General features: G+C 48.0%; 1 protein-coding gene across 6 annotated transcripts; it reads right to left on the bottom strand.

The window, feature by feature from the left end:
* Nucleotides 1-48212: 48212 nt before the first annotated feature.
* On the bottom strand, nt 48213-284716 carry GOLGA2 (golgin A2). 6 transcript variants are annotated; one of them, XM_069236974.1, is made up of 28 exons: nt 284562-284716; nt 281756-281881; nt 268082-268162; nt 249443-249580; nt 247683-247726; nt 247486-247549; nt 239052-239111; nt 223128-223211; nt 212428-212466; nt 203259-203321; nt 202938-203031; nt 172166-172272; nt 171994-172052; nt 169944-170085; nt 168059-168148; nt 164522-164629; nt 146268-146355; nt 145295-145638; nt 123422-123535; nt 118725-118949; nt 104427-104526; nt 100831-100922; nt 100563-100719; nt 72025-72092; nt 71533-71635; nt 67447-67553; nt 51990-52158; nt 48213-51040 (listed from the first exon to the last, which is right to left on the bottom strand). In XM_069236974.1, the coding sequence occupies exons 1-28, from the start codon at nt 284607-284609 to the stop codon at nt 50793-50795; spliced, it is 3162 nt and encodes a 1053-aa protein (XP_069093075.1). In that variant the 5' UTR covers nt 284610-284716; the 3' UTR covers nt 48213-50792. The 6 variants fall into 6 exon arrangements, with proteins under 6 accessions (XP_069093075.1, XP_069093076.1, XP_069093077.1 ...); XM_069236975.1 differs by having other exon boundaries at nt 223128-223208; XM_069236976.1 differs by lacking the exon at nt 239052-239111.
* Nucleotides 284717-288358: the final 3642 nt, after the last annotated feature.

Raw genomic sequence — 288358 nt, 5'->3', positions numbered from 1 at the left:
TCCGCTTCTGACCGCGGCTGAACCGCCGCGGTCAGAATGCTCGTGGGAGCACCGCCAGCCTGTTGGCGGTGCTCCCGTGGTCGGTGGCCCTGGCGGCCACCGGCCGCCAGGGTCAGAATGACCCCCTTGGTGCCTGATTTACATATAGCGGCGGGGCTAGTCCTTCACAACAGTGAAGGATATCCCATCCGACGAAATATAATCCCATTATATCCTATGGGATTTAAATTTCGGCAGATGGGTTATCTGTCAAAGTTATGACAGAGTAACCCCTCTGCCAATATCTACACCAGGCCCTTAGTCGTGAAGTATAGTCACAAACTTAAGGTTTTGAAAGGTTTTCTGAGGGAAACCACCAAAAAAGGCTGAGCCCACAATTCCGACTTCAGGAGACAGAAAAAACAAAACTGGTGCAACCGGCAGATAGGTGCAACACAGGATACTGGTGAAGCATCCTCAAATCAGAAGTGTGCTTCCTAGACTCTACCTGTATAATAACATTGCCCTTCTTTATCCTTAATTCTCTTTCCAAAAAGTTTTGTAAATGGTTTCAACTTTTTTAAGCTGTTGATTATTTAAAAATATATTGTCTTCCTTTTTTATGTAACGTAAGTGAAATTCAGCTAAAATAGTCTTTAAATCACTTCAAATGTTTAGCTTTTGTGAAAGAAAGTGTGTACTGTAAAACATTTTGTGAAGTGCTCAGGAATAAATATGGTGCGCGGGTGGGACTAGTCAATGGCTAAGACAAAATGACTGCCTTTTCAATCTGATTATAACAGAGCAAACGTTTCTTTGATATGGGCCATCATACCAGAATGTTCTGCTTGATTTAACCATATACCATGCATTTCATCTGAATAGTGCTGGGTTACAAGCAGGTTGTGGTCTGAAACAACTTGATAAGTATTATGTGGACGTCAGAAGAAAATGCTTCCCATAACCTCTGATTGCATGCAATAACAAGAAGATGAGTTACTCACCTGTAACTGTGGTTCTCCAGTATTGGTATCTTTCATAGATTCACATGCTTGAATCATTCCCTATCATCTAAGTGGGAGCCCCACGGTACATATAAAGCAATAGATTTTTTATTTTTTTTCATTGCAGTCAATGGTAAAAAACACATTCACTTTCATAGCTTATTAGCTTCATTAGAAAAGACCCAAAGTCCAGCCAATCAGGCAAGACCACCCTTTTAGAACCCTCAGCACAGAGGCTCGATCTCTCAGACTTTCTAGCATTAGTGAATTCAAGAGACAGACAAAAGAGGTGAGCCTCCATGGGGAGGAGAGAGGGTCGCATGTGAATCTATGAAAGATACCAATACTGGAGAACCACAGTCACAGGAAAGTAACTTATCTTCTTCTCCAGTATGGGGGTATCTTTCATAGATTCACATGCTTGAATCAGAATAATAAGCAGTACAAGATGTTAACATCCATATTCATAAAGAAACATCATTCTTAATGTATATATATGGAAAATGTCACTTACCCAGTGTACATCTGTTCGTGGCATTAGTCGCTGCAGATTCACATGCTGTGCACATCCCGCCATCTGGTGTTGGGCTCGGAGTGTTACAAGTTGTTTTTCTTCTAAGAAGTCTTTTCGAGTCACGAGATCGAGGGACTCCTCCCATTTCGGCTCCATTGCGCATGGGCGTCGACTCCATCTTGGATTGTTTTCCCCGCAGAGGGTGAGGTAGGAGTTGTGTATGCTAGTAATAGTGCCCATGCAATGGAGTGAAAACGTATGTACATAATGTAGTTTAAAGTAATATATTTACAAATTTACAAATGTTCCAGATCAACTTCTAAACAGCTACAGGCTCCCGGGGAGGCGGGTGGGTGCATGTGAATCTGCAGCGACTAATGCCACAAACAGATGTACACTGGGTAAGTGACATTTTCCGTTCGATGGCATGTGTAGCTGCAGATACACATGCTGTGGATAGACTAGTAAGCAGTTAACTCCCCAAAAGCGGTGGTTCAGCCTGTAGGAGTTGAAGTTGTTTGAAACAATGTTCGTAGTACTGCTTGACCTATTGTGGCTTGTTGTGCCGTTAGCACATCTACACAGTAGTGTTTGGTAAATGTATGAGGCGTAGACCATGTAGCTGCCTTACATATTTCGGTCATTGGAATATTTCCCAGAAAGGCCATGGTAGCACCTTTCTTTCTAGTTGAGTGTGCCTTTGGTGTAATAGGCAGTTCTCTTTTTGCTTTAAGATAACAGGTTTGAATGCACGTAACTATCCATCTAGCAATGCCTTGTTTAGAAATTGGATTTCCTGTATGAAGTTTTTGGAAAGCAATAAATAATTGTTTTGTTTTTCGAATTAGTTTTGTTCTGTCAATGTAGTACATTAACGCTCTTTTGATGTCTAATGTGTGTAGTGCTCTTTCAGGTACAGAATCTGGCTGTGGGAAGAACACTGGTTATTCTACTGTTTGATTTAAGTGGAACGGTGATATGACTTTTGGTAAAAATTTAGGATTTGTTCGTAGAACTACTTTATGCTTGTGTATTTGAATAAATGGTTCTTGTATGGTAAATGCTTGAATCTCACTTACTCTTCTTAAAGATGTGATGGCAATTAAAAATGCAACTTTCCATGTTAAGTATTGCATTTCACAAGAGTGCATGGGCTCAAAAGGTGGACCCATGAGTCGTGTTAAGACAATGTTGAGGTTCCATGAAGGAACTGGTGGTGTTCTTGGTGGTATAATTCTCTTTAGGCCTTCCATAAATGCTTTTATGACTGGTATCCTAAATAGAGAAGTTGAGTGCGTAATTTTCAGGTAAGCTGAAATTGCTGTAAGAGATGTATCTTAATGGAAGAAAAAGCTAGCTTTGACTTTTGCAAATGTAGTAAGTATCTTACGATGTCTTTGGCAGATGCGTGTAAGGGTTGAATTTGATTATAATAGCAGTAATAAACAAATCTTTTCCGCTTATTTGCATAGCAATGTCTAGTGGTAGGTTTCCTAGCTTGTTTAATGACCTCCATACATTCCTGTGTAAGGTCTAAGTGTCCGAACTCTAGGACTTCAGGAGCCAAATTGCTAGATTCAGCGATGCTGGATTTGGGTGTCTGATCTGTTGTTTGTGTTCCGTTAACAGATCTGGTCTGTTTGGTAGTTTGACATGAGGCACTACTGAGAGGTCTAGTAGTGTTGTGTACCAAGGTTGTCTTGCCCATGTTGGTGCTATTAGTATGAGTTTGTTTTGACTCAACTTGTTTACTAGATATGGAAGGAGTGGGAGGGGGGAAAAGCGTAGGCAAATATCCCTGACCAACTCATCCATAACGCATTGCCCTGAGACTGATCTTGTGGGTACCTGGATGCGAAGTTTCGGCATTTTGCGTTTTCCTTTGTTGCAAATAGATCTATTTGTGGTGTTCCCCAACTCTGGAAGTAAGTATTCAGTATTTGGGGGTGAATCTCCCATTCGTGGATCTGTTGGTGATCCCGAGAGAGATTGTCTGCTAACTGATTCTGAATTCCTGGAATAAATTGTGCTATTAGGCGAATGTGGTTGTGAATCGCCCAACGCCATATTCTCTGTGCCAGGAGACACAACTGTGTTGAGTGTGTCCCTCCCTGTTTGTTTAGGTAATACATCGTTGTCATGTTGTCTGTTTTGACAAGAATGTGTTTGTGGCTTATTATGGGTTGAAATGCTTTCAGCGCTAGAAATACTGCCAATAGTTCTAAGTGATTTATGTGAAACTGTTTTTGGTGAGTGTCCCATTGTCCTTGGATGCTGTATTGATTGAGGTGTGCTCCCCACCCTATCATGGAGGCATCTGCCGTTATTACATATTGTGGCACTGGGTCTTCGGAAGGCCGCCCTTGGTTTAAATTTATACTGTTCCACCATTGAAGCGAGGTGTATGTTTGTCGGTCTACCAACACCAGATCTAGAAGTTGACCCTGTGCCTGTGACCATTGTGATGCTAGGCACCGTTGTAAGGGCCGCATGTGCAACCTTGCGTTTGGGACAATGGCTATGCATGAGGACATCATGCCTAGGAGTTTCATCACCATTTTGACTTGTATTTTTTGTTTTGGATACATGGCCTGTATTACATTGTGAAATGCCTGAACCCTTTGTGGACTTGGAGTGGCAATCCCTTTTGCTGTGTTGATTGTCGCTCCTAAGTATTGCTGTGTTTGACACGGCAGAAGGTGTGACTTTGTGTAGTTGATTGAGAAACCTAGTTTGTGGAGGGTTTCTATGACATACATTGTGTGTTGTGAACACCTTTCTAGCGTGTTGGTTTTGATTAACTAATCGTCTAGGTACGGGAACACATGTATTTGCTGCCTTCTGATATGTGCAGCTACGACTGCCAGGCACTTTGTAAAAACTCTTGGCGCAGTTGTTATTCCGAATGGCAACACCTTGAATTGGTAATGTATCCCTTGGAATACAAACCTTAAGTACTTTCTGTGTGAAGGATGTATTGGTATATGGAAATATGCATCCTTTAGGTCTAGTGTTGTCATGTAGTCTTGTTGTTTGAGCAGTGGGATTACGTCTAGTAATGTCACCATGTGAAAGTGATCTGATTTGATGTAGGTATTTAATGTTCTGAGATCTAATATAGGTCTCAGACTCTTGTCTTTTTTGGGTATGAGAAAGTACAGAGAGTAAACTCCTGTTCCTTTCTGTTGTTTTGGTACTAATTCTATTGCTTCTTTCAGTAGCAATGCCTGAACTTCTAGTCCTAGAAGATCGGTATGTTGTTTTGACATATTGTGTGTTTTCGGTGGGACGTTTGGAGGGAATTTGAGAAATTCTATGCAATAACCATGCTGGATAATTGCCAGTACCCAAGTGTCTGTTGTTATCTCCTCCCAGTGTTTGTAAAATTGGCTTAGTCTCCCCCCAACAGGTTTTATGTGTTGGGGATGTGTGACTTGGAAGTCACTGCTTGTTTTGAGGGGTTTTGGAACTTCCCTCTATTCTTTTGGAATTGTCCCCCTCTATATTGCCCCCGAAAACTTCCCCGCTGATATTGGCTTTGATAAGTGGGCCTTGCTTGTGAGGTTGTGGCCTCTGTAGGTTGACCTCGAAACCCTCCCCTAAATTGTGTTTTGCGAAATGTGCCTCTGCTCTGTGGGGAGTAGAGTGCGCCCATGGCTTTTGCCGTATCAGTATCTTTTTTGAGTTTTTCAATAGCAGTGTCGACTTCCGGCCCAAACAACTGCTGTTCATTAAAGGGCATATTCAGCACGGCTTGTTGTATTTCCGGCTTGAATCCTGACGTACGCAACCATGCGTGTCTCCTTATCGTTATTGCAGTATTTACTGTCCTTGCAGCCGTATCTGCTGCATCCATTGCTGACCGTATCTGATTATTGGAGATACTTTGTCCTTCTACCACTTGTTGTGCCCTTTTCTGGAACTCTTTGGGTAAGTGTTCTATGAAATGCTGCATTTCGTCCCAATGAGCTCTATCGTATCTTGCCAAAAGTGCTTGTGAGTTGGCAATACGCCATTGGTTTGCTGCTTGTGCTGCAACCCTTTTACCCGCAGCATCGAATTTGCGACTCTCCTTATCTGGAGGTGGTGCGTCTCCCGAGGTATGAGAGTTTGCTCTTTTGCGAGCTGCCCCGACAACTACAGAGTCTGGTGTTAATTGCTGCGTAATATAAACAGGGCCTGTTGGCGGTGGCTTGTACTTCTTCTCCACCCTTGGAGTTATGGCTCTGCCTTTTACAGGATCCTGAAATATTTGTTTGGAATGTTTTAGCATTCCCGGGAGCATAGGTAAGCTTTGGTATTGGCTATGAGTGGAGGATAGTGTATTAAACAAAAAGTCATCCTCAACTGGTTCTGAATGCAAGGTGACGTTATGAAAAGCAGCTGCCCTTGAGACCACCTGCGTGTAGGATGTACTGTCTTCAGGTGGCGACGGCCTCGCAGGGTAACAGTCTGGGCTGTTATCTGATACAGGAGCATCATAGGTCCCATGCGTCAGGATCATCTTGACTCATTGCAGTATGAGTCGGGATTGCATCAGTGGTGGAGTGGCTACCGGTGATGTGTGCATTGATGGTGGTGGAGATGGTGGTGGAGTTGTTTGTCTTGCCACCTTTGCCTGTGGCTGCTTGTCCTTTTCTTGAAAGGCAAGCCTTCTTTTCATCCTAATTGGGGGAACAGTGCTTATCTTCCCTGTGTCTTTTTGAATGTGGAGCCTTCTTTGAGTGTAGTCTGGCTCAACTGATTCAAGTTCCTCTCCGAACTTATGTCCTTGTATCTGGGAGGACAATCTCTGTTCCTCTGTGTAGGAACCTGTTTTCGGTTCCGAGGCTGGATGTTTCGGAATCGAAATCTTTTCAGTCGCCTTTTTGGGCTCCGAGGAAACCTTCTTTATTTTTGGCGTCGTGGTGTCTCAGTGCCGAACCATTTCGGTGCCACTGTCTCGGTGCCGAATCTGCTCGGAGCCGCTGTCTCAGGCCCGAGATTGCTGTGTGGCGGTATCTCGACCGGAGTCGGATGACTTCGCCACATGCATGCCCTTTTTCGGTGCCGATGATCGGTCACCTATTTTTCGGGTTAAGCCATGGCCTGTTGGTGGTGGCGTCCCCTGGGCTTTTGTTGTCTTCTCGTGAGTTTTCTGTTTCGACGTCTTACTCACGGTTTTTGGCGTTTCTTCGGGATCGAGCTCGTCCGAGTCCGATTCCTGGATGGAGAAGGTTTCTTCTTCCTCCTCGAAACGCCCTTGTCCTGTCGGTGCCGACGCCATCTGCAGTCTTCTCGCTCTTCGGTCTCTTAATGTCTTCCTCGACCGAAACGCTCGACAGGCTTCACAGGTATCCTCCTTGTGCTCTGGAGACAGACACAAGTTACAGACCAGATGCTGATCTGTATATGGATACTTGTTATGACATTTTGGGCAGAAGCGGAATGGGGTCCGTTCCATCAGCCTTGAAGAGACACGTGGCCGGGCCGACCAGGCCCCGACGGGGGATCGAAAAAAACCCCGAAGGGCCACCGGAACTCTTCAAAAGTCGGTGTTGATCTGTTGTAACTAACCCGATACCGAACGCAAACAATACCGACGATTTTTCCGAGATTCTAACTAACTTTCCGACCCGAAACACGGAGCGAAAAGGAACACGTCCGAAACCGATGGCAGAAAAAAAACAATCTAAGATGGAGTCGACGCCCATGCGCAATGGAGCCGAAATGGGAGGAGTCCCTCGATCTCGTGACTCGAAAAGACTTCTTCGAAGAAAAACAACTTGTAACACTCCGAGCCCAACACCAGATGGCGGGATGTGCACAGCATGTGTATCTGCAGCGACACATGCCATTGAACATATATATATATATATATATATATATAAATAAAATGTCACTTACCCAGTGTACATCTGTTCGTGGCATGTTCCGCTGCAGATTCACATGCTGTGCACTGTTCCTGCCATCTAGTGTTGGGCTCGGAGTGTTACAAGTTGTTGTGTTCGAAGAAGTCTTTTCGAGTCATGGGACCGAGTGACTCCTCCCTTTCGGCTCCATTGCGCATGGGCATCGACTCCATCTTAGATTGTTTTCCCGCAGAGGGTGAGGTAGGAGTGGTAGAATGAGAATAGTAAAGATGTCCATGTAATGGAATAGATATGTATGTACATAGTTTGAGGTAATAGAATCTTTATTTACATATATACTATGTTAATTGCAACTTAAACGGCTACAGGCTCCCGTGGAGGTGGGAGGGCGCATGTGAATCTGCAGCGGAACATGCCACGAACAGATGTACACTGGGTAACATTTTCAGTTTGTGGCATGTGTAGCTGCAGATACACATGCTGTGCATAGAATACAAAGCAGTAATCCTCCCGAAAGCGGTGGTCAGCCTGTGGGAGTTGAAGTTTGAAATAATGTTCTTAGGACAGCCTGTCCTACTGTGGCTTGTTGTGTTGCTAACACATCTACACAGTAGTGTTTGGTCAAAGTATGAGGTGTGGACCAAGTGGCTGCCTTACAAATCTCTGTCACTGGAATGTTACGTAGAAAGGCCATTGTTGCTCCGTCTCTTTCTAGTGGAGTGTGCCTTTGGTGTAATGATTAGTTCTCTTTTGGCTTTAAGGTAACAAGTTTGTATACATTTAACTATCCATTTGGCTATGCCTTGTTTGGATATAGGGATCCCAGCATGGGGTTTCTGGAATGCGACGAACAATTGTTTAGTTTTACGAAATGGTTTTGTTCTGTCTATATAGTACATTACAGCTCTTTTTATATCTAATGTATGCTGTGCTCTCTCTGCTACTGAGTCTGGCTGTGGGAAGAAGACTGGGAGTTCCACTGTTTGGTTCAAATGAAACGGTGAAATGACTTTTGGTAGAAATTTTGGATTTGTGCGGAGAACAACTTTATGTTTGTGTACTTGTATAAAGGGTTCCTCAATAGTGAAAGCCTGTATTTCACTAACTCTTCGTAATGAAGTGATAGCTATTAGAAATGCCACTTTCCAAGTCAAGAATTGGATTTGACAAGAATGCATGGGTTCAAAAGGTGGACGCATGAGTTGTGTAAGTACAATATTAAAGTTCCACGCGGGTACTGGTGGAGTTCTTGGAGGTATGATCCGCTTTAGTCCTTCCATGAAGGGTTTAATGACTGGTATTCTAAATAATTATTTTGCGTGTTTAATTTGCAATTAAGCCGAAATTGCAGTCAGGTGTATTTTGATGGATGAAAAGGCAAGATTTGCTTTTTGTAGGTGTAGTAAATATCCTATGATGTCCTGTATGGAAGCATCCAATGGTGTGATGTGTTTTGCTTGGCAGTAGAAAACAAATCTTTTCCATTTATTAGCATAGCAATGCCTGGTGGTAGTAGTACATTGTTGTCACATTGTCTGTTTTGACAAGAATGTGTTTGTGAGCTAGAAGAGGTTGAAAAGCTTTTAGTGCTAGAAAAACTGCTAGTAGTTCTAAGTGGTTTATGTGTAGCTGTTTTTGGTGTTTGTCCCACTGTCCTTGTATACTGTGATTGTTGATGTGTGCTCCCCACCCAATCATTGATGCGTCTGTTGTGAGAATGGTGTGAGGCAAAGGGTCTTGAAAAGGCCGCCCTTTGTTTAAATTTATGGGGTTCCACCACTGAAGCGAATAGTGTGTTTGGCGGTCTATCAACACTAGATCTTGGAGGTGACCCTGTGCCCATTGTTTTGCAAGGCACTGCTGTAAGGGCTGCATGTGTAACCGTGCGTTTGGAACAATTGCGATGCATGATGCCATCATTCCTAGGTGTCTCATCACAAATCTGACTGTGTAATGCTGATTTGGTTGTATTTTTGGTATCATGGTACGGAATGATTGTACCCTTTGTGGGCTTGGACTTGCTATCGCTTTTTGAGTGTTGAGTGTAGCTCCCAAGTATTGCTGAGTTTGGGATGGTTGCAAGTGTGACTTTTGGTAATTTATAGAAAACCCTAGTAGGGTATCTATTACGTAACGTGGGTGATTTTGCAACTGCTGTTGAGTGTTGGCCTTTATTAGCCAATCGTAGAGATATGGGAATATATGCATGTGTTGTCTCCTTATGTATGCTGCTACCACGGCAAGGCATTTTGTAAATACTCCGGGGGCTGTTGTTATCCCGGAAAGGTAATACCTTGAATTGGTAATGTTTTCCTTGTATAACAAACGTTAGGTATTTTCTGTGAGATGGATGGATGGGTATGTGAAAATACGCATCTTTCAAGTCCACTGTTGACATGTATTCTCCCTGCTTTAGTAATGGGACTACGTCTTGTAGTGTCACCATGTGGAAGTGTTCTGATTTGATGCATAGGTTGAGAGTCCTGAGATCTAATATTGGTCTTAGAGTTTTGTACTTTTTGGGAATAAGGAAGTACAGGGAATAGACCCCTTTTTGTGGATGAGGTACTAGTTCTATAGCCTGTTTTGTTAAAAGTGCCTGCACCTCTGTTTGTAACAATGTTAGGTGTTGCGACAATAGTTTGTGCGCTTTTGGGGGAATATCTGGAGCAAAATGTGTGAATTCTATGCAGTAACCATGTTGGATAATTGATAGTACCCATGTGTCCGTGTTATGTCTGACCATTGATTGTGGAACATTTCCAGTCTTCCTCCCACAGGGGATGTGTGTTGGGGGAAGGTGAAGGCCAAGTCACTGCTTGGTGTTAGTGGCCTGCTTTGTGCTCTGGAATTTTCCCTTGGACTTTGGGAATTGTCCCCTGAAGGACCCGCAAAACCCCCCTCTTTGATATTGTGATTGGTAGGAGGGTTTTGTTTGAGAGGTGGATGTTTCTGATGGCTGTGGCCTGAAAACCCCCAATACTGTGTTTTTCTGAATGTCCCTCTGTATTGGGATGAGTAGAGCGCTCCCATCGCTTTGGCTGTATCAGTGTCCTTTTTCATTTTTTCGATGGCTGTGTCCACTTGTGTGCCAAATAGCTGTTGCTGATTGAATGGCATGTTGAGGACAGCCTGTTGAATCTCTGGTTTGAAACCCGAGGGTCTCAGCCAAGCATGGCGTCTAATTGTCACTGCAGTGTTCACTGTTCTTGCAGCAGGGTAGGCGGAATCTAATGCAGATCGTATTTGATTGTTAGATATTGTTTGTCCCTCCTCTACCACTTGATGAGCTCTTTTCTGGTATTCCTTGGGGAGATGTTGGATAATATCGCTCATCTCGTCCCAATGAACTCTGTCATATCGTGCGAGGAGGGCTTGAGAGTTCGCTATGCGCCACTGATTGGCAGCATGTGACGCTACCCTCTTTCCTGCCGCGTCGATCTTCTTACTCTCCTTATCTGGAGGTGGTGCATCTCCCGATGACTACGAGTTGGATCTCTTCCTCGCTGAGCTGACCACTACAGAGTCTGGGGGCAGCTGCTGGGTGATGAATACTGGGTCTGACGGTGGTGGCTTGTATTTCTTTTCCACCCTTGGTGTTATGGGTCTTCCCTTCATGGGCGTCTGAAAAAGTTGTTTGGCATGTTTAAGCAGGCCTGGGAGCATGGGCAGACTTTGATAAGAAGCATGCATTGAGGACAAAGTATTAAAAAGAAATCGTCCTCTAATGGCTCTGTGTGCATGCTCACACTGTGGAATGCAGCCGCCGTTGCCAAGACCTGAGTGTAGGAGGTGCTATTTTCGGGTGGAGAGGGTTTCGAAGGATAGCACTCCAGGCCATTGTCTGGCACAGGGTCATCATTGAGGTCCCATGGGTCTGTATCCTGTTGCGAGTGCAGTGTGTGTGGGTGACTGTGCAGTGGGTGTTGCAAGGGGAGAAATAGTTCTCTGAGGAGAATGCGGAGGAGAATGTGATGGAGAAAACTGACATGGCGGAGATTGTTCTCTAGGCACTTTAGCCTTTGGCTGCTCAGTGTATGAACGTCCTTGGAAAGCCAGTTTCCTTTTGAATTTGAGAGGAGGTGCCGTTTGGATCTTCCCAGTACCCTTATGGATCTGTATCCTTGTCTGTGTTTCATCAAACTCCTCTATTTGGTGAAGTTCCTCCTCAAATCTGTGTCTCTCTTTCATTTGTTTTGAGAGTCCATGTTCCTCGGTGTACGAGGCTTTTTTCAGCTCCGAAGACGTTTTTTTCGGCACTGAAATGCCCATGCTGACAGTAGGCCTCGGCTCCGAAAGACTCTTTTGAGGCTTCGACTCGAAGAGTCGATGTCGAGTTTTCTCAGACACGGTTTCTCGGCTCGAGTCCGAAGACTTCAGCAAGGATTTGGCCTTTTTCGGTGCCAAAGGTGTTGCTTGGTCACCGCTTGATTTCTTGTGGGTCGATTCATGGCCTTCCGGCAGTGGTGTCCCCGAGGCCTTTAGTTTTGTTTTGGACTGACTCTGGACTTGGGTCGGGGCAGGCGTACTCACGTGCTGGCCTGCTGTGGGTGGTCGGTCTGCGTCGGAGTCGTCCGAATCAGAACCTTGGATGGAGATGGCCATCTCCTCTTCCTCGACGTTGAGGTGCTCAGAACTCTTCAACGCCATTTGCAGTCGCCTCGCCCTTCGATCCCTCAAGGTCTTCTTCGAATGGAAGGACCTACAGGCCTCACAAGTATCCTCTCGGTGGTCCGGTGACAAACACAGATTACAGACCAGGTGTTGGTCTGTGTAGGGATACTTGGCGTGGCACTGTGGGCAGAATCAGAACGGGGTCTGGTCCATTAGGCTTCGACGTTTTCTGCGGTCGGGCCGACCAGGCCCTGGCTGGGCGCGGGAGCCCAGAAGGGCAACCAAAGGTGTGTTTCGCCGGTGTCGATGCAAGATGTTTCGCGATCGAAAACAATACCGACGCTTTTCGGTGAATTTAGTCTTTTTCCGACTCGAATACCCGGAGCGAAGAGGAACATGTCCGAACCCGATGGTGGAAAGAAAATCTAAGATGGAGTCGATGCCCATGCGCAATGGAACCGAAAGGAAGGAGTCACTCGGTCCCGTGACTTGAAAAGACTTCTTCGAAGAAAAACAACTTGGAACACTCCGAGCCCAACACTAGATGGCAGGAACAGTGCACAGCATGTGAATCTGCAGCTACACATGCCACCGAACATATATATATATATGGAATATATATATGGAAAATGTCACTTACCCAGTGTACATCTGTTTGTGGCATGAGTCGCTGCAGATTCACATGCTTTGCACATCCCGCCATCTAGTGTTGGGCTCGGAGTGTTACAAGTTGTTTTTCTTCGAAGAAGTCTTTTCGAGTCATGAGATCGAGGGACACCCCCCCTTTTTGGCTCCATTGCGCATGGGCGTCGACTCCATCTTAGATTGTTTTCCCCGCAGAGGGTGAGGTAGGAGTTGTGTATTATAATAATAGTGCCCATGCAATGGAGTGAATATGTATGTACATAATGTAGTTTAAAGTGATATATTTACAAATGTTTAAGATCAACTTCGAAACGGCTACAGGCTCCCGGGGAGGCGGGTGGGTGCATGTGAATCTGCAGCGACTCATGCCACGAACAGATGTACACTGGGTAAGTGACATTTTCCGTTCGATGGCATGTGTAGCTGCAGATACACATGCTTTACATAGGCTAGTAAGCAGTTATCTCCCCAAAAGTGGTGGTTCAGCCTGTAGGAGTTGAAGTTGTCTGAAACAATGTTCGTAGTACTGCTTGTCCTACTGTGGCCTGTTGTGCCGTTAACACATCCACACAGTAGTGTTTGGTAAACGTATGAGGCGTAGACCATGTGGCTGCCTTACATATTTCAGTCATTGGAAAATTTCCTAGAAAGGCCATGGCAGCACCTTTCTTTCTAGTTGAGTGTGCCTTTGGTGTAATAGGCAGTTCTCTTTTTGCTTTGAGATAACAAGTTTGAATGCATTTAACTATCCATCTAGCAATGCCTTGTTTTGAAATTGGATTTCCTGTTTGAGGTTTTTGGAAAGCAATAAATAATTGTTTTGTTTTCCGAATTTGTTTTGTTCTGTCAATGTAGTACATTAATGCTCTTTTGATGTCTAATGTATGTAGTGCTCTTTCAGCTACAGAATCTGGCTCTGGGAAGAACACTGACAATTTAGGATTTGTTCGTAAGACTACTTTATGCTTGTGTATCTGAATAAATGGTTCTAGTATGGTAAATGCTTGTATCTCACTTACTCTTCTTAGAGATGTGATAGCAATTAGAAATGCAACTTTCCATGTTAAGTATTGCATTTCACAAGAGTGCATGGGTTCGAAAGGTGGACCCATGAGTCGTGTTAAGACAATGCTGAGGTTCCACGAAAGAACTGGTGGTGTTCTTGGTGGTATAATTCTCTTTAGGCCTTCCATAAACGCTTTTATGACTGGTGTCCTAAATAATGAAGTTGAGTGCGTAATTTGCAGATAAGCTGAAATTGCAGTAAGATGCATTTTAATGGATGAAAAAGCTAGCATTGACTTTTGCAAATGTAGTAAGTAGCTTACAATGTCTTTAGCAGATGCGTGTAATGGCTGGATTTGATTATTATGGCAGTAATAAACAAATCTTTTCCACTTATTTGCATAGCAATGTCTCATGGTTGGTTTCCTAGCTTGTTTTATGACCTCCATACATTCCTGTGTAAGGTGTAAGTGTCCGAATTCTAAGACTTCAGGAGCCAAATTGCTAGATTCAGCGATGCTGGATTTGGGTGTCTGATCTGTTGTTTGTGTTAACAGATCTGGTCTGTTTGGTAGTTTTACATGAGGCACTACTGAGAGGTCTAGTAGTGTTGTGTACCAAGGTTGTCTTGCCCATGTTGGTGCTATTAGTATGAGTTTGAGTTTGTTTTGACTCAATTTGTTTACCAGATATGGAAGGAGAGGGGGAAAAGCGTATGCAAATATCCCTGACCAACTCATCCATAACGCTTTGCCCTGAGACTGATCTTGTGGGTACCTGGATGCGAAGTTTCGGCATTTTGCGTTTTCTTTTGTTGCAAATAGGTCTATTTGTGGTGTTCCCCAACTTTGGAAGTAAGTGTTTAGTATTTGGGGGTGAATCTCCCATTCGTGGATTTGTTGGTGATCCCGAGAGAGATTGTCTGCTAACTGATTCTGAATCCCTGGAATAAACTGTGCTATTAGGTGAATGTGGTTGTGAATCGCCCAATGCCATATTCTTGGTGCCAGGAGACACAACTGTGTTGAGTGTGTTCCTCCCTGTTTGTTTAGGTAATACATCGTTGTCATGTTGTCTGTTTTGACAAGAATGTGTTTGTGGCTTATTATGGGTTGAAATGCTTTTAACACTGGAAATACTGCCAGTAGTTCTAAGTGATTTATGTGAAACTGTCTTTGCTGAGTGTCCCATTGTCCCTGGATGCTGTGTTGATTGAGGTGTGCTCCCCACCCTATCATGGAGGCATCTGTTGTTATTACGTATTGAGGCACTGGGTCTTGGCAAGGCCGCCATTGGTTTAAATTTATATTGTTCCACCATTGAAGCGAGGTGTATGTTTGGCGGTCTATCAACACTAGATCTAGAAGTTGACCCTGTGCCTGTGACCATTGTGATGCTAAGCACTGTTGTAAGGGCCGCATGTGCAACCTTGCGTTTGGGACAATAGCTATGCATGAGGACATCATGCCTAGGAGTTTCATCACCATTTTGACTTGTATCTTTTGTCTTGGATCCATGGCTTGTATTACATTGTGAAATGCCTGTACCCTTTGTGGACTTGGAGTGGCAATCCCTTTTGCTGTGTTGATTGTCGCCCCTAAGTATTGCTGTGTTTGACACAGCTGAAGGTGTGACTTTGTGTAGTTGATTGAGAAACCTAGTTTGTGGAGGGCTTCTATAACATACCTTGTGTGTTGTGAACACCGTTCTAGTGTGTTGGTTTTGATTAACCAATCGTCTAGGTACGGGAACACATGTATTTGTTGCCTTCTGATATGTGCGGCCACTACTGCCAGGCATTTTGTAAAAACTCTTGGCGCCGTTGTTATTCTGAATGGCAACACCTTGAATTGGTAATGTACTCCTTGGAATACAAACCTTAGGTACTTTCTGTGTGAAGGATTTATCGGTATATGGAAATATGCATCCTTTAGGTCTAGAGTTGTCATGTGGTCTTGTTGTTTGAGCAGTGGGATTACGTCCTGTAATGTCACCATGTGAAAGTGATCTGATTTGATGTAGGTATTTAACGTTCTGAGATCTAATATAGGTCTTAGAGTCTTGTCCTTTTTGAGTATGAGAAAGTACAGAGAGTAAACTCCTGTTCCTTTCTGATGAATTGGTACTAATTCTATTGCTTCTTTTTGTAGCAACCCTTGGACCTCTACTCCTAGAAGGTCCATGTGTTGTTTTGACATATTGTGTGTTTTCGGTGGGATGTTTGGAGGGAATTTGAGAAATTCTATGCAATAACTATGCTGGATAATTGCTAGGACCCAAGTGTCTGTTGTTATTTCCTCCCAATGTTTGTAAAACTTGGTCAGTCTCCCACCCACAGGTGTTATGTGTTGGGGATTTGTGATGTGGAAGTCACTGCTTGTTTTGAGGAGTTTTGGGACTTTGGAACTTCCCTCTACTCTTTTGGTATTGTCCCCCTCTATATTGTCCCCGAAAACTTCCCCGCTGATATTGGCTCTGATAAGTGGGCCTTGTTTGTGAGGTTGTGGGTTCTGTAGTTTGTCCTCGAAACCCCCCTCTAAACTGCGTTTTGCGAAATGTGCCTCTGCTCTGTGGGGAGTAGAGTGCGTCCATGGCTTTGGCCGTATCAGTGTCCTTTTTAAGTTTTTCGATACCAGTGTCCACCTCCGGCCCAAACAACTGCTGTCCGTTAAAAGGCATATTCAGCACGGCTTGTTGTATCTCCGGCTTGAATCCTGACGTACGCAGCCATGCGTGTCTCCTTATGGTTACTGCAGTATTTACTGTCCTAGCAGCTGTATCTGATGCATCCATTGCTGACCGTATCTGATTGTTCGAGATACTCTGTCCTTCCTCCACCACCTGTTGTGCCCTTTTCTGGAACTCTTTGGGTAAGTGTTCAATTAAATGTTGCATTTCGTCCCAATGAGCCCTATCATATCTTGCCAGCAGTGCCTGTGAGTTGGCAATGCGCCATTGATTGGCCGCTTGTGCTGCAACCCTTTTACCTGCAGCGTCGAACTGGCGACTCTCCTTGTCTGGAGGTGGTGCGTCTCCCGAGGTATGAGAGTTTGCTCTCTTGCGAGCTGCCCCTACTACCACAGAATCTGGTGTTAATTGCTGCGTGATATATACCGGGTCTGTTGGCGGTGGCTTGTATTTTTTTTCCACCCTTGGAGTTATGGCCCTGCCCTTCACAGGCTCCTGAAACACCTGTTTGGAGTGTTTTAGCATTCCCGGTAGCATAGGGAGGCTTTGGTATTGGCTATGAGTGGAGGATAGTGTGTTAAATAAAAAGTCATCCTCAATAGGCTCTGCATGCAGGGTGACATTATGAAATGCCGCTGCTGTTGACACCACTTGTGTGTAGGCTGTACTGTCCTCAGGTGGTGATGGCCTCGCTGGGTAACAGTCTGGGCTGTTACCTGACACTGGCGCATCATAAAGATCCCATGCGTCGGGATCATCCCGACTCATTCCAGTATGAGTTGGGGACTGCATCAGTGGTGGAGTGGCTACCGGTGATGTGTGCGTTTAGCGTGGTGGAGATGGTGGCGGTGTTATTTGTCTTGCCACCTTTGCCTGTGGCTGCTTGTCTTTTTCTTGAAAGGCAAATCTTCTTTTCATCCTAATTGGGGGAAGAGTACTTATCTTCCCTGCGTCCTTTTGGATGTGGAGCCTTCTCTGAGTGTAGTCTGGCTCCATTGACTCCAGTTCTTGTCCGAACTTATGTCCTTGCATTTGTGAGGACAGTCCCTGTTTCCTCTGTGTAGGAACCCGATTTCGGTTCCGAGGCCCGATGTTTCGGAATGGAAACTTTTTCGGCTGTTTTTTTGGGGCTCCGACGCCACTTTTTTTTATTTTCAGCGTCCCGGTCTCTCGGTAACGACTCGTTTCGGTGCCGCCCTCTCGGTGCCGAACTTGCTCAGACCCGCTGTCTCAGGGTCGAGCCTGCTGTGTGCCGGTATCTCGACCGGAGTCGGATGTCTTCGACACATGCGTGCCCTTTGTCGGTGCCGATGTTCGGTCACCTATTTTTCGGGTTAAGCCATGGCCTGCTGGCAGTGGCGTCCCCTGGGCTTTTGCAGTCTTCTCGTGAGTTTTGTGTGTCGACGTCTTACTCACGGTTTTAGGCGTCTGTTCGGGATCGACCTCATCCGAGTCCGACTCCTCGATGGAAAAGGTTTCTTCTTCCTCCTCCAAGTGTCTTTGTCCTGTCAGCGCCGACGCCATCTGCAGTCTTCTCGCTCTTCGGTCTCTTAATGTCTTCCTCGACCGAAATGCTCGACAGGCTTCACAAGTATCTTCTTTGTGTTTTGGAGACAAACAAGTTACAGACCAGGTGCTGATCTGTATAAGGATACTTGTTGTGACATTTGGGGCAGAAGCAGAATGGGGTCCGTTCCATTAGCCTTGAAGAGACACGTGGTCGGGCCGACCAGGCCACGTCGGGGGATTGAAAAACCCCGAAGGGCCACCGGAGCTCTTCAAATATCAGTGTTGATCTGTTGTAACTAACCCGATACCGAACGCAAACAATACTGTCGAATTTTCCGAGATTCTAACTATCTTTCCGAACCGAAACGCGGAGCGAAAAGGAACACATCCGAACCCGATGGCGGAAAGAAAACAATCTAAGATGGAGGCGACGCCTATGCGCAATGGAGCCGAAATGGGAGGAGTCCCTCGATCTCGTGACTCGAAAAGACTTCTTCGAAGAAAAACAACTTGTAACACTCCGAGCCCAACACTAGATGTGCAAAGCATGTGTATCTGCAGCTACACATGCCATCGAACATATATACACACACACACACACACAGGTATATTTAGATATACTTATCCATATCTTTTAAATATGCCTTATGTATATACAAGAGAAATATCAATCTGGAAATATTAGCATTCAAGGATGGTGGGTAAAGAAGATTATTGGCTCACCTTATGCAAATAAATTACGCAAAACCGCTTGTCCTACCGCTGCGTCCATCCTGTCAGCAGCATCCAGGCAGTAGTGTTGAGTAAAGGTGTGGCTGTGAGTCCATGTTGCCGCTCTGTAAATCCAGTTTAGAGGCACTCCTGTGAGAAGAGCTGCTGAAGTAGGTACCGGTCTAGTGGATTGCACCTTGATGTTGGTTGTTAGCGGTCTTCCCGCTAGCTGGTGACAGAATTGTATGGCAGAGGAGATCCACTGTGCTATGGTTTGCTTGGTAACAGCATTCCCTTTAGTGAGTTGACCATAGCTAATAAACAACTGATCAGCTTTTAGAAAGCTGCTAGTCTTCTGGATGTAGAATTTCAGGCACCTCTGGAGATCTAGGGAATGTAGTGCTCGCTCTGCTGGAGTTTGAGGGTTCGGAAAGAAAGTCTTTAAAACCACTGGCTTGTTCAAATGAAAGATCGAGAGAACTTTAGGAATTAATTTTGGATTAGTCCTCAGAATGACCATGTCTGATTTAAATTGCAGAAAAGGTGGTGAGACTGTGAATGCTGGAATGTCACTAACCCTCTTCGCGGAAGTAAGTGCCAGAAGAAGTGCCGTCTTCCAAGCGATATTTTTCAGGTCGGCATTGTGAATAGGCTCAAAGGGATGCCTCATCAATTGGGACAGCACAATATTCAGATGTCAGGTAGGAGGACGCTGAATCGGACGAAATATCCTGAACAAGCCTTTTAGGAATTGCTTTATTATCCTGGTTGACCATAAGGATGGTAAAACTGTAGTATGGCGGAAACAAGAGATGGCTGCTAGATTAACTTTGATAGACAAGTGGGAGAGAAAGATACAGAAGAATCTGCTCTGGAGAAGACTTTAGAGGCTGAACACTGAAGGTTTTGCACCATATGCAGAATCTCTTCCACTTGAGCCTCGTACTGGCACAGACGAGCACCTCGACAGTCTGAAGGAATATGTAAACCGCCAAACTCCTAGAATTCAGGAGCCAGACTGATAATCAAAGAGAAGTCAGGTTGGGATGACGGACCTGCCTCTGATTCATCGTTAGCATGTCTGGTGTTGGTCTCAATCGAATGTGAGGTTGCTCCGAGAGCAGTAGCAGCTCCGTAAACCAAAACTGGTGCAGCCATCTGGGAGCAATCAATAGTAGTCGGCAAGGTTTTCTTTTCATCTTTTGAAGAAGTTTCGGGTTGAGTGGGAGCGGCAGAAAAGCATAGGCATAGATCCCTGACCATTTGATCAAAAACGCACTCCCCTTTGACCTTTTTTGCGGTTGCCAGCTTGCAAAGTGTTGGCATTTTTTGTTCTCCCTTATCGCAAACCGATCTAGACTGGGTTTGCCCCAACGAAGAAAGAGGCGGTCGAGAGTTGCCTGGTTGAGCTCCCATTCGTGACAGGTCGTCCAAGTTCTGCTTAGCGCATCTGCCAAAATGTTAGAAACTCCTGGGAGGTGTTCCTCTATGATTGTTATATGATGGTGTAGAACCCAATGCCATCGTTCCTGAAGAGAGAGCGCCTGCGATCTTGTACATCCCTGTTTGTTGAGGTAATGCATGACTGTGGTGTTGTTGATTCTTATCAACACAGAGGAACCTCTGATCTTGGCGAGGAAAGTCTTGAGCACCAGGAAAACTGCCTTTAATTCCAATATATTGATGTGGAGTGCTGATTCCTGTATGGACCATCTCCCTCTCACTGATAGGTCCTGTAAGTGTGCGCCCCATCCCTCTAGAGACGCATCCATTGTTAGAATGTGGACTGGTTTGTCCTTCAGGAAGGATAGACCTTCTGAGATGAGAGGGGTGTTTTTCCACCAATTCAAGGCTTGTCCCGCTGGTAAGGCTATTTGGACAATATTGTCAAAAGAACCGTTTTTTTGTTTCCACTGAATGTCCAATTGTTGTTGAAGTGTTCACATGTGAAGGCGACAGTTTTCTATCAACGGAATGCATGAAGAGAGCATCCCCAGAACAGACAGATTTGTAAGTCCAGACAGAAGTGTACCTTCTTCTGCTGAGACAGCTTTCTAGGTTTTGAAGTTTTTTGTCTGTCCTGTGAAGCAAAAGCTCTTGCTCGCTCTGTGTCCAAAACAGCCCCTAGAAAGGTGATGTTGTTCGACGGATCTAGGTGAGACTTCAGGTAGTTGACTGTTAGTCCCAACACCTTGAAGAGGGATAAGCATCTTTCTGTGTCTCTGGCCACCTTGGACGTGGTTCGTGCTTTTATTAGCCAGTCGTCCAAATACGGGAACACCTGGATTCCCAACTGCCTGCGGAAGGCTGCAACTGGTGCCAGAACCTTGGTGAAAACTCGTGGGGCCGATCTGAGGCCAAAAGTTAACACTCTGAACTGGTAATGGGTGCCTGCAACCTTGAACCCTAAGAATTTCCTGTGACTGGGATGAATAGGGATGTGAAAGTATGCGTCCTGGAGATCCAAGGACGCCATGAAATCTCTTTGGTTGAGTAATCGTAGCACATCTTGAAGGGTGATCATACAAAACGATTGTCTTTTGAAGAATTTGTTCAGAGAGCGAAGGTCTAAAATAGGTCACCAATCTCCTGTCTGTTTCCGTATGAGGAAGAAGCGAGATTAGAAGCCAGATACCCTCTGAGTGTTCGGTACGATCTCTATTGCTCCCTTGTCTATCATGATGGCAATCTGTACTAGGAGTTCTTTTAGATGGGCAGGTGGGGTTCCTCCTGGTGGCACTTGCGGAAGAGAGTGATGAAACTCTAGTGTGTGTCCCTTGTTGACAATATCGAGGACACATCTGTCTGATGTGATCCGGGACCATTGGTGGAAGAAGTTGGAAATTCTGCCCCCTATCAGAGTGCTGGGATAGGGGTTGGGTGCAGGCAACTGATGGAGGTCAGTGCTTTCTCGCCGCGTCCTTGCCCTTATAAGAGGATTTTCCCCTTGTGGTTTACTGGAAGGGTGCAGATGATGGTTGCCAATAAGCGTGCGGCTGCTGTTGGCAAATGTTGGTGCGAAATTGAGTTTGGTAGGGCTGATACTGCCGATACTGATCTGATCCAGCCCTGTAAGAGTAGGCCCTCTTCTTCTTGCTCCTCGAAAGGACTGCCTTTTAAATTGTAGCGTAACCAGGGATCTAGCTGTTTCCATGTCTGCCTTTAACGATTGCAGGGCATCATCGACGTGCTTGCCAAATAATAATTCTCCATCGTAAGAGATATCTAGGATCCTCAGTTGCACTTCTGGGAGAAAAGATGTAGCTTTCAGCCACCCCGGACGTCTCAGTACAGCAGCCCCAGCTAACTGGCGTAAACCTGTAAATGAGACATCGATATCACAATCTAAAATCTCTGGAGAGATCTTCTCACCTTCCTGTAATATTTTACGCGCTTCCGCTCTATTATCCTCAGGCAGGAGGTCGATGAACTGGGATATGTCAGACCAAATCTGACGGTCGTATCTTCCCAAGATTGCTAGGGAGTTCGCTGATCTGACCGTGGTGGCCGCCATAGTTTAAAACTTCTTTCCAATTGAATCTAACCGCTGCCCTTCTCTATCCGGGGGTGCTGCAAGAGGGGAAGACGGATTCCTGGACCTACGCTGGGCTGCCTGAGATATCACCAATTCAGGTTCAGGGTGACCAACTAAGCAGGCTGGTGAGTTGTCTGGCGCTTTGTATTTCTTGTCCAGCCTTGGCAGCACCGCTGGGATGGAAGACGGGGTCTGCATGACCTTAAGGCCCTCCTCCCAAATAAAGTCAACAATCGGTATTGCTCGAACCGATTTCCTAGTGTCCTCCTTAAAATCTTAGCGGAAACAATCCGACTGCTTAGACGTTATGGGTAGTTGGAATCTCTTTGCTGCTCTCTCCATCAAACTATGGAAGCCACCAGTCTTGTGGTGGGAAATCAACCGGTGGTCGTGTAGAAGGGGAAGGCGTCTGAGTTTGATACTCGTCCTATTCCTGGAGAAGTGATTCTGTGTCCTGTATTTCGCCCTCTCCTTGTTCGTCATCCGACGAGGGCGGATCATTATCCTGACCTAATGATGGGACTGGAACAGGTCCAACAGACTCTGATGGCTGATTGGGGGGGCTCAGCGTTATTGGCAGAGGTTGCAGAGGAGTGGTTGAACCCAGTGGAGGAAACCTAGAATAATAATCCTGCATCATATGTTGAAGGTTGGCAATCAATGATACTGGCATTTGGATCGTTTTGTTCCAACTCTTGAGCTCCGGACTGCCTCTGCTCCTGCAAGGAGTGTCCTATATATAACTGTTCACTCTCTGCTTCATCATCTTCGTCTTGGCATTTTATTTGCAGGCCTGAAGGTCTACGTGCAACCGGAAACAGACCATCGTCCGAGTATGTCGTCATCGTCATCAAAAAGATGTTGTGGAGGTTCCGGCGATACCTTACTAGGTGACCTATGAGAGGGTAAAAGAGTCTGTTTACTGGACTTTCGTCTTATTGACGGAATTCTCAAAGGCAAGAAAAAAGATTCTCCAGATTCTATAGGTGTTGATTCAGAAATCTGACCTGTTGACAGTGCGGTCGTCGATGGTGGTGCAGTCGAAGGCGTGGTTGTGGAAGGTGTGGTCATCGACGGTGAAGCAGATCTTCTTGTCGTCGTTGACACTGCGGTCAGTGGAACCGTCGTCGACAATATTCTTTGCAGCTTGCCCATAGACCCTGATGTCAACGGTGTGCACGTCGACGATAGAGATTGAAAATGTCACTTACCCAGTGTACATCTGTTCGTGGCATCAGTCGCTGAAGATTCACATGTTTTGCATAGCTCGCCATCTGGTGTTGGGTCGGAGTGTTACAAGTTGTTTTTCTTCGAAGAAGTCTTTCGAGTCACGGGACCGAGTGACTCCTCCTTTTGTCTCCATTGCGCATGGGCGTCGACTCCATCTTCGATTGTTTTCCCCGCAGAGGGTGAGGTAGGAGTTGTGTTGTAGTAATAGTGCCCATGCAATGGAGTGACTAAGTATGTACCTATTTAAGGTTTAAATTATATATTTACAAATGTACAAAGCTTAAGTTAACTTCCGGACTGCTACAGGCTCCCGGGGAAGCGGGTGGGTACATGTGAATCTTCAGCGACTGATGCCACGAACAGATGTACACTGGGTAAGTGACATTTTCAGTTCGATGGCATCTGTCGCTGGAGATACACATGTTTTGCATAGACTAGTAAGCAGTTAACTCCCCAAAAGCGGTGGTTTAGCCTGTAGGAGTGGAAGTGGTTTGAAATAAGGTTCTTAGCACGGCTTGACCTACTGTGGCTTGTTGTGCAGATAACACATCTACACAGTAGTGCTTGGTGAATGTGTGAGGCGTAGACCATGTGGCTGCCTTACATATTTTGTGCATTGGAATATTTCCTAGGAAGGCCATGGTGGCACCTTTCTTTCTGGTTGAGTGTGCCCTTGGTGTAATGGGCAGCTGTCGTTTTGCTTTAAGGTAGCAGATTTGGATGCACTTAACTATCCATCTGGCTATACCTTGTTTTGATATTGGGTTTCCTGCATGAGGTTTTTGGAATGAAATAAATAGCTGTTTAGTTTTCCTGATGTTCTTTGTTCTGTCAATGTAGTACATTAATGCTCTTTTGACATCTAATGTATGTAGTGCCCTCTCAGCTACGGAATCTGGCTGTGGGAAGAATACTGGTAGTTCCACCGTTTGATTTAGGTGGAATGGTGAAATAACCTTCGGTAAAAATTTAGGATTAGTCCTTAGGACTACCTTATTTTTGTGTAGTTGGATAAAAGGTTCTTGTATTGTAAACGCCTGAATCTCACTTACTCTTCTTAGAGATGTGATGGCGATGAGAAATGCAACTTTCCAGGTTAGGAATTGTATTTCGCAAGAATGCATAGGTTCAAAGGGTGGACCCATGAGCCTTGTTAAGACGATGTTAAGGTTCCATGAAGGAACGGGTGGTGTCCGTGGTGGTATAATTCTTTTGAGGCCTTCCATAAACGCTTTAATGACAGGTATCCTAAATAGTGAAGTTGAATGGGTAATCTGCAGGTATGCAGATATTGCTGAGAGGTGTATCTTAATGGAAGAGAAGTCCAGGTTCGATTTTTGTAAGTGTAGTAAGTAGCCCACTATATCCTTTGGAGATGCGTGTATTGGTTGGATTTGATTCTGATGGCAGTAGCAAACAAACCTTTTCCATTTGCTTGCATAACAGTGTCTAGTGGATGGTCTTCTAGCTTGCTTTATGACTTCCATACATTCTTGTGTGAGGTTTAAGTGTCCGAATTCTAGGATTTCAGGAGCCAGATTGCTAGATTCAGCGATGCTGGGTTTGGATGCCTGATCAGTTGTTTGTGTTGCGTTAACAGATCTGGCCTGTTGGGGAACTTGATGTGGGGTACTACTGATAGGTCTAGCAGTGTTGTGTACCAAGGTTGCCTTGCTTTGACTCAATTTGTTTACTAGATATGGAATGAGAGGGAGAGGGGGAAAAGCGTACGCAAATATCCCTGACCAGTTCATCCATAGGGCATTGCCTTGGGACTGCCTGTGTGGGTATCTGGATGCGAAGTTTTGGCATTTTGCGTTCTCCTTCGTTGCAAATAAGTCTATTTGAGGTGTTCCCCAAAGTTTGAAGTAAGTGTTTAGAATTTGGGGGTGAATCTCCCATTCGTGGACCTGTTGGTGATCTCGAGAGAGATTGTCTGCAAGTTGATTTTGGATCCCTGGAATAAACTGTGCTATTAGGTGAACGTGGTTGTGAATTGCCCAGCGCCATATCTTTTGTGCTAGGAGGCTCAGCTGCGGTGAGTGTGTCCCCCCCTGTTTGTTTAGATAATACATTGTTGTCTGTTTTGACAAGAATGTACTTGTGAGTTATGATTGGTTGGAATACTTTTAGTGCTTGAAAAACTGCTAGCAGTTCTAGGTGATTTATGTGAAGTTTTGTTTGATGTACGTCCCATTGTCCTTGTATGCTGTGTTGATCGAAGTGTGCTCCCCACCCCGTCATGGAAGCATCTGTCGTTATTATGTATTGTGGCACTGGGTCTTGGAAAGGCCGCCCTTTGTTTAAATTTATACTGTTCCACCATAGAAGCGAGAGGTATGTTTGGCGGTCTATCAACACCAGATCTAGAAGGTGACCCTGTGCTTGTGACCATTGCGATGCTAGGCACTGTTGTAAGGGCCTCATGTGCAGTCTTGCGTTCGGGACAATGGCTATGCATGAGCACATCATGCCTAGGAGTTGTAATATCATTTTTGCTTGTATTCTCTGTGTTGGGTACATGCGCTGTATGATTTTGTTGAAATTTTGAATTCTCTGTGGACTTGGAGTGGCTAATCCTTTTGTTGTGTCTATTATGGCTCCTAGAAATTGTTGTACTTTGCACGGCAGAATGTGTGATTTTGCATAGTTGATGGTGAAACCGAGTTTGTAGAGGGTTTGTATGACTTGATCTGTGTGGTGTGAGCACCTTGTCAGTGAGTTGGTCTTGATTAGCCAGTCGTCTAGATACGGGAATACGTGTATTTGCTGCCTTCTGATGTGTGCAGCCACTACTGCTAGGCATTTTGTAAAGACTCTTGGCCCGGTTGTTAAACCAAACGGCAATACTTTGAATTGGTAATGTATTCCTTTGAATACAAACCTGAGGTATTTCCTGTGCGACTGATGTATTGGTATATGGAAATACGCGTCTTTGAGATCTAAGGTTGTCATGTACTCTTGCTGCTTTAGCAATGGTAACACCTCTTGTAGCGTGACCATGTGAAAGTGTTCTGATTTGATGTAGGTGTTTAGTGTTCTGAGGTCTATGATTGGTCTCAGTGTTTTGTCCTTTTTTGGTATTAAGAAGTACAGTGAATAAACTCCTGTATTTATTTGTGTCTTTGGTACTAGTTCTATTGCGTTCTTTTGCAATAATGCTTGAACTTCTGTTTCCAGAAGGTCTGAATGCTGTTTTGATAAATTCTGTGCTTTTGGTGGTATGTTTGGAGGGAATTGTAGAAATTCTATGCAATAACCATGTTGGATAATTGCTAAGACCCAAGTGTCTGTAGTTATTTCCTCCCATGCTTGGTAATAATGACCTATTCTTCCCCCCACTGGTGTTGTGTGGGGGGGGTGAGTGACATCTGAGTCACTGCTTGGTTGTAGGGGTTTTGGGGCTTTGAAATATTCCCCTATTCCTAGGGAATTGTCCTCTGTATTGGCCGCCGAAAGCCTCCCCTCTGATACTGTCCCTGGTAGCTGGACGGTGTTGTCTGTGAGGTGCTGGCTTGTGTGGCCTGACCCCGAAACCCCCCTCTAAAGGTTGTCTTGCGGAAGGTGCAGTAAGTGCCTCTGCTCTGCGGGGAGTAGAGTGCGCCCATGGCTTTAGCAGTGTCAGTGTCCTTTTTCAGTTTCTCAATTGCCGTGTCCACCTCTGGTCCGAACAGTTCTTTTTCATTGAATGGCATATTGAGCACTGCCTGCTGTATCTCTGGTTTAAAACCAGACGTTCGTAGCCATGCGTGCCTTCTTATAGTCACAGATGTGTTAATTGTTCTCGCAGCTGTGTCCGCTGCGTCCATAGAGGAGCGTATCTGATTATTTGATATGTTCTGTCCTTCCTCAACCACCTGCTTCGCCCTCTTTTGCATTTCCTTGGGTAGATGCTCAATGAGGTGTTGCATCTCGTCCCAATGGGCTCTGTCATAGCGCGCAAGTAGTGCTTGGGAGTTAGCGATGTGCCCTTTGCAGCCTGTACTGCGACTCTCTTTCCAGCTGCATCGAACTTGCGGCTCTCTTTATCTGGGGGTGGTGCATCCCCAGATGTGTGGGAGTTGGCTCTCTTGCGAGCAGCTCCTACTACGACGGAATCTGGTGGCAGCTGTGAGGTGATGAAAACAGGGTCTGTAGGAGGTGCTTTATATTTCTTTTCCACCCTTGGTGTTATTGCCCTACTCTTGACCGGCTCCTTGAAGATGTTTTTTGCTTAGCCGTAGCATTTGGTAGGAGCTGTGGGTGGAGGAGAGGGTGTTGAATAAGAAGTCATCCTCGACTGGTTCTGAGTGGAGGTTTACGTTGTGGAACTCTGCCGCTCTAGCCACCACTTGTGAATAAGCCGTGCTGTCTTCTGGTGGTGAGGGCTTTGTGGGATACGCCTCTGGACTGTTGTCCGACACTGGGGCGTCGTATAAGTCCCAAGCGTCCTGGTCTTGGTCACCTTGGCTCGCGGTGGTGTGAGCCGGGGAATGTGATGGAGTTTGTGCTGGTGAAACGTTAGTTACAGGTGGAGGAGAGGGTGGCGGAGTTACCTTTTTCACCAATTTTGTTTGTGGTGCTTGGTCTGTTTGAAACTCCAGTCTCCTTTTCCTTCTAATTGGGGGAAGGGTGCTTATTTTCCCTGTTCCTTCCTGTATGAAAATACGTTTCTGCGTATGGTCCACTTCGGTGGATTGCAACTCCTCCTCAAATCTATGCTTTCGCATCTGAGAGGACAGTGATTGTTCCTCTGAATAGGAACCGGTAACTGGATCGGTTGCGGCTCGTTTTGGCACCGAAACCCTGTCTGTACTCTTTTTCGGCTCCGAGGTGACTTTTTTCTTTTTGGGAGTCGAAACCTCTCGGCGTCGATCTTCCTCGGTGCCACTGTCTCGGCGTCGAGCCGTCTCGGCACCTCTTTCTCGGCGTCGATCCCTTTCAGCAGCACTGTCTCGGTCCCGAGCAGGCTGCGTGCCGGTGTCTCGACCGGAGTCGGACGATCTCGGCACTGTTTCGGCCTTTTTCGGTGCCGACGGTCGGTCACCGAATTTATGGGTCGAGCCATGGCCTGGTGGCAGTGGCGTCCCCTGGGCCTTGTCACTTTTCTTGTGTGTTGCCTTGGACGTCTTACTCACAGTTCTTGGATCGTCGAATTCTTCGGAGTCCGATTCGTGGATCGAGAAGGCCTCTTCCTCCTCATGTTCCTCGAACTCTTGGTGTGCTGTCGGCGTGGACGCCATCTGAAGTCTTCTGGCTCGACGGTCACGGAGTGTTTTTCGGGACTGGAACGCACGACAGGCCTCGCAAGTCTCTTCACTGTGCTCAGGCGACAGGCACAGGTTACAGACCAAATGTTGGTCTGAATACGGGTATTTGTTGTGGCATTTGGGACAGAAACGAAACAGGGTCCGTTCCATCTGCGATGTCAGACACGCGGTCGGGCCGACCAGGCCCCGACGGGGGATCGAAAGCTACCCCGAAGGGCACCGGAGCTCTCCGAACTTCGATGCGGTGTCGATTCTATCTAAGCCGATCCCGAACGCAACAATACCGACGTAATCTTCCGATAGATAGCTAACTTTCCGTTCCGAAACTCGGAGCGACAGGAACACGTCCGAACCCGATGGCGGAAAAAAAAACAATCGAAGATGGAGTCGACGCCCATGCGCAATGGAGACAAAAGGAGGAGTCACTCGGTCCCGTGACTCGAAAGACTTCGAAGAAAAACAACTTGTAACACTCCGACCCAACACCAGATGGCGAGCTATGCAAAACATGTGTATCTCCAGCGACAGATGCCATCGAACCTTACTTTTTTCTCCATCTACGGTCTCTTTAAAATCTTTATAGCTGAAGGACCATACTTCAGACTCACAGACGTTATAGATGTTGAAGACAATGGTGACGTTATGATCATGGGCAACGATGGAGCTATAAACGTCGCTGTCGCCGTAGTAGTCGATGAAGCGAAACCTGCCGTCGACGATGCGCTCATCGACTGTGCCGTCGACGATGTCGAGATCTTAGATGCCGACAGTGGCAGGGAGCTTGATGATTTCTTAATCTTCTTGGAGGTGGTAGCTCGAGTGGGACTTTTAAAGACCACACGTTTCCCGTCCTGTCTACAGCTAAGAAAGGTTTATTTAGACCTTGCAGCACCTGTGGTAAGCTAAGGCTGCATTGTGAGGATCCTCACAAGGACTTCATCTACTGTCTTCACCCAGAGCATAAGGTGAAAGACTGCAAGATCTGTAGATCATTTCCCAGCAAGACTTTCAGAGATAGAGAAGCCAGACTCCTCCTTTGGCTCCAGAGATGTAAGTCCAGAGAGTCTCTCTCTGATGAAGAAGACAGTGATACCTCAGTGGCCTCAAAGAAGAGGAAGAGATCTGTGTAGGAAGTTGGCTCTGTATGTACTATTTCAAAGTAAGAAATAGCATGCACAGAGTCCAAGGGTTCCCCTTAGAGGTAAGATAGTGGCAAAAAGACATAATTCTAATGCTCTATTTTGTGGTAGTGTGGTCGAGCAGTAGGCTTATCAGAGGGTAGTGTTAAGCATTTGTTGTACACACACAGGCAATAAATGGGGAACGCACACTCAAAGACAACTCCAGGCCAATAGGTTTTTATATAGAAAAATATATTTTCTTAGTTTATTTTAAGAACCACAGGTTCAAGATTTACAAACAATACTTTAAATGATAGGTATTTCACTCAGGTATCCTAGGAACTTGGAATCATCACAATAGCATGTACAGTTTTGGCAAAAATGGGAATAAGCTATTTTAAAATTGGACACTTCCTGGTGGAGGTAAGTATTGTTTAGATTCGCAGGTAAGTAAAGCACTTACAGGGTTCAAAGTTGGGTCCAAAGTAGCCCACCGTTGGAGTTTCAGGGCAACCCCAAAGTTACCACACCAGCAGCTCAGGGCCGCTCAGGTGCAGAGGTCAAAGTGGTGCCCAAAACACATAGGCTTCAATGGAGAAGGGGGTGCCCCGGTTCCAGTCTGCCAGCAGATAGGTACCCACGACTTCGGAGGGCAGACCAGGGGGGTTTTGTAGGGCACCGAGGGGGGGGACACAAGTCAGCACAGAAAGTACACCTTCAGCGGCACAGGGGCGGCTGGGTGCAGAGTGCAAACAGGCGTCAGGTTTGTAATGGAGTTCAATGGGAGACCCAGTGGTCTCTTCAGCGAAGCAGGCAGGCAAGGGGGTCTCCTCGGGGTAGCCACCACCTGGGCATGGGAGAGGGCCACCTGGGGGTCGCTTCTGCACTGGAGGTCGGATCCTTCAGGTCCTGGGGGCTGCGGGTGCAGTCTGTTTACCAGGCGTCGGGTTCTTTGAAGCAAGCGGTCAGGGGGAGCCTCTGGATTCCCTCTGCAGGTGTCGCTGTGGGGGCTCAACTCTGGCTACTCACAGGCTCACTGTCGCCAGGGAGTCCTCCCTGTAGTGTTGGTTTTCCGCAGGTCGAGCCAGGGGCGTCGGGTGCAGAGTGGAAAGTCTCACGCTTCCGGCGGGAAACGTGCAGTCCTTTAAAAGTTGTTTCTTTGTTGCAAAGTTGTTTCTTCTTTGGAGCAGAGCCGCTGTCCTCGGGAGTTCTTGGTCCTTTTAGATACAGGGTAGTCCTCTGAGGCTTCAGAGGTCGCTGGACCCTGGGGAACACGTCGCTGTTGCAGTTCTTTTGAAGTGGGGAGAGAGGCCGGTAGAGCTGGGGCCAAAGCAGTTGGTGTCTCAGTCTTCTCTGCAGGGCTTCAGGTCAGCAGTCCTTCTTCGTCTTCAGGTTGCAGGAATCTATCTTGCTTGGTTCTGGGGGGCCCTAAATACTCAATTTATGGGTGTGTTTAGGTCTGGGGGGTTAGTAGCCAATGACTACTAGCTCTGAGGGTGGCTACACCCTCTTTGTGCCTCCTCCCTGAGAGGAGGGGGCACATCCCTAATCCTTTTAGGGGAATCCTCCATCTGCAAGATGGAGGATTTCTAAAAGTCAGAGTCACCTCAGCTCAGGAAACCTTAGGGGTTGTCCTGACTGGCCAGTGACTCCTCCTTGTTTTTCTCATTATCTCCTCCGGCCTTGCCGCCAAAAGTGGGGCCGTGGCCAGAGGGGGCGGGCATCTCCACTAGCTGGAATGCCCTGTGGCACTGTAACAAAGGGGGTGAGCCTTTGAGGCTCACCGCCAGGTGTTACAGTTCCTGCAAAGGGAGGTGAGAAGCACCTCCACCCAGTACAGGTTTTGTTACTAGCCACAGAGTGACAAAGGCACTCTTCCCCATGTGGCCAGCAACATGTCTGGTGTGTGTCAGGCTGGCAAAACTAGTCAGCCCACACTGGAAGTCGGGTATGTTTTCAGGGGACATCTCTAAGATGCCCTCAAAGGTGTATTTCACAATACAATGTACACTGGCATCAGTGTGCATTTATTGTGCTGAGAAGTTTGATACCAAACTTCCCAGTTTTCAGTGTAGCCATTATGGTGCTGTGGAGTTCGTGTTTGACAGACTCCCAGACCAGATACTCTTTTGGCTACCCTGCACTTACAATGTCTAAGGTTTTGCTTAGACACTGTAGGGGCATAGTGCTCATGCGCCTATGCCCTCACCTATGGTATAGTGCACCCTGCCTTAGGGCTGTAAGGCCTGCTAGAGGGGTGACTTATCTATGCCATAGGCAGTGTGAGGTTGGCATGGCACCCTGAGGGGAGTGCCATGTCGACTCAGTCATTTTCTCCCCACCAGCACACACAAGCTGGCAAGCAGTGTGTCTGTGCTGAGTGAGGGGTCCCCAGGGTGGCATAAGACATGCTGCAGCCCTTAGAGACCTTCCCTGGCATCAGGGCCCTTGGTACCAGGGGTACCAGTTACAAGGGACTTACCTGGATGCCAAGGTATGCCAATTGTGGAGACAAAGGTACAGTTTTAGGGAAAGAACACTGGTGCTGGGGCCTGGTTAGCAGGCCTCAGCACACTTTCAAACCATAACTTGGCATCAGCAAAGACAAAAAGTCAGGGGGTAACCATGCCAAGGAGGCATTTCCTTACACAACCCCCCACCCCCCCAAACGAAAGAGGATGAGACTAACCTTTCCCAAGAGAGTCTTCATTTTCTAAGTGGAAGAACCTGGAAAGGACATCTGCATTGGCAATGGGCAGTCCCAGGTCTGTGTTCCAATATAAAGTCCATTCCCTGTAGGGAGATGGACCACCTCAACAGTTTTGGATTTTCACCCTTCATTTGCATTAGCCATCTGAGAGGTCTGCGGTCAGTTTGAACTACAAAGTGAGTACCAAAGAGGTATGGTCTCAGCTTCTTCAGGGACCAAACCACAGCAAAGGCCTCCCTCTCAATGGCACTCCAACGCTGCTCCCTGGGGAGTAACCTCCTTCTAATGAAAGCAACAGGCTGGTCGAGGCCATCATCATTTGTTTGGGACAAAACTGCCCCTATCCCATGTTCAGAGGCATCAGTCTGCACAATGAACTGCTTGGAGTAATCTGGAGCTTTTAGAACTGGTGCTGTGCACATAGCTTGTTTCAGGGTGTCAAAGGCCTGTTGGCATTCTACAGTCCAGTTTACCTTCTTGGGCATTTTCTTGGAGGTAAGTTCTGTGAGGGGTGTCACTATTGATCCATATCCCTTCACAAACCTCCTGTAGTACCCAGCCAAGCCAAGGAATGCCATGACTTGAGTCTGGGTTTTTGGAGCTACTCATTCCAGAATAGTCTGGATCTTGGGTTGGAGTGGCTGAACTTGGCCTCCACCTACAAGGTGTCCCAAGTAAACCACAGTTCCCTGCCCTATCTGGCATTTGGATGCCTGGATAGAGAGGCCTGCTGCTTGCAGGGCCTTCAGAACCTTCTTCAGGTGGACCAGGTGATCCTGCCAGCTGGAGCTAAAGACAGCAATATCATCAAGATAAGCTGTACTAAAGGACTCCAAACCAGCAATGACTTGATTCACCAACCTTTGGAAGGTGGCAGGGGCATTCTTTAAACCAAAGGGCATAACAGTAAACTGATAGTGCCCATCAGGTGTGGAGAATGCTGTATTTTCTTTTGCTCCTGGTGCCATTTTGATTTGCCAGTACTCTGCTGTCAAGTCAAAGGTACTTAAGTATCTGGCAGCACCTAGTTTGTCAATTAATTCATCTGCCCTTGGAATGGGATGGGCATCTGTCTTGGTGACAGAATTAAGACCTCTGTAGTCCACACAAAACCTCATCTCTCTTTTTCCATCCTTGGTGAGAGGTTTGGGGACTAAGACCACTGGGCTAGCCCAGGGGCTATCAGAGTGCTCAATGACTCCCAATTCCAGCATCTTGTGGACTTCCACCTTGATGCTTTCCTTAACTTGATCAGACTGTCTGAAATGTTTGTTTTCGACAGACATGCTGTTTCCTGTGTCCACATCATGGGTACACAGGTGTGTCTGACCAGGGGTTAGGGAAAAGAGCTCAGCAAACGGTTGCAAGACTTTCTTACAGTCAAATTGCTGTTGGCCAGAGAGGGTGTCTGAATAGATCACTCCATCTACTGAGCCATCTTTAGGGTCTGTGGAGAGGTGATCAGGGAGAGGTTCACTCTCAGCTTCCTGGTTCTCATCTGTTACCATCAACAGATTCACATCTGCCCTGTCATGAAAGAGTTTGAGGCGGTTCACATGGATCACCCTTTTGGGGGTCCTGCTAGTGCCTAGGTCTACCAGGTAGGTGACCTGACCCTTTCTAGCACTGGGTAAGGGCCACTCCATCTGTCCTGAAGTGCCCTGGGAGCCACAGGCTCCAGAACCCAGACTTTCTGCCCTGGCTGAAATTCAACCATAGCAACCTTTTGGTCATACCACATCTTCTGGAGTTGTTGGCTGGCCTCAAGGTTTTTGCTTGCCTTTTCCATGTACTCTGCCATCCTGGAACTTAGGCCTAGTACATAGTCCACTATATCTTGTTTAGGCTCATGAAGAGGTCTCTCCCAGCCTTCTTTTACAAGAGCTAGTGGTCCCCTTACAGGATGGCCAAACAGAAGTTCAAAGGGGGAAAACCCTACTCCCTTCTGAGGCACCTCTCTGTAGGCGAAAAGCAGACATGGCAAGAGGACATCCCATCTTCTTTTGAGCTTTTCAGGGAGCCCCATGATCATGCCTTTCAATGTCTTGTTAAATCTTTCTACAAGGCCATTGGTTTGTGGATGGTATGGTGAATTGTTAAGTCACCCCACACTCATTCCACATATGTTTCAGGTATGCTGACATGAAGTTGGTACCCCTGTCAGACACCACCTCCTTAGGAAATCCCACTCTGGTAAAGATACCAACGAGTGCTTTAGCTACTGCAGGGGCAGTGGTGGACCTAAGGGGAATTGCTTCATGGTACCTAGTGGCATGATCCACTACCACTAGGATATACTGGTTCCCTGAGGCTGTGGGAGGTTCAAGTCGACCTACTATGTCCACACCCACTCTTTCAAAGGGGACCCCCACCACTGGAAGTGGAATGAGGGGGGCCTTTGGGTGTCCACCTGTCTTACCACTGGCTTGACAGGTGGCATAGTAGACACAAAACTCCTTTACCTTCTGGGACATGTTGGGCCAATAGAAATGGTTAACTTACCTTTCCCAAGTCTTGGTTTGTCCCAAATGCCCAGCAAGTGGAATATCATGAGCTAAGGTTAGAATGAACTCCCTAAACTCCAGAGGCACTACTACTCTCCTAGTGGCACCAGGTTTGGGATCTCTTGCCTCAGTGTAGAGGAGTCCATCTTCCCAATAGACTATGTTCCAATGATTTTTCCTTTGGTCTCTTCAGCAGCTTGCTGCCTAAGGCCTTCAAGAGAGGGACATGTTTCTTGCCCCTTACACAACTGTTCCCTTGTGGGTCCCCTGGTCCTAAGAGTTCAACCTGATAAGGTTCCAACTCCATGGGCTCAGTTCCCTCAGAGGGCAGAACTTCTTCCTGGGAAGAGAGGTTATTTTTCTTTTTTTGTGTTGAAGCTGGTTCCCCAGTCTTCTTTCCTTTCCTCTTGGAGGGTTGGGCCATTATTCCAGGCTCCAACACCACTTTTTCACCCTGAGCCTTGCACTGTGCCCTTGTCTTGACACACACCAGTTCAGGGATACCCAGCATGGCTACATGGGTTTTGAGTTCTACTTCAGCCCATGCTGAGGACTCCAGGTCATTTCCAAGCAAACAGTCTACAGGGATATTTGAGGAGACCACCACCTGTTTCAGGCCATTGACCCCTCCCCACTCTAAAGTTACCATAGCCATGGGATGTACTTTAGTCTGATTGTCAGCGTTGGTGACTGGATACGTTTGTCCAGCCAGGTATTGACAAGGGGAAACCAGTTTCTCTGTCACCATGGTGACACTGGCACCTGTATCCCTCAGGCCTTCTACACTAATCCCATTAATCAAGAGTTGCTGCCTGTATGTTTGCATATTAGGGGGCCAGGCAGCCAGTGTGGCTAAGTCCACCCCACCCTCGGAGACTAATGTAGCTTCAGTGTGAACCCTGATTTGCTCTGGGCACACTGTTGATCCCACCTGGAGACTGGCTATTCCGGTGTTAGCTGGAGTAGAGTTTGAAGTGGAACCTTTCTTGGGACAGGTCTTGTCTCCAGTTTGATGTCCCTGTTGATTACAGCTACAACACCAGGCCTTTTTGGGATCAAAGTTTTTACCCTTGTATCCAAAATTGGATTGTGAAGAGGCTCTGGACCCTCCCTCCTGAGCAGGTTTTTGGGGCCCTGTAGAAGACTCTTTACTTTTACCCTTGGATGTCTCAACACTCTTCCCCTGGGGAGTCTTTGTGACCCCTTTCTTTTGGTCACCCCCTGTGGAAGTCTTGGTCACCCTAGTCTTGACCCAATGGTCCACCTTCTTTCCCAATTCTTGGGGAGAAATTGGTCCTAGGTCTACCAGATGCTGATGCAGTTTATCATTGAAACAATTACTTAACAGGTGTTCTTTCACAAATTAATTGTACAGCCCATCGTAATCATTTACACCACTGCCATGAATCCAACCATCCAGTGGTTTGACTGAGAAGTAAACAAAATCAACCCAGGTCTGGCTCGAGGATTTTTTTTAGCCCCCCTGAACCTAATTCTGTTCTCCTCAGTTGAGAATACAAAGCCCTCAATCAGGGTAGCCTTCATGAGGTCATAGGATTCTGCATCTTTTCCAGAGAGTGTGAGGAGTCTATCCCTACACTTTCCAGTGAACATTTCCTGAAGGAGAGCTCCCCAGTGAGATCTGTTTACTTTTCTGGTTGCACAAGCCCTCTCAAAAGCTGTGAACCATTTGGTGATGTCATCACCATCTTCATATTTAGTTACAATCCCTTTAGGGATTTTCAACATGTCAGGAGAATCTCTGACCCTATTTATGTTGCTGCCACCACTGATGGGACCTAAGCCCATCTCTTGTCTTTCCCTTTCTATGGCTAGGATCTGTCTTTCCAAAGCCAATCTTTTGGCCAACCTGGCTAGCAGGAGGTCATCTTCATTGAGGCTGCCCTCAATGCTTGCAGAGCTGTTGGACTCTCCTGTGAGAGAAGAAACATCTTTGACTATCACTTCTGGAGTCAGGGTTTGAGGAACCCTGGTCTCCCTATCTAGGATTGGAGGTGGGAAATTTCCCTCATCACTAGCTTCCCCTTCTGTGAAGATATCATCAGAGGGGTTGTTTTTATCAAACTCTGCCAAAAGCTCCTGGAGCTGTACTTTGGTAGGGTTTGAACCAGTCTTTATCTTTTTGATTTTGCAGAGAGACCTGAACTCCGACATCCTAAGATGCAGGTAAGGGGTGAGGTTGAGTTTCATCACCATCTCTTCTGCAGCAGACATTATGTTTCTAAAAGTTGGAATACTTTTTAAGAATCTAAAACTATCTCTAGAACTTAATTCAAACTTTTACAAAACTTTTAAACTCTAAAAGAAATGCTAACAGGGACTAACACAAGGCCCTAGCAGGACTTTTAAAAATTTAGAAAAATAGCTCAAATTTCAAAAATCAGTTTCTAATGACAATTTTTGGAATTTAGTTGTGTGATCGGGTATTGGCTGAGTAGTCCAGCAAATGCAAAGTCTTGTACCCCACCGCTAATCCACCAATGAAGGAAGTTGGCTCTGTATGTACTATTTCAAAGTAAGAAATAGCATGTACAGAGTCCAAGAGTTCCCCTTAGAGGTAAGATAGTGGCAAAAAGAGATAATTCTTATGCTCTATTTTGTGGTAGTGTGGTTGAGCAGTAGGCTTATCAGAGGGTAGTGTTAAGCATTTGTTGTACACACACAGGCAATAAATGAGGAACACACACTCAAAGACAATTCCAGGCCAATAGGTTTTTGTATAGAAAAATATATTTTCTTAGTTTATTTTTAAAACCACAGGTTCAAGATTTACAATCAATACTTCAAATGAAGGGTACTTCACTTAGGTATCATAGGAACTTTGAATCAGCAAAATAGCATGTACAGTTTTGGCAAAAATGGCAATAAGCTATTTTAAAACTAGACAGTGCAAATTTCCACAGTTCCTGGGGGAGGTAAGTGTTTGTTAGATTTGCAGGTAAGTAAAACGCCTACAGGGTTCAAAGTTGGGTCCAAGGTAGCCCACCGTTGGGGGTTCAGGGCAACCCCAAAGTTACCACACCAGCAGCTCAGGGACGGTCAGGTGCAGAGGTCAAAGTGGTGCCCAAAACACATAGGCTTCAATGGAGCAGGGGGTGCCCCAGTTCCAGTCTGCCAGCAGGTAGGTACCTGCGACTTCGGAAGGCAGACCAGGGGGATTTTGTAAGGCACCGGGGGGACTCAAGTCAGCACAAAAAGTACACCCTCAGAGGCACAGGGGCGGCCGGGTGCAGAGTGCAAACAGGCGTCAGGTTTGTAATGGAGTTCAATGGGAGACCCAGTGGTCTCTTCAGCGAAGCAGGCAGGCGGGGGGGGGGGGGGCTCCTCGAGGTAGCCACCACCTGGGCACGGGAGAGGGTCACCTGGGGGGTCGCTTCTGCACTGGAGGTCGGATCCTTCAGGTCCTGGGGGCTGCGGGTGCAGTGTCTTTACCAGGCGTCGGGTTCTCAGAAGCAGGCAGTCGCGGTCAGGGGGAGCCTCTGGATTCCCTCTGCAGTAGTCACTGGGGGGGCACAGTGGGGTCAACTCTGGCTGCTCACAGGGTTGCAGTCGCCGGGGAGTCCTCCCTGTAGTGTTGTTTCTCCGCAGGTCGAGCCGGGGGCGTCGGGTGCAGAGTAGAAAGTCTCACGCTTCCGGCGGGAAACGTGCAGTCCTTTAAAAGTTGTTTCTTTGTTGCAAAGTGGTTTCTTCTTTGGAGCAGAGCCGCTGTCCTCAGGAGTTCTTGGTCCTTTTAGATGCAGGGTAGTCCTCTGAGGCTTCAGAGGTCGCTGGGGAACGCGTCGCTGTTGCAGTTTTTCTTGAAGTGGGGAGACAGGCCGGTAGGGCTGGGGCCAAAGCAGTTGGTGTCTCAGTCTTCTCTGCAGGGCTTCAGGTCAGCAGTCGTCCTTCGTCTGTCTTCAGGTTGCAGGAATCTATCTTGCTTGGTTCTGGGGGGCCCTAAAGAACGAGTTACTTACCTTCGGTAACGACTTTTCTGGTGGATACATTAGCTACCTGTGGATTCCTCACCTGATGAATACTCCCATGGCGCCAGCATTTGACGGAAATCTTCTTACTAGTCTCTGCACGTCGACGAGGACGTCACTCTAGCCCACGCGACGCCGTCTGACGTCATACAGGCAATAAGAAGTCCTCGCCGACGTGCCGATGACAGTACCAACATTTTTTACGTGCATGAGAATAATAATAATAACCCAATGCAATGAAAGAGCAAAGCAACATCTCTTAATATTGTAAATCACACAACATTGCAATAAAATAGCTGTAGATTTAATATAACCTTTTTTTTTTTTTTTTTTTTTTTTAAACAAATAAATATATTTATACATACGAATCATGTATATACCCAATATATATATAGATTTATATATAAATATACACATATATACAAATATCATACATGCAAAATGTATTGCAACTTTGAAGACCAAAAGGAGCACACTCAAGGATTGCTTGGAGAGACCAAAAAGGCAACGGGGAGGCGGGTGGGACCGTGAGGAATCCACAGGTAGCTAATGTATCCACCAGAAAAGTCGTTACCGAAGGTAAGTAACTCGTTCTTCTGATGAATACAACTACCTGTGGATTCCTCACCTGATGAATAGAGTCCCAAAGCAGTACCACGCCCGGCGGTGGGTGCCTAAATGGTCAAACCAAGAAATCCTGCAGCACTGACCGTGCAAAATGACCGTCCCTTCTGACCTCAGAGTCCAAACAGTAATGTTTCACAAAAGTGTGAAGGGACGACCAAGTTGCGGCCTTGCAGATGTCAACCACAGGAACACCCCTGGCCAAGGCCGAAGAGGCCGACTTAGCTCTGGTGGAGTGAGCTCTAATGCCCTCAGGCGGATCCTTCTTTGCCAAAGAGTAACAGATTTTAATGCAAAGAACAACCCACCTGGAGAGTGTTCTCTTGTGGACTGCCTTTCCTCTCCTCTTGCCCACGTATCCGACAAACAGCTGATCCTCCAGCCTGATATCCTTCATTCTGTCGATATAGAAGCTCAACGCCCTTTTTGGGTCCAGGCGATGTAGTCTTTCTTCCTCCTTTGAAGGATGAGGCGGAGGATAAAACGTGGACAAAGTGATTGTCTGAGCCAAATGGAAGGGTGAAACAACCTTCGGAAGGAAAGCAGCCTTGGTCCTCAACACCACCTTATCCCCATAAAACGTTATATAAGGGGGTTTAACCGATAAGGCCTGCAACTCACTCACTCTCCTTGCAGATGTTATAGCTACCAGGAATACTGTTTTAATAACCAAATATCTTAAGGGGCAAGAATGCATAGGCTCAAAAGGGGACCCCATAAGGAAAGTCAGGACCAAGGACAAATCACATTGAGGCATAACGAATGGTTTTGGAGGATATTGATTCAGAAGACCTTTCAAGAATCTGAGAACAATAGGGGATTTAAATAACGATGGTTGGTCTGGAAGACAAATGAAGGCTGACAAGGCCGACAAATAACCCTTAATGGTAGCTACTGCACAACCTTTCTGCGCTAGAGACAGTGCAAAAGACAAAACATGTGACAGATGAGCATGTAAGGGATCAATCTGTCTCTCTCCACACCACATAACAAATTTAGACCACCTATTAGCGTAGATAGATTTAGTGGAGTGTCGCCTGGCCGCTAAGATAACATCCACTACATCAGGCGGGAGAGAGAAGGAACTCAGGTTGCCCCGTTCAATCTCCAAGCATGTAGGTGCAGACTCTGGAGGTTGGGGTGTAAAACCTGCCCCTGCGACTGCGAGAGGAGGTCTGCCCTGAGAGGGAGACGGAGCGGAGGGCACAGTGAGAGTTGGAGAAGGTCGGAGTACCATACCCTCCTTGGCCAATCCGGAGCTATTAAGATGACTTGGGCCCGGTCTTGGCGAATTTTCCTCAACACTCGAGGAATCAAGGGTATGGGGGGAAACGCGTAAAGCAACTGGTCGCACCAGGTTATCTGAAACGCGTCCCCCAACGCTCCCTGCATCGGATACTGGAGGCTGCAGAATAACGGGCAATGCGCGTTCTCCCGAGTGGCAAACAGATCTATCCGAGGAAACCCCCACATCTGGAAGATTAAACAGACTTTATCTGGATGGAGACGCCACTCGTGGTCTGCCGAGAATTGGCGACTGAGACTGTCCGCACGTACATTCAAGACCCCGGCCAGATGATTTGCCACCAAGCAAATCTGATGGTCCTTTGCCCAGGACCATAGCCGAAGAGCTTCTCTGCAGAGAAGGTACGACCCTACTCCTCCCTGTTTGTTTATGTACCACATCGTGGTAGTATTGTCCGTCAGGACCTGTACCGACTGACCACGAAGGGATGGGAGGAAGGCCTTGAGAGCCAAACGTACAGCCCGTAACTCCAACAGATTGATATGAAACACCTGTTCCTCTGGAGACCAAAGCCCTTTGATCTCCAGATCCCCCAGATGAGCTCCCCATCCTAGGGTGGAGGCATCCGTTATTACCGTGGCCACTGGTGGCGACTGCGCGAACGGCTTCCCCTGTGAAAGATTGTTGCCCGCAATCCACCACTTCAATTCCACAGCAGCATCTCTGGAGATCTTGACAGTACCTTCTAAATCTCCCTTGTGTTGAGACCACTGCCTTCGGAGGCACCACTGAAGAGCCCTCATGTGCCAGCGAGCATGCGTGACCAACAGAATGCAGGAGGCGAACAGACCGAGCAGACGAAGGACCTTGAGGACTGGAACTACCGCTCCATTTCGAAACATTGGAACCAATTCCTGAATATCTTGAATCCGCTGAGGCGGAGGAAAGGCTCGACTCAATGTTGTATCCAGTACTGCCCCTATGAACAGGAGGCGCTGAGAGGGCTCCAGGTGAGATTTGGGCACGTTCACCGAAAAGCCCAGGTCGAACAACAACTGGGTTGTTGACTGCAGATGATGCGACACAAGCTCCGGGGACTTGGCTTTGATCAACCAGTCGTCCAAGTAAGGGAATACTGCTATCCCCTTCCTTCTGAGCTCCGCCGCAACCACTGACATCACCTTTGTGAAGACTCGAGGTGCTGAAGTAAGACCAAACGGGAGGACCGCAAACTGATAGTGCTGCGACCCTACCACAAACCGGAGATACTTCCTGTGCGACTTGAGTATCGGGACATGAAAGTAAGCATCCTGCAAGTCGACAGACACCATCCAATCTTCCTTGTTCAACGCCAAAAGCACCTGTGCTAGGGTCAGCATCTTGAACTTTTCCTGTTTGAGGAACCAATTCAAGATCCTCAGATCCAGGATTGGTCTCAACTGACCATCCTTTTTGGGAATCAGGAAGTATCTTGAGTAACAACCTCGACCCTTTTCCTGCTCTGGGACCAACTCTACCGCGCCCTTTGAAAGGAGGACTTGAACCTCCTGTTCTAGCAACAGGAGGTGTTCTTCTGAACAATAAGATGGGCGGGGCGGGATGAGGGGCGGGAACTCCCGAAAGGGAAGGGCGTAGCCTTTTCCCACAATGCCGAGAACCCAAGTGTCCGTTGTGATAGACTTCCACTTGTGGAGAAAACGCTGTAATCTTCCCCCTACAGGAGAGGAGTGAGTGGGAAACGGTGGAAGCCTAAGGCTGCTTCCCCTGCTGCACCCCTCCAGAGGACGAGGAAGAGGCAGAGTGCTGTTGAGAGGCTCCTCTGGTACGGACCCCACCCCTCCCCCTCCCTCTAAATGACCTATAGGGGAGGGAAGAGGCGGGTTGCTGGAACCTCCCCCGAAAGGAAGAGGAATAAGAGCCACGCCCAAATCCCCGAAACCTCCTGAAAATTCTAGAAGAGGCAGAGGAAGAAGGAGCTTGCAGTCCTAACGATTTGGCTGTGGCTCTGCTCTCCTTAAATCGTTCCAAGGCTGAATCTGCCTTGGCTCCAAACAGTCTGTCCCCATCAAACGGGAGGTCCAGCAGGGTCGACTGCACATCCGCAGAGAACCCTGAGTTTCGGAGCCAGGCCTGTCTTCTTGCCACCACAGCCGTGCCCATCGCCCTGGCCACCGAGTCGGTCGTGTCCAGCCCAGACTGGATAATCTGGGTCGCGGCAGCCTGGGCGTCCGAGACCACATCCAAAAGACCCTGGGGAAGCTCCGTGAATGAAGACGAAATATCATCCATCAGCGCATGGATGTACCTCCCCAGAATGCACGTGGCGTTGGTGGCCTTCAACGCCAAACTGCATGACGAAAATATTTTCTTGGACTGCGCATCCAGTTTCTTGGAGTCTCTGTCTCCAGGCACCGTCGGGAAGGAACCAGGCGCTGACTTTGAGGAACAGGAGGCTTGCACCACCAAGCTCTCCGGCGTAGGGTGTCTAGAGAGAAAGCCAGGGTCAGATGGTGCAGCTCGATACCTCCTGGCCACAGCCCTATGAACGGCCGAGGAAGACACCGGCTTCTTCCACACCTCCAACACCGGATCCAGCAAAGCCTCATTAAATGGCAAGAGAGGCTCAGCTGCAGCAGAGGCCGGATGCAATACCTCTGTCAGCAAATTCTGCTTTGCCTCTGCCACCGGCAAAGGCAGGTCCAAAAAGCTCGCTGCCTTCCTCACCACAGCATGAAAGGAAGCAGCCTCCTCCGTATATTCCCCTGGAGATGAAAGGTCCCACTCAGGGGAAGTGTCCAGCCCACTGGCTGTATCCAGACCATGCAGTCCGTCTCCAGAGTCCTCAATCTCTCCCTCCTCTAGGACTCGCTGGTACTCTTGCTCTTCTAAAAGACGGAGAGCACGCCTCCTCGAATGAAGTCTCTCCTCGATACGCGGAGTCGACATGGCCTCCGCCGACGTCGAAGAACGGCGCCGATCTCCAGAAGCATCTGACGCCGCGTCCGGCGCCACAGGCAGCTTCGGCGCCGAGGCAGGAGCCGGAGGACGAGGTCTTGGAGCCGATGGACCAACCGGAGTCACAGGGCAAAATCCTGACTTCGACGGAGGGGCAACCTCCGGGGCCGAAACATCCGAAGCCACCGGAGCGGCCACCGACGCCGGCACCGGCGCCGAGCCCACATTCCCAAAAGGGAGAAAGGGCATAAAGGGTGCCGGCCGAAGAGGCGCAGGATCACCCAACGAAAAGTCCAAGGGCCCCGAAGGACCAGCCGGAGCAGCTCCTGGAGCCATCTGCTGAAAGATGGTATACATCGCATTAAGAAACGCGGTACTATCGGCTCCAGGAGTGGGAAAAGCCGGATACTGGGGTGCCTGGATCGAGGGCGACCCCGACGCCGGCCTCGACGTCTGCGACGCCGGAGAAAACACAAGAGGCTGCACCACCTCAATCACTGACGCCTGACCAGGTGAAGTCGGTGACGCCGGAGAGGGCAACGGCGTCGATGGATGCGGCGTGACCGTGGGGCTGACCTCCCAAGTCCTCCGACGCCGAGCCGAAGGTGACCTCGAACGAGACTCCTTGCTGGAGTGACGTCGTGAGTCTCTACGGCGCCGGGAGTCTCGATGACGCCGGTGAGACCTTGGCGAAGAAGACTTCTTATGATGTTTCTCCTTCTTCTTTGACTTTGCCATGAATAACTTGGCCTCGCGCTCTTTGAGGGCCTTCGGATTCATGTGTTGACATGAATCGCAAGTCGAGACGTCGTGGTCGGAGCTCAAACACCATAGACAGTCGGAGTGAGGATCTGTAACTGACATCTTGCCCCCACACTCTCGACAGGGCTTGAAACCCGACTTCCTCTGAGACATTGTTACCGCAGAGAAGACTACGCAGCAGACAATACACTGTAACCACGAAGGTAACAGTAACTCCCTCGAAGATAACCGTTTCGAATGCACGGAAAAAAGGGAACTGTCATCGGCACGTCGGCGAGGACTTCTTATTGCCTGTATGACGTCAGACGGCGTCGCGTGGGCTAGAGTGACGTCCTCGTCGACGTGCAGAGACTAGTAAGAAGATTTCCGTCAAATGCTGGCGCCATGGGAGTATTCATCAGGTGAGGAATCCACAGGTAGTTGTATCCATCAGAATACTCAATTTAGGGGTGTGTTTAGGTCTGGGGGGTTAGTAGCCAGTGGCTACTAGCCCTGAGGGTGGTTACACCCTCTTTGTGCCTCCACCCTGAGGGGAGGGGGGCACATTCCTAATCCTATTGGGGGAATCCTCCATCTGCAAGATGGAGGATTTCTAAAAGTCAGAGTCACCTCAGCTCAGGAGGCCTTAGGGGTTGTCCTGACTGGCCAGTGACTCCTCCTTGTTTTTCTCAATATCTCCTCCGGCCTTGCCGCCAAAAGTGGGGTCGTGGCCTGAGGGGGCGGGCATTTCCACTAGCTGGAATGCCCTGTGGCGCTGTAACAAAGGGGGTGAGCCTTGCAGGGGGAGGTGAGAAGCACCTCCACCCAGTACAGGCTTTGTTGGGTCAGGAACGTCCAGTACAGGCTTTGTTGGGTCAGGAACGCCAGGTCGTTAAGCGCAGGCATATGACGGTGGACTATTGTCCTGTTCACAGGGGCCCCTGTGCTGGGTTTTTACCAGGTCCCCAGCAGGACATCAGTGAGGGCTTCATTGAAGGGCAAACAGGGTTTGGACATGGAAGCCCCAGGCTGAAGCACTTCAGTCAGGAAGTTAGTCCTGATAGCCTCTGAAGACAGCTCGAGGCTCAAGACCTCGCCGTGCTGCGCACTACAGTGGAATAAGAAGCTCCCTCCTCCGTAGCCACAGTAGGGTGAGAAATCATGCCAGCATCAGGGTCCAGACTGCTGGCTTCACCCAGTTCCGGAGCTCAGTCCATAGGGTCTTCAAGCTAGCATTCTAAAGGGTCCAGCGACCCCTCCATACACTCACCAAACTCGTACCAATAAAAATAAGGGTCAGGATCCGACCTAGGGAGCAAGGTCCCCGCCAAAGTCGGAATCTGCATCCAGCTCCGTGTCGGCAAGAAGTATGGGAGTGACACCGACCATGGGCGCGGCCAGCATCAGGAGTGTCGATGTCAGAACCGTCGTTTGGGATGGTATGACTGATGCCTGTTCAGATCTAGAAGCGGATCCCTGGGCACCCTCAAAATTCTTTTGATTGGGCAGGGGTGGCTTTGGCACCCGGACACTCAGGGAAGCGCAGAGCCGATTCAGTAGCAGGCTTTGAGGACGGAGCCCTTTTCCCGCATCGCTTCAGCTGACCGACGGGGTGAAGTCGATGAACGCTTGCGCTTCTTTGACTTCTCATGCATACCACAGTATCCCAAAGATTTTGAATGGGACAAAGACGAGTGCTGAGGGATACACAAGCAGTGTCGGGACCCTCCTCTCAACCGAGACCAGGATCGACGTGGAGCTGAGCGCCGGGCAGCGAGTAGCTTTAGCAGGGATGTGGGATTCCTAAAGCCCGACTTCCAGGACATATTGCTTGGGGTCAAGGACAACAAGTTTTCATGTTTATTTTTGTTCCTTGGGACATGTAGGCCCAACCACCTGCAGCTCAACCCTTTTGCTGCCAATTTAAAGTACCACATTATGGATCAGGAAAGAGCACTGTCTGCAGGTAATATCTGTGTCCATATGTTAATACTGTACAAACGTATTAATACAAAGCCTTTCTTATTAGGGTGAGCGCTCTAAGGAAATCTAAGCTCTGACTGCACTACTGATGGTGGTTCTAGTGTAAAAATGTGCACATTTGCAAAGTTTAACAATATGAATCCACATACAATGCTCCCAGAATGCTCTACACCTAGATGCAAATATCTGCAGAAGAATGATCATTTGCTTTCAATGCAACTAGGAAAAAAATGTTTTGCTAAACTATTGTGAAATTGTAGGTACCATTTCTTTGTAGCATCATTTAGTAAACTGTGTTGATGCATGCTAGTATTTCCAGAAAATATTTATAATAGAGCACCAGTGCAACCAGTTCCAACAAGATAATCGGAAACATGAAAATAAACAAGCAGTGGCAAAGCCAATAAGTCAGCTATTGGCGGTCAGACTTTTGGTTTTGTCAACGCGTGTCTTGTTTTGATATACTTTTTTCTAAAACTCTGTGGGAGCTGCGAGGCCCTCACCAATATAACAAACATTGGCAAAAAGCAATAATAGTTTTTCGGTCTCATAAAGCACATATGAACACACAGGTTCCCGGGACCGAACTAAACTACTCTGTGTGCCGATATGCTCCTTGTGAAAGGACAGTCAGTCAGTCTATGGATAGAAAGATGGAGAAAGAGATAGAATTTTAATAAAAATAAAAGGTCTTGGTTAACTCCAGACCTAATTAGGGGCCCAATTGTTTAAAAAAAAAAAAAGTCACAAAATTGCACCCATGTCCCTGCATTAGTGCAGATTTCACGAATTCACAATAATTTAGCAAAGTAGCTCAGGAAATTGTACTCCTGGAAAACGTTTGTGAAATGCTTTGTAGTTGTAGATTTGCTCATGTGAAAATCTGTTGAGCATTTACAAGTTCACTTTCCCTCCAACCCCTTTTTTCCTCAACCCTGGGAGATGTTTTACTTCTGCCCCTGTCAGGAGTAATTTTCCAACCTTTCTCAGTAAGGGAAAAGATAAGAAAACAGATGGACAAAACCCTCCAAAACATGCAATTTAGCAGGTGCGCACAGACACAAAAGAGCATTCCAACACTGGAACTACTGCCTAATGCCACCACCAGCCCAAGTATGTAGATCTGCAAAAAATGGGGCAAAGTAAGGAAATTGCTAGAATTCAAACCCTACTATAGTATCAGGCCTGGCATAGTCAGAAAGGATAATATTGGAGCTTTTATATCATGAGATTGCTCTCATAATTTGTTGGAGCACTACGTGGCACCAAAGGGATTTTGTTAAAGGACAAGTAGATTTATGAAGCAACCTGTCCCATGGACAGGTAGATATTTTATTAAATTCCGCACCCCTGAGCTTTAGGGACCGCTCCTCAAAGCCTTCGGGTTCATGGACGGGCACTCTGAGCACAACTTCGTGTTGTGGTTGTCCTACAAACACCACAGACACACGAGGTGCGGATCCGTCAAGTTATCATCCAGTGACAGGAGTATGGGTAGGTCCTGTCAACAAGATGGCAATGAATGGTGTCAACATCAACGCTGAAGGGTGTTTTTCTTTTTCGAGGAGGCCAGCACGAGGAGCAGAATAAATTACAACTTTGGTTTTATTTTTTAGGCACAGAGAAATTGAGTGATATGCACAGAATCTCAGAAGATTGAGCAGAGGCTGCTACCCCAAACTAGGTTCCCAGTTGCAGAGTTGGCAGCTCTTGTCTACAAGTCATCGCACCACTTTGTGAGCAGGCTTTCCAGACAACCACAGAATGTGAACTGTGAGCAGCGCAGAACAGATCAAACATGACAGCATTTGATTGCTGAATAAATTTATTCAGAAAAGAAGTAAAACTTTCCAACAGGATTAATTCACCTCAGCAACAGAATGCAAAAATGAAAATATAGTGTTCCATCTACCGATTTCTGTGCTCTCAAACCCAATAAATATTAATCGTTGTTCTGAGCAAAACCCTAGACCTCGGCTGCAGAAAGGACTCTTTCTATGATACACGATATCGGGAGCCCTGCAACTTAAAACCGGCTGCAGGAAGTCCTCGTTACCAGAAGGAAATTTACAAAATGTTACAGAGTATGTACATAAACGTCTTTTACAAGGGATCTCTTCAATGTCAGTAAAAAGGCCACACTTTCAGCAGAAGCACACGCACACACTGACAGGCCAGGCAACACTGTAGTAATGCCAGCTACCCCTAGGTAGCAATCAGATCTCTGCCCAGCCTTGGAACACTCCATTATAGCAGGATCATCATAATTACCAGTCAGGCTGGACTCCATTATGGTCGTGCACATAGTCCTCAATCTGCTGTGTTCAGCACTGTCCTCCACTGCACATCATCTGGCTCTTATATCGCTTATCTCCCAGAGTAGACCCGAGCCCTCCAGTGCAGCCCTCTTCTTACTAACCCCACCACCTCGTTCCTCCATTTCAGATCTGACTGCACCAGTACTGCCCTCCACGTCACTTCTCGTCTCCAGCAGTGCTCCCTGCCTCTACTGGCTCCTACAATGCTGCACCCGCATACTGGTGGGACTGGACCTGTTAGTGATGCCATTAATATCCAAGTGAACTCTCCAGCTCCAGTCCCCCCTCTTAGATCAGACCACACCAACACTGTCCCACGTCAGCACTGCCAGCTCATCCCTCCAACAATGACCTCCATCTAAGATCTGACCACCCCCCCACTCCATCTCAACACTGCACCGTGCACCACTGCTCTCCGAATCAGATCAGACACCCCCATCACTACCCTCCCCCCGATCCTATCTTTTACCTCAGACACTTTCAGACCCGACCCAAAGTACTGTGCTACTACAGCAGTTAATGTTTTTAATATCTAATATTTGGATTCATTGAATCTCGAATACTCATAACCCAAGGAAAACTTGGCAATAATGTTTCGATACAGGTGCTCTGCTGCTTTGGCCTGGGAATCACTGCTTAATTACATATTAACAAAGATTAGACTTTCAAACAATACATCAGAAGTTTTATAAACTGATTGCAAAAATAAAATGATTAAAGCCTTAATGTAAGGAAGAGCCCTACACAATCCAGTGAGCACCCAGCAAATGTAGCCAAAAATAAGGAAAGAAAAAAACAGCAGAAACTATCCAAGTTTGACTGAATACTACCACTGAGGCTTTAAAGTCTGCACCGTGGGCCCACATAGCTGTAAAGGGAAAAATGGCTATAAAATAAACAATGACACATTAAAAGTGCCATGCAATCGGGAAATCTCCTCAGGAACTGCTCTGAAAACACTAACAGAAGGATATCTCTGGCTCGGAGTCAAGAGATCTCGCAGAAGAAACCAACATTTCAAGCGCCCCTCCATGCTGAAGGCTGCCAAGGACAAAGTGATGTATGAGCGCTTGGGGGGGGATGACACATTGTCACTCAGAAGAAAGCAACCACCCTTGTGTTAAGCTCACAGTGACCTTTGAGGAGCAAAGGCCACACTGCTGACAACAATCCCAGAATCTCAGGTTTAGGCATATTCAAGGTCTCATTTTTGTATAAAGATAATCTTCATAACCAACCTTCCAGGCCCTGGAACGTAAAAGATACACTGTACAATAGCGGCCCGACCCCCCACTTCCAGTAAACGTCAAGGCCAGGAATCCATGAGCATGGACAGTGACAAAACATGGCACTGCTGCACCCTGAAATGCAGCTATTTGAGGGCTCTTGTTTAAAAGAATCTTTGTAACCAATATATATTTAAATAAATACAATTTATGACATACACAAGGTAGAATTCTTCATCCTTAAAGTGCATTGGTACATGACTTCTGAACAGAAGGGACGCTAGAGGCCTCGGTTGCACTGTGTCCAAAAGACTGCTGTTCTTGTCAGTCTACCCCGGGACAGACCAGGCAGATGTATATTGTCCGCTCCACTGATCTTCCTTAGAGAAAGCCTCAGAGAAGGCTTGAAGGAGTGTGTGGAGGGAAGAGGCAACTAAATGGAATGGGTGAGTGTATGTGGGAAAAGGCAAAGTGATGAAGACCAGGTAAGCGGGCACAGAAATGCAAGAAGTGAACTCAGCGTGTAGTACGGACAGTCCCAATCAACAGCACGGCAGAGCAGCCTCAGCCTCAAGAGATGTCTTCTCGGAGTTCATCCTGTTCCTGCTTTAGGTGGGAAGCATTCAGCCTACCTCTGCTAACTGAAAGACACTCTTTACCTGCCACCAGCTGCTGAACACTGAAAAGGGTCTCTACAGAGTTGGTGGTGGCATTCAGAGACACAGTAATGTCCAGATAGCCCAATAGACTGGTCAGGATGGAAGACGGAGGGTACGGTCTCTTCAAGCCAGTCAATGTTCTTGAGAACAATGCAAGTCCGTCCAGGATATCTCTGACTCCCAGTTAAATTATCATGATCCTGACCTCATCGTTGTCATCTGCTCGGTAAAAGAAGGGAATGCAGGGGTTCTCTAAGAGGGAGGAATGCCGCTGTTGGGGGTTCTGGATCTCATGCAGAAGTTTCATGATCTGCTTCGCGGTGGGGTCTTCGGTACTCGGCGAAGGGGCCTGCCTTCTGCCCTGCACAGACTGGGGTTTAGGAACGGTTTCTTCCAGATCCATCTGCTCTGAAAGGCTGATTTCCAGCATGCCTGTGTTGAAAAAAATAAAATCAACCCAGGTCAAATCGGCAGACACAGGCTGGAATGGACCTAGCCATGACTTGTCCTTCACTCCGATCCAGACTCTTACCTAGGGCACTGATGGTGCCTCCTGGTGGCCCACCGCCGTAGGACCCTGCACCCACCCCCGCAACCCACGCACGCAACATCTGCATCATCCTCGACCCCGCCCTCTCCATGACACATCAAATCAATGCTCTAACCTCCTGCTTCCACACACTCCGCACCCTAAAAAAAAATCCTTCAAATGGATCACCCAAGAGGCCAGAAAGACAGTCACCCACGCACTCATCATTAGCAGACTGGACTATGGCAACGCCCTCTACGTCGGCACCACACTCAAACGAAAACTCCAAAGAATCCAGAACACAGCTGCGTGCCTCGTCCTTGGCCTCCCCTGACACGAACAAATCTCGCCACACCTCAAATCCCTACACTGGCTCCCCATAGACAAGAGAATCACATTCAAGATCCTCACACAACACCGGCCCAACCTACCTCAATGAAAGAGTAAACTTCCACACGCAACTTCCGATCAGCCGACCTCGCCCTAGCCACAGTCCCCCGCATCCTGCACACCACCACAGGAGGCAAGTCTTTCTCCTACCTCGCCCCCAAAACCTGGAAATCCCTCCCCACCGACCTTCGCAAAACCAAAGACCTACTAGTCTTCAGAAAGAACCTCAAGACTTGGCTGTTCGACCAGTGACCTTCCCTGCCCCCCCCCCCCAACCCCCCTCCACCCTAGCGCCTTGAGACCCTCATGGGTGAGTAGCGCGCTCTACAAATTTCTTTGATTGATTGATTGAGACTGTTAAGACCTGCTCCATACACCTGGCTTTCCACCCTCTGTTTATAATTTATTCTATCTAACCACATTCTAGCTTGCAAAACCACCAGGAGTATTGGTTCAGCTCACCTTCGCCATCTGTAGCGTTCAGGTCCATGTGTCTCTCGTTTGGGGCACTGCTTGCACCTTCTTGATTTAACCTGTCCGCAGTGGATGTGACTTCCAGGAACTTCTTGTACCATTCATCTCTCTCTCCGACCAACCGAATCACAAGGCCCTGCAGCTCCAGCAGCTTCAGCTGTGGGAATCAGGAAGGAAAATATTAATACGCTACTCAATGAGATACGAGTCAGACAGCAAGAAAGACGCCACAGCAGCGAAACAATCGCATCAGCTACATGTATAATTCATGTGTCTCCCGCAAAGTACTGCGCCAAGACAAGGACCTAAATAACACAACAATCTACTACACCAACCCCAGGAATGAGGAAACATCAAACAATCTGTTGGACCAACTCCAGGAATGAGGAAATACCAAGCAATCTGTTGCACCAATGTCAAAACCGAGGCAATACAGAACAAAACAAAAAACAAGCTCAGGACGGAAGCAACACACAGCAATCTATTGCACCAACCCTAAGACTGAGGCAACACCTAGCAATCTGTTGCACCAACCCAACGACAGTAATTTATTGCACAAACCCCTGGACTAAGGCAACAACCAGAAAGGTATCACACTCAGCCAGGACTAAAATACCTAGAGGCTATTGCACGATCCCTAGAACTGAGAGGAAACCCAGCAAGCTATCATACCACACCCAGGAATGAGGTAATCATAGCACCAATTCCAAGACTGAGGCAGTACTAGCAGTCTGTTATACCAATCCGAGGACTTAGGCATCACTAACAATCTGTCGCACCAATCTGAGGACTGAGGCAGTACTAAATCTATCACACTGATCCGAGGACTGGGGCAGTACTAACAATTGGCCACACCACCCTAGGACTGAGAATCGTAGCAATCTGTTGCACCTATTCCAAGACTGAGACAGTATGAGCAATCTATCACACCAATCTCAAAACTGAGGAAGTACTAGCAATCTGTCGCACCATCGTAGGACTGAGACAATCCTAGCAATCTGTTTCACAAACCCCAAGCCTAAGGCGATTCTACCAAGCCATTACACCAACTTCAGGACTGTCATGTCACAAGACATGGTAAGACACCAGAGACCAAGGACGCAGGAAACATGAAAGATTTAAAACTACATTTCCCCGACTCACATGCACAGCCCCAGCCACGAGAGAACAAACTCACACTTCGGGGTCAATCACGGCCACTGAGTATTTAGGGTTAAGTAACACTGAGCACCCTAGTATAGCAACAGGGGCTGTTGAGTCTGCATCCAACTTGACTTGCCCTTTCACGTTTGCTGTTTTCTTCCTTATTCAGCTCCCCATGGTCTCCCCGATTCCTTACTTGATATTTGTTACCTGCCTAATCACCAGCTTGTCAGTTTGTCTTCCCAGCCCAGTGGTCGCCCTCTTTGGCTCCTGAGCTGCTTCTGAATTACAGGGGCTAGTTACAGTGTGCCATCTGATTTCACTGGGTAAGTCCCAAACTGTAACTTCCATGTCTCAACTCCCTCTTTTTGTGCCCTCTTAATAATTTGTGTTCTCTCACAATTGGGTGGAGGCCCAACTGTGATAGTTTGGACTTGATACCCTATGCCTAAGGAATCCAGGCTGGATCTTTCAAATACCAATCTTCAGAATTTCTTCTCTCGCTCTCCATCCTCATCTTTTTCCCTTAGTTTGGATCCTCATTATAATTCTTGATTTAATCCAAGGAGGTGAGCTGACCACCTGGATAGAGGAGGGACTGGCCTCAATACCTTAAAACTAGCTGTATATAGTCTTTGACTGAGGCAAAACCCAGGCAAGCTACTACACCAACCTAAAAAATGAGGCAATATGTAATCTGTAGCACCAACCACAGGACTGAGGCAAGTCCCAGGCAAGCTATTATACCAATCTGCCAATTTCCCCCTTAATTTGGGTCTTTTACCATCCTTGACTTATTCCAAAGGGGGTGGGCTAACCTCCAGAGGGGAGACTGGTCTGGACATTCTCAAGCCTGTAGTACTGGGTACGTGTCAAGGACTGAAGAAAATCCCAGGCAAGCTATTACATCAACACCAAGGCAATACATAGAAATCTGTTGCAAAAACCATCAGACTTAGGCAATAGCCAGGAAACTAACTGCACCATCAATCTCAGGCCGAGGAAATAACTAGCAATCTGTCACACCACCCCAGGACTGAGGCAACACCTAGCAACTTGTTGCAACAATCTCAGGGTTGAGCTAAAACCCAGAAAGTTATAGCCCACATTTCAGGCCCGAGACAATGCATAGCAGTCTGTAGCAAAAACAAAACAAAAAATAAACGCAGGAGTGTGTCAATTGCTAGAAAACTACTGCACTGACCACAAGTTTGGGCCAATAGGTAGCACTCTACAGCACTAACCTCAGGACTGAGGATATTCCCAGCAAACTGCTGCACTAACTCTAGGGCTCAGCCAATACTTAGTAAACTACAGTACCAACCTCTGCGCTGGCATTTGCGAAATAGGACCAAACGTATAAGTTTCACTATTTGCTTAAAATAGATGACATTCCAACAGGGTTGCTACTGACATAGGCTGTCTCCCAAAACTACACAAAGGAAAGACTCAAGTAGCAGATATTTGCGCCATATAAGAGTTTTTTAAAAGGTGAAGAAAAGGTCATCAAAAGTAGGGAATAATTAATAACTTAAAGGTTTAAATTATTATAACCTAAGCATATGTTATGAACTCCTCACTACTTTCCGATTAGCTGACATTTGCTATTTTCCCATAAAGTAGTATTGTGTGCATAACGACACATTGAACCCATAAATAACATGGATTGTAGAAAGGTAGGTAAAACCATAGGGGACACTTCAGGGAATAGTTTAACCTCCTTAGTGATGTCATGAGGACAAAGAACATTCCTTTATCTAACAATTATTTCAAAGTACACTGGTGCAATGGTCAAATGGCAGCAGCATAGATGAGTGTATACAAGGAGGGAGGTGGAGTTGTGTGTAGTAATATTAGTGCCTTGAGGTCCTGTAAAAAGCGCTGTGTAAGCATCACTATGAATAAGGACAGTACTTGCACCCCTCATGCAGCCACTAGTTTAGTGAAAAGATCCCTGCCAGGGAGCCATGACAACTTCAGGGAAAGAGGCACGCACAAGTATGAAAGATTTAAAGGCGTCTTGGGCTTTCATGAATTCCAAGTCACAGCAGCAACAACGCAGGCTCTCTTGCTTTACAAATTTAGATCTCTGAATTCTAAGACCTCAGAAGCCTTCCTCCAAAGGCAAAGTGTTAGTGGTTACCTGGATGGCCAGCAATATCCAATTCAATATAGTGGACATGTTAATGAACTTAGCAACTGTGTCTGTCTGCCTCACATCAGTGCCTTGAGAATCATCACAGTGGGGCCTGTTCTCTGCACCCTACGGAGCTTCAACGGAGCAGGGGTATTTGTGTGATGAGAACTTTCTATGAACGGGCGTCGGGTACTACCGAAAGGCCACTGAACTTCCAAGTACCTCCTTTTTAGGCTTCATCTTCCAAGGGGTAGCAAAGAGAGTCAAGGAGTATTCTAGGGAGGATGGTGTGGGGCAGAACATTACAGTTAACACATGATAACGCAGAATAAATACACCGTCTAGACAGCGCAATATGTTTATGCACAGAAACAACTCATTCCAGTTATTTCCCCAATTTCACCTGCAAGCGAAGATAGGTGTAAAGCTTCACAATACTCTTAAATGAAGTTATCTAAGTTGGAAAGTCCTCCCAACTGATCCAAGAGCACCAATGTAATCCCCTGGCATCTCCTCTGCAAAAACTCCAAAACTGTTTCAGTTTAAAGGGAAGCACCATGCACTAATAAGGTGTCTTGCTGGCTCTCAAAAGAGGAAGGTCCTGTGCTTTGTAAAGGTCAGTAGATTATAGACATCATCTCCATATCTACAGCACACATACAATCTCCCTGATGGAGAAGGAAATATGGTAAATTGCCAATTGCCTGAATTTTTCTTTTCAAGCCATTCGTTTTCCCTTTTGAGGTCCAGGATATTGTGAGACTTCTATTTAGGACCAGAAAGAAGCGAAGATAAACCGCTTTGGTCCACTGCTGTACTGAGCCTGGCACTACGGCACTCTTTTTAAGCAGCAATCGTGCGTCCTTGAGTATCTGGTTCAATATTGCAGAATGTATTCCCTTTTGTGTTATCTGAGGCGGGGGAACTGAAACGCCTGATTCTGAGCCACTTCCACACATCTGACATCCCTGCTTCCTTTGTAAAGTTCTGAAAAGCTGCGAGATTTGGAAATAATCCCTGCCAGAGTGGTTCCGTGCAGTGTGTGGTATCACAATGATTTTTTCAGTAAAGATTGGGAGAGACCGCTTGCACTTGCTCCAGCTTCTGATGAACACTCTAGGGATTTCCTTTCTCTCCTCAAGACCTACAGAGTTTAAGGTCTCCGCCTTCATCTTCTGCTCACCTTGAGGAACAAAGGTGGAACCTTTTGAATTCAACCGCTGCGCCTATGGTTTGAGAGGTGGAGAAGCTAAGGAGATATCAACAGTGGCAAGGTGCAGGAAGCAGTCCCTTTGGACATGTTCACCCCACTTCTTGCCACTGGTACTGAGGTTTTGTGAATGAAGTGCACTAGGTTCCTGTTAACCAGGTCCCCAGTGCTATTTCCCTGAAAACACGGTAAAAGGTCCACTTGTGTACAAATGGCATACACTTTACCAGCTCTTTAAGCCCCTAGTAAATGGTACCCCTGTTACCTAGGGCCTGGGTACTGAGGGTCTCCGAATGGCTGCTGCATGTTTTATGCCACCTTAAGGGAACCCCCTACAAACTGCTTGCAGACTGCCACTGTAGGCTGCGTGGCATGGTGCAAACCATGAGTGTAAACACAACATGGCACAGTCACGGTGAGCCATGCCAAAGTCACTGCATATAATATGCTAGTCACCTATACATCAGGCCTTAGAGGCCTATGGCGGGGTTCATTATATATTTGACATATAAGGACATATCTGCTTGGGCAGCTGTGCCCCGTGATGTCTAGTTTGATTACGAGATATTGTAAGTGAATGAGGAAGCCATCTTAAGGAATGTCCTGGGCACTGGTCGTTATGAGTTACCCAGCTACATAGTGGCTTCACTGAAACCTATGGTGCTTTGTATCAAACACCTCCTCTTCATAAACCCATAATGACGCCAGAACTGGATTTATGATATGCACCCAGAGAGCACCTTAGAGGGGTGTCCTGAAACCTACCAGATCCTTAGTGTGCTGGATGACTGGCACTGAACAGCCGGTCACTACAGACAGGCTTCTGACCCCCTGAAGGTGGCAGCCCGCGCTCTCAGAGGCCAGAAACAATGCCTGCTCTGGAGGAGGGTGTTATCACCCCCAGCAAGATGGTTAGTGACTCTGCACATCAAGGTCCTGCCGCCTCTGATATGCGAGCCCGGCTTCCCCCAGACCTGGAAGATGCCACCCCCTGTCCTGAGGCCCATTTGGTCCCCAGACAGGTGGGAAACCAGCAATGCAGGAAGGCGTGTTGCACTACCAGGGGGGTCACACCCCTAAGGTGGGCTGTCTGATGTGGTCCACGAAGGAAGGCTTCAACCATCTTGTTTTTGGTTGTACTAGGAACCCTGGAACAGGATTATGCCCACTCCACATAGGAAGTGGTCACGTAGGGGGTGTAGTTACCCCAGGGGTAAGCAGCCCACTGACTACTACCCTACACTCCTCTACAACACCATAAAATTGAGTATTTAAGTGGCCCCCTGACACCAGAAACTCAGATTCGACTGACTGAAGAAGAGGACAAAGAAGAGCCGACCAATGTAAGACGTGGACCACCTAAGGAGTTTTTGCACCAAAACCTACCTATCTGCTGCAGTACCGACAACCACAAGAATCCAACTAGTCCTACAGCTGTGCATCTTCTAAAAGCCCTGGATGGCTGCCAGCACTTTGGCAACCGGACAGCATCCCCCTTGGAGTGGAGGAGCCACTTCCTTGCATCGCAAGGAATGCTACCGACTGCACTTGCCCAGTCCTAAGTGTTGCTAGCCATCAGGCCCACCAAGTGAGCAACTCACTGGGAGACGACTGTTGTGTGACCAGCCCTGACGCTTCTACCAAGCCTCGAGATGCTGCCCCCTTCAGGAACCTCACAGCACCAATACCGGAGGCACCAGAGCATTTGCCACAACTAAGTATTGCTGTGGGTATAGTCCAGGCACCACTGCCACCAAGACCGACAGGCTAACCGAGGAATGGCAGAACCAACAAGGCTGACCCCAAGAGTGGCCCTGCTGCTGTTCTTCTTCCCCCTCTGCAGGTCTAACCAAGCTCCACGAGCGCCTTTGATACACAGGGATAGCAGACCAACACCCTCTGCACTAGAGCTCCCCAGTCCAGGTCAATGAACATAGACTCTGCCTCCTTGCTCCCAGAACCCTCACAAACAGAGACCCCCGTTGGGAGCTCTCGGACTTGTCCACAAGTCCCCCTCTGCACTAGAGCTCCCGCTCCAGGTCCATGAACATCGACTCTGCCTCCTTGCTCCCAGAACCCTCACAAACCGAGACCCCCGTTGGGAGCTCTCGGACTTGTCCACATGTCCCCCTCTGCACTAGAGCTCCCGATCCAGGTCCATGAACATCGACTCTGCCTCCTTGCTCCCAGAACCCTCACAAACCGAGACCCCCGTTGGGAGCTCTCGGACTTGTCCACAAGTCCCCCCTCTGCACTAGAGCTCCCCGGCCCAGGTCCATGAACATAGACTTTCTCCTTGCTCCCAGAACCCTCACAAATCGAGACCCCCGTTGGGAGCTCTCGGACTTGTCAACATTTCCCCCTCTGCACTAGAGCTCCCCGGCCCAGGTCCATGAACATCGACTCTGCCTCCTTGCTCCCAGAACCCTCACAAACAGAGACCCCCATTGGGAGCTCTCGGACTTGTCCACAAGTCCCCCCTCTGCACTAGAGCTCCCCGGCCCAGGTCCATGAAGATAGACTGCCTCCTTGCTCCCAGAACCCTCACAGAGACCCCGTTGGGAGCTCTCGGACTTGTCCACAAGTCCCCCTCTGCAGCCTATTTCTAGGTTGGCCCCTTCTTCGCCAAAGGCGCAGTGCACAAGGCTACCAACCCGTCCAGCCCCTCTGCACCCGGACACTCAAGGGCAGTTAAACGCCAACAGCTGGTGGTTCTCGTGACCCCCTCCCCCCAGCACCTTAATACCTAGCTACTATTGCAAATAACTGTATGCAGTATATGTTCTTTCTCCATTAAAAACCATTACTGTGTAAAAGCTACAGTGTGTGATTTAATTACCTTACTCTGTAAAGCAATTTCTCAAACCATACTCACCTACATTTGAAGATGTTGGTGTCTAAAATACTTAAACATTGAGCCTGTCTCATTTATTGACTCCATGTGTTCAACAAATGCTTAGCATTACTCTCGGATAAGCCTGAACTGCTCACCCACAGTATCACAAGAGAGCATTTAGGGTTATTACTTTAACCTCCATCAAACAATAGGGGGTCGCCTGTAGCATCTGCATAGATTACCCTTATGCTGGGACACTGCATAGATAGCCAGGTTCCTACAACCGTGCTCAAGGAGGGGGATGACATCCTGCAGAGATTGTAGGAAGCTGGCTCTGTATATACTATACCAAAGTGAGATATAAGTGTGCACAGAATCCACGGATTCCCCAGAGGCTGAAGTAGATAACACAAATGCTCTCTTCTGTGGTAGTGTGGTCGAGCAGTTAGGCTTGCCAGAGGGTAGAGCAAAGCATTTGTTGCGCGCACACAGAGTCAAGAAATGAAGCACATACTCAATAACTAACTCCAGGCCAATGTTTATGTATCAAAAATTATACTTTTTTATTTTATTTCTATAACCAAAAGGATCTTTGTTGCAGGTATGTACAGTTCCAAGATGTATCACTTTCAAGAATCAAATGCACTTTGGACAAATACAAGCACGGTTTACAGGTAAGTACTCGACTTATAGTCCCAGTCTTTGGGGTTAAGGTGTCCACAGAGCAAAGTTTAGGAAGTCACAAAGGGTGCACCACCATCAACATGGGCCGGCCGGGTGCAGTGTGTAGGAGGCTGGTTCATATTATGGTGCGGCCCCTGTACTGAGTCCAGGCAACCTTTAGTGATAGTGAATAGGTGTCCAGATAGCAGGAGCTCCCTAGGGGTAGCTGAGGCGAGCAGCTGAAGCTTATCCAGGAGGAGTGTAGAGCACTTGCAATACCACAGTAGTCAGACAGTAACTCACTCACAAGAAAGAACCACACAAGTGCTGCAAAACTAAAGGATACTTTATTACAGGACTACTACTAGACTAGCATTGGTCTATCTCCTTTTCGAGATATTACACACATTATATACACAAAATAAGCATTAGAAATGAAATAGAAATATAGAGGGCCCTATGGGAGGGCCAAACCATATACTAAACAAGTGGAATGTGAAACAGTCACCCCACCCAAGGTAAGTGTGGTAGTCAGCTGGGGGCAGTTAGGAACACCAGAGGTAAATAAAGTAAGTGACCCCAGCTACCAGGAGTAAGTCAGTTACCCACCCAGTTGACCCATGGACTGACATAGGGAGTAGTGGTTGGAGTTTGTGGGATTAAGGACACTTCCCAATCGGCCCGATTACACCAGCAGAAAAGAGGATGGATGAGGGGTGCCCCTACCCCAGGATACCCAGAAGACAGGAGTAACTAAACAAGGGACCCAGGTGCAGAGGGGAGAAGGTACTCTCTCTGAAGTCAGTGGAAGTCTCAGATTGTCCAGCTGCTGTCACAATCCGTTTACCAGGCCTGTGGAACCCTGGGACAGAATCTGGAGGTGGTCGACCTCCAAAAGGAAGGGGACAGAGTCCAGCACCCTTGGAGGTGCCAGGGTGGTGCAGGTCAATGCCCACTCTCCTGAAGGTAAAGGTCCCGCATGTTGGTGGAAGACTAAGTCCAGCTGCGGGGTTCAGGAGCTGCAGAAGATCCCAGGAGTCACCTACAAGCTGTCCCTCGACAGTACCAGATTGCAGGAGGGTTACTGACCAGCCAAGTCAACAACAAGCACTGGCAAATACAAACAGGAGCTGCAGAAGAGTTTGCCAAGTTTTGGGCACCAGCAATTTCCAGGAGACTCTACCCAGGAGGGGGAGTCAGGGCTCGCCCTCAGCACACAGGAAGGCCAACAGAAGTCAATGAAGCCCCCCCCACGAGTGACCCACAGGCACTGGACACAGGGAGTCACACAAAGACCTTACCATCCTGGCAAAACATAATTCCCATGTCGCAGGTATTGCAGGACAGGAGCTGATCTTCGGTTTGCAGAGTACTGGAGGCTGGGGCTTCTTGGAGCCTGAAAATCTCCCCGAGGAAGAGACAACAAGCCTTGGCAAGTGCAACAGTTGAGGTGCACAGGGGTGCCAGTGCAGGAGCAAGGGGCCACAGTCTCCCAACTTGGACAGAAGACAAGCTGGACCCAGAGGCGGCCACAGACACCACCTGTGTTGCAGGATCCACCAGCGAGTCAACGTCGTCTTGACGTGCCTGTGGATGCAGGGGAGTGACTCCTTCACTCCATGGGAGAGTGGTGTGTTTCCTGGTGCAGACAGAGTCCTTGTGGCCCTGGAGGATGCACAGCATTTGATGTTGCAGAATTCGTGCAGGACCTGGAGAAACAATGTTGCTAAGTGAGCCTTCCCACCAGAGGCAGACTAGTTTGGTTCCAACAAAGACCAGCAGTGGTTCCAGAGGCCAGGAGCAGAAGTCATCTTGCAGAGACTTCCTTGTAGAGTCTTGCTTGACGAATCTGAGGACCCACCCGTGAGGAAGCACTTAAGTAACTCTAAAAGGGGGTTGGTAACTCTCTGCGGTGACCTACCTATCAGAGGAGGTCAGGGACATCATCTACTTGGCCTAACCAGTTAGATGCTCCCAGGAGCCTCTGCACATCTTATTTCCAATATGGCAGAATCAAGTGCCCACCTGGCGAGCTCAGTGCACCTCGCTAGGGGAGGAGCTGGACAGTGAGGTGGTCATTCCCCTGTCCTTTGTGTAGTTTCGTGCCAGAGTGGGACCTGGGTGTTCCTCAACTGGCAAAAACTGGATTAGGCAAGGACGGCACCAAATGTGCCCTTCAAACCAGTCTGGTGGTGCTCAGAGGCCACCCCACCCCAGCCTTTAGACACCTAATACACAGGGAGAGGTGGTCACACTGGCTCATCAGAAGGTGGGCAGAACAGTGTCTTGGGTCAGCAGTGTGGGCTGGCAGCTGGCCCTGTAATGCTGCACAGGCCAAACTGGGGGATTCTCTAAGGAACCCCAGAGTACATGGTACCATGCAACTAACACTGGAATTTAGGTAGTTGCATAATTCTAACATGCTTGATACCAAACATGCCTTATGATTCAGGGTAACCATTATGTAGTGGGACCACTCGTGTTAACCAGTGTCCCCTACATACCTTAAGATGGCTTCCTCACACTTAGAGTCCAGGAATTGGCCTGGGGTCTGTAGGGGTACTCTGCTCATGGGTATGCACCCTCCTCCCCTTGAGCTGAAAGGCCTACCAGAGGGGTGACTTATAACATGTAAGTGCAGTGGTCAGTTCTGGCAGAGAAAGGGCACATGCACCATTTCACGCAGGCTGCAATGGCAGGCCTGCAGTCACAGTTTGCATGGGCTCCCCTGGGTGGCATAATGCATGCTGCAGCCTATGGGGAACCTCTGCAGCACCAATACCCTGGTTACCTAGGTACAATATACTAGGGGCTTACATGGGTGCACCAGTTTGCCAATTATGGGTGTAAGAAGTAACCAGCAACTAAATTTAGAGGAGAGAGAACAGTCACTAGGGTCCTGGTTAGCAGGATCCCGGTGAACTACAGTCTAAACACACCGACATCAGGCAAAAAGTGGGGGTACCAATGCAAGAAAGATGTCACTTTTCATCACAGACATCTAAGCTGGTGTTGGGCGCCCAATCCAATAGAGACTGGGGGCACTTGGAAGTGAATGGTTTGCAGGTAAGTATCTGCGGTTTCAGGGCACACGCGATGGGGAGTTTAGATCAGCACTGGGGGGACTACATGTCAGTACACGAAACCAGTCAGCCACGCTCTAGAGACTTAGGTGGGTTTCAGGCGGCATCTCTAACATGCCCTCTGAGTGCATTTTGCAATAAATCCAACACTGGCATCAGTGTGGGTTTATTGAGCTGAGCAGTTGGATACCAAACTTCCCAGCATTCAGTGAAGCCACGATGGAACGGTGGAGTTCTAATGACAGCCTCCCAGCCCATGTACTCATTATGGCTACACTACACTTACAATGTCTAAGAAATGACTTAGACAATGTAGGAACATATTGCTCATGCAGCTATGCCTTCAACTGTGGAATAGTGCACCCTGTCTTATGGCTGTAAGGCCTGCTAGAGGGGTGACTTACCTATGCCATAGACAGTGGTGTGTGAGCATGGTACCCAAGGGGATGGGGCCATGTCGACTTTTCCTTTTTCACCCCACCAGTAAACAAAAGCTGCAGTGACAGAGTGCATGTGTACAGGGCCCTTGGTACCACAGGTACCTTTTACGAGGGACTTAGCTGTGGGCCAATTGTGGAAACAATGGTACAGTTCTGGGAAAGAACACAAGTGCTGTGGCCTGGTTAGCAGGATCCCAGCACACACTAAGTAAAGTCAGCATCAAATATCAGGCAAAAAGTGTGTAGAGGAAGGAGGGTACTGCAACAAGAGGTCAGCTTCCTACAAAGATGGCATTCAAAACTATTCTGATAGAGTGCAGTGGTTGAGAGACCTCAGATCGAGGATGCCCCGAGAGAGACGTCTCTTTTTGAGGATGAGAAAGTAGAGATATTAGACACTGCTCCCTTAATGTTATGGTGGCAGTTTCTCTGTGGCTCCCTTCCGTAGGAGGTGTACACTTCTTTCTGAGGTGTTCCTTGCTGAGACTATGAAGAGGGTGGGATGTAGGGAGTAGCTGTGTGTGGTTCTAGGCAACAGCCATGTTGGACTACTAGTAGAACCCACTTGTCGCAGGCGGATTTGTTGCCCCCTCCTTGATTGCTGGTGGAAGGACTGCTGCATCAATGGACGCTGATCTGCGTATCTTTTAAAACAAATTATTTTACAGCATCTCTTCAACCAATGGCCCGTAAAGGTGCTTCCCAGAGATTGGGAAGTGGAAGAGATGGTACTGACCCTCAGGCTTGAACCTGGAGATACAGAACCCTGGTTGACACCTGACAATAATGCTGGTAATTCCCCTAGCGCAGTGCTTCCCAAATTTCACCACCACAAACACAATTTTTAGACCAACAAATCTTCATGACCCACCTACCTTTAAGGGACATGTGGCGGAAGGGGGTGTATATTTTGAACAACTAAAGCATCAAGTGGTGCCTCACTATAATTTACAGCACATGTTCCACTGAAATTACCACTTATATTGCACGCAAATGATAATGTGTGGAAATCAGGTTTCTCACTATTTATCATTTGTGCAACACCAAGTAAAATATCTTGGTTTGTGTAAATTCTATTAAAATCCGTTTTTAGAAACAAAATGTGCTTCATGTTTGCTGCTGAAAGCATACTGTCCATTTACAAGTTTTTACATTTTGTTGTTTTTTGCACAAAAAAAAAAGACAGCCTAAAGCCTTTCGTTTCACAGTCTCTGTATTTCAGCAACAGTGTCACGTAATTCGCTTTAAAAACTCCTCTCATTCTGCAGTCAGCGAAAGAAAACACCAATCCCCATGTTAAAAAAATAAAAATAAGTAGCAATTCGTTAGGCAATGTAGCCTGACATTTGACCTTGGTCTCTGAAGCACCAGCACATGTGACAAGATAAACATAGAATTTACAGCCATCTTCATTTATTGCCCTGACTTTCCTGACCCATCACAACTGGCTGGCAACCTGCAGCATCTAATGTGCAGAGAATGCTGGATTTGGAGATGACCTTGCACTTGAACACTAGTTGCTCCTCTAGGAGGGAATCTAGGAGTTCCTGCATCTCCTTCCTCTGGGACCCCAGGAGCCAGTGCCACGAAACGGACTATTCTTCTATGTGTTGCTGCTCCGACTCCACTTGTGTCAATCCTTTTGCTCTCCTTGTCCGTGGCGCGAGCACTGCCAGGGTCCTGGGCAGAGGCCCGCTTGCGGGCAGTGTGGACTACCAGAGTCAGATGGAACCAGGCCCAATTTTTTACTTTTCTTCAACCCGTGTGGTCTCTATCTGCACCTATGCCCAGTCCTTGAAGTTCTCAGGATCAGATCCACCTCAACAACGGGTAGTAACTGGACAATGCATCCTGATTTGGAAAGTGTATCCAGAAGGAAGTCACTCTCCTATTAGGCGACATGCACAATAGCCTGGGGGGAGGGGTGCTTACAGGATAGTGGTCGAAATCAGGTTCATCTCCCTCACTGCATTCATTCTGTGGATTGTTAGTGGAAACTGACCCTGAGGACTGGTGATAAGTGTCCAAGGGGCCATAAATATTGCCTTGGTCTGAACATGATGGAGGGAACTCGTCTGGCAACTCTGAAGTGGCCATGGTGTGCAGTGGTGGGGTGGAGGAGGCAGGGTGTTGGTGGGGGGTAGTGGCAGAGTTTGCTGCAGAGGAAGAGAACCGATGGCTGTCCTCCTGCTTCTTAGGTGCCAGGAAAGAAGGCTACCCCTCGAAAGCTGGTCTCCTCTTTCGAAGAATAGGTTTGAGGAGTGTCGGTGGAGGCTGTTTCACAGAGATCTTGCATGTAACCGGGTAGACAAACAGGTGGTTCTGCCTGGCATCGAGCTCCTGGTTCTCTCTCTCTAGAGCTGGAGCCTCAATATCCTCGGATCAGCACTTTGACAGGGGCTTGGAGGCCGTCTTTAACTTCAGCTTCGGTGTCAAAGAAAGCTTCCGCATAGATAACATTTTCAGTGATAATGCAGTCTTATACACAGATGCAGACAGAGCCTTCAGTGCTTGTTTTGAGTGTGACTGATTGTAGTGGGTGCTGCTTTGGCTCAACAGTTGTGGGTGTTGATGCCCTTGGGTGGAGGTTTGTTCAGCTCCAAAAACATTTGCCGGTGCTGACCGGAGCTCGTAGGCGGCAGGGGCCATAAGCTTGGTCTTTCTTTGTGTCTGGACTCCGGGACAATTGCCAGACTCCAACAGGAGATGCATGCAACTTCTTTCAGGCTCAGGCTTGGTGATGTGGGTTTGAGGGGCCAATAGCATACTCACAACCTTAGGTGTTATTTTTGTGCGAGGGTTGCTAGTTTTCGCGTCCACTGGATGTTCATTTTGTGCTCCAATGTGCTCAAGGGCACTGCCTTCGGGCTGCGCGTCTGGGAGACCAGACAGGGAGGCATTTTTTTTGTTTTTCAATGCCAAAGGGATCTTCTTCCGGGGTCTCGGTGGAGCTATTTTGGTATATATATGCCTAGCACCGTTCCATGTGTTAATACAGTGTGACTTTTTGAAAAACAAAGGCAAGGCACTATGCACAAGATATGTGGTCAGGGCACAGGTGCAGGGCCATAAGCCACTGCAGTTTTTATTGCGGCGAGAACAATTCACCCATGTAGCATTCTCAAGCTACGAAAAGCTGGAGACGTCTCTTGGCTCCCAAGGGGTGCAAAGCCCTCAACCCCTGAAGACTCAATGATTGTTTTCAGTATTGTTGAGGGTTTACACATGTTGAGGAGATAATAGAACTGGATGCTTGTGTAATCAGATGCAACAGGATCAAAATGGTACTGAACAGGGCTAATGAAAATGTGTTCAGAATACAAAAAACCTGGCGCCCACATGGTATAAGTCTGAACCAGAGGGCAGCGAAGAACAATCTAACATGGAGTCTGTGCCCAGGTGCAATGTACACCAAGCATAGGATGGCAGGATATGCGAAGCATGTGTATCTACAGCCACACGTTAAGGACAAGTAGTTACCCGAATGTGATCAGGAGAAGGGTACAAGTCATTCAATACAAAGGACGGTAAAGGAATTATGCTTTGGGAGGGGGACAAGCAAAAGAAGAGGAAGAAAAGCAATTGAAAAAATAGCAGGCAAAGGCTACTGACAAGAAAGCCAGCCGCTGATAAGCAGTGCTAACCCAAACCCTGCTCTAACATTGGTACAGTCCGCAATAGGTGTTTAGACAAAACACTGCCAAAAGCTGCCTGTAGGCGAGACCTAACAATGTTAATAGGACATGCTCTGTAAAGTGGTCTGAATACCTTCTGGTAAAGCGGTGCCATAGACACATAACCAAGTGAACGAACAATTAAATTAAGCATTTCAAAATGACATGAACTCTAGTCTCGAAAGTGTCTTTTGCTTTCCAGATACTAAACGACAAGGTTTGCCCTTTTCACCAACTGCATTATCTCCATTTGCCGTACCTTCATCTCCTCCTTGTCCTGCGACAGCCGACTGATGTACTCCTCCTTTTCACGATGGCGCTGCTTCAGGATGGCCCGCTGACTCTGATACAGGGCGATGTACTCACCTAGGCCAAAGACAAGTCAGGGAGGAAACTATTACAGGTGGGAGGGAAGACACTGGAAATGGAAGTGCGAACATCACATGCATGGAGGTAGGGGCGTAACAGGGAACACAACAGCGGAGGATCAAGACTGATGAGGAGAGAAGTAGATACCTGAGTGGTGGTGGAAGGAGGAGACATACACATATTTAGGAGCAGCAGACACAAAACGTGCTTCATGTTTAATATAAGATTCAATTTCAGTTGCTGGGGAAGGGGGAGCATGAGGACAAAACAGGATATTTGGGTGCCAGGATGTCCAATATTCAAATGGTGGTTCAATAAGATAATGGTAGGGGGAGAAAAAAAAAGTTACTTACCTGTAACTGTAGTTCTCCAGTATTGGAATATTTCATAGATTCACATGCTTGAATCCTTTCCTGTTGTCGAGATGGAAGTCTCAGGTCTCTTTGAAAAGCAATGTCCTAATAGACATACACATGTAGGTCTGAGGGCCGTAGTTTAGTATCATATAAACAGTCCAAACTTTAGAGTCCACCAATCAGGTGACACCACCCTTTAGAACCCTCCTAAGAGAGGCTGCATCCCCTCAGATTTTCCGGCACTAGTGCGTAACCATGGTGTAGGAAAGTGCCATCTTTCTAGCATAGTTACCCCCACTTTTCAACTGAAGTCAGTATGTTTATACTGTAGTTCACTGGGATCCTATTAACCAGGACCCCACTGTCTGTGCTCTCTCCTCTAAATGTGTTTGCTTACTAACGTTTTTACCCCACAACTGGCGTACTGGGGCACCTAAGTCCCCAGTATATGGTACACAGGTAACCAGAGCACTGGTTCACCAGGGGTCCCCCATGGGATGCACCATGTATTATGCCACCCATGGGAGCCCATACAAACCTGGTCTGCAGGCCTACTGTTGTAGACTGCGTAAAATAGTGCATGCACCCTTGCCTTATATCTCAGTCACTGTAAGCCACCGTTATGGTAGGCCCTTCAGACCAAGGGCAGGGTCCTGAGTCTGAGGGCATCCGTGCATGAGCAGAGGTGCCCCTATAAAGCCCAGACCCACTTCGTTGGGCTTTGTAACTGTGGGGAAGCAGTGCTGAGATACGTAGTGGACACTGGTTAGTACGAGTAGTCAAGCTGCATAATGACTTCTCCCAACATAGGCATGTTTGGTATCAAACATGTCGGAATCATGAAACAGATTCCAGTGTTAGTTGCAAGATACCATGTACACTGGGGGTTCCTTAGAGGATCCCCCAGGTCTGCCTGTGCAGCCTTCCAAAGTCTGCCCGGCAGTCCGTGCTGCTGCAGACCCCCCAGACACTGTTCCACCTCCTGCTGCTCACCCAGCTCGAGCAGGGGAAGGATGAACAAACGGCTTCCTGTAGGAGGAAGGTGTGAACCCCTCGCCTTTAGGACTAGGTGTCTCTGTGTAGGGGTGGCCTCTCCACACCACCAGACTGCTTTGAAGGGCACATTTGGAGCCCTCTTTGCATAAACCGGTTTGCACCAATGCAGGGACCCTTGGTCCACCTCTCTGTCCAGCTCCTCCCTAGTTAGGTGCACAGATCTCTGCCAGGTGGCCGGTTGATTCTGCCATCTCTGAAACAAGATATGCAGAAGCCCCTGGGAGCATCTGACTGGTTAGGCCAGGTAGATGACGTCCCTGACCGCCTATGATTGGTGGGCCACTTCAGAGAGTGACCAACCCCCTTTTTAGGATTACTTAAGGGCTCCCCGGGGTGGGTCCTCAGATTCACCGAGCTAGAGTCTCCAAGTAACTCTCTGCAAGACATCTTCTGCTCCTGGCCTCTGGAATCACTGCTGGTCTTCGTTGGAACCGACCAAGTCTGCTTCTGATGAGAAGCCTCCCACTGCAACATTGTTTCTCCGGATCCTGCAAGAATTCTGCAACATCCAAGTCTGTGCATCCTCCAGGGTCACAAGGATTCTGTTTGCAACTGGAAGCAGGAAGGAATCTCCCTTGGAGTGAAGGAGTCACTCCCCTGCAACTACAGGCACAGCATGACAATGTCAACTGGCTTGTGGGGTCTGCTGTTCACGAACATCGATAGGTTCTGCTTCACAGGTGGTGAGTCAATAGCTTCCTCTTGTGAGACTGTGGGCCCCTGCTCCTGCCACTGGACTGAAACACCTGTGCACCACGATTGTTGCACTTGCCAAGGCTTGTGACTCTTCTTCCAGATCTTCAAGTGCCAAGAAGCCCGGTCCTCCAGCACTCTGCAACCCAAAGATTAGCCCCTGCCCTGCAACATGGGACTTCTGTTTTGCTGTGGTGGTAAGGCTTCCTTGTGACTCCCTTCTTCCATTGCCTGTGGGTCACTTGTGGTGACTAACAACTTTTGCTGGCCTTTCAGCGCGCTGAGGGCCAGCCCTGACTTCCCCTCAAGGGTAGAGTCTCCTGAACCTTGCTGGTTCCCAAAGCTCTGCAAAGCCCTATTCAGCTCTCTCCAACCTTCCTACTGTCTATTGGTTTCCTCGGGGTCCACTGGGAAGGCTCCTGAATCACACAAACTCCAACCACTACTTTTAGTGCTAGCCTACCGCACCCGGTCACTGGGGACACTTACTGTACTTACCTCTGGTGTTTCTATCTGCCTCTAGCTAACCACCACACTTACCTTGGTTGCGTTCACTAGTTCGCATTCGACTTTTAGTATATGGTTTGTGCTGAGGCCTACCTTCTTTGAAACGTTCCAAGGTTTTTCCCCTGGGGGAGGGTGGTGGTTTTGGGGAGGGTGGGGGGTTAGAAGGCACAGAGTCGGATCTGCTGGCATAAATTTCTCAGGCATGAAGGCCTGCCAGAGGGAGCTGGAAGGCCTGCAGCATGGCTTTCTTAAAGGTACTGGTTTGCTGAAGTGTTGCCGATGGCGCAGAAAATTCAGGGCATACTGGCACCAGCATTGGAATCTGCTCTGTAACCTGAGATCTGGGAGGAGACCAGCTCATACTGTCATGGTCACGTGCCTTCTCTTAAGGCAGAGAGTGGAAGGATGGGGGCCAAGCCTTGCTTTGCTTTCTTCTACCTGAATTTGGACTTCTATTTTTGACTTACCAGAGGACTTCAACCATGAAGCTGGCCTCTTGCAGAAGCATATCCGCAACCTCGACTTGGAGGTGGACTTACGTGAGAGCCTGGACGACCTAATGTGTTTAGCGTGGTATAACTGTTTCTCGGTCTTACATTACCTTCGGGTGAATGAGTAAACACTCTTGCTGCATGACTGAGTGATGTCCTAGGCCCATGTCCTGAGCCCATACACCAGAGAGACACCTTGTGTGGGTCTTTTACTGACATCTGTTTTTAACAATCACAACAAGATTTGAAACCTGTCGTCTTAGGAAGGCACATCGTTCCCTAGCACATTGATTTTCTATTTTAGGAGTCGTCGGAAGGCAGATTAAATTGGAAGTGAAACTCTGGATCTGCATCAGAAGGCACAGAAAGAAAAACTGCTGTCAGCGCGCCAAGATGGCTCTTATTTGCGGCTTGCGCCCTCACTTTCAGGGAGGTGAGGCATCAACGCAAAGTTAATGCAAAGCTGCATGGTGCCACTTAGCGGCACATGGGAGCATTGCTGGCAAAAGCTTTCTGGATCTAGTCTGGCACCTGGCAACCGTAAGTATCCATCAGAATGGCTGCACAGGAGTTGGACTGCATTCATTTACTTTTGCACATCGTATGTCTGGGGGAGAAAGAGAAGGTAGTAATAATGAGGGGAGTGCTTCTCCTGCTCCGTGCGTCTTATGCCTAGGGTGTGTCAGCTTTAGGCAGCCCAAGTCGAGGTGTGCAAACCTAAGTCTTGGCTGTAGGCTCTAGGGAACAAATACGAGATATAAGTGTGCACAATGTGGGTAGCACTCATAATGCTCAGCATATTTTAAGTCCATAAGGGGGTGCAGGGAACGTAGCAGTGGCTGTGTCTGAGTCAGGCAGCAACTCCATGCTCACCAATTGTGTCAGTCTCCCCTGAAAGCTGTATGCAACGGTGCTCTAGCTCTTCCACACGATCCTTCAGATCCGCCTTCTCCTGCATCAGGTCTCTAAAGCGCAGCTGTGAAAACAGAATACACTCATTAGCCCCAGTCACCCAACTTAAGGAACTTTGTCAACAAAAGATCATGTTGGGGCAGGGTCAAAGTTTTCTTTCTCCTGGTGTCCCAAATATTGAGGAGCTTCAAGCACTTTAAAGTTACGGATGTGACATCCAAAGTCTGCTCTCAACTCACCATGTCAACCTGAAATTATTGACATAAGCATTTCTATAACTTCAACGCCACTGCAAGGGCAGCAGAGAACTGAACAAATCATTAAAATCCTATGTTAAAACCAGAGTCTTCGGGAAAAACCATAGCCCACAAGTGCTGTACCTCAATAAAAAAACATGTTTAAATGCAGGTATGAAACATGTTAGTGATCACTAAACATGTAACTTTTGTGTACCTGTAACTTGTCCATTGCAGTCTTCAAGGCTTCATGGACTTCCACTGGCACAGTGCCAACATCCGCCCCTAAGAAAAAGGCCAGAGAGTCACATGCCAAGTGCTCACCCTTGCATAAACCTTGGAAACACACAGATTCACAGAAACTTACAAAAGCACAGGTGACCGAGTCACCTGGGAAAAGACAAGCAAGGGGATAAAAGTGAAGTAAGTGATGACTCCAGGGAAGAGTGCAATCAACGGCAGAGACCAAAAGGGGAGAAACGCGGACACATTATACCACTAACACAAAAGACTAGTACAAGGTAAAGAAAGACCCAGGGTAACATATTTCTCTAACAGAAGGGCACACTGAATCATGAAGTAAGTCAAGACTGTACGGAACAGGCCATCCCCATTAGAGTTTAGCACACAAGACCCATGGCAGAGTACTAGCACGGCTCAAAGACAGACCTACGTAGCATAGGACGTGACTGTACAGAATGAGATTCGGGCAGCATAAAACCTACACAAAGGGGGCAACCAACACGTATAAGAGGCATGACATACAGCCAAGAACATAAGCCTCCCCAAGGTAAATACACAACTCAGATGCCGCACAATAAAGCGACAGGAAAATGCGACAGACAAACAAGTTACTTGCCTTCAGTAACATTCCTTATGGTGGATCCCCTCCCTGACCGTAGAGCCCTCAGCTTCATAATACCTCCAGGTGCCAAACTGGACCCAGAAAGCTTTCACAGCAGTGCTGCCGCGTGGCAGTAGGTGGCGTCATGCAACACCATGCCTTTGTTCTGCCCTGGAAGTGGCAATGGAGACACAAATAAGCACCACACCTGGTCTGTCAACAGCAATTTCTCTCGGCTGTTAGGATCCTCAACCGGGAGCGCAGACAATCAGATGGACTAGTGTGCAGATCTATAATTTGGGAACTTTTTAGATGGAAAAAGAGCCCATTTCACAGAACGGGGAGGAGAAAGGGCGGTGAGGAATCTGAGGGTAGATAAGAGTATCAACCAGAAATAGTGTTAAGCAAAGGTAAATGGCTTGATCTTCTGAAGGATACTTCTAACCACAGATCCTTCACTTTTAGAACGGATAGCAAAGCAGTAGCTACACGAAGGTGTGGGTCTCTGGAATGGCTCAGATCAAATGTTCTCCAGAACTGAATGGGTGACGCGCCCTTGCCTTCACCCCCAGCTGTCAGGGAATCAGTGCCATGTGAATGTGTGCAATGATGCCCATGGCACGGACCGACATAGCAACAGGCACTCCCTGTGCCAGCAGAGTGGCAGCAGCCTTGACCCTGGTGGAATTGGCCCTCAGTCCCTCTGGAGGCCAGTGTGGAGCAAATCTCAGTGCAGAGGACTATCCACCATGAAGTGCTTTTCTGCACTGCCTGGTCTTTCTTTTCCCCAGAGAATCCCACAAAAAACGTATTGCCCACCCGCTGGGTGGGACAACACAAAGAACATTAGGACGTTGATGGACTGCCCAGCATGAAATAAAACGTAGTGTAAAGCGGCAGCACCAAGAGAGCTTGAGGTTCACTCATGCAACAAGTTGAAGTTCTTGCAACCAAGAATATAGTCTTCAGGGCTGGAAGACGCAGTGGGAAGCTGTGCACTGGCTCGAAGAGTGCACATATGAGGAAAGTGAGGACCACAGTCATATTCCACAGAGGCATCACAAAGGGTATAGGAGGAAACATGCATCAAACCTTTTCATTTAAATAAATAAGGATGGCGGGTCTGGCGAATGCAATAATGTTGACAAGGACAACAATCTTTAAGAGAGCCCACTTCAAGTCCTTGATGGGCCAGAGATAAAACACAAAGCAAGGCATCTGATACTTGGGCCTGTAATGTAATGGGTCCATGCCGTGGGTTCTACACTAGGTTAGTAACTTGTTTCAACGCTCAGCATAGACAGAGGGCCACCTGGTAGCCAGGATGAAATCCACAACTTCGAAAGGAGATTCGAACTCAGTCAATTGCTGCCGCTCAATATACATGCAGGTGTAGATTGCACAGGTTACTCGCCATTGCTGGAAGATGCCCTGTGCCATCTAGGAATGTAACTACCATCCGTGACTCACAGGTAAAGAGAGTCCACCATGGCATAAAAAGATACCACCAGGTGGTACCTCGCCAGGGAAATGTGATGATCCGGCCATCTCCAGAGATGCAGTGCATCTTGACAAAGCACCTAAGACCCCCACCCTGCTCTGCCTGTTGAAGCACTTTATGTCAGAGAGGTTGTACGTGAGAACCAGGGTCAGCCTTCCTTCGGTTGGATGGGAGGAAGGCTTTAAGCACCAGGCAAACTCCAACAGGCTGATGTGGACAGCGGGCTCCGCCAGAGATCAGAGTCCTTTGATCTCCACCTCTCCATCCCAGCAATGACGCATCTGTTATCACCGTCTGCTCTGGATATGGCAGGGAGAGGGGTCTGCCACTGGTCCAACTGTGTTTGCTAAGGCTCCTCTACAGGTCTTTTGCAGTCTCCTCTGAAACCAGGATGGAACCTGACAGGTTCCCCTGCTACGGTATCCTGAATGGCTCAAATGAAAGGGAGCTTTTGCGAAGGAGTCAGGTGTGACTTCAGCACACTGATGGTAAACCCTGATGAAACCTTGAGGTTCATCATCTGGAGAAAGTCTACAACTAACTGTAGTGAGCATACCTTTAACAGCCAGTTGAGAAGATAGGGAAAAACTGGCATCCCCAACGGCCGAAGACATGCAGAGACCACCACCATTACTTTCCTGAATACGAGGAGCAAACAGAAAATGCTCCAGGCCCACCTTGAACCGCAAGTAGTGTCTGTGGGACAGCAAGATGGGTACATGAAAGTAGGAGCCTGCAGATCCAAAGCCATCATCCAGTTGCCTGGATTCAGGGCAGACAGAAAATGGACCAATGTGTGGAGATCTAAAACAGGTTGAAGGCATCCATCCTTCTTTGGGACTGAAACAGGGGGAGAAACAGTCAGTACCTAGTTCCAGGGCCGCGGCTCTAGAGTTCCTTTGGCAAAAAGTCTGCACCTCTTGGACCAAGGCGGAGAGGTGCTCCTCTGAAAGCCGCTCTAATGTGGGCAGAAGATATGGCAAGTAAAAAAAGAATGGTAGGGCATTTCCTCATCGTCCGATCTGAACGACCCACCAGTCTGATTCTGCTAGCCATTGGGTGGTCACATGCCACTAAGGGCAAGCTAAGGTGACCTGGAGGCTAATGCCGCATGAGATTGGGATGTCTGTTGCCCCCAATCGCCACAGATGCTTTGTGGGAATGGGGTACAATTATATGTTGCACGTTTGTGCAGTGGCTTGTTTATACACTTCTTTTTGCAGATAGCCATGCCATTTATGTGGTGTGGAGTTCTTGCTGTACAGACTTGCTGATTAGAATGCAGTTATAAACACTTTAATAACGTTTTTTTCTTAAAAAGGAATAAGGCACACACCAGCTGCTTATTACAGTGAAAATCAGGGTTTCACTGAAGTCAAAGCTCAGAGAAAGTCGGCCCAGATTGCAATAATTCTGTTAAATTCCATAGATGGCAGCTGCAACCCTAATCACCACAGCTCTCTCTTCAGTTGAAATTCCAGGGGAGAACACAAGCCAGTGTCTGGGGAAGTATCCAACCTACCAGCCTCCTGCAAATCCATGAAGAGATTGTCATTATCATAGCACAGGGGGAAATAATCCCCATTATCTCCACTGTTGTCTACCAATGCAGGTGGACTCTGATTGGAGTTGGAATCAAAAAGTTGCAGGAGCGCTGGGGTGCAGCTCCAAGGTAAAGGCATAGTTAAGACGGAGTCAGATTGAACTGCAATAAGGTGCGTTGGTACAGCTTTAGGAAGTGACCTCAGTCGGGGTTGAGATTAATTCAGCTCTGAGCCAGATAGGACTACTGGCACAAGGGCTTCCTCCAGTGCTGGTGGTGTTTGGACCGGTATGAATAGCAAAAGGATCAGGACCTGTGTGGATTTTGGTGCCAGATTAGAAGTCAGCTCTGCCATGGAAGCAGAATCAGAGATGTTCAGGAGGCACAGATAATGCAGAGTACGGTCCCGCTGGTTTTAACCTGACTGGAGGCCTCTGCGTATCCTTAGGGGTTAAAAGTGCACCACAGTTAGCCAGGAGAGTGCTGAATGCGTAGAACACGGCATTTCTAAGGCCGCAATCTATTAAGACATTGCAAACAGTCATGGAAACTTGGGGTGCATCATTGTCCGTTCGGAATATGCTTGTCTGTGGAGACCAGGAGTGAGACTGATTGTCAGTGCTGGGATGGTGCAACTTGTTGATGCTCTGTTTCAGTGGTTCTGTTGGTTGACCCCCACCTTCTTTAGGGTGTGTAACAATTTTAAGCTTTCGGGGTACAGCCAGCCACAGGAGAAGACAGAGGCATGCTTGTAGAGCTCCACATCACCCTACCTAAATCAGACAATTACCTGGAGCTCCTGATGTGGGAGGCAAATTTAGGAGTAACAGGGCCTTTCTGAGGTTTGTCTGGGGGCTGCGCTGTGCCTCCTGCCTTCCCCTGGTGCTACATGAAATAGAAAGGACGAAGGCCGTCAGGGAGCTCCTCCATTCCATCTGCTGCTGAGAAACCTGCAGATGAGGATCGTCAGGAGTGGGAAGTGGGCCTAAAACCAACCAGAAACCTACCCACAGACCACACACACATCTGCCTTCTCTGGGAGGCAACACGAAGAAGCCTGTGGGACTTCAGTGGCTGCTGCGGAGGACATCAGGGGTCTGGAACGGGCTGAGGCCAGAGGTGGTGGTAGGGTGTCAAAAGACTTGCCCACAAAAACAGGAGAGGCCTGCTGTCTGGTGGTGGCATGACAAGGGAGGAAGGCCCTTGGACTATAGTCAAACATAACAGCATCCCCTTGATGGGCCTATCCAGGTGAGGGACTAGGGTACCGCACAAAGGAGAACACAACATATGAGACCAGGAAGAATGGACTAATGTTGGGGTGGGGGGGCTTAGATGAAAAGTTGGCCAAGTTTTCTTGGAACAAATCTTGGACCCCCACCAACAACTGGGAACCACCCCATTTACACCCCTTCCTGCCTCTCCTCACTGGGGTTGTGTATCCCTGGCTTTAACTGTTGAAAACCAAGTCATGGATGGCCTAGCTTATGCCCAAAAACCCTATGTACGGATTCTCTGCAATGGATTGGTTTGAGAGGGGGTTGCATGAGTTGCCTTAGAACAGTGTTCAACTCTCATAGCACTGGTGGGGGTGGCACATGTGGGAATGCCCCAAAAGCCCCTTTCATACATTTCTTTATGTTCCTTTATGAGAAGAGATTCAGTAGTGCTTTCAGTTCTTGTAAACCTTGATATTGCTACAAGATGAACTCTCACTGAGAGGTATTTGAAACTGAAATCACACTAGGCCAGTTCAAACACGTAAGGGAGCAACTAGTAGGGTTTCAGGCAGATTGGATTCAAGCACCAATGTGCATAGTAGCGAAAAGCTCCAGTATGGGCCAGCTTCATCTGCAGAAGGTGTGATCTACTTGATGTTGGTGGAGTTCATGTTTATGGCAATCAGACCGCGTGAGTGAGTGCACTTGTTTGGTCAATGTGGCATCCTGGGAGAAGCTTCACTGCAATGCTGACTTGGTTGGAGATGACTACATCCCAGACTTCATTCCTCTATGCGTCACTATTAAATACTTAAAGGTCATGTTATCCGTCTTGATGAGGACTACTTGTCCCGCTGGCCTTAGGAGGAATGACTGTGGGCCTAGCCTTATGACACGCAGCTCCAGGATGGGAATGTAAATTGTCTTCTAAGTCTCTGACCAAAGGCTTCTGTTTGTTTGATCTTGCATATGTGCTCCCAGCCCTAAATTGAAGAACGCATAGATAGTATTATGCTGCTCGATGACATTTGTAATGGGATGTTCACATTTAGGTTTGATGGAAACCACTGCCACAGCAGCACCCGCTTGAATCTTCTTTTCAGCTGGACTTTGTCATTCCACAAGCAGTTTGCCTGCTTCCACTGTCCTCCAGTTCTTGTTGTACGGGCCTCTTTCCAAGCCCACACAAGGGTACTAACCCTATACAGAATGACATCAGGAAAATAGTTTGTACAGACTCACTATAACTACTTAGAAGAAAAGGCTTTTACCATGGGTTGCACATGTAGTGCTCTTTCTGGTGTAGGAAAGGCTTTTCCTAGTTGCGCGTCCATGACTGCTTTCAAGAACTGGAGTCTTGTTGATGGAGCCGGATGCGCCCGTTGTCCATGCCCCGGTACCCGCGCAGTCTCCGGGAGATATCAGCAGGTTCAAGGCCCTCCCTAATAATCAGAGATGTGAGTTCACAGTCACTCTCTCTCTTTCGAAGTAAGGCAGCCTCCTCAATAAAGGATCGGAAGGACTCCCTGGAGGGTTTTTTGGGGAACTTGATTAATTCTCTGAGGTGCAGAATCCGTTTCCATTGTTTTGTTTTTTCTTTATCAATAAGAATCTTGAGTAGAACAGCTGGGTCCTCTGGGGTTTCGGGACAGTCTCTACTGCTCCTTTTAGGAGGAGAATTTTCTGTTCTAGCTCCCTCGGGTGGACATGTGGTTCCTTTCTGGGTGAACAAACTAGAGGTTTCTGTACACATTCAATGCTGTGCCCCGTGGTATGGGCCGCCATTCAGGGGTAAAAAGGGAAATCTGTGTGTGTTTTGAGTTGAGGGGTGGAAAGCCACCTCTGCCGAATCAAGCTCTTTTTGGGTTGCCCTTAGTGTGCGACTAGGAGGATCCGCCATAGCCTTGCCTCTCATTCCTGGTAGGTGTATAATCCTGATCATACCTAGTTTTCTGGGGAGATAGAATCGTCCTTCACCCTTCTATTAGGTGAATCTTACTTTGTATGAATGTGATCCTCTGCAGTCACGAAAAATGGTTGAACCAGTGTGTAAGGAAATGCCTCCTTGGCATGGTTACCCCCTGACTTTTTGCCTTTGCTGATGCTATGTTTTGAATTGAAAGTGTGCTGAGGCCTGATAACCAGGCCCCAGCACCAGTGTTCTTTCCCTAACCTGTACTTTTGATTCCACAATTGGCACACCCTGGCACCCAGATAAGTCCCTTGTAACTGGTACCCCTGGTACCAAGGGCCCTGATGCCAGGGAAGGTCTCTAAGGGCTGCAGCATGTCTTATGCCACCCTAGAGACCCCTCACTCAGCACAGACACACTGCTTACCAGCTTGTGTGTGCTAGTGAGAACAAAACGAGTAAGTCGACATGGCACTCCCCTCAGGGTGCCATGCCAGCCTCTCACTGCCTATGCAGTATAGGTAAGACACCCCACTAGCAGGCCTTACAGCCCTAAGGCAGGGTGCACTATACCATAGGTGAGGGCACCAGTGCATGAGCACTGTGCCCCTACAGTGTCTAAGAAAACCTTAGACATTGTAAGTGCAGGGTAGCCATAAGAGTATATGGTCTGGGAGTCTGTCAAACACGAACTCCACAGCACCATAATGGCTACACTGAAAACTGGGAAGTTTGGTATCAAACTTCTCAGCACAATAAATGCACACTGATGCCAGTGTACATTTTATTGTAAAATACACCCCAGAGGGCACCTTAGAGGTGCCCCCTGAAACTTAACCGACTATCTGTGTAGGCTGACTGGTTCCAGCAGCCTGCCACACTCGAGACATGTTGCTGGCCCCATGGGGAGAGTGCCTTTGTCACTCTGAGGCCAGTAACAAAGCCTGCACTGGGTGGAGATGCTAACACCTCCCCCTGCAGGAACTGTAACACCTGGCGGTGAGCCTCAAAGGCTCACCCCTTTGTCACAGCACCGCAGGACACTCCAGCTAGTGGAGTTGCCCGCCCCCTCCGGCCACGGCCCCCACTTTTGGCGGCAAGGCCGGAGGAAACAAAGAAAACAACAAGGAGGAGTCACTGGCCAGTCAGGACAGCCCCTAAGGTGTCCTGAGCTGAAGTGACTCTAACTTTTCGAAATCCTCCATCTTGCAGATGGAGGATTCCCCCAATAGGATTAGGGATGTGACCCCCTCCCCTTGGGAGGAGGCACAAAGAGGGTGTACTCACCCTCAGGGCTAGTAGCCATTGGCTACTAACCCCCCAGACCTAAACACGCCCTTAAATTTAGTATTTAAGGGCTTCCCTGAACCTAGGAAAACAGATTCCTGCAACTAACAAGAAGGACTGCTGAGCTGAAAACCCCCTGCAGAGGAAGAACAGAAGACACCAACTGCCTTGGCCCCAGACTTACCGGCCTGTCTCCTGCCTTCCAAAGAAACCTGCTCCAGCGACGCTTTCCAAGGGACCAGCGACCTCTGAATCCTCTGAGGACTGCCCTGCTTCAAGAAAGACAAGAAACTCCCGAGGACAGCGGCACTGCTCCAAAAGAACTGCAACTTTGTTTCAAGGAGCAGATTTAAAGACCCCTGCAACTCCCCGCAAGAAGCGTGAGACTTGCAACACTGCACCCGGCGACCCCGACTCGACTGGTGGAGAAACAACGCTTCAGGGAGGACCCTCCGGCGACTCTACGACTGTGAGTAACCAAAGTTGTCCCCCCTGAGCCCCCACAGCGACACCTGCAGAGGGAATCCCCAGGCTCCCCCTGACCGCGACTGTCTGAACTCCATTTCCCGACGGCTGGAAAAGACCCTGCACCCGCAGCCCCCAGCACCTGAAGGATCGGAACTTCTGTGCAGGCGTGACCCCCAGGAGGCCCTCTCCCTTGCCCAGGTGGTGGCTACCCCGAGGAGCCCCCCCATTGCCTGCCTGCAACGCTGAAGAGATCCCTTGATCTCTCATAAGAAACCATTGTAAACCCGACGCGTGTTTGCACACTGCACCCGGCCGCCCCGCGCTGCTGAGGGTGTACTTTATGTGCTGACTTGTGTCCCCCCCGGTGCCCTACAAAACCCCCCTGGTCTGCCCTCCGAAGACGCGGGTACTTACCTGCTGGCAGACTGGAACCGGGGCACCCACTTCTCTCCATTGAAGCCTATGTGTTTTGGGCACCTCTTTGACCTTTGCACCTGACCGGCCCTGAGCTGCTGGTGTGATAACTTTGGGGTTGCTCTGAACCCCCAACGGTGGGCTACCTTGGACCAAAAACTGAAACCTGTAAGTGACTTACTTACCTGTTAAAATTAACAATACTTTACCTCCCCCAGGAACTGTGAAAATTGCACTAAGTGTCCACTTTTAAAACAGCTTATTGTGTTTTATGTAAAAAGTATACATGCTAATGAAATGATTCAAAGTTCCTAGAGTACTTACCTGCAATACCTTTCAATTGAGATATTACATGTAAAATTTGAACCTGTGGTTCTTAAAATAAACTAAGAAAAGATATTTTTCTATAACAAAACCTATTGGCTGGATTTGTCTCTGAGTGTGTGTACCTCATTTATTGTCTATGTGTATGTACAACAAATGCTTAACACTACTCCTTTGATAAGCCTACTGCTCGACCACACTACCACAAAATAGAGCATTAGTATTATCTCTTTTTGCCACTATCTTACTTCTAAGGGGAACCCTTGGACTCTGTGCATGCTATTCCTTACTTTGAAATAGCACATACAGAGCCAACTTCCTACACAGTGCATCTACGCTACAGAGCCCCAAAGGACTGTGTGGTGATTCTATCTGTTTTTGTACTCTCCAGGCAAGTCAAAGATTTTGACTTGGACATTTGGACAGAAGGGTATGAGTGTAGCCATCCTTGCCTTCCAAGTACATGGACTCCCGCCAGCTGATGGAAGCCAGCACTGGAGAACGTTCAATGATGCAACAATGATAGCAGTCAATATATCGACCCCTTCTGTGAGTATTGTCTTGGTTTCCGGTCCTCTATCCTCCCGAATTAGATTAGTGGTGAAATGTCACGTGACATCCAACGGTTGTGGCTGCCCAGAACCGCAAGGGCATCAGTGGCTTTGATTGAGGTGGCCACCATAGAGCTAACTCCATGGCCAAAATTGTCTGCTGCCCAGTTGTCTGTCCCGGATGCTGAAGCAGGCACTACCAGGTTCTCAGATCATCTTCATGCCACTATCACAGAATACAGTTTGGATGGCAGTGTACCTTTTCGCTAAACGAGTCACCACTGCTGGGATTGTAGCCAGTTTCCTCATTAACTTCAGGACCACCAACCATACAAAAGTCTAACATGGGAAACAACTACATGGACTTGCACAGCTGCTCTTTGAAGTTATAGAGGAAACACAGCTGCTCCACTGGCTCCATGGAGATTCAATTTCTGACCCCCTGTGACAGGTCCAGTAACGGAGGCTTTCAAGATTACCGTATGGGTTTTCTTACGGTTCTTTTTATTGCTTTCGTTTCCGTACTTTGCTTTCCTTTTGTTAATAGTGTTAGTCTATGATCTATCATTTGGAAGTCTTCTCTGGTCTGATCTGGTTCTTGCTGATTTCTTCTTTCCTCCTTTTTAGGTGGTCATCTCGGAGGTCGATCACGGAGGTTCCGGGAGAGAAGAAGAAGCCATTTAGACGGTATGTTTTTGCTCTCTTTCTCTTTTCCCTATCTTTTCCTTCCTTTTCTGCCTTCTCTCTCCCTGTTGTCCCTTTCCTCCAGTCTCCCCTTGCTCCTTTCCTTATTCTGCTTTCAGTAATGTCTTTCCTTTCTTGTCTTCCTTTCTCGTCCTACACCTCTGACAGCTGGTCGGATTCCTGCATCTCTGACAGCTGGTCGGATTCCTGCATCTCTGACAGATATAATAGTCAGATTCCTGCATCTCTGACACATATAATGGTCGGATTCCTGCATCTCTGACAGATATAATGGTCGGATTCCTGCATCTCTGACAGATATAATGGTCAGATTCCTGCATCTCTGACAGATATAATGGTCGGATTCCTGCATCTCTGACAGATATAATGGTCGGATTCCTGCATCTCTGACAGATATAATGGTCGGATTCCTGCATCTCTGACAGATATAATGGTCGGATTCCTGCATCTCTGACAGATGGCCGGATTCCTGCATCTCTGACAGATGGCCGGATTCCTGCATCTCTGACAGATATAATAGTCCGATTCCTGCATCTCTGACAGATATAATGGTCAGATTCCTGCATCTCTGACAGATATAATGGTCGGATTCCTGCATCTCTGACAGATATAATGGTCGGATTCCTGCATCTCTGACAGATATAATGGTCGGATTCCTGCATCTCTGACAGATATAATGGTCGGATTCCTGCATCTCTGACAGATATAATGGTCGGATTCCTGCATCTCTGACAGATATAATGGTCGGATTCCTGCATCTCTGACAGATGGCCGGATTCCTGCATCTCTGACAGATGGCCGGATTCCTGCATCTCTGACAGATATAATAGTCCGATTCCTGCATCTCTGACAGATATAATGGTCGGATTCCTGCATCTCTGACAGATATAATGGTCGGATTCCTGCATCTCTGACAGATATAATGGTTGGATTCCTGCATCTCTGACAGATATAATGGTCGGATTCCTGCATCTCTGACAGATATAATAGTCCGATTCCTGCATCTCTGACAGATATAATGGTCAGATTCCTGCATCTCTGACAGATATAATGGTCGGATTCCTGCATCTCTGACAGATATAATGGTCGGATTCCTGCATCTCTGACAGATATAATGGTCGGATTCCTGCATCTCTGACAGATATAATGGTCGGATTCCTGCATCTCTGACAGATATAATGGTCAGATTCCTGCATCTCTGACAGATATAATGGTCCGATTCCTGCATCTCTGACAGATATAATGGTCGGATTCCTGCATCTCTGACAGATATAATGGTCGGATTCCTGCATCTCTGACAGATATAATGGTCGGATTCCTGCATCTCTGACAGATATAATGGTCGGATTCCTGCATCTCTGACAGATATAATGGTCAGATTCCTGCATCTCTGACAGATATAATGGTCGGATTCCTGCATCTCTGACAGATATAATGGTCGGATTCCTGCATCTCTGACAGATATAATGGTCGGATTCCTGCATCTCTGACAGATATAATGGTCGGATTCCTGCATCTCTGACAGATATAATGGTCGGATTCCTGCATCTCTGACAGATATAATGGTCGGATTCCTGCATCTCTGACAGATGGCCGGATTCCTGCATCTCTGACAGATGGCCGGATTCCTGCATCTCTGACAGATATAATAGTCCGATTCCTGCATCTCTGACAGATATAATGGTCGGATTCCTGCATCTCTGACAGATATAATGGTCAGATTCCTGCATCTCTGACAGATATAATGGTCGGATTCCTGCATCTCTGACAGATATAATGGTCGGATTCCTGCATCTCTGACAGATATAATGGTCGGATTCCTGCATCTCTGACAGATGGCCGGATTCCTGCATCTCTGACAGATGGCCGGATTCCTGCATCTCTGACAGATGGCCGGATTCCTGCATCTCTGACAGATGGTCGGATTCCTGCATCTCTGACAGATATAATAGTCCGATTCCTGCATCCCTGACAGATATAATGGTCGGATTCCTGCATCTCTGACAGATATAATGGTCGGATTCCTGCATCTCTGACAGATATAATGGTCGGATTCCTGCATCTCTGACAGATATAATGGTCGGATTCCTGCATCTCTGACAGATATAATGGTCGGATTCCTGCATCTCTGACAGATGGCCGGATTCCTGCATCTCTGACAGATGGCCGGATTCCTGCATCTCTGACAGATGGTCGGATTCCTGCATCTCTGACAGATATAATAGTCGGATTCCTGCATCTCTGACAGATATAATGGTCAGATTCCTGCATCTCTGACAGATATAATGGTCGGATTCCTGCATCTCTGACAGATATAATGGTCGGATTCCTGCATCTCTGACAGATATAATGGTCGGATTCCTGCATCTCTGACAGATATAATGGTCGGATTCCTGCATCTCTGACAGATATAATGGTCGGATTCCTGCATCTCTGACAGATATAATAGTCGGATTCCTGCATCTCTGACAGATATAATGGTCGGATTCCTGCATCTCTGACAGATATAATGGTCGGATTCCTGCATCTCTGACAGATATAATGGTCGGATTCCTGCATCTCTGACAGATATAATGGTCGGATTCCTGCATCTCTGACAGATATAATGGTCCGATTCCTGCATCTCTGACAGATATAATGGTCCGATTCCTGCATCTCTGACAGATATAATGGTCCGATTCCTGCATCTCTGACAGATATAATGGTCCGATTCCTGCATCTCTGACAGATATAATGGTCGGATTCCTGCATCTCTGACAGATATAATGGTCGGATTCCTGCATCTCTGACAGATATAATGGTCGGATTCCTGCATCTCTGACAGATATAATGGTCGGATTCCTGCATCTCTGACAGATATAATGGTCGGATTCCTGCATCTCTGACAGATATAATGGTCGGATTCCTGCATCTCTGACAGATATAATGGTCGGATTCCTGCATCTCTGACAGATATAATGGTCGGATTCCTGCATCTCTGACAGATATAATGGTCGGATTCCTGCATCTCTGACAGATGGCCGGATTCCTGCATCTCTGACAGATGGCCGGATTCCTGCATCTCTGACAGATATAATAGTCCGATTCCTGCATCTCTGACAGATATAATGGTCGGATTCCTGCATCTCTGACAGATATAATGGTCAGATTCCTGCATCTCTGACAGATATAATGGTCGGATTCCTGCATCTCTGACAGATATAATGGTCGGATTCCTGCATCTCTGACAGATATAATGGTCGGATTCCTGCATCTCTGACAGATATAATGGTCGGATTCCTGCATCTCTGACAGATATAATGGTCGGATTCCTGCATCTCTGACAGATATAATGGTCGGATTCCTGCATCTCTGACAGATGGCCGGATTCCTGCATCTCTGACAGATGGCCGGATTCCTGCATCTCTGACAGATGGTCGGATTCCTGCATCTCTGACAGATATAATAGTCCGATTCCTGCATCCCTGACAGATATAATGGTCGGATTCCTGCATCTCTGACAGATATAATGGTCAGATTCCTGCATCTCTGACAGATATAATGGTCGGATTCCTGCATCTCTGACAGATATAATGGTCGGATTCCTGCATCTCTGACAGATATAATGGTCGGATTCCTGCATCTCTGACAGATATAATGGTCGGATTCCTGCATCTCTGACAGATATAATGGTCGGATTCCTGCATCTCTGACAGATATAATGGTCGGATTCCTGCATCTCTGACAGATATAATGGTCGGATTCCTGCATCTCTGACAGATGGCCGGATTCCTGCATCTCTGACAGATGGCCGGATTCCTGCATCTCTGACAGATGGTCGGATTCCTGCATCTCTGACAGATGGTCGGATTCCTGCATCTCTGACAGATGGTCGGATTCCTGCATCTCTGACAGATATAATAGTCGGATTCCTGCATCTCTGACAGATATAATGGTCAGATTCCTGCATCTCTGACAGATATAATGGTCGGATTCCTGCATCTCTGACAGATATAATGGTCGGATTCCTGCATCTCTGACAGATATAATGGTCGGATTCCTGCATCTCTGACAGATATAATGGTCGGATTCCTGCATCTCTGACAGATATAATGGTCGGATTCCTGCATCTCTGACAGATATAATGGTCGGATTCCTGCATCTCTGACAGATATAATGGTCGGATTCCTGCATCTCTGACAGATATAATGGTCGGATTCCTGCATCTCTGACAGATGGCCGGATTCCTGCATCTCTGACAGATGGCCGGATTCCTGCATCTCTGACAGATATAATAGTCCGATTCCTGCATCTCTGACAGATATAATGGTCAGATTCCTGCATCTCTGACAGATATAATGGTCGGATTCCTGCATCTCTGACAGATATAATGGTCGGATTCCTGCATCTCTGACAGATATAATGGTCGGATTCCTGCATCTCTGACAGATATAATGGTCGGATTCCTGCATCTCTGACAGATATAATGGTCGGATTCCTGCATCTCTGACAGATGGCCGGATTCCTGCATCTCTGACAGATGGCCGGATTCCTGCATCTCTGACAGATATAATAGTCCGATTCCTGCATCTCTGACAGATATAATGGTCGGATTCCTGCATCTCTGACAGATATAATGGTCGGATTCCTGCATCTCTGACAGATATAATAGTCCGATTCCTGCATCTCTGACAGATATAATGGTCCGATTCCTGCATCTCTGACAGATATAATGGTCGGATTCCTGCATCTCTGACAGATATAATGGTCGGATTCCTGCATCTCTGACAGATATAATGGTCGGATTCCTGCATCTCTGACAGATATAATGGTCGGATTCCTGCATCTCTGACAGATATAATGGTCGGATTCCTGCATCTCTGACAGATATAATGGTCGGATTCCTGCATCTCTGACAGATATAATGGTCGGATTCCTGCATCTCTGACAGATGGCCGGATTCCTGCATCTCTGACAGATGGCCGGATTCCTGCATCTCTGACAGATATAATAGTCCGATTCCTGCATCTCTGACAGATATAATGGTCGGATTCCTGCATCTCTGACAGATATAATGGTCGGATTCCTGCATCTCTGACAGATATAATGGTCGGATTCCTGCATCTCTGACAGATATAATGGTCGGATTCCTGCATCTCTGACAGATATAATGGTCGGATTCCTGCATCTCTGACAGATATAATGGTCGGATTCCTGCATCTCTGACAGATGGCCGGATTCCTGCATCTCTGACAGATGGTCGGATTCCTGCATCTCTGACAGATGGTCGGATTCCTGCATCTCTGACAGATGGTCGGATTCCTGCATCTCTGACAGATGGTCGGATTCCTGCATCTCTGACAGATGGTCGGATTCCTGCATCTCTGACAACTGGTCGGATTCCTGCATCTCTGACAACTGGTCGGATTCCTGCATCTCTGACAACTGGTCGGATTCCTGCATCTCTGACAACTGGTCGGATTCCTGCATCTCTGACAACTGGTCGGATTCCTGCATCTCTGACAACTGGTCGGATTCCTGCATCTCTGACAACTGGTCGGATTCCTGCATCTCTGACAACTGGTCGGATTCCTGCATCTCTGACAACTGGTCGGATTCCTGCATCTGACAACTGGTCGGATGCCTGCATCTCTGACAACTGGTCGGATGCCTGCATCTCTGACAACTGGTCGGATGCCTGCATCTCTGACAACTGGTCGGATGCCTGCATCTCTGACAACTGGTCAGATGCCTGCATCTCTGACAACTGGTCGGATGCCTGCATCTCTGACAACTGGTCGGATGCCTGCATCTCTGACAACTGGTCGGATGCCTGCATCTCTGACAGATGGCCGGATTCCTGCATCTCTGACAACTGGTCGGATGCCTGCATCTCTGACAACTGGCCGGATTCCTGCATCTCTGACAGATGGCCGGATTCCTGCATCTCTGACAGATGGCCGGATTCCTGCATCTCTGACAGATGGTCGGATTCCTGCATCTCTGACAGATATAATAGTCCGATTCCTGCATCTCTGACAGATATAATGGTCGGATTCCTGCATCTCTGACAGATATAATGGTCGGATTCCTGCATCTCTGACAGATATAATGGTCGGATTCCTGCATCTCTGACAGATATAATGGTCGGATTCCTGCATCTCTGACAGATATAATGGTCGGATTCCTGCATCTCTGACAGATATAATGGTCGGATTCCTGCATCTCTGACAGATATAATGGTCGGATTCCTGCATCTCTGACAGATGGCCGGATTCCTGCATCTCTGACAGATGGCCGGATTCCTGCATCTCTGACAGATGGTCGGATTCCGGCATCTCTGACAGATATAATAGTCGGATTCCTGCATCTCTGACAGATATAATGGTCAGATTCCTGCATCTCTGACAGATATAATGGTCGGATTCCTGCATCTCTGACAGATATAATGGTCGGATTCCTGCATCTCTGACAGATATAATGGTCGGATTCCTGCATCTCTGACAGATATAATGGTCGGATTCCTGCATCTCTGACAGATATAATGGTCGGATTCCTGCATCTCTGACAGATATAATGGTCGGATTCCTGCATCTCTGACAGATATAATGGTCGGATTCCTGCATCTCTGACAGATGGCCGGATTCCTGCATCTCTGACAGATGGCCGGATTCCTGCATCTCTGACAGATGGCCGGATTCCTGCATCTCTGACAGATGGTCGGATTCCTGCATCTCTGACAGATGGTCGGATTCCTGCATCTCTGACAGATGGTCGGATTCCTGCATCTCTGACAGATGGTCGGATTCCTGCATCTCTGACAGATGGTCGGATTCCTGCATCTCTGACAACTGGTCGGATTCCTGCATCTCTGACAACTGGTCGGATTCCTGCATCTCTGACAACTGGTCGGATTCCTGCATCTCTGACAACTGGTCGGATTCCTGCATCTCTGACAACTGGTCGGATTCCTGCATCTCTGACAACTGGTCGGATTCCTGCATCTCTGACAACTGGTCGGATTCCTGCATCTGACAACTGGTCGGATGCCTGCATCTCTGACAACTGGTCGGATGCCTGCATCTCTGACAACTGGTCGGATGCCTGCATCTCTGACAACTGGTCGGATGCCTGCATCTCTGACAACTGGTCGGATGCCTGCATCTCTGACAACTGGTCGGATGCCTGCATCTCTGACAACTGGTCGGATGCCTGCATCTCTGACAACTGGTCGGATGCCTGCATCTCTGACAACTGGTCGGATGCCTGCATCTCTGACAACTGGTCGGATGCCGGCATCTCTGACAACTGGTCGGATGCCGGCATCTCTGACAACTGGTCGGATGCCGGCATCTCTGACAACTGGTCGGATGCCTGCAGATGGCCGGATTCCTGCATCTCTGACAGATATAATAGTCCGATTCCTGCATCTCTGACAGATATAATGGTCGGATTCCTGCATCTCTGACAGATATAATAGTCCGATTCCTGCATCTCTGACAGATATAATGGTCGGATTCCTGCATCTCTGACAGATATAATGGTCGGATTCCTGCATCTCTGACAGATGGCCGGATTCCTGCATCTCTGACAGATGGCCGGATTCCTGCATCTCTGACAGATATAATAGTCCGATTCCTGCATCTCTGACAGATATAATGGTCGGATTCCTGCATCTCTGACAGATATAATGGTCGGATTCCTGCATCTCTGACAGATATAATGGTCGGATTCCTGCATCTCTGACAGATATAATGGTCGGATTCCTGCATGTCTGACAGATATAATGGTCGGATTCCTGCATCTCTGACAGATATAATGGTCGGATTCCTGCATCTCTGACAGATATAATGGTCGGATTCCTGCATCTCTGACAGATATAATAGTCCGATTCCTGCATCTCTGACAGATATAATGGTCGGATTCCTGCATCTCTGACAGATATAATGGTCGGATTCCTGCATCTCTGACAGATGGCCGGATTCCTGCATCTCTGACAGATGGCCGGATTCCTGCATCTCTGACAGATGGTCGGATTCCTGCATCTCTGACAGATGGTCGGATTCCTGCATCTCTGACAGATGGTCGGATTCCTGCATCTCTGACAGATGGTCGGATTCCTGCATCTCTGACAGATATAATGGTCGGATTCCTGCATCTCTGACAGATATAATGGTCGGATTCCTGCATCTCTGACAGATATAATGGTCAGATTCCTGCATCTCTGACAGATATAATGGTCGGATTCCTGCATCTCTGACAGATATAATGGTCGGATTCCTGCATCTCTGACAGATATAATGGTCGGATTCCTGCATCTCTGACAGATATAATGGTCGGATTCCTGCATCTCTGACAGATATAATGGTCGGATTCCTGCATCTCTGACAGATGGCCGGATTCCTGCATCTCTGACAGATGGCCGGATTCCTGCATCTCTGACAGATATAATAGTCCGATTCCTGCATCTCTGACAGATATAATGGTCGGATTCCTGCATCTCTGACAGATATAATGGTCGGATTCCTGCATCTCTGACAGATATAATGGTCGGATTCCTGCATCTCTGACAGATATAATGGTCGGATTCCTGCATCTCTGACAGATATAATGGTCGGATTCCTGCATCTCTGACAGATGGCCTGATTCCTGCATCTCTGACAGATGGCCGGATTCCTGCATCTCTGACAGATGGCCGGATTCCTGCATCTCTGACAGATGGCCGGATTCCTGCATCTCTGACAGATATAATAGTCCGATTCCTGCATCTCTGACAGATATAATGGTCGGATTCCTGCATCTCTGACAGATATAATGGTCGGATTCCTGCATCTCTGACAGATATAATGGTCGGATTCCTGCATCTCTGACAGATATAATGGTCGGATTCCTGCATCTCTGACAGATATAATGGTCGGATTCCTGCATCTCTGACAGATATAATGGTCGGATTCCTGCATCTCTGACAGATATAATGGTCGGATTCCTGCATCTCTGACAGATATAATGGTCGGATTCCTGCATCTCTGACAGATGGCCGGATTCCTGCATCTCTGACAGATGGTCGGATTCCTGCATCTCTGACAGATGGTCGGATTCCTGCATCTCTGACAGATGGTCGGATTCCTGCATCTCTGACAGATGGTCGGATTCCTGCATCTCTGACAGATGGTCGGATTCCTGCATCTCTGACAGATGGCCGGATTCCTGCATCTCTGACAGATGGTCAGATTCCTGCATCTCTGACAGATATAATGGTCGGATTCCTGCATCTCTGACAGATATAATGGTCGGATTCCTGCATCTCTGACAGATATAATGGTCGGATTCCTGCATCTCTGACAGATATAATGGTCGGATTCCTGCATCTCTGACAGATATAATGGTCGGATTCCTGCATCTCTGACAGATGGCCGGATTCCTGCATCTCTGACAGATGGCCGGATTCCTGCATCTCTGACAACTGGTCGGATTCCTGCATCTCTGACAACTGGTCGGATTCCTGCATCTCTGACAACTGGTCGGATGCCTGCATCTCTGACAACTGGTCGGATGCCTGCATCTCTGACAACTGGTCGGATGCCTGCATCTCTGACAACTGGTCGGATGCCTGCATCTCTGACAACTGGTCGGATGCCTGCATCTCTGACAACTGGTCGGATGCCTGCATCTCTGACAACTGGTCGGATGCCTGCATCTCTGACAACTGGTCGGATGCCTGCATCTCTGACAACTGGTCGGATGCCTGCATCTCTGACAACTGGTCGGATGCCTGCATCTCTGACAACTGGTCGGATGCCTGCATCTCTGACAACTGGTCGGATGCCTGCATCTCGGACAACTGGTCGGATGCCTGCATCTCTGACAACTGGTCGGATGCCTGCATCTCTGACAACTGGTCGGATGCCTGCATCTCTGACAACTGGTCGGATGCCTGCATCTCTGACAACTGGTCGGATGCCTGCATCTCTGACAACTGGTCGGATGCCTGCATCTCTGACAACTGGTCGGATGCCGGCATCTCTGACAACTGGTCGGATTCCTGCATCTCTGACAACTGGTCGGATTCCTGCATCTCTGACAGATATAATAGTCGGATTCCTGCATCTCTGACAGATGGCCGGATTCCTGCATCTCTGACAGATGGCCGGATTCCTGCATCTCTGACAGATATAATAGTCCGATTCCTGCATCTCTGACAGATATAATGGTCGGATTCCTGCATCTCTGACAGATATAATGGTCAGATTCCTGCATCTCTGACAGATATAATGGTCGGATTCCTGCATCTCTGACAGATATAATGGTCGGATTCCTGCATCTCTGACAGATATAATGGTCGGATTCCTGCATCTCTGACAGATGGCCGGATTCCTGCATCTCTGACAGATGGCCGGATTCCTGCATCTCTGACAGATGGTCGGATTCCTGCATCTCTGACAGATGGTCGGATTCCTGCATCTCTGACAGATGGTCGGATTCCTGCATCTCTGACAGATGGTCGGATTCCTGCATCTCTGACAGATGGTCGGATTCCTGCATCTCTGACAGATGGCCGGATTCCTGCATCTCTGACAGATATAATAGTCCGATTCCTGCATCTCTGACAGATATAATGGTCAGATTCCTGCATCTCTGACAGATATAATGGTCGGATTCCTGCATCTCTGACAGATATAATGGTCGGATTCCTGCATCTCTGACAGATATAATGGTCGGATTCCTGCATCTCTGACAGATATAATGGTCGGATTCCTGCATCTCTGACAGATATAATGGTCGGATTCCTGCATCTCTGACAGATGGCCGGATTCCTGCATCTCTGACAGATGGCCGGATTCCTGCATCTCTGACAGATATAATAGTCCGATTCCTGCATCTCTGACAGATATAATGGTCGGATTCCTGCATCTCTGACAGATATAATGGTCAGATTCCTGCATCTCTGACAGATATAATGGTCGGATTCCTGCATCTCTGACAGATATAATGGTCAGATTCCTGCATCTCTGACAGATATAATGGTCGGATTCCTGCATCTCTGACAGATATAATGGTCGGATTCCTGCATCTCTGACAGATATAATGGTCGGATTCCTGCATCTCTGACAGATATAATGGTCGGATTCCTGCATCTCTGACAGATATAATGGTCGGATTCCTGCATCTCTGACAGATGGCCGGATTCCTGCATCTCTGACAGATGGCCGGATTCCTGCATCTCTGACAGATGGCCGGATTCCTGCATCTCTGACAGATGGTCGGATTCCTGCATCTCTGACAGATGGTCGGATTCCTGCATCTCTGACAGATGGTCGGATTCCTGCATCTCTGACAACTGGTCGGATGCCTGCATCTCTGACAACTGGTCGGATGCCTGCATCTCTGACAACTGGTCGGATGCCTGCATCTCTGACAACTGGTCGGATGCCTGCATCTCTGACAACTGGTCGGATGCCTGCATCTCTGACAACTGGTCGGATGCCTGCATCTCTGACAACTGGTCGGATGCCTGCATCTCTGACAACTGGTCGGATGCCTGCATCTCTGACAACTGGTCGGATGCCTGCATCTCTGACAACTGGTCGGATGCCTGCATCTCTGACAACTGGTCGGATGCCTGCATCTCTGACAACTGGTCGGATGCCTGCATCTCTGACAACTGGTCGGATGCCTGCATCTCTGACAACTGGTCGGATGCCGGCATCTCTGACAACTGGTCGGATGCCTGCATCTCTGATAACTGGTCGGATTCCTGCATCTCTGACAACTGGTCGGATTCCTGCATCTCTGACAGATATAATAGTGGGATTCCTGCATCTCTGACAGATATAATGGTCGGATTCCTGCATCTCTGACAGATGGTCGGATTCCTGCATCTCTGACAGATGGTCAGATTCCTGCATCTCTGACAGATGGTCAGATTCCTGCATCTCTGACAGATGGTCAGATTCCTGCATCTCTGACAGATGGTCAGATTCCTGCATCTCTGACAGATGGTCAGATTCCTGCATCTCTGACACATATAATGGTCGGATTCCTGCATCTCTGACAGATATAATGGTCGGATTCCTGCATCTCTGACAGATATAATAGTGGGATTCCTGCATCTCTGACAGATATAATAGTGGGATTCCTGCATCTCTGACAGATGGTCGGATTCCTGCATCTCTGACAGATATAATGGTCGGATTCCTGCATCTCTGACAGATATAATGGTCGGATTCCTGCATCTCTGACAGATATAATGGTCGGATTCCTGCATCTCTGACAGATGGTCGGATTCCTGCATCTCTGACAGATGGTCGGATTCCTGCATCTCTGACAGATGGTCGGATTCCTGCATCTCTGACAGATGGTCGGATTCCTGCATCTCTGACAGATGGTCGGATTCCTGCATCTCTGACAGATGGTCGGATTCCTGCATCTCTGACAGATGGTCGGATTCCTGCATCTCTGACAGATGGTCGGATTCCTGCATCTCTGACAGATGGTCAGATTCCTGCATCTCTGACAGATGGTCAGATTCCTGCATCTCTGACAGATGGTCAGATTCCTGCATCTCTGACAGATGGTCAGATTCCTGCATCTCTGACAGATGGTCAGATTCCTGCATCTCTGACAGATGGTCAGATTCCTGCATCTCTGACAACTGGTCAGATTCCTGCATCTCTGACAACTGGTCGGATTCCTGCATCTCTGACAACTGGTCGGATTCCTGCATCTCTGACAACTGGTCGGATTCCTGCATCTCTGACAACTGGTCGGATTCCTGCATCTCTGACAACTGGTCGGATTCCTGCATCTCTGACAACTGGTCGGATTCCTGCATCTCTGACAACTGGTCGGATTCCTGCATCTCTGACAACTGGTCGGATTCCTGCATCTCTGACAACTGGTCGGATTCCTGAATCTCTGACAACTGGTCGGATTCCTGCATCTCTGACAACTGGTCGGATTCCTGCATCTCTGACAACTGGTCGGATTCCACAGCTGGTAGGATTCCTGCATCTCTGACAGCTGGTCAGATTCCAAAGAATGTTGTTCACCATGTCGTTGGGTGTCAGCAGGGCAAATGGCAGGGAACTATTCTGCCTGGTCTCTAGCACTGCAGGTGGAGTACTGCACTTGCATGACCTCAGCCTCCTCATAATATCGCTTGAGTAACATAAGGTGGTGGAGGATTTTCAGGTGCAAAGGTTTTGGTTGAAATGCATTTTCTTAGTATTCCCCCTTGTTACTAAGTGACCCCCTTCTTGGGTGGTGATCCACCAGTTTTTTTTGGGGGGGGGAGGGGGGACACCTGCTGGTGATCTTTAACTCTAATAAGAGGGCACTGCAACCCAGTGCACACTTTCTGACCCCTAAAACATGTCAACATTTGCTCTAACTTGGTCACTCTGTTTTATTAACTAGGTGGGATTTTTTTTTTTTACTTTGGTTGGGACACCCTTATTAGCCTTTTAAACTTTTATTTAATTGGTACTTCGCACTTTTACAGTATAGTATAGATTATACACTTCAATCTGTAACGTCTGACCTCTACCAGCTACGGATTCCACTCAAGGACTTATTTTTAAGTTTAATAAAAATCTAATCTAATGGTAAAGTCTGATTTTTATTAACTAAATGGAAACTTGACTTTTAGAAACTTACCCTTACACTGGCAGAAGGTGCTGCTGGAGGCTCATTTAGAATTAGATGTGAACCACTCTCAGGGCAGAGGCAAAGTCCTAGGCCTGGGAGGGTGTTTTCTTCCCTTGGCAGGAAGACCAGTTGACTGGGCCCAGGAACTTTCCTTCAAGGGGGCCTGGCCTGTCACAATCTAATGCTAGGAAACACTAGGGAAAGCCCCAGCTTGTGTTCCCAGTCAGGCAACAACCAAACCCAGTGGGGGAAAGCTACCCCTAGAACTGGTCTTGAGTGGTCACAGAGTAGGGGGCTTCTTATTACCCTGCTCACACCTCTGTGTGGGCACACAGGCTCCTCACAACCTCAGAAGAGGTTTCCCACTGTGGGATTGTTTGTAGTAGTGCAAATGGGAAATGCTGAAAAAAGTGGGGAGGGCAGCTCCCGGACCTATTACCCGTTGGTTAGAAAGCACTCAGGAGTCACCCCCACCCAATAGCTGATGCCAGGTATAAATGTAGCAGCCCAAAGCATGTCCTGAAAACACTTTCTGGAACTACGCGGGATCAGAAGAGGGCTGGACCTCCTGTTTGTGACTTGAGAAGAGCCCTGAAGTACTGAAACGGTCACCTCTTGTATCCAGGATAAAGAAGTGGACACCAGGGGTTAAGTGTGACTACAGGAGCACACCAAGCTGCAAGATGCCTTTCCTGAGAAGGACCCATGTGACTAGTGGCTACTGGACCTGAATTGGAGTTTGCTGCTGGCCTCTGCCTGACACATGAGTTTTTAAATATCCTCCCTGGGATCCTGGGAGGTCTTTTAAGCGTAATCATGTGGTCGTTTGGGCACCAAAAGAAAGTTTGGAAACTTTGACGAACTCTTCCCCGGAGCTTTAGGGTGACCTGGGGGATAAAGTGTTTGACTGACAATACCACAGCATCAGATTCAATTTCAGGATCCCCGCTCCTCCGAAAAGACAACCAAGTCCCACTCTGCACTGGAACATAACATTTTCAGCAAGAGTTCCAGAACCCCAGTCGGACCAACCTGCTTCATGTATCCAGCCTTCTGTTTCAGAGCAGCCGCTACATTTTCAACAGTGGCCTGCTCACCGAGGAAAGTTCTTCTGAAAAAGTGACAAAGCCTAATTTTCGGTTGGGTCTTAGAGACTTTTATGAACTTTTTAACTTCCAAACATTCACCAGGGTCAATCCACTTGTCGTATGCGACTGGGGCTCCATCATGGTCCGCCTCAAATCACACTCGAGTCCCAATCTACCGTTTCCACAGACTATCATTGTGCTTTGTTGTCTTTGGCACTCTCTTCACTTAAACCAAATTCATATTTCTGACTCCCTCTTATTACTGCTGGTTTTTCTGGTCTATTTTTCTCATAAAATTATTTTCTATTTAAAAATTGGCTGTGTAGTTTTATTGTGTTATTTGTGGGTTTTTTTTGTACTGTGTGTTTCTTAAATACCTCACACATTGCCTGACTCCTCTGTCACGTTAACAGGGACTGAGCACAACTTTATTTTCTTTAATTTGTGCAACACCTAGCAGGCAGTGGCCTTTGTTATGAGTATTTGTATAAAGGACAGTATCACCCGGAAAATTATCCCTGCACTGAAGTGGGTGCAAGGCTAGCCAGCCCCAACACCGGTGAGTGGGTCTAATCGAACAGTAGGCCTTCAGTTTGAGGAACTGAAGAATGAAAGCAGTGCTCTGATGTGTAACAATAGGCCGTTCCAGGCTTTTGGGGCAACGTAGGAGAAATCGCATGTATGGGTTGCGTGCCAACTAGAGTCGGGCTGAGCGGAGATGTCCAGGGGGGTTTGTGAAATGAGATTCAACTTTTGATGTAGGCTGGGCCCTTGTGTAGTGCTTTGGTGGTGTTTTAACTGGGTCTGCTTGTGTATTGTAGGCCAGTGGGGCACCCTATGGTTCAGTGCGATGTGGGTGCAGCACAGTAAGTGGGGTACATTAGCTTATCTTGGCTTGGAGGGTGTCCCCATAGTCCAGCTGGTTGGGAGCCATTTGACATTTTGCTCAACATCCTCACAGTGTGGAAACAGGAGCTGTGACAGTGTTACTTGGGGGGGTCATGTTGAGTTGGTAGTCACTGACGATCCTAAGGTTTTTGGCACAGGTGGTAAGGATGGGTGTGGATCCAGGTTTCGCCGGCCACCAGGAGGAATCCCATGGTGATGGGTTCTTTTCAAACATTATGACTTCTGTTTTGTCGTAACTCAACTTGAGTTGGTCTGATCCAGTCAGCGATTACCGTCCTGCAGGTGGTGAACTTGGTCCAGGTGTTAGGGGTTTTGTTTGATACTTGTGGTAGTCCACAAATGAGGTAGCAAGCATACGAAGAGTAGAGGGAAAGTTGGACTAACTGCATTCTTCCCATCAGTAAGGAGTATATCAAACAGAGAGTGGGACCTTGGATTCCAGTCTCATACAGGCAATTGATAAGGATGAGGTGGGACACCGTAACCAAAGCTGCAGAGAGATTCAGGAGGATGTGAGCAGAAGTTTCTCCTCTGTATAGAATTATTCCGAAGCTGTCTGTAGAGGGATGAGGGCTGTTTCCATGCTGTGGTTGGATCTGAAGCCAGATGGTGTGATGTTGCAGCAACGGTGGGCATTCAGATAGGTGGTCAGGCATGTGTTGATAAATTTCTCTAGGACACCGGCCAGGTGTGGTAGCAGGGAGGTAATCCTGTAGTTGGCAAGCATTGCTGGGTCTGCAGAAGACTTTGACCAGGGTGATTATAGTGACTTTTCTCCAGGTGTCCGGGAAGGTGGCTGATGTGATGGAGGTTATTCAGATGTACTTCATGGTTGAAGTGGGTTTGACTGTGTAGACGGCAGTCCACATGGACAGTGTATTTTGTGGAAGAGATGGGAAGCCGTTTTGCAAGGTCTGGTTGGGGATCAAAGTTGTCATATGCTGAATAACTGCTGCAGAAGAACTGACAGCTTGTTGCAGAGATCCATGTGGGTATGATGCGGTTAGCGGTAGTCACTAAGAAGATGAAGTCTTTCTTGATGGCAAAGGTCTCTTGTCTGCTGTTGGTGCTGGTATCAGTGCAATGTGGATGGAAATCCTGTACAGTGACACTTGAAGAGCATTCCAGGGTGTCAATGAGGCCCCTTGAAGGGCAATTCAGGACACTAGTATCTCATTCACAAGGCTGTCTGCTGACAGCTCATTAACAGTGACAATTTGTTAACTATACCACTCTTCAACTAAGAGATGAATAGTAGACAAGTGGAGGGATAAAAAGAAAATGCAGCTCGGCCATCATTAATGCTTGCCTACAATGCTGGCCAGGGCGGGGGACTTACTGCCCTGGGAAACTATTTACAGCATGTTCTCAACAAACAGGGGGTGGGATGCTGATGCCCATCGAGAATGTGCTGGCGTGGTTGAACCATAATGTGTTATCCCCACTGTTTTCCTCATTGTATTCTGCAGGAAAGGCAATGTCTATCCCAAGGGAGTGGTGAAACCCAGTCAGAGTGAAAACCACAACCGATTTATGTCCTTTTCACTTTTTGTGGTCACTTCCAAGATTCAAATAGCACAGGAAAGGCAAAAGGAAAGAATACATAACACATACATATATTTCTCTATATATAAATACACTCACAAATACAAAGCCTGTATACCTTAGCCTAGCACTGTTGCTCTATTTGACACCTTTTTTTTTTTTTTTTTTTTTAAATTTAAAACATTGCTTTAGAGGACTCTCAGAGGAATATTTTCTCCCAGCCTACAAACTCAGCCTGCCTTGAGGAGAAAATTCCCCAGTTAGGTAGCATCTGATTGGAAGATTATTCCAAGAAGGAAAGAAATTCTAATGATGAGGTGTGCCTTCTAAGACAGGGCAATTCTGAAATAAGCAGAGCTCCATCAACAACTCCTGTTGTGACAAACAACATGCAATACCTCGGGAATGGTGGCCTCTGGGGGTGGTGCTGTTCACTGAGCTTCAGTCTAACTGACTGAAGCTCGGGTCTTTTCCAGCGAGGTGGTTGTGCTACTGAAGTGACTATGTTCAAGCCACTTTTAGGTTCTGTTTACCGTGCTACTGCTGTTTAAAGTAGCTGGGTACCTCCCAACTCATTGATGGGGAAGTATCCCAGTTTCTGAATTTATGAAAGGTCCAGTGCTGTAGAACCCACACAGCTACAGCATAACAGGCTCAAAGAGCATCCGCTGGACAAAAAGAGGCAGGGGCCTTTTCGCAACACTTTAGACTTGCCTGAACAAAAGACAGAGAATCTTGTTCGTACACACTCAAGATCAAGCAGCTAATTCAGATTGCTTCGCCCTGCATCAAGCCCCACACTCTTGCATGCCCTCACACCTGTTCCTTGCTGTGGGTGGTGCTGTCTCGGCTCAAGCCTTAGAGCTGCGACTTGTTGTTGAAGTCCCCGGCACTGCAGCCTTTGCTCTGCCAAGAGTTGCCTCAATTCCTCTCGTTCAGCTTCCACTTTATTCACTGCTACCATCACAAAATTGCTCTAAACAGAAGAGTGAGAGTCAGTAGAGTTGCCGGCGCGAGTGTTCAGAGAGCAGAGAAAGAAGTGATATTTGTAAGATGACATCCCAGTTAAAAGCAACTAAGTCCTCACCATCTCCTCTCTGCTCTCAAAGTCTTCTGGAATTTCAAGCGAGCTTCTCTGCACCTCCTCAGCTACAACCTTTTCGCTTTCAACACCATCACCTACGAAGGAGGAGAAAAGGTCATATGACATCAACAAAGAGGGCAGGAACTCGCAACAAGCAGATTGGGCATTAGGCATGCACTTATACACAGATGGAGCACTGTGCACAACCAACAACAATGCACACAACTGTGCAAAACCAACAACAATGCACACAACTGTGCAAAACCAACAATGCACACAAAAAATGCAAGCGGCAAGTAGAACGAACATTGTAGATATTTGTGGCTGAGCTTCTCCATCATAGGCGTCTGCCAGGGTCCGAGATGTACCACTTACTCATAGTCATAGTTTTTGTTCTGAAGTTCCTCAGTCCCAATTTACATGTTCATGAGATATCTGGTCACATGCCGGGAACCCAATGTACCTCTGCACAATACAAGTCTTTCACTGTAAGAAAAGTGACACCAGAATGTAGTCAACCTTGGCCAATGGCCAGGTACTGTCCGCTTCCCAAGCTTCCGCTTGTAGCAGTCCAACTCTGTCTGCAGATGAACGGACTTGAGAACTGTGGGTTAAGATGGGGTCACAAAGCTCCTTCTATAAGGACAAAGGCGGACTGCTTAATGCTGAGGAAAAGCACAGTATTACAGCATGACATAACCTGATCCTGTGCGGGTCCTCGTGAGCTGTACTCAGCTTTTATTGCACAGTCACCAAGGTGAGGCATATTATCAAGAAGAAGAGCATCTCTCATAAGACGCGATCTGCAGGGCCATGCTAAGGCTCTGCATCTCTCACTGTAGTCATCCATCCATCCACCCAGCCCCGTTCTCCACATATATCACTGGTCTGGTGGTGGGAAGGCACAACGTGGCAATGTGAAGGGATAGTGCTGGAGTCAAGCTGTACAGGTGAGTGGAGAGGGGCAGATGTAAGAGTTGAGGGAGTCTGGACAGAAAGTGTTCCATTTCTATACTCATACAAATATTACACAATGACAAAGATCCTAACGTTGTAAGAGAAAGGCTGCATGTAGACAAGATACAGAGACTAATGAAAAAAAAGCTCTCTGGTACTCACAAATCTAACAGGTGTGTAGTCAACAAAATATTTCCATATCAAACTGTGGGTGCTTGCAATAATGAAGAAACAAGCGTGCAAGCCCTCAAAACATTAAAAGCATTCTGTGGAGAAAAGCATCCAACCACAGAACTCTTAAACAACTATTACTGTTTGACGGGCCCACAGGACTCCACCTGGATGACTGACAGGTGAGAAACAAACAGGACAAAGACGCTCAAGAAACAGGTATGAAGATTTGGCTCAGTGACAGAAACGTAGCTGCTTGGTCAAGTACGGCTCTGGGGAGGCAACCTTCTGGCTGGCCTCAGACAGGCTGCTACAAGTCACATCAAAGCAGCATCAGTGCAAGTCTCAGGCAAACATTACCAACGTCCAGCGATTGAGAAGAAGGTTGGAGCACCAACCACTCGCTGACCTCCCAACCAATGATGTTGTAGCAGGATGAGTCATCCCCACGCACTGAAAGGAGGTGGAAAGGATCTCTTTCAGCACTTAAGAGCAGAGTCAAGGAGCAGCCGCGGCTTCACTTAGTAGGCTCTGCTGACACCAACCTAGAAACCATTCTGTGAAGAAGCGGCAGAGAATCAAAGCATAAAGGAATCTGTGCTTCTTGCTGATCAGCAATTTGCCTGTCAGACAGGAAACCTCTGCTGAGTCGGAGAGAGGGCACTTTGCACCACAAATGAAAAACCCGTGCCCACCCAAAAGTCAGTTGTATTCTCCAGCTACGCAAACATGTCCACCAAAGCAGTGCCCTTAAATGAAGATGAAAGGAGATCTCTCAGTCTTATGGTTTGTCTAAAGGGCTGTTGAAGAAAGCCATCTGAGAGTTGGTCACACTTCCCTGATAAGTGACAAAAGCCCGAGAAAGTAAAGTAAAGGAGCAGATTTGGGTCAGTTTTCCTCAAGGGGGCAGGGAGCTGTGGCAGGAAAGCTTCTCCCTGTCTGTTGATTTATGAAAGGGCAGTCATGCTATGGGCTTAGATGAAAACTCATTACCCTTCATGAAACGAGGGAGAGGGTAGAGTGTTGTGGGCAGTTGGGACCTCAACTGTCACCCTTTTCTCTAGGATACTTAGAGAGAGTCTGATCCTAAATAGAGGACCACATCTTCTAGAGGTCACACTGAAGTATACACAAAACGTGATGGGCATTATACATGAATTAATCTCAGCAACTGGTACTCACTTGGGACCGCACACCAATGCATTCTTCTTTTGCACATCATGCCACTTCAGTTTGGACCCAGCCTTATGCAATTCAGTCTTGACCCTACTCCAACTGGAACAGTCCAGCCTGAACTCCAAGGCCAGGACACCCTAAACAAGAATAAAAGCAACCCACAACTGCTTTTGCTCATAGGGCTTCAGTTACATAGTGTACATGGGTTCCACATCTGGGCATACCCTTCACACTTATACAAAACTGACAGTGCGCTTAAATTGATCTCAGGCACTGATAAATACTTGGGCTGCATAACACTTCAATGTTATTTTGTACATCATGCCATCTCAGTTTGGACTGAGCCGTATGCAAATCAGACTTGACCATGGCCCAATGGGAACAGTCCAGCCTGAACTGCCAGGCCCTCCCCGAACCTGCAGAACTGGATGGCCTAAGTCTCCTGGATAAATGTAGCCACCACAAGGAAGTCTGCTAAAGCATAAGATTGTCCCAAGACTCGATAGATTCCCGCTAGCAGGACAGCACTCAAACAGCTGCTTACAGAACTGAATGTCCTAGGTCTCCTGGTTAAATGTAGCCATCATAATGCAGGCTGCCAACACAGCTGTATATCTAGTGGAAGCAGAGAGCTTCGCTATCAGGACTTAGTGTCCTACAACACCCCACTGAGGACTGCAAACATGGCTGGTGAGCGTACAAAGTCTCCTGGGTAAATGTAGCTGCTAGCAGGAGTGGAGGGCATATGACATCACAGTTATGCTGGCAGGACTAAAGGTCAAATTACACCACACAAAGTTCAGCTAGCAGGACTGGAGGTCATATGACATCGCTTAGAGTTCTGCTGGCATCACAAGATGTCCATGACCCCATACAAAATTCTGATAGCAGGACTGGAGGGCATATGATGCTGCAGAGTCATGACAGCAGGACTGGAGGGCATGTGACCACGCAAAGGTCTGGAAGCAGGACTGGAGGTCATATAACATCACACACAGTTCAGCTAGCAGGACAGGAGGTCATATGACACCGCGGAGTCATGAAAGCAGGACTGGCAGTCATATGACACCACGCAAAGGTCTGTAAGCAGGACTGTAGGTCATATGACACCGCAGAGTCATGACAGCAGGACTGGCAGTCATATGACATCACACACAGTTCAGCTAGCAGGACTGGAGGTCATGTGACACCACACAACGTTCTGCAGAGCAGAGGGGCGAGGTGGGAACAGGTATGTTTTTTAAATAATTATTTATTACCCCAACCCGCCTCCGCCCCGCCTTGCGCACACCCACCTTGCATCCTGTTGAACGCTCCAGTATCCAGCTCTGCACTTAGCTGGCTGATCTGAAACCGCAGGTCCTCGTTTTCCTTGGCCATCATTCCAAGGCTCTCCTGCAAGAGAAAGCAAAGCCCAAGGTCAATCCTTCGGCACCGGAGACTGGCCCAGGGCTGCAGAGTAGGGCATGGTGTTGCCAAGGCTTCAAGAGGATATTACTCTCCCCATAGTCAGTATTATATAACAGCTGTATGTTGTTGCAAGAGGACTACACAGACCCTTCAAGGAGCAATAGTGAACCTTATGAAAAAACAAAACTGTCTATTGCTTGGAATAATAGTAATTATTTTTAAAAAGTGTTAGTATCGCAATGATACGTACTGTAAGGAAAAGTTACTTACCTGTAACAATATTTCTTCAGCCTTGCCATTTTGCTCAGATTCACATGCTTGAATTACTCCCAGGTCAGGTTGAGAACCCTATGTAGTCAACGTAACATTGCAGTATTTCAATGCAGAAACTGACAATGCAACAAATGGAAAGGAATTCACAGACTATAAATAGCCCATCCACCTGTTTGTATGATCTGGACTCTAGCCAATCAAGAGGGAGGGCTCAAGGATACAACTCCTCTGAAGCTCCACCTGCCAGATTTGCATAGTTTGAATCAAAGGTTTCTGTAGCCTCAAGAACAGGCAAGAGGGCAGGCGTACGTGAATCTATGAAAGATACCAACGCTAAATAACTGTAGTTCAGCAGGGGCTCATTCAGAGTTATGTGCTTAATCATTATTACCAAAGCACCTTCAAAAATGACACAAGTGGAATGAGGTTTCCTTAATGAAAGGTTGAACAGCTCAGCGAATCCAAACATTAATGCTTGGTGAAGATGTGTTAAGAAGATCGCTCAAGAGTGGGTCTGCCTCGTGCCCAAAACAGGCGAGTCCTATTGTACAACGTGTCCATGAGGGACAAATGGACATTTTCTGAGAAACCATTGGCTGTAGCCTAGCGTGGAGGCGAATGGCAACACTGGTGCTAATAGCCTGCTCCATGGAAGTGGTGGTGTCTAAGCCACAATGAATCGTGAACATGGCTGCATCTCACCCACCCTAATGGCCTGGGCAAGGACAGGTCGGAGATCTTCAAGGTCAACTGGGAGGACTTGAGCCAACTAATCCTAAAGGTTGTGAGACTAGCACCCCAGGAGACAGTTGGCATTCACTGACCCGAGTGCCAAGCTGGTGGAGGGAAAATACACCTCTGCCAAAAGTTTCAATTAATTTTGACTCTGTCCAGGGGAGTAGTTGGGAATGTGCTGGGATTGGTCTTGCTGCAAGCAGTTGCATCAACAAACTTACAGGGGAGTGGTGCTGAGACAGAAAAGCGGAATTGACTGGTTCAGGGTGATGGTTTTGTGCATTTTAGTGGGTGACTGGAGAATTAGTGCACGTTTTGGCCTATACCTCCAGTAAGGTGCTTGATAAGGCCTGATTGAAGAGCAGGATAGGCTCAGAAGATATTTATCTCAGCGGGAGAACGTCTGTCAATACGTTAGTCTTCAATTCCATGGTGGTGAACTAGAGGTCAAGGACTTCAGCTGCTCTATGTGTTACTGTGGAGTAGGACAGACTCCAACCTGGTGGTCCGGGGGTGAGAGACGGCCAGCTTTAGGGAGCGGTATCGAGACCACTCTTGCTTCCTGCAAGTTATCATCCCATTTGTCATCTAGATATGGAAGAGCTAACTCATTACCCGCTTCACAATCATGGTCCGAATGCGTGCCAAAACGTGAAGGTGTGGGGTGATGCCTTCTCTGTGGAGGTGGCTGAGCAAGTGGTGGAAGTGGCACCTCGACGGTCTGGTGCTGATGAATTCAGTACTGGTGCAAAGCCCAGGGATTGGCATGGACTGCGGAGCCAGATCCGGAGTTTGGGCAGGGGCCAAAGGCAATGTAGCGGCCTCAAAGGGTCCAGCCCCTGCCAAGGATGAACCCGTCAGTGGTATTCAATCAATCAATCAAGAGATTTTTAAAGCCCGCTACTCACCCTTCAGGGACTCAAGGCGCTGGGGGCGAGGGAGGGCAGCTGCTGGTCAAAGAGCCATGTCTTGAGGCGTTTCCTGAATGTCAGGAGGTCCTGGGTCTGGCGCAGGTGGAATGGTAGGGAGTTCCAGGTCTTGGCAGCGAGGTGAGAAAAGGATCTTCCTGCGGCAGATGCAGGGGACGGAGGCGAGTGGATAGGGTGGGTGGGAGTGTGGAAGGTGAGTGTCGTTGAGGTAGGCTGGACCTGTGTTGTGGAGGGCTTTGTGAACGTAGTTGAGGAGTTTGAGGGTGATCCTCTTCGATACGGGTAGCCAGTGTAGGTCTTTGAGGTGGGGTGAGATGTAGTTGTGGCGTGGAACGTCGAGAATGAGGCGGGCGGATGTGTTCTGGATTCTTTGCAGCTCTGTTTGGAGTTTGGCCGTTGTTCCTGCGTATAGTGCATTACCGTAGTCCAGTCGGCTGCTGACCAGGGCGTGGGAGACAGTTTTCCTGGTTTCGAAGGGGATCCACTTTAAGATCTTGCAGGGCATGCGAAGTGTGTTATAGCAGGAGGAAGAGATTACGTTGCCCTGCTGAGTGATGCTGAGAGTAGAGTCCAGGATGAATCCTAGGTTGCGTGCGTGGGTGGTGGGCGAGGGTGTGGTTCCTAGGGAGGTGGGCCACCAGGAGTCGTTCAATGCTGAGGGGTTGTGCCGAAGATGAGGATCTCCGTCTTGTCTGAATTTAACTTGAGGCGGCTTGATTCCATCCATCTGGCGATGGCGTGAAGTCCATTGTGGAGGTTGTTTTTTGCAGTTGTAAGGTCTTTCGTGAGGGAGAGGATCAGCTGGGCGTCATCTGCATAGGATACTATGTTGATGTGATGGGTTTGTGTGATGTTGGCGAGTGGGGCCATGTAAACGTTGAAAAGCATTGGGCTGAGGGAGGATCCTTGAGGAACGCCACTGATGATCTTGGAGGCTTCGGACAGGAACGGCAGGAGGTGGATTCTCTGGGTTCTGCCGGTGAGGAATTATGAGATCCAGTCGAGAGCCTTGTCGCGGATTCTGACGTTGTGGAGGCTTGTGACAGTGCCAAAGGCTGCAGAGAGGTCCAGGAGGATGAGTGCCGCGGTTTCTCCTTCATCGAGCATGGTCCTGATGTCATCCGTGGCAGCGATGAGAGGGGTCTCAGTGCTGTGGTTCTTGCGGAATCCGGTATGGGAGGTGTCAAGCGCCTTGTTGTCTTCCAGGAAGTGGGAGAGTTGGCTGTTCACAATCTTTTCGATGACCTTTGCTGAGAAGAGGGAGGAGTTATAGGGGGGAAGATCGGCCGGTAATTCTTGGGCTCGTCTGGGTCCGTCTTGGATTTTTTCAGCAGGGCGTTGACATCTGCGTGTTTCCAGCTTTCCTGAAGGGTGGCTGACTCGAAGGAGCTGCTGGTGATGTCGCAGAGGTGGGGAGCGATAATGTTGCTGGCTTTATTGAAAATATGGTGTGGGCAAGGGTCTGATGGGGAGCCGGAGTGGATGGAGGCCATGGTGTTGGCGGTGCCTTCTTTGGACGAAGGTCCAGGCGTAAAAGAGGCTGGTGTTGCTTGTGGCGTTGGGTTCATGGGCACTGTGGTCTGCTGGTGGGTCTGGGGGTTGAAGCTGTTGTGGATGTCTTCTATCTTTCGACAGAAATGGGAGGCGAGGGAGTTGCAAAACTCCTGTGATGGCGGAGGTTCGTTGGTGCAGGTCCTGGGGTTGGAGAGCTCTCTGATGATGCTGAAGAGCTCTTTGCTGTTGAGAGCGTTGGTGTCTATGCGGCTTTTGAAGTGGGTTCTCTTGGTGCTGCGGATCAGCTGGTGAGGTTTGCAGGTGGCAGTCTTGAGTGCGATGTGGTTGGATTCGGTAGGGTCAAGGCGCCAGGTTGTGTCCATTCTGCGGCATTACCGTTTGGAATCCTGTAGGTCAGGGTGAACCAGCTGGCCTTGGTGCGGTAGAGGATGTGAGGGTTTTTTGAGCGGCGCGAGGATGTTGGCGCAGTCTATTCATCGATGCAGGTTGGTGGTGTCTGTGTCAGGGTCTGGGGTCCCAGGGGTCGGGGCCTGGGCGAGGGTGGAGAGCAGTTCTGTTGAGATTTTGCTCCAGTAGCGTCGGGGGGGTTGTGTGCGATGATGAGTGACAGGTTTCTGGTAGGAGAAGTGGATGCAGCGGTGGTCTGTCCAGCTGAGTTGGGTTGTGTGGCTGAAGGCGACGTGGCTGCTGGCTGAGAAGATGGGGTTGAGTGTGTGGGCTGCGGTGTGAGTGGGCGACGTGACGAGTTGTTTGAGGCCGAGGCTGTCAAGCAGGTTGGTGGTGTTGATGTCGTCGTTGTTTTCTAGGTGGAAGTTCAGGTCGCCGAGGAGGATGTAGTCTGTTGAGGAGAGGGCCTGGGGGCTGACGATGTCGGCGATGGCGTCGCAGAATTGAGATCGGGCCCTGGGGGTCTGTAGATCAGTGTTCTTTTAAGGGTAGTGTTGGTGTTGACGTGGATTTTGAAGTGGAGGTGCTCGGCGAGGTATTCTAGGTGGAAGTTCTCTTGGGGCCCGAAGAGTGCCAAAGAAAGTCGGCAAGGAGTTCAGAATTCCCCAGTTTGTTGTGTAGTGGCAGATGGCCCTGTAAACTCAGGCTGTGCCGGAACAAGCTGCAGGATCAGCTTCTAAGTCAGCTGACTCCCAGAGCAATATCTAGATCCATGGTGCAGCCCGCGTCTTCTCAAGTGAATGTGAGTGGTGAATCCCACTTTGATTTCTTGTTTTTCTTTTTAGACTTACTAGACGCTTTGGATTGTGATGATTAGGATTGTTAACATACAGTATGTGTTTTTAAGAATTGTTTGCCACTATGTCATATTTACGTATTTGTTGGTTACCCATTTTATAATAGACGTTTTATTAATGATCAAACTCAGTGTTTTCAAAAGGTTTATGCTTCACCCTTACATCCCTTTAACTCTAACCCCAAAACAGACCCTAAAATCACCCTTACCTGCCTTTACCTCTCCCCATCCTTGAACCCTAAAATCACCTTTACAGCTAGCCACCCTGGCCTTTAAAAAAAATCACCTTTACCGCTAGCCATCCGGGCCTTTAAAAATCACCTTTACCGCTAGACACCCCGGCCGTAAAATAAAAATTACCGTTACCGCTAGCCACACTGTCTTTAAAAATTCACCTTTACCGCTAGCCACCCCAGCCTTTAAAAATCACCTTTACCGCTAGCCACCCCAACCTTTAAAAATCACCTTTACCGCTAACCACCCCGGCCTTTAAAAATCACCTTTACAGCTAGCCACCCCAGCCTTTAAATATCACCTTTACCGCTAGCCACTCTGGCCTTTAAAAATCACCTTTACCTCGACCCAGCCCTGAACCTTAAAATCCCCCTTAACTCGTTTTGTCTCTACTCACCCCTGAGCCCCAAAATCACACCTCCGTGACCTCTCCCCACCGTGAGCCCCAAAATCACACCTCCTTGACTTCTTCCCACCGTGAACCCTAAAATCACCCTTCTCTCCATTTATCTTTACCCCTTAAACAATAAAATCACATTACCACCCTTTTCCGCTTCTCATCACTAAACCCTAAAAATCACCTTTTTTAGTTAAACAAAAAAGCATGTCATTTATAAAGAAAAAAACGCTTACATGCGTAGTAAAGGTACAAACAGTTACCTGCATGGTGAATACTGTTTCCCTTACCCAGCACACATCCCTGCCCACCTTATACTTTAGGCCTTGTCTGATCCAGTGCAAGTGCACTCACTTGTAAGATACTTTATTTGCCCGCCCATGCTTACAATGGGTTGGCTTCATCATCAATTTCATTTCCTTCTCTTGGTCAGCGAGTGACAACTTTTCTTCCTCTTCATGTGTTTGTAAATACCCTGAAGCATGGCCCAGGTACTGCTTCCCTCGCCCAGAGTCCTTCCACTGCTTGCCACTTTCATGTTTGCCTTTCCCTTGCACTCCCTTCCATACTCGTCCTCCTGGATTTTGCTTGCCCCCACCCTCTTCCTGCGTTATTATTTCTTGAGTTCTCCCTCGTCCCATCACACCTGCTGCTTGCCAGGTCCGTCCCCATCTCCTCCCCGCTTCCCATTCATTGTTTGCCTCCTCCATCCTTCCAGAAAAAAAGACAGCCAAAGGTCACACCAACAGGTTTCGAAAGCTACAAAGAGGCAGACAGCGCTGTGCTCCCGGCTCAATATGACCTATACAGCACAGTCTTCATACGAGGCCAGCATGGCAAACTACAGCTTGGAGTTAAGATAAACAAGGGATTTTTTTCCTTCAATTGCCTTTAATGTATCTTTGAGTTTCAGACATTGCAGCCATGATCCTTCTCGCTTCTGACAACTTCAGACAGCTTCAAGTGACTGTGGAGCACCTGTTTATGGATGATAAGTTATTTTTTATTATTATAGCTCAATTGGTGTTTTGCCCAGCACCTACAGCCTATAGCTCACATTTCCTGCCCCCGTTTAAAAAAAATATTATAATAATGATGGATAAATATGTATTTTACATTTTGTTGGCTTACATTTGCTGATAAACTGTTATTGTCATTTGATCCTGAAAATGTTTGTGTGTGTGAATCCAGGGAATAACTGCATATTAAGAAAACTGATCAGTGCCATAGAGGTCTGTGTTAAAGCGCTTTTTTCCCTGGCTTTTGGTAATGTTGTACAGAGCAACACTGTTGTACGACAATGCCTAAAATACATTGTCAAAGCCAGTAGCTCCAGCATAGGCAAGCCCTCTTGGCCTTGCCAAAGCTTGTTCACACATCCATATTCCACATCAGGCTACTGTTGCAGAAGGCCCAGGAAGGAGAAGAGGAAACTTGTGGAAAAGGTATAAGTTACCACATTATGTGCAATCCACATATCAGTCAGCTAAATTCAGCTATAAACAATTATCCCTCTGAACCTTTCCTTGTACTGTATAACACTGTCAAGGGTAACTTCATCGGAACTGAGTGTAGCACTTTCACAGACGAACCCACCAACATTAGAGCCCTGCAAAGTGCTAGTATCAGCCATATTTACACACTGACCTATTAACATAAGCTTATGGCGTTTCCGTGACAAAGTATTGCCTACAATTTAAGGAAGTGTATTACAGGCTTGCAATCAGAAAGAAAGCCTGGCACATTGCATTTGCTAATGCTTGTTCCAAGATCTGTCTTGTTTAATTGTCATTTAGTTCACCAAAATAAGTTGCTTGCCTTCGGCAATGGTCTCTCTGAGGATTCCTCTAACAGCAGATTCCACAACTTTAAAATGCTCGACAGGTGCTGTATCTGAAAAATAATGTTCTCTAAAGTAATCCCTTTGGGATGGTGAAGCTTTGCCGGTCCACACTGACTAAATACAGCTTCAGAAGTGACCGAGAAGTCACACATATAAGCGGGACCACTCTGCTCTGAAGTAAAGTTTGTCTTTTCCATTTCCACACTTTCAGGCACAGAGCGTGAACAATTGTTGGTACCACTGCACTGGATGCTAACTTGGAACCTTTTATATATTAAAAAGAGGCCACTCCACAGAAAAGGAAAGCAGGAGGGTGGTGAGGAATATGCAGAAGTTAAGTAACTTGCTGTTCCAACAGATATCTCCAACATCAATTACTCTCCGTAGAACAGATACCAAACCCGTACTTCCCGAGGTGGAACAGACTGGGACGGAAATGTCCTGCAGGACCAAGTGGCTGAAATGAGTTTTTGCCAGACCCGGCTGTCAAGGCAGTAGCGCATTGTAAGCGTGCGCCCTGAAGCATACACACAGTGGTGGTAGCGGCTGCAGACCCTCCAGAGCCTGCCTCTTAGCCAGTACACAGCACATCAATGCAGAGGACATTCACCCCCAACAGCCCTCTTCTGCACAGCCTTCCCTTTCTTTCTTCTGGTGAAGCCCACAAATAGCTCATCGTCAACTACAGGATCCTTGTTCAATGACAAATCCTAAAGATCTTTTGGGATGCAGCAGATGGAGCCGCTCCTCTTCTTTCAAGTGGTGAGGGGGAGTAACGAAGGTTGGCAGAGTGATGGATTACACAACGTGGAAGGGAGTCATGCAGTCTGGTAAGAATACAACTTGAGTCCTTAGTCCCAACTTGTCTAGGAAAAAGCTGGAGCAGGGAGGAGGCACGGAAAGTGCCTGAAGTGCACCCACACTACAACCAAGAAGAGGGCCTTTAAAATCAGGAGACGTAGTGAGCAGCTATTCATCAGCTCAAAGGGGGGGTGTACACATGAGAAACATCAAGACCAAGCTGAGGTCCCACTGTGGCATCACTAACTATTAGGGAGGAAATGTGTCAAATATTTAATAAACGTCGTCACAACAGGGATTTAAACAAAGGTGGTTGGTCTAGTAAACATACAAAACTCCGAAGGAAGAAGCCAACAAAAGACCATGATAGTCCCCACTGCAAGATCCTGTTGGGTCAAGATAAAACAAAGTAAAGGACTTTGACAGCTTTACTTGTAAAGAAACTGTCTTGCAAATGCAACATTAGGCTACAAACTGTCCCAGCGCCTACCATGAATGTATCCATGGAAGTGTCACTTGCAACAAGGATGACAGCTTAGACACCGGCAGTTGTCTCTGCTCGATCTCCACACATGTAGGTGTAGGTGGCGCAGATTAGGGAGGAGGACCACTGCTTTCATAGAGATACAAGAGGTCCTTGTGATGTCTTAGCCTGCTCGGAGGCATACGCTCATGCCCAGAAGGTTCAGGTAACACTCTCCTGGTGCAATTCGTAACCACTAAGATGACCTGCGCCCAGTTGTTCCTGGTCTTTTTTCAGAACTCTGTGCAGGAAAGGCAGGTCGGTGTACAGGAGTCTTGTGCTCCATTCTAGCTGGAAAGTATCTCATAACAAATGTTTTTGAGGAAACTGCCAACACGCTAAACTTGACACTGCACGTTCACTGCACATTGCAAGATCTAGTCAGGGTTATCCCCAGTAGAGGAAGACTATTTGCACCCCCTCAGAATGTAAACCTGGCTTGTGTTCCACCAGACACCTGCTCAGTTAGCCCACTCTGGCACTCAGGAACCTTACCAGGTGGCTTGCGATCAATGTCGCCATCACCAGATGTTCCACCCACCTGCAGAGGTGCAGAGCCATCTGGAACGAGGGCCAAGACACCCCTCTCCCCTGCTTGTTGCAGTACTACATGGTAATGGTGTTGTCCCTGAGAACCTGCATCAGCTTACCCTTCATCAATAGTAAGATGGCCTTCAGAAAAAAACAAATGGTCCACAACTTCAGCAGACTCAGGTGAAGCCAGCCCTCTGCCACAGACCAGAGTCCATCTCCCTCAAACGACCTACCCAGGTCAACAGGGATACGTATGTTACCGCTGCAAGCTCTAGTTGTGGAAGGGAGAAGGGTCTGCTGCCGAACCAATTGTGTTTGAGCAGCCACTACCGCAGACTGTAAGCCATTTCCTCCAAAACCTGGATGACACTGCTCAAATTGCCTTGGTGGTGGGCCCACTGGAGCTTTAAATTCCAATGTGGTGTCCACTTGTACCATCAGGCACAGCTGAGCAGGAGGATACAGGAGACTAAGAAGCCAAGAAGCCTAGGAGCTGCTGTCACTATGATCAAGCCTGTAACACTAGGATCCACTTTGTCCAGGATTGCTTCAGTGAATGGATGGCTCTGCGAAGAAGTCAGGTTGAAAGCTGACTCACTAACAGTAAACCCCAACAATGTCAAGAGGTTCGCTGTGAGGTAATGGGGTGTATTATATGGTGTGGTTGTGCAACCTCACTGTGTAATACACCAACTAACTCCTTTAGGACTAGTAGGTTTCATGAGTCAAAACTTCAGGTCAACTCTGGGCAGCTGTGGCTCTGAACATCAAGACTTACACAAACGAACACGTGCAAAGCAACTAAAACACCACCAAAACAAATCCAGAAGAAACCGACAACACACCAAAGAAATCTGACACCAAGTTACAAAAACAGATTGTATTTGTATGTATTCTTAGACACAGAGATATGGGATTAACAAGGTATAGTAAATCAAAGCATTTTACTAAAACACAAACCAGCACTGGCCAATTCAACCAATTTGACATTTGGAAACTTTTTCGCCAAAAAGGTGGACTAATTATAATTCAATTACTTAGAGTCACTGTAGACAACCAACTCCAGTAGGAAGCCAGTCAGGGGGACTAGCAGGGTCCTCGCAAACAGTTACCTAAAGGGTAGATGCAATTATCAGTCAATTCAAGGCACTTCTCTATGTTGTAGGTGTTTCCTATGGAAGTGGTCCTGATGCAAAGGGTAAAGAATGCCGAAGATGGTCAAGGGGTGCAATGGATTCCTATGGAGTGGTCCTGATGCAAGGGTGAAGGATGCTGAAGATGCTCAAGGTTTGCAGTGGGTTCCTATGTGTGGTCCTGAAGCAAAAGATAAGGAATGCTGAAGATGCTCAAGGTTTGCAATGGATTCCTGTGGAGTGGTCCTGATGCAAGGGTGAAAGAGGCTGAAGATGCTCAAGGTTTGCAATGGCTTCCTGTGGAGTGGTCCTGATGCAAGGGATGAAGGATGCTGAAGATGCTCAAGGTTTGCAATGCATTCCTGTGGACTGGTCCTGATGCAAGGGATGAAGGATGCTGAAGATGCTCAAGGTTTGCAATGCATTCCTGTGGACTGGTCCTGATGCAAGGGTGAAGGATGCTGAAGATGCTCAAGGTTTGCAGTGGGTTCCTGTGGAGTGGTCCTGATGCAAGGGTGAAGGATGCTGAAGATGCTCAAGGTTTGCAATGGGTTCCTGTGGAGTGGTCCTGATGCAAGGGTGAAGGACGCTGAAGATGCTCACGGTTTGCAATGGATTCCTGTGGAGTGGTCCTGATGCAAGGGTGAAGGATGCTGAAGATGCTCAAGGTTTGCAATGGATTCCTATGGAGTGGGCCTGATGCAAAGGATAAAGAATGCTGAAGATGCTCAAGGTTTCCAATGGATTCCTATGGAGTTGTCCTGATGCAAAGGATGAAGACTGCTGAAGATGCTCAAGGTTTGCAATGGATTCCTGTGGAGTGGTCCTGATGCAAGGGTGAAAGATGCTGAAGATGCTCAAGGTTTCCAATGGATTCCTGCAAGGGTGAAAGATGCCGAAGATGCTCAAGGTTTGCAATGGGTTCCTATGAAGTGGTTCTGATGCAAGGGATACAGCATGCTGAAGAGGCTCAAGGTTTGCAGTGGATTCCTATGGAGTGGTCCTGATGCAAGTGATGAAGGATGCCGAAGATGCTCAAGGTTTGCAATGGGTTCCTGTGGAGTGGTCCTGATGCAAGGATGAAGGACGCTGAAAATGCTCAAGGTCTGCAATGGATTCCTGTGGAGTGGTTCTGATGCAAGGGTGAAAGATGCTGAAGATGCTCAAGGTTTGCAATGGATTCCTATGGAGTGGGCCTGATGCAAAGGATGAAGAATGCTGAAGATGGTCAAGGTTTGCTATGGATTCCTGTGGTGTGGTCCTGATGCAAGGGTGAAAGATGCTGAAGATGCTCAAGGTTTGCAATGGATTCCTATGGAGTGGGCCTGATGCAAGGGCGAAGGATGCTGAAGATGCTCAAGGTTTGCAATGGATTCCTGTGGTGTGGTCCTGATGCAAGGGTGAAAGATGCTGAAGATGTTCAAGGTTTCCAATGGATTCCTGTGGAGTGGTCCTGATCCAAGGGTGAAGGATGCTGAAGATGCTCAAGGATGCTGTGAATGTGATGCAGTCGACAGGGGTCTTCCTGGGGCTACTCCTTGGTCCATGAACAGGGTGAGGTGGTCCTGATCACAAGGTTGCGGTCCCTCAAAGTCCTCTTCGTGCGGATAGTCCAGTTGTCACTGGGCTACTAATTGCCTGGTATCGCGGTCACAGTCAAATCCTTTCCTCTGTGATAACTCTGCTTCTGGACGACCAAGCTCCACTCAGACGAGTCTCCCAGACTCAGCGAACTCGGGTGCAACTTTGAGCGTCAGGTCCTGGTCTCAGGTGCTGCATGGTGACGGTTGCCAGTGATCTATAGATTCTGGGCTACTAACTTATCCCATCAGGTGTCATCTGTTGCGGCCCTGTGCTTTGAACATGATTTCAGCTAACTGACCCTTAGAGTCTCTTGGCTTTGGGTGGGACCTGGAGACGACTCCTCCACAAGCAGGACACAGCAGGGATAGTTCCTCTCTCATTTGCTAGTACCAGGTGCAGTCCACCTTTGCCTGTTCCACAATGGAGGGCCTTCAAGCCTTCACCCAGTCTGGAAGAGATCTGGGTGCCCTATTTCTCAGAAAATGCCATCAGAGTAGATGTGGTCAGTAGCCAATGAGCTACTAGGTTCCCTCCCTTCTGATGGCCACTTCCTCTTGGATATCCCAAGGTGCACCATTCTGCCCACTCCCACTTAGCTCGTCTCCCCAGGAGGGTAAAAATCTGTAAAATTCAGCTGGATGTGTAACCATTAAGGGCACAGCAGATTGAAAGCAACAAAGTGTCAACTTTATAAAAGTTGCATCCGTAACCTATTACATTAATTTCAACTTGAGAATCAAGTCCGGAATAATGTAACGCATTCTATACCTTGGAGTATCAATTTTGGTTGTACTGTTCAGGAGTTAACAGCTCAGTTCAGGGTGTAACCCTGCACTTACCAACGGAGCAATCAAGTCTTCAGTTTTGCTTTTCTACTGTCAGAACATGAAAAATACAAGCTGTGTCCAAGAAATATGCTGCACCTAGCCTTAGGGCTTGGTCGGCCTGCCATAGGGTGACTTGCACGTTTCAGAAGGACATTTGACTTTGCCAAGGCTTCAATGGCAAAGTTGGGCTACCAGTTCAAAACTGCTCTTCCAGTATCCAATTGAGGACTGGGTGGCTTGTTTTACCTTTGTCACAGCTAAAGTGGCACAATCAATGCTGCAAACCCTGACTCTCTAATTTAGAGGCCCTGGGAACCATATTCTGGGACCTTACAGGTAAATTAGCCTATGCCAATTGGGTATAACCAATGTATCATAACGTGCTTTGGGGTCAGGGCATTGAAAAACAAAAACCTGTACGGGTGGTCGGTGGTGACCATACAAAAAGAGACATTTGCTTACATTCGGCATCATACAAAGATGACTGACTGTGGTGAGCCAGTCTTCAACAGCTAGTCATCAAAATACAGGAATACTGAAATCTCTGATTTTCGAAGATGGGCTGCGGCCAAAACTATCACTTGTCTGATTACCTGTGGGGCACTGATGAGGCTGAACAGGAGAAGAGAAAAATGAAAATGCTCCTGGCCTATCTTGAACTGCAGACAGTCTGTGGGACTGTAGGCTGGATATAGAAAAACAAGCGTTTGGCAGATCCAAAAACACCATCAAACTACCCAGTTCGAGACCAAACGAGATCTGGACTAGCGTAGCATTCTAAATTTGTCCTTCCACAGGAGGCATTTACAAGCTGGATGTCCTACAGACCTGAGAACCAGCTGAATTAGCAACAGTAACAGCATCTTTGCAGGTTTGGCACCTTCTCAATGGCACCTCCGGAGACCACCAGGCACACCTCCTCTAACAGGATGGACAGGTGATCATTGGAAATTTGCTCTGGTGAGGAATAGTGGCCGGGGCAGAAAGAAAAGGAAAGACATAGCCATTTGGAACTATTTGGAACACCCATCTCTCTGACATGATGGATTGTCAACTTGGGAAGAAATGTCAAATCATGACCCTCACCGGGTGGGCACGCACCACAAAGGTCAATCTACAGTGGTTTGGTGATCATAACAGCATGGTAAGATGTTGGGATTGTACCTCAGTAAACTCAATGAAATATTGTGTAACTATTCAAACTATCCAACATCCCAAGTTATGTATTGCTCTTATGCTTTTCACCACCCTCTAAGCCATCCATTGCTGTATTACCCTATTCTTCACTAATCACCCTTGTAGCAGGTTTGCATACACGTTCCATTACCTCTGCCAATGTTTACCTGATTGGTTCTATGACCAGTGTTTACCTGATTGGTTCTATGACCAGTGTTTGTGGTCCAAATGAGACATTCATGTGCCAATACAGCTCTGAACAAACCAACAGTCGGGAAGAAGGGTGTGCCATGTTGAACATTTGGGTTACACAGCATGCTTTCAACCATAAACAATGAACCACTGCTCTAAAAAGCCCTTCAGAGAAGACGTCACAAGCTCTAGGAAGGGTCCAGTGTTTCTGCCGGGCATGAAATCTGCAAGTCAATCGTATTACCTGAGTTTGCCGAAGCTCCTTTAAGTGAATCTCCGCGCTCACTTTGCCCTGCACCTCGTCGTGCTGCAGGCGGTCCATGAGCTGCACCTGCAGTAGATACTGCCGCTGAAGCTCCTCCTTCTCTGTGGCCAAGGTCTGGTACGCAGTTGTATACTGCTGCAGGTGTCGGTAATACTCATCCCGCTGATCCTGAAGGCTCTGTGCCTCCTGCGTTTTCGTACCTAACTGAATAAGACATAGACAAATAATCATGCTGTTATCAGTGAGTGAGGACTTGCCTTCCACCACATCCTTAACCTACTAAAGCTCCTCTCCCCATCAACCATCTGACACACATCCCTTCAAACCATGCGTCAAATATTGTATCACATGATTCCATCCTCAACATCCACCCACGTCTTCTCCAACCCTTCGGAGCCTGTCCAATACTGTCTTCAACCCCCTTCACAGGCACCCCACCACACCACACAATGTCCACACGTCCCACCCTCCCCAAGACACATCACCTCTCCCCAAACTCGTTTACATACCGATGTCCTTCTCGTCCACCTCACACGCACCCTTCATACCCTATCAACTCACCCCCACATGCACTTCATTGCACATACCACATTCAACTAGTTGAGTACCTCCTGCCAGCTCTCCACCCACCACCCAGACACCAATTCATACTCTATTCAACTCATGGCTGCTTTCCTCCCAAACCAACCCATTGTTCTTCACTATGCACCACTCTCTAACCAACCTCTGAGTATCCTACACCACTCTAAATCGGTCTAATTTCTATTTTGTTCCTTTACTACCTCCTGCCCTTCCCCTCTCATCCACCTCTTAATCCCTACTTCCAAACTGATACAACTACTCCACCACCACCTGGGCATGGGTAGCCTCAAAACCTACAAGCCCTATTTAAATGCTTTACCACTGTCCCACCATTGGCCACCTCTCGCCCTCATAAACATTCTCCTCTCATGCACCACTTCACAGCCTGCCAAAACTAATCACTCTCTACTGCCTTCCACACCTACTACCCTGTACATCAAAAACTCGCAACCAGTTATTACTTATAACACCATCTATTCACCGCCCATACCCCTTAAAACCTTTTCAATCCCTTTACCATCTACCACCATTCATGCTCCCCCACCAAGCAGCATCCATTCTCTATCTACTGCATTCTTTCCGTCCGCCACCAACCAAACACTCCATGAAACTGGTCAAATTCTATAGCAGGACCGGAGGCAAGGATTATGCAGTCCTTTCTTCACTTTTATTAATGACAGCATGTTCAAAGTTCAACAAAATCAACATCAAGACTTCAACTCCCATGATGCCCACAAGTAACCATGACAACACATAACCAATCCACAGTCCATAACAGGGAGTATATATATATATATATATATATATATATATATATATATATATAAAAATATAACTGACGGGCGCAGTCCTTCCTCTTTCTTTACTGCTGCCCGTCAGTTAAGTCCTCTCTCCTCCTCGTTCTTTGGGGGATCGGGGATTGCCTTGTGCTGTGGCGTCTTTCACTTAGATTTGCTTGGTTATCCGAGGAACGTTCCTCGCCTTTAGTGCTTCGCTTTCAGTGCGTGCCAGGTGCGAGGAACGCCTCCGCATTCCTTGCACTCCATTCTTGGTATTCCGTGCGGCAGGCTCTCGCCTGAGCGCGTTGTGCGATAATGGCCTGTCACTGCTAGGGGCACTTATCGAGCTCACGATCTGAAAAGGCAGCGATTCACGCGCTAGTTTTTTTCCGATCGTTTCGAGACAGGCAAGCTCCCGCCCTCGGGGTTTCTTGCTGCTTTAGGCTCCCAACCCTTGCTGACACCGCGTAGCGGTAGGAGCAGGTTCTCCTGCACTGGTATTTTCCCTTTGGGACCGCTATTAAGGTGGTTTTTCTGCACTGGTATATATTTGGTGCTGATAACTCATTCTTGGAGCACGGCAAGGGGGCTGCCCATTGAATCTAGGTTGGGCGTTATCTGTTTGGTTCTCTCACCCCTCTTTATTGACGCCCCTTGGTGGGGTAAGTGACAATTTGCTTCTGGTTATCCCTGGGTCCTTTCCCTGTATTCTTTGGTGCTGATGTCTTCATCTACCCCTTCAGTGGATTCTTTTCTTGACCATGCCTACGCCCCATCTTTGGGGTCGGAGTAAGTTTGTCCTCCTCAGCGCCATCTTCCTGAGGGCATGGACAAACTAGTTTCGCAGGCGGTGGCGAAAGCCTTAGCACCCCTGCAAGATAGGGTGGACAAGCTTATGCAGAAAGTGTCCCACTCAACGAGTGTTTTAGGGGATACGGACCCTCGGGCCAGTACATCTAGGAAGTATGACGCGGGGCACCTGGAAGGGTTCGCCCGGTTAAGGGAGGCCTTCTCCAAGAGTGCGCAAATGCTAGATCCTGTACCTTGCCTGGAGGATGTATCACCCAGAGAGCATGGCAGCTCTGCTGCCCTGGATCCCTTTGTGGGATCACCCCATGTGAGGGGGGGAGGGGTGTCGGGTCCGATCTGCGAACACCTCTAGTGTGGAGGAAGAAGGTTGTGATTCGGATATGTTTGACCCTGAGGACATTTATCCTCCTCGGTCCTCCGAATAGGTTCCCAATCCCAAAGTGGCGGCCTATGCAGCTAAAACTATCCACCACCCCTTGGAGCAAGGGGTTCAGGCCCGCTTGCGGGCGGAATGTCCCCGGCCGGCCCAGGGGGACAAAGTGGCTGCAACACCCGTGTTGGACCCTAAACTATGCACTTTCTTTTCGAAGTACATACGTGTCAAGACAAACTGTTGGATGTGTTGGGTCCTTTAACGAAGATAATTAAGTTGCCAGATTCAGCCAAGGCTGCGGGGGAACCCTTGCAGGCACATCTGGTGGCTGGTTGGGCACAACGGGCAGTTTGTCTCTTGGGCAACGCCAATTGTGCCATTTCTACGGAGAGACACCGTTCTCTCCTAATAAAGATTGACCCTAAGTTGGGGGAACTGGCAACATCTGAGGCTGGCGCGATAGCCCAGGGCAATCTCTTTGGGGATCCCTTTGTGAAGGAGCTTGCGAGATTCGTATCGACTTTCTACGCCTTGGATAAAGTGCAGTCCTCCATGCGCAAGATATTTCCCCTCCCAACCCAGCAATGAAGTGTCTGCCGCAGCTGGGAGATCATGGTGGGGAAGGGATAGTGGCTGCTGTGGTTCAGGTCGGCATCTGACAGCCACTACTGCAGATGTTGCACTGTCTCACTAGAGACCTGAATGGAGTCGGACAGCCCTGATGCTGAGCCCACTGGTATTCGATACCCATTAGTGGGGGATCACATGCCACCTGACATTCCTCAAATAGTCTGCACCCATCGAAGGGTATATCCAGTTGGGATTCTTGCATTGACAATCGGGTCAACTCATCCACAAGTGCCTTCAGAACATGACAGAGGTACCAACAGCCTTGCCAATGCAGTCAGTAGTATGCAAGTCTGCATGGATGACGTACTATGCTGCACCCTATCCATCATGAATTGTCAGTAATTCCCAGCTCCACCGCTGGCAAGATCTTGCTAGCCATGTCCCACAGAGCATTTGAGTACTTGCTCAATAAACAAACTGTATCTATGAACCTAAGAGCAAAGCTTGAGAAAGAAAACATTATCTTACCAAGATCATAAATTGTTTTGGCTTCCCTAGCTGGAGTTGTTAGGAAGGAATAAGGACTGGTCTTACTAGTCGAGGCTTAGACAATTAAGCTCTTGGTTGCAGAAAGATGTTTAATGGTCCTGAAAAGAGACTGGCCTTGGAGGGGAGCAAGAAGTTCCCTCCAGCCCCTGGAAGAAAAGTTTAGCAGAAAAGTTCCCTCGCTCCGACACAACCCATATGCTCCTCACCTACTCCTGACTATCTAGCCGTCCTAGAGGGGTTAGCAATCACACTTGAGAAAGGAGGGTGTAGTGTTGCTCTGTTCTCACAGCGTACCCCCTTTTCTTGGGAGTGAATACTGGCTCCGCTACCAGGACTGTGTGGTGACAATTGTGGTAGAGTGATTCACCGTCAGGAGCACAGGCCTTGTCACCTGTACTCTTGTGTAGCGGAGGGCTGCTTACTGGTTACTGCCCCCAGATTAGAGCCTCCGTTCAGTCTCTCCTAGTCGGAGCGGTTTGCCTTTATTGGTTCTGGGGCCTGCATGAAGGGTGCCTGTGCTGAAAACAAGCATGTGCATTCCCTGTGTGAGCCGTGTATGACTGGACTACTGGATGCTGGAGTCCACTGGACTCCAAATGTGTGGGGTACACACAATGGTGCTTGACTTTGTGCTGGGCCGCTAATGTCCATCTTGGGCACCGCTGACCTGTACAGGTATCTTCTGTCCTCCCACCTCAAGTAGATAAATTCTGATGGATATGGGAAGTAGCAGCCCATTTCCGTTGAGGTAGCCAGGATTCCCATGTTACAGTAAATCCAAGCATCCTGACCTGCTCCTCAAGCTACTCGCATGCCCAAGTCCCTTAGCTGTTGTTCTTCACTTGTCCATCCACGTACCTGCTCCTCGTCCTCCTTTATTTGCCATCAAGTTGCCCACCTGCTCCTTCATAGCACCCAGGAGCTCCTGTAACTGCCCCAGTCTCTGCCAGCACCTCATCTGATTCTTTGGATCCCACATGAACTCCTGCCTTGACCCTTTCCCAACTTCTCACCTGTTCCTTCAGATCTCCCAAGCTCTCTTGCACCTGCCCCAGTTTCTTCGCCAGCTCTTTCTTCACGTGTTGCTCAGACTGCAGGCCATTCATCAATTCCATGTTCTCATTTGTCTGTTTTTAAACAAAGATGTGAAGTAATCAATTTTCTGTTAGGGCCCAGAGAGGTGTGCAAGAATTTCAAACTTTACTATACGACTGGTGATAGAAAAATGGGCAACATTGAAAAAGCAGATTTATTCGGACCCCCACGCCCCCAGGAATGGAGGAGCTATAAAACATGACACACGTGCCACAATGCAGCCAGAGAGTACCACATGATTATCTTTAGCCAGCACATCACATCTTGCTGCTCATAAGATAACTCTTTCCTCATAACCCAACAAAACCAACAGAGGTTTTATGCATTTAATGGAGGTTTTGTTGAGCTTTATTTTACAGAGTTCCTAAATAATCCTGAGCCCGAAGCAATGTAATTATATTTACTTGTTGTGTGGATTGTTTGTGTCAGGGAAGATACCCATGATGCAGGAGGAGGGTTACAAGAAAACAACATTTCCTGCTGTATCGTTGACTCAGTGTTAGATTTAGGAGCTGGTCGGGTTTCCTTAAACCTTCTATCTAAATAAAACATAGATTTAAGGAAGAAAGGGAATTTTCTGAAGGGAGGTGAGATTACTGAGCAAGACAGATTCAATGATGTGGAAATCAGAGACTACTTTTGGTATGAGGGATATGTCCTGATAACCCTGTTTTATGAAAGACAATGGAAGGTTTCATTGCATAGAGTCTGGCTGTAGGAAAGTGCCCTCTTTCTTGGCATGGTTACCTCCATTTTCTGCCTGTTGACTGTGTCTACTGGGATCCTACTAACCAAGAGCCCAGTAGTTTTGCTCTCCTCTGAACTGTACATTTTTATTCCCCACGATTGGCATACTGGTCCCCCCATGTAAGTCTCCAGTATATGGTACCAAGGGCATCGGAGTTCCAGGGGATCCCTAGAGGCTGCAGCAGTTATTCTGCCACCCATAGGGAGCCAATGCAAAGGAGTTCTGCAGGCCTGCCTATGGCACCTTGGCACCCTGGTGCTCTCCTAAACCCCCCAGGTCAAAGGGTCCAGTGGTCAGAAGTCAAAGTAAACGGTGCAGAGGAGTCCTGTTGGAGTATTGCCTGTTGAATCTGAGGACCCACCCAAGAGAGACCCTAAATAGCCCTGGAAGGGGGATTGGTCACCTAACCAGGTAGGCACCTATAATGAGGGATCTCTGCCATCACCTGCCTGACCTGGCCACTTAGATGCTCCCATACGCTTCTGCCCACTTTGGATTCAAGATGGCAGAATCAAGGAGCCCTCTGGAGGAGCTCTAGGCACCACCCTGGGGTAGTGATGGATAGGGGAGTGGTCACTCCCCTTTCCATTGTCCAGTTTCGTGTCAGAGCAGGGACTGGAGGGCCCTGAACCCGTGCAGACTGGTTTATGCAAGAAGGTCACCAAATGTGTCCTTCAAAGCATACCAGTGGCTTGGGGGAGGCTACCCCTCCCAAGCCATGTAACACCTATTTCCAAAGGGAGAGGGTGTTACCTCAGTCTCCCAAAAGACATCCTTTGTTTTGCCTTCCTGGGCTTAATCTCTCTAAGCAGCAGGAGGGCAGAAATCCATTTAAGGGGTGGCAGCAGCTTGGGTTGCCCGGAAAATCCCAGAAAGCTGGTAGAAGCAATACTGGGGATCCTCTAAGGAGCCCATAGAGAGCTTGGAATAATACTTCCAATACTGGCAACAGTATTGGGGCATGATTCCGACATTTTTGATACCAACATGCCCAGGTTCAGAGTTACCATTATGTATCTGGACACATGTAAAATGGAATCCCCGCACTCACTAAGTCCATGAAAATGGAGCTGGAGTTCATGGGGCCACCTCTGCTCATGCAGGGGTGCCCTCACACTCTGGTACCTGCACCCTGCCCTCTGGGCTCGGAGGACCTACCAAAGGGGTAACTTATAGTGACTTGGTGCAGTGACCTATGGTGAAAAAGGGTGTATGCACCCTTTCACGCAGGCTTCACATTTGGTGACCTGTTTTTGGTCTAGAGCTCGCCCCCCACGTCCGCAGCACCACCTTGCTGTCTCGTGCCCCTGACCCCCGCCCACGCTGCTGCTAGCGTGTTCGAGGCCCTCCTCCACCCGCAGGCATCCTCCTGCGCCTCATCCCTGGTGTCTAGTGGGCTCTGGTAAGCTTCGCTAGACCTGTGTGCTTTCTGCCGCTTTTCGCCGTATCTGTAAGTGTTTTTCTACTTTTCAGCGCCTTGCCTCCTTGCGCTCTTGCCCCCATTTGTGCCCCTTCTGATTGCTGTACTCCGATTGTATTTTGTGCCATTTACCGTATTTTGTGACTGTTTTTGACTTATTTTTGTCATATTGTGCCTTGTTTCAACCTGGTTTTCGCCCCTTAGATGCTCCCCCTTGCCGCTTCCCCTGCCGCTGCCTCCCTGCGGCCCCGCCCCCCTCGCGCCACCATTCGCCGCTCCCTCCCACCTCCCAGCTGCTCCTCCCTCCCTTCTTAATGGCTGGCGCTGCGCGTCCGCGCTTGGACCGTGCCAGCGCCACCCCCCCTGGCCCGCACGCCCCCCCCACCACCAGCCTTCGCTACTCGGCCAGCGAACTCCTCGCCCTTAATCCTGGCTCCTCCACAGCCTGCTTCCAGGCCATTCCGAAGCACACCAAAGGACCCTTCTCGTGCCGCACCTGCAACTTCACCTGCAACAGAACAAGGAAGCCTGCAACAACCAACACCAACCACCTCCACTGCATCCTCCTCAACACACGATCCGCACGAAAGCACGCCATCGAGCTCTGGGACCTGCTCGACACCACCGCCCCAGACGTAGCCTTCCTGACCGAAACCTGGTTTAACGACTCCTCGGCCCCAGACATCGCCATCGCCATCCCTGACGGCTACAAAATCACCAGAAGAGATCGCACCAACGGAATCGGTGGAGGAATAGCCATCGTCCACAAAGCCACCCTCAAGATCCACACCCACTCGGACGACACCCTCAAGACAGCTGAACACCTTCACTTCCAGATCCACACGGACCCCAACACTACCCTCAGAGGAACTCTCATATACCGACCTCCAGGACCAAGAACCCCTTCAGTGACACCATTCCCGACCTCGCAAGCACCCACGCCCTCGCCTCTTCAGACTACATCCTCCTGGGAGACCTCAACTTCCACCTGGAGAACAACAACGACGCCAACACCGCAGCACTGACCACCAACCTCTCCAACCTCGGACTCAGTCAACTGGTCAACACACATCGCCGGTCACACCCTAGACCCACTCTTTCACTGCAAGTAACTACATCTCCTTCAGCCACACCACCGAACTCCACTGGACCGACCACCACTGCGTCCACTTCACATTTAAGAAAAACACCGAACACCACTGCACCCCACTACCGCCGCGCCGCCGCTGGAGCAAAGTCACCGAGGACCAACTAACCAGCACCCTCGCCAAGAACCCACTGAATGACCCGGACTCCGCCGCCATCAACCTCCAACAGTGGATCCTCAACTGGGCCAACACCCTCGCACCACTCAAGAGGCCCACCGTCAACCAAGAAAAGAAAAAAGCAGCCTGGTTCACAGACGAACTGATCACCTCCAAACGCACCTGCCAGAAACTTAAGAAAAAATGGCTTCGAGCGCACACCCTACAGCCTGGCAACCCACAAGGAAGCCACCCGCAAGCACCACCAACTTATCCGACTCGCCAAACGCTCCCACTTCACAGAACGCCTAAACAACAACGCACACAACAGCAAGGAACTCTTCTGCATCGTGAAGGAGCTCTCCAACCCCAGCGCCAACATCAACGACGTCCCACCATCCCAGAAACTCTGCGACGCACTCTCCACCTTCTTCTACCAGAAAATCGCCGCCATCCACGACAGCCTCAACACCACACCTCCGCCAGACCCCACCTCCGACAACTCCTCCTACGCCGTCCGTCTCACCACCTGGACCCACGTAGATGGCGCCGAAACCCGAAAGACCATGAACTCCATCCACTCCGGATCCCCCTCAGACCCCTGCCCACACCACGTCAACAACAAAGCCGACTCCACCATCTCCCCCCAACTTCGTAAGATCATCAACCTATCCTTCGATACTGCGACCTTCCCGGACAGCTGGAAGCACGCCGATATCCAAGCCCTCCTCAAGAAACCCAAGGCTGACCCCAACGACCTCAAAAACTTCCACCAGATCTCCCTCCTCCCCTTCCCAGCGAAGGTCATCGAGAAGATCGTCAACGCCCAGCTCACCCACTACCTCGAAGACAACTCCATCCTAGACCCCTCCCAATCCGGATTCAGACGCAATCACAGCACCGAGACTGCGCTCCTCGCCGCCACAGATGACATCAGACAGCAAATGGACAACGGCGAAACTTCAGCCCTCATCCTCCTAGACCTCTCCGCTGCCTTCGATACGGTCTGCCACCTCACCCTACTAACTCGTCTCCACGAAACCGGAATACAAGACAAAGCCCTCAACTGGATCTCCTCTTTCCTTTCCGGCAGAACCCAGAGAGCCCGACTCTCACCCTTCCGCTCCAAAGCCACCAACCTCATCTGCGACGTCCCCCCAAGGCTCCTCGCTAAGCCCAACGCTGTTCAACGTCTACATGGCACCCCTCGCACAACTGGCCCGTCAGCACAACCTCAGCATCCTTTCCTACGCGGACGACACCCAGCTCATCCTCTCCCTCACCAATGACCCACACACCGCCAAAGCCAACCTCCACGAGGGATTGAAATCCATCGCCGAGTGGATGAGAAACAGCCGCCTGAAATTAAACTCCGACAAGACGGAGGTCCTCATCCTCGGACGCACCCCCTCGGCCTGGGACGACTCCTGGTGGCCCACCACGCTGGGGACCCCCCTACTCCAGCCAACCACGAAAGCAACCTCGGCTTCATCCTGGACTCCGCCCTCACCATGTCCAAACAGGTCAACGCAGTCCTGCTTCAACACCCTTCGCATGCTCCGTAGAATCTACAAGTGGATCCCGACGGAAACCAGAAAAACTGTGACACTGGCCCTCGTCAGTAGCAGACTTGACTACGGCAACGCACTCTACACAGGCATCCCAGCAAAAGACATCCAACGACTCCAACGCATCCCCCCCGCCTGATCCTCGACATACCCCACCGATGCCACATCTCCCACCACCTGAAGGACTTCCACTAGCTCCCCGTGGACAAGAGGATCACCTTTAAACTCCTCACCCACGCGCACAAAGCACTGCACAACGCCGGACCCGCCTACCTGAACAGCAGACTCAACTTCTACGTCCCCTCCCGCCATCTCTGCTCTGCCAACCTCTCCCTCGTTCCCCGATTCCAACGCAAGACCTCCGGCGGCAGATCCTTCTCCTACCTCGCCGCCAAGACCTGGAACTCCCTCCCGACCCCCTGTGCCAGACCCAGGACCTCCTCACCTTCAGGAGACTCCTCAAGACCTGGCTCTTCGACCAATAGCCGCTACACCCCCCCCGCCCTCTCCCCCAGCGCCTTGAAACCCTAACGGGTACATAGCGCGCTTTATAAATTTAATGATTGATTGATTGATTGCAATGGCAGTCCCACAGACACACTTTGTATGTGCTCCCCATGGGTGGCTCAATACATGCTGCAGTCCATGGGGAACCCTGGTGCTCCAATGCTCTGGGTACCATAGATTAGAGACTTATAAGAGGGCACCAGTATGCCAAATGTGGGGTGTTTGTGGTCCAAGCAACCACGTTTAAAGGGAGAGAGCACAGTCACTGGGGTCCTGGTTAGCAGGCTCCCAGTGAAAACAGTCAAAGCATACTGACAGCAGGCAAACGTGGGGGTAACCGTGCCAGACAGAGGGTGCTTTTCTACAAGACACGCAGCCTGCAAAGGCAGCCTGTCATGTGCTTGGGGAGGGCCTCAGAGTGGCGCATTTGTGCTGCAGCCCTGTGGAACCGCCCCACCCCTTCAGTCCCTAGGTACCAAGGATACCATTTATTAAGGACTTACAGAGGGTGCTAAAGGGTTTGCCAATCGGGGAAACAACTGTGCAGTTTTGAGGAAGAGATCTGGCACTGGGGACCTGGTTAGCAGGAACCTAGTGCACTTTCAGTCAAAATCACATGTATCAGGCAAAAACTGGGGGATAACCGTGTCAAAAAGAGGCAGTTTCCTAAAGCCTCTAACTGGAAAGAAGGGACCTAAACACTCAAGTTAGGGGAGTTACAAATGCTAAGAGCACTACCATCTGGTGTTTGGTAGGGTGAGGGGGTAGGACTGGAGACCACTGTGAGAGGTGATGAAGCTTTTAGTAGAGGCCTGGTCTTTTGTCTTTACCTGATTATGCCTTATTTTGGTCTGGTGGTAGCAAGGTGCAGAAACCCCATGCGCCTGTGCCTCTGTTGTGGGTGTTCAGGATGGAGAGTTGCTGTTTCAAGCATCATTCAACAGTAAGACTGTCTCTTAAAAGTATCCTGGAAATAACACTTGAAAGAAGAACCACCTCAAACTGATTAAATAGTGGACCCACACCTTCAGTCTGCTAGAATTGTATAAAGGTGTAATACCAACTACACTACACTGTTCCAGGTCCATGTCCTAGATAACCAAAAAAAAGTGCTCCTCAGAGTAATCAGAGCAGGTCTCTGCCTGACGAGCAGTGTCCCAGTGTTGAGGGGACATCACCTGAAATCTAAATTGCTTGCTGCAGAAGCACTGCACTGGTCCTGATACACCAAGAAGCATAACTGCCGGCTATGAGAGCAAAGGAGTCTGCCTACGCTGCAGGATGAGAGACTGTGTAGGAAGTTGGCTCTGTATGTGCTATTTCAAAGTAAGGAATAGCATGCACAGAGTCCAAGGGTTCCCCTTAGAGGTAAAATAGTGGTAAAAATAGATAATACTAATGCTCTATTTTGTGGTAGTGTGGTCGAGCAGTAGGCTTATCCAAGGAGTAGTGTTAAGCATTTGTTGTACATACACATAGACAATAAATGAGGTACACACACTCAGAGACAAATCCAGCCAATAGGTTTTTATATAGAAAAATATCTTTTCTTAGTTTATTTTAAGAACCACAGGTTCAAATTCTACATGTAATAGCGCATTCGAAAGGTATTGCAGGTAAGTACTTTAGGAACTTCAAATCATCAAAATTGCATGTATACTTTTCAAGTTATTCACAAATAGCTGTTTTAAAAGTGGACACTTAGTGCAATTTTCACAGTTCCTAGGGGAGGTAAGTATTTGTTAGTTTTACCAGGTAAGTAAGACACTTACAGGGTTCAGTTCTTGGTCCAAGGTAGCCCACCGTTGGGGGTTCAGAGCAACCCCAAAGTCACCACACCAGCAGCTCAGGGCCGGTCAGGTGCAGAGTTCAAAGTGGTGCCCAAAACGCATAGGCTAGAATGGAGAGAAGGGGGTGCCCCGGTTCCGGTCTGCTTGCAGGTAAGTACCCGCGTCTTCGGAGGGCAGACCAGGGGGGTTTTGTAGGGCACCGGGGGGGACACAAGTCCACACAGAAATTTCACCCTCAGCGGCGCGGGGGCGGCCGGGTGCAGTGTAGAAACAAGCGTCGGGTTCGCAATGTTAGTCTATGAGAGATCTCGGGATCTCTTCAGCGCTGCAGGCAGGCAAGGGGGGGGTTCCTCGGGGAAACCTCCACTTGGGCAAGGGAGAGGGACTCCTGGGGGTCGCTTCTCCAGTGAAAGTCCGGTCCTTCAGGTCCTGGGGGCTGCGGGTGCAGGGTCTCTCCCAGGCGTCGGGACTTTAGATTCAAAGAGTCGCGGTCAGGGGAAGCCTCGGGATTCCCTCTGCAGGCGGCGCTGTGGGGGCTCAGGGGGGACAGGTTTTGGTACTCACAGTATCAGAGTAGTCCTGGGGTCCCTCCTGAGGTGTTGGATCGCCACCAGCCGAGTCGGGGTCGCCGGGTGCAGTGTTGCAAGTCTCACGCTTCTTGCGGGGAGCTTGCAGGGTTCTTTAAAGCTGCTGGAAACAAAGTTGCAGCTTTTCTTGGAGCAGGTCCGCTGTCCTCGGGAGTTTCTTGTCTTTTCGAAGCAGGGGCAGTCCTCAGAGGATGTCGAGGTCGCTGGTCCCTTTGGAAGGCGTCGCTGGAGCAGGATCTTTGGAAGGCAGGAGACAGGCCGGTGAGTTTCTGGAGCCAAGGCAGTTGTCGTCTTCTGGTCTTCCGCTGCAGGGGTTTCAGCTAGGCAGTCCTTCTTCTTGTAGTTGCAGGAATCTAATTTTCTAGGGTTCAGGGTAGCCCTTAAATACTAAATTTAAGGGCGTGTTTAGGTCTGGGGGGTTAGTAGCCAATGGCTACTAGCCCTGAGGGTGGGTACACCCTCTTTGTGCCTCCTCCCAAGGGGAGGGGGTCACAATCCTAACCCTATTGGGGGAATCCTCCATCTGCAAGATGGAGGATTTCTAAAAGTTAGAGTCACCTCAGCTCAGGACACCTTAGGGGCTGTCCTGACTGGCCAGTGACTCCTCCTTGTTATTCTCATTATTTTCTCCGGCCTTGCCGCCAAAAGTGGGGCCTGGCCGGAGGGGGCGGGCAACTCCACTAGCTGGAGTGTCCTGCTGGGTTGGCACAAAGGAGGTGAGCCTTTGAGGCTCACCGCCAGGTGTGACAATTCCTGCCTGGGAGAGGTGTTAGCATCTCCACCCAGTGCAGGCTTTGTTACTGGCCTCAGAGTGACAAAGGCACTCTCCCCATGGGGCCAGCAACATGTCTCGGTTTGTGGCAGGCTGCTAGAACTAGTCAGCCTACACAGATAGTCGGTTAAGTTTCAGGGGGCACCTCTAAGGTGCCCTCTGTGGTGTATTTTACAATAAAATGTACACTGGCATCAGTGTGCATTTATTGTGCTGAGAAGTTTGATACCAAACTTCCCAGTTTTCAGTGTAGCCATTATGGTGCTGTGGAGTTCGTGTTTGACAGACTCCCAGACCATATACTCTTATGGCTACCCTGCACTTACAATGTCTAAGGTTTTGTTTAGACACTGTAGGGGTACCATGCTCATGCACTGGTACCCTCACCTATGGTATAGTGCACCCTGCCTTAGGGCTGTAAGGCCTGCTAGAGGGGTGTCTTACCTATACTGCATAGGCAGTGAGAGGCTGGCATGGCACCCTGAGGGGAGTGCCATGTCGACTTACTCGTTTTGTCCTCACTAGCACACACAAGCTGGCAAGCGGTGTGTCTGTGCTGAGTGAGAGGTCTCCAGGGTGGCATAAGACATGCTGCATCCCTTAGAGACCTTCCTTGGCATCAGGGCCCTTGGTACTAGAAGTACCAGTTACAAGGGACTTATCTGGATGCCAGGGTCTGCCAATTGTGGATACAAAAGTACAGGTTAGGGAAAGAACACTGGTGCTGGGGCCTGGTTAGCAGGCCTCAGCACACTTTCAATTGTAAACATAGCATCAGCAAAGGCAAAAAGTCAGGGGGCAACCATGCCAAGGAGGCATTTCCTTACACAACCCCCCCCCAAACGAAAGAGGATGAGACTAACCTTTCCCAAGAGAGTCTTCATTTTCTAAGTGGAAGAACCTGGAAAGGCCATCTGCATTGGCATGGGCAGTCCCAGGTCTGTGTTCCACTATAAAGTCCATTCCCTGTAGGGAGATGGACCACCTCAACAGTTTAGGATTTTCACCTTTCATTTGCATCAGCCATTTGAGAGGTCTGTGGTCGGTTTGAACTAGGAAGTGAGTCCCAAAGAGGTATGGTCTCAGCTTCTTCAGGGACCAAACCACAGCAAAGGCCTCCCTCTCAATGGCACTCCAACGCTGCTCCCTGGGGAGTAACCTCCTGCTAATGAAAGCAACAGGCTGGTCAAGGCCATCATCATTTGTTTGGGACAAAACTGCCCCTATCCCATGTTCAGAGGCATCAGTCTGCACAATGAACTGCTTAGAATAATCTGGAGCTTTGAGAACTGGTGCTGAGCACATTGCCTGTTTCAGGGTGTCAAAGGCCTGTTGGCAGTCCACAGTCCAGTTCACTTTCTTGGGCATTTTCTTGGAGGTGAGCTCAGTGAGGGCTGTCACAATGGATCCATATCCCTTCACAAACCTCCTGTAGTACCCAGTCAAGCCAAGGAATGCCCTGACTTGAGTCTGGGTTTTTGGAGCTACCCAGTCCAGAATAGTCTGGATCTTGGGTTGGAGTGGCTGAACTTGGCCTCCACCTACAAGGTGTCCCAAATAAACCACAGTTCCCTGCCCTATCTGGCATTTGGATGCCTTGATAGAGAGGCCTGCAGATTGCAGAGCCTTCAAAACCTTCCTCAGGTGGACCAGGTGATCCTGCCAGGTGGAGCTAAAGACAGCAATATCATCAAGATAAGCTGTGCTAAAGGACTCCAAGCCAGCAAGGACTTGATTCACCAACCTTTGGAAGGTGGCAGGGGCATTCTTTAAACCAAAGGGCATAACAGTAAACTGATAATGCCCATCAGGTGTGGAGAATGCTGTCTTTTCTTTTGCTCCAGGTGCCATTTTTATTTGCCAGTACCCTGCTGTCAAGTCAAAGGTACTTAGGAATTTGGCAGCACCTAATTTATCAATGAGCTCATCAGCTCTTGGAATTGGATGAGCATCTGTCTTGGTGACAGAATTGAGCCCTCTGTAGTCCACACAAAACCTCATCTCTTTCTTTCCATCTGTGGTGTGAGGTTTGGGGACTAAGACCACTGGGCTAGCCCAGGGGCTGTCAGAGCGCTCAATGACTCCCAATTCCAGCATCTTGTGGACTTCCACCTTGATGCTTTCCTTAACATGGTCAGACTGTCTAAAGATTTTGTTCTTGACAGGCATGCTGTCTCCTGTGTCCACATCATGGGTACACAGGTGTGTCTGACCAGGGGTTAAGGAGAAGAGTTCAGGAAACTGTTGTAGGACTCTCCTACAATCAGCTTGCTGTTGGCCAGAGAGGGTGTCTGAGTAGATCACTCCATCTACTGTACCATCTTTTGGGTCTGATGACAGAAGATCAGGGAGAGGTTCACTCTCTGCCTCCTGATCCTCATCTGTTACCATCAACAGATTGACATCAGCCCTGTCGTGGAAGAGCTTAAGGCGGTTTACATGGATCACCCTTTTGGGGCTCCTGCTTGTGCCCAGGTCCACCAAGTAGGTGACCTGACTCTTCCTCTCTAGTACTGGGTAAGGGCCACTCCATTTGTCCTGGAGTGCCCTGGGAGCCACAGGCTCCAGAACCCAGACTTTCTGCCCTGGTTGGAACTCAACCAGTGCAGCCTTTTGGTCATACCAAAACTTCTGGAGCTGTTGGCTGGCCTCAAGGTTTTTGGTTGCCTTTTCCATGTACTCTGCCATTCTAGAGCGAAGGCCAAGTACATAGTCCACTATGTCCTGTTTAGGCTCATGGAGAGGTCTCTCCCAGCCTTCTTTAACAAGGGCAAGTGGTCCCCTTACAGGATGACCAAACAGAAGTTCAAAGGGTGAGAACCCTACTCCCTTCTGTGGTACCTCCCTGTAAGCGAAAAGCAGACATGGCAGGAGGACATCCCATCTCCTTTTGAGTTTTTCTGGGAGCCCCATGATCATGCCTTTTAATGTCTTGTTGAATCTCTCAACTAAGCCATTAGTTTGTGGATGGTAAGGTGTAGTGAATTTATAAGTCACTCCACACTCATTCCACATGTGCTTTAGGTATGCTGACATGAAGTTGGTACCTCTGTCAGACACCACCTCCTTAGGGAAACCCACCCTGGTAAAGATACCAATGAGGGCCTTGGCTACTGCAGGGGCAGTAGTCGACCTAAGGGGAATAGCTTCAGGATACCTGGTAGCATGATCCACTACTACCAGGATATACATATTTCCTGAGGCTGTGGGAGGTTCCAGTGGACCAACTATGTCCACACCCACTCTTTCAAAGGGCACCCCCACCACTGGAAGTGGAATGAGGGGGGCCTTTGGATGCCCACCTGTCTTACCACTGGCTTGACAGGTGGGGCAGGAGAGGCAAAACTCCTTAACCATGTTGGACATATTGGGCCAGTAGAAGTGGTTGACTAACCTCTCCCACGTCTTGGTTTGTCCCAAATGTCCAGCAAGGGGAATGTCATGGGCCAATGTTAGGATGAACTCTCTGAACAGCTGAGGCACTACCACTCTCCTAGTGGCACCAGGTTTGGGGTCTCTGGCCTCAGTGTACAGGAGCCCATCTTCCCAATAGACCCTATGTGTTCCATTTTTCTTGCCTTTGGACTCTTCAGCAGCTTGCTGCCTAAGGCCTTCAAGAGAGGGACAGGTTTCTTGTCCCTTACACAGCTCTTCCCTTGAGGGTCCCCCTGGGCCTAAGAGCTCAACCTGATAAGGTTCAAGCTCCAAAGGCTCAGTTCCCTCAGAGGGCAGAACTTCTTCCTGAGAAGAGAGGTTCCCTTTCTTTTGCTGTGTTGCAGTTGGTTTCCCAACTGACTTTCCTGTTCTCTTGGTAGGCTGGGCCATTTTTCCAGACTCCAGCTCTACTTTTTCACCCTGTGCCTTGCATTGTGCTCTTGTTTTCACACACACCAGTTCAGGGATACCCAGCATGGCTGCATGGGTTTTTAGCTCTACCTCAGCCCATGCTGAGGACTCCAGGTCATTTCCAAGCAGACAGTCCACTGGGATATTTGAGGAGACCACCACCTGTTTCAGGCCATTGACCCCTCCCCATTCTAAAGTAACCATTGCCATGGGATGTACTTTTCTCTGATTGTCAGCGTTGGTGACTGTGTAAGTTTTTCCAGTCAGGTATTGGCCAGGGGAAACCAGTTTCTCTGTCACCATGGTGACACTGGCACCTGTATCCCTCAGGCCCTCTATTCTAGTCCCATTAATTAAGAGTTGCTGTCTGTATTTTTGCATGTTAGGCGGCCAGACAGCTAGTGTGGCTAAATCCACCCCACCCTCAGAAACTAGAGTAGCTTCAGTGTGGACCCTGATTTGCTCTGGGCACACTGTTGATCCCACTTGGAGACTAGCCATACCAGTGTTACCTGGATGGGAGTTTGGAGTGGAACCTTTCTTGGGACAGGCCTTGTCTCCAGTTTGGTGTCCATGCTGTTTACAGCTATGACACCAGGCCTTTTTGGGATCAAAGTTTTTACCCTTGTACCCATTGTTTTGTGAAGAGGCTCTGGGCCCACCCTCCTGTGCAGGTTTTTGGGGGCCTGTAGAAGACTCTTTACTATTTTTAGTTTTGGTTGTCTCATCACCCTTCTGCTGGGGAGTCTTTGTGACCCCTTTCTTTTGGTCACCCCCTGTTGAAGTCTTGGACACCCTTGTCTTGACCCAATGGTCCGCCTTCTTTCCCAATTCTTGGGGAGAAATTGGTCCTAGGTCTACCAGATGCTGATGCAGTTTATCATTGAAACAATTACTTAACAGGTGTTCTTTCACAAATAAATTGTACAGCCCATCATAATTACTTACACCACTGCCTTGAATCCAACCATCTAGTGTTTTCACTGAGTAGTCAACAAAGTCAACCCAGGTCTGGCTCGAGGATTTTTGAGCCCCCCTGAACCTAATCCTGTACTCCTCAGTGGAGAATCCAAAGCCCTCAATCAGGGTACCCTTCATGAGGTCATAAGATTCTGCATCTTGTCCAGAGAGTGTGAGGAGTCTATCCCTACACTTTCCTGTGAACATTTCCCAAAGGAGAGCACCCCAGTGAGATCTGTTCACTTTTCTGGTTACACAAGCCCTCTCAAAAGCTGTGAACCATTTGGTGATGTCATCACCATCTTCATATTTAGTTACAATCCCTTTAGGGATTTTCAACATGTCAGGAGAATCTCTGACCCTATTTAAGTTGCTGCCACCATTGATGGGTCCTAGGCCCATCTCTTGTCTTTCCCTCTCTATGGCTAGGATCTGTCTTTCCAAAGCCAATCTTTTGGCCATCCTGGCTAACTGGATGTCCTCTTCACTGGGGTTATCCTCAGTGATTTCAGAGGTGTTGGTCTCTCCTGTGAGGGAACCAGCATCTCTGACTATTATTTTTGGAGTCAGGGTTTGAGGGACCCTGTTCTCCCTAGATAGGACTGGTAGGGGGGAATTGTCCTCCAAGTCACTATCCTCTTCCTCTGAGTTGCCACCCTCAGAGGGGTTGGCCTTTTCAAACTCTGCCAAAAGCTCCTGGAGCTGTATTTTGGTAGGTTTGGGGCCCATTGTTATTTTCTTTAGTTTACAGAGTGACCTTAGCTCTCTCATCTGTAGATGGAGGTAAGGTGTGGTGTCGAGTTCCAACACATTCACATCTGTGCTAGACATTATGCTTCTAAAAGTTGGAATACTTTTTAAGAAACTAAAACTGATTCTAGAATCTAATTCAAACTTTTAACAGACTTTTAAACTCTAAAAGAAATGCTAAACAGGATCTAACACAAGGCCCTAGCAGGTCTTTTAAGAATTTAGAAAACTTTTCAAATTGCAAAAATCAATTTCTAATGACAATTTTGGAATTTGTCGTGTGATCAGGTATTGGCTGAGTGGTCCAGCAAATGCAAAGTCTTGTACCCCACCGCTGATCCACCAATGTAGGAAGTTGGCTCTGTATGTGCTATTTCAAAGTAAGGAATAGCATGCACAGAGTCCAAGGGTTCCCCTTAGAGGTAAAATAGTGGTAAAAATAGATAATACTAATGCTCTATTTTGTGGTAGTGTGGTCGAGCAGTAGGCTTATCCAAGGAGTAGTGTTAAGCATTTGTTGTACATACACATAGACAATAAATGAGGTACACACACTCAGAGACAAATCCAGCCAATAGGTTTTTATATAGAAAAATATCTTTTCTTAGTTTATTTTAAGAACCACAGGTTCAAATTCTACATGTAATAGCGCATTCGAAAGGTATTGCAGGTAAGTACTTTAGGAACTTCAAATCATCAAAATTGCATGTATACTTTTCAAGTTATTCACAAATAGCTGTTTTAAAAGTGGACACTTAGTGCAATTTTCACAGTTCCTAGGGGAGGTAAGTATTTGTTAGTTTTACCAGGTAAGTAAGACACTTACAGGGTTCAGTTCTTGGTCCAAGGTAGCCCACCGTTGGGGGTTCAGAGCAACCCCAAAGTCACCACACCAGCAGCTCAGGGCCGGTCAGGTGCAGAGTTCAAAGTGGTGCCCAAAACGCATAGGCTAGAATGGAGAGAAGGGGGTGCCCCGGTTCCGGTCTGCTTGCAGGTAAGTACCCGCGTCTTCGGAGGGCAGACCAGGGGGGTTTTGTAGGGCACCTGGGGGGACACAAGTCCACACAGAAATTTCACCCTCAGCGGCGCGGGGGCGGCCGGGTGCAGTGTAGAAACAAGCGTCGGGTTCGCAATGTTAGTCTATGAGAGATCTCGGGATCTCTTCAGCGCTGCAGGCAGGCAAGGGGGGGGTTCCTCGGGGAAACCTCCACTTGGGCAAGGGAGAGGGACTCCTGGGGGTCGCTTCTCCAGTGAAAGTCCGGTCCTTCAGGTCCTGGGGGCTGCGGGTGCAGGGTCTCTCCCAGGCGTCGGGACTTTAGATTCAAAGAGTCGCGGTCAGGGGAAGCCTCGGGATTCCCTCTGCAGGCGGCGCTGTGGGGGCTCAGGGGGGACAGGTTTTGGTACTCACAGTATCAGAGTAGTCCTGGGGTCCCTCCTGAGGTGTTGGATCGCCACCAGCCGAGTCGGGGTCGCCGGGTGCAGTGTTGCAAGTCTCACGCTTCTTGCGGGGAGCTTGCAGGGTTCTTTAAAGCTGCTGGAAACAAAGTTGCAGCTTTTCTTGGAGCAGGTCCGCTGTCCTCGGGAGTTTCTTGTCTTTTCGAAGCAGGGGCAGTCCTCAGAGGATGTCGAGGTCGCTGGTCCCTTTGGAAGGCGTCGCTGGAGCAGGATCTTTGGAAGGCAGGAGACAGGCCGGTGAGTTTCTGGAGCCAAGGCAGTTGTCGTCTTCTGGTCTTCCGCTGCAGGGGTTTCAGCTAGGCAGTCCTTCTTCTTGTAGTTGCAGGAATCTAATTTTCTAGGGTTCAGGGTAGCCCTTAAATACTAAATTTAAGGGCGTGTTTAGGTCTGGGGGGTTAGTAGCCAATGGCTACTAGCCCTGAGGGTGGGTACACCCTCTTTGTGCCTCCTCCCAAGGGGAGGGGGTCACAATCCTAACCCTATTGGGGGAATCCTCCATCTGCAAGATGGAGGATTTCTAAAAGTTAGAGTCACCTCAGCTCAGGACACCTTAGGGGCTGTCCTGACTGGCCAGTGACTCCTCCTTGTTATTCTCATTATTTTCTCCGGCCTTGCCGCCAAAAGTGGGGCCTGGCCGGAGGGGGCGGGCAACTCCACTAGCTGGAGTGTCCTGCTGGGTTGGCACAAAGGAGGTGAGCCTTTGAGGCTCACCGCCAGGTGTGACAATTCCTGCCTGGGAGAGGTGTTAGCATCTCCACCCAGTGCAGGCTTTGTTACTGGCCTCAGAGTGACAAAGGCACTCTCCCCATGGGGCCAGCAACATGTCTCGGTTTGTGGCAGGCTGCTAGAACTAGTCAGCCTACACAGATAGTCGGTTAAGTTTCAGGGGGCACCTCTAAGGTGCCCTCTGTGGTGTATTTTACAATAAAATGTACACTGGCATCAGTGTGCATTTATTGTGCTGAGAAGTTTGATACCAAACTTCCCAGTTTTCAGTGTAGCCATTATGGTGCTGTGGAGTTCGTGTTTGACAGACTCCCAGACCATATACTCTTATGGCTACCCTGCACTTACAATGTCTAAGGTTTTGTTTAGACACTGTAGGGGTACCATGCTCATGCACTGGTACCCTCACCTATGGTATAGTGCACCCTGCCTTAGGGCTGTAAGGCCTGCTAGAGGGGTGTCTTACCTATACTGCATAGGCAGTGAGAGGCTGGCATGGCACCCTGAGGGGAGTGCCATGTCGACTTACTCGTTTTGTCCTCACTAGCACACACAAGCTGGCAAGCGGTGTGTCTGTGCTGAGTGAGAGGTCTCCAGGGTGGCATAAGACATGCTGCATCCCTTAGAGACCTTCCTTGGCATCAGGGCCCTTGGTACTAGAAGTACCAGTTACAAGGGACTTATCTGGATGCCAGGGTCTGCCAATTGTGGATACAAAAGTACAGGTTAGGGAAAGAACACTGGTGCTGGGGCCTGGTTAGCAGGCCTCAGCACACTTTCAATTGTAAACATAGCATCAGCAAAGGCAAAAAGTCAGGGGGCAACCATGCCAAGGAGGCATTTCCTTACAGACTGTCTAGGAAGGAACGAGGGATCGGGTTTTGTGTTCCATGTCAAGGATATATTATATATCAGTGGGGCCTATCTCCTCATGCACGAGTGCACTCAAAGGAAGTTCCAGGATTCAATCAGCCTCAGGCTCTGGAGCTGCGCCATAAGATCAAAGGTCTCAGAATCAGTAACCCAAGTCCACCTTTATCTAGTAGGAGATGCCTGTCCAGTGCAAGTCGTCTTCTATTTGCTCCCCATACCAATTTAATCAGGATCATGGACAGTTCCGAAAGAAAGGTCTTTTAAGTAGCAGGGGTATGTTTGTAAAGAAGTTGAGAAATCAGGGCAGTAACACTATCTTGGTGAGGGCTATTCTAACCTATGTCTTGAAGGGGTAAAGGACGTGAGCACACATTCGCAATGGAGGGGAATGAACTGCAATTCTACTATATTCGTATTACTTCTGTTTACCACCAGATAATAATGGGGAACCGTGAAACAGGGAAGAGTTCTCTGTCTGGGGAGGGAGGGATGGGGTGTTGGTAATTGGCTTGGCCAACAACATGACTGGATAGTCGCATTGAGCCCGAGCTACGGTTACACCATTACCAACCTGCCCATAATCCGGCCCTTCGAGGCGCCAGTAAAGGACCACCGGAGGCCTCAGAGGCAGTCAAAGTCCCCTGCGCCGTGGACACCGCCGTTTGGTTCTCATAGGCAGTGATATTGTCTCTACTCTATCTCTGGCCTCTCAGACTCAGAGGAGCACGGGCCCGCAGCGAGGCCTGGAGCCGCGCCGCATCCTGAGAAGACGTGCCAGAACTGGGCTGCGACCACCAGAAGCAACAACAGAACAGCCCGTGCTGGCCCCTATATCTGCAGCTAGAGAACCCCCAGTGGGGTTCTCTGCCAGTGGGCGACTCTGAGACCAGCGTGGCTTAGTCAGATTGCTGCTACTGCATGAGGGCTGCTGTACACCGGCAGCTTCACATACGGAGCTGCTGCCTGCAGCTTCTTCACCAGAGAGGCAGCGGGTCCTGAAGGGCCCACTGTAAGCCTGCGATGTGCTGGGGCCGGAAGGCTCCCCTCCACTCCCCTGCTGTAATCAGGGACTGATGCCCAACAAGGAGCTTCCTACTCCAGGAGAGGGACTGGCCCAAGAGCCTCCCCCTCAAAGGTGAGGACGTGGGACAGCAACGGGAGGCCCACAATGGCTGTAATGATTGAGGCCCACCTAGGAACCCAAAGCCCCCCACCCACCCCCAAGCACCTGCTGCATAAGACCGACTCACCCCTCTCGGGACAGCGGGGGAGAGGCCACAAGAGACCAATAGATTACCGGCCAGAACCATATCGGGCAACAATTGCAGCGAGTCTCATCCTAAGGAGACACCAATGACCTTGCTACACTGAGAGACTTTTTGCAACGTTGGACAGAGATAAACAGCCCAAACGAACACGACAGGGAAAGATGGAGCGCTACACGATGGCAGTCATGCCGCCATCAAAACAAGGCGATCCTACTGTCACTGGCCCAAGCAACGCAGATCTAGTACAAGCCATCCAGGCCTCTAAGGACACACTCAAGAACAAAACTGGGAAAGTGCGCTCTGCGGTGTCCATCTTAAGCTGGACCTCCGCAAAGTATTCGATAGGGTAACAGTGGCTGAGACCAGACTCACTGACAGCGAAGAAATAGTCCAAACCCTGAAAACTAGAACAAAAGAACAGCACAAAATCAACGCAGAGGTCATGTGGCAGAATGAAGATGCAGAAAATCGCACCAGGCACAACAATCTCCGTTTTTGTTAGGTGCACAATTGTAATTGGATTTCTCTCAACTTGGCTCAAGGTGACTTTTCCCAACGAGCAATTCTCCCCGTGCTTTGTGACTGAAAGAGCACATTGGCCCCTACGAGAACGATTATACCCCGCCACCCATCCCCCACCCCAAGCCTTCACCACGACCTATTATTACCAAGTTCCTGAACTTTCTACATAGAGACATGTTCCTCTGCGAAGCACGCAAAATGAGAGATGTACACCATGAGGGTTGCAGACTAATGATATTTCCCCGATTATAGCTTGCAAGTACAACACCAACGCCAAGTGTTTGACTCCGTGAAGACAAAGCTCCCTACTCTGCAACTCCAATACAGGCTGCTTTTTCTGACCAAACAAAGTCCTATACAAGGGGAATTATATTTTTCTACACTCCCCAGATGGAGCCTGGACATAGCTGGAGGAGTGCCCACGGACCCAGGACGGCTCTGCAAAAGACACAAGACACTTGACACTCCACTTCAATGAAGCCAGGCCCAAGACTGGCCCACGGATCAGCAGAGCTACATCCTCCGGACAGGGAAGGCCATTCCCAACCACAGACATACAAAAAGATAAGACATTGGTCATCAGATATAGAGGGAAACGGCCGGCAGAGATATACCCCACCGAGGAGTCAATCCTCCTCCAAGAAGAAGCTTAACTATGGACAGAAACAGACTCCTCATCGGAAACAGAGACCATGCACTCCTTAGTGAAAGACATTGCAGCAATGGAGCGGAACCAGGTGGGGGCTGCCTGGCAGGCTCAAACCCTGCCTGTAGACACGAAGAATCAAACACAAGAAGTGGCAGCTGAATCGCCCAGGAGCATAGCAACAGCCTGGTGTATATTTGGAGACAGGGTCCCCCCGAAGAGTTTGATTTGATACAACATACAACTGATTTTGCTGATACTAAATGTTCTTTTATTGCCACTTCCCTTTCGCTGCCCTTTTTCTTCTCATTTCTCTTCCACTTCCCCTCTCCTTCCCTTCTCTGCCTCTTCTCCTTCCTCTACAGAGCCTGTCCGTTACCCCGCTATCCATTCTTTCTCAATAATATGAAATTTGTTTGATTGTTTGGAATGGGGAGGGCTACAGATCCCCTGAGTTGGACCTATATTGTGCATGTCTCACACGTTCGAGGGACCTGCATGATGGCAGAGTGGGGGATGGGGTGGAGGGGAAGGCTACAGTTCTGTGGTTCCGACGGTTTTGTTGAAATGGTTTTATTGGTGCACCAGCCGGTGAGACTACCACAAAGGTAGATCAGCTCAAACATGTGTCAAGAGTAGACAGCAGATGCCACTGACCAGACATGACATATACCACTGACGGGGGCTTTCAACAGCATTCAGTCCTTACATGGAACAAACGGGATAGGGAGCATGACTACAAAGGGAGTTGTCAGCCTGCCTCAAACTAGATGTAGTCCTCTTACAAGAGATCCATCTTAAGGGAACGCACTGTCCCTTTGTGGGTACGGGGACATACTCTGTATTGTCACATACCGGCTTTACAACTGTGTCCAGGAGAGTAGTTATTTTGATTTGGAAATCTCCTCCCTTCCAGGTGCAGCATTTCTGGCTAGATCCATTAGGAACCTACGCAGACGTCCAGGGAATTTGGGGTAGGATGACGGTGACCTTGATTAACGCCTATGCCCCTACTTTCAATCATAAACCTTAACTAAATTTACCAAAATCCTACTTGAAGATAAACCATCCTTACATATCGTGGGGAGTGACTTTAACAACTTGATATCCCTGGACTCAAGTAGAACGAGAGCAACACCACACCAGCTTAGAACTACACCGCTGGCTCATTTTGTCGACACAATGGACCTCACTGACCTGTGGCGACATCTTCACCCCCATAGTCACAACTACTCTTATTACTACGGAGCTCACAACGTCTATTCCAGACTTGGCTACATCCTAGCACCGGCCGGGGAAGTAGCCACAGAATAAGGGACGGAATACGTAGCAAGAGGACTCTCAGATCACTCTCCCCATGGGTGACAATAGGACCAAAATCCCGCAACATCTCCAGTGTTTGGAGACTGAGCGCTTGGGAACTCTCAGACAAATCGTCGATGCGCGAGGTTCGTACAGAAACTGAGCTTTATTTCAATACGAATGATGGCTCAGTGACATCTCCCCTCACGCTGTGGGAAGTATATAAGGCTGTGATGAGAGATAAGACTCCAAAATATTGTCGCCTTTAAGAGGAAAAGGGCCACAAAAGCTGTAGAAACCATAGGGAAAAAAGATCCTAAAACTAGAAGCCAAACACACCCTTTCCCCATACCCACTAGTAACTCGACAAAACTAACTACAAAACTAGTGTACAAAAGCTTCGCTGAAGAATTCATTCTCCAGATCCAGTCTGTAGCATGGGAATGTTCAAATGGTGAGAAATCTGCATCAGAAATGAGAACTCAAGAAGATCTCAAGAAGGAAATAAAAGCCTCAGAAAGGTAAGAGCAGAAAAGGGAAAGAGAAAAGGGGCTCAGGTAAGCAGTAGACTTTACAAAGGAGATGTGGATCTTGGGAAGATGGCAGGAGGAAAGATAAAAGATGAAGAGGATAAGGGTACCATGGACACTAGCACAGTTTACATTGCAACAAGGACAGCAGGATAGCCAGAAGGCCGTAGTTCAAACCAAGCTCTAGAATTAGGGTGGCTGAGGGGTGCAAGATCAGGTTGTGTGCAGATAGCATGGTCTACAGCAACGTAAACTACTAAAACTCTTCAACACCCACCATCTTGACAAAGCCATTCTGCAATTCGGCCAGCTGCTCCTTCAGCTTGCGGTTCTGACTGAGTGCACGGCTGATGGTAGTCTTATCACTCTGCATGTTCTCCAGGATCTGTTGTCGGTCCATGCTGTCCTCACTGTGGCGCTCTACCTCCTTCTCCAACTGCAGCAGACGCTCTTCCTGCTCTTGGTTCAGTTGGCTCAGCTGCTTATTGTCTTGAACCTGGGCTTCAAAGCGGGCTTGCGTCTCCTCTATAAGCTGCTGCAGCTTCTGTACCTCTGCTTGCAAGGACAGCTCCAGTTCCGTAGGGCCCTGAGGAGCCTGGGGCTCAGGCTCCTTAGGTTGGGCTATGGAGAGAGTGACAGAACAGTCAGAGCAGCCCTGGATTCTTAAGAGTTGTAGAAAAAGTCCCTCCTACCTCAAAGACAGCCTCGCTGCAGATAAGCTCCTAACCATTACAACAGAGAGCAAAACAGCCAGCATGCTCAGATTGCTGGAGGAGCTCAGAATGGCTTGCAGTGGGCTAGCTAGAGTACAAGAGAGAGGGTGCAACTCAAACAGTCTTCTGCTGAGGTTCCGCCAAGCTACAGAATTCTGTGCTTATGCAATGCTTTATTAAATGGCAGGTAGAGATCAGAGCATCCATGATGGCCTCTGCAGTACACTGCCAGCAGAATTTCAAAAGATAAATAAAGCTCAAAGCATTAAAAGCCAAAGGTCACGTGCACACTCAGAGCAACGAGGGAGGTTTGGTAGAGTTCAGAACAGGCGGCCTGGTCCATATGCAGCACCCAGTTGAAGGCTGGCCAGAGAACAGGACTAGGTCTTGATTACAGCTGGCAAGCTACTGAAGGCTGAACAGAGCTCAAGACGCAGTCCCGTCTGCACACCCAGCACCTTGCAAGGGATGGGGAGGGACCTGAACAGTGGCCTCTGAAGTGCCCTACCGCCCTTTCCCAAAATAGTGCTTGCTTACCTGACATGCTCCGTAGCTCTGTTATTGTGCTCTTCAGCTGCATCATGTGGCTCTGGCTTTGCTCCTTTTCACTCGTTAGGGCTTGGACCTTTGAAGAGGCAAAAATGCATTTAGATGAGTGAGGTTTCACAAGACGGGTGGGAAGGAGAGCAGGTGGAACAACGGGGTTAAGCAGGGGTGAGTGAGAGAGAAAGGCACAAAGAGGAGAAAGGGGTTGAGAGGTGATGGGCAATAAAGACATGAGGTGCGTGCCATGAACCAGGATGTGCTCTTCCCCCGATTCATCCCCTCTTCTGCTTTGACCCTATGTAAGTTTTAGGTCACACCATCAATTCCTTCAACTACCCTTGTAGGTGTCTCCACTTCTGCTCATGAACTCTTCCAATTCCTGTCCAACCTCAGTATCCTTCCTCAGTTGTCGTAGGTCGAAGCATGAAAATATCTGCATCAACTCAAACCGTTACCCCCCCCCAGCGTCCTCCACAGCTTCACCCTGTAACAGCAGAACAACAGCTTTCCTCATCCACCGCAACTCAGCCCAGGAACCTGGCAGCCATGGAGGTCAATCAAAGTTATTAATTGGCAAATGTGGTCATTCCTACCCGCATCTACCCTTTCTGAGGTAACCCCTGCATTTTTACACTAGTCTGACCCCTTGGAGGGGGCAATGCAACCCACGATCACAGTCAGTAGATAAGAAAAAGTTACTTTCCTGTAACTGAAGATTGAGTATCGGTATGTTTCATCGATTGATATGGTTAATCATCCCGTCAGAGCTGGCAGTCACATGATGTACATTGTGAGGAGTACAATGTTAAACATGCACAGAAAGATTTGACATAATAACAACAGTAGTCGATTCACATCATTAGAAAAGGTCCAAAACTGCACCCATCAGAACAAAGGACAGTCTTCATCTCTAGCCACCCAGGCCACAGTAGTTCAGATTTCATAGCACGAGAGCTAAAGTTATTGTTTGTATACAGACATGTAAGGAAATTCCTCCTTGGCATGGTTACCTCCTGACTTTTTGCCTTTGCTGATGCTAAGTTATAACTTGAAAGTGTGCTGGGACCCTGCTAACCAGGCCCCAGCACCAGTGTTCCTTCCCTAAACTGTACCTTTGTCTCCACAATTGGCACAGCCCTGGCACTCAGGTAAGTCACTTGTAACTGGTACACCTAGTACCAAGGGCCCTGATGCCAGGGAAGGTCTCTAAGGGCTGCAGCATGACTTATGCCACCATGGGGACCCCTCACTCAGCATGTGCACACTGCCTTACAGCTTGTGTGTGCTGGTGGGGAGAAAAAGACTAACTCGACATGGCTCTCCCCATGCCAACCTCACACTGCCTGTAGCATACGTAAGTCACCCCTCTAGTAGGCCTTACAGCCCTAAGGCAGGGTGCACGATACCACAGGTGAGGGCATATGTGCATGAGCACTATGCCCCTACAGTGTCTAAGCAAAACCTTAGACATTGTAAGTGCAGGGTAGCCATAAGAGTATATGGTCTGGGAGTCTGTCAAACACGAACTCCACAGCTCCATAATGGCTACACTGAAAACTGGGAAGCTTGATATCAAACTTCTCAGCACAAGACCGAGAGGGCATCTTAGAGATGCCCCCTGAAAACATATCCGACTTCCAGTGTAGGCTGACCAGTTTCTGCCCGCCTGCCACACACCAGACATGTTGCTGGCCACATGGGGAGAGTGCCTTTGTCACTCTGTGGCCAGGAACAAAGCCTGTACTGGGTGGAGGTGCTTCTCAACTCCCCCTGCAGGAACTGTAACACCCTGCGGTAAGCCTCAAAGGCTCACCCCTTCTTTACAGCGCCACAGTGTAGGAGGCTGGCCTGGCTTGTAGTGGGTACCAATGGTACTTACACCTTGTGCCAGGTCCAGTTATCCCTTATTAGTGGAACAGAGGTGTTTCTAGCAGCTTAGGCTGAACTAGGAGACATGCAAAGCTCCTACTATACTACTGGTGTCATATGCACAATATAATAAGAAAACACAATACACAGATATACTAAAAATAAAGGTACTTTATTTTTATGACAATATGCCACCAGTCTCTCAGTGAGAACCCTCAGTAAGAAGGTAAGTAATATACACAAGTTATATGTACAAAAACCAAAATCAGGTAAGTAAGAGCACGAAAAGTAATGCAAACAGTGTAGGATTACAATAGGTTGCAATAGGCAAGCATAGGTATAGGGGTAACACAAACCATATACTCCAAATGTGGAATGCAAATCACAAATGGACACCAGACCTATGGGAGCTTGTAGAGGGTCCTGGGACTGTAAGAAAACAGTCAGGGTGTCCAAGATACCCCAGTCCAAGACCCTGAAAAGTAGGAGTTAAGTACACCTACTACCCCAAAAGAGCACAATAGTCGTGATAGGGGGATTCTGCAAGAACAACAAACACCAGCAGTGCACTAACAACGGATTTCCGGACCTGAGGACCTGCAAGGCAAGGGGACCAAGTCCAATAGTCTCGACAGTGTCCAGGGTGGGGCAGGATCCCAGGAAACCACGGATGAAGGTGCAAGGAAGCTGCCTCCGGATGGAAAAAGCTTGGAGTTCTGCAAGAAAGAAGAGGACTAAGAACTTCTCCTTTGGAAGACAGATGTCCCACGCCGCGATGAAACTTGCAGAGGTGTTCCCACACAGAAATACCCCAAACAAGCCTTGCTAGCTGCAAGGGTCGCGGTAGAGGTTTTTGGGTGCTGCTGAGGACCAGGAAGGACCAGGATGTCGCCTGTTGGAGGAGGAGACAGAAGGGGCACTCAGCAACTCAGAGAGCCCTCACAGAAGCAGGCAGCACCCGCAGAAATACCCCAACAGGCACTTAGAAGAAGAGTGAACCGGAGTCCACGTGAAGTTACAAAAGAGGGTCCCACGACGTCGGAGGCCAACTCAGAGGGTTGTGCACTGCAGGACAGAGTGCTGGGGACCCAGGCTAGGCTGTGCATGAAGGACATCCTGGAAGGTTGCACAGGAGCCGGAGCAGCTGCAAATCATGCAGTATACAGCTTTGCAGTCTAGCGTGGGGAGGCAAGGCCTTACCTCCACCAAACTTGGACTGAAGAGTCACTGGACAGAGTTGCTGTGTTCTAGGGACCACGCTCGTCAGGATGAGAGGGACCCAGAGGACCGTTGATGCAGTCTTTTGGTGCCTGCGTTAGCAGGGGGAAGATTCCGTCGACCCAAGGGAGATTTCTTCTGTGCTTCTGGTGCATGGTGAAGGCAGGAGACCCCCAGAGCATGCACCACCAGGAAACCCTGGTAGAAGTCGAAGAGGGAGATGCAGAGGAACTCTGGTGGGCTCTTGCACTCGTTATCTGAAGAATTCCCCAAAGCAGAGACCCTAAATAGCCAGAAAAGGAGGTTTGGCTACCTATGAAGGAGAATTGGCTACCAAGAGAGGTAAGAGCCTATCAGAAGGAGCCTCTGACGTCACCTGCTGGCAATGGCCACTCAGAGCAGTCCAGTGTGTCCCCAACATCTGTTTCCAAGATGGCAGAGGTCTGGGACACACTGGAGGAGCTCTGGGCACCTCCCCTGGGAGGTGCAGGTCAGGGGAGTGGTCACTCCCCTTTCCTTTGTCCAGTTTCGCACCAGAGGGCTGGGGGATCCCTGAACCGGTGCAGACTGGCTTATGCAGAGATGGGCACCATCTGTGCCCATCAAAGCATTTCCAGAGGCTGGGGGAGGCTACTCCTCCCCAGCCCTTCACACCTATTTCCAAAGGGAGAGTGTGTAACATCCTCTCTCAGAGGAAATCCTTTGTTCTGCCTTCCTGGGGCAGGCCTGCCCGGACCCCAGGGGAGCAGAAACCTGTCTGAGGGGTTGGCAGCAGCAGCAGTGGAAACCCCAAAAAGGCAGTTTGGCAGTACCCGGGTTCTGTGCTAGAGACCTGGGGGATCATGAAATTGTCCCCCCAATACCAGAATGGTATTGGGGTGACAATTCCATGATCTTAGACATGTTACATGGCCATGTTCGGAGTTACCATTGTGACGCTATACATAGGTAGTGAGCTATGTATAGTGCATGTGTGTAATGTTGTCCCCGCACTCACAAAGTCCGGGGAATTTGCCCTGAATGATGTGGGGGCACCTTGGCTAGTGCCAGGGTGCCCACACACTAAGTAACTTGGCACCCAACCTTCACTAAGTGAAGGTTAGACATGTATGTGACTTATAAGTTACTGGTGTGCAGTGGTAAATGGCTGGGAAATAACGTGGACATTATTTCACTCAGGCTGCAGTGGCAGGCCTGTGTATGAATTGTCAGAGCTCCCTATGGGTGGCAAAAGAAATGCTGCAGCCCATAGGGATCGCCTGGAACCCCAATACCCTGGGTACCTCAGTACCATATACAAGGGAATTATATGGGTGTACCAGTATGCCAATGAGAATTGGTAAATTTAGTCACTAGCCTGTTAGTGACAAATTTGGAAAGCAGAGAGAGCATAACCACTTGGGTTCTGGTTAGCAGAGCCTCAGTGAGACAGTTAGGCATCACACAGGGAACACATATAGGGCACATACTATGAGCACTGGGGCCCTGCCTGGCAGGGTCCCAGTGACACAAGGACTAAAACAACATATATACAGTGAAATATGGGGGTAACATGCCAGGCAAGATGGTACTTTCCTACACACAGGGCATCCCAGCTAGTGGAGTTGCCCACCCCTCTGGCCACTACCCCCACTTTTGGTGGCAAGGCTGGAGGAGATTATTAGAAAAACAAGGAGGAGTCACCCACCAGTCAGGAGAGCCCCTAAGGTGTCCTGAGCTGAGGTGACTCTTACTTTTAGAAATCCTCCATCTTGTGAGTGGAGGATTCCCCCAATAGGATTAGGGATGTGCCCCCCTCCCCACAGGGAAGAGGCACAAAGAGGGTGTAGCCACCCTCAAGGACAGTGGCCATTGGCTACTGCCCTCCCAGACCTAAACACACCCATACATTCAGTATTTAGGGGCTCCCCAGAACCTAGGAATGAAAATGTCACTTACCCAGTGTACATCTGTTCGTGGCATCAGTCGCTGTAGATTCGCATGTTTTGCATAGCTCGCCATCTGGTGTTGGGTCGGAGTGTTACAAGTTGTTTTTCTTCGAAGAAGTCTTTCGAGTCACGGGACCGAGTGACTCCTCCTTTTGTCTCCATTGCGCATGGGCGTCGACTCCATCTTCGATTGTTTTTCCCCGCAGAGGGTGAGGTAGGAGTTGTATTGTAGTAATAGTGGCCATGCAATGGAGTGACTAAGTATGTACCTATTTAAGGTTAAAATAATATATATACAAATAGTTGAAGGTACCTTCCAAACTGCTACAGGCTCCCGGGGAGGCGGGTGGGCACATGCGAATCTACAGCGACTGATGCCACGAACAGATGTACACTGGGTAAGTGACATTTTCAGTTCGATGGCATCTGTCGCTGTAGATACGCATGTTTTGCATAGACTAGTAAGCAGTTATCTCCCCAAAGCGGTGGCTCAGCCTGTAGGAGTGGAAGTAGTCTGAAACAATGTTCTTAATACGGCTTGACCTACTGTGGCTTGTTGTGCGGATAACACGTCTACACAGTAGTGCTTGGTGAATGTGTGAGGCGTAGACCATGTGGCTGCCTTACATATTTCTTGCATTGGGATGTTTCCTAGAAAGGCCATGGTAGCGCCTTTCTTTCTGGTTGAGTGTGCCCTTGGTGTAATGGGCAGCTGTCTTTTTGCTTTAAGGTAGCAGATTTGGATGCATTTAACTATCCATCTGGCTATACCTTGTTTTGATATTGGGTTTCCTGCATGAGGTTTTTGGAATGCAATAAATAGCCGTTTAGTTTTCCTGATGCTCTTTGTTCTGTCAATGTAATACATTAATGCTCTTTTGACATCTAAAGTATGTAGTGCCCTCTCAGCTACGGAATCTGGCTGTGGGAAGAACACTGGAAGTTCCACTGTTTGATTTAGATTGAACGGTGAAATAACTTTTGGTAGAAATTTAGGATTAGTCCTTAGGACGACCTTATTTTTGTGTAGTTGTATAAAAGGTTCTTGTATTGTAAACGCCTGAATCTCCCTTACTCTTCTTAGGGAAGTAATGGCGATGAGGAATGCAACCTTCCAGGTTAGGAACTGTATTTCGCAGGAGTGCATGGGTTCAAAAGGTGGACCCATAAGTCTAGTTAAGACAACATTTAGGTTCCATGAAGGAACAGGTGGTGTTCTTGGTGGAATAATTCTTTTAAGGCCCTCCATGAATGCTTTAATGACTGGTATCCTATATAGGGAAGTTGAATAGGTAGGCTGCAGGTATGCAGATATTGCTGCAAGGTGTATTTTAATGGAAGAGAAAGCTAGGTTAGATTTTTGTAAGTGAAGCAAGTAACCCACTACATGTTTTGGGGTTGCGTGTAATGGTTGGATTTGATTAATATGGCAGTAGAAAACAAACCTCTTCCATTTACTGGCATAGCAGTGCCTGGTGGATGGCCTTCTGGCTTGCTTTATGACTTCCATACATTCTTGGGAAAGTTGTAAGTGTCCGAATTCTAGGATTTCAGGAGCCAGATTGCTAGATTCAGCGATGCTGGATCTGGGTGTCTGATCGTTTGGTTGTGTTGTGTTAACAGATCCGGCCTGTTGGGCAGTTTGATGTGGGGTACTACTGATAGGTCTAGCAGCGTTGTGTACCAGGGTTGCCTTGCCCAAGTTGGTGCTATTAATATGAGTTTGAGTTTGTTTTGACTGAGTTTGTTTACCAGATAAGGAAGGAGAGGGAGAGGAGGAAAAGCGTAGGCAAATATCCCTGACCAGTTGATCCATAGGGCATTGCCGTGGGACTGCCTGTGTGGATATCTGGATGCGAAGTTTTGGCATTTTGCGTTCTCTTTTGTCGCAAACAAGTCTATTTGAGGTGTTCCCCAGAGCGTGAAGTAAGTGTTCAGAATTTGGGGGTGAATTTCCCATTCGTGGACCTGTTGGTGATCTCGAGAGAGATTGTCTGCGAGTTGATTCTGAATTCCTGGGATAAATTGTGCTATTAGGCGAATTTGGTTGTGAATTGCCCAACGCCATATCTTTTGTGCCAGCAGGCTCAATTGTGTTGAGTGCGTCCCCCCTTGTTTGTTTAGATAATACATTGTTGTCATGTTGTCTGTTTTGACGAGAATGTATTTGTGAACTATTATTGGTTGAAAAGCCTTTAGTGCTTGAAAAACTGCTAGCAGTTCTAGGTGATTTATATGCAGTTTTGTTTGATGTACGTTCCATTGTCCTTGTATGCTGTGTTGATCGAGGTGTGCTCCCCACCCTGTCATGGAAGCATCTGTTGTTATTACGTATTGTGGCACTGGGTCTTGGAAAGGCCGCCCTTTGTTTAAATTTATATTGTTCCACCATAGAAGCGAGAGGTAAGTTTGGCGGTCTATTAACACCAGATCTGTAAGGTGACCCTGTGCTTGTGACCACTGTGATGCTAGGCACTGTTGTAAGGGCCTCATGTGCAGTCTTGCGTTTGGGACAATGGCTATGCATGAAGACATCATGCCTAGGAGTTGTAATATCATCTTTGCTTGTATTTTTTGTGTTGGATACATGCGTTGTATGATGTTGTTGAAATTTTGAATTCTTTGTGGACTTGGAGTGGCTACTCCTATTGTTGTGTTTATTATGGCTCCTAGGTATTGTTGTACCTTGCGCGGCAGAATGTTGGATTTTGCGAAGTTGACTGTGAACCCTAGTTTGTAGAGGGTTTGTATGATTTGATTTGTGTGGTGTGAGCACGTTATTAACGAATGGGTCTTGATTAGCCAGTCGTCTAGATACGGGAATACATGTATTTGCTGCCTTCTGATGTGTGCAGCGACTACTGCTAGACATTTGGTAAAGACTCTTGGTGCGGCTGTTAAACCGAAAGGCAGTACCTTGAATTGGTAGTGTATTCCTTTGAATACAAACCTTAGGTATTTCCTGTGCGATGGATGTATTGGTATATGGAAATACGCGTCTTTGAGGTCTAATGTTGTCATGTAGTCGTGTAGTTTCAGCAATGGTAACACTTCTTGTAGTGTGACCATGTGAAAGTGGTCTGATTTGATGTATGTGTTTAGTATTCTTAGGTCTAGGATTGGTCTTAGCGTTTTGTCCTTCTTTGGTATTAAGAAGTACAGTGAATAAACTCCTGTGTTTATTTGTGTGTTTGGTACTAACTCGATTGCGTTCTTTTGCAATAGTGCTTGAACTTCTATCTCCAGGAGCTCGGAATGATGTTTTGATAAATTTTGTGCTCTTGGTGGTATGTTTGGAGGGAATTGTAGAAATTCTATGCAATAACCATTTTGGATAATTGCTAGAACCCAAGTGGCTGTAGTGATTTCCTCCCATGCTTTGTAATAATGACCTATTCTTCCCCCCACTTGTGTTGTGTGGAGGGGGTGAGTGACATGTGAGTCACTGCTTAGTTGTAGGGGTTTTGGGGCTTTGAAAATTTCCCCTATTCCTAGGGAATTGCCCTCCTCTATATTGGCCCTGAAAGCTTCCCCTGTACTGTCCCTGGTAACTGGATGGTGTTGCCTGTGAGGTGCTGGCTTGTGTGGCCTGACCCCGAAACCCCCCTCTAAAGGGTGTTTTGCGGAAGGTGCTGTCATTTCCTCTGCTCTGCGGGGAGTAGAGTGCGCCCATGGCTTTAGCAGTGTCCGTGTCCTTTTTAAGTTTCTCAATCGCCGTGTCCACTTCTGGACCGAACAGTTCTTTTTCGTTGAATGGCATATTGAGAACTGCCTGCTGAATCTCTGGTTTAAACCCAGACGTTCGTAGCCATGCATGCCTTCTGATGGTCACAGATGTATTTATTGTTCTTGCAGCTGTGTCTGCTGCGTCCATGGAGGAGCGTATCTGGTTGTTTGAAATGTTCTGTCCTTCTTCAACCACTTGCTTTGCCCTCTTTTGTAGGTCTTTGGGTAGATGTTCAATGAGATGTTGCATCTCATCCCAATGGGCTCTGTCATAGCGCGCAAGAAGTGCCTGTGAGTTAGCGATGCGCCACTGGTTTGCAGCTTGTGCTGCGACTCTCTTTCCAGCTGCATCGAACTTGCGGCTTTCCTTATCTGGGGGTGGTGCGTCCCCAGATGTGTGGGAGTTGGCCCTTTTCCTAGCTGCTCCTACAACGACAGAATCTGGTGGCAGCTGCGAAGTTATGAAAATAGGGTCTGTAGGAGGCGCTTTATACTTTTTTTCCACCCTTGGTGTGATTGCCCTACTTTTGACCGGCTCCTTAAAGATGTCTTTTGCGTGCTGAAGCATACCAGGGAGCATAGGCAGGCTTTGGTAGGAGCTGTGGGTGGCAGAGAGGGTGTTGAATAGAAAGTCATCCTCGACTTGTTCTGAGTGGAGGCTTACATTGTGGAATTGTGCTGCTCTAGCCACCACCTGAGAATATGCAGTACTTTCCTCTGGTGGTGATGGCTTTGTAGGGTATGCCTCCGGACTGTTATCTGACATAGGGGCGTCGTATAAGTCCCATGCGTCCTGATCCTGGTCACCTTGGCTCATGGTGGTGTGAGCCGGGGAATGTGATGGAGTTTGTGCTGGCGAGACGTGAATTATAGGTGGAGGAGAGGGTGGCGGAGTAACCCTTTTCACCATTTTTGTTTGTGGTGTTTGGTCAGTTTGAAATTCCAGTCTTCTCTTTCTCCTAATAGGGGGAAGGGTGCTTATCTTTCCTGTCCCCTGCTGTATAAAAATACGTTTCTGCGTATGGTCTACATCGGTGGATTGCAGGTCTTCCTCAAACCTATGCTTTCGCATTTGGGAGGTTATTGATTGCTCTTCGGTATAAGAGCCTGAAACTGGGTCGGTTGCAGGTTGTTTCGGCACCGAAACCCTGTCTGCATCTTTTTTCGGCTCCGAGGTGGCTTTTTTCTTTTTCGGAGTCGAAACATCTCGGCGTCGATCTTCATCGGTGCCGCTGTCTCGGCGTCGAGCCGTGTCTACACCGCTATCTCGGTGTCGATGTATGTCTCCAGCACTTTCTCGGTCCCGAGAAGGCTGCGTGCCGGTGTCTCGACCGGAGTCGGACGGTCTCGGCACTGATTGGGCCTTTTTCGGTGCCGACGGTCGGTCACCGAATTTATGGGTGGAGCCATGGCCTGGTGGCAGTGGCGTCCCCTGGGCCTTGACAATCTTCTTATGAGTGGTTTTCGACGTCTTACTCACGGTTCGTGGATCGTCGAATTCCTCGGAGTCCGATTCGTGTATCGAAAAGGTTTCTTCCTCTTCCTGTACCTCGAACTCTCAGTGCGCTGTCGCCGTGGACGCCATTTGAAGTCTTCTGGCTCGACGGTCTCGGAGTGTTTTTCGGGACCGGAACGCACGACAGGCCTCTTCACTGTGCTCAGGTGACAGGCACAGGTTACAGACCAAGTGTTGGTCTGAATAGGGGTATTTTTTGTGGCATTTGGGACAGAAACGGAACGGGGTCCGTTCCATCGGCGTTCTTCTACACGCGGTCGGGCCGAGTAGGCCCCGACGGGGATCGAAAACTACCCCGAAGGGCTCCGGAGCTCTTCGATCTTCGATGCGGTGTTGATTCTAACTACGCCGATCCCGAACGCAACAATACCGACGAAAATCTTCAGAAATTTAGCTGTTTTTCCGTTCCGAAACTCGGAGCGACAGGAACACGTCCGAACCCGATGGCGGAAAAAAAACAATCGAAGATGGAGTCGACGCCCATGCGCAATGGAGACAAAAGGAGGAGTCACTCGGTCCCGTGACTCGAAAGACTTCTTCGAAGAAAAACAACTTGTAACACTCCGACCCAACACCAGATGGCGAGCTATGCAAAACATGCGTATCTACAGCGACAGATGCCATCGAACACTAGATTCCTGCAACCTTAACAAGAAGAAGGACTGCTGATCTGAAGCCCTGCACAGAAGAAGGAGACACCAACTGCATTGGCCCCAGCCCTACCGGCCTGTCTCCCAACTTCGAAGAAAACTGCAACAGCAACGCATCCAACAGGGACCAGTGACCTCTGAAGCCTCCGAGGCCTGCCCTGCATCCAAGGACCAAGAAACTCCTGTGAACAGCGGCTCTGTTCAACAACCTGCAACTTCTTTGCAACAAAGAAGCAACTTTAAAGACTACACGTTTCCCGCCGGAAGCATGAGACTTTCCACTCTGCACCCGACGCCCCCGGCTCGACCTGTGGAAAACAAACACCTCAGGGAGGACTAACCGGCGACTGCGAGCCCGTGAGTAACTAGAGACGACCCCCCTGAGCCCCCACAGCGACGCCTGCAGAGGAAATCCAGAGGCTCTCCCTGACCACGACTGCCTGTAACAAGGGACCCGACGCCTGTAACCAACACTGCACCCGCAGCCCCCAGGACCTGAAGGAACCGAACTCCAGTGCAGGAGCGACCCCCAGGCGACCCTCTGCCTAGCCCAGGTAGTGGCTACCCCGAGGAGCCCCCGTGCCTGCCTGCATCGTTGAAGAGACCCTCAGGTCTCCCCATTACTTCCTATCTAAAACCCGACGCCTGTTTGCACACTGCACCCGGCCGCCCCTGTGCCGCTGAGGGTGTACTTTCTGTGCCTTCTTGTGTCCCCCCCCCGGTGCCCTACAAAACCCCCCTGGTCTGCCCCCGAAGACATGGGTACTTACCTGCTGGCAGACTGGACCCGGGGCACCCCTGTTCTCCATTGAAGCCTATGTGTTTTGGGCACCTCTTTGACCTCTGCACCTGACCGGCCCTGAGCTGCTGGTGTGGTAACTTTGGGGTTGCCTTGAACCCCCAACGGTGGGCTACCTTGGCCCCAACTTTGAGACTTGTAAGTGTTTTACTTACCTGCAAACCTACCCTTTACTTACCTCTCCCAGGAACTGTTGATTTTTGCCACTTTGAAAATAGCTTATTGCCATTTTTTTACAAAGACTGTATATGATATTGCTTTTATTCAAAGTTCCTAAAGTATCTAAGTGAAATACCTTTCACTTAAAGTATTACTTGTAAATCTTGAACTTGTGGTTCTTAAACTAAACTAAGAAAATATATTTTTCTATACAAAAACCTATTGGCCTGGAATTGTCTGAGTGTGTGTTCCTCATTTATTGCTTGTGTGTGTACAACAAATGCTTAACACTACCCTCTGATAAGCCTACTGCTCGACCACACTACCACAAAATAGAGCATTAGAATGATCTCTTTTTGCCACTATCTTACCTCTAAGGGGAACCCTTGGACTCTGTGCACACTATTTCTTACTTTGAAAAGTATATACAGAGCCATCTTCCTACACTGGTGGATCAGCGGTGGGGTCTAAGACTTTGCATTTGCTGGACTACTCAGCTAGTACCTGACCACACAACTAAATTTCCAAAAATGTTCATTAGAAACTGATTTTTGAAATTTGAGCAATTTTTCAAAATTTTTAAAAGTCCTGCTAGGGCCTTGTGTAAGTCCCCGTTAGCATTTCTTTTAGAGTTTAAAAGGTTGTAAAAGTTTGGATTTAAGTTCTAGAAGTAGTTTTTAGATTCTTAAAAAGTAATCCCAACTTTTAGAGAAATAATGTCTAGCACAGATGAGATGGTGGTGGAACTCAACCTCTGTTGAACCCATGGACTCTGTGCACACTATTTCTTACTTTGTAATAGTACATACAGAGCCAACTTCCTACACTAAAGAATAACATTTTAAATCAGAGTACTATCCATCTAGAGACCGTTCTTTTCTGCAATGCATTAAATTACTCTACCCCTAAGAAACCCACAAACTGATCGTCCACTCAGTGATCTCCGGTACGATCGATATAGAAACTGAAGTCTCTCTTGCGATTCAAGAAATGCAGTCTCTCCTCCTCTTTCGAGCTGTGAGGCGGGGCAAAGAACGACAGAAGGGTGAAAGTCTGTCTGACATGAAAGGGTGTCACCACTTAGATAGGAATGCCACTTGTATCCTCAAAACCAGTTTGTCAGGAAAGAAAGTATGCGTGCGGCAGGCGGACTGAATGCCAGAAGCTCGCTCACATGCCAAGCCGATGTTAGGGCCATTAATAAGAGTTTCTAATGATAAAAGACGCGGTCAACTGTGCATCAGCTCAAAAGGAGTGCACAGGAGGAAGGCAGGGACCAGAGGACCTGATTTCAGTTTCATTGTGGCATCAGAAAGGGCTTTGGTAGAAAAGAAAAATGTTGCAAATCTCAGAGGAATTGCATCACAACAGGTGAGTCAAACAAAGAAGGCTGATCCAGCAGCCGTTAAAAAGCTGAAAGAGCTGAAAATACCCTTTAAAAATGCTGAAAGGAAGAGCTTGCTGGGCCAACGACAAAGCAATGTGGGTCAATGTGGCGGGTGCTGCAACAGACCACAAACTACGCCCAGAGCCCAAAGTACACAGATTTTGTAGATGGGGTCTGTCTGTCTGAGAAATATCAATGACCTTGGAAGGAAGATCAAAGGACACTAGCTGCGGACATTAGCTGCCGCTGCTTAATTTACATGCTAGGAGGTGCAGTTCACGGAGGTCTGGATGCAGGGCCCTGCCCTAGATCCTCCTGAGGATGAGCTTAATCGGAGGTGAGAAGTTCATGCTCGGATGTTCTGGGTATCACACAGCAACGTGGCCCAATCCAGAGCCACCAGGGTGACAGGGAACCAGTCGGTCTTGATCTTCAAGAACACAAGCCAGGAGGGATAGACTCGGAAAGGCATACAGAAATCCCGAGCTCCACTGTACGTGGAATGAGCCTCTGAGAAACTTAGGAACTCTAGCATTCTTTCTTTTTTACCGCAAACTTACGCGGATCGCCGGGCGACAGAAACCACTATTTACTTTAGTTTGGCGCCCCGCTAAGTAGATGGATCTATTTGATCCGAATTTAGTTGACTGCATGCCATATTCTCAGGTCCTTCTTCACTGATTGGGTTGACAACTAGGTTTTAACACTTTCCAAGCACGTTGGTGAGAATACCTCCCGATTGGGCACTGACTTTGGTTTGTTTTTTTAAGAGGTACTTTCCATTCTCACCATGCACTTTGTCACACTGCTACGTATAATAGTTTGTGATAATAAATATTAGTTTATTATGACTGATGTTCCATTACATGGTGACAGAATTGTCATTACAACGGATTGTAGATGTCGGAGATGTACAAGATGATTATAGCTGATATTCGACTATAGATATTCCAATTTTTGTTAACTGTGTAACTAAACTTTAGTTAACATTAATTTTTACGACTACCATAAATATAGAAAGTCAGTTACAGTTCCTGACATGCTATTCCTAGGAGCCTTATCCTGATACCGGGGATGGTAAGCCTATTTACTTTTATCCTTTTGTGAACTACGCACTGAATTACCATATTCACTATATTCTATTTACTTTGGACTGCACTTTCTATATGTGTCCTTTGATTTCATTTTTTAGGGCGACCTTTTTTGACATAGCACACACTTAAAAGTAAGTGACTGTTTTTGTACTCTTTTCCCTAGTAGGGCTCATAGCAATTTATATATTTTTTTGGGAGAAGTTAAAAATTATTTTTGGTTCTGATGAACCGTCATTGGATCCGGCTGGACCACCAGACGCGAAACATGTAGACCTGATGACTAGAGGCACCAGAATTGGTTTAATCCTCTTGTGTAATTGTTGGGAGCACGTGAGCATTACCACTCACTTTTTGACTCCCCCTCTGTTTTTAATCTTGGTCTCCATCTTATTAGTACTGATTAAACCTATGATTAATATTATTTGATGGATAACCAATTTTGATATTTCACTCACCCCTTTATTGCTCAGATACTTGAATTTTGGTACTCCTTCTGTATGATCTGATTCCACCTGCTACTATTAGAGCAATACGGTTAAGAGCCCCCCTCGGGGAGCCCGTTAGGCATTGCAGCACCGGCCTAACGAGGAGCTCTCCCAATGATGAAGCTAGTCATCCAGTGTGATGCTTGAGGGTTCTCGCTCCTGTTGAATTAGGTCTCCCGTCTCTCTTTTTCTTATCGATTGGAACAGTGTACCTTTAATTTCTTTGGAATTTGTATTGGGAGACTGTTCACTGGACCATCAACCTCCCGGTCCCTCTCTTTGTTCCTAGTTTAGGTTAAAGACATCCATAGGATGCCCGGAACTGCTAGTCGGATGTGGCCCACTATTATCCCACAATGCATGGGTGTAGTGACTCAAGAGACAACTAGCGTGGGGACACAGGGCAAGTCTGACAGAAGAACAAGCACTTTCCAAATGCCTCCATGAGTTTGGATTTGCAGTTAAGAGTTGCTATAGGCGTTGGGTTTTACTTTGCTGCTGGATGCCTGTATCACCAAACTATCCAGTGCCAGAGAATCGGTCAGGAAATCAGGTTAGAAGGCTATGGCCTGAGAAAACTAGCAACCCTAACGGCAGAAGAGGTTCAGCTGACAGCGGGCCAGGCAGGAGCCCTTCGCATTACGACGGCGAATGAAGCGTACTCTTCTGAGGCAGGAAGAGGGGGAGAGACAAGTCCTAACCACAGGCATCCTTGTAATACTTCTACCAAATTGTCCTCATCATACTTTGCGACAAATGCCTCACCTTTGTCATAGAGGGCTGAATCAGAACCAAAGAACTGGTGTAATATATGTGCTCTGGCAGGTGATAAAGGAAATGTGTCAGAATCGGAAGGGTTGCCGCGTGGGTCAGAATGAGGACCGGTCGAATTGAGTTGGGCTTGGAGTCAGAAGGCACTACTGGGAGGGGATCCTCTTCCGGGACCTGTGGAATCAGCACCAACATTGACGCCATGGGAACTGGCGAAGGAAGTGAAGCTGGAATGTCAGTAATGAAGCTAGTGTAGAATCAGAAGACGACTTAACAGGCGCCAGCGGTAACCAAGGACAGGCCCGCCAGCAGAACCCTTACTGGAGGCCTCAGCAGATCCCAAGCAACCCAAGGTGTGCCCCACGGAATCACAAGCATGTCAAATATGCACAGCATGGACTCATTAAAAGCCCTGATCTGCTGCAACGTAGCCAACAGACATGGTAATTCAGGGTACATCGCACCCAGATTCAGAATCTGCTCTTCAGCAGTTCAAGAGTGAGACAGAGCGGCACACCGAGTGGCAGAAAGGGGTTGATTCTCACTTGGACAGCTTGTACATTTTCTTCAACCTACCAACAAGGATCTGCTGTGGGAATGCCTTTGCAAGCGGGACGGGACCTTCCTTTAGACTTTAACCCCTTAGTGCACATTGTCTGTCGAAGTGCGGCCACCTGGAGGTTCGCACTGAGGTCCTGTACGGCTTTCAGATTCATCTGGGTGCGGTCAGTGCAGGCATTGGAGTTCTGTTCCTACCACAGACATACCCTCGTGCAGGTCTATCTAAGTCCCTGCAAGGTTTAAACCCTGTTGTGTGGGAGAGGGACATAGTTCCCTTTTACACTGGTAAAAAAATATATATACATGTATGGAAAATCTAAAAAACGAGGCAGTGGAATGCTCTGGATCTGCACCTGAGGAGCAAAAGGAAGGAGCAGAAACAAAGGAACTGACATCAACGTGCTTGCGTGGCGCCTGTATGTAGCTCCCCTCGTCAGTTATGGAGAGGAACGATGTCAGTGTGGAGCCGCACAAGGCCATCTACCGGCGCAGGAGTGCTGTGTTCCAGTTTCCAGATCTAGTCTGATGCCTGAGGGAATATTCACAGGGTGAGGAATCTGCGGTTAGAAGTATCCATGAGAAAGGTTTTTAGTACGATACTTCATGACTGGTCGTAGCTTTATTTTTCATTAGAGGGATTAATTAAACATTCCAGAATAGCCCTCTTTCTCTGACATTCGCTTAATTCTAACTTGGCTGCAAGTACCAAAACAAAAGTATTTTTCTTAGGAATAAATATTTTTCAGATTTGTTACAAAATAATATACAATCTGGGATGCTGTACACGGGGGAGTTATCACAGTAAGTATGAATACTAATAAGGATCCCTTATCAGAGAATGTTTTTCTGGAGTTCAGCTGTCCATCTTTTTTTCAATTTTTTCATAAGCAGGATGCAGCAGGTGATGTGACACATGAAACATGTAGTGATCCTTCACGTTCTGTGGAAGATGCTTTTAACCATTATGCTCTCAATGCCACACACAAGTAATGCTCACTCGCTCAGTACCAGCTCTGACATCTATTGTAACAGGCAGAAAGCTTCTATCAACATTGTCAGACTCCTTGTTTTATTTGACTATTTCTGTTATCCAAACAGTCTAACAGTCCGACCATAGGGCCCTACTTCGGACATCACTCACACTGTGGCACTTTCATCAGTGAACTTCACATTCTTCTAAAGGACTGTGGCGCACAGAAACAGCCTCTAACACAAATACCAGTTACCCTAAACATATGACTCAGGGGTGTCCAAGGTTACTGTACAAGCCAGTCAGGCCACTGCTTGTTCATTTACTTTAAGCACTAGCCACAAAACCTCTGTATATTCCGAGCCATCACTTCTTGTAGAATCCTGCAGCTGTATGGGCACCCTCTGCACCCTGTTCTAGAGTGCCCACTTCACCCCAAGTCATCACAGACCGGTTGCCTTTTAACCCACAAATCACTGCCATCAAATGCATCACAGCAGTGACTACATCACCCAAAACGCTAACGTCATATAAAAGGCCACAGCTAGAATATGTCTGTAATGACATGGAGGTGGTCATCCCACCCACTGTCCACTTCTAGTCAGACTCCCCTAACTTAGTGAAAATGCCACACGACCCTTGTCCGTTCACACAACACAATATCCAGCAGCCTAGTATTCCAAACAGCCTCTGTCCAGTGTTACACCTTGAGTCCTGGCCCTTAATTTCCCCCTACACTGTACAGCCTATGTCAAGTCCGAATGACAGGCTCATGAAGCCCGTCAGCACACGCCCCACTGAGCCCACCCACTCCACAGCTGTCGTAGCCCCTCATGTTACCTGTCTAGTCTTACAGGCACCACACGGGCTCAGTCCTCAGTTAATCGAACTAGTGCAGACTTCCAGCCCCCTGCACTACACAGTCTCTATTTACTCCTACTGATAAAATTCTGCAGCCCATCAAGCCATTACACTCCCAGGCTCCGGCAGCCCCTCATGTCCCCATCTACTCTCACCCACAGAAATTACACAGGCTCCATCTAAAACCATCCACAGACATGTAGTAACAGCTCCAAACCATATATTTGTAACTCGCTAGGACATCCTCTCACCTGCTCAGAAAGCTGTTGCACCCTCGCCTGCCAGATGCCACCCTCCTCTTTCAGTTTTTCCACATACTGATCCCTCTCAGCGCGAAGAAGATGCAGAGATTCCGAGAGCTGTTTGGGAACAAACAGAAACCATTACACATAATCTTGCCATGCAGGGAGATACCAGGGTGACGGCTGGATCACACCACTGTTTTGTCCAACCCAAGCAAAAGCTCTGATTGAGTCAAAGTTCACCGAGCATTTAAAGAAAGGCTAACAGAGTGACATATGAGCACCACTATTAGCCAAACCATATGGTAAAGAAAGAATTCCAGAACTCTGAGGTCAGGTCAGGAGCTTTGAGAGACTAGGCATTCCTCAAAGTCCTGTGTCTGCTCGTAGAAAACATGCAGGTGAGACTTTATGGCTGGGTGTGCTCCTGAGGTGCAGGTTGTGTCCCTTTAGCTTTCAAGTTGGCATAGGTCATCTGCGACACTTTCAGCCAGGGATGCCTTTTTACCCAAGAGCACCTGGCATGCCACAAATAGTAGACCCATACCCATTATGAGAATCCAAATCGACAAGTCCTAGTCCACAATGGCAAGTCTCCTTGAATGTCAGCAGTGGATTAAAAAGCCACAAAGAGAACTACATTTTTATTGGTGTGCGTGTTCTTTCAATGCATGCTGGGAATCCTTTAGTGGATGTGGATGTGCTTGTTACTGACTACTCTCAAAGCAGTGTGCACATACAATCAGCACTGTGTCTGTTCCCGCTGTGCATGCTGGGAAGCATTTACATCTGTGCTCGTTACTGACTCTCTTCCATGATGTGTCTACAGTGTGTGATAGAATTTTTTTCAATCATCATGCTCCCGTCATGCATGCAGTGGGTCACTTTTACAAGAATCCCTGTAATGACACGTGTGTTCCTGTAGTCCATGATAAGATGTTCCTGTCATGCATGCAGAGGGTCACTTTAGAGAGGTGCCTGCGTCTACGCTGCATGCTCAGATCCCTATAGTGGTATACTGCTTCCCAGTGTATGTAGAGAGCCCCTGTGATGATGCATGTGTTCCTGTAGTGCGTGATAAGATGTTCCCCCGTCATGCATGCAGTGGGTCACTTTTACACAGTGCCTGCGTCTACGTTGCATGCTCAGATCCCTTTAGTGGTATACTGCTTCCCAATGTATGAAGAGAGACCCTGTGATGATGTGTGTGTTCCTGTAGTGCGTGATAAGATGCTCCCATCATCCATGCAGTGGGTCACTGTTACACCGTGCTTGCGTCGACGCTGCATGCTCAGATCCCTTTAGTGGTATACTGCTTCCCAATGTATGAAGAGAGTCCCTGTGATGATGCGTGTGTTCCTGAAGTGCATGATAAGACGCTCCCATCATGCATTCAGTGGGCCACTTTTGAGAGGTTCCTGCATCTACACTGCATGCTCAGATCCCTTTTGTGGTATACTGCTTCCCAATGTATTAAGAGAGTCCCTGTGACGATGCGTGTGTTCCTGTAGTGCGTGATAAGATGGTCCTGTCATGCATGCAGTAGGTACATTTTACACGGTGCCTGTGTCTACGCTGCAGACTCAGATTCCTTTTGTGGTATACTGCTTCCCAATGTATGAAGAGAGTCCCTGTGACGATGCGTGTGTTCCTGTAGTGCGTGATAAGATGCTCCCATCATCCATGCAGTGTGTGACTTTTACACAGTGCTTGCGTCGACGCTGCATGCTTTTGCTGAGATGCCTGTGTAGAGTGTGTTGCCGTAGTCCAGACTACTGCTGACGAGGGCCTGGGTAACCATTTTTCTGGTTTCCGTCGGGATCCATTTGTAGATTCTGCGGAGCATACAGAGGGTGTTGTAGCAGCAGGAGGAAACTGCGTTGACCTGCTTGGACATGGTGAGGGCGGAGTCGAGGACGAAGCCCAGGTTGCATGCGTGGTTGGTTGGTGTTGGAGGGGGTCCCAGCGCAGTGGGCCACCAGGAGTCGTCCCAGGCTGAGGGGGTTCGTCCGAGGAGGAGGACCTCCGTTTTGTCGGAGTTCCACTTCAGGCGGCTTTTCCCCATCCATTTGGCGATGGACTTCATTCCCTCGTGGAGGTTAGCTTTGGCGGTGTGTGGGTCTTTGGTGAGGGAGAGGATGAGCTGGGTGTTGTCGGCGTAGGAGAGAATGTTGAGGTTGTGCTGACGGGCCAGCTGTGCGAGGGGGGCCATGTAGACGTTGAACAGCGTCGGGCTGAGGGATGAGCCTTCGGGTACGCCGCAGATGATGTTGGTGGCTTCGGAGTGGAAGGGAGGGAGTTGGACTCTCTGGGTTCTGCCGGAGAGGAAAGAGGAGATCCAGTTGAGGGCTTTCTCTTGTATTCCGGCTTCGTGGAGGCGAGTTAGTAGGGTGTGGTGGCAGACCGTTTCGAAAGCTGCGGAGAGATCCAGGAGGATGAGGGCTGATGTTTCGCCGTTGTCCATTTGCTGTCTGATGTCGCCTGTGGCGGCGAGGAGAGCGGTCTCGGTGCTGTGGTTGCGTCTGAAACCGGATTGGGAGGGGTCCAGGATGTGGTTGTCCTCGAGGTGGTGGGTGAGTTGAGCGTTGATGTGTTGATGTATTAAGAGAGTCCCTGTGACGATGCGTGTGTTCCTGTAGTGCGTGATAAGATGTTCCCGTCATGCATGCAGTAGGTAAATTTTACACGGTGACTGCCTACGCTGTAGACTCAGATTCCTTTTGTGGTATATTGCTTCCCAATGTATGAAGAGAGTCCCTGTGATGATGCGTGTGTTCCTGTAGTGCGTGATAAGATGCTCCCATCATCCATGCAGTGGGTCACTTTTACACAGTGCTTGCGTCGACGCTGCATGCTCAGATCCCTTTTGTGGTATACTGCTTCCCAATGTATGAAGAGAGTCCCTGTGATGATGCGTGTGTTCCTGTAGTGTGTGATAAGATGTTCCGTCATGCATGCGGTGGGTCACTTGTGAGGTGCCTGCATCTACGCTGCATGCTCAGATACGTTTAGTGGTATACTGCTTTTGTACAAAGAGAGTCCCTGTAATGATGCGTGTGATTCTGTAGTGCATGATAAGATGCTCCCATCATACATGCAGTGGGTCACTTTTGACAGGTGCCTGAGTCTACGCTGCATGCTTTGATCCCTTTAGTGGTATACTGCTTCCCAATGTATGAAAGGAGTCCCTGTCATGATGCGTGCGTTCCTGTAGTGCGTGATAAGATTCTTCCGCCATGCATACATTGGGTTACTTTTGAGCGGTGCCTGCATCTATGCCGCATGCTTAGACCCCTTTAGTGATATACTGTTTGCCAGTGTGTGAGGAGAGTCCCTACGATGATGCGTGTGTTCCCTGCAGTGCATACTCTTCACGCACTGCAGGATGCAGACACTTTTGGAGATGTATGTTTTTTCCTACATGCCGGATGCCATTCCTTGGGTGATATAAGTGTCTCTGGTGTACATTACAGCAGCCTGCACTGATGCACCTGATATTACTGAATTCATACCTCTGTTTTTGCAGTACATGCTGCAAACACATACCTGTGTCACTTGCGAAGCCAGGCGTGATTGTTCTTCCAGTGTTTGCTGGAGCTGCTGATTGGCATCCAGGACTCCGGACTGACTAGAAAACTATTTTTAAAATACAGAAGAATTAAAGTAAACAAAGACAGACATACTATGAATTAAGAAATAGTCCATGTCCCAGCACACCTTTGTATTGGGAGGCACATCCAGAAGAGAATTGGGACAAACCGGCAATATAGCATATAAAATTAATTCACAGGCATAATGTAAAATTATTTCTGTCCCTGAACTCTCCCAGAAAAATGAGTAATGAAGGTCCTCTACAATGATCTTTTCTTGATAGAGACTGACTTCTCTCCTTCTCCTTCTCCCTGTGACAGAAAGGGAGCCTCGTAAGCCCCCCCAACACCAAGGGTCTCCAGTGGCTGCCCTGACCTTCACAAACCACAGAGGCCCCCAAACCCACGAGACTGAAGCGTAAACCCACCCCTAACCACCCACAGACTGCAATGAACACCAGACTCAACACCCTACACCCAGACATAATCCTCCAGCCATTCACCACATTCTTTCTATTATCAACCGCACTCTAGGCTGAGAGGAACAGACATTGGGATAGTGTGGAAACAATGACAACCTCCCTAGCCCATCCCCCACCTTCCATGCCCCCTGGCACCACAAAGACGCTGTGCTGTTACTTCATCAAGACAAAGGCAGGGTACCCTTAACAATGAAGGAGACAGACCTGCCTGAGACACAATCTGAACTCTCCTGCTGCCCCTTCCACAGCCAATCACAGACTTGTAATAGGCAACCCGGCATCCTTGAGGCGCCCAAATCTTGATCCAAGTCATCTGAATATCCTGCACGTAAACTGGTCCAGCGCATTCTACAGCAACATGTTCTGCCCCATTTGCAGCCCTGCCTGGCCCGCTTTAAGGAACATTCAGCAAACCACAAGCATACAGTCTCACTCTAAACCTATCAGGACTTTTTCATAGCCCACGATAACCAACTAATTAGCAGGTTGGAATGAGAGCGAGGTCACCTCGCCATCATCACACCATCCTTACCCAACTGTAAAACTGACTCGCCCGCCCTACACATTTGGATCTATATGCTGAAGAGGTGGCTCTTCTTCCGATGAATGGTGACCTCTGCAAACCCTGCAAAGTTGAGGTCTATGGCACTTTAAACGTGACCACCCTAGAGGCTACGCCTATCCCAACCACTGTAGACCTGCTGCTCGGAGTCATGTAAGACTTACCTGTGGGCCATTAGAAGCAGAACTTATAACCATCAGGAAGAAGAGGGAACAGCCAGGAAGCAATACCTATACCACCAGGGACTCATGCAAGACACGTTCATGGGGCTGTAGAGGTAACCCGCAGGAGACAGTCTATCCCACCCACACCTGCTGCTCTGTGAGCCACATGGGCCAAATATCTGTAGCCTGTGAGTGCCAGGAGGGAACGCCCATTCTAGCCACAGTTGACTTACTGCTCTCTGACACATGTAGGACCAAAATCCATCTGTCTTTACAGAGAGGACAGATATCCGTGGGCCATAAGAGGTAAAAGTCAGAAGGCAATGCCTACCCCAACCTTAGCAGGCCTGCTGCTCTGAAAGCCACATAGAACACATATCTGTGGGCCTGGACAGGTGACCGCCAAGAGGAACGCCTACTCCAATCATAGCAGATCTGCAATTCATGTGGGACTCATATCCATGTGTCTGTAAAGGTAGGGCAGTTATCGGTAAGCAGGCAGAGATAACCCGCTTGAGCAATGTCCAGCCCAACTGCTGACCACCTGCTGCTCCTTGTGACCTGTAGGACAGAGATTCGAGCGACTATCCTGGTGACCTTTACAAAGCTGCTTAAACCGCAAGAATCACTGACCTGCTGCACCACAAGTTCGGCCATTTCCAGTTTCTTGTGCAGATCCTGAATGTCCAGTTTCTGTGCCCCATTTTCAGACGCCACTGCACTGAGTTTTTCTGATAGCTCAGAGTTTTGCTGTTTTAGCTCCTCGCTACTTTTCCTAAAAGACAAAATGAAAGTTTTTCATACAAACTGCAGCTGACTCCCTTTATAGCCCACCAGCTGCACCAGTCACACCTGCTGCACCTCGCTGCCTCTACCTCGCCTCTCCTCATACGTCCGTGGCTACTCTCTTCAGTAACATGCTGCTCCGAGCTGCCTCTACCTCGCCTCTCCTCATACATCCGTGGCTACTCTCTTCAGTAACATGCTGCTCCTCGCTGACCCTACCTCGCCTCTCCTCATACGTCCCTGGCTACTCTCTTCAGTAACATGCTGCTCCTCGCTGCCTCTACTTCGCCTCTCCTCAAACGTCCCTGCCTACTCTCTTCAGTAACATGCTGCTCCTCGCTGCCCCTACCTCGCCTCTCCTCATACATCCCTGGCTACTCTCTTCAGTAACATGCTGCTCCTAGCTGCCTATACCTCGCCTCCCCTCATACGTCCCTGGCTACTCTCTTCAGTAACATGCTGCTCCTCGCTGCCTCTACCTCGCCTCTCCTCATACGTCCCTGGCTACTCTCTTCAGTAACATGCTGCTCCTCGCTGACCCTACCTCGCCTCTCCTCATACGTCCCTGGCTACTCTCTTCAGTAACATGCTGCTCCTCGCTGACCCTACCTCGCCGCTCCTCAAACGTCCCTGGCTACTCTCTTCAGTAACATGCTGCTCCTCGCTGCCCCTACCTCGCCTCTCCTCATACGTCTGTGGCTACTCTCTTCAGTAACATGCTGCTCCTCGCTGCCCCTACCTCGCCTCTCCTCATACGTCCGTGGCTACTCTTCAGTAACATGCTGCTCCTCGCTGCCCCTACCTCGCCTCTCCTCATACGTCCGTGGCTACTCTCTTTAGTAACATGCTGCTCCTCGCTGCCTATACCTCGCCTCTCCTCATACGGCCGTGGCTACTCTCTTCAGTAACATGCTGCTCCTCGCTGCCCCTACCTCGCCGCATACGTCCCCGGCTACTCTCTTCAGTAACATGCTGCTCCTCGCTGCCTCTACCTCACCTCTCCTCATACATCCCTGGCTACTCTCTTCAGTAACATGCTGCTCCTCGCTGCCCCTACCTCGCCTCTCCTCATACGTCCGTGGCTACTCTCTTCAGTAACATGCAGCTCCTCGCTGCCACTACCTCACCTCTCCTCATACGTCCGTGGCTACTCTCTTCAGTAACATGCTGCTCCTCGCTGCCCCTACCTCGCCTCTCCTCAAACGTCCCCGGCTACTCTCTTCAGTAACATGCTGCTCCTCGCTGCCCCTACCTCGCCTCTCCTCATACGTCCCTGGCTACTCTCTTGAGTAACATGCTGCTCCTCGCTGCCTCTACCTCGCCTCTCCTCATACGTGCGTGGCTACTCTCTTCAGTAACATGCTGCTCCTCGCTGCCCCTACCTCGCCTCTCCTCATACGTCCGTGGCTACTCTCTTCAGTAACATGCTGCTCCTCGCTGCCCCTACCTCGCCTCTCCGCATACGTCCGTGGCTACTCTCTTCAGTAACATGCTGCTCCTCGCTGCCTCTACCTCACCTCATACGTCCCTGGCTAGTCTCTTCAGTAACATGCTGCTCCTCGCTGCCACTACCTCGCCTCTCCTCATACGTCCCTGCCTACTCTCTTCAGTAACATGCTGCTCCTCGCTGCCCCTACCTCGCCTCTCCTCATACGTCCTTGGCTACTCTCTTCAATGTTTATGTTGAAGCCTAGCTTAATTAATGGAACAACTCTAGTGATTGAATCCATAGAGTATGCAGGCCGAGCTCAGAAATACACCAGCAGATCCAGAGTGCTTGCGTAGGAAGAAACTGAACCGCATGTCGGCGGGCACATAAGAGGAATGGGACATGGACATACGTTAAAAAAAAGGCAGCAATTAAAGAACAAATAAACATTTTAAGAGCCTCACTTACGTTTGCTTATACAGATCAAGTCTGAGGCTGTCACGTTCCTTTTCCAATTCTTTATTATTCTGAAAAAGAAAGGGACACTGAAGTTCATCGCATTTAGAGAGCAAAGGGGAGAGCTGAGCTCTACAGGAAAAAGAAAGAGTTAAGATGGGGCAAAGCTGTAGTAATGCTCTACCTTTTCAACAAGCTTCTGCTGCTGCGAGACTGATGCCAGTGTTCGCTCCAGCTCAGTCATCCTTTGCCGCATTGACTGCAACCGGTTGGTGAGCTCTTCAGCTTCTCCTGTGGAAGAGAGATCAGGCACTTAGCAAGTACCAGAATACCGGATAAATCAAGCAGTGGCAGATTAAATTAGTTACTTATCTGTAACTCCAGTTCCAGGCTATAAGTTTGGTGCATTCTGCTTACTTCAACCCCAGGAGACCACCCCCGACATAGCTTTACTCTCCCATGAGCAGCGCACTTTTGTTCACCCCCAGTCTCCATTGATTAACACTGGGCACCGACTCCAAATTTGACCTCTGCACCCGGCCACCCCTGTGGTTCTGTGGGTGCACTCCTGCCACTGATTTGAAGCTTGCCTTGTGTTGCCCTAGAACCCCGAAGACTGGATTTGTAAGTCACGTACTTAAAAATGAAAATGTCACTTACCCAGTGTACATCTGTTCGTGGCATCGGTCGCAGTAGATTCGCATGTTCTGCAATAGCTCGCCATCTGGTGTTGGGCCGGAGTGTTACAAGTTGTTTTTCTTCGAAGAAGTCTTTCGAGTCACGGGACCGAGTGACTCCTCCTTTTGTCTCCATTGCGCATGGGCGTCGACTCCATCTTCGGTTGTTTTTCCCCGCAGAGGGTGAGGTAGGAGTTGAATTGTAGTAATAGTGCCCATGCAATGGAGTGACTAAGTATGCACCTATTTAAGGTTGAGATGATACATATATAAATAATTGAAGGTAACTTCCAAACTGCTACAGGCTCCCGGGGAGGCGGGTGGGCACATGCGAATCTACTGCGACCGATGCCACGAACAGAAGTACACTGGGTAAGTGACATTTTCAGTTCAATGGCATCTGTCGCTGTAGATACGCATGTTCTGCAATAGACTAGTAAGCAGTTATTTCCCCAAAAGCGGTGGATCAGCCTGTAGGAGTGGAAGTAGTCTGAAATAATGTCCTTAATACAGCTTGACCTACTGTGGCTTGTTGTGCGGATAACACGTCTACACAGTAGTGCTTGGTGAATGTGTGAGGCGTAGACCATGTGGCTGCCTTACATATTTCTTGCATTGGGATGTTTCCTAGAAAGGCCATGGTAGCACCTTTCTTTCTGGTTGAGTGTGCCCTTGGTGTAATGGGAAGCTGTCGTTTAGCTTTAAGGTAGCAGATTTGGATGCATTTAACTATCCATCTGGCTATACCTTGTTTTGAAATTGGGTTTCCTGCATGAGGTTTTTGAAATGCAATAAAGAGTTGTTTAGTCTTTCTGATGTTCTTTGTTCTGTCAATGTAATACATTAATGCTCTTTTGACATCTAATGTATGTAGTGCCCTTTCAGCTACGGTATCTGGCTGTGGAAAGAACACTGGAAGTTCCACTGTTTGATTTAGATGGAACGGTGAAATAACCTTTGGCAAAAATTTAGGATTGGTCCTTAGGACGACTTTATTTTTGTGTAGTTGTATAAAAGGTTCCTGTATAGTAAACGCCTGAATCTCGCTTACTCTTCTCAGGGAAGTAATGGCGATGAGAAATGCCACCTTCCAGGTTAGGAACTGTATGTCGCAGGAGTGCATGGGTTCAAAAGGTGGACCCATAAGTCTAGTTAGGACAACATTTAGGTTCCATGAAGGAACAGGTAGTGTTCTTGGTGGTATAATTCTCCTAAGGCCCTCCATGAATGCTTTAATGACTGGTATTTTATATAGGGAAGTTGAATAGGTAGTCTGCAGGTATGCAGATATTGCTGCAAGGTGAATCTTAATGGAAGAGAAAGCTAGGTTAGATTTTTGTAAGTGAAGCAAGTAACCCACTACATGTTCTGGAGTTGTGTGTAATGGTTGTATTTGATTATTATGGCAGTAGCAAACAAACCTCTTCCATTTACTTGCATAGCAGTGCCTGGTGGATGGCCTTCTTGCTTGTTTTATGACTTCCATACATTCTTGGGTAAGTTGTAAGTGTCCGAATTCTAGGATTTCAGGAGCCAGATTGCTAGATTCAGCGATGCTGGATCTGGGTGTCTGATCTGGGCAATTTGATGCAGGGTACCACTGATAGGTCTAGCAGCGTTGTGTACCAGGGTTGCCTTGCCCAAGTTGGTGCTATCAATATGAGTTTGAGTTTGCTTTGACTGAGTTTGTTTACCAGGTAAGGAAGGAGAGGGAGAGGAGGAAAAGCGTAAGCAAATATCCCTGACCAGTTCATCCATAGGGCATTGCCTTGGGATTGTTTGTGTGGGTATCTGGATGCGAAGTTTTGGCATTTTGCGTTCTCCCTTGTCGCAAACAAGTCTATCTGAGGTGTTCCCCAGAGTTTGAAATAAGTGTTCAGTATTTGGGGGTGAATTTCCCATTCGTGGACCTGTTGGTGATCTCGAGAGAGATTGTCTGCGAGTTGATTTTGTATCCCTGGTATAAACTGTGCAATTAGGCGAATTTGGTTGTGAATTGCCCAATGCCAAATTTTTTGTGCTAGCAGGCTTAACTGCGTGGAGTGCGTCCCTCCCTGCTTGTTTAGATAATACATTGTTGTCATGTTGTCTGTTTTGACGAGAATGTATTTGTGAACTATTATTGGTTGGAAAGCTTTTAGTGCTTGAAAAACTGCTAGAAGTTCTAGGTGATTGATATGCAGTTTTGTTTGATGTACGTTCCATTGTCCTTGTATGCTGTGTTGATTGAGGTGTGCTCCCCACCCTGTCATGGAAGCATCTGTTGTTATTACGTATTGTGGCACTGGGTCTTGGAAAGGCCGCCCCTTGTTTAAATTTATGTTGTTCCACCACAGAAGCGAGAGGTAAGTTTGGCGGTCTATTAACACCAGATCTAGAAGGTGACCCTGTGCTTGAGACCACTGTGATGCTAGGCATTGTTGTAAGGGCCTCATGTGCAGTCTTGCGTTTGGGACAATGGCTATGCATGATGACATCATGCCTAGGAGTTGTAATACCATCTTTGCCTGTATCTTTTGTGTTGGATACATGCGTTGTATGATGGTGTTGAAATTTTGAATTCTTTGTGGACTTGGAGTGGCTACTCCTTTTGATGTGTCTATTATGGCTCCCAGGTATTGTTGTACCTTGCGTGGCAGAATTTTGGATTTTGTGAAATTGACGGTGAACCCTAGTTTGAAGAGGGTTTGTATGATATGATTTGTGTGATTTGAGCACTCTATTAACGAATGGGCCTTGATTAGCCAGTCGTCTAGATATGGGAACACATGTATTTGCTGCCTTCTTATGTGTGCTGCGACCACTGCTAGACATTTGGTAAAGACTCTTGGTGCGGTTGTTAATCCGAAAGGCAGTACCTTGAATTGGTAATGTATTCCTTTGAATACAAACCTTAGGTATTTCCTGTGCGATGGGTGTATTGGTATATGGAAATAAGCATCCTTGAGGTCTAAAGTTGCCATGTAGTCGTGCAGTTTTAGCAATGGCAATACTTCTTGTAGTGTGACCATGTGGAAGTGGTCTGATTTGATGAAAGTGTTCACTACTCTGAGGTCTAGGATTGGTCTCAGCGTTTTGTCCTTCTTTGGTATCAGAAAGTACAGTGAGTAAACTCCTGTGTTTATTTGTGTGTTTGGCACTAATTCGATTGCATTCTTTTGCAATAGTGCCTGCACTTCTATCTCCAGGAGATTGGAATGGTGTGTTGTTAAATTTTGTGCTTTTGGTGGTATGTTTGGAGGGAATTGTAGAAATTCTATGCAATAACCATGTTGGATAATTGCTAGAACCCAAGTGTCTGTAGTGATTTCCTCCCATGCTTTGTAATAATGACCTATTCTTCCCCCCACTGGTGTTGTGTGGAGGGGGTGAGTGACATGTGAGTCATTGTTTAGTAGTAGGGGTTTTGGGGCTTTGAAATCTCCCTCTATTTCTAGGGAATTGCCCTCCTTTATATTGTCCCCGAAAACCTCCTCTATACTGTCCCTGGTAAGTGGACGGTGTTGCTTGTGAGGTGCTGGCTTGTGTGCTTTGACCCCGAAACCCCCCTCGAAAGGGCGTTTTACGGAATGTGCTGTAATTCCCTCTGCTCTGCGGGGAGTAGAGTGCGCCCATGGCTTTGGCAGTGTCTGTATCTTTTTTGAGTTTCTCAATCGCTGTGTCCACTTCTGGACCGAACAGTTCTTTTTCATTAAAAGGCATATTGAGAACTGCTTGTTGAATCTCTGGTTTAAATCCAGACGTTCGGAGCCATGCATGCCTTCTGATAGTTACAGATGTATTAATTGTCCGTGCAGCTGTATCTGCAGCGTCCATGGAGGAACGTATCTGGTTGTTGGAGATGGTCTGTCCCTCCTCAACCACTTGTTTTGCCCTATTTTGGAAGTCTTTGGGCAGATGTTCAATGAGATGTTGCATCTCGTCCCAGTGGGCTCTGTCATAGCGCGCAAGTAGTGCCTGGGAGTTCGCGATGCGCCACTGGTTTGCAGCTTGTGCTGCGACTCTCTTACCAGCTGCATCGAACTTGCGGCTTTCTTTATCTGGGGGTGGTGCATCTCCAGATGTGTGAGTTGGCCCTTTTCCTAGCTGCTCCTACAACAACAGAGTCTGGTGGCAGCTGTGTTGTGATGAAAACCGGGTCCGTAGGAGGCGGCTTATACTTTTTTTCCACCCTTGGTGTGATTGCCCTACTTTTGACCGGGTCCTTAAATATGTCTTTTGCGTGCCGGAGCATACCAGGGAGCATAGGCAGGCTTTGGTAGGAGCTGTGGGTGGAGGAGAGTGTGTTGAACAAGAAATCATCCTCGACCTGTTCTGAGTGGAGGCTTACGTTGTGAAATTGTGCTGCTCTAGCCACCACCTGAGAGTACGCGGTGCTGTCTTCTGGTGGAGATGGTTTTGTAGGGTATGCCTCTGGGCTGTTATCTGACACTGGGGCGTCGTATAGGTCCCATGCGTCCTGATCTTGGTCACCCTGGCTCATGGTGGTGTGAGCTGGGGAGTGTGATGGCGTTTGTGCTGGTGAAACGTTAATCACGGGCGGAGGAGAGGGTGGTGGTGTAACTCTTTTCACCACTTTTGGTTGTGGTGCTTGTTCCGTCTGGAACTCCAACCTTCTCTTTCTCCTAATGGGGGGAAGGGTGCTTATTTTTCCTGTTCCCTGCTGAATGAAGATACGCTTTTGCGTATGGTCCACATCAGTTGCTTGTAGCTCTTCCTCAAACCTATGCTTTTGCATTTGGGAGGTTAGCGAGTGCTCTTCTGTATAAGAGCCTGAAGCTGGGTCGCTTGCAGTTTGTTTCGGCATCGAAACTTTGTCTGCGTGTTTTTTCGGCTCCGAGGTGACTTTTTTCCTTTTCGGGGCCGAAACCTCTCGGCGTCGATCTGTTTCGGTGCCGCTGTCTCGGCGTCGAGACGTGTCCACACCGGCATCTCGGTGTCGAGGCTTGTCTCCAGCACTTTCTCGGTCCCGAGAAGGCTGCGTGCCGGTGTCTCGACCGGGGTCGGACGATCTCGGCACTGTTTGGGCCTTTTTCGGTGCCGACGGTCGGTCACCGAATTTATGGGTCGAGCCATGGCCTGGTGGCAGTGGCGTCCCCTGGGCCTTGTAAATGTTTCTTTGTGTGGTTTTCGACGTCTTACTCACGGTTTGTGTATCGTCGAATCCTTCGGAGTCTGAGTCTTGGATCGAGAAGGTACCTTCCTCTTCTTGTTCCTCGAACTCCCGTTGGGCTGTCGGTGCGGACGCCATTTGAAGTCTTCTGGCTCGACGGTCTCGGAGTGTTTTTCGGGACCGGAACGCACGACAGGCCTCGCAGGTGTCTTCGCTGTGCTCAGGTGACAGGCACAGGTTGCAGACCAAGTGTTGGTCTGTGTAGGGGTATTTATTGTGGCATTTGGGGCAGAAACGGAACGGGGTCCGTTCCATCGGCGTTCTTCAGCACGCGGTCGGGCCGACCAGGCCCCCGACGGAGGATCGAAAAACTACCCCGAAGGGCACCGGAGTTCTTCGATCTTCGATGCGGTGTGGAATCTAAGTACGCCGATCCCGAACGCAACAATACCGACGAAAATCTTCCGAAATTAACTATTTTTTCCGTTCCGAAACTCGGAGCGACAGGAACACGTCCGAACCCGATGGCGGAAAAAAAACAATCGAAGATGGAGTCGACGCCCATGCGCAATGGAGACAAAAGGAGGAGTCACTCGGTCCCGTGACTCGAAAGACTTCTTCGAAGAAAAACAACTTGTAACACTCCGGCCCAACACCAGATGGCGAGCTATTGCAGAACATGCGTATCTACAGCGACAGATGCCATCGAACACTGCATTACTGTTTTGCTCCCAGAGTGCAATTTTTCAGTTCAGAAATGTTAACCTGTTGATTTTTGAAACTACAAAGTATTTATGCTTAAAAGTCTACTTACCTGATTATGAAGTTCTTGGGTTTGAAACATAAAAAGAAATGCTATTTTTCTAAATTGGTCTTGGGTTTATTCTTTGTGTGTGTCTCATGTATTGCCTCTGTGAGTACAACAAATGCTGAGCACTGCCCTCTGATAAGCCTCACTGCTCGCCCACACGACCACAGATGGAGCATTAGCCATGTCTACTTTGGCCTCTCCAGTACCAACTGGGGATCCACTGGACTCTCGGCACAGCGCACTTCAGTTTAGTGCGCCACATAGAGAGCCAGCTCCTTACACCTGACATGCGAAGATGGGCCACCAGCCCAACCTTTGTGTACACTTGAGGGTTCAAGGAGAGCCCAATGGGCAGAACGGCAAACTGAAACAATTCATTGCCCACAACAAATGAGAGGATTAGCCTACAGGATTGCATGAACTGAACATGAAAGTACATGTCTAAGTTTCAATCATACCATCTAGTCACCGTGGTTCAGACGAGATGAAACCTAAGCCAGGGTTAGCATTTCAAATCTGTCTTTTCAAAGTAAACTGCTCAGAACATTGGCCTGTGCAAGATGTCTCTTCTGGGCATCAGAAAATTGTAGGAATAGCACCAACTGCCTCCCCCCTGTGGTATCTTTTCCATTGCCCCCGGGGTTAGTGTTGACTGAGTCTCTGTCAAAAACATAGGCACGTTCTGCAGAAGAGTGGACGCAACAGGAGGAACTAGAGGGAGAGGTTGTCAAAAAGGGAAGGCCGTTGCTTTCACAGACAATCCGCGGTTCCCTGGGCAGGTAAAAATGTATTCTTTCACCCACCAGCTGCAGGTGCACACCTAAGGGGGGGGGGAATCGGAACGGTTTGGTGGGTGTTTAGGCAGGGGCAGAGGAGGACTAGGACTAGCTAGGTTGCTAGTGGCCCTGTTCTCTACACCAACACCACACCCCACGAAGCACAAAACGATCGGAGCTGTTTGCTGTCTCTGGTGGTAAGCCAGGCCTGCGAGTAACTTCCTAACTTCTGAAATTGATGGTGAAACAGGCAGGTCAGAGCCAATGAGTGAAAGGTGTGAGCCATAGCATGAGTAGGCTACCTTTGAAGCACTCTAGAGCAGAATATGTCATGTCCCCACATATTCTAGAGTCAAAGGGAACGCCTATGAGTGATGTCTGTACATCCCTAGTGAAACCCTTGCCGTGAATGCAGGCATGTCAGCCAGGGACTACACTACTGCATGTAGTGTGTCCTACACGGTCTGTGGTGTGCAGACCGACCACCAAAATTTATGTGTCTGCATCCTGTTCATGATGGACCATCTTGGTGAATGTTTTCGGAAACACCTCAGGGAGACTTAGCACGATCTTGTGCACCATATCCTAGAGGGCATGGGTTGTAGCTGCATAGCAGACGGCCATATTCAAAGAGTATTTCACTAAGCTAGTGGAGAAGTGTACATCATTGCCAAGTGCATCAATGTATTTAAATTCTCTATCAGGTGGAGCAGAAGGAAAGGCTTTCAGGTTTACTGTGGTGGCCAAAGCCTGTGCCAGATGACTTTCCGGGGAGGGATACAGAATCAAAAGGATGTGTCACCAGGAGCACGTCTGCCGTGCCTTGCTGTAGAGCGGCTTTACTGGGTGCACCGAGCAGGGCTTTGATCATGCAGAGGACACTGCATTTGTCAGGGCTTCACTGAAAAGCAGCAAAGGCTCCAAAAATGAAGGACTATGTTCTAAAATTCAGGTTTGTATATTAGCCTCCGTTTCTATAGTAGGCAACTGAATCTCTGTATACAGCCACAGCAAACGCAGCACTTTCATCAGAGCAGGGCACTAACTCCATTTCAGGCGAGGTATCATGACCACCTGCATCCTGGTGGCTTCGTAAAGCTCATCATCTGCATAGTCAGAGAAAAGCTGGCGGCCTCTTCCTCTTCATCAGCTTTGTGAAATTCCTGTACCTCTTTGTGGGAATACGCATCAGGGAGCACTCGTTGCATGACTTCAAATTGTGCTTGTACCCGAGAAAACAAAGACAGACATTGTTGGGCTCCGTGATGGACATCTCCTTCCTGAAGGTACAAAGTCTGTAGTTTTTGGGAGAGACATCCCTGGCACACTGTCTTTGAGAGAAAAAATAATAATTGGCAGTCAGTAAGCACAGAAATGTGTTTGAGGAACTCATGATTTGCATCGAAGTACACAGAAAAAAGGAACCGACAGTGGCACGCATGGATGGAGCTTATATATCGGTCCGTACTGCCACTTCCAGATGCAGGACAAAGCCACCGCAGAGTCTGACGGTGCCTACTATTGGCTCATTAGACCATTACTGGAGAAGCTTCCGGATCCAGTCAGGTATATGGGCACATGGGGCGGAGGGAATTAAAAAAGCCATGAATCGTCAATGAAACGTATCAATTAGAAACACATTTTGTTGAGTGAAGAGGGGAGACCAGGCGAGTGTGCATGCAAGCGGAGATGGCCACGAAGGGTACCAGTACATACCTGCACAAAGACCCCACCATGAGTATCCACGTAATGGGAGGAGAACGGTGCAGGTCAGGCTAAAGCCCTGGGGCAATATCCATGGCAAGCATTAGAAGAGGGAGAATGGATAGATCAGCTTCACAGAAAGAGAACTGTTTGCTTCTAACATGAAGTCCTGCAAGCTAACATGACTCATTTGCTCCATCAGGAAATCAGTGAGTAATATCACCAAGTTGATGTAAGCTCCTTATAGGGAGGCGGCGCTCAATCTGGACAAAGTAACGTGAGCACCTGGTGCCAAAAAATAAACATACGTGCTTTTGGAAAATTGCATCACAATACTTTGGTTTGCACAAATTAGAAAGTGAATTTGAAATACCAGATTGTTATTCAAATCCAACAGAAAAAAAAACCCAATACAATATTGACTCAGTAAATGTAACTAGTGCACGGTCTTTCCCTGCCACACTCCAATCTGCGTAACGCAACTCATGGGAGGCCCTGCTCCGGCTCTATCCTGGAATGTTAATAGTCTCCTGGATAAAGTGACGTATATGGCAGTACTTGCCTTCACCCAGCATCACAATCCCAATGTTCTCCTACTTCAGGAGACCAAAATCATGGGGGACTGATGCCCCTCCCAGGAGTTACGATTGGGTCCGTCATGCAAGTTTTACCCGTGGGCCCAAGGGGATGGCCATACTCGTGCGAGGCTCTCTGCACCTTCTTGGGAGATATTTTTAAGTTAATACTGGACCTACCCCATGGGCTGATATTGATTGGAAACTTCAACGACGTCCCTGACCCCATAAAGGATACATCGTGCCCCCCTTCCACTTCCAGACTCACTAACGCACGCCACCTATCGGACTGGCTGACTTTTTTGGGGCTATGCGAGGGCATGGCATACACAACGCCAACAATTCACCAACACTTCAGCGGCACACCACATAAAGCCCAGAATAGATCTTCTCTTTATGCCTGCCCCTGACTGCTGTCGCCTTACCCACATTGAGATTCTCCCACAGGGCATTTCTAATCAAGCCCCTCTCCTTCTCAGTATCAGATTCCGTGGAGCGGCTACGTTTGCAGAGCTCCCACAGAAACAGACTCCCATCACCTCTCCTTCATATGGGAGAAAATATGCAACCAGTCAATGGAGCCCGCCAAATATGGTCGGGGCGATACAAATGAGAAACTACTTTATTGGCTGGTCTCCCTGTAGGAGGCTGGACTGGCTTGTAGTGAGTACCAAGGGGTACTTGCACCTTGCACCAGGTCCAGTTATCCCTTATTAGTGTATAGGGTGTCTAGCAGCTTAGGCTGATAGATAATGGTAGCTTAGCAGAGCAGCTTAGGCTGAACTAGGAGACGAGTGAAGCTCCTACAGTACCACTAGTGTCACTTGCACAATATCATAAGAAAAAACAATACACAGATATACTAAAAATAAAGGTACTTTATTTTTATGACAATATGCCAAAGTATCTCAGAGTGTACCCTCAGTATGAGGATAGCAAATATACACAAGATATATGTACACAATACCAAAAATATGCAGTATAGTCTTAGAAAACAGTGCAAACAATGTATAGTTACAATAGGATGCAAAGGGGACACATAGGGATAGGGGCAACACAAACCATATACACCAAAAGTGGAATGCGAACCACAAGTGGACCCCAAACCTATGTGAGCTTGTAGAGGGTCGCTGGGACTATGAGAAAATAGTGAGGGTTAGAAAAATAGCCCACCCCAAGACCCTGAAAAGTGAGTGCAAAGTGCACTAAAGTTCCCCAAAGGACATAGAAGTCGTGATAGAGGAATTCTGCAGGAAAGACACAAACCAGCAATGCAACAACGATGGATTTCCAGTCGAGGGTACCTGTGGAACAAGGGGACCAAGTCCAAAAGTCACAAGCAAGTCGGAGATGGGCAGATGCCCAGGAAATGCCAGCTGTGGGTGCAAAGAAGCTGCTACTGGACAGCAGAAGCTGAGGATTCTGCAGGACCGACAAGGGCTAGAGACTTCCCCTTTGGAGGATGGATCCCCCACGCCGTGGAGAGTCGTGCAGAAGTGTTTTCCCGCCGAAAGACCGAAAACAAGCCTTGCTAGCTGCAAATCGTCCGGTTAGCGTTTTTGGATGCTGCTGTGGCCCAGGAGGGACCAGGATGTCGCCAATTGCGTCTGGGGACAGAGGGGGCGTCGAGCAAGACAAGGAGCCCTCTCAGAAGCAGGCAGCACCCGCAGAAGTGCCGGAACAGGCACTACGAAGAAGAGTGAAACGGTGCTCACCCGAAGTTGCACAAAGGAGTCCCACGTCGTCGGAGACCAACTTAGAAAGTCGTGCAATGCAGGTTAGAGTGCCGTGGACCCAGGCTTGGCTGTGCACAAAGGATTTCCGCCGGAAGTGCACAGAGGCCGGAGTAGCTGCAAAAGTCGCGGTTCCCAGCAATGCAGTCTGGCGTGGGGAGGCAAGGACTTACCTCCACCAAACTTGGACTGAAGAGTCACTGGACTGTGGGAGTCACTTGGACACAGTTGCTGGATTCAAGGGACCTCGCTCGTCGTGCTGAGAGGAGACCCAGGGGACCGGTGATGCAGTTCTTTGGTGCCTGCGGTTGCAGGGGGAAGATTCCGTCGACCCACGGGAGATTTCTTCTGAGCTTCTAGTGCATAGAGGAGGCAGACTACCCCCACAGCATGCACCACCAGGAAAACAGTCGAGAAGGCGGCAGGATCAGCGTTACAGAGTTGCAGTAGTCGTCTTTGCTACTTTGTTGCAGTTTTGCAGGCTTCCAGCGCGGTCAGCAGTCGATTCCTTGGCAGAAGGTGAAGAGAGAGATGCAGAGGAACTCTGATGAGCTCTTGCATTCGTTATCTGCGGAATTCCCCAAAGCAGAGACCCTAAATAGCCAGAAAAGAGGGTTTGGCTACTTAGGAGAGAGGATAGGCTAGCAACACCTGAAGGAGCCTATCAGAAGGAGTCTCTGACGTCACCTGCTGGCCCTGGCCACTCAGAGCAGTCCAGTGTGCCAGCAGCACCTCTGTTTCCAAGATGGCAGAGGTCTGGAGCACACTGGAGGAGCTCTGGACACCTCCCAGGGGAGGTGCAGGTCAGGGGAGTGGTCACTCCCCTTTCCTTTGTCCAGTTTCGCGCCAGAGCAGGGCTAAGGGGTCCCTGAACCGGTGTAGACTGGCTTATGCAGAAATGGGCACATCTGTGCCCATGAAAGCATTTCCAGAGGCTGGGGGAGGCTACTCCTCCCCTGCCTTCACACCATTTTCCAAAGGGAGAAGGTGTAACACCCTCTCTCAGAGGAAGTCCTTTTTTCTGCCATCCTGGGACAAGCCTGGCTGGACCCCAGGAGGGCAGAAACCTGTCTGAGGGGTTGGCAGCAGCAGCAGCTGCAGTGAAACCCCTGAAAAGGCAGTTTGGCAGTACCAGGGTCTGTGCTACAGACCACTGGGATCATGGGATTGTGCCAACTATGCCTAGAGGGGGCAATTCCATGATCATAGACATGTTACATGGCCATATTCGGAGTTACCATTGTGAAGCTACACATAGGTAGTGACCTATGTGTAGTGCACGCGTGTAATGGTGTCCCCGCACTCACAAAGTCCGGGGAATATGCCCTGAACAATGTGGGGGCACCTTGGCTAGTGCCAGGGTGCCCTCACACTAAGTAACTTTGCACCTAACCTTTACCAGGTAAAGGTTAGACACATAGGTGACTTATAAGTTACTTAAGTGCAGTGGTAAATGGCTGTGAAATAACGTGGACGTTATTTCACTCAGGCTGCAGTGGCAGGCCTGTGTAAGAATTGTCAGAGCTCCCTATGGGTGGCAAAAGAAATGCTGCAGCCCATAGGGATCTCCTGGAACCCCAATACCCTGGGTACCTCAGTACCATATACTAGGGAATTATAAGGGTGTTCCAGTAAACCAATGTAAATTGGTAAAATTGGTCACTAGCCTGTTAGTGACAATTTGAAAGAAATGAGAGAGCATAACCACTGAGGTTCTGGATAGCAGAGCCTCAGTGAGACAGTTAGTCATAACACAGGTAACACAGTCAGGCACACTTATGAGCACTGGGGCCCTGGCTGGCAGGGTCCCAGTGACACATACAACTAAAACAACATATATACAGTGAAAAATGGGGGTAACATGCCAGGCAAGATGGCACTTTCCTACAGACCCCCCCCCAAACGAAGGACAATAAGACTAGTCATTCCCTGATGGGCCTTCATTGTCTAAGTGGAAATATCTGGAGAGTCCATCTGCATTGGAGTGGCTACTCCCAGGTCTATGTTCCACTGTATAGTCCATTCCCTGTAGGGATATGGACCACCTCAATAATTTAGAATTTTCACCTTTCATTTGTTTTAGCCAAAGTAGAGGTTTGTGGTCTGTCTGAACAATGAAGTGAGTGCCAAACAGGTATGGCCTCAACTTCTTCAGTGCCCAGACCACAGCAAAGGCCTCCCCTCTCAATGGCAGACCAACGCTTTTCTCTAGGGGCCAACCTCCTACTAATAAAAGCAACAGGTTGATCCTGGCCCTCAGAATTAAGTTGTGATAGGACTGCCCCTACTCCTAATTCAGATGCATCAGTTTGGACATAGAATTTTTTAGAGTAACAAGGGCTTTTCAGGACAGGTGCAGAGCACATGGCCTGCTTCAGCTCCTCAAAAGCTTTCTGACAGTTTGCTGTCCATAATACCTTTTTAGGCATTTTCTTGGATGTGAGGTCATTAAGAGGGGCTGCAATGGAGCCATAGTTCTTAATGAACCTCCTGTAGTACCCAGTGAGGCCTAAGAAGGCTCTCAACTGAGTCTGAGTTGTAGGGGGAACCCAATCAATAATTGTTTGGATTTTCCCCTGAAGTGGTGCAATCTGTTCCCCACCAACAAGGTGTCCCAGATAAACCACCTTTCCCTGCCCTATCTGGCACTTTGAAGCCTTGATAGTGAGGCCTGCCTTTTGCAGGGCCTCAAAAACTTTCCATAGGTGGACCAGGTGATCATCCCAGCTGGAGCTAAAGACAGCTACATCGTCCAAATATGCTGCACTGAAAGCTTCCAGCCCTTGTAGGACTGTGTTCACCAACCTCTGGAAAGTGGCAGGTGCATTTTTCAATCCAAAAGGCATTACTGTGAATTGGTAATGGCCTCCAATGGTTGAAAATGCAGTTTTAGGTTTAGCATCTTCTGATAATTTGATCTGCCAATACCCTGCAGTCAAATCAAAAGTGCTTAGATACTTGGCAGATGCCAGTGTATCTATGAGCTCATCTGCCCTGGGTATAGGGTGAGCATCAGTTTTGGTTACCTGGTTGAGACCTCTGTAGTCTACACAAAACCGCATTTCCTTCTTTCCATCTTTGGAATGGGGTTTTGGTACAAGTGGAGAAGCCCATGGACTTTCAGAGTGCTCAACCACTCCCAGTTCTAACATTTTCTGCGCCTCTTGCTTTATGCAGTCTCTGACATGGTCAGGCTGCCTATAGATCTTACTTTTGACAGGCAAGCTGTCTCCAGTATCTATAGTGTGCTCACACCAAGAAGTGGTACCTGGCACAGTAGAGAAGAGTTCAGAAAACTGACCCAGGAGATTTATGCAATGGTCTTTCTGCTCAGCAGTAAGACAATCAGCCAAAACTACCCCCTCCACCAGAGCATCTTGTTCTGTGGAGGAGAAGTGATCAGGAAGAGGATCACTGTCTTCTTCCTGTCCCTCATCAGTTGCCATGAGCAGGGCGAGATCAGCCCTGTCATAGTAGGGTTTCAGGCGGTTGACATGGAGCACCCTAAGGAGACTCCTGACAGTGCCTAAGTCAACTAAATAGGTGACTTCACCCTTTTTCTCAACAATTGTGTGGGGTCCACTCCATTTATCTTGGAGTGCTCTTGGGGCCACAGGCTCCAAGACCCACACTTTCTGCCCTGGTTGGTACTGAACCAAAACAGCCTTCTGGTCATGCCATTGCTTCTGGAGCTCTTGGCTGGCCTGAAGGTTTTTACTGGCCTTTTTCATGTACTCAGCCATCCTTGATCTAAGGCCAAGTACATAATCCACAATATCTTGCTTTGGAGCTTTTAAAGGTTGTTCCCAACCCTCCTTAACAAGTGTTAGTGGACCTCTCACATGGTGTCCAAAAAGAAGTTCAAAGGGGCTGAAGCCCACTCCTTTCTGGGGTACCTCCCTGTAAGCAAAAAGGAGGCATGGTAGAAGGATATCCCATCTCCTGCGGAGTTTTTCAGGGAGTCCCATAATCATGCCTTTGAGAGTTTTGTTAAATCTCTCCACCAGTCCATTTGTTTGTGGATGATAGGGTGTGGTGAACTTGTATGTCACACCACAATCCTTCCACATGGCCTTTAAGTATGCAGACATGAAATTGCTTCCTCTGTCTGAAACTACCTCTTTTGGGAAGCCCACCCTGGAAAATAGTCCCAGGAGGGCCTTTGCCACTGCAGGAGCTGTAGTGGTCCTTAGAGGAATTGCTTCAGGATATCTGGTGGCATGGTCCACTACCACCAAGATAAACCTATTGCCTGAAGCAGTAGGAGGGTCAAGGGGGCCAACTATGTCAACCTCTACCCTTTCAAAGGGAACCCCAACCACAGGCAGTGGAATAAGGGGTGCCTTTGGAGTGCCACCTGTCTTGCCACTGGCTTGACAGGATTCACAGGACTTACAAAAATCTTTTGTGTCCTCAGACATTCTAGGCCAATGAAACAAGGGAACAAACCTGTCCCAAGTTTTCATTTGCCCCAAATGCCCAGCAAGGGGAATGTCGTGAGCAAGAGTTAGGAAGAACTTTCTGTACTCCTGAGGAATCACTAATCTCCTGGCAGCTCCAGGTTTAGGATCCCTTGCCTCAGTGTACAAGAGGTTGTCCTCCCAGTAAACTCTGTGAGAGTCAGTGACATCCCCATTTGCTTGTTTGACAGCTTGCTGTCTTAGACCCTCTAGTGTGGGACAGGTCTGCTGTGCCACACTCGGCTCCTCCCTGGCAGGCCCCCCTTCACCCAAAAGCTCAGCAGTGTCTGCTTCCAGCTCCTCTGGTGTAGGTTCTGCACAGGGTGGAAATTCTTCTTCCTCAGAAGTAGAATCCACTGTAGAGGGAGGGATAGTAGGTAGTGCTTTACTTCTACTAGCCCTAGCTTTAGGGAGTACTTGGTCCATTGTTCCAGGATCCAAGTCACCCTGTCCTTTTTGCTTTTTGGCCTGAGCCCTGGTCAAAGCAAAAATATGTCCTGGAATGCCCAGCATTGCTGCATGAACCTCCAACTCCACTTCTGCCCAAGCTGATGTCTCTAAATCATTCCCTAATAGACAGTCTACAGGTAAATCTGAGGCAACCACAACTTTCTTTGGGCCAGTAACCCCCCCCCCCCCCCCCCAGTTGAGATTTACAACAGCCATGGGGTGGCTAAGGGTGTTGTTGTGAGCATCGGTTACTTGGTACTGGTGACCAAGTAGGCGTTGTTCAGGGTGGACCAGTTTCTCCATCACCATAGTGACACTGGCACCTGTGTCCCTGTAGGCCTGAACCTCAACACCATTTAATAGGGGTAGTTGCTTGTACTTATCCATCTTAAGGGGACAAGCAACCAAGGTGGCTAAATCAATAGCCCCCTCAGAGACTAACACAGCCTCTGTGGTCTCCCTAATCAGACCAACCCCAACTAAATTACCAAAGGTGAGCCCAGCTCCTCCCTTAGATTGGCTATTAGTAGGTTTGCTCCCGCCACCACTGCTATTAGTAGGGACACTAGGTGTAGCAGTAGGGGTTGCAGTGGTAGGAGGCTTGGTGCTTTTCTTTGGACAACTGGGATCTGTTGTCCAATGGCCTTTTATTTTACATAAATAACACCATGGTTTCTTTTCTTTGTTTTGATTTGAAGAGGATTTGGACCCACCACCCCACCAGAGTGTTTTTGTGGGCCTGATGAAGACTCATTTTTAGATTTGTCCCCACCCTTGTCAGAAGACTTACCATCCTTCATCTTATTGCCATCTTTGTCACCCCCTGTATGAACTTTTCTGTTCACCCTTGTTCTGACCCATTTGTCTGCCTTCTTTCCCAATTCTTGGGGAGAGGTCAGATCAGAGTCCACCAAGTACTGGTGCAACAAATCAGACACACAATTATTAAGAATATGCTCTCTCAGGATCAAGTTATACAGGCTGTCATAATCAGTAACTTTACTGCCATGTAACCACCCCTCCAAGGCCTTCACTGAATGGTCAATTAAATCAACCCAGTCTTGTGAAGACTCCTTTTTGGTCTCTCTGAACTTTATCCAGTATTGTTCAGTGGTTAAGCCATAACCATCCAGGAGTGCATTCTTAAGAACTTTGTAATCATTGGCTTCATTTTCTTTCACAGTAAGGAGCCTATCCCTACCTTTTCCACTAAATGATAGCCATAGGATAGCAGCCCACTGCCTTTGAGGGACATCCTGTACAGCACAGGCCCTCTCAAGTGCAGCAAACCACTTGTTAATGTCATCCCCCTCCTTATAAGGGGGAACTATCTTGTGCAGATTCCTGGAAACATGCTCTTTTGCAGGATGACTATGGGGAATACTGCTGCTGCCACCATGGGTTTCTAAACCCAATTTCTGTCTCTCCTTCTCTACTTCTAAGGTCTGTCTATCTAAATCCAGCTGTTGCTTCTTGAGCTTCAGTCTGGTTTGTTCCACTCTCAATCTATTGAGCTCCCTTTCTAACATTCTGTCATCAGGGTGGGTGGGTGGGACATGCCTTGAACCAGAAGTATGGTGAGAATGGACAGAAGGAGACCTATCCCTTACAGAAGGCACCCTAACAGCTTGGTTAACAGAAACATCACTTCTACTGTGGTGAGAAGGAATACTCTTGCTATGATGTGAGAACACTATCTGTATGGTGTGACTCTACATCAGTACCAACTATGCTAGGCTGTCTAGTAATGGGCAGGCTAGGAAGTTTCTTTCTTTTCCTAGGGGAGTCCCTGGATCAGATTGGGAACCATTAGCTACTTTTTCAACAGATGGGGCCCTTCTGGCCTTATCTTGTTCTCTAAGCATGTTAAGCAACAATTCCAAAGAAGGATTCTTCCCTACACTCAAACCTCTTTCTACACAGAGACTCCTTGCTCCTTTCCAGCTAAGGTGATCATATGCAAGTTTGGACAGATCAACATTTTGGCCTGTGCCAGACATTTTAGAAAGAGTTTGAGTGATAGAAAAAGTGAAGAAAAAGTTTTTCAGAACTTTTAGAAAGACAGAAAAAAAACTTTTAAAACTTAAGAACTTTTAGAAAGTTTAGAAGTACTTTTCAAGAATTAAGAAAAGAGTGAAAAGAGGAAATGCAAAACTTTTAAGTTATGTGTACACACACTGAACTTGTTTTGTATATTTTTCTCTTATGAAAAGTACAATGACAAGAGTGGTAAGTAGTCTCAAAGCACTTATCCCACCGCTGCCACCAATGTAGGAGGCTGGACTGGCTTGTAGTGAGTACCAAGGGGTACTTACACCTTGCACCAGGCCCAGTTATCCCTTATTAGTGTATAGGGTGTCTAGCAGCTTAGGCTGATAGATAATGGTAGCTTAGCAGAGCAGCTTAGGCTGAACTAGGAGACGAGTGAAGCTCCTACAGTACCACTAGTGTCACTTGCACAATATCATAAGAAAACACAATACACAGATATACTAAAAATAAAGGTACTTTATTTTTATGACAATATGCCAAAGTATCTCAGAGTGTACCCTCAGTATGAGGATAGCAAATATACACAAGATATATGTACCCAATACCAAAAATATGCAGTATAGTCTTAGAAAACAGTGCAAACAATGTATAGTTACAATAGGATGCAATGGGGACACATAGGGATAGGGGCAACACAAACCATATACTCCAAAAGTGGAATGCGAACCACGAATGGACCCCAAACCTATGTGACCTTGTAGAGGGTCGCTGGGACTATTAGAAAATAGTGAGGGTTAGAAAAATAGCCCACCCCAAGACCCTGAAAAGTGAGTGCAAAGTGCACTAAAGTTCCCCAAAGGACATAGAAGTTGTGATAGGGGAATTCTGCAGGAAAGACACAAACCAGCAATGCAACAACGATGGATTTCCAGTCGAGGGTACCTGTGGAACAAGGGGACCAAGTCCAAAAGTCACAAGCAAGTCGGAGATGGGCAGATGCCCAGGAAATGCCAGCTGTGGGTGCAAAGAAGCTGCTACTGGACAGTAGAAGCTGAGGATTCTGCAGGAACAACAAGGGCTAGAGACGTCCCCTTTGGAGGATGGATCCCCCACGTGCAGAAGTGTTTTCCGCCAACAAGCCTTGCTAGCTGCAAATCGTGCGGTTAGCGTTTTTGGATGCTGCTGTGGCCCAGGAGGGACCAGGATGTCGCCAATTGCGTCTGGGGACAGAGGGGGCGTCGAGCAAGACAAGGAGCCCTCTCAGAAGCAGGCAGCACCCGCAGAAGTGCCGGAACAGGCACTACGAAGAAGAGTGAAACGGTGCTCACCCGAAGTTGCACAAAGGAGTCCCACGTCGTCGGAGACCAACTTAGAAAGTCGTGCAATGCAGGTTAGAGTGCCGTGGACCCAGGCTTAGCTGTGCACAAAGGATTTCCGCCGGAAGTGCACAGAGGCCGGAGTAGCTGCAAAAGTCGCGGTTCCCAGCAATGCAGTCTGGCGTGGGGAGGCAAGGACTTACCTCCACCAAACTTGGACTGAAGAGTCACTGGACTGTGGGAGTCACTTGGACACAGTTGCTGGATTCAAGGGACCTCGCTCGTCGTGCTGAGAGGAGACCGGTGATGCAGTTCTTTGGTGCCTGCGGTTGCAGGGGGAAGATTCCGTCGACCCACGGGAGATTTCTTCGGAGCTTCTAGTGCAGAGAGGAGGCAGACTACCCCCACAGCATGCACCACCAGGAAAACAGTCGAGAAGGCGGCAGGATCAGCGTTACAGAGTTGCAGTAGTCGTCTTTGCTACTTTGTTGCAGTTTTGCAGGCTTCCAGCGCGGTCAGCAGTCGATTCCTTGGCAGAAGGTGAAGAGAGAGATGCAGAGGAACTCTGATGAGCTCTTGCATTCGTTATCTGAGGAATTCCCCAAAGCAGAGACCCTAAATAGCCAGAAAAGAGGGTTTGGCTACTTAGGAGAGAGGATAGGCTAGCAACACCTGAAGGAGCCTATCAGAAGGAGTCTCTGACGTCACCTGCTGGCCCTGGCCACTCAGAGCAGTCCAGTGTGCCAGCAGCACCTCTGTTTCCAAGATGGCAGAGGTCTGGAGCACACTGGAGGAGCTCTCGACACCTCCCTGGGGAGGTGCAGGTCAGGGGAGTGGTCACTCACCTTTCCTTTGTCCAGTTTCGCGCCAGAGCAGGGCTAAGGGGTCCCTGAACCGGTGTAGACTGGCTTATGCAGAAATGGGCACATCTGTGCCCATGAAAGCATTTCCAGAGGCTGGGGGAGGCTACTCCTCCCCTGCCTTCACACCATTTTCCAAAGGGAGAGGGTGTAACACCCTCTCTCAGAGGAAGTCCTTTGTTCTGCCATCCTGGGACAAGCCTAGCTGGACCCCAGGAGGGCAGAAACCTGTCTGAGGGGTTGGCAGCAGCAGCAGCTGCAGTGAAACCCCTGAAAAGGCAGTTTGGCAGTACCAGGGTCTGTGCTACAGACCACTGGGATCATGGGATTGTGCCAACTATGCCAGGATGGCATAGAGGGGGAAATTCCATGATCATAGACATGTTACATGGCCATATTCGGAGTTACCATTGTGAAGCTACACATAGGTAGTGACCTATGTGTAGTGCACGCGTGTAATGGTGTCCCCGCACTCACAAAGTCCGGGGAATTTGCCCTGAACAATGTGGGGGCACCTTGGCTAGTGCCAGGGTGCCCTCACACTAAGTAACTTTGCACCTAACCTTTACTAGGTAAAGGTTAGACATATAGGTGACTCATAAGTTACTTAAGTGCAGTGGTAAATGGCTGTGAAATAACGTGGACCTTATTTCACTCAGGCTGCAGTGGCAGGCCTGTGTAAGAATTGTCAGAGCTCCCTATGGGTGGCAAAAGAAATGCTGCAGCCCATAGGGATCTCCTGGAACCCCAATACCCTGGGTACCTCAGTACCATATACTAGGGAATTATAAGGGTGTTCCAGTAAGCCAATGTAAATTGGTAAAATTGGTCACTAGCCTGTTAGTGACAATTTGAAAGAAATGAGAGAGCATAACCACTGAGGTTCTGGTTAGCAGAGCCTCAGTGAGACAGTTAGTCATCACACAGGGAACACATACAGGGCACATACTTATGAGCACTGGGGCCCTGGCTGGCAGGGTCCCAGTGACACATACAACTAAAACAACATATATACAGTGAAAAATGGGGGTAACATGCCAGGCAAGATGGTACTTTCCTACACTGCCACCACCAGTTATCCAGAATTGTGCTCAAAATCATGGACTTTGGGGGTAATAAAGTAAATATGCTCCCCGAGGTGGTTGGAGTGTTCGCGGGCTACTACTAATCGCTCTATACATCCTCCTCGGGCATTGATCCCGACTACTCTGCTCAATTCCTTGAGCATGTACTCGACTGACCTTACTTGACAAAAAGATACTGGATGGGCCTATTGTGAGTGTAGAAATAGCCTTGGCGATCTCCACCCTGGCCTCTGGGAAGACTCCGGGCCCCCAATGGCTTCCCTGCCAAATACTCCTCCCCCTCTATAGTGAGGTCCACACTTGGATACCTTCCCACCCAACTTGGACATGGCCACTAGTACAGTGGTTATTCCAAAGTTGCAACCCCCACATCCCAGTCCTGTGCAGACTACCGTCCAATCTCGCTTATTAACAGAGATATTAAAATTTATGCCACTATCCTGGCAACCAATTGTAGGAAGTTGGCTCTGTAGGTACATTTTGGCCTGTGCCAGACATTTTAGAAAGAGTTTGAGTGATAGAAAAAGTGAAGAAAAAGTTTTTCAGAACTTTTAGAAAGACAGAAAAAAAACTTTTAAAACTTAAGAACTTTTAGAAAGTTTAGAAGTACTTTTCAAGAATTAAGAAAAGAGTGAAAAGAGGAAATGCAAAACTTTTAAGTTATGTGTACACACACTGAACTTGTTTTGTATATTTTTCTCTTATGAAAAGTACAATGACAAGAGTGGTAAGTAGTCTCAAAGCACTTATCCCACCGCTGCCACCAATGTAGGAGGCTGGACTGGCTTGTAGTGAGTACCAAGGGGTACTTACACCTTGCACCAGGCCCAGTTATCCCTTATTAGTGTATAGGGTGTCTAGCAGCTTAGGCTGATAGATAATGGTAGCTTAGCAGAGCAGCTTAGGCTGAACTAGGAGACGAGTGAAGCTCCTACAGTACCACTAGTGTCACTTGCACAATATCATAAGAAAACACAATACACAGATATACTAAAAATAAAGGTACTTTATTTTTATGACAATATGCCAAAGTATCTCAGAGTGTACCCTCAGTATGAGGATAGCAAATATACACAAGATATATGTACCCAATACCAAAAATATGCAGTATAGTCTTAGAAAACAGTGCAAACAATGTATAGTTACAATAGGATGCAATGGGGACACATAGGGATAGGGGCAACACAAACCATATACTCCAAAAGTGGAATGCGAACCACGAATGGACCCCAAACCTATGTGACCTTGTAGAGGGTCGCTGGGACTATTAGAAAATAGTGAGGGTTAGAAAAATAGCCCACCCCAAGACCCTGAAAAGTGAGTGCAAAGTGCACTAAAGTTCCCCAAAGGACATAGAAGTTGTGATAGGGGAATTCTGCAGGAAAGACACAAACCAGCAATGCAACAACGATGGATTTCCAGTCGAGGGTACCTGTGGAACAAGGGGACCAAGTCCAAAAGTCACAAGCAAGTCGGAGATGGGCAGATGCCCAGGAAATGCCAGCTGTGGGTGCAAAGAAGCTGCTACTGGACAGTAGAAGCTGAGGATTCTGCAGGAACAACAAGGGCTAGAGACGTCCCCTTTGGAGGATGGATCCCCCACGTGCAGAAGTGTTTTCCGCCAACAAGCCTTGCTAGCTGCAAATCGTGCGGTTAGCGTTTTTGGATGCTGCTGTGGCCCAGGAGGGACCAGGATGTCGCCAATTGCGTCTGGGGACAGAGGGGGCGTCGAGCAAGACAAGGAGCCCTCTCAGAAGCAGGCAGCACCCGCAGAAGTGCCGGAACAGGCACTACGAAGAAGAGTGAAACGGTGCTCACCCGAAGTTGCACAAAGGAGTCCCACGTCGTCGGAGACCAACTTAGAAAGTCGTGCAATGCAGGTTAGAGTGCCGTGGACCCAGGCTTAGCTGTGCACAAAGGATTTCCGCCGGAAGTGCACAGAGGCCGGAGTAGCTGCAAAAGTCGCGGTTCCCAGCAATGCAGTCTGGCGTGGGGAGGCAAGGACTTACCTCCACCAAACTTGGACTGAAGAGTCACTGGACTGTGGGAGTCACTTGGACACAGTTGCTGGATTCAAGGGACCTCGCTCGTCGTGCTGAGAGGAGACCGGTGATGCAGTTCTTTGGTGCCTGCGGTTGCAGGGGGAAGATTCCGTCGACCCACGGGAGATTTCTTCGGAGCTTCTAGTGCAGAGAGGAGGCAGACTACCCCCACAGCATGCACCACCAGGAAAACAGTCGAGAAGGCGGCAGGATCAGCGTTACAGAGTTGCAGTAGTCGTCTTTGCTACTTTGTTGCAGTTTTGCAGGCTTCCAGCGCGGTCAGCAGTCGATTCCTTGGCAGAAGGTGAAGAGAGAGATGCAGAGGAACTCTGATGAGCTCTTGCATTCGTTATCTGAGGAATTCCCCAAAGCAGAGACCCTAAATAGCCAGAAAAGAGGGTTTGGCTACTTAGGAGAGAGGATAGGCTAGCAACACCTGAAGGAGCCTATCAGAAGGAGTCTCTGACGTCACCTGCTGGCCCTGGCCACTCAGAGCAGTCCAGTGTGCCAGCAGCACCTCTGTTTCCAAGATGGCAGAGGTCTGGAGCACACTGGAGGAGCTCTGGACACCTCCCTGGGGAGGTGCAGGTCAGGGGAGTGGTCACTCACCTTTCCTTTGTCCAGTTTCGCGCCAGAGCAGGGCTAAGGGGTCCCTGAACCGGTGTAGACTGGCTTATGCAGAAATGGGCACATCTGTGCCCATGAAAGCATTTCCAGAGGCTGGGGGAGGCTACTCCTCCCCTGCCTTCACACCATTTTCCAAAGGGAGAGGGTGTAACACCCTCTCTCAGAGGAAGTCCTTTGTTCTGCCATCGTGGGACAAGCCTAGCTGGACCCCAGGAGGGCAGAAACCTGTCTGAGGGGTTGGCAGCAGCAGCAGCTGCAGTGAAACCCCTGAAAAGGCAGTTTGGCAGTACCAGGGTCTGTGCTACAGACCACTGGGATCATGGGATTGTGCCAACTATGCCAGGATGGCATAGAGGGGGAAATTCCATGATCATAGACATGTTACATGGCCATATTCGGAGTTACCATTGTGAAGCTACACATAGGTAGTGACCTATGTGTAGTGCACGCGTGTAATGGTGTCCCCGCACTCACAAAGTCCGGGGAATTTGCCCTGAACAATGTGGGGGCACCTTGGCTAGTGCCAGGGTGCCCTCACACTAAGTAACTTTGCACCTAACCTTTACTAGGTAAAGGTTAGACATATAGGTGACTCATAAGTTACTTAAGTGCAGTGGTAAATGGCTGTGAAATAACGTGGACCTTATTTCACTCAGGCTGCAGTGGCAGGCCTGTGTAAGAATTGTCAGAGCTCCCTATGGGTGGCAAAAGAAATGCTGCAGCCCATAGGGATCTCCTGGAACCCCAATACCCTGGGTACCTCAGTACCATATACTAGGGAATTATAAGGGTGTTCCAGTAAGCCAATGTAAATTGGTAAAATTGGTCACTAGCCTGTTAGTGACAATTTGAAAGAAATGAGAGAGCATAACCACTGAGGTTCTGGTTAGCAGAGCCTCAGTGAGACAGTTAGTCATCACACAGGGAACACATACAGGGCACATACTTATGAGCACTGGGGCCCTGGCTGGCAGGGTCCCAGTGACACATACAACTAAAACAACATATATACAGTGAAAAATGGGGGTAACATGCCAGGCAAGATGGTACTTTCCTACACTGCCACCACCAGTTATCCAGAATTGTGCTCAAAATCATGGACTTTGGGGGTAATAAAGTAAATATGCTCCCCGAGGTGGTTGGAGTGTTCGCGGGCTACTACTAATCGCTCTATACATCCTCCTCGGGCATTGATCCCGACTACTCTGCTCAATTCCTTGAGCATGTACTCGACTGACCTTACTTGACAAAAAGATACTGGATGGGCCTATTGTGAGTGTAGAAATAGCCTTGGCGATCTCCACCCTGGCCTCTGGGAAGACTCCGGGCCCCCAATGGCTTCCCTGCCAAATACTCCTCCCCCTCTATAGTGAGGTCCACACTTGGATACCTTCCCACCCAACTTGGACATGGCCACTAGTACAGTGGTTATTCCAAAGTTGCAACCCCCACATCCCAGTCCTGTGCAGACTACCGTCCAATCTCGCTTATTAACAGAGATATTAAAATTTATGCCACTATCCTGGCAACCAATTGTAGGAAGTTGGCTCTGTAGGTACTATTTCAAAGTAGGAACTAGCATGCACAGAGTCCAAGGGTTCCCCTTAGAGGTAAGATAGTGGCAAAAAGAGATAATTCTAATGCTCTATTTTGTGTTAGTGTGGTCGAGCAGTAGGCTTATCAGAGGGTAGTGTTAAGCATTTGTTGTACACACACAGGCAATAAATGAGGAACACACACTCGGAGACAATTCCAGGCCAATAGGTTTTTATATAGAAAAATATATTTTCTTAGTTTATTTTAAGAACCACAGGTTCAAGATTTACAAGTAATACTTTAAATGAAAGGTATTTCACTCAGGTATCTTAGGAACTTTGAATCACCACAATATCATGTACAGTTTTAGCAAAAATGGCAATAAGCTATTTTAAAACTAGACTGTGCAATTTTCAACAGTTCCTGGGGGAGGTAAGTTTTGGTTAGTTTTTGCAGGTAAGTAAAAACACCTACAGGGTTCAAAGTTGGGTCCAAGGTAGCCCACCGTTGGGGGTTCAGGGCAATCCCAAAGTTACCACACCAGCAGCTCAGGACCGGTCAGGTGCAGAGGTCAAACTGGTGCCCAAAACGCATAGGCTTCAATGGAGAAGGGGGTGCCCCGGTTCCAGTCTGCCAGCAGGTAAGTACCCGCGACTTCGGAGGGCAGACCAGGGGGGTTTTGTAGGGCACCGGGGGGGACACAAGTCAGCACAAAAAGTACACCCTCAGCTGCACAAGGGCGGCCGGGTGCAGGGTGCAGAGTGCAAACAGGCGTCGGGTTTGCAATAGGTTTCAATGGGAGACCAAGGGGTCTCTTCAGCGATGCAGGCAGGCAAGGGGGGGGGCTCCTCGGGGTAGCCACCACCTGGGCAAGGGAGAGGGCCACCTGGGGGTCGCTTCTGCACTGGAGGTCGGTTCCTTCAGGTCCTGAGGGTGCAGTGTATTTACCAGGCGTCGTTTTTTTTTTTTAAGTAGGGAGTCGCAGTCAGGGGGAGCCTCTGGATTCCCTCTGCAGGTGTCGCTGTGCAGGTTCAGGGGGGTCAACTCTGGCTACTCACTGGTTCGCAGTCACCAGGGAGTCCTCCCTGTAGTGTTGTTTCTCCGAAGGTCGAGCCGGGTGCAGAGTGGAAAGTCTCACGCTTCCGGCGGGAAACGTGGAGTCCTTTAAAAGTTGTTTCTTTGTTACAAGTTTCGGACTTTGTGGAACAGGGCAGCTGTCCTCAGGAGTTCGTGGCCCTTTTAGATGCAGGGTAGTCCTCTCAGGCTTCAGAGGTTGCTGGACCCTGGGGGACGCGTCACTGTTGTAGTTTTTCTTGAAGTGGGGAGACAGGCCGATAGGGCTGGGGCCAAACCAGTTGGTGTCTCTGTCTTCTCTGCAGGGCTTCAGGTCAGCAGTCCTTCTTCGTCTTCAGGTTGCAGGAATCTAGTTTCCTAGGTTCTGGGGAGCCCCTAAATACTGAATTTAGGGGTGTGTTTAGGTCTGGGAGGGCAGTAGCCAATGGTTACTGTCCTTGAGGGTAGCTACACCCTCTTTGTGCCTCCTCCCTGAGGAGAGGGGGGGGCACATCCCTATTCCTTTTACGGGAATCTTCCAAAATCAAGATGGAGGATTTCTAAAGGCAGGGGTCACCTCAGCTCAGGACACCTTAGGGGCTGTCCTGACTGGTGGGTGACTCCTCCTTGTTTTTCTCATTATCTTCCCTGGACTTGCCGCTAAAAGTGGGGGATGTGTCCAGGGGGCGGGCATCTCCACTAGCTGGAGTGCCCTGGGGCATTTTAACACGAAGCCTGAGCCTTTGAGGCTCACTGCTAGGTGTTACATTTCCTGCAGGGGGGAGGTGTGAAGCACCTCCACCCAGAGAAGACTTTTGTTTCTGTCCTCAGATAGCACAAAGGCCCTCACCACATGGGGTCAGAAACTCGTCTCTCAGCAGCAGGCTGGCACAGACTAGTCAGTCCTGCACTGAACAATTGGGTAAAATACAGTGGGCATCTCTAAGATGCCCTCTGTGTGCATTTTTTAAATAAATCCAACACTGGCATTAGTGTAGGTTTATTATTCTGAGAAGTTTAATACCAAGCTTCCCAGTATTCAGTGTAGCCATTATGGAGCTGTGGAGTTCATTTTTGACAAACTCCCAGACTATATACTTAATATGGCCACACTGTACTTACAATGTCTAAAAATAGACTTAGACACTGTAGGGGCATATTGCTCATGCAGCTATGCCCTCACCTGTGGTATAGTGCACCCTGCCTTAGGGCTGTAAGGCCTACTCGAGGGGTGACTTACTTATGCCACAGGCAGTGTGAGGTTGGCATGGCACCCTGAGGGGAGTGCCATGTCGACTTAGTCATTTTCTCCCCACCAGCCCACACAAGCTGGCAAGCAGTGTGTCTGTGCTGAGTGAGGGGTCCCTAGGGTGGCATAAGACATGCTGCAGCCCTTCCCTGGCATCAGGCCCTTGGTACCAGGGGTACCAGTTACAATGGACTTACCTGGGTGCCAGGGTTGTGCCAATTGTGGAGACAATGGTACATTTTAGGTGAAAGAACACTGGTGCTGGGGCCTGGTTAGCAGGGTCCCAGAACACTTCTCAGTCAAGTCAGCATCACTATTAGGCAAAAAGTGGGGGGTAATTGCAACAGGGAGCCATTTCCTTACACCCATCTAAAAAGAGTGTGGCCAATACTAGTTCATCCTGACCAATGCGGGTTCATGGCAAACCGTGGTACGAGACACTGTATTTGTCGACTTCATGTGGCCTTGGCTCACCGTCAGTGACTGCTTTCTGATCTTGCCCTATTTTTTTTTAAATCAATTTTTGAGAAGGCGTTCGACACAGTGGAGTGGAGGTACTTGCAGTTGGTCTTATGTCGGACTGGCATTGGACCTTGTTTTCGTAGACTGGTACAGGCTTTTTATGTAAATCCCACAGCCGGTGTCTAAATTATTGGAACCCTCTCCCACACATTCCCAATTTATCGGGGGCCTGTAAGGGCTGCCCCCTCTCCCCTATCCTTTACGCCCAGACAGTTGAACCACCTGCACAATTGATAAGAGGTGATCCTCTTTTTCATGGATGGAATTGTGGCTGTGATCATGAGGACTGCATAGCCCTCTATGCGGACAACATCCTTTACTTGGCGGACCCCATCACCAGTGGTCCACACTGTTTTCAACTTCTTCGATGCTTTGAGGAGGCCTCTGGGCTCCGCATGAATCCATCAAAGTCGGTATTGGTACCCCTGACACTGTCCTGAGACTGCTTCGCCAGGCAAGAGGCAGTGCCCATTCGCCAGCTGAACTTTAAATATCTGGGTGGCTCTCCTTTCCGAATCGACCTGAACCCTGAATCTCACCCCAATGACCAAAAAAATTAGCTCGGGCAGATCTGGCGCGATGGCGGTCCCTAGATAAAAATCTTCCCACGGTTCTCTTGGTTCTGTGCCTTGGATACAGCTTCAATGTTGTTCCTTTGGCATAGCTCCTATTATCGAATTGTGCACTGTCAGAGGGGCCATTATGATGGGGGAGGGAATGGCTGGGTATGACTAACCTTTATCTGTATTACTTGGCACTCAGCTCCTAGCTATACATGACTGGTTTAACAGGGGTGGTTAGACCCAGCGTAACAACTCAAGCTTACCTTTCTTAGCTTTCCTCAGATACTTGATTGGTTCTATGGCTTCCTGATACCTAGTAGTATGGACTTGGTGACTAGAGTGGTTTTAATAGCATGGACTAACACCCCCAACTATGCAGACACCCCTTCAGCTGGGCACCTGGCTCAGAGACTCTGCAGCACTGCAAGGTTTTGACGAATGGGACCTGTTGGGTATCTCCCATCTAGGTGATGTGTGGGCGGGAGCACGCATGTAGTCCTTTCAAGGTCTACAAACTACACTAAATTTTACAAATATTTTCAACTCCGCCATGCTCTACATATACACCTTTCCCACTGACTCCATCCCTGAATACAGTCAGCCAATTTTCTGATGGAAGCACTTGGGGGCGGAAGTGTTGCAAATATATACAATGTTCATTAATATTGCACAAGGTAACTTGAACCACATCAGAGGGCCATGGGAACAATGGCTGGGACCCTTTAAGGATGAAGACTGGCGTGATGCCTTAATGGCGCCCAGAACTATAACCATGTTGTCTCGTCTACAACTGGTACAATTATATTACCTATATGGGGGATATCTTTCATCAGCTAAGTTACACCGCGCGGAGCTCCTTTGGGACCACCATTGGTCCCTGATGCGCACAAGCCCCCGTGGATTTCTTTCACATGACTGATAAGCCCTCTAATTTTGCAGTATTGCACTGTACTGCTGAGCAAGCTTGCAGAGGTATTGGGTTGGGAGGTCCCTCTGTCCCCATTAGTGGTTCTGCTAGGAGTTATGGAAGGTATAGGGGGCACACAAACTGTCCGAACGTTCGTAAGAACTGCCTTGATGGTGGCTAAAAGAGACATTGCAACTGGACGGAAATCACATACACCACCTACCGTGTCGAGAGGGCGACGGTGGGGGTTAACTGGTGTGCAAGACAAGAGAAACTGTTCTATGAAGCTCGGGGCTGTCCCCACAAACACGATAAAGTATGGGGAAGTGGTTGGGACAATTACCATGAACACTCTTTGGGGCTCTGAGCCCACTGGCTGTTAACTACTGTGAAGTGCCCGCTTGTTCGTGTCGTCGTGCTGGCCTCAGAGGCCAGTTGTCCTGTTTTTGACCTTCCTTCTGAAAACTAAATAAAAGTTGTTTATAAAAAAAAAACACAACTAATGAAAAACTCCGTAAAGGGCAGTGTATGCAAACCGAGGTGGAATGGATAAAAAAATTGAGAACTCTGTCTACATATGTGGATGCTTCATGCTACAAACTAAACACGCTTGAATAGTTTTGCAGTTACTGCAACCACCTGCACAAGGCCTACCTACACCTGTTTAAAACACACTGCATTAAGCACTGTACAGACTTCCAATGATTTAAAAGCTTCTATGTCTTAGTGTAAGCATCTAACAAACTCTGTAAGGGGCAGAAGAAAAATTAGGATAAATACACAGGATTTATGGCCTTTACTGATGAAGCTTTGAGACTAATTACAAATTTCTACTGTGATTCTATCAACCTGAAGGATGATTTCATATATACAAAACAAATCCATCAAGGACTGAAAGTTCCTACCAGCCTTTTGTCGTGCTGCCTGCTGCGTATGGGATAGAGCTGTCTGCAGTTCAGACTTCTCAGAAACCAGAATTCCAATTGTTTGAATATGAACCTAAAAGAACAAAGCAAAAAGACTTGATCCAAGATCAAGAAAGGAGAGGAGAGGGGTGGGGGTGGGGTGGCAGCAGCAGGAAAAATACAATCAACTGGAAAGGCGTGACTGCATGAGTGAGTCAGAGTACTTGAGCCAATGGACAGAGAAGGATGGATAAACTTCAGCAATGCACAGTCTCTCCCCTCCCTCCCCAGCACCTGAAACAAAAAGTGAGATGAAGTAACCTGCAGTTGTTCTCGGAGTGCCCCTTGCTCTTTGGTGAACCGCTGTTCAAATCCTTTCCTTTCCTGTGAAAGAAACCCGACATCAGTTTAAATGATTCCCATTTAGCACATTAAACAGAATAATCACTGACTGCATAAACAAGAGGCAGGTGGTGCCCTCCCCGATGGAGCAGGAAACTGAATGCATGCAATGAAGCTGCTGTAGTGCTGACGAAGCCAGGGCACTGTGCATAAGCAACGAAAGATGGGCAGTCTGTGGAAACAGGCAAGGAGCTCCTAAATAACACGACATCGACAATGGCCTGAGTGAGTCGGTCTTAGAATCACATTCGGCTTCCTGACTCCGAGCTGAGTGCATTCATGGAACAGAGGGACTTTACATACGTCCAGGAGAATGGCACAAGGGGTAGTCACAGGGGGTGCTGCAAGCCTGGCCTGCACAAGAAACACAACAGAAACGTTCAAATGACATGCTTGGCAAGAAAGGATCCAGGAGAAGGACACAAACAAATGCTCAGCGAGGCAGACAAATGGACGTTGCACAGGCCCTGAGGGAGAACAACATATAAGGACACTGAAGAAACTCGAGACCATAGAGACAAGAAACAACAATTGAAGGAGGAAGAGAAGGAATGTCATACAACAATCTGTCAAAGCAGATGACAAAAAGGACACACAGAAAGACTTATTCCACAACAGTAAGTTTAACAAAGAATGTCACAGACACAACTTCAGACAGTATGAGCACGTAGAATACCATACGGATCAGAACCTCAAGATGGGAGAAATAAAGAATGTCAGCAAGGGGCACAACGGCGAACAGCCAACAAACAAATTCAGCAAGCAAAGACCACAGATCAGATACATCGAGTAGACAGTAGAGAGGACCACGGAGAACACTGCAGAACAATGCACAGGTGGAAGAATCAGAGAGACAACAGATCAGATACAGTCAGACAAAGGGGGCCAGGGAGAACACTGCACAACAATGCACAGGTGGGAGAATCTGAGAAGCAACAGATCAGATACAGTCAGACAGAGGGGACCACGGAGAACACTGCACAACAATGCTCAGGTGGGAGAATCAGAGAGACCACGGATCAGATGCATCGAGTAGACAGTAGAGGGGACCATGGAGAACACTGCACAACAATGTACAGGTGGGAGAATCACAGAGACCACAGATCAGATGCATAGAGTAGACAGTAGAGATGACTACTGAGAACACTAAACAACAATGCATGGCTGGGAGAATCAGAGAGACCACGGATCAGATGCATCGAGTAGACAGTAGAGGGGACCATGGAGAACACTGCACAATAATGTACAGGTGGGAGAATCACAGAGACCACAGATCAGATGCATAGAGTAGACAGTAGAGATGACTACTGAGAACACTGAACAACAATGCATGGCTGGGAGAATCAGAGAGACCACGGATCAGATACATCGAGTAGACAATAGAGGGGACCATGGAGAACACTGCACAACAATGCACAGGTGGGAGAATCAGAGAGACCATCATATTAGGAACATCTATGAGGGAAGACTACAGAGTGCTGTAAGGACATTCTGCACAGAAAGATTACATGAATCTCTCTCAAACTTTTCACTTCAGGAGGAAGAGAACGTCCTACATGGACCTCTTGTTGGGACGGCCAGGGACGGGCAGTGAGAAAGACACAGAAAGACCCTTGCCAAAAGATCTCTTCAGATGTACAGCTCTCATAGGTGAGATTCATTAACTTCACTGGGACATGTTAAATATTTCCCATCTGGGCAAGGTGTAAAGCTTCATTTAGCACCTCTGTACATGTCAATGCCTGGTTAGAAAAATTAATCCAGAGTGCAGGTGGGATTCTTCATCTGTCGTTAGGAAGAACGTCCCCAAACAGCTTTGTGAAGCTGTAGCATTGTGTTGCAGTACTTTCTCTGTCAGGTGCATGCCCCGCAGTGAGCTCAACAATCATTAAAGTGTTCTCCTGTTTCTAGAACTTCAAGACATTAACGGTGGGCTCAGAAGCAGAGCCCAAAGAGCATGGCTTTTGTCAGGATAACTACCATGCCAATGCTCGGGCGTAATTCTTAGCCTGGGATAGTGTAATTTTTTAATCTGTATTCGTGTGGGAGCTGGAATGCTTAAAGGTTCTGTTGACTGCAGTTGGTTCAGACTCATGAAACTGGCGCTCGTGTACCTTCCTGACATTGGGAGGGAGAGAACAAGTGTTTATGTTTGTCTGTGTGTTCATGTAGGTAGGTGAGTGTAAGCATGTGCACTTGAGCATGTCTGCCTGTCCCTGCATGTAAGGGTGTGTCTGATTGTATCTGTGCCTGCGTGTATATGTATGCATGCATGTGCCTATAAACGTGTGCCTGTGCATGGCTGTAAGAGTGTGCATACACCTTCATGCAGGCGTCAATGCATGTGTAGGTGGGTCTGTGCCTGCATGTGTGTAGAAGAGTCTGCCCTTGCATGGAGCTGTGATTCTGCACGTGCGTGTAGATGCTTGTCTGCGAAAGCACGTAGGTGTGCATCTCCACATTCGGCCTCTAAAGTGAGCCCACAGCCATGCTCAGCTTACTTTTGGACATGAAGAGCTGGAGTGCACCCCCCCAGGAGAAAATGACATGATCCTCCAAACACAAAGATTCAACTGACTGGAGGGATTACCTCAGAGGATACAGCAATGTAGAAAGATCATTCAAGAACCATGAGATCTTTCCAGTCCTGGAACCATCACCACCACTACATCAAGAAGCCACTCCATCTCCCTCAGAAAGGGCAAGGCGGCATCGCCCTAGACCCTTCCTGCATCCCTCGGTCGTAGAAGGGTGCAGGAAGGGTCGAAGATGATGCTGGCTCAGCCTAGAGGAGGGACCCCAAGCTGTCTGTGGGAGGTTTGAGAAGTCTTGTCATCGGTCAGAGGGGGTCACCACAATTCCTAAAACCTTTATGGTTACAGAGGTAGCACCGGCTGATGCCGCAGCTGGGCGTCCTTGGTCCTGGTCAGCTCCAGACTTTGCACAGCGTAGGCATCCTTCACATCTGAATATCTTGACTGTGGTCGGAGGTCTCAGACTACACGCCCTCTTTCCCCTCTGACCACATAAGGCATCCTGACCTTCCACCATCTCGAATGGAAAATAAAATGGCTATGTTCTCCAAATCCAACACCCTGGGACACCACTAGGAAGAGTCCTAGGAGGTACTTACAACAAGGCTGCAGTTCAGCACTATAGGAAAGTACCCTCTTTTGGCATGGTTACTCCCACATTTGCCTACTGTCATTGAGTGTTGACTGTTTTCACTGGAATTCTGCTAATCTGGACCCCAGTGATTGTGCTCTCTCCCTCTAAAACTGGTTACTTATGACTTTGCACACCCCACAATTGGTACACTGGTGACCCCCTGTAAGTCCCTAGTATATGGTACTTAGGTACCCAGGGCATAGGGGCATCAGGGGTTCCCCGGGCTGCAGCATGTATTGTACCATCCATAGGAACCAATGCAAAATGTGTCTGCAGGCCTTCCATTGCAGCCTGCGTTAAGTGCATGCACCCTTTCACTGCAGATCACTCCAAGTCACCCCTATGGCAGGCCCTCCTAGCCCAGAGGGTAGGGTACAAGTACCTATGTGTAAGGGCACACCAGCATGAGCAGAGGTTCTGCTACGAAATCCAGCTCCATTACAATGGACTTTGCAAGTGCAGGGAAGCCATTAAATGATGGTAACTCCAAACCTGGGCATGTTTGGTATGAAACATGTCGGAATCATACACCAATACTTTTGCCAGTATTGATTGTATGATTCCATACACTCTGGAGGCTCCTTGGAGGACCCCCAGCATTGCTCCTATCAGTCTTCTAGGGTTCTCCAGGCAGTCTGCGCTGCTGCCACCCGCTGATAGGTGGTCACCCTGCTAGGTGACCAATCCCCCTTCCTGGGCTATTTAGGGTCTCCCTCTTTGGCAGGTCCTGGGATTTGATGTGCAAGAGTCAACCAGGACTCTTCTGGCCACTGAGACTGCAATTGGACCCTCCAGGAACCAACAATCTGCAACAACTCAATCAATCAATCAATCATGGTATTTATAGAGCGCGCTACTCACCCGTGAGGGTCTCAAGGCGCTAAGAGGGGTTGGGGGGTCACTGCTGCTCGAAGAGCCAGGTCCTTGAGGCGCTTCCTGAAGGCGAGGTGGTCCTGGGTAGTCCTGAGGTGGGTAGGGAGGGAATTCCACGTCTTGGCTGCCAGGTAGGAGAAGGATTTCCCTCCAGCGTTGGTTCGGCGGATGCGAGGGACGGCGGCGAGGCTGGTAGAGCGAAGTTGACGGGTGGGCGTGTAGAAGGCGAGGTGGCTGTTGAGGTATTTGGGGCCTTTGTTGTGGAGGGCTTTGTGTGCGTGGGTGAGGAGCCTGAAGGTGATCCTTTTGTTGACGGGTAGTCAGTGCAGGTGGGCGGAGATGTGGCAGTGGCAGGGTGCATCGGGGATGAGGCGTGCAGAAACGTTTTGTATGCGCTGAAGACAGTTCTGAAGTTTTGCGGTGGTTCCTGCGTATAGGGTGTTTCCGTAGTCCAGGCGAATTGTCACGAGGGCGTGGGTCACAGTTTTTCTGGTGTCGGCGGGGATCCAGCGGAAGATCTTTCGGAGCATGCGAAGTGTATGAAGCAAGAGGACGAGACAGCGTTGACTTGCTTGGTCATGGTGAGAAGGGAGTCCAGGATGAATCCGAGGTTGCATGCGTGGTCTGAAGGGGTCGGTGCGGTGCCCAGGGCCGTGGGCCACCAAGAGTCGTCCCAGGCGGACGGGGAGTTTCCGAGGATGAGGACTTCCGTCTTGTCTGAATTCAGCTTCAGGCGGCTGAGCTTCATCCATTCTGCGACGTCTTTCATTCCATCCTGTAGGTTGGCTTTGGCGGTGGCTGGGTCTTTGGTGAGGGAGAGCATCAGCTGGGTGTCGTCGGCGTAGGACATGATGTTGTGTTTGCGAGCGATGTCGGCGAGGGGGCTCATGTAGACATTGAAGAGCGTAGGGCTGAGCGAGGAGCCTAGTGGGACACCGCAGATGATCTCGGTGGGTTCCGAGCGGAAGGGCGGGAGGTAGTCTCTTTGGGATCGGTCCGAGAGGAAAGAAATGATCTAGTCCAGGGCCTGTCCTTGTATACCGGTGGAGCGGAGGCGGGTTATTAGAGTGCGGTGGCAGACGGTGTCGAAGGCAGCTGAGAGGTCAAGGAGGATGAGGGCGGTTGTTTCTCCGTTGTCCAGCAGGGTTCGGATGTCGTCGGTGACTGCGACTGCTCTGCAACATTGTTTCTCCCGCTCCTTCCAGCAACTGCAACATTTCCCCAGTTGTGCATCCTCTGAGAGCGGCGAGTCTTCAGATTGCACAACAAGTAAGAAGGAATCTCCCTTGGATTGAAGAAGTCACTTTCCTGCATCTGCAGGCACCAAATGCAACAACGACTGGATGCGTGGATGTGCTCCCCTCTAGAACCGTGTGGATCCTGCACCACGGTGGTGGTCTGGAGTGGTCCCTTTGGACCCCTCTACCAGCTGTCCAACTTGGGAGACGGTAAGCCCTTGCCTCTCCCTGCAGGACAGTACCCCTCTGCACCGCGACTCTTGCAGCTACAAAGGTTTGTTTGCTCCTCCTCCAAGGGATCTTCAGGCTCTGTGTGGCCACGGCCCCCAGTAGTCCTTCCTGCAAAGCAGTCTCCTGCCTGCTGTCCAGCGACGTGGGACTCCTCTTAAAGTGTGCTGAGTGGGCCTCACTGTGACTCCCGTGCCTGCTGTCTGTCGGTTGCCTGTGTTGGCTGCCTCCACTTCTTGTGACTCTTCCGACTGCTGTGGGTTGCCTTGGACTCCCTTCCTTGGGTCGAGTCACCTCGACCTTGCTGGTCCTTTTCAGCCTTGCAAACCTTCTTCTCCACCTCTTGCATTTACCAAGGCTTGTTGGTGGTCTTCCAGCACTACTAACCGACTGCATCTCGACCGCTGGCATGGGATACCACTTGCATCACACCTGGGACTTCTCTTTATCTCCGGTGCTGCACTGCTGGCTTTCTTCATCCACCATTAACCTGGTCCAGCAGCCACAGAAGGATGGGTAGTGGCTGCTGCCACAACCAGACACTCCATTACGAACTGGACTCGATCCCCTTCCTTCTCAGGTCCTCTTCTGTCAGGATCCACCTTTGGTTTCTTCCACTCTTGGTTGAGTCTTGTATAATCCTTTTCCAAAGTCCTTTTGTTGGTTTTGGGGAAAACCAGGTACTTACCTCTGCTCTCCTGGTCGCTGGGTGTCACTCTGGTACTCATCCCCTTGGGTTCCTAGTTCCACTAGCTCCCCTCTACTGATTCCACTTCCTTGGGTGGGGGCCTGCCTTTCACATTCCACTTTTTTAGTATATGGTTTGGCCCTCCCCTAGGGCCTCACTATTAGCTATTGCGTTTACCAATCCTCATTGTTTCAATGCTATTTACCAATCGCTAATGTGTATATAATAGTATGTTTACCTACATCCAGTTGGCGAACTGCCTATTCAGTATGCTAGTATTTGTGTTACCCTAATAAAGTACCATTATTTTTGTAATACTGAACGTTTTTCTTTCATGTGTGTGAATGCAGTGTGAGTGTAGTGGTATTGCATGAGCTTTGCACGTCTCCTAGGTAAGTCTTGGCTGCTCATTCACAGCTTCCTCTAGAGAGCCAGAGCTTCCTAGACACTGACTACACCTCAGTATTAGGGGATACCTGGACCTAGTATTAAGTGATAACACCATAGACGTTCACCACACACCACACCAACCTCCTACAAGCACTCCGTTCTTTAGGCGTGGGCTTTTGGGACTGAAAGCAGGACTGTGACTGTCACATCTCAAGTTTGTGATTACAGGCTACGGCACCACCTGCAAGTACTCCATACCGATACCTCAAAACCCTCAGCTAAAGTTTTTGAACCATTTGCATGACAGTCTGAAGGACATTACACTGAACACCCCAAGAGAACTCAAGCACAACCAGACCATCCCTCACAGAATACTAACAGTGACAGGACAAAATGTGATGATCTTTTAAAGCGAAAAAGAGCTAGAAAATGGTTCAGTTTGTTTCTCTGGCCCAGAAGGTGTTTTTCGATCTATCTGTGCTCAAGCTGTAAAATCTTTACCTAGCTGCAGATAAGCACATTTTCTACAAAGAACTGTCTGTGCATTGGAATTATTACTTGTTCTTGGATGTGCCACACTGTTTTCGACTTTCTTAACCCCACGCCAACCTTCTCGGTGTAAGCTGTCACTGCTAGACAGTGCTACCAAGAGCACGTCAAGTGCTAAGGGGCAGGAGTTGGTTATTCAGTTTGAGTGTACAGTATTGTCCTCCCAGCACACCAGCGGTAATCAACAACAGGTATTACATATACTGCACTGGGAACCCAAGATAAGGACTCCTCCTTTCTTCACCGTTTCCATCTCAGACTTTTTAGGTCAATGACCAACATCTAGCAAAGTCCTCCTGGCCCACCCCGTTCTAGACTCCGCCATCACCGCTTCCCCTTCCGTGCTCTTTGATCATGGCGCCTCACGATGCAATGCCACCAAACCTGTCCCCTCTTACATTATTTAACAACTCTATATGGCACTGAGGAGTATGACATCTTTTTACATAGAGCTGCACGGACACAATGATTGCACAGGTAACAGACTAGACGGCAAATGCAATGTTTGCTGCACTGGCAGAGGACGACAAGGGAGCTTCAGGAGAAGCAGAATGAGAGGGAGTGGGTAGGATGGTAAAGGAGGTCCTGTACGAACGAGCAAGACGAGGAGGAGCAAGAGCAGTGGGGAGGACTAGAGGAGGAGAAAGACAGGGACTGAGCAAGTAGTAGAGAGAAGGTGAAGGAGGTGTGGTGGAGGTGAGCAGAACAGTATGAGGGGGAAGGGATGCAAAAAAAGTGGAGTGAGTAGAGTAAAGGAAGAAAGTTGGTGACGAGCAGAGGGAAACGAGAGGGGTGTAAGGGAGAGATCCAAGCTTGAAAAGTGGTAGGGATCGAAGAAAGATAAGTTTGGAAGAGCTGGAGCAGGGTGGGGCGAAAAACTGAAGAGAGCAGAGCAGGTGAGAAGAGGAGTGGATGTGAAGTGGAGGAGTAGGGCAAGGAAGGTGCTGTGGGAGAGGGTTAGATGAGGAGAGGGAGAGGAGGAAGAGAAGGGGGATGTCAAATGAGGAGGAAGTAAGAGAGACAAAGGGAGAAAGAACAAAGATATTGAGAGAACAGAGGGAGGAGTGAGTGGAAAGATGAGGGTGGAAGTTGTAGAGGAAGAGGCTTCGAAGAGAGGAAGGGGAGACAGAGTTAACCTCACATATGCCCCTCCACATTTAGTTTCCAAGCAGGCCAGCTCCTTTCAGTCTCCTCTTACTCATCCGTGCCCACAAAGCTGCTCTCGTTTGATTACTCTCTCCATCTTACCCACCACACTGTAGCCACCTTGAGTCGTAGTGCAGCCCTCACTGTGAGGCCCCAATGAAAGCTCTCTGATCTTCCTCTCTGTAGCAACCCTTAGTCCTTCCATCCTGCCCTTTCTCCCGCTATGAAGACAAGCAGCTCACTCGCTCCCTTTAGCCTCTTCTTCTGCGATGTCCTTGGGTCATGTGCAGTGTCGGCTATGAAGAGCTTGAGGCCACTTCCATTTTCTTCTCCTTCACTCCCGACACTTTCCATTCAGGGACCCTCTCTTCCCAGTTTCCTCTTGGGTTCTTTTGCTCTTTTCCTCCTGCTCTGAACACAAGCAGCTCACTCGCTCCCTTAAGCCTCTTTTTCTAAGCTGTCCTTTGGTCACTGTGCAGCGTCGCTTCTAGAGAGCTTGTGGCCAGCCCCTTTATCTTCTCTTGCACTCCCCACTTGTTCCCTTCAGGACCCGGCTAGCCGGCCCCTTCTCATCTGTAGCTACCTCCAGTTCTTCCATTCTACCCCCTCCCCCTGCTCTGAATCAAACGATTCCCCTCAGCCTCATGCCTTGCTATACCTTACTTTGATCACCCTGAATTCCCTCTGTCAAAAACCGTGAGGACAGCTCCCTTTTCTCCTAGTCCACTCCTTCCAGTTCCCACATTGGCCCCCCTCCAACCTGCCTCCCTAGGACCATAGCTCCAGAAGACAGGATTAAGCATCTTACCTTCTCTAACTGACTGCTCACTTCGAGGTTCTGCTGCTTCTGCAAGAAGTGAGAAGAACAGGAGCATTAGTAGCAAAAGTGGATCCTTCAAACCTGCTTTACATTCAAAAACACAAGTGTAAACTGGGGATGAGTGTGGTCAGAGGCCAAGCAGGACAGGCAGACGTGGACCTAGCACCGCAGTAACCAACACCAAGGTCAAGCAACAAGTGATTTCTAGTTTCAAGAGTCCAAAGTTGGAAGGAAATAACTGAATTGACCATTTCCGGCTATGTTTGTTTATCAGACTCAGCCTGGTCTCCATATTTATTAAAGCTTGTTCTGAACTCTGTTATTGTACGGACAGACCTTCACGAGCGAAGGGTGACTTACTTAACTTGTAATGTACAATTGTGGACAAAACAGAGATTTAAGATGCAACACAGACAGAGGTCCTCCAGAAACACCTCTTGCGCCCTCTTGCTGCAGGCTGCACCGACTACTTACATCAACAATTCTTATTTAGGGCCATATGTCCAGTAAGTTTTAATTTTTCAAACAGACTTTCTTGTACCAAGGTTTGCATATGAAATTCAAATTGAAGCAAGATCTAAAAACTTGTTTACAAAGTCACTGGCAGGGACTTAACAAGGACCCCATCATTTTAGTCACAATCTTGAGAGTGATTACATAACCATTTAAAAGGCAGCTTTAAAGCCCTCGCTATACGGCAGCTGGGGCTTCTGCCAGGCCTCCGTGGGGCAGCCTTGTGGTGCCACCAAACCTGTCCCCCCTTCCAAAGAACAGAGAACCCCAGACTTGTGTTTACTCACGCTTGATCTCCATTTGATGCTGAGTGCAACATGTCATATCTGGTTCAGGGTATAGGCTTAGTTTTTTTTTTTTTTTTTTTTTTTTTTTAAACACACACTTTTCTTTCACTGGCTTATAACCAAAAATGTCACACAGCTTCTGTCTATTACTTTATCGAGACACGCAAACACTTCTAAAACAACCCAAATGCCCTTCAAGCGAGGGAGGGCCAGTATAAGATCAGCCTAGTCTACGAGAGGTCTATCATCACCACACCATCGATGTTGTATCACTGTCGCCCACACATTAAGACAGAGCAGAACTATTCAGCATTTGCTTTCTTCAACTTGAAGGATTTAAGGAAGGGAGAGGTTGCCTCCACTCAACCAAACATCAGTGTCTTCTGAAAAGGAATCATCATCGAGCAAGCAGGGCACAGGACATTTGTTCAAGCCCAATCATTATAATTAAATTCTTTGCGCATCTGCTGCATTTGTCCTATGGACCATGGCAGGACAGTCCCCTGGGGAAAGAGCAGTGTCTGACTGAGGTTCATCGATCTCCTGATTTTGTGACAAATCATAGCAGTATATTTCTATGAGATCTGTCATTAACCGGAGTCGGGATAGTGCCTCCAGTTCCAGGACATACCTAGCACGGGGAGCTTTAATGCACGCGTAGTGAATACAGTCTGCTTCATTTCACATGAGTGTCTGGAATTAACACAGGAATTGTTGGTTTATAAGGTTCTTGTAATGCAGTTTCTGAAGAAGCGCTTTGACAGAAATGCATAGAGCAACCTGTCTGAAAGTGAAAAATCTAAAATAAATATAAGAAATTGGTGATTTTAAAAAAAACGGACTATGCATGATTAATCCAATGGAGAACAATAACTGAAGTAAACCATGAAATCCTAACACAAGAATCACACTGATCTGAGACTTGCAGCCAAGAGGAGTGAATGATGGTAACTCTTGTGAATATGTTGAGTGCCAAGTGTCGGGTCACCACACGGGTACACTAAATAATTGAATATTAAAATAACTGAGGTTAAACTTAATACCATAGTTCGTTTGGAGGGCTACCAGAAATTGGCAAAGATTACAGCCATTGTTTTGTGTGAACCCATAGACTGCTTCATGAACTCAATGAGCCCCTAGATCAGACCCCATTACACTTCCACTTGGCCAGCAGACATCGGGGGCTCTCCGTGCTATCTTCAGACTCTCCAGGAGGCCGCCACATGTTAATCCAATTAACATTTATTTTGTTGCTCTTTTCTTTCAACTAAAAGTTCCAAAGTATGGGCAGCTGCTTCTACACCTGTAACCCTTGCCAACATTGCCATTTAAATACGTTCCACTCCAGATCGTAAAGCTTCAGAGGCATCTAGCTTTTTTCAAGAAGACCCTCAAGTGAATCTATCAAACTCTTCACGCCTTTGGTCACATCACACATCCTATAGCACCGTTATTGTCAACAACTACCCATTATTCAACCTTCTATGTCAGACACACTTGGCGACTACATAGAGCCTCCTGCATTCATAGCTGGCATACTTTCCACAGAACTAGTCTGTGTCTTCCCTAGTTTCTATCCAATGTGGTGCTGTGGTCTTTAAAAGGCACTACTCTTGCACACCAGGCTGGGCGTCCGCAATATTTTGCCTTGAAGAATGCAGTGGTGGATGATGTTACCACCAAACAACTTTAACATCATCCACGGTCCACACAATCAAAGCTCTCACCTGCTGTCTCAGGTGTGGATTCGCCAGAACTTCCTGTCGCTCCACGTCCCTCCGACTATCAAGGCCTCAGTGTGCTCACACCACCACTGAAGCTCTACTTGCGTCTACTTGACGGGGTTTATCGCTATCTTGGAAATACTCAAACAGCCAAAAACCAATGAATGGATCCAAAGTGAGAGCTGCCACAGGCAGATTTCGATTCTCACAAGAAACTGAAACACTACTAACACGTTGCAATCACCAGCAAGAGTGCTCGTCCTAACAAGACAAGGCATCTGCCCCACAGCTTTCACTGATACCCCCGTGGAAGGTTTGACTTTGCAATGTTTCCTCAAGTTACTTTCAGGCATTGTGTGTGTTCATATCACCTGTGCACTTGTTTGTGACAAAATCGTTTGCTGCTCTTCAGACAGAAAAATTCTCGCCATATAGTTTTTCGTTTTGTTGGTCCACTGCACATTATGTGCTACACTTTCCAGTTGTAATGTTTTCCTTAGACAAGTTATCTTTTACAGGTGCTACTTTTGGAAACATTTGACACTTTTCATGGCTGAGGTGTTCACCCACATCTGCTGGTAAAGCTGCAGACCAGCTTCACAGGTATTAGCCAGGCCATTAGGACAATGCTCCTTTTTATAATTCTTCGTTTCTGTGCTGTTGTTGAAGTACTTGTTCAAAAGTGTTCTCTTTCATTCTCCCATACCTTGCCATTTTGCATGTAGAAGTTTCTGGCCATGTTTATACTTTGTCTAGGATTGCAGCTTTCTTCCACGTGAACTGGCTTCTGTGTGACATGCACCTGCAGTCTCAAGAAGAGCCACAGCATCTCTCAGAGCCAGTGCCCAACAGCTCCACAAGATTCAGCGTGGCTATGCGTTTTGGCACAATGTTGAAACAAGCCATACAATCAGTCAATGGAGAAGATCGTGCCAGACGTTTTTGCCTCTACTCAAAAATCATACACTGTAAAACATGGAGGCAGAGTGGGTACTCCATTACCCATAAGCATGGCAGGAGATTAGTGATGACTGCTAACCTACAGAATTAGATACTAGGCGGACAAGATCAAACTGTGTGTAGGAGGCTGGACTGGCTTGTAGTGAGTACCAAGGGGTACTTGCACCTTGCACCAGGCCCAGTTATCCCTTATTAGTCTATAGGGTGTCTAGCAGCATAGGCTGATAGATAATGGTAGCTTAGCAGAGCAGCTTAGGCTGAACTAGGAGACGAGTGAAGCTCCTACAGTACCACTAGTGTCACTTGCACAATATCATAAGAAAACACAATACACAGATATACTAAAAATAAAAGGTACTTTATTTTTATGACAATATGCCAAAAGTATCTCAGTGAGTACCCTCAGTATGAGGATAGCAAATATACACAAGATATATGTACACAATACCAAAATATGCAGTATAGTCTTAGAAAACAGTGCAAACAATGTATAGTTACAATAGGATGCAAAGGGAACACATAGGGATAGGGGCAACACAAACCATATACTCCAAAAGTGGAATGCGAACCACGAATGGACCCCAAACCTATGTGACCTTGTAGAAGGTCGCTGGGACTATTAGAAAATAGTGAGAGTAAGAAAAATAACCCTCCCCAAGACCCTGAAAAGTGAGTGCAAAGTGCACTAAAGTTCCCCTAAGGACAAAGAAGTCGTGTTAGAGGAATAATGCAGGAAAGACACAAACCAGCAATGCAACAACGATGGATTTCCAGTCGAGGTTACCTGTGGAACAAGGGGACCAAGTCCAAAAGTCACAAGTAATTCGGAGATGGGCAGATGCCCAGGAAATGCCAGCTGGGGATGCAAAGAAGCTGCTACTGGACAGTAGAAGTTGAAGATTCTGCAGGAACGACAAGGGCTAGGAACTTCCCCTTTGGAGGATGGATCCCCCACACCGTGGAGAGTCGTGCAGAAGGGTTTTCCTGAAGAAAGACCGCCAACAAACCTTGCTAGCTGCAAATCGTGCGGTTAGGGTTTTTGGATGCTGCTGTGGCCCAGGAGGGACCAGGATGTCGCCAATTGCGTCTGGGGACAGAGGGGGCGTCGAGCACGACAAGGAGCCCTCTCAGAAGCAGGCAGCACCTGCAGAAGTGCCGGAACAGGCACTACGAAGTGGAGAGAAACAGTGCTCACCCGAAGTCGTACAAAGGAGTCCCACGTCGCCGGAGGACAACTTAGGAGGTCGTGCAATGCAGGTTAGAGTGCCATGGACCCAGGCTGGACTGTGCACAAAGGATTTCCGCCGGAAGTGCACGGAGGCCGGAGTAGCTGCAAAAGTCGCGGTTCCCAGCAATGCAGTCTGGCGTGGGGAGGCAAGGACTTACCTCCACCAAACTTGGACTGAAGAGTCACTGGACTGTGGGAGTCACTTGGACAGAGTTGCTGGATTCAAGGGACCTCGCTCGTCGTGCTGAGAGGGGACCCAGGGTACCGGTGATGCAGTTCTTTGGTGCCTGCGGTTGCAGGGGGATGATTCAGTCATCCCACAGGAGATTTCTTCTGAGCTTCTAGTGCAGAGAGGAGGCAGACTGCCCCCACAGCATGCACCATCAGGAAAACAGTCGAGAAGGCGGCAGGATCAGCGTTACAGAGTTGCAGTAGTCGTCTTTGCTACTTTGTTGCAGTTTTGCAGGCTTCCAGCGCGGTCAGCAGTCGATTCCTTGGCAGAAGGTGAAGAGAGAGATGCAGAGGAACTCGGATGAGCTCTTGCATTCGTTATCTAAAGAATCCCAAGAGACAGAGACCCTAAATAGCCAGAAAAGAGGGTTTGGCTACCTAGGAGAGAGGATAGGCTAGCAACACCTGAAGGAGCCTATCAGAAGGAGTCTCTGACGTCACCTGATGGCACTGGCCACTCAGAGCAGTCCAGTGTGCCAGCAGCACCTCTGTTTCCAGGATGGCAGAGGTCTGGAGCACACTGGAGGAGCTCTGGGCACCTCCCAGGGGAGGTACAGGTCAGGGGAGTGGTCACTCCCCTTTCCTTTGTCCAGTTTCGAGCCAGAGCAGGGCTGAGGGGTCCCTGAACCGGTGTAGACTGGCTTATGCAGAAATAGGCACCATGTGTGCCCATGAAAGCATTTCCAGAGGCTGGGGGAGGCTACTCCTCCCCTGCCTTCACACCATTTTCCAAAGGGAGAGGGTGTAACACCCTCTCTCAGAGGAAGTCCTTTGTTCTGCCATCCTGGGCCAGGCCTGGCTGGACCCCAGGAAGGCAGAAGCCTGTCTGAGGGGTTGGCAGCAGCTGCAGTGAAACCCCAGGAAAGGCAGTTTGGCAGTACCAGGGTCTGTGCTACAGACCACTGGGATCATGGGATTGTGCCAACTATGCCAGGATGGCATAGAGGGGGCAATTCCATGATCATAGACATGTTACATGGCCATATTCGGAGTTACCATTGTGAAGCTACATATAGGTAGTGACCTATATGTAGTGCACGTGTGTAATGGTGTCCCGCACTCACAAAGTCCGGGGAATTGGCCCTGAACAATGTGGGGGCACCTTGGCTAGTGCCAGGATGCCCTCACACTAAGGGCCTGATTCCGACTTTGGCGGGCGGCGGAAGCCGCCCGCCAAAGTCCCGCCGACAAATGACCGCACCGCGGTCAAAAGACCGCGGCGGCCATTCTTACATTTACGCTGGGCCGGCGGGCGCTCTCCAAAAGAGCGCCCGCCGGCCCAGCGGAAATGCCCCTGCAACGAGGATGCCGGCTCCGAATGGAGCGGGCGGAGTTGCAGGGGTGCGACGGGTGCAGTGGCACCTGTCGCGTATTTCAGTGCCTGCATTGCAGACACTGAAATACTTTGTGGGGCCCTCTTACGGGGGCCCAGCGGCACCCCCTACTGCCATCCTGGTCCTGGCGGGAGACCCGCCAGGAACAGGATGGCGGTAGGGGTTGTCAGAATCCCCATGGCGGCGGAGCGCGCTCCGCCGCCATGGAGGATTCTGTAGGGCAGTGGTAAACCGGCGGGAGACCGCCGGTTTACCCTTTCTGGCCGCGGCTGAACCGCCGCGGTCAGAATGCCCTTGGGAGCACCGCCAGCCTGTTGGCGGTGCTCCCGTGGTCGGTGACCCTGGCGGTCACCGGCCGCCAGGGTCAGAATGACCCCCTAAGTAACTTTGCACCTAACCTTTACCAGGTAAAGGTTAGACATATAGGTGACTTATAAGTTACTTAAGTGCAGTGTAAAATGGCTGTGAAATAACATGGACGTTATTTCACTCAGGCTGCAGTGGCAGGCCTGTGTAAGAATTGTCAGAGCTCCCTATGGGTGGCAAAAGAAATGCTGCAGCCCATAGGGATCTCCTGGAACCCCAATACCCTCGGTACCTTAGTAACATATACTAGGGAATTATAAGGGTGTTCCAGTAAGCCAATGTAAATTGGTAAAATTGGTCACTAGCCTGTTAGTGACAATCTGAAAGAAATGAGAGAGCATAACCACTGAGGTACTGGTTAGCAGAGCCTCAGTGAGACAGTTAGGCACCACACAGGGAACACATACATATAGGCCACAAACTTATGAGCACTGGGGTCCTGACTAGCAGGGTCCCAGTGACAGATAACAAACGTACTGAAAACATAGGGTTTTCACTATGAGCAATGGGCCCTGGCTAGCAGGATCCCAGTGAGACAGTGAAAACACCCTGACATACACTCACAAACAGGCCAAAAGTGGGGGTAACAAGGCTAGAAAGAGGCTACTTTCTCACACTGTGGCAATCAAATAATTCAGTGCTCAGTTTTGACAAACTGAGGCTGCAGTCATGGAAGCAGGTGGAGAGACCGTAACGAAAATTGTTTACTACTCACTGGGGCAAATCAAGATCATCTCCCAATGGCACTGCTCTGCACCTTGTAAATGTTCTTGGAATTAGTGGAATGCTAAAGGTTAAGACATCCAAATTCGGTCTACTTCTTACCACTAGTAAGGTGGCTTGTCAGCAAACCTGACCCTGGTCCTCCAAGATACTTACTGAATGCCCTGACTAGTGTCCTCCAAATTAGCACTAAGCGACATGAGCCTTGCCCTTTGTTCCTCTGTAAGGAAATACACCCCAGGGTTTTCGACTGATGCTCTTGGTTTTTCAACTCAGAGTGGACTGAGGCCTGCTAAACAAACCTCAGTGCCAGTGTCTCAACCCTAAAGTGTATGTTGGATTGGCTGTACCCACTTGGAAATGGCTAATTTACCTGTAGGTTACTAATATATGGTACCCAGGTAATGTATGGTGGAGGGGTACCTCAGGGATTGCAGCACAGGTTGTGCCACCTTGGAGATCCCCCAAGTAAAACGAGTCTCCCAGTACACCACTGCAGACTAGTAGAGTAGCTGTGCACTGCTGGTCCGACTTTCTCAATGAAAGCGGCTTCAAAGCCTCCACTTCCCCTGCACATCTGTGTAAGTCATCCCTGAGGCAGGCCTACTGAGTCCTAAGGCAGGGTGCAACATATGACACCAGCAGGACATGTGGTTTATATGTTCCGACAGTAAAAACGTAGAAACTGGAATTTTTACTGTTGAAAGGCTTAATTGGCAAGTGCAGGATCACACATTGACCGCTCAGCCGCGCTAACTCCTGAACAGTGCGAACAAAGTGGGCACGCCAAGGTATTACACAACTTGTTCCATTAAGGATGACTTGAATTTCAAGTCGAAATTAGTGACATGTTGCAATGTGCAGTTTTTACCAAGGACCTTCCTGGGGCATTTAGTCCTGAGGTAGCCACACCCCAGGGGTGGGGTAGTGAGGTCCACACAACGAGAGAAGGGTCTTGCTATCTTGGGAGTGGACAGAATGGTGCATCCAGGGATATCCGGGTGCCACACACTACAGGAAGTAGTCAACAGGAGGGAGGGTACCTGGTAGCCCATTGGCTACCAACCGGATCCTGCCTCAGAGTCATTTCCCAGCACGAAGGAGGCAGTCTTGGCACCAGGACTTCATATCTCAATTGACCTGGAAGAGAGACTGAAGGAGGACAGACCTGCTGCACTGAGGTGCTAGCAAACAGACTGCACAGCTGACGGACAGCAAAAAGAGGGACTGTGCCTGCCGTGTCTTGCTCCAGGAGAAGTTCTCTTCGGAGCCCAACGAAACCTAGATACTCCAATGGCCAGCCAACTGGCCTCCTGTTCACAGCACAGGGACACAACAGCTGAAGATGCCTGCAGGGCAAGTTGGTAGCCTAAAGTCTTCACGTTGCTGCCACTGCCGCAGTGCAGCACCAAAGGGCCAAGATCCAACACACGGAGTTGCTTCCAAGTTTGCTGAGCCCAGGAGTGCTATTGGAGAGTTGCTGGGCCTTAGAAGGGAAGTTATCGACCCAGGAACGACTGATAGTCACCAACTGGACTTCCGCCAGACCAGAGAGGATCTTGTAGGACATCAACCCTGCAACCAGTACACTTTACCATCTTTGTGAACTGAGGAATACCTGCAAGAAGAACCCCATCTACTGTGTTGCACCCACAGCATCCTTCAGCATCCTTCACCCTTGCATCAGGACGACTTCCACAGGAATCCATTGCAAACCTGGAGCATCTCCAGCATCCTTCACCCTTGCATCAGGACCACTCCACGGGAATCCATTGCAAACCTTGAGCATCTTCAGCATCCTTCACCCTTGCATTAGGGCCACTCCACAGGAATCCATTGCAAACGTGAGCATCTTCACCATCCTTCACCCTTGCATCAGGACCACTCCATAGGAATCCATAGCAAACCTTGAGCATCTTCAGCATCTTTCACCCTTGCATCAGGACCACTCCACAGGAATCCATTGCAAACCTTGAGCATCTTCAGCATCTTTCACCCTTGTATCAGGACAACTTCCATAGGAATCCATTGCAAACCTTGAGCATCTTCGGCATCCTTCATCCCTTGCATCAGGACCACTCCACAGGAATTCATTGCAAACCTTGAGCATCTTCAGCGTCCTTGATTCTTGCATCAGGCCCAAATACATTGGACAAGCCTGCAGCAGATAAAAGTGCTTAGATCAGACTTAGGATTGCTTCTTTGAGGACCTGCTGGTTGCCTTAACTGGCTCCCGAATGGAGTTGATCGCCTACAGTGAGTTCAAGTGATCAGGTTACACCTAGCCCAGCTTTTTACTAAAAAAAAAAAAAAGTCTATAAGTGTCAAATTCATTCAATGTGCCAGTGCTTGTTTGCGGTTACATAAATTGCCTTGGTTTATTAATTCTTGTCAATTCTGTATCTTCGGGACTCTCTGGTGAATCTTTTTTATTCTGATGTCTAAACTGTATTAAAAATTCAGTCTATTTTTATGAATTGGTGCTGGATTTCTTGAGTGTCTCGTATTTCTCGGTGCTGTTGGTTCCTTGGTGTAAGCTGTGCTGCTCACAGCCACAGCTACCCAGGCTGAGCTGGAGTTTGACAAATTAAACCAACAGCTCTTAACGGGGTTGGTAAGTGTATTACACAATGAGGTTGCACAACCACACGTTATTATACACTCCACTTCCTCACACCCTCCAAGATGTATACTCTGAGGCCTGGTCTCCAAGACAGTTGTGGGAGACCTGATCCCAGCTCTTGTAGATGCATTCGGAGAGACGTAACCCCCTGCCCTCCAACACCATACGGGAAGGCAAGACCCTTTCCCTCTAAGATGCACAGTGAGAGACCTGTGCCTTGCCCTCTAAGATATTAGGAGCGTACCCGTCTCTGGCCCTGCAGGATCTATTCTAGTAAACCTGACTCTTGCCCCTAAAGACAGTACTAGGAGACCGGAGCTTTGCCCTCCAAGATTCATACTGAGAGTTCTGACGCCTGGCTTATAAAATAGTATTGGGAGCCCTGACCCTTTGCTTACAAGCTGGGAAAATAGCTGGGGAAACAGGCATGTTAGTCATTACCTTGCAAAGTCAGGATTTTGCCTCCAGAAACCAATTATTGCTTGACCCTACTGTTTGTTACAGTGGTGCTAGATTCAACTTTGGCATCTCCTACTTGGCCTCTAACTACACTCAACCCCGATTTACTTGTGGCTTTTGTGACTCGCCACTGAAATGCATAATGCATCCTTCCAGACACAAGAAAGAGTACTCGTCTGGGATAAATAGGAGCTGAAGCTGAATGCTCTATTCAAGCCATAGATCGAGGCCATCTCTTACCAATTCCTCAATGGTAGACGTGAGCTGGCGGTTTGTTAGGGTACTGGAATCCAAGGCCACAGCGAGCTCCTGGTAACTTAACTGCTGTTTACAAGATAATGCAGGAGGACAAAAACAAGAGAGAGTAATTAGTGCAGAAACCACAGTCAGACTTTTTGAGGGGTGGGGGAGGGGGTGCAGGGGATAAAAACAAGGTAAGACAGGAGATATAATGAAGGCAGAAGAGGGGCATCTTGAGGATAAAGGGAGAGAAAAATGGGGCAACACAAAAGAGAAACATTCAAAAGGGAGACAAGTGTGCAGGAATGGGAGGACATGAAAGGAAGGAGTCCTGGGAGGAGGTAGGGGTAAAGAAGAGGAAAGGAGGACACGATGGCGGAAGGAGGAAAGCAGGAGATGGGCGTGATAGAGTGGAGGGAGACAGGAGGAGGAAATAGTTACATGGAAGGGGGAAGGAGATGCAGGAAGTGAAGACTGTACAAGGAGAGGGTAGAAGGAGAACAGGAGAAAGGGGGCGGAGGAGGGGGAAGGGGACAGAGGGGGGGAAGGGGACAAGGGATGAAAGATGACAAAAGATCGGACAATGGAAAAGGGGGAAGGGAAAGGGAACAGAACAGGTGAGTGGGAAGTGGAGAAGGTGGTGGCAAAGGGAAAAAGGGAGGGAGGGATGGGAACAGGAAAGGGGAAGGAGAACAAACAAGTACAGGGAGGAGTGTACATAGAGAAGAAATAAGGATAAGGAAGAGGTGACAAGGAAAGGGGAAAAGGATGACAAGAAATTAAATAGATGGGATGTGAATGGGAAAAAAAAAAAGATGGAAGAGGAGGCCACCTGGGGAGAAAGCGGACAAGGGAGCGAAATGGAAAACAGGACCATGACGCAGGAGCGAAAGGAGACAAAGGAACATAAAAACATTCAAAAAGAGGACAACAGAAAGACCGATGTGGAGCAACAAAAAAGCAAGAAAGGAGGAAATAAAAGGGTAATAGAATTCGAGAAAAGCAGGATCAGGGAAGACAGGAGTGAAGAATAAAAATAGAAAAAGTGGCAAAAGATAATACCAGAAGGAAGAGAACAATGCAGAAAGAAACAGGTGAGAAGAAAAAATAATGGCTAAAGAGGAGAGGAGAACAATGTAGAGAAGAGAAAGATCACAAGGAGAACACAAGGTTCCGGGGGATAAATGAATATAATACAGCAGAACATAGTACCAAAGGTTTGTGAGAGAGGAGAAAGCACTGAAGTGGGGAAAAAAAAGCAAAAGATGAGAAAAGAGAGCACGCAAGAAAGGAGAAAAGGTTCTGAGAAATTAGGAAAACATGAAGTGAAAAGTAGAAGTGAAAAAGAAGCAGCAAGTGAGCAGGGAACAGAAAATGTGTTTTAAAACAAATAACCATTACATTTATGATGTAGCATTTTTAAAACATCTTTTACACCTCACTTGCATCAGCCACACACCAATCGACAGACAGCAAACTCACGGCGATCAGAGGAGAAGTCCATTAAATGATAGATTATTTAGCAGAGGAAGCAGGCTACAAGAGGAGTCTGCACTGGGAGCCCAGGATTGGAAATCCAGAGTGAGGACAAGTTACTCACCACAGTCACAATTTTACTCCAACCCTTCGTCCACACTCCTGCTTCTGGGGAGCGTTTGAACGAATAGGTCTGTTTCTTCAGGAATAAGGAGTTGAGCCAGGGCATGGTCCACATGCTGACAACCTCTGCAAGTGTCTCCTGACTTCAAAGCCCTAGCTCCACTCAAGGCTACCAGTAAAAGTGTCACAAAATAGACTTGTTCTCACCAGTAGTTCTTGTCCACTCTTGAATGAGGTTTCCACTAACAAAGTTTTGGTCTTAAGACGTTATTTCTGAGTATCGTGTTTGCAGAAGGCATGTATAGAATCTCGCAAAGCAGTCCTGGAGAAGATGTTCAGAGGAAGGCAGCTCTGAGAGACTAAAAGGTGCCTTGGATCCAACGGCATATACACGATCATTAAAAGAGACAGGGCACATCAAAACAGCTACACAAGTAAGGAAAATGCACCAGTGACATATGGTAAGTCTTTCTAGAAGCAACAAAAATATATTTTTCAAGGAAAAGCTAAAAAGGTGCCACCTTTTCCAAAGACTCTTTTTCTGGGTACAAGACTACCTGACACCCACGGTATGCCCCTGCTGTTCGAATTCAGTTCCGGGAGGCCACAGTCTAGCTCGTCTCTCACAAGCCAGCCACATTCAGCATTAAAAGGACTGGCATAAGTTCCTCTGCTCTTGCTGCATCAGAGTTTCCTGCTGATAAGGGAGAGGGATGTCATTGCTCTGTTTGAGTAGATCTTAGTACCAAAAGCAGAAGTGACAGTGGGATGCTATTGGAAATGGCCCTTTCTGCAGGGATTCTCCTGTCATTTTTTGGCTTCTAACCTCCTGTTTTGATCCTGGGTTGAACTTCGTATTTCCTGCTTTTAGATCTCTAGGAACTTTACCACCGCTGACCAGTGCTAAACTGCAAGTGCGCTCTGTCTAAATTGGATTGGTAATTGGTTTATCCATGATTGGCATATTGATTTACTGGTAAGTCCCTAGTAAAGTGCACTTGAGGTGCCCAGGGCCTGTAAATCAAATGCTACTAGTGGGCCTGCAGCACTGGTTGTGCCACCCACATGAATAGCCCTGTAAACATGTCTCAGACCTGCCACTGCAGTCTTTGTGGGCTTTTTGGAACTGCCAGTTTGACTTGGCAAATGCACCCACTGTCCAGGTGTAACCCTTCCCTTTTACTATATATGTCACCCCTAAGGTAGGCCTAGGGCAGCCCCATGGGCAGAGTGCAGTGCATTTAAAAGGTAGGACATGTACTGGTGTGTTTTACATGTCCTGATAGCGACATACTGCTAATTTCGTTTTTCACTTCTGCAAGCCCTATCTCTCTCTAGGTTAACATGGGTATTGCCTTGCAATATATTTTAAGTGCAGTTTCCCATTGGGAGCAGCTAGAGATGGAGCTTGGGGGTATCTAAACTCACAACCTAAAAATACATCTCTTGGTGAAGTCGGTTTTTAAATTGTAAGCTTGAAAATACCACTTTTAGAAAGTGGGCCTGTAGGAAGCTGGCTAAAATAGATAATACTAATGCTCTCTTTGTGGTAGTGCGGTTGAGCAGTGGGGCTCATCAGAGGGTAGTGCACACACAGACAACAGAAGAAGCACACACTTAATGACTTAACTCCAGACCAATGGTTTTAGATAGCAAAAATATATTTTCTTAATTTATTTTTAGAACTACAAGATTCAAGTTGCAGGTAAGTACTTCAATAGATTCGTATTTCACACATATTAATAGCACTTTGTTTGAAATCAATAACTTATACAGTTTTTGAATTATAGGCAATTATCCGTTTTAAAAGTTGACAGTGCAATTTTCTGAAAAAAGTTCCTGGGAGAAGAAAAATTAGATTGGTTTACAGGTAAGTACACTACTTACAGTTCCTGTCTCTGGGGGTTTGGAAGTCCAAAGGGGTGGGTTCAAGTTAACCCCAATCACCCACCACAAGCAACACAGGACCAGCTGGGTGTAAATGTCAAAGTGTAGGCAAAATTAACATGGGCTCCTATGGAGACTGGGCACTCGGTTTCAGGTCTGCAGGCAGTTAAGTACCCACGTCTTCGGAGGGTAGACTTGGGGGGTTTAGAAGAACATGGGGTCGAATCTCAAATGTTTCTCTATGATGGGACCCTGGGGGTCACTCAGAGGCTGCAGGCGAGGTCCAGAGGGTCGTCTCGGGCAAACCACAGGCTGGGCAGGGAGGAGGGGCGCCTGATGAATGTAGCTGCACTGGAGGTCGGGTTCCCCAAGGCCTGAGGACTGCGGGTGCCGTAGTCTTCTTAGGCATTGCTTTTCTTCTTCCAGAGCTTCGAGGTCAGGGGGGTCCTCAGGGCTCCCTCTGCAGTTGTTGTCGTGGAGGGTTGAGAGGTCAACCCAGGGTGGGCACTTGCTCACAATCACCTGGGGGCTCTTTCTAGTCTGTTGGACCGACTGGACACAGGCCATGGGCGTCTGGTGCAGAGTGGTCAGGACGCATTTGACATGGGGCTGGAGTCCATGGGATGTTGTTCCTTCTTAGACAGGGCCGTTGTCCATGGCAGTACTTGGTCCTTTCGGGTGCAGGGCAGTCCTCTGCAGCTGTGCAGAGGTCATTGGTCCGGCTGGATGCGTTGCTGGTCTAAAATGCCCTCTGGGTGCATTTTTCAATAAGTCCCACACTGGCATCAGGGTAGGATTATTGTGCTAAGAAGTTTGATAAACTTCCTAGTATTCATGGAATACTAGGAAATCTGTGGAGTTTGTGATGATAAACTCCCAGACCATATACTTAGTATGGTTACACTGCACTTACAATGTCTAAGAATGGGCTTAGACAATGCAGGGGCATATTGCTCATGCAGCTATGCCCTCACCTGTGGTATAGTGCACCCTGCCTTAAGGCTGTACAGCCTGCTAGAGGGGTGACTTACCTATGCCACGGGCAGTGGTTTGTTTGCATGGCATCCTGATAGGGGTGCCATGTCGACTTTGCCTTTTTCTCCCCACCAGCACATACAAGCTGCAAGGGCAGTGTGCATGTGCTTGGTGAGGAGTCCCCCAGGGTAGTATAATACATGCTACAGCCCTTGGGGACCTTCCCTGGTCACAGGGCCCTTGGTACCTTGGGTACCTATTACAAGGGACTTAACTGTGTGCCATGGGTGTGTCAATTGTGGAAACCAGGGTACAGATTTAGGGAAAGAACACTGGTGCTGGGGCCTGGTTAGCAAGATGTCAGCACACTTGCAATCAAAGTGGGCATCAACAGCAGGCAAACAGTTGGAAGAGGGGGTGCAACCATGCCAACAGTGGCACTTTCCTACAGGCATTTTCTTGCTTAACCATTCTGTGCCTCTATCTGGCTGTGGAATACACATCTGGTTCAGGATGACAGTTGGGCAGTTTGTGAATTCACTCTCTCTGGCCCAGGAAAAGACCCATCAGGATTTAACTGAGCGGACACTTGCACATGAATAGGGCTGTGCCTGTCCTTACACAAAGCAGTCTCCCACCCTCTGGGGTCTGCCTGGGGCCAGGGAAGGAAAGGCAGGATTTTGTGCACTACAAAGACTTTCATTTGAAGTTTGCCTGCTTTAAAGGCAGAAACAAGTATAAGTATCAGGCCTCTGACACCACAACTTCAGAACACTTCTGGACTGAGGACATTCTGCCAGGTAGAAGAGCTGGATGCTGTAGGGGGGACTGCCCCTCTGCCTGTGGCTTTGTTGTGCTGGCCTGCTGCTTTTGCCCTGGGAGTGAAAGAAATGGACTGCTTTCCAAGGTTATCCAAGGGTTTGAACTGAACTTGCCTCCTATTACGAAGTTTCAGAGACATCAAAGACTTCATCTGCCAATGCCTGGCCTCCTGCTGAGAGTTTTGACTTTCCTAGTGGTGCCATATCCAGTCCCTGGGCCCTCGGAAGTAGAAACTGGTGTCCTGAGGAAGAAAATCCATGCATTGGATCGCCTTGGCTGAAAATCAAAGTATCTCTTGACTTGCGGCTGAAGAATCAACAGCGCCTGCCTTGCAGTGGAAGGACCAATGGAGCACCTGTAGGACCGACGCAGCGCCCATTCCAATGCAGCTCCATCATCCTTGTGCATCTGGATTTTCCCACGCATCAACCCCGCACAGCAGCAAGGAATCAAGGCTGCATGACCGGAAACTGACACATCCCCTCTCCTGTGGGGTGCGATCTGACACATCACGTTCCCCGTTAGTAAGGAACTGATGCATCCCCTCTCCTGCGAGGGGAGAACTGACGCGTCAACTCCACTGTCAGAAAGGAACTGACACCCCACACCTCAACTCCCCTGCGCAATAAGTAACCAACGCATCGCTTTGTTTTCTGGCACATCACCTCCTCTGCAGCCTGCATCGTCTTTGTTTTCGACGCATCCCAGGTACTGTGTGTTAAAAAAACAAAAAAAATGATTCTACTGGATTAAGACTCTTAGCAACTTTTTTTTAAAGTGATATCTTTGTGTATGTTGGACTTTTGTGGGTTTGGTCTTGCTTTATTCAGATAAATACTGGCTATTTTTCAAAAACTTGTCTGGAGTACTTTTATAGGGTTATCATTGTGTTACTGTGTGCGTACACAAATACTTTACACATTGCCTCTGAGATACGCCTGACTGCTTGTGCCAAGCTGCCAAGGAGGTGAGCAGGGGTTATCTTAGCTGTGTGGCTCCCTGACCCCAACTAGAGTGAGGGTCCCTACTTGGACTGGGTGCAAACCACTGCCGACTAGAGAGCCCATTTTTACCAGATGCCAACATTTTATCTTGCATGCAACAAAGGAGGAGAGACTAATAAGGAAACTGATCACAGCAGAACATGACAGCGTCTCTCAGGATTAAAGTCTGTTCCAAATGTAAGCCACAGAAAAACAGCAATTTGGATTATTTGCCCCCAAGAATGGCTTACCACTCGGATGATACACTTTGAAAAGTGAAAGGAGACCTCCTTCCAGTTCAAATTCCAGTTACAAGTGGAGTAGATCACATAAGCAGACACTTGTCTGTCAGTGCTATGGACTCCAGCCGAGACAGATGTTGTATGAATGATAATTTCCAGCGTTCAACAACTAATGCACCAGGCTGAGAAAGTTGGTCCACTGTACATAGGCTGTCTTCTCGCTTACCGATGGATGGAAACTCTGAGTGCCCAAAAAATCTAAGAGACAATATATTTACGCAGAGTGCCCAATCCTGAGCCAAGTCAGACTATGAACTCTGGAGGGGCCAGAGTAGCTTTCTGTTGATACTTAGAAGAATTGGTCATAAGGGAGATTGGGGGGGTTTGAGATTTCGAAAGGGATCTGTACGGATGACTTCTAGGAGCCATTCCCCAGTAGAGATTGTCTTTCACAAGTGCTAGGACTCATAGGAGTCAAATTCCTGCTTTCTTAGGGAGACCAGTTATGTTGAGGAGCACTTGTGCCCACCCTGACAAAGAGAACCACTAGGACACAAAATGTGATGAGACCAGAACAATCATCTGAGTATCTATTATGCCACATTTTCTTCCCCAGGCGTGTCCATAGACGCCCCAATGAAACAAAGCATCTGAGCTGGAAACCAAGAGAACCTTCCAACATTCACCCACATCCCTTGATCTAACCATAGCAATGCAGTCCAGCCACTGAAGGACGACCCAAGAGAAGGGTCCTATACTAACTAGTCAGCCAGATAAGGATAAGTGCATTTGCTCTGTGTTATCAAGATGCAGCATTCGCCTTAATGAACAACTTCGAAGGAGCACTCTAGCCAAGAGGCCAGACTCACCACTATAAACACAGAATCATAAGTGAGGCCACCAAAGAAGGATGTGAATGAAAATGTCACTTACCCAGTGTACATCTGTTCGTGGCATCAGTCGCAGTAGATTCGCATGTTCTGCAATAGCTCGCCATCTGGTGTTGGGCCGGAGTGTTACAAGTTGTTTTTCTTCGAAGAAGTCTTTCGAGTCACGGGACCGAGTGACTCCTCCTTTTGTCTCCATTGCGCATGGGCGTCGACTCCATCCTCGATTGTTTTTCCCCGCAGAGGGTGAGGTAGGAGTTGAATTGTAGTAATAGTGCCCATGCAATGGAGTGACTAAGTATGCACTTATTTAAGGTTGAGATGATACATATATAAATAATTGAAGGTAACTTCCAAACTGCTACAGGCTCCCGGGGAGGCGGGTGGGCACATGCGAATCTACTGCGACTGATGCCACGAACAGATGTACACTGGGTAAGTGACATTTTCAGTTCGATGGCATCTGTCGCTGTAGATACGCATGTTCTGCAATAGACTATTAAGCAGTTATTTCCCCAAAAGCGGTGGATCAGCCTGTAGGAGTGGAAGTAGTCTGAAATAATGTCCTTAATACAGCTTGACCTACTGTGGCTTGTTGTGCGGATAACACGTCTACACAGTAGTGCTTGGTGAATGTGTGAGGCGTAGACCATGTGGCTGCCTTACATATTTCTTGCATTGGGATGTTTCCTAGAAAGGCCATGGTAGCACCTTTCTTTCTGGTTGAGTGTGCCCTTGGTGTAATGGGCAGCTGTCGTTTAGCTTTAAGGTAGCAGATTTGGATGCATTTAACTATCCATCTGGCTATACCTTGTTTTGAAATTGGGTTTCCTGCATGAGGTTTTTGAAATGCAATAAAGAGTTGTTTAGTCTTTCTGATGTTCTTTGTTCTGTCAATGTAATACATTAATGCTCTTTTGACATCTAATGTATGTAGTGCCCTTTCAGCTACGGTATCTGGCTGTGGAAAGAACACCGGAAGTTCCACTGTTTGATTTAGATGGAACGGTGAAATAACCTTTGGCAAAAATTTAGGATTGGTCCTTAGGACGACTTTATTTTTGTGTAGTTGTATAAAAGGTTCCTGTATAGTAAACGCCTGAATCTCGCTTACTCTTCTCAGGGAAGTAATGGCGATGAGAAATGCCACCTTCCAGGTTAGGAACTGTATGTCGCAGGAGTGCATGGGTTCAAAAGGTGGACCCATAAGTCTAGTTAGGACAACATTTAGGTTCCATGAAGGAACAGGTAGTGTTCTTGGTGGTATAATTCTCCTAAGGCCCTCCATGAATGCTTTAATGACTGGTATTTTATATAGGGAAGTTGAATAGGTAGTCTGCAGGTATGCAGATATTGCTGCAAGGTGAATCTTAATGGAAGAGAAAGCTAGGTTAGATTTTTGTAAGTGAAGCAAGTAACCCACTACATGTTCTGGAGTTGTGTGTAATGGTTGTATTTGATTAATATGGCAGTAGCAAACAAACCTCTTCCATTTACTTGCATAGCAGTGCCTGGTGGATGGCCTTCTTGCTTGTTTTATGACTTCCATACATTCTTGGGTAAGTTGTAAGTGCCCGAATTCTAGGATTTCAGGAGCCAGATTGCTAGATTCAGCGATGCTGGATCTGGGTGTCTGATCTTTTGGTTGTGCTGTGTCAACAGATCTGGCCTGTTGGGCAATTTGACGCAGGGTACCACTGATAGGTCTAGCAGCGTTGTGTACCAGGGTTGCCTTGCCCAAGTTGGTGCTATCAATATGAGTTTGAGTTTGCTTTGACTGAGTTTGTTTACCAGGTAAGGAAGGAGAGGGAGAGGAGGAAAAGCGTAAGCAAATATCCCTGACCAGTTCATCCATAGGGCATTGCCTTGGGATTGTTTGTGTGGGTATCTGGATGCGAAGTTTTGGCATTTTGCGTTCTCCCTTGTCGCAAACAAGTCTATCTGAGGTGTTCCCCAGAGTTTGAAATAAGTGTTCAGTATTTGGGGGTGAATTTCCCATTCGTGGACCTGTTGGTGATCTCGAGAGAGATTGTCTGCGAGTTGATTTTGTATCCCTGGTATAAACTGTGCAATTAGGCGAATTTGGTTGTGAATTGCCCAATGCCAAATTTTTTGTGCTAACATGCTTAACTGCGTGGAGTGCGTCCCTCCCTGCTTGTTTAGATAATACATTGTTGTCATGTTGTCTGTTTTGACGAGAATGTATTTGTGAACTATTATTGGTTGGAAAGCTTTTAGTGCTTGAAAAACTGCAAGAAGTTCTAGGTGATTGATATGCAGTTTTGTTTGATGTACGTTCCATTGTCCTTGTATGCTGTGTTGATCGAGGTGTGCTCCCCACCCTGTCATGGAAGCATCTGTTGTTATTACGTATTGTGGCACTGGGTCTTGAAAAGGCCGCCCCTTGTTTAAATTTATGTTGTTCCACCACAGAAGCGAGAGGTAAGTTTGGCGGTCTATTAACACCAGATCTAGAAGGTGACCCTGTGCTTGAGACCACTGTGATGCTAGGCATTGTTGTAAGGGCCTCATGTGCAGTCTTGCGTTTGGGACAATGGCTATGCATGATGACATCATGCCTAGGAGTTGTAATACCATCTTTGCTTGTATGTTTTGTGTTGGATACATGCGTTGTATGATGGTGTTGAAATTTTGAATTCTTTGTGGACTTGGAGTGGCTACTCCTTTTGATGTGTCTATTATGGCTCCCAGGTATTGTTGTACCTTGCGTGGCCGAATCTTGGATTTTGTGAAATTGACGGTGAACCCTAGTTTGAAGAGGGTTTGTATGATATGATTTGTGTGATTTGAGCACTCTATTAACGAATGGGCCTTGATTAGCCAGTCGTCTAGATATGGGAACACATGTATTTGCTGCCTTCTGATGTGTGCAGCGACTACCGCTAGACATTTGGTAAAGACTCTTGGTGCGGTTGTTAATCCGAAAGGCAGTACCTTGAATTGGTAATGTATTCCTTTGAATACAAACCTTAGGTATTTCCTGTGCGATGGGTGAATTGGTATATGGAAATAAGCATCCTTGAGGTCTAAAGTTGCCATGTAGTCGTGCAGCTTTAGCAATGGCAATACTTCTTGTAGTGTGACCATGTGGAAGTGGTCTGATTTGATGAAAGTGTTGACTACTCTGAGGTCTAGGATTGGTCTCAGTGTTTTGTCCTTCTTTGGTATCAGAAAGTACAGTGAGTAAACTCCTGTGTTTATTTGTGTGTTTGGCACTAATTCGATTGCATTCTTTTGCAATAGTGCCTGCACTTCTATCTCTAGGAGATTGGAATGGTGTGTTGTTAAATTTTGTGCTTTTGGTGGTATGTTTGGAGGGAACTGTAGAAATTCTATGCAGTAACCATGTTGGATAATTGCTAGAACCCAAGTGTCTGTAGTGATTTTCTCCCATGCTCTGTAATAATGACCTATTCGTCCCCCCACTGGTGTTGTGTGGAGGGGGTGAGTGACATGTGAGTCACTGTTTAGTAGTAGGGGTTTTGGGGCTTTGGAATCTTCCTCTATTTCTAGGGAATTGCCCTCCTCTATATTGTCCCCGAAAACCTCCTCTATACTGTCCTTGGTAACTGGACGGTGTGGCTTGTGAGGTGCTGGCTTGTGTGCTTTGACCCCGAAACCCCCCTAGAAAGGGCGTTTTACGGAATGAGCTGTAATTCCCTCTGCTCTGCGGGGAGTAGAGTGCGCCCATGGCTTTGGCAGTGTCCGTATCTTTTTTGAGTTTCTCAATCGCTGTGTCCACTTCTGGACCGAACAGTTCTTTTTCATTAAAAGGCATATTGAGAACTGCTTGTTGAATCTCTGGTTTAAATCCAGACGTTCGGAGCCATGCATGCCTTCTGATAGTTACAGATGTATTAATTGTCCGTGCAGCTGTATCTGCAGCGTCCATGGAGGAGCGGATCTGGTTGTTGGAGATGGCCTGTCCCTCCTCAACCACTTGTTTTGCCCTATTTTGGAAGTCTTTGGGCAGATGTTCAATGAGATGTTGCATCTCGTCCCAGTGGGCTCTGTCATAGCGCGCAAGTAGTGCCTGGGAGTTCGCGATGCGCCACTGGTTTGCAGCTTGTGCTGCGACTCTTTTACCAGCTGCATCAAACTTGCGGCTTTCTTTATCTGGGGGTGGTGCATCTCCAGATGTGTGAGAGTTGGCCCTTTTCCTAGCTGCTCCTACAACAACAGAGTCTGGTGGCAGCTGTGTTGTGATGAAAGCCGGGTCTGTAGGAGGCGGCTTATACTTTTTTTCCACCCTTGGTGTGATTGCCCTACTTTTGACCGGGTCCTTAAATATGTCTTTTGCGTGCCGGAGCATACCAGGGAGCATAGGCAGGCTTTGGTAGGAGCTGTGGGTGGAGGAGAGTGTGTTGAACAGGAAATCATCCTCGACCTGTTCTGAGTGGAGGCTTACGTTGTGAAATTGTGCTGCTCTAGCCACCACCTGAGAGTACGCGGTGCTGTCTTCTGGTGGAGATGGTTTTGTAGGGTATGCCTCTGGGCTGTTATCTGACACTGGGGCGTCGTATAGGTCCCATGCGTCCTGGTCTTGGTCACCCTGGCTCATGGTGGTGTGAGCTGGGGAGTGTGATGGCGTTTGTGCTGGTGAAACGTTAATCACGGGCGGAGGAGAGGGTGGTGGTGTAACTCTTTTCACCACTTTTGGTTGTGGTGCTTGTTCCGTCTGGAACTCCAACCTTCTCTTTCTCCTAATGGGGGGAAGGGTGCTTATTTTTCCTGTCCCCTGCTGAATGAAGATACGCTTTTGCGTATGGTCCGCATCAGTTGCTTGTAGCTCTTCCTCAAACCTATGCTTCTGCATTTGGGAGGTTAGCGAGTGCTCTTCTGTATAAGAGCCTGAAGCTGGGTCGCTTGCAGTTTGTTTCGGCGTCGAAACTGTGTCTGCGTGTTTTTTCGGCTCCGAGGTGACTTTTTTCCTTTTCGGGGCCGAAACCTCTCGGCGTCGATCTGTTTCGGTGCCGCTGTCTCGGCGTCGAGCCGTGTCCACACCGGCATCTCGGTGTCGAGGCTTGTCTCCAGCACTTTCTCGGTCCCGAGAAGGCTGCGTGCCGGTGTCTCGACCGGAGTCGGACGATCTCGGCACTGTTTGGGCCTTTTTCGGTGCCGACGGTCGGTCACCGATTTTATGGGTTGAGCCATGGCCTGGTGGCAGTGGCGTCCCCTGGGCCTTGTAAATGTTTCTTTGTGTGGTTTTCGACGTCTTACTCACGGTTTGTGTATCGTCGAATCCTTCGGAGTCTGAGTCTTGGATCGAGAAGGTACCTTCCTCTTCCTGTTCCTCGAACTCCCGTCGGGCTGTCGGTGCGGACGCCATTTGAAGTCTTCTGGCTCGACGGTCTCGGAGTGTTTTTCGGGACCGGAACGCACGACAGGCCTCGCAGGTGTCTTCGCTGTGCTCAGGTGACAGGCACAGGTTGCAGACCAAGTGTTGGTCTGTGTAGGGGTATTTATTGTGGCATTTGGGGCAGAAACGGAACGGGGTCCGTTCCATCGGCGTTCTTCAGCACGCGGTCGGGCCGACCAGGCCCCGACGGAGGATCGAAAAATTACCCCGAAGGGCACCGGAGCTCTTCGATCTTCGATGCGGTGTTGAATGTAAGTATGCCGATCCCGAACGCAACAATACCGACGAAAATCTTCCGAAATTAACTATTTTTTCTGTTCCGAAACTCGGAGCGACAGGAACACGTCCGAACCCGATGGCGGAAAAAAAACAATCGAGGATGGAGTCGACGCCCATGCGCAATGGAGACAAAAGGAGGAGTCACTCGGTCCCGTGACTCGAAAGACTTCTTCGAAGAAAAACAACTTGTAACACTCCGGCCCAACACCAGATGGCGAGCTATTGCAGAACATGCGTATCTACAGCGACAGATGCCATCGAACATTCTATTTCCTAGAAATCTATAGCAGTGTGTTTGCCTGCAAGGGGATGGGGAACAAACGAGAGTTTCTCTGGTAAAGGAGTCAGATGGTAAAGAGCACTAGTTCTGGAGTCGTATCAGCGGAATACTGATAAGTAACTATGTCAGCCTAATCCTCCTGGTCTGAACTCTACCCTTTGAACTTTGACAACAGATGGTGGACTGTGGATGCTTCATCTTTCAAGGCTTGCATTAAATTAAACTCTTCGGAAACAAGTGTGAGTTAAAACAATCAGTACTGCCTGTTACTCATGCATTGCATGGAAGGGCACCTAAACCAGGTGTTATAGAGACTGTTCTCAAACAGTCACTCACACAGAGTGATCTTCCTCCTGCTGCTCTCTTGTTACTCTGAAGTTAAGAGTGCTGGTGGGTCACCCACGCAATGAGTGCACCACAAAAGTAAAAATTCATACTATTCACGCGCAACACACTGGAACATGTGTGGTTTCAAAATGTGTGTCATTTGTTTCAGTGGTTGTGAGGGTGCCTCAAAGAGCTATACAGTTACAACTGAAGTCGGTGTAGAAAAGCAAATGGTTTCTCTCTGCCTCATTAGCTGACAAAATGGGTGACAAGACATGTGCGCACCCTTTCATGGGGCGGGTATTCTCCTGAAACACTGCAAATCACTTACATCTCAGTTTGTTTTTACTTTGTCATTCACCAAGGCACTGTTACAGTGAACCCCCCCACCCCCACCCAAGAGCTGAAAATAACAGAGCTGCCACGAGGATGGCCAGAAGACCAGCTACAAGAGCACAAGAAAGCTTCAGAAGCTACTGCTTGCTGGTGATATATGAGAAGTTCCATTCTACATTAAGGCTCTAAACAAAACTACATGAGCTGCACTGCCACCAACAATTCCTGGAATAACAACATCTTCATGTGAATGACTCTGGGAAGGAAGGCTCGTCTCACAAGGAGACTTTGTAAGGGTTGCTGGAAGGAGTTTAGGCACCTCAAAGGGGCTCAGGCTGAACATGGCTCTGCCCTTAACCTGATGTTCAGAGGATGAGTCAGACCCACTGTGAACCCGAAGAAACCTTGTGGCCAGTATGCAGCAGAGATGGTGGCCCACAGAGATGAGATAGTGGCTTAGAGAATCCAATTTCTCTTGCCAAACATGTTCACTTCAATCCAAATACAGTGAAAGCTTTGATGAAAGAACAGTAGACCTATGTCTCGCAGGCTTATTCGTTGTAGCAACACACAAATATATTGCAGCGTGCTTTGCGGTAATAGTGGACTTGTGCCTTCACAGAATGGTTTGGTGTAAGAAGAGTGGACCTCTGTAATGTACTGGGCTTCGCTGTAATAGTGGACCTGCAGCTCACAGAATGCTTCGGTGTAAGAAGAGTAATCTTGTACTTGGCTCAAGCTCCAATGTCAGACTATTTCTTCCTCACATGGAAATCCCAGAGCTCCCAAGGAGATAATTTATGAAGGGGAGTGCTGAAAACTAATCACTGTGAACGCACAAGGGCATAGGTTGCTGAGCCCACAAGCTATTGAGACAACATACGCGGACCCGCCTCAGAGGTATAAGATCTACAGTATCACACTGCTTGAAGCCACCGACCTGTGGCACAGCAGTTGCCTAGACGGCATGTGAGGCCGTTGCATCTGAGTGATAATTTGGCTGCATTGTGGGCTCCTTTACTTGAAGAAACCGATCTACACTATACAAATTCATGTATTCCAGTCTGCTGCCAGGTGAAGCATCAGTGTGGAGGAAGCACATCTGTACATACTAGAATGGAGAAGAGGCAGCACTCACAATTCAAAAGCCTAGAGAGTAGGAAAGGTGTCCAGAGAAGAGTCAATAGAGCAACAAAGGAATTAACAGGCAGAAGAAAAGGCTGAAGCAGGAAACAGCAACCACTGGAAAGCAAAATAAGGTAGTAAGGGGGCACAAGGTGGCAGAGACACAACCAAGGGGGCAAGAGAGGAGGCAAGAGCGCAGAGAGCTAAGCCTGACATAGGAAAATGAATGTGATAATGCGAAGAGTGTAATGCAATGTGGGTTGTAGGAGGCGAAGTGGTCTGGTACGGGGAGGGGAAATGAAGCAGCCCAGGAGGACGACATGGGAAGGGAGGCAGAGTAGCTGTTGGCAAAGAAGGCCAAGCGGAGGGACATGGGCAAGCAGAGGGCAGCGGGGCATGGCCAAGCAGAGGGCAGCGGGGCATGGCCAAGCAGAGGGCAGCGGGGCATGGCCAAGCAGAGGGCAGCGGGGCATGGCCAAGCAGAGGGCAGCGGGGCATGGCCAAGCAGAGGGCAGCGGGGCATGGCCAAGCAGAGGGCAGCGGGGCATGGCCAAGCAGAGGGCAGCGGGGCATGGCCAAGCAGAGGGCAGCGGGGCATGGCCAAGCAGAGGGCAGCGGGGCATGGCCAAGCAGAGGGCAGCGGGACATGGCCAAGCAGAGGGCAGCGGGGCATGGCCAAGCAGAGGGCGGCGGGGCATGGCCAAGCAGAGGGCGGCGGGGCAGGCCAAGCAGCACGCAGAATGGGACAAGAGAGTTGACGTAGTGTCAGTGAAAACCCCTCTGATGCTTGGTAGATAATTACCTCCAGGTCTTTGGTGTTACTACTGACTGCTGTGTTTTCTCCATTTACGTAAGATGAAGTCTAAAAAGGAAAAAAAATAATTCAAGGTGAAGAAGTGACAGTATAGAAAAATTGAAATGTAATTGTGTTTGAAGGGCCAGGCTCACACCTTCATCTAAAGGTGATAGAGCAGGGCCATATAGTGTGTCTCACGGTGGAAGGGCAGGGCTCAGAGCTGTGCCTAAAGGTAGAGGGGTGATGCTTAGAGACATATTTAAAGATAAAAAGGACAAGGCCCAGAGATGCAAATGGGTGGAAAAGCTGGGCTCAGAATAGTAATAAACAATCGGACCCTTTCAAATGTTTATTACTGCTCTGAGCCCAGCACTTCCACACATCAGAGCTGTGACTAAAGGTGGGAAGTGCAGGGCTTCGACTCGTAGCAACAGGTAGAAGAACAGGGATTAGACATTTGGATAGAGGTGGGCGTGTACAGTTTAGACTTCCAATAGAATGTCAGAATGCTTGCTGACAATCTTGCCCTGGAATCAGGAAGCATCATGACATGATATACAGGCAACATATAAATACAAGGTATGCTCTCCTGAATTGCTTAAAACATAATGGCACATAGCATACAATGGCTCTGAAAAGATAAACTCACTTTTCAGGGGGGACGCCACTATACAATCCTACCCACAGCAGTCTCAGAGTGGAAGCCACCGTATACACAGCAGTTTCTGAGTGGGGGCAATCCTATCTGTTGGACGCCTACCCCCTCTAAGTAGTGTACAAATCGAGTACATTATGCAGATGGTTCAGGCAACCACACGCTGGTTTCCAAAGGTAAACATTAAACCACCTAATGCTCCAGTTTTTAAGGTAGCTGGTCGAGCAGTTAGGCTAATCCAGGAGCTGTGCTAAGCATTTGCTGTACTCACAAATACAATCATGCGCCACTCACTCAATAAATAACTCGAGACCAGATTTTATAAAAATACTTCAACCTTTTATATACATTTTAAGACCAAGATCTTTAAAATACGTTAAGTACTTTTAAAGTTATGAATTTTCAATGTTTGGGCAAAGTCAGTCTTTCTGTGCGTAAGTATGCGCCATTGGAATCAATGTACAGCCACCTTTAAAAATGCAGTAAAAATCACACAGTTGAGTTACCAGTCTCTTCTCTTGCAGGGTGGCCGGAGTGGTTGGTGGGCACACTGTGCCAGCTGGAGAGTCTCAGGCGGCTCCCGCTTCCGGCGGGAGCAGCGTTGGAGGGGTTCTTGGTACAGGGCCACCGAGAGGGGCCACTTGGAAAAGAAGCTGGTTTGCAGATTTAAAGATGATGCTTGGGGGCCCCTTGGGCTGTTGAGGTCGCAAGGGGTTGGGGGCCCTGGGCACACAGCAGATCCCGCGATGCAAGCCCCAGGACGGTCAGGTGTAGGGTGAGTTGGAGATCCAGGAGCTGTGCGCAACGGAGACTATGGAGCTGAGTCTCTTTGAGGGCTGCACTCTGGTCGGAAGTCCGGGGCGTTCCTGAAGTCCCTCGACTGGGGCTTCCTTCCTATCCTTTTTCAGCCCTGAGGGAGCTAGTTTTCTGCTTGTCCGACATCAGCTCACCAGTACCCAGGGTACTTGCCTAACTCGGCCACTAGGGGGCGCAGTGCACCAAACTTGGCACACTTGTGGGTCACATCCGGGCAGTAGTCTGTGTGTTGTCGGGTCTGCCTACGACTTCCGGTTGCGGAGATATCACCAGTTCAGTGAAGTGACCCTCACCAGTTTGTTGGTTCTTGCTTGGTTTTTGAGTGGTACCTCCACTCAGAAGGGAGATCTGGGGGGATTCTTGAAGGAGGGAGGTCCCCTGGGTTTCTTGGGGTCGGTCCAGTGCCCAGCTCCTCCACAGCAGTGATTTTTGGGTCATGGGTGCAGCAGGCAAGGTTTGGCACCTTTTCTTGTGCAGCAGGTCCTCGGTTCTCTTGCTGTGGTCTTCTTTTGGTGCTGGTCTTCTCTGTCTTTTCAAATCTGTTTCAAGTCTAGATTCTTGGTCTAGGGGAGCCCACTAAATACTGAATTTAGTGGGCGTTTTAGAGGGAAACTGGTAGTGTCCAATGGGACACTTACCTTGGGTGGCTACACCCACTTCAGTGACCACTTCATGTGGGAAGGGTCACTTCCCTAAACCTAATTGGTTATTTTCCTCCATTTCAAGATCAAGGAAAATTAAATGAAAGGTACACTTCGCATGCAAGCCCCTAGGGGTGGTGCATGCTCAATGAGGCCACTCCTCCTACGCTCTATGAGGTTTTCCCACCTTTGCTCCCTCCAGAGGTGGGGGTTTGCAAAGGGGGAGGCCATGTGCTGCTAGCAGCAGGCCTGGGAGTTGGGTTTCAAGGGTGGTAGCCCTTTGAAGCTCACTGCCAGGACAGTGCACATTCCTGAAGGAAGGGGGTGTTAGCTCCTCCACCCAGGAAGGGCTTTATTTCACAAACCAGAGAGACAGGGATCTCCCCCAGGGTTTGTGTACTGCCTGTCTGGATCCGGCAGGCTTGCTGGAAACAGTTTTTGTAGGGGGCACCTCTAAGGTGGCCTCTGGGTACTTTTATAATAAATCCAGTACTGGTACCAGTTTGAACTTATCATTCTGAGTTGTTTGATACCAAACAATGCCGGATTAGATTAGCCATTATGTAGCTGGGAAACTAGTATTGACCAGTGTCATGCACATATATTAAAATGGCTGCTCTGTTCACTCACTATGTCCCAGGTTTGGCAAGGACACAGTGGGGGCATATTGCTCATGCAATTATGCCCTCACATATAGTATGGTGCATCCTGCCTTAGGGCTGAAAGGCCTGCCAGAGGGGTGACTTACCCATAACATATGCAGTTTAGGGTGGACAGGGCACACAGGGAGTGTGCCATGTCGAATTTGCATTTTAGGTTTGCACCAGGACACACAGCTTGCTATGGCAGTGCTGGGTGCACCTGGATGCACAGCTCCTGAGAGTGGCACAATCAGTGCTGCTGCCCTCAGGGGCTTACCCATAGTACCCCATACCCTGGGTACCTGAGTACCTTTCACTAGTGGTAGCTAAAGGTGTATCCAATCACTTTTACAATGTTTTAGGGAAATAACACTGCCACTGGGAACCTGGTTAGCAGGATCCCAGTGCACTCCAGTCCAAGTTGCATTCAGAAACCAGGCAAAAAGTGGGAGGGTACTGCAACAATATGCCAGTTTCTCACACTATCCACAGCAGTTTCTGAGTGAGGACAATCCTATCCACAGCAGATTCAGATTGGGGGTAATTCTATCCACAGCAGTTACAAAGAGGGGCAATCCTATCCACAGCAGCTTCAGAGTGGGGACAATCCTACCCACAGCAGCTTCAGAGTGGGGGTAGCTCCGTCCACAGCAGATGTAGTGTGGGTACAATCCCATCCCCAGCAGCTTCAGACAGGGGGCAATCCAATCCAAAGCAGCTAAAAATTAAGCACAATCCTATTCACAGCAACTTCTAAGGGGAAACAATCCTATCCACAGCAGATACGTAGTGGGGACAATCATATCCACAGTAGTTTCTGGGTGGGGACAATCCTATTCACAGCAGCTTTAGAGAGGGGACAATCCTATCCACACCAGCTACAGAATGGGGGCAGCTCTGCTCGCAGCAGCTATAGGGTGGGGACATTCCCATTCCCAGCTGCTTCAGAGAGGGGACAAACCAATCTAAAGCAGCTTAAGATTAAGTACAATCCTATCCACAGCAGCTTCTGAGGGGAAACAACCCTATCCAGAGCAGCAACAGAATCGGGTCAATTCTATCCACAGCAGCTACAAAGTAGGGACAATTCTATTCACAGCAGTTTCAGAGTGGGGGTAATCGTATCCACAGCAATTTTCAGAGAGGGGGCAATCCTAGCTACAGCAGCTACAGAATTGGGGCAGCTACTGAGTAGGGACAATCGTATCCACATCAGCTAGAGTGGGGATGATCCTATCCACAGAGGCTTCTCAGTGGGGACAATCATATCCACAGCAGCTACAGAGTGAAAGCAATCCTATCCACAGTAGCTACATGGTGGGGACAATACTATCCACAGCTTCAGAGTGGGAGCAATTCTATCCACAGCTACAGAGTGGGGACAATCCTATCCATAGCAGCTTCAGAGAGGGGCCAACCCAAACCACAGCAGCTTCAGAGAGGGGACAATCCAAACCACAGCAGCTTCAGAGTGGGGACAATTCTATCCAGAGCAGCTTCTGAGTAGGGACAATCCTACCCAAAGGAGCTTCTGAGTGGGGGCAATCCTATCCACAGCAGCTTTAGAGAAGGGACAATCCTATCCACAGCATCTTCATAGAGAGGACAATTCAACCGAAAGCAGCTAAATAGTAAGCACAATCCTATCCACTGCAGCTTTAGAGTGGAAGCAATCCTATTCACAGCAGCTTCTGAGTGAGGACAATCCTATCCACACCAGATTCTGAGTGGGGACAGTGCTATCCACAGCAGCTTCTGATTGGGGACAATCCTATCCACAGCAGCTACAAAGTGGGCGCAATCCTAGCCACAACAGCTACAGAGTGGGGACAATGATAACAACAACAGCTACATAGTCGGGACAATGCTAACAACAACAGCTATAGAGTGGGGACAATGCAACCCAGAGAAGCTTCACAGTGGGGACAATCCTATCCACAGCAGCTTCTGAGTGGGGACAATCCTATCCACAGAGGATTCAGACTTGGGGCAATTCTATCCACAGAGGATTCAGACTGGGGGCAATCCTACCCACAGCAGCTTCAGAGTGTAGACAATCCTACCCACAGCAGCTTCAGAGTGTAGACAATCCTATCCACGGCAGCTTCTGAGAAGGGACAATCCTATCCACGGCAGCTTCTGAGAAGGGACAATCCTATCCACGGCAGCTTCTGAGGGGGGAGCAATCCTATCCACAGCAGCTTCTGAGGGGGGAGCAATCCTATCCACAGCAGCTTCTGAGGGGGGAGCAATCCTATCCACAGCAGCTTCTGAGGGGGGAGCAATCCTATCCACAGCAGCTTCTGAGGGGGGAGCAATCCTATCCACAGCAGCTTCTGAGGTGGGAGCAATCCTATCCACAGCAGCTTCTGAGGGGGGAGCAATCCTATCCACAGCAGCTTCTGAGGGGGGAGCAATCCTATCCACAGCAGCTTCTGAGGTGGGAGCAATCCTATCCACAGCAGCTTCTGAGGGGGGAGCAATCCTATCCACAGCAGCTTCTGAGGGGGGAGCAATCCTATCCACAGCAGCTTCTGAGGGGGGAGCAATCCTATCCACAGCAGCTTCTGAGGGGGGAGCAATCCTATCCACAGCAGCTTCTGAGGGGGGAGCAATCCTATCCACAGCAGCTTCTGAGGGGGGAGCAATCCTATCCACAGCAGCTTCTGAGGGGGGAGCAATCCTATCCACAGCAGCTTCTGAGGGGGGAGCAATCCTATCCACAGCAGCTTCTGAGGGGGGAGCAATGCTATCCACAGCAGCTTCTGAGGGGGAGCAATCCTATCCACAGCAGCTTCTGAGGGGGGAGCAATCCTATCCACAGCAGCTTCTGAGGGGGGAGCAATCCTATCCACAGCAGCTTCTGAGGGGGGAGCAATCCTATCCACAGCAGCGTCTGAGGGGGGAGCAATCCTATCCACAGCAGCTTCTGAGGGGGGAGCAATCCTATCCACAGCAGCTTCTGAGGGGGAGCAATCCTATCCACAGCAGCTTCTGAGGGGGAGCAATCCTATCCACAGCAGCTACAGAGGGGGAGCAATCCTATCCACAGCAGCTACAGAGTTGGGGCAATTCTATCCACAGCAGCTACAAAGTAGGGACAATCCTATCCACATCAGCTACAGAATGGGGACAACCCCATACGCAGCAGCATCAGAGTGGGAGCAATTCTATCCACAGCAGCTACAGAGTGGGGACAATTCTATCCACAGCAGCTGCAGAGAGGAAGCAATCCTATTCACAACAGTTTCGAGTGAGGGTAATCCTATCCACAGCAATTTCGGAGAGGGGGCATTCCTATCTACAGCAGCTCCATAGAGGGGTCAATCCTATCCACAGTTTCAGAGTGGGGAAAATCTTATCAACAGAGGGGACAATCCTTTCCGCAGTAGCTACAGAGTGGGAGGAATCCTATCCACAGCAGATTCAGAGAGGGGACAATCCTATCCAGAGTACTTTCAGAGTGGGGACAATTCTATCTACACCAGCTACAGGGTGGGAGCAATTATATCGACACAGCTTCTGAGTATCCATAGCAGCTACAGGGTGGGGACGATAATATCCACAGCAGCTACAGAGTGGAGACAACCCAACCCACAGCAGCTTCAGAGTGGGGACAATCCTATCCGCTGCAGCTTCAGAGTAAGGGCAATTCTATCCTCAGTAGCTACATAGAAGGTGCATTCCTACCCACAGCTTCAGGGTGGGGACAATCCCATCCACAGCAGCTTCAGAGTGGGAGCAATTCTATCCACAGCAGCTACAGAGTGAGAGGAATCCTATCCACAGCAGCTACAGAATCGGGACAATCCTATCTAGAGCAGCTTCAGAGAGGGGACAATTCTATCCACATTGCATTGTTCAGTACTCCATCTATCATCCTTTTATGTTGCTAAAGTTGCCCTAAGTGGGAAGGGTATGCCCAGACGTGGGTCCCTTGCTCGCTGCGCCACTGGATTCAAGCTAGCCTGGCTGATGAATGGTGATACCCTGAAACCAGTCCCAGGATGCTTGTTTCTTGTTCGGGGAGAACCTGGCCTAGCAGTTCGGGCTGGACTGTTCCAATGGGAACAGGGACAAGAAAGATTTGCATATGGCTGGGACCAAACTGGGGTGACGTGGCGAGCAAAATAACGATGGATTAAACCCAGATCTGTGACTGGGGATGAGTGTTTGAAAAGTTTCAACACTCCGTCTATCATTTTATTTGGTTTTGTGATGTTGCGCTGGGGACAATGCTAGCCACAGCAGCTTCAGAATGGGAACAATCCTCTTCACAGCAGTTTCAGAGTGGGAACAATCCTGGCCACAGCAGCTTCAGAAGGTGGTAATCCTACACAATGGAGGTTCCTAAGAAGGGGGCAAATCTAGAAGTAACCATCAAGAGGAATGGACTCTAGCATAGTACGCAGTTGACACAAACACTTACATATATGGGGCTATCCATATGTAGGGAAGAGGGTCCATATTAAAACTCTAAGGGAAGATGCACAGCTTTTCTGATTATAATTTGTTAGATTCCTAAATTATTCGTGAAAAGTGAGTTGTCTGATGGATCTCTATCCTCAAACGACATTTCAGAAGAAGTGCGTCTTTATAGAGAATATAATGCATTATCACATCTATTCAGAATGGCTATGCCAGGCACACATTCACTTCTGTATATTTGTTTAAAAAAAAAATATATACTCCAGTTTCAGTAACACAGGCCAGCGTTTTCTGCAGAACAAATAGAACTGTTTATTGGGGCTGGGTACTGACATTTTATTGATCACTCTGGTCTGGGTGAAAGTTAAGACAGTGGGCCTCTGGACTGCTAACAAGAAGCTGGAATAGGCTTTTCCTTTTCACAACTGAACTGGAAGTAAGGGTGCGAAAGGAGATGTGGGGAGTGAACTTTTTAAAGCGGTCTCGCTTAAACCCACCCATCACATCAAATGATGGCCAAATCCTAGTGCCACAGATACCTGAAGGATCTAAATGGAAATCTAATGAAGAAATACTGTGAAAGACCTGTTTCTAATGCTTAGGATATAGAGTCCAGCACCAACCAAAATATTTTAAATGAGGGCCCAGGTCTACAGCAAACTTACATCAGACAGTGAGAGCAACGGGCAGTACATGACACTCCAAAACTAGCAGCACATGCATATACTCTGTGACTAGTAGTCTACTAAACGCACAGCTCAAAGTAACTGATGGCACAAGAACACCATGACCCAATGCGGCGTCCGGCCGACCCGCAGATCTCAAAACCCAACTGCTACTGCAGAGCAGAGTGTGTATGCTCCACTAGAGGGGAGACACGATGCATCAAAGACCTGTGCAGGCCCACTACAGTCTCCTAAGAAAGACACCCGACGCACAAAGGTGCACTGCAGACCTTGTATGCTTTGGATGTGCATTTTTAATATTTCTAAAACGCTCTGTTCACAATCTGACCTCAGACTAGTCCTCACCGATGATGTGAAAGTGCTGAAGCAAGTGGCACTTTGCTACTTTGGGACGGAGGCGCCAGAGATGCTGAAGCCGGATTCATTGCCAGCCACAGTCACATGATCCACTGAAAGCTCCAGACGATGCTTCACTTTAAGAGAACATGGCCCAAAGACACCCTAACCCATACTGAGGACTATCGCAGAAGAACACAGCATTAGAGGGACACAGCAGCACCTCCAGAACTGTACCTGGGACACCAAGCCATTGAGCTGCTCCGAGAGCTGGCGCAGACTTTCAGTTGACGTGAGAGACCTGAAAGACATGTCACACAAAAGTCATCAGCTGCAATCATTCATGAGACAGATCATACAATACAAGTGTTGAAGAATAAAAAATATTTGGGGCTGGGGAGGAGTTTCATCCTACAAAGAATGCAAGAGCTCACCGGTTATCCTCTGCAGTTGTCTGGTCATCGTCCCAGGTACTTTTCTGAGGACCAAAGGCAGAAGAGTTAAATTCAGAGTGAAGAAGTGAATTTTAAACACTGAAACTTTAGAAACATAAGGAAGAATTTCTGCATCAAGAGCCTGTACATTTCAGATGCTGAAGAGATGAGGAGCGGCCATACTTCCTATAGTCTGTAAGTAAAGTGAAAATAAAAAACAGACCACTCTGCCAGCCCCGAGGCAAAGAAAGTAATGGCAGAGCTTTTCCAATCTATCCGACTGTAGGCGCACGTGGTACAAGAACCAGCAAGCAAGGGGCATCCATTATAATCTCCAGGCACAACAGAAGATCATCAGAAGTTTGCAAGCCTGCAGGGACAGGCTGTCTGCAAGTGCCCATGCAAGAATGTGTGAAACATACAACTAGTGCTTCCACAGCAGGCAACCCTCCAACACTTCACTTACAATGAAACCAAACACAAGAACGAACATGATAGGCACAAAGTGGCAAAAAGCAGGCTTGGGGATGAGTGGTAGCATGGTGAGGCTTTGAGTAGAGGTGAAGCAGGAGATACAGATTCAAGCCAGTGAAATAATGAATGGGGCAGGTAAGTGCCAGTCGAGGACTGTCATGGAAACAGAATATAACAAGAGGACATGTGGGGCAGGCAGAGGATGAAGGAGGCCAAATGGGGGAAGGGGAGAAGAAAGCAAGCTAACAGATGAAGGAGAAGGAAGTGAGCTAACTGGGGAAAGTGGAGATATGATAACGGTGGGAGGAAGTAGGGGGCAGAAAAAGAAGAGAACCATGGGGTGTAAGAGGATGTAGAGATCCGCAGGGTTAAAGAGAAAGAGGTAAGCCAAGAGAGTGGAGCAGGATTAAGCAAGCCAGCAAGACAGAGTAAGACAGAAGAAACCACCAAGTGGAGACAGGGAGCACAGGATGGAGAAAGACGGAGGTGAGAACTATAGGCAGAGAAGACACAGAATATGGACCTCGGGTGGAGAAGGCAAAGGAAGGGAACTGGGCAGAGGAGGAAGAGAATCACAGGGCAGAGAAGGAGGAAGCAGAAATCCACTGACTGGAGGAGAAAAAACAACATAGCTGGGGTCGAGGATGGAGAACCAAAGGGCAGAGAAAGAAGAAGTAAGGGGCAGACAAGGAAGAGAACTCTGGGGTAGACGAGAGAGAGATAAATAGGGTGGATGAGGAGGGAGGAAGGAAAAAGGTGCAGGGTGGTGGAACAAAGCACAGAATGGCAGAAGGTGCAGGAAGGGGAGAAGGTATATATGGGCAGAAAGAACTGAGCAGTAAAGGACAGTGAAGCAGGAAAGGCATAGGGCTGGGGAAAGGTATAAACAGGGGGACGGCACGGAGGGGAAAATGATGCAGGGGAGAAGGTGCAGGGAGAGGGGGAGGAGCAATGTGGGAAGAGTGTGAGGCAAACGGAGGGAGGAAAGCTTATGGAAGGGGAGAGATACAGAATATGGAGCCTAACAAGAAGAGGGGATAAGTCACTGTGAGGAAAGGTAGAGTTGCAGAGATGAGAACCAGGTGGGAGGGTAGTGCAGTCGGGGATAAGGAAGCATCAAAAGGTAATAATGGCAGCATCAGTTATGGGATGGGGTATTATTAGGAAGGGGGAATTGAGCATGAAGGGTAGGAGAGAGAAAGCCACTTTCAACTTTAACATTTGACCATGGTGTTAGTGTTCTCACGGTCACAGGACACACACAATAGGAATTCATGCGCACAAACCTGCGCCGGGGGCGCGTGGTCAGAAGCCGGTGTTATCGGGGCACTGTTAGTCAGGCTGCTACCGTGGAGGTGTATGGAGGAATCTCCAGAAAACTCTTCATCATTGGGAGCAGGCAGGTCACCTTCCATGTATGCCTGCTACGCAAGACACAACAGGGAGTACAAAATAAAACACCGGGCAGAGGACAACATGCAGAACAAGACAGGAGGCATTGGGCAACAACATGAAGAAAGAGGCCACTGGACAGGCGACATGACTCTTAACATTCAGAATCAGGCACAGCACTGAGCAACAGACTACAACATGGCAGTGGAGAAGGTAACACGTTGCAAGACAGAGCGTGCAAAACGCATGGGCAAGACAAGGTTCCGCCAGCAGTATGCACAATGAGACAAGGCAGTGCAACAACATACATGAAACATGGGGAAAACGCCAACACTACATGCACTTGAAAACAAGCCAAGAGATACACAAGGGGAAGCGAACAGTCTACGAACAAGGCAGCCACAAAGCAACAGAACACAAGACAAATGAACAATGCAAACAGGAACAGAGCAACAGCACAACAAAATCAGGGCCTGTAAGGACACATGAGCAGCAGAAGCACATCAGAAACTTTACAACAAAGATGAATCATAAGAAGTACACAACAAAGTGTGTGCTGCTCACAAGAAGTCCTGGACAAAAGCAGAGTCCCAGCACAATATAGCATTTGTGTTTTAGGCATCTCTGGGATCATGTCCTGGCTAACATTACTTCTATTGAAAATTCAATACATTAATCCTGCAGGTCACAACAGGAATCTCAGATGTCTATAATCTGAATCTGTTTTTATTATTTAAGAGAAAAATAGAAATGTCCACCACCCCTCAACCAACTGCATGATCAAGAACCAAGAGACAGAAAAGGTAGTGGTCAACCCTTGAAGTATACGGTCTCAGAAGATCCAGGAAACAGGCGACCCCTTCACGGGTGGGAAGGGCCAAACAACCTACAACCCCACAAGCCATACACCTCGCACAGGCAACACAAACATACTAATTTTACACATTGCTGGAATAGATGCCGCAGGGCCAACTCCTCTACAGAGCACATCCTCAGGGAAAAAGGCACATTGTCAACTCCCATTATTCAGGTCAGGGCCTTTCCACTTACATCCCCCAAAAAACATTTCACTACATGGATAAAATCACAGGAGACAACGTCTGCACCAAAGAGCTCTGAAGGCCCCTAAATGGAGAAAATGTTTTGTAGAAAAACTGCATTAACATAATATTAGAGCACCAAATGCCCGACTGGTTTGCAGTACCATGAGGTCTAGTCTCGGTACCATACTTATATCTGGGCACACTATGTTTCTTTTTTTTTTTTTTTAAGGGAAAAGGGGTTTTGGCTTAGACTGTTCAGAGAATACTATTCTGTCCAAGCACACAGCCTTTAAATCCCCAGCAACCTTCTCTCTACAACCCACTCCTTTTTTTCTATACCCCTTATACCTCTCTTCTCTTGGGGAGTCTTTCTATCTGCTTGACACATCACAATTTAAAGGCTTACTCTCTAGAGAGAGAAAGCACTCCCAGGCCCATCACCTGTGCACCAACGCAGCCCATGACTAAATGACCTTACCCAAAGCGCTGCTGCTTTGCATATGAAGGAAGCGATTCCTGATTAACCTACACATGCCTGGATCACTGTCACAGGGCACCCAGCTCCTCCACGTATCCAAGCTCAATATATATGAAAGGACAGGTACACTCATTCTTATTCAATAGGTGTTCAATATCTGTAACTTAACCAGTTCAATTGAACTATACATGGGCGTTAATAGACTGGCTCAGATGTTCAAACACTACGAATGTGAGAAAGGTTCTTTATCATAATCACAAGACATCTTTCATTATTAATAAACAGTCTAGCAAGCCCTTATATGTTGTGGGAAATGGCAAAGATGCCCATCTAGTTTTTGTGGTCCTCATCTAACCTCTGGAAATTAGTTTGCACAGTAATAATGAGATTCCTGGATGCCAAATAAGCCCTTTATTAGCAAATTTACAATTATAAACTGATAATCTCGATTATTTTCACCTCCTCCGACTTAGACTCTGATCATGCATAACTTAAAAGCAATGATACATTTCTCGGTTACAAGATTAATAACTTCAAAACTGAAGTCATTCTTTGAATATTTGCCATACGATCCAGGAACGCACTCGAGGCTTAAAAAAAACATGTAAGGCCCATGGAGGTGATTATCCCAAATAAAATTGATCATCTGTTTCAAGCAAAATATTCTAAGAGTATTACCAAAATTATTATTTTTTCTTGAAAGCTTACCAATTTATGTTCCATATATTTGTTGTAATACAATGGAAAACCAAATCACGTCACTTATTTGGGCAAACAACATACCTCAAATATTAAAAAAAAAATATATTAAATTAAAACTGGCAGACAGATCACAGCAAACAGGTCTGTTGTGCCCTGACTTTCAACACTATCACTGGCCAGCCGGACTACACGCCAGACACATTTAAATACCCCACGACATTGTCCCCTCACCAAATTTGCATTCATTAGAGCCTTGATTTCCCTCATGAGACTTAGGGCCACATGTACGTATATTAGGAATAGTGCTTCCCTAATTGTGATTCCATGCGAATCGCAATTAGGGAATCGCAATTCCAAATGTAAGAAACTCCACTGAGTTTCTTTCGCAATTCCCGGTGGCTCACAAACAGACCTGCCTCATTAATATTAATGAGGTAGGTCACAATTTGCGACCCACCGGGAATCGCTTAAATCACAGGGATGGTGGCTTGCTGGTTTCAGCAGACTACCATGTCTGTGGTCTGTGATTGCTTTTAATTTTTTTTTTTTTAAAACAGCCCGTTTTCTTGAAAGGAAAACATGCTGCATTTAAAAAGAAAAAAATTTAACGTTTGTTTCATTTTTTAAGAGTAGGCAGTGGTCCGTGTGACCACTGCCTGCTCAAACATTTTTGCACGCATTCACAACTTTGTGAATGGGTTAACACCAATATGAAATTGGTGTTAACTGCGATTGTTTTGCGACCGCATTCACAATCACAAAACAAAGCATATATTCCATTTAGATTTGGTATTAGGAAGGGACACCCTGAATACGCCCCTTCCTAATACCGAATCGCAAAACCCAAATTGCGATTCGGTAACAAGCTACCGAATCGTAGTTTGGGTTTGTGCATCCCAAAAAGCATTTTTCTAGTCGTAAACAGGCAAACTAGTCGGAGCAGTCAAGGCAATGGCAAGAAGAGACGAAACCGCAGTAGTAACATCTTCCCTCCAAAAGTGTTAACCAGTCTAAAGCCAAGGTCCAGGCATAGCAGAACCAGCGGCAACACCAGGCATCCCTTTTCATCTACCTCCTGGGCCCAAGTGCTTCATTTCAGAAACAATCCCTTCCCCAGGTCTGGGACTAGAGACCTTTAAGCATGAAAAATCGGAGCCAAGCATTGAAGTTGTCACCACCAATCAAGGTGACTCTACACAATCTAGCAACTCACCCACTAAGCTCATTCAAGCTTTAACCACTGGCCTCACAAGGAGAGAAGAAAAATTTAAAAAAGAAAGCTCAGAAACTAAGAAGCCAAAGTAGTATTGATAAAAGGCAGAAAACATATACCGCCTCTGAAGCTCTGGAAGACAGTAGCACAGCAAAGCTGTTCCCAATTTTCCAGACACGATTAACAAAAAAAGGCCAGCAACAAGAACAAGTGGCAGAACCACTGCTAGCCTCCTTCCGAAGGTAAAGGGGAAGCATATCCAAAGTACAAATACTACCATTAGGCACAACCAAGACACCACAGCCTGCTCAAGTACAAGAACAAATATCAGTAACAAAGATGGTTCCTTCCAGGGGGCAGGATGCAGAAGAAGCCACTGGGCTTATTTCACCAGCTGAAAACAGAAATAGATGATCAGCAAGGACTCCAGGGAGCCCAAGGGACCAGAAAGCCTCTCCGGATCAGGGAATTTAAGGTATAAGGGCTTGCTCAAAAGCAATCCCAGTAAAGATGTCAACAGACCCCTGCAGCAAGGAGGGCGCAAGGGAGTATTCCAGTCCACAAGGCGCACAGGAAAACTATCCCGTTCAGCAAATAAATGCAAGGAGCGAGCAACAACTACATCGCATGGAGACAGCAGGCGCAAGCAGCCACAAGAGCAGCAGAGAGCAGGCCCACTATTTAGTGGCAAATACAACTTATCATGCCCCTGCTGGCAAGGATATCGCCCCTCGAACTAAATCATTGGACCCCTACCAATGTAGGCCCGCAGACTATAACCATAGCCTGCTCACAAAACAGAAGAGAGGTCCACATGGCCACAAACTCACTCTCATAAAGTAAGCAGAGGAACTGGGAAGGATCAAGGTATAAGTCCTAGCACTACGCAGGGCATAGAGCTCAACCCTTTGAGCTCATCCAAATCCCTGTCAATCTTGTCATGGAACGTGGCAGGTCTCAGGAGCACTGCTAGGTCCAGTGAAGCAAGGTCTTTTTTTAAACTCAAATGACATAATCTGTATGCAAGAAACCTGGGAACACGTTCCATCTCCCAAGTATCTTTGGACAGCCTTTCTGGTGGCTTATCTACCTTTATCAAGCATGCAGTTTGTTTGGCAGCCACTGAGCTGACAATCAACAGCAAAACGGCCAAGTAATTTCCATCAGCAGTGTGAACATCGCTGGAAAGAAGGTAGACTTGATACTGATCAACTGCTATATAAACACTCAAAAAAAAAAAAGCAAACATTCAGTCAATCTTCGAATTCCTGGAGAATCTGGAAACTCATCTTTAGTCAGCCCGGCCGTGAAATAGCCATGTTGGGAGACTTCAATGTAAGTGGGCTAGATGTATAACTGGAGGACACTCCCTGAAACAAAGGCCGCCAACCATTGCAAAACGTTTTCTTACCTTTCAAATTAACTTCAACCTGCCAGGAGTGGGTGGACAATCTGAAAGGAAGCCCCTCTACCCCATCTTTCAAGGGAGGCTCAACTACTATGTGTAACTCTCAGAAAAGATCATGCAGAGACTTAGCCACTTTGAAGTCCGAGAGCGATCATAACCTGCTGAGATGTACCACAGACCTACAAGTTCAGGCAGGAGAACTGAACTCTGTGGTAGGGGCATCAACAGGCACTGGAAGGTACAATTGGTAAGAAGAATCAAGTAGAGACCAGAGTACTCACCCAAAATAGGCTTATGGTTAAAATCTCATCATCAGGAGCCTAACCTGAACCTTGAATGGTGGGATAAGTCAGTGGGCGATCTTATCTCTTTGTTGCACGGCAAGCCATCAGGTGTTTACCCTTCTCACCCGGCCTTGAAAAGCGTGACATTACAACTGGACAAAAACATGCTCAAGGCAAGACGGGTGCTTCGTAGAGCCCTACGCAAGCTCAGACAAAATCCCACACACGACACAGCAGCTCAGATAACAAACATTAGAAGATTACTGAAGAAACATGGGAAAGCAAGGTGGCAAAAGACCAGAAAGAATGGTAAACCATATTCCAGCTTCTAAAGGACCCAAATCACGTCCGTTTCTGGGGGCATGTTAACAAGATAAGGAACGGCCACGTGTCTAGGGAGAATGGTGTTGGAGAGCTCACTTGGGTCTCTCACATTACACATTTGTACACAGCCATCCAACCGGAACCGGGCATTACCAGCAATAGGCTTGAGAAGACCCAGTGCACATCCCCCCTTCACAGTGAAACACCCTCGTAAACCGTAGAAGAAAATCTAGCGAGCGAAGCTGATCAGCTAGTTGCCCCAGAAGAGGCAAAAGGCACGGAGATGAACCACTTCTCCGTTAGTACGATAGAGACTGCCATTAGGAGCATTAGGAAGGATGGCGCCCGAGGGCCGAATGGCCTACCAGCCTTCCTGTTCAAATGATCTCCGCTGGACTGGGCAGGGACACTGTCTCAGTATTTTAACAGCATCTATCAGCTGGCCACTGTCCTGGACTCCTGGAAAGGGTCTCTACTCTGCCCAATCTTCAAAAAAGGGGGACCGCTCACTTATCATCAAACTATCGACTAATAGGTCTCCTGGAGGTGGAGGCAAAAATGTACGCTCGCTAGTTATTGGGCCAATTGGAAGCATGGGTACAGGAGCAACAAATCCTGCCACTATTTCAATCAGGGATTAGACCTGGGGCCTCAACAGTGGACAACATTGTGGTGCTCTCATACTTGCAGGAGCAAGCAGCTAATACCAATCACCAGCCGCTATTCTGCTGCTTCGTAGATTACAGTACAGTGCGGCCTTTGACAGAGTGGACTATGAAATCCTATAGAGGAAGGATTTCAGCATGGGGAATCCCCATACAACTCCTAAGAGCTATTAGCTAACTGGACACTCACACTTGGGTCCAAGTTTTACCAGGCCCAGGTACAATGTCTCAGAAAATAGAAACTAACAGAGGCCTACAGGAGGGCTGCTGTTCAACTTGTACACAGCAGACTTAGGGAAACACTTGAAGGCTAGCAGCCCGGATCTACCAAAGATTGGCCTCGCAAAATTCCAAATCTTCCAATACACTGATGACACTGATAATGGACTGCACGAAAACCGGCCTACAACGACCACTAAACGCCCTGATTCAATCAATCAATCAATCAGTTTTTGTAAAACACGGCTACTCACCCGTGAGTATCTCAAGGCACTGGGGGGGTAGTGGGAAGGGGCCTCATCTGAAGAGCCATGTCTTGAGGTTCTTTCTGAAGATGGTGAGCGATGGGCTTTGTCTGAGGTGCATGGGGAGATTGTTCCAGCTCTTTGCTGCAATGTAGTTGAAGGATCGTCCTCCTGCGGTGGTTTTACGAATACAAGGGATGGTGGCCAGGGCCATCTGGGCAGAGCGGAGGGATCTGGTGGCAGTGTAGAAGGAGACGCAGTGGTTCAGGTAGGATGGTCCTGCATTGTGTATGGCTGTACGTGTGGGTGAGTAGCTTGAAGGTGATTTGTTTCTCGACCGGGAGCCAGTGGAGGGTTCTCAGGAATTGGGAGATGTGTTCTCTGCGTGGGAGGTCCAGGATGAGTCGGGTGGTGGCATTCTGGATGAGTAGTAGATTTTTTATGTTTCTAGTCGAGGTGTGGGCATAGAGGGCTTGCTTGTGACTAATGGGTGGGTGACTGCCCTATGTCAGTCTGCTGGGATCCCTACGAAGATATTCATAAGTTTGCAGAGTGTGTGCCAGCAGGAGGAGGCGACTGAGTTTACCTGGCAGGTCATGGATAGGGAGGAGTCGTCAAGGATGATGCCTAGGTTGCAGGCGTGCTCAGCAGGTACAAGGAGGCGTAGAGGGATGTGGGCCACCAGAAGTTGTCCCAAACTGAGGTGGCGTTTCCAAAGATGATGAGCTCAGTCTTGTCGGAGTTGAGCTTGAGGCAGCTTTCTCTCATCCAGGTGGCGACAGTTTCCCTTCCTGAGTGGAAGTTCCTTTTGGCCGTGTCAGGGTCTTCGGTGAGGGAAATGAGTTGTGTGTCATCGGCATATGACACAATGTTCATACCAAGGCTTCTGACAATGGCTGCAAGAGGGGCCATGTACACGCTGAACAGTGTGGGACTCAGTGGGGATCCTTGGGGGACTCCGCAGTTCACTCTTGTGTGTCTGGATGTGTAGGGCAGGAGTCTGATCCTTTGAGTCCTCCCGGAAAGGAAAGAGTTTATCCATTCCCGGGCTCTTCCGTGGATTCCTATGTCATGGAGTCTGGTGCGTAGAGTGCTGTGGAAGACTGTGTTGAAGGATGCTGAGAGGTCAAGGACTGAGCGCTGTGGTGTGGGGGCAGTCTAGGAGTAATCAGATGTCGTCGGTGGCTGCCAGAAGGGCTATCTTTGTGCTGTGGTTGCTGCGGAAGCTGGACTGGGAGCTGTCCAGGGAGTTGTTGGTCTCGATAAAATTCCGTAGTTGTGCGTTGATTGCTTTCTCCAGTACTTTGGTGGGGTATGGTAGCAGTGAGATGGGCCAGAAATTCTTTAGTTCTGATGGGTCGGCAGAAGGTTTTTTCAGAAGAGGGCTTATTTCGGCATGTTTCCAGTCCTCGGGAAAGGTGCCAGTGTTGATGGAGCAGTTCATTGTGTGCCGGAACTCGGGGCGATGGATGCGCTGGCTCTGATGGATATGTAGTGTGGGCAGGGGTCCTTGGGGGCTCCGGATTGCGTGCTGTTCATGATGCTGTCTCCTATGTGGTGAGCATGGACTAGTTGTGGATGGTATGGGTGGGTTGTGGCGGGGGTGGGTCGGTCATAGGTTACGGTGCCAGGATTCTCCGGGAGGAAACGGACTTAGATGTCTTGGATCTCGCGGTGGAAAAAGGTGCCAAGTTTGTGGCAGAGGGCCTGCGACAAGGGGATGCTAGTGTCTTCGGAGAGGGGGTAGGGGTGTCTGTGAACTCATTGATGAGTTAGAAGAGTTCCTTAGAGTTATGTGTGGAGGAGTTGATGCGCTCCCGGAGTGCGTCCTTCCTTGTGTTCTTGATTTTTCGGCGGAGGGCAGTGGTTGCGGCTCTGAAGGAGGTGTGGTCTTTGCTGGTTTGGCTGTTCCTCCATTTTTTCTCTAAACGTCTGCGGGTAAGCTTCGATTCTTGGAGATTGGTGGTGAACCAGCTGTCTTTCTTAGGTACGTGTTTGGCCGAGGTTAGCTGGAGGGGTCTAGAAGGCCGGCACATTCAGTGAGCCAAGCGTTCAGATTGCGCGCTGCTGTGTTGATGTCATCGGAGGGAGGGATTTGGCGAGCAATGAGGTGAGTCGTTTGTTGGTGATTTTGTTCCATTTTCTTTGGGAGAGACCCTGGGGGTGCATGTGTGGCTGCTGGGTGCAGTGTATGCAGCGGTGGTCGGTCCAGTCTGGGGTGGAAATGGTCTTGATGGTGATCCAGTTGCTTGAGGTGAAGATGGGGTCCAGTGTGTATCCTGCGATGTGTCTGGGTGCGGAGACCAGCTTTCTGAGGCAGAGGGTGGCGAGGTTGTCGAGTAGAGCGGTGGTGTTTGGATCGGCACGGTCCTCAAGGTGGAAATTCAGGTCTCCGAGGAGGAGGTAGTCGTCTGACAACAGGGCCTGGGAGGTAGCGATGTCTACAACGTAGTCTATGAAAGCTGGGCCAGGGCCAGGTGGCTTGTACACCAAGGTGCCGCGGATAGAGAAGTTGTGGTTGGAGTGGACCAGTAAATGAAGGTGTTCCATGGTGGTGCATGGTTGTTCTGGGACAGCCTTTACACGTAGTGACAACTTGTGTACGATGGCGAGTCCACCGCCTGGGAGGAAGGGCTGGTCCATCCTTAGGATGCTGTATCCGTCGGGAATGGCGATGTCTGGTCCCGAGGTGGAGTTGGTCCAAGTCTCAGTAAGGAACACTTTCAACATAGCCAACACCTTCAACATAGTCAACATAGCCAACCAGCTCCAAGCAAACCAGGAAAAACAAAAGTCCTTGTATCTGGAAGGTACAAGAACAAAAAGATCATACCTTGGCACCTTGGAAGACAGACCATCAACACAGCCAGGAAATATAATGGGGTAGGGAGACAGAAAAAAGCTATCAGACTAAAAGCTGCTGCCATCTCATACGGGATCTCCCGCTGAGAAATCGTCTAAGAAGCGCTTTGTCAGCCCCAATACTGAGGGTAACAAATGCGACCCTACTTCCTGCTCTGCAATACGGCAACCTGGCATCTCCTAGATCATTAGAAGTCACCTTAGAACAAGCCCACTGTAGAGCGCACTTGAGAATCCTTTTAACAACCGAAGCACACCTGCCGCTTCAGGCTCAGAATGGAACTGGGCCTTGTGTCGCAGCAGTTAGACTGCCAAGCTGCCATCCAGAAATATGACATCAGGCTCAGGAAGGCCAACACTCTCACTCTCACTAACACATCATTTGAGGACTATCTTTGAAACTCGTGGCACACGCAGTTAAGTAAAGCACTGAAGAACTTTCAAATGAGCGTCTCCATTCAACTAGCAGACACTGACATTCAGTGTTTGGAAAAATCAATCAACAGAAGGGTAAAGGAAATCTCAAGGGAGCATGATCTACTCTCAGCCAAATCACCATCAGCAGTATCAGTGTTAAACAACTATAATCTGATCGGGGCCCCTGAGCCATACCTCCTAGAAGCCATAAATGCAGGAATTCGACACCAGATTCTTTACATGCGAACATTAGTCTTGTCAATCAAGGACTTTAATTCTTCCTGGCCTGCACACAGGGACAAAAGAGCCTGCAGACTCTGCTCCTACAAGCACGAAAGTTGGTTACATCTTCTGTGCTGCTGCCCCATGTTAGCCACAGATAGAAGAAAGTTAATAAAATCTGTAGCTTTGGCCTTGGGGGCGCAGACTTTGCACTGAGACATCCAATATCTGCTTTTCACACTTGATGGCTTGGGCCTTGGCTAGATGTGCAAAATAAGTTACTATACTAAGGCGGCTGCTTTCCCAGTCAGTAGGGGTAGCCAGCACGGCGCGCGTAGGTTCAAAGGAATTCTAAACATCTCTTGAAAATGGAGACAAACACTAACTGCCTCTTAACAGAATTGCACTTTTTATTTTGTTATGTTATCTTTATAGGTTATTTTAATGTGACCGAATTTTAACACAAATATTATTCACTGAGCTTGTTTGTCTTGTAATGATTTCAATTAACTGAACAATAAACTGACACTTCTACCTACATCTGCCAGAACAAATACAGAAACTGGACCTTGCATTATGCATTTCGTGTAATTGCATTCATGACAATTCACAGTGATAAATGTCTAAAAGTTTAGACAAACACCACATTTTTAGTTCTTGAAAATGCTACCTCAAAAAAACCTTGCTTCTATTTCACTGGAGTCTTGGTGTCGGCTCAACCTCCTGTGATTCTGGGCAAATCAATTAATCTCTCCTTGTCTACTAAAAAAACAAGCAACAACTATGCATTATGCGCAAAGAATGCGACGAAGGAGGGGAGACCGTTTGAAAACACAAGCACACTTATGGAGCGCTAAAAAGTAATAAAAAAAATTGAGTAGCTTGCGAAGCATGCAGCAGTGCAAGGAGACTGGCTGCCAACCAATAGCTAGCAGCCGGAAACTACTTCGTCCAGGCTCCAAGAACAGCAGAGAAATCGGAAGTGAACCTTGAGGACATGACCCTGAGGCTGCTGACCAATCAGAAGTGTCCAGGAAGACTACGAATATTAAGTATGGGTGCGGGTTCTAAGCCCCTTTTGAATTATTATTATTTCTTTTAATATAAATCAGACTTCGCAAGCACAGCTTGTAAGCAAAACCTAAAAAGAAAACACTACTGCAACAAAAAATGCATACATTATTTTTGCTATTGCATCATATGTCTACACTAGTCAAATTATTTCAACTGTTGAGACAAAGTAGTTCTAGATGCCCAAGATAGAATAAGACTGATGACAGATCCTGGCACGATTTCACAGTGCCTTGTTATTTCAGATGCCTAAGCCCGGGTAAAGAGACACTTTACCACTTTAACAAAAAAAAGTAGAAATCAATCTTTACAATTAGAAACTACAGCAATGTTCTTTAAATTAAAGTGCACTAGAGGGTGCACTGAAAGATGACGAGGAGCTGGCAAGGCCAAAGCTACAATCCATCAAATGTATCCGCTTTAGGGGTGCATCGACACATGAACACCTATGAAATATTTGCGGGACACACTAAGCAACGACACGGCACCAGCACAGAGGAACTGGAGCTGGGGGAGAAAGTGCAGCCTGAGGAAGCAAGCGGCCTGGTGAGGCTCCTGCCTCTACAGGATCTGGCGGTGGCCACTTTGCCTGAGGACACGGAGGGCGGTGACTGCAAACTAGTGAAACTGCTCACAAGCAGAGAGCACTCACACCGATACTCCGCAGAGACCGGCGAGTCAGCCTCCTTAACAACCATGCCCCCACCAACCCCCCCCCCATCTTCAAACCCACTCCACGGTACCAGCTTCAGATGCAGCCTGGCCTGGTTAAAGGCGGTCAGCGTGGCAGCAGCCTGCGGACCAGGAAAGTCGCAGTTAAGTAATACCAGGGGCCCTGGGTGTACCAATAAGGGCCATGGCTGGCTTCGGCATTGATGAGAGATGGCAGGAGGATTGTAGCTTGATCTTAGCTGGGCTGGAACCTGGCAGGCCTGGGAGCAAGCATGGGCTAAGTCCATCTGGGGCACCCCTCCCACTGGAGCTGCCTCTCCTGTCGCACACAGTGTGCGGGCGGCTTCGGTGCAGGTGTCATCAGTGATCAACTTTGACCAAAACACGGGGCGCTGGTGGCTCACATGGAGGGTGACAGTTGCTGGGCAAAATTACCCCTGGACACAATGCTTTATCGCCAGCATGTCCAACATCCTCCACAGCTTAGGCACGGCAGACGTCCGGCAAACAGGCCTTACCTTTAAAGGGAAAACAAGGGCACCCAAAGACAGCACACAAACTGATGCAGCTCTTGAGAGTGCATATGGAACAGGAGACTTGACTACCCAAGGGAAAATAAGCATAAAAACCCTGCTGCTGGAAATGCTGGGCAGCCTATCTACATTAAGCAACAAGGTGGACTAGCTGACAGCACAGGAATGACATGAAAGAGTGCCTCAATCACCAGAAAGGCGAATACTGGATGTGCAGGATGATGTCACTCAACAGGTGACAAGGCAAGCTGACAGCTGAACTTGCCCGTGTCAAGCCAAAAAAAGAGGCCCTGGAAGGCAGGTCAAGGCAGAGCAATTTGCAAATTGTGTAAATACCGTAATTCATCAACGTGCCAAAGACAGAAGAATGTGTTGAAAGCATGCGTGCTGCCATCTTTGGGCAGAAGCACCTTTCTCAAGACCCAAAGCCCGATGTCGAGCGTCCCACTGCTCCCTCTAAATCACCAAGCTACTCAACTACTGGTACAGAGACACTGTCCTCAGGGTGACTCAAGAGAGGGGCAGGGTCCAGCACAATGGCAACATGCGGTTCCTTCTAACCAGATTTCACCTGAGCAGTCCAAGACGGCAGATTCTGGTCAAGCAAAAGCTCTACAAGCATGATGTGCAATGTCACGCTCTACCCTGCCAGACTGCGCGTCACTTCCAAAGGTAAGCCTCAAATATTCATGACCCCAGATGAGGTGCACAAATTTATGAACCACCTGCCACACGCAGCAGGAAGAGAATGGCCATCACTCCCCCGCCTCTACGTGTCCACCGAACAATGACTTCAAACAAACACCATAAGCAGGCACCATAGAGGTAACTGACTCAGACATGTTCTTTGTAGTGGACCCAGGGGTACAACTTACCAGATGTGAGTGCTGATTGAGGGCTGGAGGGGCTTTGGGGTGCGGCCACTGAACGGAATGGCACAGCCTGCAGCCATGCTGGGCTGCATGCGACGGGGTCTTCACCTAAAGGGTGTCAGCTCTCCACTTGTAAAGAAACATGGACAAACCAGCACTACACCATAAATTAACCCCAATACGACTAGCTCATCTGGTCTACCCCGAGGGTGTAGAGATACTATGAGGAACATGCATACGCAAAATAAGCATTTTTTTGGGGGTTTTGCATTACTGTTCTTCATAGGGTAATTCATTGCGATGTTTGGGCTTTATGTGGGTGAGGGTTGAGAAAGGGAAGATTGGCATTTTGCAGTACAAACAGATTTAACAGCTGGACACCTACCATGATTGCATCTCTGAGTCTACTGCGCAGTAAGTGGGGGGGTCTCCACCACACTTCAGACAATACATTAACAACGTCCAATCACAATAATACCCTCAGGTTCCTGATGTGGACTGTGCTTGGGGTTAATGATCCTTGAAAACCCTGGCTTATTTTATCCTGCTTTACCCGACACCAGATAGATGAGGCTTTAATTGAAGAGTCTGATTTGGCAAGGACATTGTCCTCTGCATTCACTACAAAATGGAGCTCACAGATTTTTCTCCTCATACTCCACATATGCGAGAGGGGTTGCATCAATCTGCAAAGGGACTCCTTTGAAACCCTTTGGATTGATCGCTGATGAGCAACCCAGGATTTTATAAGTCCCTGAGACGCCGCTTGCTGACAGATACTCATCATTGGATAGTATGGGGCAGAGACTTTAACCTCTCTATGCAGTCCGGCGTGACTTAAGGGGCAAGAAACACCCAGACCTCACAGCTGAGGAGCCAGTACAAACAACGGAGAGCGAGGGGCAAAGGTCATACTGCATGGATTACACAGCTGAGGAGCTAGTACAAGCAACAGACAGAGGGAGGCAAGAGTCACACTGCCCAGACCTCTCAGCAAAGGAGCCAGTACAAATAACGTCACGCTGTGCAGTGGTCCCTAACAAAGCCATGCAATGTACAGGCTGTGACTAATTAAACTGCTCTAATCAAAGCCCTTTGGGTGGAAGGTAAAGATACAGCCTGACCTTTTTCTTTTCTGTGCAATTATACACAGGAATTAGGAGTATAGGGGGGAATAAATCAGGCTTGCAGCAGAAAAAAAACCATAGGATGGAAGGCAGTCAGGCAGCAAATAAAGCACAACCAGATCTGGATGGACCCACAGTAGGATATGACAAAACGCAGTCCAGTAAACGTTGTTACTTGTACAAATTCACAAATTAAGTGCAGTCTGTACCCCCAGCTTTGGGTGCACGAGTGAAACCCTTTGCTTCGAAATACTACTGCTCCAGATTAAACTCTTTGAAAGCAACTAGTTTGAAAGACTGTATCTGTACTGTAAAGTCACTTATTCAGAATGGTCTACTTAGAAACTTCATGTGGTTCCCAGTGGTCCATACTCTAATACTGCTTTTCTGCCTATTTAAAATGATACCCCCGCTATATGCTAAGCTTCCCCAAGCCCAGTGGCCCTGTTCTCTCACTTCTTCGTGCTCTGCAACTTCGTCTTTGGCATCCCTCCTTTCCTCCTCTCGCTACTCCAGCTGCTCCCCACAATGTAACTTTACTTTCTGGGGTGCTGCTGAAGCCCATTGTTTTTAAGTGTTGCCATCACCCATGCTCCTTCCCAACCCTACCTACCTTCTGACTATTCTGTAGGAAAGTCACTCTTTTTGGCATGGTTACCTCCACTTTTTGCCTGGTTATCAGTATTTAGACTGCTAACCAGGACCCCGGTGTTTGCGCTCTCTTGGTTACTTTGGTAACCTTTATACCCCACAATTTGCATCCTGGTGTACCCCTGTAAGACCCTAATATATGGTACTTGGGTACCCAGGGCACTGGTACACCAGGGCCCCCATATGGGTTGCAGCATGTATTATGCCACACGTGGAGCTCATGCAAAACGTGTTGCAGGCCTGCCATTGCAGCATGCATGAAAAGGTGCATGCACCCTTTCACAGCAAGTTATCCCTTATGGTAGGTCCTCCTAGCCCAGATGGCAGGGTGCAGGTCCCTGTGTGTGGGCACCCATGAATGAGTTCTGTCCAGTTCAATGCAGGGAAGCCATTTTATCCTTGTACTGGCCACAGGTCACAATACCTGTGGTACAGCTACATAATGGTAACTCTGAACCTGGGTATCAAACATGTTGGAATCATACCCCAATACTAATGCCAGTATTGGTGGCATGATTCCATGCACTCTGGGGGCTTCTTAGAGGAGCCCTCCCCCGGTATTGCTTTGACCAGTCTTCCAGGGTTTGACGGCAGCCCAGGGTGCTGCAGTCCCTCAGACCGGTTTCTGCCCTCCTGCTGCTTGACCCGCTCAAGCAGGGGAAGGCAGAAAAAAGGATTTCCTTTGGGAGAGAGGATGCAACACACTCTCTCTTGGAAATAGGTGTTACAAGGGTGGGGAGGGGTAGCCTCCCCGCGCCACTGGCTTGCTATGAAGGGCACATTGTAGGGTGAACAGCCGCACTCTACAAGTCACCTGATTGATTGATTGATTGACTCTTGCAGTAACCAAGGCTTGATTCCTGCCCCAAGGGATCTTCAGGGTCCAAGTAGCACCGGCTTCCAGCACTTCATCCTTGCAAGGACAGTCTCTCCTCTGCTGCTTCAGCAACGTGGGACTCCTTTCCAGGTGTGCTGATTATGTCTCACCGCAACTTACCGTGCCTGCTGCTAGTGGGTTGCCTGTGGGGGCTCCGACTGCTTCTGCTGGCTCTTCCGGCTGTTGAGGGTCAGCCCGGGTCCCCTGCACCTTGCTGGTCCTCTGCTCTGCAAATCCTCTTGTGCTCGGATTTGCATCTGCCAAGGCTTGTTGATGGTCATCCTGACCACTGACCCGACTGTAACCCGGCAACCGGCATGGAACATCTGCTGCACGACTTCAAGGACCTCCCTGAAGCTCCTGGACTCCACAGCTGATCTTTATCTTCCATTATCGACCCGGATCCTCAGTCACATAAGGGTGGGTAGTGGCTCCTGCCCCACCTGGACACTCCTGCGTGAACTGGACTCTGTCCCATTTTTTTACAGGTCCTCTTCTACCAGAATCCACCGCTGGGTTCCACTGAACTGGTATTGCAATCTTCCCTCTCCAAGTTCCCTTTTTAGTCTTTGGGAAGACCAGGTAACTTACCTCTGCTCTCCCGGTCACTGGGGGTCATCTAGGCACTCACCGGTAAGGGTCCCGAGTTCCCCCAGCTCCTAACTATTCCACAATCGCAGGTGGGGGACCTAATTTTGTGTCCAACTATTTTAGTATATGGTTTGCTTCCCCACCAGCCACCCCCACCAAAACGGGCTCTAGCTATTTTCTGCTATTTCTTGCCAATGGTTGTTCTCCTATGCTAATTCCTGATACTGACTGTGTATATAGTGTGTTTTGACCTTAAGTCGGGGGGAATGATCTAGTTCAGTGCTACTGTAATTAAGTACCTTTACTTCTGTAACACTGTGCGGTTCCTTTCATGTGTGATAAGTTGCTGTGTGACTACTGTGGCATTGCAAGTGCTTCACACTCCTCCTAGATAAGTCTTGGCTGCTCACCACAGCTACCACTAGAGAGCGCTGGCTTCCTAGACACTGTTCACTAACTAATAGGGGTTGCCTGGACCTGGTATAAGGTGCAAACACCATAGGTGTCAACTTTACACCAGGCCAGCTTCCTACATATTCTATCTCATAACTGCATACTTTATGTCACTTTTAGTTTTTATATTTTCAACCTTATTTTGGAACCATTTCTCAATAATTGTTTTCACATGTTTTGTAATTGAAGCATTTGGTACAAATGGGTTGTAATCAATACCGAGTGATTCAAGACGTCATTCTGTACTCTGTCTTCCACACACAAAAGATTAGCGTATTACGGAGCAAAGTGCCTGCCTGGAACTTATACTGTAGGGAGCAGCAGGTGGTCCATGCATGAAAATCCAACTCTTTCAATGGCAGAGTGGAAATATTTGGGCTGTTTTCTCTTACAAAAAAAAGAAAATAGCCACTGGTCACCAAAAGTAGACAGTACAATAAAAAAAATCTAGAACCCACCTGCCCTCAACAATTTTTGGGCAAATGACTGCATGCCATGCATGACTGGGCATCGCCTGAGCAAGAAAACATTGTGTGGATTAAACTTTTAACTTATCAGAAAAAGAAGGCACAGACAGCATGGACACATTCACATATAGAGTAAAGGCTGACATCGACCCGGCAATGCAGCTGAGAAGGGAGAAGAGCCAATTCACAAGACCCTTTTAGTAATGCTGCTTGAGAGTCCATTGTCAGAAGTGTCAACACTTGGACCCTGCATCCTCTGTAGTGAAAGGAATGCACACTCCACAGACACTTGGCCAGCTGCCCCTTCTCAGAACATGTGCGTATGAATGTTTGTCAATGGTATTACTGTGTCGCAATCCTAGCACAAAGGAAGTGGAGTGCTGTACATTGTCAAGGAGGAGAGAAAGCGGAGTTGTCGATGGTTGACGCACTGTATTGTAGTGTTCCTTAAAGGTGTTAGTGTTTAACTCTGTCCTAAATTGGAGGATTGTTGGGCAGTCGTCATCGATACAAGATGTTGTTCCTGATGCTGGGTGCAGAGATTGAAAAGGCCCGCAGTCTTGTGTGTACTTTGTTTACACACAAGAAGCACTGGAAAGCCAGACAGCACCTACAACGATGGTGCCCATTTCACACACACAAACAGCCAGTTGCCTCTAAACAGATCTTACAATCATGAGACAAACAAGCACTGATGTGCCAGACAACATCTACACAGTACACACACACTTGGTCAGCTCCACCTTCACAGAACATAACATCGAGAGACAACCAACCATCGAGGTGCCAAACAGCAGCTACAAAGATGGTGCCAACTCCACACACACACACACTTGAGACGCTGTCCCTTCACAGATCCTGCAATCATGAGACACAAACACGTGCCACAAAGCAAGGCAGCAGGTACAAAGCCACCAATGTCTGTGGCAGTAAAGGCATGAGACAAGTGTCATGAACAGCACAAAAAAGCTACAGTGCTTATACTCATACAGGGTAAAAAGCTTCCTCGCCAGAGAATCACCAGCCACATACACCAGAATGAGGCAAAACACAACAAATGTTAATGATGGAGAGATATTCCAAGCGGGGCAAGGCAGATCACAAGCATGCACGTCACTGCACATGTGCAGGCCTCACCTTCATGCTGTCCAACGACGGGACGACTAGCCCATTGGACCTATGAAGATCAGACACCAGACCCTTCAGAAAGGCATGAATCTAAAGAGGGAAAGAATCAGGAGAGAAAGCCACCAGACTATTCAGAAGATCATGAAGTAAAACAGGAGAGAGAAAGCAGGAGAAAGCTGCTTAGACAGAAAAGACAAAACAGCAAAGAGGAAGCAAGCAGATCTGTGTGTTAGTAGAAGGGAGTACTTTTAAATAGATGGAGCAGTAAAGAACAAGCGACTGCTGGAGCAAATCAGTAATCCAGAGGATGGCACTACGAGCCTGTAGTTAGCCACACATCGTATGAAGACAAATGTCAAGAGCAGAGATGTATAAAAGAAAACTCTCTCCACAACTGCAGCCACGTATTGTTTGTTAGGGGGTGAAAGTCCATGCCTCAAAAGCTTCTTCTACAGGACACTTCAGTGATGTGCGGCGGTTGCCATTTACCACGTTTTAGTGGCCACTACCGTCATGAGTAAATATATGTCTGGATTCTAACTGTGCAGGTGCGGTTAGACACTCGATAAATCATACATCACTCTTACTCATGCACTCATTTACTGATTCCTTCTTGCATTCACTCACTTACCCATCCATCATAAAACAAAACGCAAACTCAACAACACATGGAAGATACATTAGAATCAAAGTAGGAAAAATGAAAACATTTCACCATCTAAATTTTATGGGCAAATGCCTGTAGTATCAAATAGCAAAATGTATCAGTCTTGTAACAATACTGTACATACATAGTGTATCATTTCAACACAGTTGTTGCTTGTAAAGGCAACATTATTTTGGAGCAAAAAAAGATGTACAATGCACAATACCACTCCAAGATGGCTACCGTGTGGCCATCTTCAAATGCTAATGTGTGTAGTTGTATCAGTGCTGTACTGCTCCGCGGTGGCCAGCATAATGCTATGTTGGTCATCATGGGACGCTAAAATAATTATCACAGGCCTCAAAAAATCTATCCGCTCACTCGCTATCACGAGTCAGATTTTACCAGGGCGAGCTATTTTAAGGCTGCTGGTCTCTTCTGGGGAGGGAGCTTGAGCTGCAATCAACAGATGTTTTGTTCATTCAGAAACTGGATCAGCAATCAAGTTTACATCTTGTTTTTATGTATAAGCATTTGCTGTGCATTGAAAGACAGATCAAGTGTCAGCTTATGCCTTCTTACAAATAGCTGGTTATTTTACCCTGGGATTGGTCTTTACGTTGCTTTTTCTGACTTGTAAAGTTATAGTATTTTTTAAAGTGAGCTGAATTTTCTAGCACACAACACAGCTAGCTTGTAAATCAACAATACAAATAATTCAAAACTAGCAGTAAGGAAAGCACATAGTTTTGGTAATTCTGATGGAAACAAAGACTTTAGTAAGATCATAACAAACCAGAACATTAAATGCACCCACTGGTTTCACTTTCCATTCTTAAGTCACGCAGGGATCACAGATGGGCAGCAGAAGGCGTAGAGGTTTAAAGTGGAAGAGATTATGAAAAATAACATTTGTAATGCAGAGCTCTTGGCGTTGAAAATTGCAATTCGTTTTTTTTTTTTTTTTTTTTTTTTACACAAGATTAAGTAAAGCATGTGAAATGTAAGCAGGAACAACATAGATATGTTAACGCTTTCACACATAGTATGCTGGCTGGTAAAAAACTGCAACATTTACTGTTCTAATGTGCACGGAGCAGAGAAAGGAGCAGTACTACAGACTGTCACTAGGTGTCCCTAGGGACCTCTTTTGGTCACATACGGTACTGCACCCTGCAATTTTTAATTCAAGACATCCCCAATGACTTCTGGGCACTGTGCTGAAAAATGAAGCGCAGCGCCCGTTTCGAGACACGTTTACACTGTGCATTCAGGTTATGAGGAAGAGGAGACGAGTAATATGCTGCCTGACAAAAAAAAAAGTCACAACATCCTGGAAAAAGCAAACACTCAGAGATTGCAAGATTAAATAAAGCAGGTGAAATTTAAGCAGGAACAACATGGTTGCATTAGCTGAGAGAAAGAATGAAAGGGGAAGCTTTGCTGAACATGAGCAGAAAACCAAGGAAAAAAAATTGTCCTAGAAGAACAGATAAACACAAACAAAAACATATATAAGTGATTAGTTCCTGCTCCCTAAAAGAATAAGGAGGGACAAATAGGCATGACTGACCACTAGCAAACAAGGATTTCTAAATGACACTGAAACGAACAAATGAAATGGCTTTTAGCCTGCAGAAGTATAGAAAAAGTACACAAGATGTAGTACGCTTACGCTCGACCTTAAAAAGGAAGCGTCCAGTGCTTGCACAGAAGGTTCCTTCAAAACCTCCCCAACACTGGCCAGTGGCCGACAGCTGCACTGGGAAGTGGTGAAAGCATCAACTGACAGCTGCATAGAAGATGCATAAACGTTCCTACAAGGTTATCATAAAGAATACATTAAGAAAATGTAAATATGTAGAAAAATTGAGTTGGTAAAACAAAGAATCCTTCCTAAGAGGACCAAACAAGGATTCTCAAAGTGCAAAGCATTTAGCCCTGCGCTTTTGTCAGAGAGGTAATCAATACTAGACACCTTGACAATTACAGTAATCTATGAGAATCTATGAAACTCAGTACCTCTCTTAGTGGTCCGCTGCCTTTTGGCTAGATTTGCGCAAAAGGAATACTACTATACATACATACGAGCTTTAACACAGTGTTATAACGATGAATCCTTAAACGCCTGTTCGCCTTAACACATTTTCATTATAAATAACTTACCAATTAACCAATTAGACTTATTCTCTTTATCAGTGGCCTGTTACCCCCAACGGAGGCTTCCTATATTACACAAAAACTAGCAACAATTATGCACAGAGTCTTAAATTATACAAAGATACATAATTACAGCTAATTATAAAAATATACATGACATTTGGCAAAACAATATACAACCCCCCTGAAGAGGGCTGTAATAAGATTCTCACACTCCAAATTTTCTACTCTGTGTTTTTCATATAAAGTAACCAACACAAAAATCCTCGCCACCTAAAAAATCTGTGAGACTCCATGCAACAAAGTCTACAGCCTCCGAAACAACATAACAATCCACCCCTGAATGCCTAGTGGCTTTAATAAATGCATTTCTCAATATACTGGTCAGGTGGACTACTTTTTTTTCTTTTTTTTTATAATTACCTTATCAGATCCATAGCATCTAAAAACATTTCCAAAGAAGGAACCAATCAGACCAGCAGCCTTTATCATTGGCTTGTCAACATAACCAACTCTGGCCTACTGAATTCTGCATAAACTTTCCACAAGGCAACCTTCAGGCCTGCAGTCAAAAAATATAAACATACACAAAATTACAGTGGGCTGAACAATATTCAACACCTAAGGGGATAAGCAAAGATTTTCAAAGTGGAAATATTCTCCCTACTACGTTCTCAGGTGGGGTGTGCCCCTACACAGGGCACGAACATCTAAATCCTGGCCTGCTACAGTAATCTGAGATTCCATGTAATGCAATACTTTTCTACAAGCTTTAACACAATTTATGAAATGCCTACTAGCTTTAAAATATGATTTTCACAGTTAAAAATGTGGGCCTACTGTGTGTGTGGAACATATATATATATATATATATATATATATATATATTATAATAATAATAATAAAAAAAAGATTAGACCTACAGCATTTGACATAATGTTTTACATTGAGCCAATGAGGCTTATAGTCTTAATCACTGGTCTGACACCATAACCATGTCAGGAACTGGATTTTGCATAAGCTTTCCCACAAAGGAACTGTTAGAAAATGGGTTTCTGGTTAGCAGAGGTATGCACCCTGTCCACGCAGGAACCACAATCCTAGCCATGGCAAGACACAAGGCACCCTAAATTAACTTGCATTCACTCTCTGGTAGCTTGGCATTGAGCAGTCAGGCTTAACTTAAGAGACAATGTGTAAACAGTAAAACAATGGAAACTCCACACAAAAAGGTACCACACCCGGTTAGAAAAATCTAACTTAATTTAGTAAACAAAACATGACCAAAACGACAAAAATCCAATAGGTAGAAGTCGAGACATTAATTTTAAAGGAATAAATGTTAAATAGCGCTTAGAAGCAATAAGCGCTTAAGAGGGATATCTGGTTGCGCTGCCGGGACAAAGTCAAGAGTTCAGGCCGACCGCAATGGAGTGCGGGCTTGCTATAGGGACTCAATGAGGTCCACTGAACAAAAGTACCTTAGTCAGGTTTGGGTCGATGGCGATGAGGGAAGCAAAGGAGGCAATGTGCCAGCATCAGTCCCGCAGCAGAGGAGATGCATTGACTTTCCCCACGTAGCAGTGGCGGTGCAGCAATATCAAGGTGCAGTGAGTCTGAAGACGATGCGATGGAGTCTATCCTCACACAGGAGGCAAACCACTGGACTCACTTTGGACCTGGGTTGGAGAGTTTCAGGTCCAGTCCTTCTCGCTAGCAAGCAAGGAGTGCAACAGGTCAGCAGAGGAGGAATCCAGCAGAGTAACAGTCCTTTCAGCAGCACTGCAGTCCTTTCTGGCGGAGTGTATATATAGGTCCATAAGTGTACTGAGCCGGTGGTGTCTGAGGTCGAGCTCTTATACCAAGGGGTGCCTTTGAAGTGGGGGAGACTTCAAAGAGAGGCCTTTGAAGTGCAGAGTCCCTGTCCTTCCTGCCCTGGCTCCAGGCTCCAGGTGGGGGGTATGCGGCTCTTTGTGTGGGAAAGGGACACAGCTTATTCAGGTGAGTCAGCTCCTCCCTCTCAACCTGTCCAGGATGGCCCATCAGGCTATGGATGGGCCAGTTAGTCACACCTAAGCTCCATTTGTGTGTGGCTGTCTGGAGGGAATACACAAGACCCCAGCTGTTACCAACCCAGGCATGTATTCAGACTAAGGAAGGACGCACTAGATGGTTAAAGTAAGAAAATGCCAAGGTGCATTTTCAGAATTACAATTTAAAATCTGACTTCATCCTGTGATTTTAAATTGTGGTTCCAGAGACAACAAACTTGGGGGTCCCATCTCTTCCAAATTGGAAACTACACTTTTAAAATGTTATATCAGGGCTCGAAAATTCCACTCGACCACTTACATTGGCGAGTCTCATTTGATCCGGTCGAGCTATTTTTAATACTTACTCGTCCCTTCTGGCGAGTTGACAATGAACAGGTGTTCTGTTCAGTTGAAAAGTGGAGGGACAATAAAAGATGCCTTTAAATCTTGTTCTTATGTCACATTTGCTCTGTGTTCACAGACAGAGGCCAAAAGTCTGATTTTCTAACAATTAATTTTCCTTCTGACTGCAGAGTTCCAGGACTTTGTAAGGTGAACTGTGTGACCTGCTGCTTAGAATGTAAAATAAAAGGAGATAGTGTGTCAGGTTCTTCCTAACACACAACACTGAAATGACTAAGTCAACTGTGCAAACATTTCAAAGTATATTTCAGTAGTCGTGAAAGCCCTTTTTTAGGTTCAGCTTAGAAGTGCAAACGCTGCTTTTCCGACGTGTTGATATGTATCTGGGCTTTTAACAACGCCGACCTCACACGCCCATCATTACCACTCGTTCGTGGGCTTGCCCTTCAAAAATCCTTTGATGACACTGGTGAAGGGTTTACATTTGTCCCTCCTTGGGGAGGTTTTGTTACTGCCTTGGCCATCGCCCCCGTTAGATGGCTAATTGCACTTTTGCCAATAAGTTTGACTGCGAACGAACTTCTTTTTCCTTTTGTGTGACTCTTCACGCTGAGGCTCACGGCGGCCGTGGCACTGTGAATCAGCTCGCTTATGTGAAATTGTTTTGCCTTATATTTTCAATTTAGGTGGCAAGAAAAGTCCGGTTAGGAGTTTACAACGCTAATAACCACTTTGAGCTAATGCGAGACCCACTGCATTCCAAATGCTTGTTTATTTAGGTGGTGAAAAAATATTTTAATAAGATGAAAACAATTCAGAATACTTTACATGTTGATGTGCAAAGGATAGGTTTTCTGAAACCCAATTTTCACCGATTGTTAATACACTATATAGTTTTATCAGTAAAGCTGCAAGTTAGTGGAGAGGTTTTTGGACATTTCTTGGAAAGTTACTGTGTGCAGATGGCAATATGTTACCACATCGTGGTTTAGTAGTTTATTTATTAAAATTGAGTGTGTGAACAAAGTGAGAAACACTCCTGCCCTGATGGCAATGTTGTTAGTAAACTAAACAAGTCCTAGGTTATGTGGGCTAGACCTCATGGGTATGTGGGCTAGATTCTTGTGATGCATGCAGCAAACTTTATTCTACTTAATCAAACAAAAGAGATTTGTTCGTACTGCAGAAATGCTGAGCTCACATATTTGAAGGTGCAATCATATGTGAGAATTAAGAAAAAGGGGACTCTGTAAACTATTTGCCTAGGACCACACAATTTGAGACCCGTTTACGGTCAAGTACATTACAGTTAGGTTGAGTAGATTATTTAAGTTACTCGACCTGCAGGTCTTGTAAAATTTTTATGATTGTGAGAGCCCTGATGTGGTAATCCCAATTTTATTGAAATGGGAAAGATAGGCCCTGCAGTAGTGAATATCAAATTTAAGAATTTTTCACTACTAAGACACGCAAAACTCAAGAAGTACATGCTCTAATTTTTAAATACTGCACTTTGCATTTGGGCTGCCTAGGGCCTACCTTAGGGGTGACATATGTACTAAAAAGAAAGGTTTGGGCCTGGCAAGAGGTTTAACATGCCAGGCTGATGCGTCAGTTTAAAAGTGCACACACAGGCTGTGCAGTGGCAGGCCTGAGTCATGTTTAAAGAGCTACTGAAGTGGGTGGCACAATCAGTGCTGCAGGCCCACCAGCAGCCATGGGTACAGGTAGTGCATCTTCCTAGGGACTTATAAGTACATTAAATATGTCAATTAGCAGAGAGCACATGCACTTTAGCACTGGTTAGCAGTGGTAAAGTGACCATTGTCCTAGAGCCAGCAGAAACAGTAGGTCCGAAGGCAAAACGTCAGGGGAAACCTTGCCAAGGATGCTAGATCTAAGAGCAACCATTGGGTGTACCATAATAAAATTACAAACAAGTACAAACTAAAATTGGAAAAAAACAATATATTCTTGCACAAAGAGCATGACTGCTCAGAACTCCTGCAAAGCAAGAAGTGCTCTCCTTTGTCCACACTCAGGACTGTGAACCAGTCACCAACAAATACAAAGCCTGCATCCCAGAGGAACCATCATAAAAGGATTTGTGAAAAGGGCTCTCCCATCAACGGGACTAGAACACCCCTCGTTTTGGAGTGAACCGAACCAAAGGTAGCAAAAACAAGCAGCTCTTCGGTCTGGCACAAAGCACAGCAGCTGAATCAATAATGCAGACAGTGAGGGCCACATACGTTCTGCCACAAAAGACCATGCTTGAGGACCCGTATTCAGAGGAGCAAACATGGCCTAGATCCCAAAGTACAAGCTTAAGTGGTGCCCAGACACAGAAAGGCTGCAGAGCTGTGAGTTGGTGTGACAACAAGAGGGAAGGTAGGTGGTATTATTATAAACACTTTAGTGAACTGCCAACCATAAGCCCACAAAAAAGTTTTTTTTCCCTGAAGTCTGCAAAGAGTATCAAGTTGGGTATGAACAAACTGGGAATAAATGTCTTACGGAGTGGCAAGTACTCACTTCCACGAAAATAAATAAGAAGAAAAATCGTTTACTTGCACAACTACTTTTCCATCAAGGCACCTAGAACATGGTAAGCAGGAGAAGCATGTGTTTTAAAATTAAGCAACATGAATTAGTCCTGTAGTGACATGCGGCAGTTGGGACTGAGCATCTGCCATGAAAGAAAGGCCCAACCCCTGATCAAGTCACACTGTGACATCATCTACCATGAAATCTTAAACAAGCTGTGACCAATCCGTATCTTATGACGTGCAGCTGGCAATGAGCACCTGACATGAGAGTTGAAACCACCTTGACAACACTGTGCTGTGAGGCACAGGGGCTGGCTTGGAATGTCCACAATGCAATATAGAGGGTGCTTGCATTGAACCTCTCCAGTGGACCCTACTTAGGAAACTTTTAACTGTAACGTTAAACTCACAAAGAGTAAGGACCAGTAGTGACCTTCCCAGTCACTTAAGTGCAAGACGTGAAAACAAGGTCTTAGAACTTTCAAGTGCTATCAAACCCACCTCCCCACCGCCACGAACTGGCCCAAACCCTTCATCGAACACGTCTTGGTATTATTACTGTAATATGCACAGGCTCAAACTGTGACTTCAGAAGCAATAGATGTCTAGTTATTAAAGAGCTATGGCCCATGAGACTCGAACTAGATCGGTGCCAAGGAAGTAGCGACCTGCCATAGCTGCCCTTTGAGGCTGAATGCGCTTATTTTAAAAGGAGAGTCATCGCGGCAGTGCCGGGGGGGTTGTGAAGAGATTTAATTCGCTCATCAACAGTGATGTGGCCTGTAGCAGAGCCAAGCAGAGGGGATGGGGAAAGGCATAAAGCAGTTGTGTCAAGACAAAGAGTCAATGGCAACTTCTTTTAAGGGGACAAAATACACAACATTACTGACAGAATATTGGAGACCATTCAACTGATCAACTAACACCTACATCCATCCCCTTTTGTCTAACATAGGAGTTATGTTTCTACAATTTGCGCATACGAAACTCTAAACTAGTCTTTTGTGAGAGACCGATATAGGAGTATTCATATTTTGATTAATATATAGGGCAAGCCCTCTTTGTGCGATATACGCTTTAACACAGCATCATTAATTCATTTTATGCCCTTCAGTTTTGCCAAATAATTTATACCAGCATTAATACAAGCAGGTCTGTTTTATCGCAAGTGCAATTCTTGTGTCAGTGGCTCCATAAACAAAAAACTCACCTAACCTGTCTGAATGACTGGCTCCTCTTTGGGAAGAGTAGAGAACTGGGCGTTCCTGGCAAACTTCATGTATCAGAAGTTTTTTTTTTTTTTTTTTTTTTTTTTTAAACATAGAATTTCTAAACAATGTCCAACTGTACAATAGTGAAGATACAATGATGTTTCCCAGGGACAAAGTCTCTACCGCAACTTCCATCAATGCCCCGATTCCGCAATTTTTGCAAATGTAAATTTGCATGCTAGCATTTTAATGTGAATAATTTTCATATGCAAAAAATAAAATACTAGGATAATTAAAAAAAAAACATCTTGGTAATCAGCCGGAGTGACATTTCTGTGTTTACAAAATATAAGGTAATTTTCAAAATAATAAAGCAGTTCTATTATCTGGAAAGCAGAAGCCAATGCATTATCACTCCAAGATGTTAAGTGTCAAAGGAATCAAGTGCATGAATATTTTTTTAATATATACATGCAATCCCACTTCCCATGTTTGTTAATTCCAGCATGGCAGCTGGACCCTAAGACCATTGTTTTATCTGCCTTGAATAAATGGGAGCTCAGCAGCTCAAAAAGTGGGCAAGCTTCCTCTCACGGATCCACTATGAACTGCAACTGTTCAAAGAGTGTGGGGGTGGTGCTCCACAAAGACAACACTATGAACTGCAACTTTTCAAAGACCTGGGGGGCTACTCCTCACAGACTATGTACTGCACCTGGTCAAAGAGTGGGGGCGTCTTCTCACAGACCCACTATGAACTGCAGCTGTTCTGGAGTCCGAGGATCTTTGGGCTCGACTAGTAGCAATTGCAAATTAATTGAGTGTACCTCAGAAGCCTTCTTAGTACATCGTCTCTGAAGAACTTTACTGGCCAAAGGCAGCAACTGTCCCATAAGTGTACAGAAAGGCAAGCTTTGCAGAGATTTCATGTAAGCTTCTGCCAGGCCTGAGAGCACGTCCCAGAGTACATCATGGGTTATCCAATACTGTGCCTTCATAGGAGAAACACAAAGCGTTTCCTTTTTACCTGCGCTCCTTCCTCTTTGAAAGCTGCCTTGTTTAACGGCCTGAGGCAAAACTGAAAAACAACCTTTTGTGGGTTCTCAGGTTGAGTCAAGTGACTAAGTTAAAGGGCAGCACTCCGATTTATGCAGCTCAGCCCCTGCTCAGACAAGGGATGGAGTATCCTGTAGGACACGGTTCCAATGTGCCCCTTCATGCTGAGTTCCACTATAAATCGCAATAAGAAAGCAGTTTTGCTTTGGTGCACGGTCCTGTATACTGCCGCCTCCTTCACCACCATATGCAGATCATGAATGTCTCCGGCTGTTGCACAGCCATGTCGTAGTTCCTACATCTTAAAATCTGGTTGGTTAGGGAAGGGATGTAACACACCTGAAAATGACTGACTGATGCTTACTCTGCTATTTTTAGGTTTGCCTGGCTGAAGTTATAGACAAATGACATTTCTTAAGTCAAGGGGGGGCAGGTGTTGATGTTCAACTTGTATATGTAGCACACATATACTTCAATTGCCTGAGCGATGGATAATGATATCCACTTCACCCACTGACTACCTAGAACTTAAACATGCAACACTTTCAAATGTTGGTGCTAGACACGGCCCTCACCCACAGCCTATGCTCTGCCACCTCATATCCCCTCCCAAAGCAAGCCATTGTCTGAGCCCCTCAGAAATATCAGTGGTTACTGGGCATTGGTGTTAGAGTTCAGAAAGAGTCAATGCAGGGAGAAGAGGGAATATGACCTTCATCTGATTCCGACGTTACACAGTTAGGGTGCTGGAATCTTATAAGGCTACAGAAAAATTCCAAACACTTCTACAATAAGGGAAATCGTTCACAGTCAAAAATGACAATACTTTATTGACTGGAATGAGAGCAGGTATGGGAGTCCCAGAAGGGTTACTGTGCTCCAATTTTATCAACTGTAGCCATTTACCTCTGGCATAACGGGTGAGCGTACTGTTCGACCTCAGAATGAACAACAATTACAGTACTAGAGCAATGGCCCACAAACTTGATTCCTGAGGACCCCCACTAAATCACCACTGGGAGCCCGGCCCTCCAAGCAATTTGTACAATTTAAATTTCAAACATTAAAACAGTAATTCACAAAAAATACACAAACAAGTACACACATAATAAATACTCAAATTACTAAAGATGTTATGTTACAATGTTATGATATAATGGATTTATAAAGCGAGTGTACACACTGAAGGGTGTCATGGTGCTGGAGCGGAGATGCAGACTGCTTTGACTTGGCTACCGACCTGTCTAAAGAGCCAGGTTTTCAGCAAAGACCTAAATTTCATATAAATGGTGGAAGCCATTATCTCCGCAGGAAAGGAGTTCCATAACTTTGGGGCCATCAATGCCAATCTGGTACCATCAAGGTTTGTTAGAATAAACTTTGGAACCTCCAGGGGGTTTTGGTAGGATGATATAAGGTTACGCTTCGGCAAGTATTTCTGGATTTTAGCTGAAATAAACATCATGGAGAGCTTTGAAGTTTAGGCAACCAGTTTTGAAGATGGTTCCCCGAACTATCAGAAGCCAGTGAAGTTTCTCCAGGAGAGGAGTGATATGACATGATCTAGGCTGATGCCACACCTGCCTGGCTTCCTGATTTTTAACTAATTGCAGCTGTTGAGTTAGATTCACTGGAAGTCTCAGGTAGAGAAAATTAGCATAGTCAACGCAGGACAAAACCAATGCAATATTAATCTGAATGATGGCATCATTTGTAAATTATTTTCAGACTGCCTTTATTTTTCAAATCCAGAAAACACAGGCCGAGGTGACAGCACCCATCTGGGGCTTCATAGATGGGCCCTTGTCCACCAGTATCCAAAGACTTTTGGCCGAGTTTTTGGGCATCGGGAGAGAGCCTCTTTTTTTCCAGCCAAAAGGAGAGGATTTCTAGAACCACAAGATTCAAGTTGCAGGTAAGTACATGTGCAAGTAAGTAACCAACATATGTGTCAATACCACTTTGTTTAGCATTGGCAAGTTATACAGTTTTTTTCTCTCTAAGATGCCCTCTGAGTGCATTTTCCAATAAATCCAACACTGGCATCAGTCTGGGCTTATTGTGCTGAGATGTATGATTCCAACCTTCCCAGTATTCAGGGAAGCCATTATGGAACTGTGGAGTTTGTAATGACAAACTCCAGACCATATACTCAATATGGCCACACTGCACTTAACAAGGTCTAAGAATGGACTTAGACACTGTAGGGGCATATTGATCATGCAGCTATGCCCTCACATGTGGTATGGTGCACCCTGCGGGGTGCCTTACCTATGCCACAAGTAGTGGTTGCCATGTCGACTTTTTCTCCCCACCAGCACACGCGAGCTGCAAAGGCAGTGTGCATGTGCTTGGTGAGGGGTCCCCCAGGGTGGCATAAAACATGCTGCAGCCCTTGAAGACTGTCCCTGGCCACAGGGCTCTTGGTACTATGGGTACCTTTTACTTAAAAGGGACTTAACTGGGTGCCAGGGTTGTGCCAATTGTGGAAACAATGGTACAGCTTTTGGGAAAGAACACTGGTGCTAGGGCCTGGTTAGCAGGATCCCAGCACACTCTCAGTCAAGTTGGCATCAATATCAGACAAAACATGGGGGGGTAACCATGCCAACAAGGGTACTTTCCTACACAGGTATTACAAATATCAATTTTGCTTTTATATATCCACTAGAAGCTAGTATAAAGTCAGCCCCCAGCAGAGTGTCTGCGCCAGAGTGGTGATCTCAAGTGTGTTTCTTGCTTATCCTGTTTTCCTTTGCCTGAGACTAACCATCATATTCCTATTGTACTTGGTTCTTCATGGATACAGGAAAGTGCTGAACAGTTCACCACACCCCTCTGAGCCGCCTTAAGGTTCTTCAAAGGTGTCTCTTATCCCATGCTCCAATCCGTTTGTTGTTATTTTTCAGTTTTGGCTTCAGCATCTTTGTGCCAATAGTAAATCTGAACTGTTCCCTCCCCTTATCGCACACATTTTCCACCGATTTCATTCAACCTTTCTTGTAGACACTGGTTATACCACTGTGTATGACCGCAGCACACAAGTTACTAATTTGTGCTTTTGTAATTCATTTGTCTCTTTCTCAAAGTGCATTACGTAGTTTGCACACGTGCTGTGAGGAAACCCACCTCATTAACTGCTACTGCACACTTAAATCTTAAGGCAGCAACATCAACCTACAGGAAATTCGAGTGGCAGCTGAAAACAGCGAAAGTTTAGCCTTTTTCGATAGATTAAATGGGAGAAATCTGGACTGGGGATAACCATTTTCACATTAAGCGATTCCATACAGGCCCTTGTCAGATAAATGAGACTGCAGCATGTTAGGGCAAGTGAATCAGGAAGACAGATACTCAATTTCTACTGAATATGTGAATTATGTGGCTAGTGCTGGCTTAATTTCTACTGAATATGTGAATTATGTGGCTAGTGCTGGCTTTAAATCTCTAGAGAAAAGCATTCCAAAGAGATGTTCAACCTGCTCGGTTGTGAAGGGAGAATACAAGTTAATGAAATCAAATTGTACATTTTACGACTGTTACAAGTCAGTACGCACAGTATCTAACTGCTGCATTTTCACAAACACACTTGTCAAGCGGACTCTCAGAGACCTCACAGCGGGTGAGCAGTCGCAGAGGAGTCAAAAGTACAGAGACACACTCACGGGATCTTGAGAATGGCGGCTGTCACTGTTGGGAGTCTCAGGCCGAGGGCTTCCATCTTTTGTTTTCCTTTTCTTCTTTGCCCCAGAAGGTACTACAGGGGTGCTTTTCTGTTGGAATTCCTTCAGCTGTGCACAAAGTCATTAAAAGAGAATACATCAGATAAACGTGGCCTCCAAGTAAAGGGCATTTTTCATGCACAATCCAATTCTTTTTCGGTTTCTTGAGTATACCTGTGTGTGTTTCACGGTGGACTCATATTTCCTGGCAGAATATTTATGTAGTCAGGCAAGTAGAGTTGCCCATGTGCTTTTGTGATTCTGCCGGGTGGGTGGGGGTCAGTTTTTTCCTGTTTGGGGAGCTTAGCACAAGCAGGACAATACAGAAGTTGTGTTTTCTTTTTAGTGGAAGAGGGCTGTCAGAGTGTTCCGTGTTTCGGGGGGCGCTCAGAATGTGCACACAGTGTGTTCATGATGTTGGGGGGGGGGGGAGGGGAGTCTGCCCGATACTTTCTTGCAGGGTCACTCCTGGCTAGGGGGGACTGTCAGTATGCGAAGGGGCCACTGATGCTGTAGTTGCAAGGCTGCTACTGGCTGTGTTTATGTTGGTATTTATGTAGTATATGGACGGGATGGTGCAATGTGTTTGTGGTGGTGGGGGGGCTCTGTCAGTTTGTTTCCTGGTTAAGGCCTGTCAGTATGTGGAAGGGGGGGTGACAGTGTGTTGTGTTGGGGACTGTCAGTGTGTGCAGGGAGTACTGATGGTGTATGTACAGGGCTGGTACTGGCTGCGTTTGTTGTTGTAGAAGACATTAGTCAGTATGTGGAAGAGGTGGTGACAGTGTGTTTCTTATGTTGGGGGGTGTCAGCATTTTTCTGGTGGGAGGGTGGCGCTCAGCATGTGCAGACAGTGTGTTTCATGCTGTATGGGTCTGACTGTCACTTTCTCGTGGAGTGGCACCTGGCTGGGGGCTGTCAGTGTGTGCTCCTGTCAGGAGAGGCTGGCAGTGTCCTTCCTGCTGTGGGCCCGTCAGTAAGTGGAGGGTGTGGTAACAGTGTGTTTGCTGGTGGAGAGAGCGGCGACAGCGTTTAGTTGGTGGAAGGGATCTGTCATGATGTTTCCTGACAGGGGGCTGTGAGCGTGCGCTGCTCGTCATTAGAGGCTGATGGTGTCCTTCCTGCATGGGGCTGTGAGACTGTCCGTGGATGCGGCAGTGAGTAAGTGTAGGGTATGATAACAAACAGTCTGTGGGTGGAAAGAGTGCTGACGGCGTGTTTTTATGGTGGAGGGGATCTGCCAGGAATTTTCCCGGAGGGGGTTGTCAGTATGTGCAGGAGATACTGATGGTGTATGTGCAGGCCTGGTACTGGCTGTGTTTCTGTTGGTGGCAGAGGGGGCTGTCAGTCTGTGGAGAGGGGGGGCTGGCTGTCAGTCTGTGGAGAGGGGGGGCTGTCAGTCTGTGGAGAGGGGGGGCTGTCAGTCTGTGGAGAGGGGGGGCTGTCAGTCTGTGGAGAGGGGGGGCTGTCAGTCTGTGGAGAGGGGGGGCTGTCAGTCTGTGGAGAGGGGGGGCTGTCAGTCTGTGGAGAGGGGGGGCTGTCAGTCTGTGGAGAGGGGGGGCTGTCAGTCTGTGGAGAGGGGGGGCTGTCAGTCTGTGGAGAGGGGGGCTGTCAGTCTGTGGAGAGGGGGGCTGTCAGTCTGTGGAGAGGGGGGGCTGTCAGTCTGTGGAGAGGGGGGGCTGTCAGTCTGTGGAGAGGGGGGGCTGTCAGTCTGTGGAGAGGGGGGGCTGTCAGTCTGTGGAGAGGGGGGCTGTCAGTCTGTGGAGGGGGGGGCTGTCAGTCTGTGGAGAGGGGGGGCTGTCAGTCTGTGGAGAGGGGGGGCTGTCAGTCTGTGGAGAGGGGGGGCTGTCAGTCTGTGGAGAGGGGGGGCTGTCAGTCTGTGGAGAGGGGGGGCTGTCAGTCTGTGGAGAGGGGGGCTGTCAGTCTGTGGAGAGGGGGGCTGTCAGTCTGTGGAGAGGGGGGCTGTCAGTCTGTGGAGAGGGGGGCTGTCAGTCTGTGGAGAGGGGGGCTGTCAGTCTGTGGAGAGGGGGGCTGTCAGTCTGTGGAGAGGGGGGCTGTCAGTCTGTGGAGAGGGGGGCTGTCAGTCTGTGGAGGGGGGGGCTGTCAGTCTGTGGAGGGGGGGGCTGGCTGTCAGTCTGTGGAGGGGGGGCTGGCTGTCAGTCTGTGGAGGCAGGGGGGCTGGCTGTCAGTCTGTGGAGGGGGGGGCTGGCTGTCAGTCTGTGGAGGGGGGGGCTGGCTGTCAGTCTGTGGAGGGGGGGGCTGGCTGTCAGTCTGTGGAGGGGGGGCTGGCTGTCAGTCTGTGGAGGGGGGGCTGGCTGTCAGTCTGTGGAGGGGGGCTGGCTGTCAGTCTGTGGAGGGGGGCTGGCTGTCAGTCTGTGAGGGGGGCTGGCTGTCAGTCTGTGAGGGGGGCTGTCAGTCTGTGGAGGGGGGGGCTGGGGGGGCTGTCAGTCTGTGGAGAGGGGGGGCTGTCAGTCTGTGGAGAGGGGGGGCTGTCAGTCTGTGGAGAGGGGGGGCTGTCAGTCTGTGGAGGGGGGGGCTGTCAGTCTGTGGAGGGGGGGGCTGTCAGTCTGTGGAGAGGGGGGCTGTCAGTCTGTGAGGGGGGCTGTCAGTCTGTGAGGGGGGGCTGTCAGTCTGTGGAGGGGGGGCTGTCAGTCTGTGGAGGGGGGGCTGTCAGTCTCCGGGGAGCTGTCAGCGTGTGCTCCTGTCGGCAGAGGCTGACACGAGCCCCTCCTCCCCTCGGCCCCGGGCTCACCTTCTTCTTGGCCGCCGCCAGCTTGCTCTGCCTGCTCCCGTCAGCCATGTCCGAGCGGCCACCACGTCACCGCCCTCCCGGCATGCACCGCGCGGCGGCCGGCCCGTCAGCACCAGCCCGCGGCCGGCGCGCGCGAGCACGCAACGCGCAGCAGACGCTCTCCCGCAGGCCGCGTGCACGCTCCTTCCGGAAACAGAGGGAGGAACTAGGGGAGGACCTTAGGATGTGGGCGGAGCCTGCGTCAAGTCCAAGGCCACAGGAGCGATGGGCGGAGCGTCACAGAAGGGAGGGAGTGTGCGCATGCGCACTGTCTCAGTGTGGGCGGAGCGTTACCGCTCAGGGGACGCTGCGCATGCGCACTTGTTCAGTGTGGGCGGAGTCAAGGCATGTCTGCTCGGGTTCGAGGCCGGGGAGGGGAGGGAGCTGTTCAATGGTAGCGCTTAGAGACCCTGGCGAGGCGCTAGAGAGCAGCACCTACGTTTTGTATTTTTTATTTTCCGCGTGAACTGTGCATATAGGCCAACGTTTCAGAAAAAGAAAGTGAGATATTTTCAAAAGTGTACTTCTGTTAACACAGAAACAGTTTCAGGCGGTAGCAACATCAAAACATAACATTTTTAGCTCCAAAAATCTAGACTAAATTGCGGGTCTTGTAGTGTTGGGGGGCCTAGGCCCTCGTGCCATTATAATTAATGACAGGGCATACATAGTTGTGGTTCCTGCAACAGGCCCAGGGCACGTGCGCCCAGCGTCTTATTCGCAGGGTCACCTGACTGGTGGCATCTGTGATGGATGGGTTTCAAGTTTATTTATTTATTATGTTACGGAACTCCGGTGGAGGTCCACATAAAATAATACATATTTATAAAAAAAATCATAGCGGAAATAAAAAGGATTAAACTTTAATTAACAAGATGTCTAAACTAGTACATAGTTTATTACACAGCTTGTAATCAATCAATCACAACATTTGTAAAGCGCGCTACGTACCCGTTAGGGTTTCAAGGCACTGAAAAAGGGGGGGGGGGGGGGGGGGGGGGTGCTGCTACTGGTCGAAGAGCCAGGTCTTAAGAAGTCTCCTGAAGGTGAGAAGGTCCTGGGTCTGTCGCAGGGAGGTAGGGAGGGTGTTCCAGGTCTTGGTGGCGAGGTAGGAGAAGGATCTGCACCGGAGGTCTTGCGCTGGATGCGGGGGACAATGGCGAGGCTGGCGATGCGGAGTTGGCGGGTGGGGGCGTAAAAGTGCCGCAGGGAGGCAGCAGCAGGGGAAAGCGGCAAGGGGGAGCACACTAGGGGCGAAAAAGCTGTTACAACAGTCTAAAAAGGCACAAATGGAAGCAAAAAAGCACAAGTGGAAGCAAAAATGGAGCAAAAGGCACAATAAAGCTAGGCACAGAATACAGTCACAAATACGGCGAAAATGACACGAGTCTAGCAACGCTTACCAGAAGCCCCCTAGACACCAGGGATGAGGTGCAGGTGGATGCCTGCGGGTGGAGGAGGGCCTCGAACACGCTAGCAGCAGCGTGGGCGGGGGTCAGAGACACGGACACAGCAAGGTGGTGCTGCGGACATGGGGGAGCGAGCTCTTGACCGAAATCAGGTGTAATAAATTGGAAGCAGTACTAAAAGAAAAAAACTAAAACAAATAGAGCGCAGGCACTTGAGGCGATGAAGCAATAAGGCCGGGCAGATTAAAACAACATGTTTCACATCTTGGATGCTGTTATGGTAAAGATTACAAATATGGGAGGAACCAAACCATCTGGCTTGTACTGTATTAAGGGGAAGCTGCCCTTTTCGCAGCAGGAGCCAGAATCTTCTCACCCATGAGACATGTTCCAGATGAGGTAGGGCTGTGTTACACTTGGCCTTAAGGAATCGGATATTATGTGAAAACTCTGCCTGTGTGCGCAGGCCTGTTCTGTCCTGGCGGAAACTCACTGCCCAAGTTGATTTCCTGATTGTGGATTTGAGCAGTGCTGGAGAGATAGTAAAAATTGCAGAAGGATCTAATTTTAGATGATCCATGGCATATAGAAAATTCCTGCAGATGGTATATTTTGCTGTATGACTAGCTAATATTTCTTTTTTTAGCAGTGACCGCAAAGAGTCGTCACTGCACATCATCAGGTTAAACATCCAGCGAATTACTGCAGCCAGGCCTTGAGTAAAAGAACTGCGCAAGCCCAACTCAAGTCTTAATATTGGTGCCAAAAAGGCAGAGTATACAGTTAAAATATTACTTAAGACACATCCCTCAAGTTTATCAAGAAAGATCCATTTTTATACCGCGATATGCTCTATACCATACAGTAGAGACGGAGGTATCTTCACCCGATAAAACCTCTAAGAGGTGTTTAAAGTGCCTTCTGCCCGTTGCCCTATATAAGGCATTCAGACCGTTAGCTTGGGATTGGGCCTTCCTTTGGTTGCGCTTGATGTGCTCTCTGTCTTTAAGGCTCCCACAGACGATTTTACCCAAAAAGGCGTAAGAGGTTACTCTTTCAAGGTGTTGAGCTCCCAAGGTGCAGCAAAAGTTGCTGTACTCAAGTCATTTATTCCCATGAAAGCACTAAATTTTGCTTTTAGAGCAATTTATCTTTAAAAAGTTGGCTTCGGTGTATTGTTCAAGGGCTTGAAGACGATTATTAAGCCCCTTTGGGGTGCGATCTGAAATGATTATGTCATCTGCATAAAGTAGACAACATAACGGTCTACATCGTAATTTAGGGGCAAAACCCTCACACTGAGTTAAATGCGCAGGTAAGTCCGACAGATACAGGGAAAATAACAATGGGGCCAACTTACATCCTTGTTTTAGGCCGTTTTTGGTTATCATGGCATGAGATAGACCTCGTTCACCCCCTAGCAAAACTCTGCGCCAGGTCGATGAGTGAAGGGCTACCACAATGTCAAAGATAATACCGGGCATGCCTAGTCTTAGGAGCTTCTTCCATAACAAGACACGATCTACCTTATCAAATGCTGTGGAGAAGTCTACAAAGGCTGCGTTGATCACTCCCCCCCCTCAGAGAGACATATTTTTCGTTAATTACTTGCAAAACAGAGATATTGTCAATTGTGCCATGATTCTCCTGAAGCCTGAATGCTCCAAGGGGGTAATTGTATACCTTTCTGCCCAATCATTAATCTGTGACAGCAAAAATTTGGTAAAGGTTTTTTCCGACCGTATCCAAAAGTGCAATCTGGCGGTAATTCCAAGGGCAACTTTGATCCCCTTTTTTATAGAAAGGGACAATGATGCTACCCTTCCAGGAGTGAGGGACATTCCTGGCTTCATAGCAATGTTGATACACTGGGAATAAAATTCTACACCAGGATTATATGTCGTGTTTTATTAACTGTATTGGGATGTCATCTGGGCCCATCGCGGCAGAACTACGCATTCCTCTTATAGCAGCCTCAATTTCTTTTAGAGTTGGATATGAATATGAAGAATCGAATCTGGTTTGGGGGAATTTCACTGTAATCCCATTACAAGCTTAAAGGTCAGATAGAACAGCCGAGCAGCTTAATTCATTGTTGGATGTTGGGAGGGGCCTGGTTCTTGTACCACACCCACTGTGATCAGAGACCAAAACCGCTTATTGTGGCCAGAAGAGGCTGCTCCTTTTACTGCAACCCAGAATCGTAACTGTAGCATACTTTTTTAGGCGAACTCCTAACCTCCTCTTCCTGCTTTTGAAGATGTCTAGCTGGGATTGCCTCACAGATGTATGATCCCTATACTGTTTACGGATAAGAGCATTAATTTCTCTATTCAATAGTAGTAGGGA

Source organism: Pleurodeles waltl, chromosome 6 (assembly GCF_031143425.1).
Source record: "Pleurodeles waltl isolate 20211129_DDA chromosome 6, aPleWal1.hap1.20221129, whole genome shotgun sequence".
Lineage (NCBI taxonomy): Eukaryota > Metazoa > Chordata > Amphibia > Caudata > Salamandridae > Pleurodeles > Pleurodeles waltl.
Note: the sequence above shows the minus strand (reverse complement) of the source record. Positions and strands in the feature narration are given on the sequence as shown.

What these genes read in the sequence shown, in the direction of transcription:
- GOLGA2 (XM_069236974.1), bottom strand. Translation starts at nt 284,609, where the DNA reads ATGGCTGACGGGAGCAGGCAGAGCAAGCTGGCGGCGGCCAAGAAGAAG. An exon ending in AGAGCTACGGAGCATGTCAG is followed by an intron (nt 145,639 to 146,267) that starts GTAAGCAAGCAC and finishes CTCTCTCCATAG; the next exon opens with CCCAACCTAAGGAGCCTGAG. An exon ending in AGCGTTCAACAGGATGCAAG is followed by an intron (nt 100,923 to 104,426) that starts GTGGGTGTGCGC and finishes CCTCCTTCGTAG; the next exon opens with GTGATGGTGTTGAAAGCGAA.